Genomic DNA, 253,142 nt, shown 5'->3' on the forward strand with positions numbered 1-253,142 from the left:
TCGAGTATATGTGGATCATATTCGTATTGCGTTTGTTCTACTATATGAAATGTTGTTGAACAAAAATTTCTATCAAGCAGTCCACCGATATGATGTGGTCACCTCTGCAATATCGTTTTCAAGATCACTTTGTGCTTTCTGTGCGATCTCCGCGTTGTCGAGATCCGGATATGTATGACATGCGCTGAAATGATAGGAGATGATCAATGTTGCACATGGTCAATAATATCATTCAACTGTGACGTGACCTCAGATAGTGAAATACGCATGCGGTCCTTTCCATTAAACCGTCATCAAGAATTGTAAACATGTTAGCGAAATATTCAGATACGGGGCATTACCTTCGGTATGGGGAGTAATGGGATAATTAGATTTTTTAATAACACTTAACATTTTGGTTTTCATAACAGCCGTTAAAACATGAAGAAACAATTACCCGGTGAAGACGATTCCGCTTGAGTTCAGTTTCCCAGCAACAGCTGTAACAAAAACCTAAAAGAAATATGACTCATGAGATTGGAGACGCACAATCAAAAATGATTCCAAATCGTAATGGGCATCATTATCTTGCTGTAACTACTTTCATGGATCAAAACGAAATAGACTTATTCCTGCATGCCGTCAACATCTGACTGTACTACAAGCAAACGTATTTCTATCCCGTTCTCTAACCCCGTAAAGATCATAACAGTCGCTTGTCGAACGGAGACACAGGCCCCGCATGAAGGCGTCGAAACGCGGCATGGGTTTGGTACAGTAATGTATGTGAACTGGAATGAAAAGAATAATGAGAATTTGGGATAATTCTGGGATTAAGATGATCACTGACCCCATTTATTCAACCACTTAAGAGTAGGCCTGCTATACCTGATAGGCTGATACACACCCGGAGAGACAGACCTATCTGATGCATGCGCGACCCCAAATATATTCGGCTAGCAACTTGTAGAAAAGTCTCAAAGAGGAATTTGTACCCACATGCATGAAACAGTACGAATACATCATAAATCTATACACTCACCTATAAATATCATGATCAAAACCGCGAGCGCAAATAGCACTGTAGAAATGATGAAAACATAACTGATCGCTCTGTTAATTATGTTCATGTCGTGGGAAACGTCCAGAAATTTCTTAGGAAACCTTTCAAATGTCTCACGGATTTCGTCATTGATATCATTCTGGTTGGTCACCATCACGAGTACAATATCGTGAGCTGTATATCTATAGAATAATCAAGAATTAATGTATAAAAGGAACACAACTTAGTGTGGAATACACTCGAATCATATGCACTACAATCATTTGACAGTCCTGTCATGCATTGTTTTTGAGCTTAACAACAATCTCGTTATTCGAACCAAGCTACCTGCAAATTACTGCCAATACTGCTAGTGTACTTAATCACTTGGTCTCGGTGTAACATAACTTAGCGACTAACTGAAACGAGCCGCCAACTTCGGACTAGATTTGATCGATCCAGGCATGCAGCCTATTATATGACGCGCGAATACCTAAATACCAGGACGCAGTTTAATTTTGTCCTTGATGTTTTTGCGGCATATACACCAGCTCATGATATACATACACACGATCTGTACATCTACCTACATACGCATACCACGAGCGTATGATGTGCAATGTGCATATGCCGCCGGACAGGGAAGGTGCAGATATAGCCTTGCACTACCCGTCCATCATGCTATCCCAGCATGAGCGCCAAACGGGGAAGTCATTGATACCAGTGTTACTAATCAGGTCTTTGGTCTGACCCAGCTGGGGGTCGAACCCACGACCTAATACCGATCAAGAAGCCGGACGCATCACCATTACGCTATCTTGTCGGTTACGATACCAACGGTATCAATTTCATTGATTGGTTGAATAAGCATCATTCGCTGACTACCTACATGTAGCGTATTTCTCTCTTGATGTTGTGTGATTCCGAGTCAAGCTCACAGCAGAGAGTCACTAAATATTCACAAACAGAAAGCTGGATGATTCGTGCAAACTTTTGTAACAAAGCAATTAAAATTTTTGAGATAGTCAAGGTATATGCACGTTTAGTGTTTTTTTTTTATGTTGCCAGCGCCTTGCATATAGTGGCCCGCAGTTGAAAGCAATAAATTTCAACCAAAGATGTTCTAGTGACGTGAAAATTGTAATATATGAAGACGGTTCACAGTGCACAACTTACCAAGGTTCGTTTGAGAGAGAGAGTCTTTATTTTCATCGAACCAAAATACATAACAAACGGCAGTGATGGTGGTGCAGAAAATATGCGTGCACAGTATTCGGTATTAGATAGGAATGATCGATAAGACCGTGAAGGTCATCTAGTCTGATCACACCAGCATCAAACAGGTACACTTGACTCTGAACAGTCTGGCTGTAAAGAAATGTTTAGTTAAAGGAAAATAGAAAAAAAATTAAACAATGGTGGCAAATGATCAATGAAGCAATGTCTGGGCGAGGTAGGGCAACAGTGTTAGTGTAACGACAAGAGGTGATCAAGTAGGGCTTTTTTGAATCTATTATAAGGCAATTCACGGACATGTGGTGGTGGTTGTGAACGCGAACCTCTAAATTTCCGAGGTTCACACACAGAACGCGAACGTGAAACTCTCGTTCACGTCATCCCTACTACAGATTATCACGGCGTACTTTCGTTCCAGGTTTTCTTAAGACACTGATTATGCATATCGAATGAGGGCCCTAGAATCTACGCTAGTCGTCATGTACCAATGTACCATTGCGTTTGGTCAAAATAGGTTTAGAAGCATGCCAGTGAGTACAATTGTTGCAATGATGGAATAGGCACGACTTGTTCAAGCTTGTGTCATTTGTATAATTTTAGGGATGGTGTGAACCTCTGAAAGGTTCAGGTTCGTGTGAACGCGAACCTTTGTGAAAGGTTCTGTGCGAACGCGAACGTGAACCTCATGACGTCACATGACGTCATATTGCTAATTCCAACCCTGCATTTTAGTGAAATGATAGCCTATATTATTGTAAACGAAAGCCAGCGACGACTCGGCCCACATAATGCCACAATGCTGAAGTACATATTGACGTTTTAAGCATCGCCAAATGTATCAACTGGGGAAATCAAATGATTTAATACTCCCATAAAATCAATATCTTCCGTCGCTTCGCCAAAAATTTCGACGAGGACTTGCAAGGGAATTTAAGCTTATACGTCGTAACGGTCTAGGCCAGACCGGACAGTGTATTCGTAGTCTGAGTATTGCAACGTTTATATTGAGCAAAGTGTTAAATGGGTTTCCATACTTGCTACCGATATAATCGCATTAACAAGTTATACAGCAGTAGCCAACACCCCAATCGCACGGATTTGGTTTTTATGATACAATCAACATAAAATCAAGATTGGCTCCCTACGCCTGCTAGATATTTTACATAAAACAACGATATCAACTTCATTGATTAGTAGAGTAAGCATCATTCGCTGACTATACCTACAATCCTACATGTACTGTATTTCGCTATTGATGTTGTGTAACAATGCAAGTAAAACCTTTCGAGATTGTCAAGGTGCATGCTCGTTTAATGTTGACTTTTTATGCTGCCAGCGTCATGCATATATAGTGGCCCGTAGTTGAAATGCAATAATTTTCAACCAAAAATGTCATAATGAAGTGGAAATTATAATATATGAAAAAGGTTCACAGTGCAGAACCTACCAAGGTTCGTTTGTGAACGTGAACTCTGAATTTCTGAGGTTCACTCACAGAACGCGAACGTGAACCTCACGCTCATACCATCCCTAATAATTGGGCTACGAATATGTTCACTAGGGCTCTTCAAAAATGACTTTTTTTTCTCAAATTGTACTGGCTACTTGATAAAATTGTTAGGTTACCTAATTTAGGCCTACACACAAAATTTGGTTCAATTCCAGCCAGTAACCGCTTTGCTACAGGAGACGAAAGTTTCTATTTATTATATAAAAATAAATATTAAAATTTTTTAAACTTTTCTGTTCACCCCATGAAAGTGTTAGGCTGTCTATAGAAACTATGCTCACCTAATTTGGTTCAATTCCAACCAGTGGAAGCGGAATTATTGCCGTCGAAAAATTCAGATTTGAATAAAATAGTATTTACGGTGAGCACAACTATTATAAATAAACAAAGAATCGGTCACCGTAGATACTATTTTATTTAAATCCAAATTTTTCGACGGCAATAACTCCGCTTCCACTGGTTGGAATTGAACCAAATTTGGTGAGCATAGTTTCTATAGACAGCCTAACACTTTCATGGGGTGAACAGAAAAGTTTAAAAAATTTTATTATTTATTTTTATATAATAAATAGAAACTTTCGTCTCCTGTAGCAAAGCGGTTACTGGCTGGAATTGAACCAAATTTTGTGTGTAGGCCTAAATTAGGTAACCTAACAATTTTATCAAGTAGCAAGTACAATTTGAGAAAAAAAAGTCATTTTTGAAGAGCCCTAGTGAACATATTCGTAGCCCAATTATTAGGGATGGTGTGAGCGTGAGGTTCACGTTCGCGTTCTGTGAGTGAACCTCAGAAATTCAGAGTTCACGTTCACAAACGAACCTTGGTAGGTTCTGCACTGTGAACCTTTTTCATATATTATAATTTCCACTTCATTATAACATTTTTGGTTGAAAATTATTGCATTTCAACTACGGGCCACTATATATGCATGACGCTGAGTATTCTCGAAAGATTTAATTAACTTGAAAATTCTCTCTAGATAAGCTTGATTTTGGAATGCATACGTCTGCCCCTCAACAAAAAAGCATGCATAATTTATAGTAGGCATGCATTTAAAACAAATGGTTGTTTAAAACACATTGTTTAAAACTTGTTGTAAACAGTGTTTTAAACATAGGCTAAAAAAAACTAAATTGTGTTTTTTTAAGTTGTAAAATTATGCCATAATTGTGTAAATGCTTTCCACAATTACCACCCGATTTGACCGACGTACATCGATATGGGATGGTTGGAACCCCTCAAAATAGTCGGTTCAACAGTTATAGTACAGATATTTCATCAAATGAGCTATATTGACCCTATATTTTCAATTGTCAATGTCAATCCACATTAGGGACGTCAAGGATTGAAAAAAATAAAACACATGTTTGAAACAAGGGCATGTTGTAAACATGCTCGCTTTAAATTTATTTTTGTTTTAAATGCAAACCTAATTTATAGCAATAGGCATTTAGGTTCCAGTCAATACCGTGCCACGACACACCAAAAGACATATGCAATTTCGACCAACACGCGACTTCACGAAGTGTGCTACTAAAGAAAGACCTTGACCGAACCTTAGGGTATGTGTCCATTGTCAATAGCCGCGCTGGGTGGAAAGTTTTTCTTTCAGTCTGCTACGTTAGGGATACAACAATATCTTTTGATTATATAACATACCGGAAATCACGAATTAACAACATACACTAAAGTAATTATAACAAGATAACAGACGTTATAATTATGAATTACGTGCCCCCAGCTCTACAGGTAAATCTGACCATCGGGGCAGAGAGAGAGAGAGGAATAAAAATAAATAATAATGTAATGCGATTACCAATGTTATTGACGAAATTCAGTCTTCAACTTGAAATTATCACCCTATGGGGGCCAAAGACTAACGTTCGGACTGGGGGACGAATAGCTGTTTTGGTCCTGATTCTAGCTACAACCCACGCTAACATGATATATAAGCCCATGGCTATGGCGGCAGGTCCCAATGTTGAGTAAAGAATTATGAAATAACGATTAGCGCAATTTCAAGGAGAGTCATATGAGAATAAGATGAAGAGAACATAAAATTCTGCATTCAGCTACAGAAAATGTACTGCAAGCTGCCGCTACGTGAAACGGCAAAAACAGCTCGGTTGTGATATATATCAGCAACTGTTGATATTTATTGCTTCGTTGTGGAAACCGTAATGTTATATTTGACTAGTACAAAATTTCAAATCTGTCCGGTGTACGTACGTACTACATAGGCCTACTGCTCGCCAAGCACCAACGGTCAAACTGCGTTTGCATAACCAAACATCAATAACATCAATACACAAGATACTTGGTAGAGTGGTGATTAATTATCCTGCTCCTGGGTACTGACGTGTGGAACGGGTTGATAACCAGATATACAGCACGGCGGGTGTTCTTACAATCACACGAATGTACGTGACGTACATCGAATATCTATTTACTGTGGATACTTCTTACGCAATGACTAGCAAAGCTAATAGGCTACTTCTGACGTAATAATGAGCAATGGCATTTAAAAATCAGACGTTTGTGTTATCATGAACCTGGTAAATACATCTTCCTTGTTCAGTTGTTCACGAATGTTCAGTTTATGTCATAGTCCTTGTACAAATCAAAAGTAATCGTTCTTTCACAAAGAAATCGATTAGATATGGGAAGTAGTCGATTACGATTACGATTACATCGGAATTTTTTCGAATGTAATCGATTGCGATTACGATTACTTGAAAATGCTGTAATCGTCGTAATCGATTACGATTACTAATCGCGATTACCCCATGTCTGATTGTGACACGTCAAATGTCCCTGCAAAATTATAACGCGACAGCTTCTACGATAGGGTTGCCATACGTCCGGAATTTCCCGGACATGTCCGGAATTTCACTGGAAAAATTGCGTCCGGGAGGAAATTCTAAAAAATGCCTAAATGTCCGGAATTTTGAAGGCTTGAAGAAAGCTGAAAAGTTTTTCGTAAATCAACTTACACAATATTCTTTTCAAGCAGATTTATGCTATTAGAAATTTTTCTGCGCGGTGCGCGCGAGTTAATGCAACGCATCTTGATATGAGTATGGGAACCAGGCACCGCCCTCGCAAAAAATGCAATCAAACATAAATATAAATCACCATCATTTACTGAAATAAGTCTAATTGTAATCGCAATTATAAGCTCACGGCATATTCCTAGAGTTTGTTAAGGCCGATTGGATGCTTCAGTCACAGACAGTGGTTCCAAATCTTGGGGTCGGTACTCGGTTGCCTCCATCTGCGGATCGTGGAGATGTTGGACGTAATCAGCTTCCAAAATAGGAAGTGAGTAAGTTTGGGCAAGCTGATTTTATTTAGTAATCAGCTAATCAAGTTTTCGCTGGGCCACGGAACATTTCAAGTTGGAAATGAGGTCGCGACCATAAAAGGTTGGAAATCATCAGATATGCAACCTGCTGGTGAATTTTATAGTAGCCTAATATATGGAAGATTCAACATTATTGACAGAATTCATTCATAAAATTTAACAACCAGATGATATAGTATACGTGCCCAAGACGTTACATCGATTACCCAATGGTAGGCCCAAGATCGGTGCTTTTTTGGAGGGAGGAAGGGGGCTGGAAAAATGTTGTTTCGGACCTGGTTAAAGAACACAACTAGATAGCCGCACCGACCTAACAGTATAGCAGGGCTGTCAAACTCAATCCCGACTGGCCAGACACGGTCCGCCAGACGATTTCATCCGACCCGTGAGGAAATCCATTGCAGACCATTGCAAGTAGCAATCACAAGAGCTCACATTACATATGACATAATTCATGACCTATGTTTCACTCTATTCTTGTATACTGTCGATGGGCAATGCTTTGCTAGTGTGACGTCATATTGACCGACAATGTGTAATACCTCATTTGTAAATGCGCTAGTGGGCGCTATAGAGTGTCCGGAATTTGCTTCACAAAAATATGGTAACCCTATTCTACGATGTCCAGATGCATTTGTACTCTCTCTCGCGTGGTGCCTACAACTAAATATACATCAACTATGCCAAGTACAGCAACAATTTTATTCAAATATTTTTAATTGTGATTTTTTCCGAGCCAGGCGTGAATTCACAATAGTAAATCACATTTTCAAGATGCGTGTGGAGTGTTAGTCTGCAAGGTACCGTTAAATAAGGCCTACTCGGAAAGACATTGATTTCCCCTATTATTTGTGCTGCGGCCCGCGGCGCTATCAAAAAGTAGGAAATTGGCCCGCGAGCACATTTGAGTTTGAGACCTCTGGCCTAGGCCAAGGTGGGTGTCTGATTCCATCGACTACTCCAAGTCGCTTCGACAACTTCCTATCTTTTCATTGTATCGCATTTTTGAGGTGTATTGAACTGATAAAAATTGCTAATAAACCAACGATGATGATTTTGACATCCTGGCTACGCAACTGTTATTGATAATGACCTGACCGGTATCACAATACACACATTGATGGCACTCGATCGCGAAACAGAGAAAAGTGTTGTCGGACAGGAATGAGAAACTGAAATCGAGTATATGTGGATCATATTCGTATTGCGTTTGTTCTACTATATGAAATGTTGTTGAACAAAAATTTCTATCAAGCAGTCCACCGATATGATGTGGTCACCTCTGCAATATCGTTTTCAAGATCACTTTGTGCTTTCTGTGCGATCTCCGCGTTGTCGAGATCCGGATATGTATGACATGCGCTGAAATGATAGGAGATGATCAATGTTGCACATGGTCAATAATATCATTCAACTGTGACGTGACCTCAGATAGTGAAATACGCATGCGGTCCTTTCCATTAAACCGTCATCAAGAATTGTAAACATGTTAGCGAAATATTCAGATACGGGGCATTACCTTCGGTATGGGGAGTAATGGGATAATTAGATTTTTTAATAACACTTAACATTTTGGTTTTCATAACAGCCGTTAAAACATGAAGAAACAATTACCCGGTGAAGACGATTCCGCTTGAGTTCAGTTTCCCAGCAACAGCTGTAACAAAAACCTAAAAGAAATATGACTCATGAGATTGGAGACGCACAATCAAAAATGATTCCAAATCGTAATGGGCATCATTATCTTGCTGTAACTACTTTCATGGATCAAAACGAAATAGACTTATTCCTGCATGCCGTCAACATCTGACTGTACTACAAGCAAACGTATTTCTATCCCGTTCTCTAACCCCGTAAAGATCATAACAGTCGCTTGTCGAACGGAGACACAGGCCCCGCATGAAGGCGTCGAAACGCGGCATGGGTTTGGTACAGTAATGTATGTGAACTGGAATGAAAAGAATAATGAGAATTTGGGATAATTCTGGGATTAAGATGATCACTGACCCCATTTATTCAACCACTTAAGAGTAGGCCTGCTATACCTGATAGGCTGATACACACCCGGAGAGACAGACCTATCTGATGCATGCGCGACCCCAAATATATTCGGCTAGCAACTTGTAGAAAAGTCTCAAAGAGGAATTTGTACCCACATGCATGAAACAGTACGAATACATCATAAATCTATACACTCACCTATAAATATCATGATCAAAACCGCGAGCGCAAATAGCACTGTAGAAATGATGAAAACATAACTGATCGCTCTGTTAATTATGTTCATGTCGTGGGAAACGTCCAGAAATTTCTTAGGAAACCTTTCAAATGTCTCACGGATTTCGTCATTGATATCATTCTGGTTGGTCACCATCACGAGTACAATATCGTGAGCTGTATATCTATAGAATAATCAAGAATTAATGTATAAAAGGAACACAACTTAGTGTGGAATACACTCGAATCATATGCACTACAATCATTTGACAGTCCTGTCATGCATTGTTTTTGAGCTTAACAACAATCTCGTTATTCGAACCAAGCTACCTGCAAATTACTGCCAATACTGCTAGTGTACTTAATCACTTGGTCTCGGTGTAACATAACTTAGCGACTAACTGAAACGAGCCGCCAACTTCGGACTAGATTTGATCGATCCAGGCATGCAGCCTATTATATGACGCGCGAATACCTAAATACCAGCTCTCTGCGCTTGCTCGTTCGTTCGAGGAATAGGCTGCTTACTAATTCCAACATGATTTTTGAAACAGCAAACCTACATAGGCTCCTGGGTGGATAATCGTATAAGCAGTTGATTTGCTTGGTGCGGCTTGTCAATACTATACCCTTTTACCACTGATCGAACCATTATGTATGAACAATTGAACATCTGTCGTTTAAATTTCATGATAATTGACACGCCTTCAACAGGAAGACGATCTTGATAACCGCAAAGGCGGTACAGATAATACAATCCGTGCTATTTGGTATTATATCAATATATGATGGTCAGATCTGATGGAACGATGGGATACCCAATTACAGAAAACTTAGAAACTCTGTTTCAACTATGGTAGCAATCGACATAGTCGGTGACTCTATTGCTTCCATCCCCTCAAGAAAAACAATATACCACGCGGTACACACGACACAGTGCGATTTACTGAATACAGAAGGATGCTGAAACTCAGAGATACGGTCACTGTCATCTAGCATCAACCTGGGCTTAGTACCCGATGTAGAAGTGTTCCATCTTGATCTCTGCAGCTGTCATTCCTTGCCGTTAAATAGCACTGCATGTGGCGTGACGCTATTGTGGAAATGATTTTAAACTCACAAATTCTCATCCGTGCAGCCAATCCACGATGATGTACAGGTACACTGCTGTGTACTACTGTACTGTACACTGTACGGTGTAGTGCAGGGGTTGTCAACCTTCTTTTGGCCGTGGCCCATTGTCGAGTTTGAAAATATTCTGTGGCCCGCCTCTTATCATAGTCAAGTTCAATGTGTGGTAATCGCCGCCACCGATATGCCTATTTCTGTCAAATATGCTAGCTGTACAATATACAACATAGTTGCGCCTATCGAAGTTGCGACGTCAGAGCAATAAATCCAATGATGCAATCAAATCATGTTGCTCTAACATGTGGGACATTTTTAGACCGACTCAAAACATTATTGTGCTGCGCTAATCATCAATCGATTACGATTCATTGCGGTGGTGCCCTATACTTCCACATGAAATTGAATATAGATAATAAACCGGAATTGTGGCTATTTCTATGTTACAATAATACGACCTACTGAAGTACCATTAATCTACATCAAATGCACTTGAGTTCGAGTTTATTGCACAACCTTACAACGGCATATACGACGTATATGGCACTGCCAGAATACTTGGTTACGTCAGCATTAACTTCCACTTATTATATAATTGAAATCATTTTCGTTGCTGCTGGCCGTAGCTTGTCATGGCAGGGGCACAATAGCCGCCGTTCCCCCTCCCATTTGTGACTTGTACATTGTGACTCCATATGTGCCACTATACATCTCAACAGAGTCGGATGAAAGGCTTTGCATTCTCCATTCATGGTGAAAGCAGAAGCAATTAAAACGTGGTCTATCTCCGAACGAATTTGGTCAAAATCAGGATATGATTTGCGGTATCAAAGGCTAAGTTATTGAACAAGTGAGACGGCAGCTCACTCAAGTCAAGTTCCGATTCTTTTCCCCGTGTAGAGGGATCGTTGCGCCGTACAAACTAACTCTTTGCTGTCACCTACTGCGTTATAAATTATAAGATGACGGAGGAGCTTCTGAATACAGTCGCACACACACTAGTCACCCGCGCGTTGATTTCTCCAGATTCTATTCATTCCCACAGTCGGGATAAAGCAATTTCCGCTTATGCGTCATTGAAAAACTGCGAATACCTGCAATAAGACTCTTGCGCTTATAGTCGCATGCCCGCGTCCATTTCCGATGAAAACTGCGGTGGCGATCATCTCGCAGGGTCATGTTCTATCAATTTTATATGCAAGAGTCATTTCTAACTAACGGGGAAGGAAGCAGTGTGGGTGATATCGGTAGCGGTTAAGACCTCGGAATAGGAGTCATCAAACGACAGAGGACGTTGATGGTATTCGTGTAGTCGTGGTGCTAAGGTCAGTTGAACGCGCGGTGCAAGATTGCATGGCGGTTCTTGAATATGTCGTGAACTCGGGCCCAAATTTCTTAGAACGTTACGATTGTTCGTGTAATTCTCATTTTGTAGCTATAATGATTTCCTTGAAAGAGCTGTACTGTCGACGACAGCGCAAAAAAGAATACGACTGTAGGCCTACGACGAGAATGGTTGCATATTAGTAGGAATATTTCTTCAAAGACATTCTGGGGTTTCGTTGGCAGTGCAATGGCAATTCATTCGTTGCTTTCGTTGGACGTACCGTATCCATCATCAACGCTGTGTGCCATGAATCATCTAATGCCTGACGCGACATTACTCATCTCTTTGTGATAGCGTGCGCAGTCGACTGTTAGAAAATCAGTGAAAATTATATCCACTAAATTTACATGCCGGTCTATATGCTTCGACAAATCTAATATATAGTCGTCGTTCGTATATTTAACATTTTCCTGTGTCTGCATTGGCTCGTGAAACAGGAAATTCTCCATGCGCCTTACATAGCACTACCGAGTAAAACCGTTTCAACGAACAAATCGATGGGTTGGCGATATTGGAGCAAAAGCTTACACGATTGCTTTATCGCGTGGCACGGGATAGATTCGGGACAAATAAACACACAACAACTCGACATTAGTGTCGGATAATGGTTATTTCAACGTACATAATTTGCTATTGTTCGATATCGTTACATCTAATAATTTTCATAAGTGCACATGTTTTAACGAATAAGTAAGTATACTCAGCGCATTTTCCAGTGCTAAACAACATAATCAAACTGCAAGTAAAAATCAGGGAGTAATAATTTCAAAATTCTACTCAAATACTAGCATTCCTGCTTGTTACTTTAAGTCGAATTGATTCACCCAGGTATTGGGTAAAGGGTAGGCCTACTTTGTAAATTATAAAAGGACGTTTCCTCGTACTTCAATTTCTGATTTTTCTTGACCTTTAATATTCACGTTATGTAGGGGTATTCTGCAAGGAAAAACGAAGTGTTACTAGACGTAGAAATGGGATATTGCAAAAGCCACGCCAAAAGTGTGCAGTACTGTTAAAGAACTCCATGACAAGGGCTCATTGCAAGTAACACTAAAAGTGTTCAGTATACTGTAAAAGTGCTCCATGGCGTACTACTATAGGTATGGCAAATCTACAACGCAGACAGACAGACAGATATATCCATTCAAAAAAACTTGGCACTGATACTTGAAAGCACAACAATGTAATCTTTGTAATGGCACCTTGACCCCGAGTCTTTCGGATAATTTGCGATCTAATCCGTCGCCGATGCAAAAAGCTCAGCTGAGCGACGGTTTACATATAGGCCTACGGGTGCTGTTGCATTTTAGTCACACGTATGTTGACTGAAAGTCCTTCGAGAATGGCTATTCAGCATGCTACCACATCGAACTCGCATACCGCTGTATGGATGTAGGCCGTCATGACTCACACCAAGCTGAATAGTTGCGTAGGAGCATTGCGCTGGCTTCCGGCTCCTAAAAGAGCGTGCTGCCATATGAGATATTCCATCCTGTACTACACAAAGTATAAACTTCAGCTTGCTTATCACTGCTAATAGTAGGTTAAATGCATTACGTGACACCGAGATAGAAATAGAAATGTCGCCAATATTCCCAATGTGCAGGTAAAATTGAAGGCAGCTTGAGTTATTATGCACAAGACATGGCATTTATAAGCAATATTGAACTGGGCTTTGAGGACTGCCAGATAAATTAGTTTAGCAGCCGAGGATAGCATTTGCGAATTTGCTACATATATTTGGTATATCTTGAAAGTTATTAGACGGTAAGATGTCATGTAAGTTGAACTGTTAGCGCATATAGGCGTATATCATACATAGTAAATTGTAAACTTATTGCCAGATAAGCAATATGGGTTATATCGGGCATGAATACCTACCCAACAAGAGAAATGATGTTACGCTACTTCTACCGAATGCGGGAAAATTGATGATTCGGATTAGAATGGCAGGACACAGTTACGTCCACCAATTTGCTAAGTACAATAGATGTTCCTGCGGGTACACGAAGAGTAATAATTAGGCTAACTGCAACAATCTAGGCTAAATATGTTGTATTTCACAGTAAAACTGCTCTCGCTTGTTACGTCACCAGCTTTCCGCCGGATTGAAGATGGTTTCGTGCTGATCAATAAAGTTTAGCATCATATTCGAGTGGGCAGCATTTGTCGTTAAAATCAACGCGGAAGTTGCTGATAGCTTGGGCTCATACTGTATATATTATACAACTCAAGACAGTTCTTGAGGCTGCTGGGTTATGAATTGAATAGAAAACGATCAGTCAGTCGCCTGTAACAATCAGTGTATTTTTTAGCCTGCTATCTCGCCCTAACGCGTAGACTTAGATCGAAAGGATACGCAGCAAACAATTGCTGGGCAGTAAAATATCATCTAATCCGGCTGTTTTTTTTATTATTTCACATTGGAAATATTCTTTTAGGACTTGTGATTTGATGCTGAATATGGTGATCAATTAATCCTGTCTTTTATCAAAATAAGCAAGTTACAAATTCCATGCTTTCTTGCTACCGACCAGAAATCAATAGTCAAAGCCTAATAAATGTACTCTATTATTTCAATATTCAGTCGGAAAAATAGCAACCGATATTCGGCGATCGTGTATCCTACGCAGGAATGATAATAACAACATAGTTTTGGGCACATACAAATATTTTATGGATGTCCCACTGTAAAGTATGCTGAAGTTTTCCGATACTCCGAGTAAAAAGAAAAAAGATCGCCAAAATGAAGTGAGAATGAGGAATGATCGTCCGCGGAATCTAGATCAAAAGGAAAACAGACCCCACTCATTAATTCTTGACAGTTACGATCAAGGAGGTAGAAAGCAAAGACCGACAAGTTTTGCGGAGAAAAGCCCCACGAAAATCGAATTTCAGCGCGATAATGCGGGGCAAGCATTATCATCGTATTCTACTCGGCATGATGACGATGAATCGGTGCGATCCCGAGCGGTGACGGATGTTACAGCGTATCTTGGTGGTGCACTAAGAACAAATAAAGAGGAATCCAGGGAAATCGGAACCGTACGGCCGGGCTCGGGATATCATGTCAGCACATTGTCGGAAGAGTATTCAACAGCTTTCATACATGGGGGTAAGGAAGGACGTATGTAATAACGTCGATGACACTTTGTCATATGTTGGAATACTGACGGCTTATTGTGTTTTGTTAGTGTGGCCGAATTCGTGAGCACAATGACCATGAAGACTCCTCATAATCACATTCCATGTAGGTTAAGGTTACCATATTTTGGAATCGGGAAAGGAGGACACTTTCTCAAAATTTTCGAACTTAGAATACTAGAGGAAAATCTTGAAAAAAGTAAATTTTTTCCGCTTCGTGGTCGGTTGACTAAAGAAAAAAAAGGTCAACTTTCTCGCTCAGCTCCCAAAATACAGTTTTTCTTTCACATTATCAGTTCATAGCAATTTACTGCGTTTTACAGCAATTTACGCTGTAAATTGCTATGATCAGTTGGTTGACTAAAAAAAAGGTCTACTTTTCGGCTCAGCTTCCGAAATAGTTCAATTGTATAAATCACGGTCTATCGAATTATAGCTAACTAACCTACGGAGGTTGATTATCTATAATCTAATCTACACCATTTGATTATAAATGGTTCCGGGCTGTCGATGTTCAGGGTAGGTCAAAGGTTGTGTCTTCGCCCTGTTCTAGTTGAGTGACTCACTGATGACGCGAATTAGGCCAAGGAATGCCGGAAATTTTTGCAAATACTACAGCAGTCGTGCCGAAACCCATGCAATTAGAAATTGGCCAACTGTGGGTGAAGACAGGCCGGTGCTAGTTTACTAGGTCGATTCCTGCGAGTAATTTGTATCGCCGTAAGACTATGAGGGAGTGATCATGGATACTGCAGTCAGTGTTGAATCTGAAATCTGTAGGGTCAGATCATGTCAAGTGATCCAGAAAAATTTCAATTTATGCCCCCACCATCTCAGATTATCATGGAAATTGGTATGCTTAGAAAACTTTTCTTTCTGAATTCAGAAAAACAAATTTTATGAAAATCGGTCAAGTAATACTGAAGATGTGGCCGTTCAAAAATTGCTGTTTTTGTGATCGCTCAAGCGGAAAAAATGTCAGAAATTTACACATGTAATTGAAATCTGCTATATTTTGGTCAAATTAGGGTTGTTGAGAGTGACACTTTCACACTTGTTCATTTACATCCTACTTGATACTTTGCCCCCTTCTTTGACACCTGGGGTTGCATTGTCTGACCTTTAACCCCGCGAATCTGTTAATGTCTTCAAAAATCACTCATGTGTGACGCCATTTTTAATTGCAAATATCTTTTGGCTAAGACGTGGTGTCATCAAGTATAAGGTGTCATTGGAAAGCTCTTGGCAAGGACTTTCAAAATCAAAAATAACATTCCTCGCTAAAGAACCATTACACACCGTAAGAGTGCAATGAAACTAACCTGCAAATAGCATGTTTTAATGAAAAATTCTCACATTGCGTACTTATAGAACAAACCGATTTTCAAATATTGAAGGAATTTTTGCTGCACAGTTTGTGGTGAATACACAAAATACTTCATAAACATATAAGAATTCCAAATTAACACAATGATGAGATACAATATTTTTTGTGTCTACACAATAGATTTGAGTGACAATCAGCACTAAGCATGACAATAAACATCAATGTCCTGTGGGTTTTGTAGTTTTTATATTGTGCAGCGATGATTACTTTTCACACATCAGATACATTTATCTTTTATGATATTTTTCCCAACCTCGATCCACTTTCACTTTTGATTCTTTTGACAGTTCATACTGTCCCCGACTATTGACTAAAGAAGGAACGTCTACTGTGCACAAAATGTGCTGGAATGGTGTCCAACAACAGTCTTTATTTTGTGGCCAGTGAAAAAACAGAGATGGACCTTTACGGTGCATGAAGTTAACCAAAGCATCGTTGTTTAGCTTATCCAACTCTATGACCATGCCAATGTACCACTTTTTGTCATAAACCGCGCATACAAATTGGTTTTGAATAATTTCACTTTGAAGGATGTGTTCTTGGTTTTCAGAGTCTTCATTCAATTCAACTTCCAACGCATAGTGCTCATCTTGGCTGACACGTTTTGCTCCTAGCTTTGTTGATGACAATGGCCTAAAATGATGAAAGGCTCGAGTACCTTTGACTGTGGCTGCGAGCTGAAATCGAGTTTCCAGAAAATATTTTGTAGCATCCAATTCGTCTTTGAGCAAATTTATAAATTTTATTTTTTGAAGATTTGGCACGCAATAAGACATCATTCCTTCCACATTCAAAATCTGATCATTCAGTGGGCGTCTCAGACTTTCCATTGCTGTAGCTCTTTTGACAGTGCCACCAACTCCATCACATGGCGATTTACCATGGCTGGTGGCAAAAAAGGACCAAGCGGCGTCCACTTTAAAGTCATCATTGTGCTTGCACAAATTGTAAAAAGATTTTCTGTTTTTGTACTGCGCAGCACAACCATCGCTAAAATATTCAATATTGTCCAAATCGGGAATTGTTGCTTTGAGAACTTGAATTGTTTTACGCTGAATCAAATAAACCATGACTGCATCATGCAACAACTCTTCGGATAGAAAACAGAGACTAAAATGCAAAATTTCATTGCTTGCAGACTTGTAGTAGCAAACTACTGGGTGCACAGTGCAACTTCGGTGGGTCCAATGATACCCCTGAGCTTCATCCTGAATGTGGAAAGAGTAATTTTCTGCAAAATCCATTAATACAAGAGCTGTTTGATGATCCATATCTTGTTTACGATTTTTCAAATATAAAGACTGTGAATGCGAAATGTGATGATGTGGTGCTAAATTCGCAAGCCTTTTCAATAATAATTGAATAAACTCAGTTACTGATAAGGTTTGAGTTATAAGATCAGTTCGGTCAACTGACACCCACTGTTTGAAAGAAATTGGTTCATCCACATCTTCAAATTTTGAGTTGAGTAATTCCTGAACTGGTTCAAATCCGGGACAGTTCGAACAACGCTGCAGCATGCAGTCTCTGTTTTCAATATTGCAGACTGACAATTGAAGCAAATCTTTATAAGTTTCTTCAATGTGGGCAGCATGCAACATAAGAACAACGTTTTGATGTATGGTGCAGACACATACTGCATGTGTTCCAGATGATCCTGCACTAACACACCATTTTGGCCTCAATTCACAAAATTTAGTGAATCCAATCTTCACATGCGGGTTTTGCTGTTTAAACAAGGTATACAATTCTTTCAGAGTACACAAAAGTAGACGTTTTTGTTTATACACCTTCTTTTTAATGCTAACTCGGTCTTTCATCCCTGGCATCAACCTGCTGTGTTCGTTGTTTTCAAAAAACTTCACAACTGTTTCAATTGTTTCATCTGAAAGCATCTTCCCTTTTCGTGGTGGTGGTAAAGAAAAAACTCCATTTTCTTTTCGTTGCTCTTTCGCATGTCTCACTAACCTTTCACTTACTCCAAAAATTTCCGAGATTTTCTTTCTTGGCCAATTTTCTGGAGCCATTGTTAAGACTTGAATTTTTTGAGCTCTTGTTGAATTAGGGCTACTGATTTTTTCTTTCATTTCTGATATGATATTTTCAAAAGCAGCTTCATTTTCATATTCCTCTTTTCCCGTCTCTACTAATTCTTGAATCTCATCAACATGTAAAACCGTGGCAAGCTTTGTTCTAACATTGAGATTCAATTCTTCTAATTTTCTTTTGCCGTATCTGATTTTCCGATTACCAGAAAGAGCATGCAGCTTTAGTGGAGATTCACCAACAGCATGAAGACTCTTATTTAGAGATGATAGTGAGGAATCTGCTTCAAACTGTGATTGTATTTCTTCCAACTCACTTCCACTAGTACTCAATGATGTATCAGGATTGCCTTCAAGCTTTTTTTCCATTTTATATCTGCAATTGTTGCACAGTTTCCTGCCCGGAATTATATTCAAGCTACTGTCGTGGTGCTTAATTCGTTTAAACCAGTTCAAAGAAATGATGCCTAGTTGTTTTTTGATAGGTCTTGTGTGGCCTTCAAATACATCACAGCAGGATTTATATGATGCAGAATAAGTGTCAAGAAATTTATACTTGTGAAACGTGCAAATTGTACCAGTAGTCAGAAGATCAGCACCGGTACTAGTATTGATGTTGCATTCTGCTCCAACCCGGATTTTCAGAAGCTCTCGTTCTTCATCATTTAGATCATCCAGTGACACTAATTTTTGCTTTTGATATCGGTAGGCCTTTATGTGACAAACAGCTTCCAAAACAGAGCCTATACTACAAGTATCCATACTACAAACATAAGTCTTAATCCAATACCGTGCAGCCTGTAAAAGTAAAATTGTAATAACATTTCAAAATACAAATATTTTTTCAACACTTTTTTACAACAAATTTTTCTAATATAATGATTCTTTAGCGAGGAAAGTTATTGTTGATTTTGAAAGTCCTTGTCAAGAGCTTTCCAATGACAATTAACACTTGATGACATCACCTCTCAGCCAAAAGATATTTGCAATTAAATATGACGTCACACATGAGTGATTTTTGAAGACATTAACAGATTCACGGGGTTAAAGGTCAGACTATGCAACCCCAGGTGTCAAAGAAGGGGGCAAAGTATCAAGTAGGATGTAAATGACCAAGTGTGGAAGTTTCACCCTCAACAACCTCAATTTGACCAAAATATAGCAAATTTCAATTACATGTGTAAATTTCGGACATTTTTTCCGCTTGAGCGATCACAAAAACTGCAATTTTTGAATGGCCACATCTTCGGTTGTGCTCGACCGATTTTCACAAAATTTGTTTTTCTGAAATCAGAAAACAAAGCTCTGTAATCATGCCAATTTTCATGTCGGCTCGAGATGGTGGGGGATATGGCTTGGATCACTTGACATGATCTGACCCTGTATTGTTTATATTTTCAGAAGCTTATCGCATTCCATTGTTGGTACTTGAAAATTGGTTGTTATCCATTAAAGAAGATAGAGGTAAGCGAGCAAGCGCGAACAATGTTGATGGCGATATCGACTTCGCCAGTCAACACATGTCATTTGATATTCATTGTCTGTGTATTTTGTCTGCCTTCTCTTGTTCTTTTTCACTCTCGGTGTGCATTTTGCAAGCCTCATATTTAACATTTTCATCTTCATTATCATAAAAAGGTGGGTGTTTGATCGATTGACTCTTCCAAATACTTCTGTCTCCTATCTTTTCCCTGTATTCCAGTTTTATGTTGTTTTGAATTTACGATTATTATATCAAAATGTACTATTCTTAGGATTAAATCATTGAAAGAATACAATAATAAATTTATGTAGCATACTGAACCCTTGGAGAGAATGCCACTTCAGTTTCAGGGCATTAAAAAAACATCAGGTTGTAAAACTATATGATGCTGAAGCCGAAACTGTTAATATATATTTCTGAAATCCAGTGTCCTATCAACACGGAGTCGATTTAAAGTTGGTCAAACTGATTGGTTATTGAATGCTTTCCGTAGTGGTAAAGATTAAAGAAACTAACCTGTCTATATATATATATATATAAAAAAAACTTTTAGTTCTGCATAGGCCAGGGTTATAACCTGGATCACAATTTTGTTGTGACTCGACTTGACTCTTGAATATATGGATAATGACTTAAATGGATTCAAGTCGTACGTCGATAGTGATCTCTGTTGACTCATATATTTTCACATATTATCTCGCACTGATTTAGCTATGTGACAGTCCCTCATTGTTGCATGGATGGCACTTGAAAAGAGCTTCTACGGTACGGAGGCACTACATGACATCAGTCTAGTGCAAGTTTGTGCATTCATGGCCATTGTACACTGTGTATAACTCCCGCACAGTATGGCACACGTCTCAATTGAAATTGGTATCACTATAGTAACTACCATAATGTAGTTTGTTTAAATTCTTTAACTAATTTATAATGAACAATCAGCTTGTTTTCTAGGCCATTGCCCCATGGCCTTTTAGGTAGGCCATGATTCGCCGTAATCTGTAGTGGAGGGTGTTCAAATCCCCACTCTCAAATACTGAAGAGGAAGGTCGGAGCGTGTATATGACTGCCGTTCAGCCTTCGGCGTTACTGGTTCAAATGCTATTACGTTTTCATGTTGATAATTCGTTGACAACGCACAATCCATCGCATGAAATTGAATTGGATCGTAAATGAAATCTACGCCTTGCCAAGGGTCGATCTCAAGTACATCTGCACCATGTTGATAATCATTTTTATTCTTCGTAGGTAGCGGAAAGCGCGTAAAAGTTCTTCATCTTCCTTCACAAGACCTCCCCCCTGAACTTGACGAAGAGACTTACATTGAAAGCACCGAAGGTGAGCCATAGCATATTTTGCTGTAATTTTGATTTATCCCACACTGGACAATTGGTGCACACTTGATGTAATGCATTAGTTATCAGTTCGGGCAAGTTTTTGCGACTTTTGCAACTTTTTTTACAGCTTCCGACAGCTTCCTAGATACTCATAGTTTATGTACTATGATGTTTGAAGCTGTCTGGAGGGATTTTATAGTGCAACTTGTTGCAACTTTTCTCTATTTTTCATACCAATTTTTACTGTAACTTTTATCAAATATTGCGTCAAAATGTAACGAAGTTGATTAAAAACATGCTATAAACTATTTCTAGTATGGTTCTATTCTCTTTGATTTGTATAACAAAGAGCTATATGATGGGTTAGCTTCATGCCACTGTGTTATCCATGACACAATGGCTTGCAAGCAAGAAGTTCAACTACCCTTGCCAAGCACGAACGTGTCCAATTAATATGTAAATAGATCGCGTTTATAAATTCTGTCGTGTAAATTTGAGATGGTTTCCCATTTCACGAACGCCCTGGCGAGACCGCCGAAAATTACATTCTCACTGGGTCACCTTATATAGGCTTATAGATTTTGTTAAGGTAGCCAAGAGTGAGTTTTTCTGCAACGCCTTGGTTAAGTTTGCAGACCTAGAGGACTTGAGGTGTGTTATATGACTTGTTTTGGGTGGAGGGGGTTATCGCTATGCTGTTTCGCTTTTTTTGGGGAATTATTCCCACCCCAAGCAATGTTCTTGCTGTGTACCGGGAAACGCCAGAATGTCCGTGAAATAACAAAGTAACAAATTTGACAGCTCTGCAGGAACTAGGTTATATACAATGGAACCTTTTGAGTATCTCATACCCTACTAATTCAACAAAAATTATAAATGCAAATTTTTACTGCAACTTTTGTCAAAATTAAGTGCAACTTTCTTGTGATTTTAGTGCAACAAAAACTTGCCCTAGTTATCAGGCATGGTTTATTGGTATGTAAATTCTAGGAAATGTCTTCCTACAATCCCTGAATCACTTAAAATTCTGGTATTGATATTTTTTTACATACCCTACTTTTAAATATTGCCTTCTCAGGGCACATAGGCTGCGTACCATGATAAAATGATGACCAATTCAACTGTGTCCATTTAATACAATACTTCTGGTTGATGATACTGCTACTGGCGGATACTAACCCTCATGCAGGAGTTGTATTCTGTGTTGTGAAAGGCTTGAGATTCTGTCAATCTAACCGCTGGAACTGACAATGTTTATACCAGAAAAATCTTGCTGAGTGAAAAAGTTTCATCTTTTAAGATTTACTTCTCCATTCCAATTGTTCTGGTTCTAATTTGTTGCCTGCTGGAAGGAGTGTTTAATCTCCTTTTTGGCGTCATAGCAAATAGGCTAAGAAATTTTAAGCACACAAATATGAAAAAAATCAGCCTGTCAGTTATCGCTTTCTCAATTTTCGTGGTTGTGTCTGAGTGTTCGATGTTAGAAGTGAATTTCCACATTGCAATTGAAGTACGGTATTTGATTTGGGTTTATTGTTTTGGTTGCAGTGATCGGGGTGTACAGTTCCTATTATTCCAGTAGGCCCTTGACCAGGTTTCAACGGCTTGTCAGGGTTCAATATTTATCTAAATTCTCTACACAGTGATGGGCATAAAATGTGTGTAGCGTATAAATATTGTGTGTAATATATATTCTAGACCGACTACCATAAAAACTACACATTACAACCTACATACTGTTGCCTGCAAATTTACTAGACCTTTTGTTAGCTATTGCGTAGTAAGGCCCCGCCAGCATATTTGCTGTTATTAGTCGAGCTTGAATCCTGACATAACTTTCAGACTTGACCTTGTCTGTAAGTTGAAGTGACCTTCTTGGTTTAGAGCTGGATATTATTGTGTATGGACTAATTACATTGTGAGTCTGAGATTAGCCTTTAAGATGAATATGTAATTATGCATGCATGTAACCATGGAACTTCCGAAGCCATATGGTACATTGGAAAAATACATAGCCCTTGCATATGTCTTTTCCGGCCTATGTCAATAAGTAATAGTTAGCCAGTTGTGCTGTACACCGGAAAATACATAGCATGTAAATATGGCTTTTTCATGTCAATAGCTAACAGTTTGCCAGTTTCACTTTGCAAGAAAAAAAAACAAGGGGGATTTTGGAACTGAGAAATACAGCATAGTGTGACAATGTCAAGCACCGGTTAATATTCAGCACGTATCTGTTACCACGAACTTTACGTCGCTATCTGCAATACATCTGAACCTGCAGTAATAGTTGTTGAGCACCCTCATTGTTTTGGAAGTACTTAGCTGAAATTACAAGCCTCTTGATCCAGTAATTTTCGGTTGGAAGGGACCAGATTTTGGTACTCAAAGGGATTATAAGCTTGAAACTATTGTAAGTCGTGACTCATTTCAATGAATAGTCTTGACTATAGCTTTCCATTTCCATTACTGATAGGCCTACAGTATTTGCCAGAGCTGAGGCTTTCATATCTGTTTAACCGCCAATCTTTTGAAATTCTGAAGTAAGTTCTTGCCTTTACATATCTTCCCTCTTCTCATCTTTGGTTGCAGAATGACTGTTTACAATGCAGCAGCGAATTTGTAATCGAACGAAAACCTGCACATAGTAGTTATCAAGCTATGATAATTGTCCATTCATTTCAACCTTCTTAGAGTATACAACCCCACTTCTTTTTGCTATAACGAGTGTATTTCACGTTGAGATTTTGGCTCATGATCTGTATTTGCTTATGTAGATACAAATGCTGTAGTGAAGTTGAGATAATTTAGTGTGTTCTTGGTAAAGTCTGTGTATTTCTACTTGTAGCGTTAATGAATTTGTCCTGTCTGACAAAGTTTTAATATTTGAAATATATATACATGTGTCAAGTTTCATTAAGATGTACCAGCGGCAGGAAGCTATCCATTTTGTAATATTGCAATTGGTTAATAATCCTCATCCAGAACGCTCTGTAATGAATGCAATTTTAAGTTACGAGCCGACTCTGTGTTAGCTGACTACAGCATCATTGCAGTAGGCCTATTGAAATAAGTGGCGTTATCAAAATTGTTTCTTTGCCAACTGAAATGAAATGAGTAAATTGTGGCTCGATTTAACCATTCCTTTTGCTTAGGCTAATGCATAGGCCCATTGTGGTTTTAGTAGACTTCACCAATTACTGACAGATAAGCTGCACTTTTCTCATTTCATCTTCATTCATCTTCTTGTACCTTACAGGCTATGCATTTTCAGTTGAAGTAGGCCTATGTCTATAAAATGTAGCTTCATTCACGACAAACATGAAACTTTTTTAGTATTATTCCTCGAATTATGCTTGCATTATATTTATGAGAGAGAGATGATATTCTTTTTCGCCTGCACCATCGAGATGCTTTGACGACGGAGTTGCGATACGGCCGCATGAGGTCATCTAGTCTGCGCCCCCGTTTTTTTTTTCTCCTCCATGCTATCCGTGATTGCTGAGCGCCTAGCAGGATAGCTGCGGATACCAATTTTCGAGTCTTTGGTATGACCCGGCCGGGGATCGGACCCACGACCTACCGCTCGAGAAGCCGGACGCTTAACCATTACACTATCTCGCTCTGTGCATGTGAGATATGACTGACAAGTATTGCGTCTTGGCCCTCTTAATTTACAAATTTACAATTTACATAAGTTTGAACACACTGTCTGTTTACACTGTACTGTACAATGTTCAGTACACACAGGATTGAATAGAAATATACAGTGTGGATGCTATGGAATTTCATTGATTGGATAATGTTTCAGTACTCACCCAATGCAACTAGATACTTGTTTACAGTAGATTATTTTTATGGATTGAATGAGTCCTCTTGCTCATGCCAATTTTTAATGGTATGGTTTGCCAGGTACAGGTCATAAAGGTGAAAGGTCATAGATAAATGTAATCGTAATCGCTACTTGAAAGAGGAACATGTGACACATGGTTTCTCGCATCGTGTAAAAGCAATGTCTATTGTCTACGGGTTTGGTTTGGATACAGGATATATAAAAATTTGTTATTTCAGATGTAAGAAGACAAGCCCTAACCCCAAATTGCCAAAAACCTTACATCTGAAATTTCACAGGATTTTGACATAAGCATAAACTACTGCTTATGTTTGTAAATGGTAATTTCATGACATAGCCTAATGTCCATATCTTATTATTAGTGGACTGTGAGTGTATAATGCATTGTATATCTAAAGGTGGTAACGCGATGTAATTTGCATAGAGATCAAAAACGGCATACCCTGGAATTTTGTTTAAATGAATGTTTGTTCTACTATGTCATGACTAGTCTGAGAAATCGGAACTTATGATTGTATTTGTAAATGCCTTGAAATAGATATGATGCATCATGATATTGATTAATATTTTTGTGTGAATGGGAGTGCTCATCGCTTGATTCATGTCACATATTCGTAAGGATGGCTGGCTGTCTGCGTTGTCGTATATCTAGCCATTCATCAAGTACAATAAATGTATTCTTGCAAGGAATATTTTGATTAAAGCAATCACGTTTTTACCATGAGCCAGCTATATAGTAATGCCTATTGAAACGAGATCATTCAAATATTCAATGGTGCGCCTTATCCTGTTATGAGTATTCATTCTGAATCAATGTTGTGCATCTTTGTGAGTCAGTGAACTGCGTCAATATGCTTAGTTCATAATTTTATTCTTACTGCATGATTTATGGTGCTCTCATCCATCTGGCGATATTCTAATGAGATGCTATCACTATGAGTCAGCATATAAGTGAATTGCACTGTCACAAATGGTTGTATTTTGTACTGCACAGGACACTGGCTACAATGGGCCACTACCTACTCTGATTACAATTCCACAGTATTATTGCTATTAACTCGTTTATCGTGTATAGTTGACAGCTTTACACATATTCGGACTTAGCCACAAACAAGGTTCATGCTAAGGAAAATGAGGTTTTCAGCAATTGATACCCACGCTCGGCATTGTATGTTTACATATTGTGGCATCACCATTGCTGTGTTGTCAGAACTAGAAATGATTACTATCAGCATAAAGTTCTCAAAGTAAAACCAATAAACCATGCTATATGTTCTAGTATTTTTTGTATTTGCCGTTTTGAACCCGTAATTAGTAGCCTACCGTTTGGAACCATGTTTATACCGTCCTCTTGTCATGCATGCTTTCTTTTCAATCCATGACGGAATTTGAATGACTTGATTGCAACAGCATTACAGTTTTTGGTTCTCATATAGTATGCTGGTAAGAATACAGTACAGTACAATACAGTACAGAACTTCAATATATATACAATTGAATAGTATATTCATCTTGACATGAACCCGAACCTTTTCGGCTGACACTCGTTAACGGTAATCGTCAGCAACTAGTAGAGAATTCGAAAGTTATTTGTATATCATGAATCGTGTCACAAAATATGACAAAACATGATACAACTATGCTACACGCTATATGAATCCTAAAATTACCCATACATACTTGATACACTCAAGTGTTTCAATTATGATCAAGTAGAAAGTTTCAATTCAAGTTCGTGTCAAATGCCAGATAGACTACTATGGATTGATGGTCAGTATATCGACATTGTGAAAAAAATTCTGGAACTGCATGTCTTTATTGAAAAAGTCTGAATGAACTTATCCGCGTCGGCAAAGTGGAGAGGTATCTTGGAATTGGACTGCTGTCAGAAGTTTTTGGCTTGTGGATGCCTGGGACACATTGTCTCCAACAGTTTTCCATGCCACTTAGTATGTTGCGCTTTCAGTTTCCGTTTCGTTCGTGTCTTTGACAAGATAGCGTAATGGTGAAGCGTCCGGCTTCTTGATCGGTAGGTTGTGGGTTCGATCTCCGGCCGGGTCAGACCGAAAACCTGATTAGTAAGACTGGTATCCATGACTTCCCTGCCTGGCGCTCATGCATTACTGGGATAGCTTGGAGGGGTGATGCAAGACTTAAAAAGCCGGAAAAGGCTATATCTACACCTTCCTTGTCCAGCTGCAAATGCACATCATGAACTTATGGCATGCATATGCACAGATCGTGTGTGTGTATATGCCGCAAAAACATCAAGGACAAAAATAAGCAATGTCCTTTCTTCTTTCTGGTTCCCTGCACATTATATGTCCACTTGTCCATTGTCCAGCATAGGCATTCCTAGTGTGATGAACCGGTGTTGGAAGAAAATATATCGCCTTCCTTTTGTTTGTAGTAGCTAGACTGTAGTTGGAACACATTGCCTCCATACGTAGTGCTTACCCGAGTAAAATTTCCCAGCGTTCCATTAAATTGCACGCGTGCCCTATTGATGACTACCCCCTCGCGTTATATGCCAAAAATGTCCATACGCAATGAACGAACTGTTGTCAATTTTTAGATTTTCTTCACCCCGACACCAAGGTAGCAAGACGGAGAGAGTCTTCCCCTGCTTCGGCTCTCGTGTGAGTGTCTCGATGCGCGTTTTCAATCCTGTCGTCACATGTGACGCGACACTCGCGTCTGCATGCGCAGTTATGTGATTGCATGTCCACGATAGTCGATGATTAGATTTGCATGTTTGATTGAAATAATAACTGTGGTTTAATTGCCGTTTGAGTGGATCTTATTATTGATTGTTCCAATCAAGAGTGGTCCAGATTATTTATCATTAACGTAGCATCGTCGTAATCTTTAACGTTCTCGTGTAAGCCGGGCGAGTACCAACGAGTCGATGTCGAATTGAGTATTAATTATTCAAGTATCAGTCACCATGACGTAAGAATGTGGACGATGGGTAAAGTTCAAATAAGCACCACCTAACCACAAAGAAAGTACTGCTAGTTTCACATAATCAAGTATTTTTATTACCATACCGATCTGTTGCGCTTTGTGACAATGCTGTGGGTTGATTGGTTCACAGAAATGCACTGACTGAAGTTTCAAGACTTCCTCGTTGGGGAATGAAGCAATATAACTCTAGTTGATAAAGTATATGTTAGCGGAAAGGAGTGTATATTTTATTACTCGAAAAAATCTGCAGTACTTGATTCGGATTCGTGCGCTGGAATCATTGTGCCAAACACTACTTATGAGTAGTCGATACGCTTGCGTGCCATTTTACGATTGAATTTCTTTCACTAACCACTAACAGCGCCCGCGAAAAGTCTTCCGATCAAGCGGAGCAAACCGACAAGAAGAAAAAACATCTTCGCCCCCGGTCTCCGCGCAATAAAACCCACATCGGGATCAGTTACGACCCGCAAAACCCGTCGAGAACCGACAACGCCGCCGGTTCAGTCGACACAAAGCGGCTCCCGGCTCCGCAGGCCACCTCAAAAAAGGTCGGCGGCGGCAGTGGCTCCTCGTCCGGTACCCAGTCCATCTTCAGCTTTGTGAAGAAATTCTCGAAAAGCTCACACGCGGCGCCGCAGGCCGACGCGAAAACCGGCCCGTCTCTGGACGGCAGCTTGGGTCGGGGCGTGGTAGCGCAGAAGCGGAGGGAGTACGAGGACTCGTTGAAACGCGATCAGGTCAAGTCGGTCGTCGCGAACCCGACTTTGGCCGAGTTGGTGGAGAAGGAGGGTTCCGAGAAGGGAAACCGGAAACTGCAAGGCCTGGTGGACAGGTCCAAAACTATTTTCGAGAAAGGGTAAGATTGTAGGTTGACCACCCCTTCGCGCGGTTGATATTTCTGTAATCCCTTCTCCTGGGTCGCAGCGGTAATGGACTGTCGCATAGCTTTACCGTCACCTGGCATCTACACGAGTCAGAATTTTACCGATAACTTCATGCCTACACCTCGAAATCCAGATTGAAAACATTCATAATTCATGTCTGGCAAAAATCATTTAAAATCTAAATCCATGCTGGTGTCTGGTTGGTGTCTGGTCGGCTAGAAGTTGAGTACAAACCGCGAAGCTCGATTCAAGATCAAAGGTGGTCAGTCACAAAGTGTTTCTACTTTTTTGGAGTACTCAAGTAGGTTTTGCCGAGCGGTTGGGATTTTAGACTGCTTCTACTTCACTGCTTTCAGTTTTTCAGGCAAAACCAGGCCTAGAATATCTACTGTCCTACTCACTTTGTAATTGCTACTTGGGGTACAAATTTGCGATGTTACCTCTATTTCTGCTTGGACGATGTCTACTCTGACTACCTTTCGTTCTGGAAACCACTGGCTGCTGGACCACCTCTGTCCAAGATCCTATGCCAAAAGCATTTTGAGTAACGCCGAGCAGTTTATTACTTTGGCCTCGGTGGTGATGATTCGAACTTGCGTGCCGGCACGGTTGTGGTGCGTCACATAATGGGACTCTCGGGCGTTCGGTGGCGATTTCACGGGGTGCATGTTCGATTAACATTTGTGAGGATTCCTTCACGACGGATTGAGCGGTGACTTCAATTATCTGCATGCTCACACTGTTTATTAACCGTTCCAGTTGTGATTAACTGTAGTTATGGGTGATGGACTGTTTTTCGATTATTTGTTAATCTCTATCACATGATTTCTCAAATTATATAATTTCATATCTTGTTCGTCGCACTGGTAGGAAGTATGCCACAGTGGTTGATTTCAAGGACGTTAGTCGACATGCCTGAGCTCTATTAGTTAGTGATTATATACTCGATCTAAACAGCTATTTTGGAATGCCAAAGGATGAAATGTGTATTTACATGGTGTGGCTGTATTGCTTAGCAAATATAGTCTTGACGTGGGGGTGGCCACTGGTTGATGAGAAAATTCAAGGACATAGTGGATGTGTGTGAAACTAGCTATGAAAATAACTCTTAGCAGTGTACCATAGCAAAGTTAAAGTAATCACACAGATTATCCAAATAAATTACAATATATTACCATACTTCGGACTTATTCCATTTTATGGTACCCTCTGATATTCTACCTAGCACACTGGTTTCCATTTTGATTGCTCTACTAAATTCAACCAGCTTGTTAGTATTCGTTTTACTACTGGCATCAGTTATTAAGGTAAATATGTATTTTGGTGCATATCTAAAAGTGAAACTGATGAATGTTGCGGCAGATAAGTGCAGTAAATTATAACTGAGATAGGCTGCGGCATGCATACAACTACAATTGATCCAACTCTGACCCGCTGTGTGTTGAATATTTTAACGCCTCGTTCAAAGTGTCAAGTGATTTATGATAACTCCTTTGATTGAATAATGAGATGAGCGGTACAGTTTGGAGCACTCTTGGTAGACTGCAAATTCGATCTTATTTCTTTGAATCCCTTCTGTGCAAAGCAGCGTCGTTAAGCCTTTGTGAGTTTTGGAGTTGTGCCGGATGTATGACTTGATCTTGTCAACTCATTTCTTGCTTCTTTGTGGGCACAGACGACAAATCCAGCAAGTGCAAAGGTCGCCTGTGCCAGACAGAAAATCAGGCGAAAGCGGAATTAAAAGGTCCAAATCGGAGAAGCCCAAATATCAGAAACAAGGTAAGTGATGCGATGTCATGCCGCAAACGATTTATCGCTTTGTAACTTTTTTACGACCTCGCTCGAATTCCAACGCTCCTTTTTTATAACCAACTAACGGTTTTATAGATGCCCATGTTTAGTAGTGCATGGTAAATGCTGCTTGATATCCAAGAGGCTGTCTCTGAGTAAGTGAGCGTTGCTACTTGGGTAAAAGTAGGAGTGCTGTAAATTTGTGCTCAATTACAAACGGAAATAGAAATTTCAAATACGTCAAAACTACTTGAAGGAAAGGAACGGTCAGGAAAGCGGTTTAGTGGTAAAAGTACGGAAGTTTAGAAAAAGCAGGTTTGGTCGAGGTTTTTTTTCGCCAGTTTATCACTGTAGGCTACTCCTGAAATAGCAAGATGCATCTTTGACTATCGAAGCTGCAAATAGGTTCAATCTTTGAAATGGCAATTACATTGATGAATATTCCGCAAAGTTATTTTGACGATTTAACACACAAAAGTTCTCCCAAAACCGAATAGGAATAGGACGCTGGACAACGAAGGTGCAGAAATAGCCTTGTAAGGCTTTCTAAGTCTTGCACCACCCCTCTATGGTATCCCGGTAGTGCTGAGCGCCAAGTGGGGTAGTGATGCACACCACTGTACCAGTGGTAATAATCAGGTCTTTGGTCTGGCGTGGGATCGAACCCACAACCTACCGATTAAGAAGCCGGAAACTCTACAATTACGCTATCTATGTTTCAAAATCGAAAGTGTTTAAAGTCAGCAGCTTTGCTTAAAGACAGGAAGTAGTAAACACTCCAGTAACGCAAGTAGCCAGAATCTACTTGAGGTTGAAGTGTGTTGTTTCTGACTGCCTCCGTCGATTTTTGGATGACTGTTCCGTAAATGTTATCGTATCGTAGGAACGCTTGTTCTGCACTCCAGTATCTTGTAATACCGCTTTTCCCAGGCGATCGGACGCAACTGCGGATCCCTCCGAGCAAGTCGCAAAACTTCGAACCGGCGCCCGTAGACGAACGCGATCATCTTTATGCGAAAGTCAACAAGCGACGCACGTCTTCCGAACAATCGACCTCGCCCGGCCCATTTCAAGCTGCCTTCTCTCCGATATCAGACGTAAGATTTTTCGATTATGACGATCCCGAGTAACTGACTGATTGAATTCAATGTATTCGAGTGTTCGTAGTGTGCAGTAGTACTACTGTTCGTGACTTGCAGTGTTGTTTCATATCGCTGTTAGTGCTGGGTAAAATTGAGTGCATGAGTGATTAGAATCTGAATCGAATATCACTCATTATGACGTCATATGGGCTTGATGATTGGGTAATGGGTAATTGGGAATAATTTATGATCATGTGCAACTGGCGTTTACTTTGTTCTCGCCTAAAATGTACAATACACAAGTCTACAATGTTCCCGCCTTCGAGTCTGTCTTTGTCTGAAACAACGCAAGTAACTACCTCAAACCAACTGTCACCTCCTCACCCAGCAATGTTCAATTTTCCTATGTGGATTCAGCACTGTTATTTACACCCGTGGATGTAAGGCAGTGGACATGTAGTGTCATCGGTATCCTGGTTATTGACTGGTGCCGTCGCTTAACTATCATCGATTGATATCAGACTAAGATCGGGAATCAAGACAAGCTATTTCACAGCTTACTCTGTGACGTTACTTAGATTTTGAACACTTTTTTGTGATTGTGTTTCTACTTTTCTACGGGATACTTTTGCGTTCAGGAGGATGACCCTTACTCCTTGCCAGAGGATCATCGTATAAAAATTCGATCTGAAAGTTCTCCAGCTACAGTCAGCAACAGTCCAGGTGCAATGTTTAATGGATTCAAGCCATCAAACGACGCTAATTTTTTTGATTTTTTTTGTGACTCTTCTTCACTATCAGATGTCTTGATCAGTAGAATTTTATGCCGACAGAAGAGCCTACCTGAGTCGACAGCTTCAAATAGCTGTACCGATTTTGCAAATCAGTTCATATCAAATCAATCTTACCAATATGGTACCTTCCGAAGTTCAGGATCGCTGTGTAGATTCAAGCTGCTTCAGAATTGTCACTTAGCACGAAAGTTCTGTCGGCTTGTGTTTGCCACGCGATATTATTTATTCCATTCAATGAGGACCTGCATGATCAGCTATGATTGTTTTATCGCACAACGCATCAAACAATGAAGTGTTTTACTATTAATGTGTGCGCCCACTGTACAGTGCACACCCTTGTTATCACAATGTTGGCAAAGTCACGTTGAGAGACATCGCTTGATAGTTGTTACGCTTGATAGTATGAATTCAGACGATTTTGGAATCACCACCACTTACCGATGAACTATAGGACCCAAGCAGTCTGCTAGCCATGCATGCGATCTGCCCGGTAGCCTACTCGTTTTTCTTAGTGCTTAACATAAATGTGGATCCTAAAACGTCAACTAATCCCCTTTCGTTGCAGAGGTATTCAGTAACAGAGGTGCTAGCGCAGAAGAAGAATACGACCCGTATACTTACTACAAACCTGTTGATTCTGTTCCCGGAACGTAAGTCTTGCTGCAAGCTTCTGTACTATTATTGAAATAAAAACTTGTATTGCATGAAAACAACCTGAAGTCGGATTGCAAGTTGGTGGCATTCGAGTAATTGTTTGATTGGGGATTGGTCAAATCTCTGAAATAGGAATTTGGGGAGTTTTCAGTGACCTCAATTAATAGATGTTGACGTAAATGTCGTTACCTTCTTGAACACAATATTGGATTTGGACTCTGGCCTTTTATAGGACAAGGCTAAATCTGATGTTTAAATAATGTTTACATTTGCATTATGCTTGAAATGAAATAAATTTGGGGATTCAGGACTCTACCTATTTCTAGATATTGATACTGGTCAACATTTGTCATGTCTCTAGATCTTAGAGTTTTTCTTTTCCGCTCAGAGATATATTTGCCGTATCTAAAATACCACGTCAATAGTTGCAACGGTACTTTATTTGGTCCCAATCTTTAGATTCGTTTGCCCGATGCATCTGCGAACCTGAAAACATCTCGATATGCATTGTGTTGATGTTATGTCTATGACAGGGATAGGACTCTCGACGCTGTCGACAAATTCTTGTCTGGTCTGGAAGACGACGACAATCCAGAAAGCCAACAGAAGATAAATGACCTTCATGCACAGTTTATATCGAGTTACCACAACGTGAGATCATCGTTTTGCGTTCGCTTAAATTACTCGCTTTGCTTGTGTGGAAGGTGGCAGTTTGTGATGCGTGTACTGTGCAATTTAAGGCTCTGTAGTGTGCCGTGTGAAGATGTTTCAAATGCTGTGTCCGTAGCGGAGATGAGCATGGCTTTAGATTTGACTACACCTGATTTGGTGATTTTGACCGTCTTGGCGGTAATTATAGATTTGCAAAGGTATTCAAGCTGGGTTTGCATTCGGACATAGAATATTTATCTATTATTTTGGTGTGAACCGACTGAAGTTCTGGATATGAATTTCATTATGAATCTGTTTTCAATACATCACAACCGGTCCATGGCGCACTTTGTTTCTAAAAGTTTCAACCCTCATATTCTGGACTTGGCTGTGCCCCTGGCTGTACGTGAGTCGGATTTTGCGCATTTGCGGCCTTGGTGTGATCTGTAAAATTATGTATTGTGGTCAAGGTATGTGGCGCGATATACATGGATTATATATAGATAGGATGCAACCTGATGGTATTTAGCCACTGTACACAATTGGTCGCACAGTTGAGGCCTATTCTTTAGTTACGTTGAATGATCACGGATTCGTTACTGGCTGTTGTTTGTAGTTTATTCTTTCTCGTCTTTTAGACTTTGAAGGAATCCGAACAAGCACTCGAGAAAGCGCAAAGAAAGCCCCAAAGAACACAGTCTATTCTACAGAAAATAAAGGTATCTTTCACTGAAATTTTTCACAGGCTTTCAGCAGTTCCATCAAACAGCTTGCTGTAAGGAGACAACACAGCATGACTGCATTGTCATGTACACGACAGTGATTTGAGTCACTTCCTGTGTTCTCACGCTGAGGTCGCATAGACGTGTTGATTCTTTGAGCATCGTTTGCAGGCTCTCGGCCAGCTGACCGGCGATGCGCTAGGCTTGGTTGCACTGCAAATTTCCTGTCTTAGAGCTATTGTTAAACGAGTTCCAGTCATGGTAACCAGTGTGTCGATCGGTACTGTGCTGCGTGCAAACGTGCCATGAGTTTTTTCAGATAGTCATGCCCTGCGCGCCGGCGCACTGCACGCGGGCTGCTAAAAATTTCACTGGCATAAGGGGTTGCATGAAAAAAACTCGCACACCGGATTTGACCCAATTCCAACCAGTAGCAATAGCTGCGGTCGACCATTTGGCTAGAGAATTTTGTGTCAGGGAATTGAAATTCAATTGAAAATCAATGAAGATTTCCTGAGTGAAGCCCAAATAAAAATAACGACAAAGTTATGCCGAGTATGGACAAAATATGCACTCGCTTAAGAAATATGGAAAAATCTGAGAAATAACAACACCGTAGTTTTATCAGGCGTCATCACTCTTCGAATGAAGGACAATTCTGAGAAATAAGGAAATCACGGGAACCCTGCGAATAAAGTCATTAACACTGTAATGAAGTCATGATAGGTGGTACTCGGATACTCGACTCTGGTTGAAGCTCAATACGTGACTCGTAATCTGATTGCTAAGGCGATTTTTTTTACCTAAAATCAGAAAACTTTGACCTAAAAAATAAAAATTGTGACATTTTTTGATCTTCAAAAATTTAATTTTGTTAAAATTTTGCCCTTGTGCATGAAAATTAGGGTTTTTTTCACATAATGGTAGAATTGTACTAGTTATCTTCATTTTTGGTTGGAACAATGGAACTGTCTGTCCTTCAGAAGTAGTTTGGCATGGAAAAACCTTTTTGACTCAAAAACTGACAAATTTTTAACATTGAAAAATTTATTTTAACAAAATCTGGACCTACGAAGAATTCCAGTAGTTACATCACGCATTATTGTAGAAATAACTAAAATTTGTTGTGTAGTACAACGACAGATACTTTCCTCCATTCTTGGTAGAAAGTGTCTGTCCTTACTGAGTAGCTTGCCAAGATTGGAGAAAGAACGTTCAACAGCAGCAGTCGTTGTGCGTATACTGCTGGTGACACGCCATGTTGCTTCATTATGACAATGTCGTCTACAGTACACTTTTTCATCATGCGCTTTTTGATATAAGAACAAACGCCAACGCCGTCTTGCTTCAGTTAGGGTATTGCGGTACATTGAGCATAACACCATGTCAACCTAATTGTTTCAATTGACCGTTTATGATTCACAATGAGCAGACAATCGGCCGTCTGCAACGGTAGGCCAGTAAAGTAGGTTACAAACTGTAAAATGTCAAATGAAAAGCTCACTGACAGTGCAAACATCTACGATATGAACGAAATGCAGGTTGCTAAAAACTTTTGACTTTGTTAACAATTTTCACCATTACAATTTTGACAAAATTTAAACTTTTTTGGGCAAGTGTAAAATATCGCCCCACTGATCACCCAGATAACCCGAGTTTGTCCGACCCTAGTCGGGAGTACACTGTTGGCTGTCATATTAAACATATATAAATTAAGCTTCAGCCGTCTCTTCACGTCGGTTGTTCGAATTTTTATGCTGGTGACGTCATATTTGGTGATGATACTGTTGATATGCCAAGTTCTTCAGTTCACAATTGTCTACTAGTTGCTGACGATGACCTCAGGCTAGTGTGAACCGAAAATATTTTGGTTCATTTAAAAATGAATGGAATATTCAATTGTAATGTCATGTTCTGTACCTCCAAGAATCTCTTTATGCAAAGGCTGCGTCTTGCTCTACACCTCATTTGAATTTTGTGTTTTTCCTTTGACATAACGCCACTGTGTTCTACAGGATTCGACTTTGTCACATCTTCGACCCGACCCAGCTCCCATCCACCCGCCAAAGTCACCGCGCCGCCAGCAGCCAAATCGTTCGTCGCAGCCAACGGCGAGACACAGCGAATCGCCACAGACACGGCACGGTAACCTGTCCAGGAATCAAAGTACCAAGATCCACAGCAATCACACCAAGGTTTGTTTCGTCCCGGAATTGATGCGTATGTTTTTGCTCGCGTTGAAACAAAACGCATGTTTTTCCCCGGAAACTCGCTGTTTCGGCTTGTTTCAGAGGTGGGATATGAGATTCGATGATGGAATAGGTTAGGTCTCTCGAAAATTGATGAAAAATAGTGCTGTTCTTGCAAGGCAGTTGGTATTTATTTCAATGTTCCTTTCATGAATTATTGCGACGGTAATATTTCAAAGCTGCAAAATGTAACGTAGGACGGAGGTCACTTTTTCTGAGATTGGGCATTTTCAAATATGGTAACCCCTATAATTTTATGCATTTTCTAATTAGTACTAAAGTGATTTTGTTGTCTCGAGCAGTCCATTTTGAGCTAATTCAATGGCCTTTGAAGTAGCTTTTCCTTTTTTCAAATTTTATCCATCAGACCGCTCATAATCGGCATTGGCATTGGTGCTAATCAATTGGCATAACTTGGAACTCGCTACAAACTTGCGTTATTTCCTCCACTCAAGCAGCATCAATAATAATAATAATTTGTCCGGAATTTATATTCTCTAATAAGATTACTCTACACTTGCATAGACCACTGGCCCACTGTTAATCTTATGAAAAGCTTCTTGGAGGCACAGAACTTTGATATAATCTTGTCTCATATTTATTGCCACTGGATGGTGCTCTGACCATACCTTTACATGGCGTAATTCAGATGTGTGCTCCTGATCGAGTGCACATCAAAATATGATAACAGAATTGAACTGTGTCATGCTGGCGACCTTCTCGTTATTTGGCGTCAAACGCAGGTATGAATGGGCAACTGCTCAAGCATGTTGGAATACATGTGGAACTGATTAGAAATTTCGGAAAAATATTGAGCGGTAAATAAATTTGTCTGAAGCACGTCGATCAAGAACAATGTTCCATCCAAAATAAACCAATTGCTCGGTGATTAAACTAGTTGCGTGCCAACCGCTTGTTACCATGGGCCGCGAAAAAGGTCACACAGCAACCTGTTGGTAGCTCCAAAAGTTTTGGGAGCCATGGAAAAACTCACGACCGCGATCTCGTAAGTCGCCACGTTTGTTGGGATATTGGAGCATTTGGTTGTATTAAGGTAAGCATCGCCTTACTGGACGCTGGGCGGTGCGAAACCCTAGCGGTACAACCGATACTTCCAATCACTCTCACACCCAGGAAGAGTATGGCCTTTGGCCTTCATATTCCGACCCCGGGATCTGAGTCCGCTTGACGGGCCAGTATCCCAGGCACAAGTATGGTGGCGGCGGGACAAGCCTCCGCAGACGCCCCCAGCCAAAGCCTACTTGTGCCAGCCGTTTGCACCTAAAAGTGAAGAGAAACTTGAAGGTAAAAAGAAACGGAAGCAAACCCTGATGGGTGCTTTTGAGTCCTACGAATCTTAAGTGCCCTATTACGGGCGCTTGTGGCAATAGTGCCTTGGTGTAATGCCAAGTCGCTGTCACAAGCGTGACGGGGGGGGAGGTTTACTGCGGTTCCTCCCGGTTACCCCTAAAAAAAAAAAAAAGTTTAGTAATTAGGTATTAATATTCACACTCTACTGCGTCTCTACTCTACTACATCTTCAAAACGGAAGCCACTGAACCTGAACTGAAAGATGACACAAGGAAGCTAGCCTCTATCATATATATTCGACATTCGTGTATATTACAATAGCATTATATTATTCAATTATATATTGAAGTTCAGTACCTCCTCTGGAGTCTCTTCAAGTATTCTTATTGGTTGCTGTATGTGTATGTGTATGCTATTGATATATACAGGCGACTAGGCATAAGTCGCACACCTGATAACTTAAAAACTGCTTTATTTGACCAAAATGCTCGGAAACGAAGCAAAAGTTAAATTCGGACAATTCTTGTCTCAATTCGGACGCAGGCTCGCAATTCCTGTCGTTAGGTTATGGCACAATAGATAGTACTGGGTTCGTTTTAACAGAGGGCGAATGATTATAGTGAAACAGTGACGATAAGGAACTAATACAATGCCGTGCTGGCTTCATGGTCGCTATCAATTGGGCGCAATTGCCTGGATCTTGTAGAACAGAATGGTACAGAAAAGTTAAGCAGAAAGAATGAAATTGCACAATAAAGAAAAAGATGAAAAAGTGAAGACGATTCCTTGGTTGCTCGATGGTTTGTTGCGTCCGTAGAAGGGATAATAAAAAGTGCCATTTGAATCCTATTTGCGCGTGTAATACAGTATTTGTTGAATGGTTTGGTATCAAAAATACTGTAGCCTGCAATACCAGTAACCTGAAGGTATAACCATAGACCATAGTGTCCTATATGGTGTGGAAACAAGCAAATCTCACGGCTCAGTGAAATTGGTCTCCGTCACACTTTCCATTTGCCTAAAGGCGAGATCGAAATTTGATAAAACGGGTATCAATCGGAAGCTACCGCGGTACTGATTGCGAAAATGTAAATTTGATTCTGCTCGTGGTCCTGAAACCCCCCAAAATCAGCCTCGAATGTTGGGTTGTAATGGAGTTTGGTATTGTGACGCAACCATGCCGTCTGAGCAGCTCAGAAGCAAGTGCGCACGAGAGAGTGTGAATGCTCAATCGGTTGCGCAACAATGGTCAATACCCTTGCAGTTCCGCTCCTCACCTGCTCCCTAATTCGGTCGAAAGTGAGCGGAACCAAGATATACGAATTAAGCAGAGTGACCGTATGCAAGTCTTTTTGTTGTGTGACATGTCAAAAACCTCTCCTCTCCCATCAAGTGTTGTCACACGTCACAGCTCCGAATCCTTTTCGCAGGATTCGTTGAGAAGAATTCAGAGTGAGAAGTTATCGGCGGAACAAGCCCGTTTGGCTAGAAACGTCAGGACCACGTCGCACGAATCACCGTATGCCGTTATCAACAAGGGCATTGACCAGCACCCAGGAAGAAAAGGTAAGACTCGCGCGGCTGGAGTTTGAGAGAAAGCTTTGCGATGTGTTACGTGGCTTGGAACTGGCGTAGAGATACTAGCTCAGTTGTTGGTTAATTCAGTCGTTTCGATTGTGAACTCTTTGATAAACTTTGGTGAAACACACACCTACACTGGACTGGATCACAAATGAAGCCCATATCGAGCTGAATTGCCTGGCATCGCTCACTGATTAGCGCGGTTCACATATAATTGTATCGCAAATGATTATAACATGGTGTTCCAAGCAAGGCCTGTCACATTGAAGAAAAAGGCCCAAAGCGGTAAATTACAATATACTGTTAAGGACATGATTATTTGTCCGAATTGGACTGCTGTTTTTTTGCGTGTCTCACGTGCACCTTAATTATAAACAATTATCTCCACTCTATGTAGCATTTTCTGGCAGTGAAGGAAATGTATGAATTATAACATCAAAAAAGCAGTACATCTATCGTTTATTGCTGCTCATTTTTGGGACAATTCGTGGTTCAGTGGGCGGGCAGGCATCCCCGTAATTTCGAGATTCGGTTATATGTCCGACTATTCTGTCGCTTTAAATCTGAGAAATTGCATTCAAAACTAGATGTGTTGTGTACCCAACTTGGAGCACATTTTCAGCGTAACATCAATTAGACAGGGGAACTGCTCGATACTTAATAGCACCCAAAAGCATGGATGAGGGCCGGCAATCGGTATGCTCCGCTTATGCCTGCACATAACATATATATTATGGGTATGTCGTATTTTCGGGGCTTAAAAGGGTGGACGTACCAGTGAGGATGTGCCGTCGCCTTTTGCTGAGTACTAGAAAACATCTATTGTATGTGAATAGCGAATTGATGCTGTAAATATCGGGTTGAAGGCGAGGCATTCGGGTGCATTCGGTTCGGCGTTCTTCACTCCTTGATTACCAGTTGAATAATATGGAGACGAAGAATCGATTTTTTTGCTCGAATGTCCGTCGGGAATGGAACGCACCTCTCGGTTGGGTTGCGAATCATTAGGTTTACGATGGCATTGCAGAATATTTTGACTCGTAACTAGATATGAGACTGGAAAATAGAATTGGCTATCTCTCTTATCTACTTTGTGGCGGGTGTACAAAACACTCATATAACAGGTCTAGTTGGCCTACGAAATTCTGATGACTTACTATTTTAGCTGGTAGGTGTGGGGAATGGGCATTCGGCAAAGGCCGCACTAGTTTTCGGGGTCTTACGCGAAAGAGACGCTTCGTACTACGTGTCGGACTATTTTGATATCAACTCGAGATAGAGGCGGTCACTAACGAAGTCCTGATACTTTTCCACAGTAAACAAGTATATATATATATTGCTTGATTGCGAAACTCGGTTAAGCAGTTATGTTTTAAACTACTTCCACTTTAACAGTTCATAGTCATTTCAATTCGATTTATTATTAACAATTTCATTATTTTAATACACCGCAAGACTGCGACACAGTGAAAAGGTAGGAAGGTGTCGTAACGGCTTGCAGTAGTCTTCGGAATCGGACACCCACCAGGCCTAGGCGATGTAAAAAGGTGGCGTGCACAATGAATGAAAAGTAAATGATTATATAATAAAAGAATAGGCGACAAAACAGGTGGCGTGTGTCGGAAGGGGAGCGCGTTAGGTCAGGTCGTGGTCCTGTAAACTTGAGGACGGACTGGTATTGATTCGGTAGCATTTGTTATTATTTCAACAAAGCATTGTTTTCGCTTTGGATTCGGAAAAGTAGAGAGTAGTTTTGGGGACAAGTTTGCGTCGCCGTCATGAGTGATATTATCATAAAAATTGGGGGCAATTAGCACCAGTATTACGGCAAACTATATAGATAGTGTCATCCGTCATTTGTTTCGGTCGCTATGATGCGTCTTGCGATTTCGATAGCAGCCGCCTACGTTTGACTGTAAAAGTATGCAATGCCTCTTCCAAATCTACTGATTGAAGCTACTTATTTGAATACTTTTCACGCCTTGCATTATTGTCTATTTTCACGTGAAGTAGTATTAACATGTCTGGGAAGTCGATACTTCTATTTGTAGTTGAGTAGAAAGGCGTGGCGTTGGCGTTACTTCTACTGGAGTAGCATTGCTGACCAGTGACCATCTATGGATAATAATAATAATCGGTGATATGATCTTGTAATGCAGCGGGCTGCAGCTGCAATTTTCATATGTTCGATGTTCACTCGCGAGCCAGCGGTACTACAGGTATCCGCCACGCTACGCTGGGATATCAGTTTCATCATCAATTACGCTTCTTAGAATTAATAAGCCCGCGACACCCGATAGCCAGCCCGGTATGTAGACTTTAAGGACACGCCGGTATCGAATTTCTCGTCGATGGCCCGGGTGAGATGTTTGCTTTGGCTGGCTTGAAGCCGTTTTTGCGAGATACCTTTTGTCGCGTGCATTCCGCTGATTCCCCGTCATATGTTAGGTAACACTTTGGTGATACTTTCCGCGGACACTTGACGACTGTTGTGTGTCGAGTGGCGTATTGCCGCGGTCTTAGTAGTGAGGGTTTGTTAAACGGCACGCGCGTGGCGGTATTGTGAAACTTTTTTGGATTCTGCGCGCTTGCAGTCTTGCGGTGTCATTAAAAACAGATGCAATCGATTGTTTAATGGGGGTTTGTTGTGGATTTGAGATGTCGTCGGTTCGAGGGCGTGATGTACGAACGCTGTATCGCCGCGGAATGCGATTATCCGGCGTAATCCGCTTGCGTACGCGAGTGCTGTTGCGACTATTTGGATTTATTTGTCCGTGACTTGGCACGGGAAAGCGCCGTAAAGTTTGATAACTTTCGGGACTCGCGGAGATGGTTGAATCTGAATACGCAAATGGTGGGGATTGTCCGTTGCTGTTATTTCCAGTATTGAACATGGAGTGTTGGCTGTAGCTGAGGTGTGGCAGCGATTGACGGTTTTGCGTGTTGTGTCTTTTCGAGTGGGCGTAATTCTGTGCAGAAATTTCATTCGGAGATATCAACTATTGTGATGGTATCTGTGTACAATTTTCCTTTTCCTTATTGTGATGGCATCGGCGTCATTGACTCTTTGTGATGGCGGATACGGCTTGAATGCGTCCGTAAGCGCTCGTATCCTGCTACTCGATAATTGAATATCTAATCAATGTGCATTACAATTACAATCGATAATAATATTGAACTCCAAGTAGGAGGCATGCACAGTGCACACTGTATGAAAGAAGACAACATAAAAGTATAAGCAATGACAATGAAGTGTATTGTATCTGTAGGCGAAGTCGCAATGTCAGATCGTAGTCCGGTAATGTCTGGTGCTGATTTGATAATTTGGTGATACAGTTGCTGATATCCATTCTCTACCATTCGCTGTGGATTACCCACAGCGGGCAGCAGCCGAAAATTTTCGGGTTTATTTCAATATGAATGTATTGATCAATTGGCTAGTATTTGTAAACTACCTCGTGTGCATGCTCGCCCTTGGCATCTTGAATAAACGATAAGCATCGGAATTATTCGCTATTTCAACACGAAATATTATTAAAACCTCGCGACGCCCACATCTACGCCGGCAGTCGAGGCCGTAAAACTGTGTGTCTTGGCGTAATTTGTTTTGATTTCGCGAACAGCCCGGCATACGTCGGGAGATCTGAATAGATGGCTGCAATCGGACCCTTTTCGCACGTCCGAAAGCGCGCGGCTCTTTGAAACGCCGTCAAGCGAATTACAAGCATACCATTCAATTCGGCTTCTTGACATTTATGACGGCTGTCGATTTCGACTGGGGCCAGCCATTAAAGCGCAGAGTAGGCTCGCTTTTCAAGTCGCTTTTCCACGCAAGCCATGCGAATCCGAAGACAACAAGGCGTGACGCGAAAGTAGTGGCTTGTTCCAGCCTGGGCAATGCGATCACTGTGACTTAAGAATTTCACGCGTACACATTTTTAATTGATTCTGTACGTTGTCGGGATGGTGCTATTGTCAGGGCCCGTGATTGTGTACGCGCATAATATGCAAGCCTTACGTGTGCTAGGAATGTTGAATAATTGATTTGTTTTCGGGAATGTGTACACCGCGAAATGGTAACAGCAGGGAGTAAGCGCATTTCCCGAGGGAAAAATAGTCTGATGTAGATTCAAATAGAGACATTTGCCCTCTTGTTCGTAGAGTCGCGATGCATCGACCTGTGTGGTGTTGGTTCAGCGCGGGTCAAATGCGGGATTCGGATGCGGGCTGAGACTTGTGCGGGAATCACTAGCAGGCGTATCTGTGTTTCGTTACTATAATATCTGTATGCAGAGGATATATTCCAACGCGCTTGCGCGGAATGCGCTGCGTTGATAGGACTTCGATGTTTTCAATCGCGGTGGCTTCCCGCAGGATTTGAGCAGAGGTCGGGAAATAAGTCACCAGGTTTCGGCTGATGTGCCTAAATCCAGTCTTAGTGAAATTCGACTGTTTTCCGAGGCAGGATCGTGTCAGTTAGCTGTAGGCAGGACAGTGTGAGAGGTTCGTAAAGTAAGTACACGGGGAACGCCGGTACGGCTAAGTAGACATCCCAGGACCCAAAATCGTTCATGCCAAGGCCTCGTTTCAGTTTGGGTTTCGGGTCACTGAATGTGTATTTACGAGGAGTTTATCGCCGAAGGTGGTCAAAGTATCGAGTATCCATCGCAAGTTTGTACTTGCGTAGAAGTATAAGTGACTTCGCAACTTTTAAGTGGCGTAGTAAGCAGCACTAGCGATTTCCGAGTCAGTAAAAAGTATGTTTTCCTGGCCTAGTTTTGCCAAATTCATAGTTTATGTAGTGTTCGTGCCGTCATTTGAAAATGGCGACCCCTTATTCATTATCGCCCCCGGAAGAATATATGAAATAACGCCCTCTCCCCCCCCCCCGCGATGGCTGATTCACGGCCGTCGTATTTGATTATGTCCCCGGTAAACCCGCGTAAAATATCGGCGGTCGCGTTTGCCGTGCGGGGATTGCCGGACCGGGGAACTTGACACGGCCGTTTCCGGTCGTAAAGCCATCCGCGAGACGCTCGGATTGTTGTTTTGGTGTGAGTTAACGATGCGTATGTTCCGGCACGCGACACGCAAATTGCCCGTTCGCGAGGATATAGCTACTTCATTTGACTTGGTGACAATGGTGCGCGTAGATCACGAAATGTGATTTCCACGTACGTGGGTTTGGGTGCTGGTATACGACCGATGGAGGTTTCAAGGCTTCCGCCGCGTAGGAAAAAATATATCGAAACTAGAATTTCTCGTTATTTGTAACTCTTAGTGGACGTGGGCGTGTAATTTCAGTACCCAAAAATGTAGTATGAAATAGGACCTGGGCGGGAATGGAACTGGCAAATAAGGACTCGATCTGGATTCGAGTATAGGAGTCATTGATCCGGCTATTTGCGAGCCGGTCGAGATCAACGCGCGCGAGGCATATCTGCGCGACACGCTGTAATCTGCAGATGTTCGCAGACTTCGGATATCCGCAATCTTGGCGCTGTTTGTTGGTAAATAGCTTTAAGCGAATCGCCGATGTCGTTGGAGCGCTGGTAGGCAAATATGTACGCGTCCGGTATCGCTTGTAACTGCACGGCACTTACATGATGTAGTAGGCGATAATCGAGTGGTGCGATAAGACAGGGCGCTGTTACGTTGGGGAAATGTTTAGGTCCGCGTTAATCTCGGATTATCCACCGATGGTAGTTATGCGCGGGTCAGTGCCACCGTTTTGGTGAGATATGGCTCGTGAAATTTTGCAGGAGCTGGTCTAGGCCGTGGGATGCGGTATCCTGAATGTTATTGCTGATTTTGCTTATTTAGTGGCAATGTTATGGAAGGCGCATCGCGTATTTGTTCACCTCTGACTGCGCCGAGCTATATGCGGATATACTTGTGTAGAATTTGTTTCTTTCCGAAACTATAGCGTTTGAATCGTTTCAACGTGCTGTGCCTTGAAAATGAATCCTCGATGCTGTTTTCATTGCTCGCCTCTGTCTGTATTGGGGATCTGCCAAAGTTTCATGGGCTTCCTCCAAGTGGTATTCACGCATACCGTGGTACTTGACCGGATAAACATCTCAAAAACTGTGCTCGTTTCATCACCGTTCTCGTTACCCATAATTCTCCCCATGATGATGTCATCCGCATGCTTTTAACGCTGGCAATGTAAACCTGTCTGACGTTGACACGTTTTTATACACTTGCAGTTCTTGGCACGCTTCGCATGGAGTTGCCGAAGTTCGTTTTCGGACATTCATTCGTAACTGGCAACAGTCGCGCCAGAGCGCGTAAGCAGCGCATAGGTTACCACCTAGAAATCTGCTGTTAACAGCGGGATTAGCGGTTCGGAATCGTAAAGGAAGTATACCGGTAGTCCGGTGCTGTCGGAGCTAATCGTTTCGCGCTCAGCAGAATTATGTTTTGTGTGGAGCGACTCGTATGTCGTGGTAGCGTAGTTTCAACTGAAGTGGTTATAATAACTCGCAATTACGTCGGGCCGCTGTGGCTTTGATCGCCCCTACACAGGAATATAGGCGGTTCGCAAAACTGCTAAATTGTGATAATCTGTTGTTTACAAGGACTCGCCACCAATAGGACGTGGTGAATGTAAACTCCGAGAATAATCCCGTATCCAATTAATCTGGATTGGAAGGCTTACGGGCTTATGGCCATCTGTTGACTTGTTGGTCATTTCGTCCAACTGCTGCCTGCGGTTTCCGAGGAACAATAATTTTGATGTTTATTTATCATATAGTTTCGTAGTGATCGTATGCAAAGATGCTGCCAGTGTATTGACAGACATTCGTAGTTGACCTGCTGTCGACTCTTATTTTCACGAATTTTGAGTATCAAAGTAATATGCATTAAAACATCGCTGCACACGGCTTAAAACGTCTTTGATTACCTCGCGCTTCCGCTGTTCTGATGTCAAAAAGGCGTTGCATATTTGACTATGAGTTTGTTCTGAAGTCGGTTGTTTCTTAGGGTGTGCGTCCAGTTGTATTGCGATTGCGATTGGTTCGATTTAACGCGGGATTGCCTTCAACTGTAGGCGGCATTGCTTCCTGTGTTGCGTTTTCATTGGCGCGCGCCCCCGCATCGCAGCGCCTATTATGGATAAAATTATGAGTTAGGTTTGGAAATCTGCTGAGGAGATCTAGGGGAGACTTTCGGTGGCTCTGCTGCAATGGGAAGTTTTCAGTTAGCTGGAAGGGATGATGTAATGGCGTGAGCTTGGTCGTTGCAGAACGAATGTTATGTTTATCTGTAGCACGCTATGCCGAGGGCTTGTTTCCTCATTACACTGTCGGGACAATAGAACACTTGTAAGATGCATCCGACTTATGAATAGCAATAATCACGAGTTTAGCACAACCAGGACATGTCGTTTCTGTTTTTGGAGATCAAAATTGAGGAAAGATCATGGATGTCTTTGACTGGAAATGAATGGTGTGGTTGTGAGGAAATCGATCGAGTTTACATGGCATGGCGTCTTGGCAGCGTAAGCTGTAGTTCACAGACAGAGGTCATCATGGTTCAGTGGCATCAATGATCGGCATTCACAGTTAAGTTTTCAAACGCCGCATACGGCAAACGCAACGAAGGTATATTGGGGGACTGAGGCACTGTCATAACTGTATTTAAACCAGTGATTACGCGTGAATATATTGACGCTACGTGTCATGCAGTCGGACTAAATGATTACATTTCTAAACCGATGACCTTTATACAACGATGCAGACGATATGTTCGCTGAAAATGACATGACGTCCTGCATATCTGCATCTGGCGCTCTGTGTTGTGCGTGATTGGATAATGCCTGTTGTCACGTCTTCATTATGCATGAGCTTGAGCATTGAGCAATTATGTTTAAGCGTAGTATTGGAAGCGCCAAATATTCGAAGGTAATATAATCTTGTGGAAATAGGTCAGCGGTGCTGATGTCGCATGTCATTGCCCGTCTCTTGGCGACACCGCAAATCCCTTGTCAATTGTTGCATCACAGCCCTCGGACTACTTCTATGTATCTTTTTCGTCAAATAGAAGTAATTCCATTATCTCATGATATAGACCTGTTTTCGCTACCGCAAAAGTTCACATTCTCTCGGGAGTAAAATAACTTAGTTCTGTCGCATATCTGGGGTGATTCGTCGTCGTCAGCAGTACAGCGCGAACGCGTCGTGTTTAATCAATGTTTATCATCCGTAATTCGTGACGAATTTAACGATTCGTCTCGGTATGAACGGATCGTATAATTACACTTATTCGTGATTCACATGCAACCTCCTGAATGTCCACGTTTCCGGTGTTCTTGACCCTATGACCTTAAAGCAGCAGGGATGTGTATTATCGCGTAACAGCGTTGGTTTGCTGTGTTATGAGTGGAGTTATTCGCTTTAACGGATGTCCTATATCTTTGCAACTACTTGCAAGGTCATTAAGCGATGTCGCGGTATTTGTTTATAAGTTGTTTTGTTCTTGTTTCGGAATAACGCTAGGAGTGATGGAGGAAATGAGTCTTGCGCATAATAGTCTGACGTCACAATGCGATTTCGTTGGTCGTCTTTTGCAAGTCGCCAGCTTACCGTGACAGGCGAATTAATTATGTAGTATTCCATTGCCATCGGATTGCGTGCAGACGTGCGATAATTTTCGCGTTGTATGAGAAATTCGGTAATCCATGTCGCTATCCGTTTGTTGGCAGCTTTTCTAGTTATCGGTCGTTTTGATTATCTGGATATACTTACCGTGCTCGGCGGCGACAGTGATTTAGTCGAAGGTTTCGGTATATGGGAAGAGTTTTTCATTTGAAAGACGACCCATCTCGCTCTTGTCTGTGCAATTGGTGCCGAATGAGACCTATGCCTGGGTTGGAGCGGGTCGCTAGTTTGCGGGCGAACCCGGCTTCGGGCCTCAGGCGCTCGTGGAGTACGCGGAAAAGGAAGATACCGGTCAAAAATTCGAACCGATCAAGATGGGGCGGTGAGTGTCGGCAGTAGACTCTATCCGCTTATCAATTCTTATAATCAGTGAATTATTGTGATTATTCGGGATCTTTTTATACTTGGCCCGACTGTACTCCGATAGCACTCAATCTTCAAGCTTGGGACTAGTAGCTTCGTAGATTCTAGTTATCAGCGGGATACACCTTCCTTGATAAATTTTGTTGTGCCGCCAGGCAATTTTGTGGTGTTACGGTAGCAATGCTGACGCCGTGCAATTTTTGAATGGGACTTGTGTAATATCTTAGCGTTGGTGATGAGTGTGGAATCTGCACTGTGTATTTATATGGCACCGGGAGTCTATGCGTATTGTTGTATACAAATGTGAATATTGAATAGTATACTCGTATTGAAATAGACCCAATTATTGGATACACCTCGGCGATACCATTGTTGATTTACAATGATCTTTCCACTTCTATGCTAGTTGCTGCCGAGTGTCAGCCGAAATTACTCGGTATTCAATTGTTCCTTTAAGTTCTGTACCTCCAAGATTCTCTTCAGATGAGAGTATGTAATAATCGTCTCTCCTTATTCGTCTTGAATCATTATAATAAACGGTCGATTCGGATTCGGGTACTGAAATTATTTTTCTCGGCCCCTAGCTCCTGGCTGGATCATTGTGCTAAATGTTGTGTGCCGGGTTCCGTGACACGTGTGTGATCGCTACATTAACACACGGAATGCGGCGTACATGCACGCTTTTAGCAAGCATTCTTAGCACGTAACTACTACCTTGCCCGATTTTAAGTTTGATCTTGATACATCACCTCGTAGCTCGTACCTGCATATTTCGATAGGCACGAGAGTCGGTTCCGTTACTAGGTCGTGTTCGGAATTTAGCGCCGTCGTTGTAATGATGTTTTCGGTGATAACACGAGCGCGATACATTGTTTATGTTTTGCCGTGTGTCGCCGCGCTGCCATTAGCGAAACATTCTGCTTCGTTGCTGACCTCAGCCTCAGCTGATATCTTAAAGTATGCACATGTACATCATACAAATACCTATTGGTTGGTTCAAATTTGATTTCGATCCGAGGGATGGCTTGGCGTTATGCCGATGCTTGGAGCGAAGCCGACATGCGTAGTGGGAAAATGGAATTCTCAAGTGCACGGTAGCGACCGTACGCGCCGATCACCTAGTATTACCAGAGATGTGATGTTAAAGTTGAGCATAATCTTCGGATTATATAGGTCTGTCATCCGGTGATTGCAAATATCGTTTTATTTATATTATCGTCGTGATAAAATCATTTGTGGTGTCAGCCTCCTTCTGTCCATGAAATAGATATCGGTAGCTTTAGTAGTTTCCCCCAAAATGAACGGTGATAGAAACGTAGTTTGCTCTCTCTGCCGTTGTAGCACGTCCTCTCGCGCAAAGGACAGTGCGAGTGAAGAAATATCGGCATACAACGGTCGGAACTAATTTTCCGGATTTTCGGTCGCTTAATTGGATATAGCGCTTGGTTTCGCAACAATATCAGTGAGCACATGATTGTCCGATGTTCCATTTATTATTATCTCTCTGGTAATTTCTTACAAGTTACAACATATATTTATTACTAGCTTGTTGCCACAGGCCACAAGTATTGTTATTATATTTATTTGCTGCTTCTACTTCCCTTTATTATTTCGTAAGTTTTGCATACTATCCAATCTTACAATCTATACATTGTTACTCCACCACTATAGTGGTGACTGCTGACGAGTAACAAGACATTTACAGGCCATATCGGACAACCCTCAATTTGAATATTTCCGCCGATTGCGCATTGCGGTTTATCGCAAATTCAACCACATAATTATCGCCCTAATCGATTCGATGTCGTTTGCTATCTACTCTACAACTACCCCCCTGCATCGCATTTTCGACGTTTCGACTACAATCGCGGCTGCCCGTGTCGCGCAAACGAACCGATTGGCTGACGGTCGATTTAAAGAAACGCGCAGCAAAGGTCGTGTTCCGTCCGAGGGCGGGCTCACGTTTATTCATGGCGGGTATGTTTCCGCGCAGCTTAAGCAAGTGACTAAGACGCTGCCCGAGTCACACGCCAAGACGAACGCGCTTAATCGATACTGCACGGGTGACCTCACGAGTGGTATCAAAATAGGAACGTGGGATTGTTTCTGAATGATATTTATCGACAACTGTAATGCTGTACATGGATTATCGCCGGGCTTGGTCGAGGGTTCGACTATTGCTAATAAGCAGCATTGCGGTATACAGATATTGGCAGGCATTGATCACGTCGTTTCCGGTTGCGCGCAGAAGTCGTTTGGTTTTTGGCAATCGCGGCAATGCGCGATTGGTCGGCGTTGTCGGGAGAATTCCATCTTTCGTTTAAGAAAGTGTGTAGTAACGGAAAGTGCTGTGACTAAGTTTCCTGCGCGGCCAATTAAATCAGGAAGGCTGAGTTTCAATAATAAGCGAAGACGGACACAAAATTTCTAGGAACTAGTTCTCCGGGAACATAACTGTGAGCGCGTCATTTTGGATGACCGGAAAGGCATTATTCAGGCGGTCAAGGTTACAGCTTCTTGGGATGTCGAGAATTTGAGAATCTAAACTTCTATTTGCGGCCATTTTATGAGTGCTAGTTGTGATCCAATGGCTACCATGGGAGCATTTTTTGACAAGACTGAGCTTGAGGTTGTGAGCTTGGATGCTAACTAGACAGACACGGATTCGTCTCGGGATTAAGATTTGAACGTGGATTATAAGCGGAATCTTCAGATGTCGCGTTAATTTTGAATAAATTCAAGTCACTACTGCTCGTACTGGATTCCGCCGAAATCCACGCCAATACTCTAGTTTGAAAATATCAATTCCATGCGATTCCATGCGACTTCCTTGTAGCAATAAAAGTTGGTCGGTTCTTTTAATGCTGTGTATGGATTTTCTGTGGCTTTAAAGTTGTATTTTGAGTCATTGTTGATGAGATTCGCAAACTCCAGTTACAATACAAAAATAGTTGCTATGATTCAACTCCGCGTCTTAGTATCGGCTGGACCATATGCGCTATCGTGTATATACCTATCTGGAATACTGCAGCACTCCGTACCGATTTGAGTTTTTGTACACAGTTGCGCAGATTGCTAGCAATATTTAGTGGTAGGTTAACATGCAACAATTCTTTGCTAGGCAGGTCAAACGGTTGAGGTATGCTACCGTGATTTGCGGTGTTGATATGAGCATGATTCAAAGCGATAACTCGCATGTAAGGTGGATATCTAATGTGATTCAATTTTTGTTCGTTATTAATCACTCGCATGGTTCGAATAATGACCACCGTGGTTTCGTGTTGGATTCGATATACACACTCCGATACAGCTATATTCATATGCGTCGTGCATCTTGATTATGCAGTTTAGGTTTCATTATCATTGTCTGTATCCGTAGTCGGTTTCCGTACGAGATGCATCGAGATACCGTTCTTTAAATAGATTCGTCGTACGTCGATCGTAGCCCCAATTGTGAGCAGTTTTGATCCTGCTTAACCAATTTGATCTATGAGATATTGTAACTAGGCATAAACCCAACATTTTTCATGGGGCAGTGCGCGATAGAGCAAAATTGAGATGGTGAAAATGACACTTATCTTGATGATACCACAATGATCATGATAATTGCCAGTAACGTGAAGCATGGTCATTTGTGAAGTTAATCTGTAGTATGCCCTTAATGCTGAAAAGAATCGAGACCGGTGATAACTCGACTGTCGTGTAATGCAAAATAATCAAACCATGCTGCCGCCTTCAGTCCGGTTGTTTTGAAAGAAATTCGTTGATGTAAAAATATTTTAGTCAGCAAATAGTTCATTTTGGTAGCACCGTTGTGAAGCGTGGCGGAACTGCGCTCCGAATTTCCGCTTCTTCTGTTTGTTATGCCAAGCATTCGCTCGTGGCGAAGTATATAGTCGGGTGTTTCTGACATCAAAGTAAATCACGACACTGTGGCTGACGGTAAAGTGGCGCCTTTGTCTCGCCGTGGCCGTATAGTATATTTCCTAAGTATGTCGATATTCTTCGACAAAGACCAGCATTTAGTAGTTCTTATTGCGCCAGTTCCGAGCCTTTGTTACATGGTTAAAGTTCGAACACTGAACACTGAACAGCTTCCATGCAAGGACTCCCCTTCTTTTTTTTCTGCTGTTGCGTTTCGTGTTGTGGTTTTATTTTATCACGCTTTATGACATGATAGCGTGCGTTACGTGATTTCCAGCTGCGAATGCCAGTGACACTTTTCGTAACCCCATCTGTGTACTACGTAACGGCAGTGCTTTTCTCACGATTGACGTAATTTTTACGGAATTACATTCCTTTCCCGTGACCTTGATGAAAATTGAAACCGTCCTCGTAAACTGCTCGCTTTGTGGCGACTGGCTTGTTATTGATGTCACTGCGCGGACGTACGTAGCGTATCGTCTGATGCCTGAAAGGCACGTAACCGCCGGTCAAGCGTAGCCGACTTTGTTAACCTCAACGTGAAGCCGACTGCTCTCGCCTTAATTGTGTGCCTTGGAGGTGGTGTAAGCGCTGGGAAAAAATTATATATCGCCGATCATAGTCGCTGGTAACGCGATCACTTTGTATATACATCGGCTGAACTCGGTTGTCAGCAAATAACGGCGTTCGTTGCGTCATGAATAAGCGCGGCGTCGAAGGCCTGAGCGATGGGAAAGTTCGTCCGCGTATGCAACTATCTTGCTTTTGGAGTTGCGGCGGGTGCGATAAGTCGTACTTGGAATGGGAGTATAACATGGCGTTCGGTGAGATATTCATGCTTTTTTTGCTTGGCGCATATTTCGCGTGTTGAACGTGTCGCGTATCTCATCGATTAGCGCGTCTCGCAGATATCGGTTTGGCTTCTAAATGATGGTTTGTTTATTGTCGGGTGATGTCTATACGGCGGTGGTTGTTGTCTGTGTTTTTTTGCGACTACGTGGATATTGAATGTAATGCGAGCAAGTTAGATGGATGGAGATTTAGTGCGATTTAGTTGGTACATTTGCCGTGATTAGTTGGAGATGAGGTATGATTGGAATGATTAGCGTCGCGATATCCTGTTGAAATGAATTCTCTGCCTCAGAAAACTCTTATATAAGTGTATGCTGCGAAAGGTGAAATCGAAAAATATATACATAATGGAATACACCCAAATATTATCTGCTGACACGCATCAGGGGTGTGGGTCGGGAACAAGAGTCCGCCGAAAATGCCCTGGTTTATTTCACTGTGAATATATTATTCAGTTGTATATTAAAGTGCTGTATCTGGAAAGGTGAAATAGCTCTTGTAAACTAATAATTCATGGCAAAATTTGGTGGGATTTATTGTGCATGGGAATTGCGCATGGGTTGATGCTATTGTATGATTGGAATTGGGATTGGGCCATTCCTCGATTTTGTCTAATTTCTAGCTATTTGAATGTTGAGATTGGTCTGAGATGTTCAACAATCTGTTGCATTGAGACACTGGAGACAGGGTTACCTGATATGTTTGGTAGGATAATCACATTGAGGTGTTCGGTTTATCGTATATCACCTATTTCGTAAAGATTTAGGCTCTTTGCTGACCTGCACTGCTAAATACTGTGGAGTGTGGATGTAAAATTATGACGTCAGTGTAATTTGTTCATCATAGTTGGTATTAAGTTGATGGTTAAAAGTACTTTGTATCAATGAATGCCTCTGGCATTCTCTTTGACTATGATTGATTGATTAGCACAGCATGAAAGTAGCTTGATGTTGATAAGTTTATTGTTGGTTTAGGCATGCGGCATCCATAAAGGCAACAAGTTGAAGATCGATCATGAATTTGGCATGCAGTTCTTTAGGCTTTAGGGACTTGTAAATGGTTCATAGCATATAAGTAAACAATCTCCGCATGCATAATATTACTTATCCACGATCAGCTTGCTATATCTCATGAACAGAGAAGTATCCAGTAATCTTATACACTTCAAGCACATGGATTTTTTACCGTATAATTTTATAATTTTCATTACTACTAGAAGGTTGATACAATACTAATGAATACTCCGTGCTGCATATCTGACGCCATAATGGTTTTGAATTTAACCCAACACGGCCAACACACGTCGCACAATGTAGATGATGAGGACATAATGGTGAAAGGTATTATAGGCTTATTGAGATGATTTATTTTATCTGGAAATGTTACTACACCATAGGGTTCAAAGATGTAACTATTGTCCCCTGTAAATATCCTAGATGCGGTCTGTGAAATACGAGACGAATTTGACCTGTTGGTGATGTTCGCCAGACTTGGGTGTCGAGTGAATGAGTCCCATTGAAAGTGATGTTTGCTCAAGAATGGTTGACCTAAGGTACAACAATTCAATTCATCAAAGACTGAATAGATTTTTGTTAATTTGCGTGATCCGTGGTTGAAGCTATTTGGTTACAATTTGAGAAATGGGTGAAGACATCGTTAAATTTCAAGTCAACCAAGCTCATAGAGGGAATTACAGTTACTCATTCAAAAACACACCAATTTGGAAGTCCATCCATTTCAAAGTTATCATTGATGCTTTGTAGTTTAATGTTCGCTGTCAGTTGTAGCTGTTCAAATCAAATGATTTTATTATATTAACCGTGAAATTTTGTTGATTCTACCAACGAAATTCCTGGGTGATATTAGGCATGTCTGACATCCTGTAACGGTTACAGACGACATAAATAATGTAATGAAACATGATAGAATACCCTAGTATGGAAAATTGGAAAATACACCCCATAATTTTAGTGACTTTGGATTATGATGCTTGAATATATGAATTTTAGTTGAATTTTATAAGGTCACAGCTCGCAACAATTTTCAGCGTGTTATCGCCTAGTGTGCCAAAGATAGTTGGCATCGGAACTGAATTTTATTAGCCAACAGCACTCGTACCCTTGTTACAAACAAGGTGTGAAAATGTGAAAAATTTTGCAGGATTTGAGGAAGACACAGAAAATTGGATTCCAAGCAGAGAGACAGATCCAGAAAATATGAACCGCAATAAACAACCTTCACTGCCGCCAAGCAATCGTCATGAGTAAGTGGCTGTTTAGTGTTTACGTTGGATGTTATATTCTATGATGTCATAGACCACCAGCCTGCTCTAATAGCAGAGTCATATCCTCGAACTTGATGAGAACACATCTTTTTTAAGATGTCCTACTTAATTGGCTTCGATTTCGAATCAGGCCGAAATAATTTTAAGTTTCAACGTTTCTAGTATAAATTATTGTGACATCGATATCCTTTATATACTGAACGTGTGATTTTCTCTCGTTTCAGCAATACGCCGAATTTTAGTAATTTTGACAAAAGTCTCATCAAAATTCACCAAGCCAACGGATCATTGAGCACTGTCAAGTATGCCGAATCTATAAATATCAAGGTGAGCCGCAAATGTTTCACCAACGTTCCCCAAGGCTATCGGTGCTGTTCCAAGGATATGCGCCATGGGAAAATTGTATCCACAATCACAATCATGGCTCGATATGAATTTGTGTGATAATAATTTTTAGCTTGATATTTCTTGAGCCTGAGTGTGCCCAATGTAAGATAATAGTTTGTGCAAATTCAACATGCCCTGGTGACTACCATTGGAAATCCCGGAGAAACAATAAGCTATCTTGTTTGACTGTAACCTCAAATGACTATTGTTTACATATTTTCATTGATGTTGCAGTTCCTATTTTTAACAACCTTCCCCGCATAACGATTAATTTCATCAGACTATCTTCCATACAATGTTAAATCACCATTATCATTTCAAAAATCTGTGAGATTCGATATGGCTTTGTGTCGTATTCTGTGGTGCGCAATTGTGAATAAGCAAATACTTATCAATAGTGGGATACGCGTTGAATCGTTGAAGTAATGCATAGGTCATAGCCTATAGCGTCATGCTTTACAGTATAAAACATTACTTTCATGCAATTTTGGTTTGGTATTTCGTGTGACCTTCCTGTTATGATGTAATGAATAAAAATATAATGCATGTAATTAGTAGCGATTAAATGAGCAGTGATAGTGTTTGATTGTTAGACTCTTCGGTTAGATTTGTTTAAAGCTATGATGCCACAGAATTGGTTTACTGTATCTTTGTTTCAGAAAAGTTTACTGTTAAGTAGATTATTTCAAATAATTGCTGCTCCATCGAAAGGATTTTGCAAGTAGCAAATACCAGGATTTGAAAGTGTTTATATTTTGCAGGGCATCATTTTGGCTATCGCAAGCCGCATTCAGCCGAACGGCTTGGCGTTTTTAAACAGTTACGCGCTGCGACTTCTGCACGCGCCATCAGGACAGGTGCATTGGCTGCATCCGAATCTAACGATGCAGGAAGTGAAGGAAAGATTCGAAGTGATGTACGATCCCGATGAATGCAGGTGAGCTGCTTTGTGCCGATCCTGAAGGTAGTTGGGCGTGATAAAACACTTTCATCACAGATTATCTATGTTCATTGTTCATGTATGGCAGTAAAGTGACCCATTTTTTCACATGTAGTTGAGGACATAGGCGCTGAACTCAGGTATGCTAGGTATGGTGCGCTGCGCATACCTAGGAATTTTTTGGGGTATGCGGCATACCCAGAATTCGGTTTGGTCTGTTACTGACTGGGTGGTGAATTGATCGATTTAGAAATAAGCGTTTCGTAGTGCTGCTGAACACGTAAGTAAACCGACAGCAATACGTTCAGGCGCTTAACGAAACTCCGTCCTTCAGTTACAATTCAGTTGTACGTATTTCATCAGTGTTGCGCGGGGCCACGGCCAATTAGCCGGAAGCGCGTTTCCAATTTGCGAGAATCGTTTGTGCACAATGTAACGCAACGCGATCTCAACGCTGAGATGATTGCGAAATTAGGTCATTGATTACCGCGCGCAACCGTCGCAGGCCTGATTTATCCCGTCTCCGCCAGGTCTAGTTGCGCTGGCTTGATGAATCGCATCGGCAATAGGCTCGGTGCGCACTATACCATCACTGGCCTGCGCACGATAACATCGTTGGCCTACACAATTGCGTCGGCGTGATTCGAAATATATCATTGCCGGCCTAACTATCGCGTCTCCGGCCTAGCATGCTTTGGCTCCTATCTATCGGTTGTGATTAAAGATTGATATCACCAAACTTACTGACATCGAATGTCCGCAAAAATGTGTGACTTGTGCGTACATGCGTACTTGATTTCCGCTAATACTTGAACATAACCAATAACCATCAGAAGATGCGAGTCAAGGCTTGAGTTATAAAAGTTGAGAAAGGTTTGAACCACCTGAAATCGATGCGGATTCCATTATAGAACACACTCCATAACAGCTCGGCTATGCGCCTGAATATTTGATCAAACGCGAGTGGTCAGAAGACGCAACGCGAGGCTACAAGACCGAGAACTTCATACTAAAGATGTTAATTTCTATATGCGCGAAATGTTGCGATTGTCATCTCCTGCTGTGAAGGAACATGATATCTTATGCGCCGGCCGGAACTATCGCTTCTTCTGTGATTGTGATGTCAGACTGGCTCAGACATTGAACAATGAACATGGATGGAATTGATTGAAATACATACTGACCGTGAACAGACAGCGGCGTAATTGATTTTGACTAACGCTAATACTAAAACAGAACGATCAGAAAATGTCTTGCAGGCTCTTGATATTGAAACTTCTAACTCCTATGAAATCAAAGTCACTAATGAATAGAGTCCAGAACAGACTTTCTATTTGGGAAAATAATTCCTGCAACTTTATTAGTAGGGCTGGGCACAATGATTCGAGTACTCGAATCTGAATCGAGTATAAATTTTAATGATTCGAGTCGAGTAGTAAAAACGATTTTTTCGAGTACTGAAATTATACGCTCATCGCCATTGAAAGTTAATGTATCAACGAGAATTATAGTTTCGATACTAATTTTCACTGTTAAAGCCTTGAAACCTTGATTGGCCATATCGTAGCATACGAAATATATAGTACCAAGCTACGAACGTTACTCGAAATAGCACATTTCTGAAGTCATGATCATCCCACAACATTGTCACCAAGTGCAATGACATCGGTATGGTCGAAAAAATACCCAAGTATCTTTAATGTGATGGAGAACAGGCATTATATTCTTTGTGGTCGCATAAAATATACATATTTGAACTTTGATATATTACATTCTGTTATTACGTCATAATGAGTGATACTCGATTACTCGACTCGACTCGAAGCATTTTACGTGATTCAGAATCGAATCACTCGGGTACTCGATTTTGCCCAGCCCTACTTATTAGTAGGGCTGGGCAAAACCGAGTACCTGAGTGATTCGATTCTGAATCACGTAAAACGCTTCGAGTCGAGTCGAGTATTCGAGTATCACTCATTATGACGTCACAACAGAATATAATATGTCGAAGTTGAAAAATGTACCTTTTATCCCACCACAAATAATATAATGCCTGTTATCCGTCACATTAAAGATACTTTGGTATATTTTCGACCATACCGATTTCATTGCTCTTGTTGACATTATTGCGGGATGATGATGATTTTGAAAATGTGTTATTTACAGTGACGGTCGTAGCTTTGTACTATGTCTCGTAGGCTGCGATACGTCCAATCAAGGTTTCCAGGCTTCCTCAGTGGAAAATGGTATCAAAACTATAATTCTCGATAGTAAATTAACTTTTAGTTGTGAGGAGCGAATAATTTCAGTACTCGAAAAACTCATGTTTTACTACTCGACTCGAATCATTACAATTAATACTCGATTCAGATTCGAGTACTCGAATCATTGTGCCCAGCCCTACTTATTAGCCGTCGCCGAAGATGCGTATTTATTTGTTCTCGAGGCGGAGTGATTGAAATCTCCCGATTGTCGGCGCGTCTGTTGGCGAATATGTTGCGGAGATTGCGAGCTCGCTAATTGACTACACAGTCGCACGCGTTGGTAATCTTATGGTAGCGTGATGTGTCGAGTATATTACACAAGGATGCTGATCCGATCGATGTATTATCGGCATTGGTGCATGTTCTTAACCATAATAAACTGATGCCACCTTGGTAAATTTGAAATGGATTCAATCAATTCAGCAAGCGGCCGGCTGGCTAGGCGGCCTGCCTAATCATATCGTAATTTTGTCACCATATTCAAGTGCCAGGTGATATTGAACGCTTGCGAGTCGGCTAATTTGCCAATTCTGGCGCACTATGACGTCATCGCTTTGTGACGTCATCGATCTCGCATACCTAGGGAAAATCAGAGTTCAGCGCCTATGGTTGAGGAATATACACCTTCCTTTGAATATTAGAATTAAGCTTACACTATAGTTTCTTTACTTGGATAGCAGTTTTGGCACCTCATTGACAAGTCTAGCAATGTTGCTGTGAATGGACTGCAAAAAATATGCTGACTTCATCTCTTTGTAGCATGAATCCTCCTTCGCAAGGCCACAAGATTCCAATTTGAAGTAGTTGCAAACTTTTAGCTTGGATAATTCAGGGATTTGTGTAATCATGTTTGATTGTGACATCCACCCAAAGATATCAGTTCGCTTATCTGCGACGTTACATGCAATCTTTCCTTCTAGATACGAGCTACGAGTTCGTTATCTTCCAAAATCGCTGCAGGAACTGTATGATAAAGACCGCACCACCTTCTATTATTATTATAATCAGGTATGTATCGGAGATGTCTTGCGATCAATCTTTTCGCAATCTTTTGATGAGATAAATTGGCATTTTATGTGAAACCGAAGTGGAAGTGAAATTTCCTGCTAAATAAACGTTGTTGTTAGACATGATGATTGCCTTTTGGTGCCTTGCAGCTGTTTCTGCCATTTTCAATTACCTCACTGTTAATTAGCAATCCTGTGACACTACTGATTATAGGTTTCTCAAGTTGGTGATGCCATACCGTATTTGTCAGACAATTTTTGCAAGCTGTTGAATATTGGGTTTCGAAAATTCCCCTGATGTAGAGTGCACTGTCAGATATTGCCTTGCATGATCGTGCTACATCCTATCCATGCCTGGTGTTTGGAAAATAGGAATTCCCGGGCAAAATTTTAATATGTTACTGCTTTAATTGCGAATTATAATTATTTGCTTGTATTTAAAGTCTGTAATTATAATTATACCTTCACTTTGTTTCATTGCAAGCTCACTGGCCCAATAGAGTTTATTTTGATCATGCTTGGTCAATGGTCATTTAGTATATTTACATGTTACTTTGTGAAGGAAAACTTAAATCAAATCACCTGATGTATGATATGCAATGTGCGTCAGGATCGGAATAAATTTTTGTACACACTCAGTGCGGATGGTTTTGACGCAGATCATGTCGTGATGTCTTTCGATAGGTTCACACCGACTATCTCCATCAAGTGGCCGAACAAGTGGATCACAACATTGCGATACAACTCGGCTGTTTGGAAATTCGGAGATTCTTCAAGGACTTGCCGCAAACTGCATTTGAAAAGAAATCGAACTTTGAACTCCTGGAGTGAGTGCAAATTGTTTCTGTGTCAGCGAATTTGTTTGGAATGCGGTGCTACCTGTGCAAAGGAGGTTCAAATCTGCCTTTATGTTGGTTTGCATTATTTTTATCTGATGATGATAGTGTTTATGACCCTTGTCATTGTAGTTTTTGGCATCGAACTCCGAAAAGAGTGAAATTTTGAAATACAAGAGAAGATATTATACACCATATTATTCATTGATTTTCAATGAATGGCCTTACAAGTGCATAGTTGAAGAAGTATAGTAATTCCTCATAAAATATCAACATTGCATCGACTGCTTCGTATTTCGGTTGGGCTTAAGTGAAATGGATCGTTTATTATATAAAATTCTTGGCACCGCTTCCGCTGCGTTGGTGTACGTGAAATGGCGTGATTCAAAACTATTGCAGCCCTGATGTGATTTGTATAGGCAGCCGTTGCTTGTGCGTGCGCGTTAAGGATGTGTATTGTTTCGCCGTAATGACTTGGCTGGCATTGTGTATTGTGATGCAAGGAGTCGTGCGTCAATCAACGACGTGTTTTTAATCTGCTTGGAAAATGTCTTGCTTTGCATATGTTTTTGTTGTTGTTCCTCACCTCTACTCTGTAAACTGTTTTTCTGCTGCAGCATGGTGCTCTGTAGCTAGTTCTGATCTGAGTACTTGAGTAGGCTTGTCCTTCTTGCGTTACATACTTGAGTTTTTAGACTACGACCACTTCTAGACAGTTCTTCAGGCAAATCTACTCACTTTGTGTACTTAGAATTCTTGAAGGTAGTTTCGGGATTGATCTGGATTGCTTTTATGAGTGAAATTGTTGTGTCAACTGGCAAAATCGTAGCACCTGTATCACAGTAACTGAATATGTTTTTGGAAATTGCACCTGTTTGTGGTGTCGTTAATCGTTTTAGGTTGGTCTCAGAGACACAACTTACAATTATGGAATAAGCCACCAGTAATGTAACTGAGCACTAAAAGTTTGCATGCCCACAACAATTCTACCTTCTGAAACTAATAACTTGTATTATTTTTCATGCATCGATTATCTATTTCTTGTTGAAGTAGTTTTTGGCATGTCTTGGAAATGGCGAGTAGCTGACTACTTTGACCACCTCTTCCCAAAAGACTGTAACTGATTTCCTGCATCTATTCTTGAAGCATCCTGGCATAAAAATTCTGTGTTTTTTTTAGGAGGGAAGTAGGTCTGAGCAAATTTCTTCCAAAGACCGTTATCGACGCGATTCGCACAAAAGACCTCCGACGGCTCATCGCGAAAGAATTCAAATCGATCGCCGCGTTCTCCGAGGAGCATTGCGTCTTCAAATTCTTCGATATTCTTCGCGGCATCACGCAGTTCGATCACGAAATCTTCAAATGCGCACTTGGGGTGGGTGGTTGCTTGCTTCGCTTGCCTTGCCGAGACAACCTTGTCTGTACTGTGTCCTGCTGTGTCTGTATGGATAGCCTAATTTGGCGGCCTGTTCGCTGTCTTGCAGACTGAATGGTCGGTGTCGGTCGATATACTTATTGGACCAGAGAAGGGGATTAGCTACTGGACTTCGAAAGGAGCGACCCCAACGTTGCTAGCAGAATTTCATCAAGTATGTATTGAGGTTTTGGCAGTTGTTGAAATTTTTGGCTTATCCTTGTCTTGGTGTGTACGGGAGGTATGAACCACTGAATGAGTGCACTAAGGCTATTGGCGGGAAAATGTCACTAGGGCTGGGCCTAGGGCTGGGTGGAATGGAGTACCTGGATGATTCGATTCCGAGTAGATTTTTAAGCGTCAGGTCCCAGTATTGATGTGATAATGATGACTTGAAAAGTTGAAACAAGTCTCCATTGCGAAAGTAACGTGAAAATTGAAAGTATATTTTTCTTTGTTACAATATCACTAGTGCGCTACTGGACTCGAATCGTTAGGACTGATACTCAACTGAATAAACTCATATTAAGTACTGGAACACAGTGCCCGTCTTTACCGGAGTGTCTTAAAACTTTTTCGAGCCGCTGTTGTTTCACCCTGCTGCGAGTGGTTCCCTGATAGCTCCGATCCGCGGTAAATGCCGCCTCTTTTCAGGTGAAGGCCATTCAAACCTCCTCGTCCACCGATCCGACGAAAAAGGGAGCCCTTCAGCTTCGAATCGAGGGCACGAACGAGGTGAGTTGTGCGTGGAACTCGTCGTAGTCACCGTAAATCTTATATATCGTCAGGCGTATACTTGATAAAATTACGTAAGGCATGTCAGCGGAAAGGAGGATAAACAAATGCTTTTGGACCTGTGGGAGTGACGAAACAACCGCTTAATATCTGATCCGCTGAGAGTTGTTCCTCTTATTCATAAAATCTTGCTGGGAAAACTGCTGCCGTTTGTAAGCCAAGGCGGGGTTATATTTTGAGGTTGAAATGTCGGTAAACCAAACTGAACAGTTGAATACTAACGTTCTTGTCTGGATCAAGCACTGTGGTTGATGACAGGTTTCGGACGTGTGGCACAACTCGTATTTGACATATTTTGTCAGGCTCAACTTTCCTCGACCTTGATTTTATTTCTCTCTCCAGCCACTCACCATCACCACGTCTTCGCTGTTTGAGGCCGAAAACATCGCCGACCTCATCGACGGCTACTGCTGCATGGTGTTGAACCTGACCAAATCGCTCATCGTTCGAACTGTCATAGTGAGTATATTGGTTTTGTCCTAGAAATTCGGGCTGAGGGATTTGCTACCCAATTGTGAAGTAGCCAATATCCAATATGCAGTTCAGAGAATCTAACTTCTTTTTCTGATGTTGCTGTTATGTTTCTGATGTTGCTGTTATGTATTTTCCATACCGAACTTCGGCTGTGGACCCGTTCCCGCACTACCTTCTTACGAACCCAGCGTGCGAAGAGTGCTAATGTAAGAAACGGGTCGTCAACAGAATCGGCTAATATTATAGGTTTTTTGCATTCGCGAATCTGATTCTAGAAGAATAAACCTCACCGCGCGTTACCATCTTTAAAATATTAGTATAATCTGACATCGTGGATGCTTTGCTCTGTCATGCGACAAAACGTCGCAATTACTCCCGTTTTTGATCATTTCAACACAATGGTTTAATTGGGACAAGGGTAGCAAGCTGTACTGCAAATCACGGGCAAAGGTTGTGAACAAAACATGATACACACGAACAAAAAATTCTCAATCTTCATGAAACCACAAATAAAATGATGTCAGTTACACTACACTGAATATAATTTGATATTTTTGTAACCTTTTCTGAACTGCTCTCTCACTTGTCAAAGTAATACCACGCATCGAGTGAGCGAGTAATCGCCAGATACTTCTTTCAGAACAAACGGGAGTTGCCACCCCCTCCGATGGGAGGAGTGTCCCCCACGGTCGAAGCGAGCCCCGTACGGAGTTTATCGAGAAGGATAAACAAGAACTTGATGTCGTCCGGTAAGCCAATGTTTTATGTATCTCCGCTCAAAAGTTGCCTCCTTAAAAGATAACCCATTATATAGAACAGATAACCATACGTACGAACGGACGTTGGTCAAATAAAAATCTCGAATTCTGGCGCTCTCACGGCGGTATCTTTGTGCGCTCTCACGGCGGTATCTTTGTATGTTCCTCGGACTTTTCGTGACATGAGCTTCATTGGTCCGAAATGTTTCATTGCAGAGGTAGTCTTTGAAATACAGTGATGAAGATCGAATAAATGACACCAGAAAGTGCCTAGAGGCGGTATCGGATTGCAAGTCTCCTGTACGATCCCAGTTGAGATTGGCAGGGGTAATCCGTTTCTGTGTTCGGAAACCTCTCGTTGCATAGATGCTACGGCGTTACCAGAGACTACTTGTAGCTATATTCTTATGCCGCGGACTTCCGGCTCTTGCGTGTAGGGTTGCTGCAAGTCGTCGATGCCAGGGTATCGAAAGGTGTCGTTGCTGTACCCTTGGTCATCTTCTCTTACCTCGACCACTCTGGTGTCGAGCTGGTGGGTCAGCGTTTGGTTTCTAAGCCTATGTTTCCTCGCCACGTGGCAAGTGACCATCAACGCGGCGGCCACAACGACCGCCACCACGGCGCATCCGGTCGCGACCAGGATAAGCGTGAGGCTGCTGCCGTCCGCGACGTACGTCGCTTCGATGTAAGCCGCATCGAAACCTGGAAAAATATTTCGACATGAAGCCGGTGTGTGAATAAGGGGTTGGGTTGTGTTAGTAGGTTGGTTCTAAGCAGATTTCGGTTCCATTCTGATGACAACACGCCTTGTTGCGTCTTGTGGGACATTTACGAAGGAACTTGAGCACATTTACGAAGCAATCTCGGTTATGGAACTACTCTACTACATTCCTATTTTTCGATATTGTATATCAAGGATTCTCGATTCCTTCCTGCCTTACACAAACTGCAGAGGTGGTCAATTGGTCATCAACGAATTACTGCTACTTCTTCGTAGTACTCGAGTAACTTATGCCTGCTTCCGAACCTACTTAAGGGGTTATGATTTTAGACTAATTGTACTCAAGTTTTCATTCTTAGGCAAACTAGGCCTACGATACTTCCGATTCACTACTTCAACTTGACTACAAACTCTGACTACCGTGACCCCTCTGACCAAGCGAAGTTTGGCAATTGACCCTCTGTCGAAGTTTCTATGAAGCGCAAGCGTTTGAAGAAGACTCGCCTAAAGTGTTGTGCGCACGGCATCTCCACAGCCCCTTGTGTTCGTCTCCGAATGATTTGATGACAAGCTCCGCGCCGCGGTCTTTGATTTCGTAAACGCTCGGAATCGCCGTGAAGTTGATGGTTTGTAACGGCCGCATTGATTTCGGTGGGTACCATTCTATCGCCGGCCGTGGACTGCCTGTAGCTTCGCAACGTAACGTCAGCGCCGAGCCGCCGTAGGCCTGCGTATGACGTGACATGCTAGTTACCACTGGAGTTATTCATTAACAAGGTACTTCTTCTTTTTCGGAGCATTCAAGTAGGTTTCGCCACCGCAGGTGTTTGAATTAAGACCAATTTCACTTCTATTCAGACAGTGACACTAGGGCTGGAATACTTACTCGAAAATCGCTGCTTCTGCCTGTGCTTGTGTATAAATTTAAGACGTTACTTATACTTGAATACCCTTGAAGACTGTCTCCGCTTACCTCACATTTGTCCGGCCACATGATATGACAAAGTCTGTGTCGTAGGCCTATGCTTTTGGCTTGCGTCGCCTGCTCGTTACCTGTGTCTTATCCGACGAGTGCGTGATGCTGGGTTTCACGCCTTGAACCACCTCTAGTTTCAATGCGTCCGATCGTAAGTGCAGCGGCATATGAAGCTGCGGATGGCAGGCGTATTCGCCGCTGTCCGATTTTCGCAGCCCGTCGATACGTAGCGTGCCGTTTGCGTACGCCTGCAACGTTGGATTACGTAACGCGGGAACGGATCGCAAGAACTAGCACCTCTGGTACCTTCACGCGGCCTTTGCTGCGTGGGTAAACGTAGCCGACAGTTGGCGTCTTCCACACCAGTAAAGGAAGCGGGTTCCCGGACGCGTTGCAGTGCAGCAGCGCTGTGCCGCTTTGGACTGTTGACATGACGCTAGATGTCGGCGCCGTGTTGTCGGAAATGAACGAGACCTTTGCAAAGCACGCACCACGCACGTTGACACGGCGCATTTCACGCGTAACAAAGATTTCATACCGAGAGTATTTCCGGCTGCACGCAAGTTTCCGTTAGGTTTTGTGGTAGGCATCTGTTTAGCGAGCGGTCTGATGTAACCGACTTTCCCCGGGGTGACTGTGTCAACCATCTAGCAAATCGAGATAGGGTTATGTCACAGGCAACTTGCAGGTACATGACAGGCTGCGCGTTTGTGCGAGCGTGAATCATGACAGGCATTGTGAGTCAGATATGATTGTGCGTATTGTGTGGGTATGTGTAGTTGAGTTTAGCCAGGAACAAGCATACATTGTTTAACGTTAGATCCGCTCAACGCGCAGATATGATTGCAAGGATTTGGTGCTTCGCGGATCGCATGCGCGTCGCAAGCATCACGAGCTCAGTTTAGCGAAGACATAGTTATGATTACTACGTCATATGCAGACGGCAGTATTGTGTGGATATATGTAGTTGAGTTTCGCCTGGATCAAGCTTTTAATTAACGCTAGATCCGGTCAACGCTCCTTTATGATAGAAAGGATGTGAAGCTCGCGTATCGCATGCGCAACGCCAGCCTCACGCGTTACGTTTAGCGAAGATTCAGTTTTGATTGCTACGTCATCAGCAGACAGTACTAGCTATTAGCTGCCTAGTATTGATCGGGCTTGTTATTTTTAGGGAAAGTTTGACAGGTGCAGATGATGTGTTCGGCAGAGAAACGCACCGTTTCAGTTCCAGTGTGTCGCAGTCGCACGTCAGAGGATTCGACCGCAGATTGATCGATTCGAGTCGGCGTAGCGCGAAGAAACTGCTCCATTCTGCAGACCGTATCTCGTTGTCAGCCAGGTTCAGACGGGTCAGCGTCGTTAGGAAAGGGATATCGCCTGAAACGGTCGGACAGGAAAGGTTGAGTGGCCGTGAGAGGCCTTCTGTAGTGATGAGACTTTGCTGTGCTTTACTTTGCAATTTCCGCTTCCTAAATATGACAGCAGTATGTACGTTGTCTGGCTACGCTAAGAACGCAGCGAGGTCAAATCTCACGCCTAGTATATTCCGTGCCATGCGTACTGCCACATAACCGAAATACGCTTGTCACTTATTCCCGATATGTATGCTTTTTTGTCTTACTGGGAAGATAGTTCTGTATTCACAAGGGATTCTTTTTGGTACCGAAGGGATTGTGCACCTGTCGATGTGTCGTGTTGCAATAAATATATGGATATTTTATGTTGATTCATTTGTAGTGACAGAGTAGTTTGAAAGTTGTAGAATTATGGATTTCGAAGACCCCTACGCTACTATCGACGACACGATGATAAAAAAGTCCGCGAAGGACTTGCCCAGTTGGATGCCACCGCCTGTCGTTACCGTGGGCGAATATTGTGACAAGCATAAGCCGAGTGACTTGGACTCTTTGTACGCCAGAGTGTCATCAAGGACAAAGGGTTCCTCGCCGCATGCTCACGCCACCGGGAGTGTTATTGGGAGGGACGGAAAGGATGAAATCTCCGCAGGTTTTCTGCGCGGGGCGACTTCGACGGAGTGTATCGCCGACGTATACGCGGTCGTTAACAAAAAAGGTTTCGGCGCTAGGAGTCAGTCGGACAGCAATGTAATCGAGATAAACGGCGACGTGTACGCTGTGATCGCAAAGTCCAACAGTCCGAAACACAAGCGGCCGTACGCGTCCGCTCAGGACTTGCTGAGAGACGATGTTTTCGTCAACAACGAGTCGAACTCCTGCGATACACAGACGGAATACCCGGACGATATGAAATGCACGGGTTATCGCACCGAGTCTGAGAATAGCGATTCTTACGTGACCATGAAAGCACCTGATCACATACTTCGCGATAGGGTTTCCACGCACTCAAACACTTGTAATAACGCACACGCGAGCCGTGTTATAAACTCTTTGTCTCATTCGTACCCATTGTCTGGCGAGATATTAAAGGATATCGGCGGATTGGATGTCTCGCGAACTGGTGCGCGTAACAACTTCGATTCCAGTCGCAGGCGACACGGGGCTTTCGAATCGGAGCTACAAGCACCAGATTGGGAGTCTGTAAATGAACTGCAGGAGATGATATCATCATTGGATGATGTTACGAACGTAGTGCGTTGCCGCGATAACAAAGCGCTTTCCGTTGGCCGTGATCCAATCGAGGCCGTGTCCTCTCAAGAGAGTATTATGTCAGTTGGTGGTAACGGTCGTGGTGGGGAATTGGGATTCGGGAGGCCTAGAAGTCGACATCTTGTCAGCCCGCAGGAGAGCATGCTTAGGAAGGCGAGGCAGAAAGAGCCGTTACCTACCCCTCCCACGTCAAGCCCGACGCACGAAGGGGGGAGGAGAAACCGTAGGGGCAGCTCTGGGAGGAGAAAAAAGACTACGGTTAGGGAGTCTCTGCCCCCTCCACCCACGCCACCACCCCCGAATATATCCCCGCCTGTACGCCGAGCTCGGCCCGTGGATAACCGGCTCGTACCGGATTCGAATCGTACTCTGCGATCAGAAAAGCGCTACGTTTCCGAGTCACCTTCTTATGATAAATCAAGTACTATTGGATACGGCGTTGAAAGTACTAAATCGGATACCGCTGTAATAGCGCGAAGCAAAAGCATTCGTAACAGTAAGTAATTCGATTTGTTTGTCCCGCGCGTTTGTATATACCTGGTAGAGTTCTGAGTCTGTTGCTGTCTAGGTACAGTCCGGATAGCTTATCTAGCCTTGTAAATGTTTGTGGCGCGATCGTGGTAATCTTGTTGCCGGATAGATGCAAGCTAAAAATCGTGAAAGGGTAGTGGTTAGTAACACTTGTGTCTACCAGCTCCGCGCACCTTTCCAGTCGCTGTAGTCCTTTAAACGCGTCTACGTGTATCGCGACAATTAGGTTGTCGTGTAGGTCCAGCTCTGTCAGCCAATACGTGCTTTGAAAGTCGCCAGCACGCAGCGCGGTGATGTTATTTCTGGTAATTATCACGAATGATGTAACAGCTGCGCTCTCTCATTCCTATAAGACTGACAGTAAAACTCACCCGTACAACAGAAGTCTCGACATCATACGCGAAGGTAGAGCCCGTGGTACCTGCCCCAATCCCATTTTGTGGCACATGGTAGTGGAACCGCATAGTTTGCAAGGACACGCGCCTTCTGCGGCGATATATCCCGTCAAAGCGACAACAATCCACAGTAGCTGCATCGCTCAGGAGTATCAGATTTCATTCCAGTAGCCATGCGACATTGCTCAACCTTCCTACGCAGCTGTCATGTAACAAACAAGAGCTAAAACAAATCTGATTTTCACTGAAATTCTCTAGGTAATAGGTCTTGTCCGATGCGACTGGCCAAATGATATTGATTGCCCAATCGGCGTTGCCGTGTATCGTTTTGTGCAGAGTTACCCCGAGGGCATAAACTTGTGTTTGAACCTTTCTATACAGCTCTGATTATACCTGAACCGATGTTTGTGGTTGTTTAGTGTTTATCTTCTAATCGTATGGCTCCCGTGCACTTGAAGATCACTGTTTTCACACGCACATGACCGGCGATTCTAATCGTTAACGTGTGCGCCTTACCGAACCGCCAACTGTTACCCAGGATGTGTTGTTTCACAAAGTACAATCAAACCTTCACAATGTGCGCGCTACACAGCTCTTTCTTGCGGTATATGGTATTTCATGTCTTCTGGGCCCGCCGTGAACTACACGCTCGAAGCTGGAGATACGACAGTGTCTTGTCACGTGATTAGGTCATTACTCTTTCCTTTTCAATCGCGAAAGATTCCATTTCCGAGCATTCAATTTGTTTTCAATGCTACCACGATCCCACCATCGTTGGGAAAGCCGTTTTCTGCCCTTCGTGCCGACGGGTTTCAATCCTACCGCTCTCTGGCTTTAGCGTCGATATTGAGAAGGCCTGTAGCTGTCTTGTTTGCAGGTGGTTGTGTTATGTTGAGTTGATATCGGTGCGCATCTTCCTAGCGTCATACTGAGGGAATATTCAGGCTGGTGCATTTTTCGTAATCTACCGTACCATTTGGACATGTTTACGAAGCGACATTGCAAATCTTTGGACGAACTAGACGACCGAGATTTGCCTGACGACGTGCTATGCGATGACGACGACATTTTCGGAGAACCTGCGCGTACCGGAGAGAAGTACCCAGAGATTCCGAGACTGACAAGGCGCCGGCACGCCAGCTCCGTGGCGGAAGACCTATACGTCGATCTAGGCGCTGGCCCGATTGGTACCTTGCCTAGAAGGAAGTCTAGCGTGAAGCAGTTTTCTGTGTCTGCGATGTTAAGCAGGGCTTGGAGGTCAATGAACACTTTAGACAGGGACGATTCCGAAAATAATAGTTCGGCCCATAATGGCGCGGATGTGCCCATATTAGGCGGTTTGAGAAGGCGTAAAAGCAGGAAAGCCGATAAAGACGCGGGGAAAAACGGAGCGAAATACACGCCTGTTAAACGCAGGCCGATTCTATCGCCTGTCATGTCGACTCCTGTAATCGAGCATATCGCGCGCGCGCAGCCTCTGCTCGAACCCGAATCTCGGGAAGAGCAGGAGGAAGCCAGGGTGTCGGTTTCGGAAGACGCTTACACTTGCATGGACTTGAACTTTGAGGCTTTCTCGCGGTCGCGACAGCCCGTGCGAGCGGATGAATTCGTGTCGGCCAGGGTGCTTCCTTTGAAGAAGCGTAGCGGCGCTACCCCGCCTCCTTTGCCAGATCCTGCGCAGAAACCCAAGTATCTGCCTTTGAAAGATATGTCAGTTGCGAAGTCTAGGACATTGTCGAGAAGCAAGTCTCCTAGCTCCGCGTCTGCGTATCGCGGTATTCTGAAAAGCACGGATGGTGAGCTGGATCGCCCGCCGTCTATTTCCAGGAATGCATCAGCTGACAATATCTTACAGTCTGTCGCGTCCGATTCAGCCTTTTCCGACACTATTTCTTCCGATTTGAAAGCACAGCACTACGCTTCTGCGCGTACGTTAACTTACCGCGAATCCGCAGGCCAGGATAAAGTCCCGCGACCTCCGTTAAGCAACTCATCTTCCATCGAGGAAGACGTGTCGTATTTTTGCTGCTCGCCTACGCGTTCCGGGAGCAGACACGCAAAATCCAGCGCGTTAGATAGGAAATCTTCCACGCTACCGCACGAGCCTATTGTAATCTCCCAACCGGGCGCGGCTTCCAAATCTTCCAGGCTGAAAAAGAAACTGGGCGGTTACGCGTTCTGGAAACCGAAAGGCATGTCGTCCGGCGTTCAAACCGGTAGCAAACAGAGCGCTGCAGTCGACGAAAAAGACCAGCAGGTCTCGAAAAATCAACGGGAGAATGAGTATCAGACTTTAGGCCCCGGCGATAAACCTAAGAGCAGAAGCAAGAGTTTCGATTCGAAGAAAGGAAAAAAGATCGACTCTATTCTTGCCGATTCGGGCAGCACAGTTTCTCGCACGCTGTCCATCGCAGGCCGCGGGAAACCTGCGTCGCCCTTGCCGCCTATACCTGTAACACACGGCGGTAGATCCACAGGTCCTAGATCGCCAGCTTCTCCAACTGGCTCCGATTTTTTGACCAAATCTCCACCGCCCGTGCCTTCCGGATATCGTACGTTGCGTTCTCCGCCTCCTTTGCCTTCGCACGATCTTGGCAGCAGGTCAAATACAATGACAGTGGGTCCGAAGCCTGCGCGTTCTAGTTCGTTTACAGTGCAGCGCTCGCCTTTGCGTGTCGTGTCGGATAACGTACCGCGACCTAACGTAGAATCATGGTATCGTAAAAAGTGTGAGGATTTCGATTATGACATACCCAACAGCCTGCCCGCCAATAAATATAGACTGGTGCAGCAAGGCTTCAAACAAATCCTCGTGCCTCGGGTCGGTTTGGGCGACAATACGGCGATTTTAAGCCACGGCTCTACTGACTTGAGTCAGAAACCGCGTCCGTTCTTAGCGCGTAAATCTAAAAGCAAACTACTCAGTTCCGTCGATCCCGTCAGCCCCGGCGGTCGTAGCCAGCGATCTAGAAGCGGCGGCGAGACCGAGTTGCCCCGATTTGATTTCGATGCGCAAAGCCGATCGCTCGCGAGACACGACTCTAACCGAAGGCGTTCTTCTTTTCCCGCCACTATAGAAACGGACGACTATGCCGAGATCACGGAAGAGGACCTGTACAACATGCCGTCACGTGAGTGATTTTGTCTGCTATATTCGACTAGGCTGGAATTGATGAGACGAATGTGTTGTTGGGTTTCGTTAACTATAGTGGACAAATCGCGTTAATAGTCGTGATATTGTTCGAATATTGTGAAGAGCTTCTTGGAGGTACAGAACTTCACTATACAATTAAATAGTATATTCATATTTGAGATCTCATTTCATGCTGGTGGCGTCATATTTCATGATACGATTGTTGATAATACAATGTTCTTTCCAATTCTCTGCTAGTTGCTAACGATTACCCCTAACGAGTGTCAGCCGAAAATATTCGGGTTCATTTCAATATGAATATTTTACTCAAGAATATAGTAAATTGCAGATGTAGGCAAACTACGACCCGCGAGATTTTCATCGGTCCACAAAATCCTCAAGAAATGTTATGAAAATAATTGTAAATGCGTAACAAATGCAGTAGTAAATTACTGCAGTGACTTATTTTTAAACTTCCCGATTTCACTGTAGTGCGGCCCATGAATGGATTCAGATGTTGAATTCGACCCTCGAGCTACGTTTGTCACTCGTCAAAGTTTCCGTCTTCGTTAATATCTTGTTTGCGCGACTGGCGTCGGCTGCGTGTAAGCTCAGTTTTAGTTGGAATTGATTTCGTACGATGGTACTATTAATATGATCATTTCTAAAACGCTGTAGATTAGCAGGTATCTGCGAATTGAATTTTCGATTACGCGTAGCCCAAGAATTAACCCTATCCCGTACTAGGATATTATCCGACTTTTGTAAGCGAATTTGAGTCGTTTCCGTGTGTCGGCTTCGATTTTCAAGACAATGTTTCTTCCCTTTGCATAACTGTCACGGTAGGAATTTGCGTAACGCGATCATGGCGCCAACACGTTTTCAGCGGTTTCGCACGAACTCAAAATTTTTGTGCATTTGCCGTTTCGATGCTTGATCAATGGATCAGCTGTAAATTCACGATCGTCAGTCCATGTGCTCAACAGCACGGTTTTTATATCTCGCGTTGCGTTACGTCACCATGACGCCGCGTCGGTCCGGTTGCCGATCCCGTCTCTGACTCTTTGCCTTTCGCGCAGGTTACGACTACGAGATACCTCGCGATGAAATAACTGTCGTCACCACGATCGGCGAGGGTCAATTCGGCGACGTGCACAAAGGAATATACAAGTGATTATGCTTTTTGAATCCTGCTTACGTGTGTCCTACTTGTGTTTTTAACGAATGCAGTAGCTAGATGATTAGTGTGATGCAGCGCAGGAGATATGACTAACCCTATTGTGATGTTGTGTGCGTTTTCGGGATATGAGATTATGTCGTTTTTTGCAAACAAGTTGATCTCTCTAATACTTCATTCTGTCCGTAGACGAATGGGTTAAGTGTTAATATACTGCGTATTTTCGTGTTGAGAATTCCGATTGGCGGTCGTTCAGCACAGCAACGATAGTTGACCAGAGAAGACAGCCGAAAAATTCTGTTTAACTACTGAATAACTAGGAACCAACAAACAGATAGTTGGAACTAGGAAGTCTTCGTCGTTGGTGTGGTGATTCATATAGTCTTTTGTAAAATCAAGCCATCGTGCATTATGTAATCATTTGTTTTCTAATCATTAGTTTCCTCTGTTATCTAAAACGCTACTTCTACTGTTGCATTTGACGCCGAGATTTAAGTTAGTAAAAGACAACGAAAGAAGAGTATTCTGTTGACTGGTACGACAAGAAGTACCGTCGTATATTTCTTACTCATGAACAATTACATTAACGATTTCGAAATGAAACATAAATGTTCTAGGCCTAGTTTTGCCCAGAAACTGAAAACTATAGAAATAGAAATAGTTTGAAAACGCAAGCGCTTGAGTAAGTACTGCAAGTATATGAAAAATCCAAGGCGTAACTATTTCCAAGTAAGTATTCAGGCCTGATTTTTCCTAAAGTAATGAAAACTGTTGAGTCGTACCGGAAGCGGTCTGAAATCGTAACCATTCGAGTTTTGAGTACTCCAAAAAAGTAGACGTACTCCGTTATCGACCACTTCTGCTAACTGATAACTGCCTTGCCTGGCGGACGCGGGCTGCAGCCGATATAATCACACCTCGCTTTTACAGAGCTATCAACGAAGAAGTCGCCATCAAAACTTGCAAGCTGGACGGCGTCGGAGACGGCACTGGCGTGGCCGAACTTTTGTTAGAAGAAGCGCGTAAGTGTTTTAGCATCATTTACGGTAAGAAGTCGGGCTGGGCAAATTCGAATATCTGGATTCGATTACGAATCGAATATCACTCATTTTGATATGTGGTTTTCCGTTAGATTCCCGGTCTGTGGTTACTACCATCGTCATATTCGCTGGTAACGTGCTGGTTTGGATTTCTATACCGAACGTGGGCGCCTTCCCACCATTGTATTATAAGTCTCCACACTGAGACCTGAAGCTCTGGTGTAAAATATTTGCTTGTTTACAGACACGATGCGACAATTCGACCACAAACACATCGTGAAGCTAATCGGCGTTTGCACAGACCATCCCGTTTGGATCATTATGGAGTTCTGTAAATACGGCGAGGTAACTATCCCCTTTTGACCTGAGCTACGGCGGTGAGATTGGGATCTCCCGCGGATAGATTGTGAACAGCCGAACTCTGAATGGCTACTGCTTTTAAACTAGTTGTAGTTTGCTTATAGACAGTGCATTACAACACTTATGCCATTGTGAGGTCGAATGTATACCATGATCTCTACATAATGTCAGAAAGCGTTTTAAATGTATAAATCAGTTTAAATTTTAATGCTCTATTTCTCTAATTTACGAACAAGCCTTAAACCTCTTACGGTTTGCAATTAAGAATAAACTTGAAACATATTTGTCAGACTTGGGATTTAGATCCGTTGGGATAAAATACGAGTCTCTTATTCAGAGTAATCTATCCATGAATAGCGCGTCGTTTGTTGTGTCACTGACAACATTACTGTTTCAACGCACTATATTTATATTTCCGAATTAGGACTTTTCAGTCATTTTCTTGCATAGTCGCACAATACAATCAGCGATACAGGGCCTGCGAATTGTGATAACGAGAAAGCCGTCTTCAGTCTCGCATCCTTGACGTAAGATATTCACGACTTTAATCAGAAATTATCGTTCTTGATTTACAAACACTGTCGTGAGAATTCCTTTCGCATTTTCACCGAAACCCAATCTATTTCTGGAATCGGCTGACGTCACAGTAGTCTATTTTGTACCGTTGCGCGCGCACCCGGAGGTTTCTTATCAGCGATGGGCATCTGTTTGATTCTATGATTCGGTCGGATATCGAATTGTGATTATTTTGAATTCGGACATGGGCGTTTTTAATCCTCATGCGACCTGTCAGCACGAATTTCAGGCACTAGGATTACGACCTGGACTTTGACATGATACCAGCGGGATTATGGATGTGAACTTTGGCATCAAATATCTGATCATTTTCAATTGAAATGTAATTTGAAATATTTAACATGCCCGGTTTCAGATGCGATCGTATCTTCAAACCAACAAACACAACCTCGACCGGGTCATGCTCACACTGTTCACTTTCCAACTGAGCCAAGCTCTGAATTACTTGGAAAAGAAAAAGTTCGTCCACAGGTATTTACTACGCGTTAACCTGTCTCGGGTATGATTACGGCGCTAACGGCTTCGCGCGTGCTTTTCACAGGGACATCGCGGCGCGTAATATTTTAGTTTTCGATCCGAACTGCATCAAGCTGGGCGATTTCGGCCTGTCGCGCTACATCGAAGACCAGAACTATTACACGGGTACGCGTTTGGCCAGGTGCTGGCGCTGTCGAGTCTCGTATGATGACTGAAATTTTCCGTGTTGAATTTTAGCCTCGAAAGGAAAACTACCGATCAAGTGGATGGCTCCGGAATCGATTAATTTTCGGCGTTTCACGACCGCGACGGACGTGTGGATGTTCGGTACGTGTCTAGCGTGGATATAGATATGTTAATAAGAAAATTTCTGCTGCCGTTTTGATTTTGAACGCGTTATAAATGGTTTTGTCGAAGTTTCTGCAAGGCCAATTCCTGCGACTTTGCCGTTTGCTGGACATTTATTTAACTGCGAACCATCGATTCGACATTACGACACAATGCAGCAAAAATACTCAAATACTTGAAATCAAATTTAAGATTCGATGTTTCAACTCTCCTCTTAATGGACAAGTGTCCAGTAGGGTTGTTCAAAAAAAACTTTTTTTTCCAAATCGCACTCGCCTAGTGACTAAATCGTCAGGTTGTCCAAGAAAACGATGCACACCAAATTTAACTCAATTCCAACCAGTAACGGCCGTGCAATCTTGAATTCAAATTTTTAAATTATTATTAAAAATAAAAAAATAAAAATTCTCAAATTTTTCTGTCAACCCCATGAAATTGTTGAGCTGTCTTCAAAGACGATGCAAAACAAATTTGAGTCCATTCCGACTAGTAGAAGCGGAACTATTTGAGTTTTTCGTTGATAATCCCCGGATCAAGAATAATCTGAGAATTATCAACGAAAAACTCGATTAACTCCGCTTCTATAAGTCTGAATTGACTCAAATTTGTTTTGCATCGTCTTTGAAGACAGCTCAACAATTTCATGGGGTTGACAGAAAAATTTGAGAATTTTTATTTTTTTATTTTTAATTATAATTTAAAAATTTCAATTCAAGATTGCACGGCCGTTACTGGTTGGAATTGAGTCAAATTTGGTGTGCATCGTTTTCTTGGACAACCTGACGATTTAGTCACTAGGCGAGTGAGAATTGGAAAAAAAAGTTTTTTTTGAACAACCCTAGTGTCCAGCTTCGTACATTTTGCGATTTCGATATGAAATCAGCGTATGTTCGATATTTCAAATGCTGGCCACTAGACAGGCTTCTAATAAGAGTTACATCGGTTATCTAAATCGGCCCTGCGTTTTCAGCGGTGTGCTGCTGGGAAATCCTGATGATGGGCGTCAAGCCCTTCCAGGGGGTGAAGAACAATGACGTCATAGGCAAGATCGAGAGCGGGGAGCGGCTGGCGATGCCGTCGACGTGCCCCATCGAGATGTACGAGTTGATGCAAAGGTGGGTGGCTGACCTGTTCTGATCGCAGCTCGTGCTTTGCCTAGGCGTAGGCCTATTCTTTCTTTTCGCGCGCTTTTACAGAGCGTCGATGTAACGTATGGCGTCCCGTGGTGATTCGTACTGTGTCATCACTGGTCTAGTAAGCCAACTGTAAGCGCTGTAGTCTGGGAGTTGACTGCTAGAAAATTTTGAGTTTTTCCGAACTAGATTGGAATTAGAATTATAGCTAAACAGTCACATTTCGAATCAGATTAGGATTAGAATTATAGCTGCAGTTCTGAATTGCATTAGAATTGTTTGAATCAAGGTAATTCCGTATCGAATCAAAGTTCGTTATCAAAAGCAAGTGGATGAGAAATGTTGTCACGGCAACTTTGACTCATTTCGCACTGTACTTCCGAACTACGAAGGCTTGTCGCGAAAATTTTCAATTTATCGAGTATATTTTGTCACGACCCTCAAGTGTAAAGTCAGCATACGCATCTTTTTGTGATTTTAACGTTCTTTTAGCCTTCTTAAACACTTGAGGTCTCAACTCGAACGCGTCAGACGAAGTTAATTAGAACCCCATTTCGCGAGACTAACGAATTTGCTTTGCGGGCGATTAGAGACGCTGGTTGCGTGCCTCTGTAGTAAGCTATAGCGCACCGGTAATATTCTGATGCCGAATGAATAATCGTCGATGATTTGTCGCAGGTGCTGGTCTTACGACCCCGGACATCGGCCGTACTTCTCGGAGATCAAGCAAGATATCGGGTGAGCTTACGCGCTTTGGTTTTTGTGTCGTGAAGGTGATTTCCAGCGCGTACGTACGACGGGAAACGAGAAGCGGGGTGCTCGTGTTAGGCAGCGTTACGACTTTGCGTGGGAATCGGCATTATTTGTTTTATAGACACGCCCGGCTTGCGCCGATGAATAATATCGTATTTCTCAGTGTGACGCGTTTGTAACTCGTAAATAATGATGCTAATTACTTTATGTATTGTGACAAGGGAATCCAGATAGTTGACGGCTCTCTCTGTTGGTACTGTCGACTGTCGATAATAGATGAACATTCCTATAATTCGCGCAGCGTCAGATTGATAGTATCGTTGCGCGCTAGATCCGGTTAAAATCGGATACTCGGCAGATTACGATTCCTAACATACTGTCAAACCTCGAGCCGATCGTGCGATTAGCGTCCGCAGTGACGTCATACTTAAGACGGCTACACGCAATTCAATTTCACGCTTGTCGCGGCAAATGTGATGTACACTTTTATGCAGTCTGGTACAGTTTCGTGTTTTGACAGATATTCGGCCGCCTTGGGTGCATCTGTGCAAGATTAGGTATCCGATGCTCCACTGCAAGCACGTAGATGTTACTTGCAGGAGTACAAGACCGATTTCGGAAGTGATTTTAGTCGCAAACGCTAATTAGGTGTGTAGGCAGTCGGCAAAATCGAACGACTATAGAAGCAGCGATTTCCAAGTACGTGAATAGTAAGCAAACTGGGCCCGGTTTTGCTTCAAAAGCTGAAATGCGGAAGCAGTCTCAAAAGTTACTATTTTAAGCCCAGTTTTGGCTGACTAACTGAAAGCTATTTGCACAAGTAGCAGTAGCATGGAGCAGACGTGAACGACTATAAAATTTTCAGATTTTCCAAATTAGATTACAATTCGAATTATAGACGTACAATTTTTTTCCAAATGGCACTAGAATTAGCATTATTAGAACTATCGCTACCCAGGTTTTTCCAAATTTGATTAGAATTGGAATTATATATAGCTGTGCATTTTTTCCGAAATTAGATTAGAATTAGAACTATCGCTACAGAGGTGGTTACAAATTTGATTAGAATTAGAATTATAGCTATGCATTTCTTTCAAAATTAGACTAGGATTAGAATTAGAACTATCGCTACACATGTTTTTCCGAATTAGATTGGAATTGGAATTACTGAATTCGCGAAAACTTGGAAAGTGTACAAGTTCAGTTCATGTGAAATTAGAGTTCAGAGTCTTCAGCATGAGAATGGCAAATGTCTGTACAGCAATCTCGGCTCGTTGTGCACTATACTCTTCTCCTGTAGCATTTTCAGGAAAAGCACAAATTAGATTCGAATTAAAATTATAGCATAGAAATTAGAATTAGATTACCGACATATCGCTCTAATTAGTGTAATTATTCGCTAATTGCCCAAGTCTGGTCTAGAGTCATAACTATACTCAAGTAAATAGTGCAATTAGGTAATTAACCTATTTGAGTGCTCCGAAAAAGTGAAAATACTCCGTATGCTGACCACCTCGACTGGTTGTTTCATCTCTGCACTCGGCCCCGGTCTTTATCCCTTGAAATTCGCGAAATGTCGAGATGTCTTTTCGTGATTAAATTTTGTCGCGGAGACGCCCGTCTAGATCAATAACCGCTGCGCCGAAAACCGGTGGGAGACGGAGTCGCATTATTGCGACCTTCCGCGTCACAATGCCGTCACGCCGGACAATGGTATTTTGTTTGCCTCCGCATTTTTCGGATTAGGCTCGCTTACCGAGCGCACTTAACGGTAACATTAGCGCGGGGAATGCGTGCACCGTTTTGGCTGGGGCCTGGGCAAAGTGTAGTACCTATACCTAGCTAGGCGATTCCACTCCGAGCTGAGTATCATGCTTTTTGTCGAATCGATTACCCCTATTATGTCCAGAGGTGATCGGTAACGACGACACGGAGTAAGTGAGTAGATTTTCTTACTTACAGTATAAGTAATTATATCGTCAGACTGCAGTCTTCAGCCAAAGCACTTTTTACGCTTTGGATTTTGAAACTGAGTGACATTGTCATAAAAATCGGGGATTTAGCACCTGTGTTCCATTAACTAAATATGCGTTCGAAGATTTCACCCATTTTTGCAATCCTGTCATTGTGCATGACTCGAACCAAGTCATATGACTCGAGACTATAGGTCGGCCGAAACCGACTTCCATGAACGGTAAAGTCACCACGCTGTTGGTATTTTGTCTACTAGTCCTGATACTCGGAAAATATGGCCAGAAACTGTTAGGGCTGAGGAAAATTACGATATTATGAATGCGAGCCATTCTATATCACTCGAGTAGAGTTGAAAAAAGTAGGTTGAACGACTTGAACTCATAACTGAACAATGAACGCTATGACTCGGACTCGACCCTTTACTCACTGACTTGGACTCGCGCTTGACTCGGTGGTGAATTAAAAATTACCCGACTTGACTCGAGTCCAAACTAGAAAAGTAAGATTGACTTGTGACTCGGAACTTTGTGACTTGGTTACAACCCTGCAGTGGACTGCTTCTGCCTATTTTGTAGTATTATCAGTCATCGCTGCAACACTAGATCTAGAATACCAACTATTTACTTACTTGGAAAACGTTACTGCTACTTTTACTTGGTAAAAATTCTACTGGAGTACCAACGATCGCTGTTGTTAAGAAGCAGTGTATTTTTGCGAAACCGGAGATGCCTTCGTTATCATCTGATACGCAATGCATGATCTGCGGATGGGACGCGATCGAACACGCGATATGGCCGAACGTGTTCCGCGTTTCGATTGATAATGCGCCTGGTGACGTAGACGAGGAATTCGGGACGGTTTCGGACTGGCGCGAGAAATTGCGAGCTCGAAATTCAGTCCGCGTATGTCGAGACAGACTCCGGGCCCTTGAACACCGGTAAAGCCCATAAAATAGTACAAAATCATGCGAAAAGTCTTCCACTTTTGCCCAATGTATCACCGGATCTGGTCGTGTTTCGTGAGAAGACACACGTGGGGGTACAGAACTTCAGTATGCAATTGAATAATATTTTCATATTGAAATAAACCCGACTATTTTCGACTGGTACTCGTCAGCGTTCAATTGGTACGCTTATACAATGTTCTTTTCAAATCTCTCTTAGTTACTAACGATTACCCCTGACGAGTGTCTGTGTCAGCCGACAATATTCGGGATTATTTCGATATGAATATACTATTCGATCATTTCTTGAGTATTCTGGCGTTACCCTGCGTAAACCAGCAGTGTCGCGTCATTTCCTTCCTGGTTAAAAGGCGTTCCGGATTGTTGGCGGATTTGTTGCATGTCGGCATTTCGATAGACTCCCGCCCCATTGCTAAAAGTTGCATTGTTTGCGGTGGTGTCATAAAAGCATTTCCCGCGTTGTGCCGTTTTGACGGACTCCCTTAACGGGAGTAGAAGTGTATTTAGTTATAGATACATTCGCGTGCGCCTAATCTGTATATACTTCATCGCCTTACCTTTGAGACGGTCAGACTGCAAGCGTTGCGTAAAAGGGCGGACAGATCGATCAGATTTAGGCTCGATTCTAGAATGTTCAATGTTCACCGCTAGTCTTTTTTTCGGATTTCCTGACAGCTTTCGTATCTTATGGCATTTCCGGGCGCGTGTCTCGGGTTCTAATTGACGTATTATGTTTTTTAGCCTTCCGGTTTAGTAATTTAGTAATGCGGTGACTTTCACGTATTAATCGAAGGATTGATACTTGAGAAATCGCAAGATGCATCTCAGACTTGAACAATAACGCAAAACGACTAACGACATTGCAAAGAGGTGAAACTTTTAAAAAATACTTTCAGATACGGTGATACCGGCGGACATTTCGCCCGTTACAAACATCCCAAATCTATTTCATATTTTACAATATCCAAGTTTCATACTTTGCATAGTTCTAAGTATAAGGCTGTTAGATGGAACTAGAAGTATAGTACTAAAACGAAGCATATGACAACGTTCGCGTTTGTGCGATGAACTCGGGTCGAAAATTTCAAATTTTGCTCCCTTTTCGAAAGATCTGTCCATCAATCGTACAAATCTAGCGCCAATCTCAGCGCCACACGCGCACAAATCCAACTTTGTGTGCTAGCTAGGATACGTAATCTTCGAGATGGCGGGCTGTCATCGGTCGAAATCTCGACACCTTTCATCTGCGCGGATTTGTTTACGGCCTTGATCTGCTCAAGGTGCGAGATTCTGGGAAGTTTGTCTTGTGTGTGGTCCGTTTTCTACACGTGTAGATTATGTAACGCGACGCGCTTAACGGCCTCCTCCACTTGTTTGGTTCAATATCGGGCCGTTTCGATTTAATATGTCCCTGAGACAGCTTTTGGTGGATGCTAACAAGTTGTACTTTGATTAGGTTCCCCTGCGTGTATTTTCGAAATCTCAGGTATCAAGAGCCTCTAGTTTTATTTCATTTAAATTGTGTCTCCAATTTCAAATAACATCGCTTGGTTACAATATGAAAACGTACAATGACGTCATCACGTTTTATAATCCGACATTTATTATGGCGCAGAGCCGAACCAGGCACCCTCAATCGCGCTGGCTGAAATCCATTCCCGCTCCGCGGCCAAACTCTGCAATGTTGACGGAAGGCTCTTTTGTGTCGGGCGGGATTACGCGCGTAACCGTGTAGCACAAAAGCCAGTTACGCGGGCTTTAGCCGTCGGGATTAACCTGGCATTAGGAAGCCTTTGTCCGCAACACGCACTTGCCAGGAGTTGAATGCCCGGGCCGTATCTCAGCCATTTGGGAGCCCGCCTAATGAGTTTGCGTAGACCCGCGCGCATGCCTCGGAATTCGGGTGATGATTAGCGGCTTTTAAGAGGCGTTTTCGGTGATATCGTTAGTGTAAATAAGCAACGTGAATTTACGAGTTTTTCAGGCTTATGTCGTCTTTTCATCGGTGTTTAGGGAAGCTGCTGTGTAAGGTTTCGATTGTTGTAAGTTTATTTGTGTTTTGCGAATATGTGAATTTTACGTATCGCGTGCCTACTATTGCCCGGTATGAAAAGCTCTCTAAAACGAGCGCCGTTGTCCGCTGTTTGCGCTGGCTCTATGGCGGAATTACGTCATTGTTTATTTCGTATAGCCACTGGATCTTACCGATTGTCCCGTAATAGAAGAGTGATTCACGCGGTGTCCATTTCGCTCTAATTGTGGTAAAAATCACGTTCTTATTTCGGGGCGCGTGGTGGGTTGCTTTGAAACGGCTCCGTAATTGCGAATTGTTAACGTTGGCATCAAAACTGCTGGTTTTGAGTGTCAGGTCCGGGCTATTACTATCGGCAGTGAGAACACTTCACGTTTTAACGTACCTGGCGTTGGAGTTGTCTTGCACTGCGCTTAGAATATGAGGTCGAATCAGCAGTCTTGTTGCCGCTGTTTATCGGAGTATTTAAGTAAGTACATGGCTGCTTTTCTCGTTGATATCTGGCCGAATCACAATTCGCGGTTTTCATTCAATTGCGTTTTTCGTGTAATATGGCATTGGGAGTCGGAGGCGGCTCCCGCTGGTAATTGGCAGAGGCTTATACGACGGTTTCTTGCTAGTGTTTGTATCGATCGAATTGGCGTGCGTGTGTTTTATGTCGGGCTGGTGTTGCGTACCGTAACCGGGAAGCAGGTAGACTTTGTGCTCGTACTGAACTTGGCATATTACGATTCTGTCTTGAAATATAACCCCTGAATTCAGCGTGTGCCGCTCCCCCATCCTTGTCGTTTGGAGCAGTAGCATAACCAGGGCATATATAGTTGTGAGCCGAAGAAAATGCGCATGAATTCCAAGAAGTGGTGAGAGTGGTTATCGCTGGCTTTATTTCAATATGAATATATTATTTGATTGTATATTGAAGTTCGCTACCGCCAAGAATGTCTCCAATTAGAAGTAGAAGTAGCTTCGTAAAGGTACAAAGTAAAGTCGGCGATTCTCGGATAAAAAATAACCATTCCTTGGTTTTGCTTTAAAAATGAAAACTATTAAGTAGTTGTAGTATAGAATCAAAACCACTTGGGGAAACAGTGCGTGTCGGCAAAACCTACTTCAGCATTCCGAAAACTAGTAGTATTTCGTCACAGACCGGGTCTGGTCGATTTTCATTTTTGCTGTGTTGCGGGTGACTTCGATTTCCGACACTACAAGCATTCGTTGATAACTGCGTTCCGGATCAAAGACTATTTCTGATCTCTCGGAACAGGTGGCAAAACACTCGAAACACTGTCTGTCTTTTAAGCAAGCTACAGAGAGAACGCCACACGAATGACGGACGACACATCAAAGTCGGCCGTGAGATATTCTACTTTGTCGCGTAGTCGGTCCACTTCAAAGCTTTAGCGGGGAGAGAGCTTTAAATTCTTTCGAATTGATATATAATGGGTTCGCGTGTCGCTGTCGGCTGTTGCATTTACGCATAAAGCGACCGCCGTTTAATATACAGCGTTATGATGCGATAATTACCGCGGGTATGTCAGTAATGAACAGGTCTCCCGAAACGGTTTGCTTAGCGGTAAATCGCGGGCGCTTAGCGTGACTTGAGATTCTGGTTGCGTGCCGTCTTTGCTTTGTGCCGGGCATCTTGATCGGTATTATTATTTCGGCTCTCGTACTATTTGTACAAGCTTTGTCAGTGCCAGAGCGACGCGATTTCGGTGTTTGCTTTGCGAATTCTAGCGCGAGGCCGCGGTCCGTCGTTATGCGGGATTTGCGAGGCCCGGCGCAGACGTGGCGTTGGCTGTCGGTAGGTTTTAGGGATGCTGTACAAAGTTTACCTGTATATAGTGTGCAGGTAGTGGATGGGGCGTGGTTGTGTCTATAATTTTAAGACACCATCGGGACACATTACTAAATGCCATATTCGCGCAGAGATATTTTCAGCTCTAGGTGGTCAGTGGTTAGTAAAGAAATACTTTTACTTTTCGAAGCACTGAAGGAAGTCATGCGTAGCTGCAATGCTTCTCGAGTGGATCTTATGATTTTATGTTAGAAGAGCTTCTTGGAGGTGCAGAACTTCAATATACAATTCAATTCATTTGTATTGAAATGAACCCGAATATTTTCGGGGTAATCGTCAGCAACTAGTATAGAGAATTGGGAAGAACGTTGTATATCAACAATCACGTCACACATCGTCATATTTTGTGATACGATTGTTGATATACAATGTTCTTTCCAATTCTCTACTAGTTGCTGACGATTACCCCTATCGAGTGCCAGCCGAAAATATTCGGGTTCGTTTCAATACGAATATACTATTCGATTTAGATTACTTGAAGTTCACGGCTTTCAGTTTTTAGGCAGAACCAGGCGTAGAATAAATGCTGTTATATTTTCTTGGATATCGCTACATCTTCTTTTACTTGAGTAGCGACGAATACGAATTTGAAGGCATCTGGAAATTATCCGGTTCGTGATATTTAGTGAGTCGGATTCGACCGTGTTGTCGCGCGCGGGCGATAATAGAGGCTTTGTCGTGGTAAGTTAGCTTGGCGGAATATCTGTAGTGATAGCGGTTTATGCTCACGGCTCGTTAACGTAATGCGAGGTTGTGTTGAAGTTCAGGAGTACACTGTGGCGAGAAGTGGTGGACATTGACAACCATAAAATTTTCAGCGTTTCCGAACTAGATTCGAATCAGAATTACTGCATTCGAGAAAACTTCGAAATTTAATCAAGTTCCTGATTAGAAATAAAGAGTTACAACAAAATTCGAGCTCGGTTCATATCAATCCATAGTTCATTCTCGTATGCATGAGAGTGGCAAATATCTGTACAGTAGGGCTCTTCAAAAATGACTTTTTTTTTCTCAAATCGTACTGGCTACTTGATAAAATTGTTAAGTTACCTAATTTAAGCTTACACACAAAATTTGGTTCAATTCCAGCCAGTAACCGCTTTGCTACAGGAGAAGAAAGTTTCTATTTATCATATAAAAATAAATAATAAAAATTTTGAAAATTATCTGTTCACCCCATGAAAGTGTTAGGCTGTCTATAGAAACGATGCTGACCAAATTTGGTTCAATTCCAACCAGTGGAAGCGGAGTTATTGCCGTCGAAAAATGTGGATTTGAATCAAATAGTATTTACGGTGACCGATTCTTTGTTTATTTATTATAGTTCTGCTCACCGTAAATACTATTTTATTCAAATCCAAATTTTTCGACGGCAATAACTCCGCTTCCGCTGGTTGGAATTGAACCAAATTTTGTGTGCAGGCTTAAATTAGGTAACCTAACAATTTTATCAAGTAGCCAGTACGATTTGAGAGAAAAGTCATTTTTGAAGAGCCCTACTGCACAGAGTAGGCCTACGCCAATCTTGGAAATTCGATTAGAATTAAAAATTATGGCATAAAACATGTTGTATTAAAATTAGATTGCCGGCATTCTGCTGTAATTAGTATAATTATACACTGAATTATCTAGTTGTCAAAGCCTGCCGGTAGTTGACCGATTTTAGTGTGATCGCCGGAGATGACGCCGGCTTGCTTGATATTTGAAATCCGTGTCCGGAATTAACATTTAACGCGAGCCTTGGATTTGCTTTGATGATGTCCTGATTCTGTGGAAACTCGGACTTGTTTATACGCCGCACGGAAATTCTGTTTCATACCGAATTTCGCGTTCAATTCCCGAACCGAAATCCCGAGTTCGGTTGAGCTTGAGGTATATTCAATATTCATACTTGAATCCGTGCTTATAGCTCATATTCCACGGTCGCTACAGCATTCTATTGATGCTTCGCCTTCCGTTGTTTTTCTGTCGCGTGTGTTCATCCCATCGCCCGCAGCGGCGTAACCCACAGAATCAACATCCGCGCGTGACTTATCCTGTGTTTTGCCCGGGTCGCGAACGCCGCGCTACTTGTAACGGACTTCCGTTGTGTTCCGTGTCGGGCCGCCGATGAGAAAAGGCTTTTACCACGAAGCGGTGATTGATAAGCGCGTAATGCGTGCGAATAAACGCGATGCTACTTATGTTTGGGAATAGCTTCGAATATATATGGTCATTGGTCACAGGCACGATTTGGTAATCGTTTACACACAGAATCCAACATCCAATAAATTTGATTCCTTCACTTTTGGCAAGCGGATGGGATGGAGTGACTATAGAATGTGTATGTCGCCCTGGTTTAGAACATGTCTCTCTCACTTTAAAAGTTTAGGCGTGCATCATTCTTGCGTCCGCAAGGAAAATGTTGCCAGTTAAATCTCTTTCCAAAATAATTACCTATTTCTGGAACATGACTATTTCGTTTGCCTTTGTGATCATGGTGAGGCTCGATGGATACGTGATAGAAATGTCGTTCTATGATTATTCGCGGCCTTATGCGACCTTTTCATCGAAGTTGACATACGGTCAATGGTCATATGACGTTTGGAGACTAAAGCTGTGGGAATGAAGGATTAAAATTATATTTCTCGTTGATGACATATTCATTTTGAGTATTGATGTGACGGACGCGTCGGTGTATATTTTCGTTACTCGAAAACATTGACTCTGCTGCACTACATTGCTCGACAATATAATTGATACTCTAATCGCTGTGCCAAGCTCCGGTCTAGATATCTTGATTTGCTGATGCGCTGTGTTCCCCACAGTTGCTTGTAGCGACGCGGGTATTATAGCGGAAGTGCTAATTACCGCACCGAGGTCGTTGAATGCGTGGCTTAACAAAAGGCTATACGGTGTTTGCTCGAACTTAGCGGAAATCACCCGATAGGATTCGAAGGTTTACGGAACCTTCTCGTATTTAGCGTCTCATTTCAACGCGAGTCAACTTTATCGATTAGTTCGGCCAACATCAATCTTATAGTATCGAGAATGGATCTCGCGACCGCAAACGGACATGTGAAAAGAATCGCGACGATGTATACTTCCGCCCTGGAAACTAATTCGGGAAATAAAACCCATCCGATGAGTTGGTTTTATTGCGTTCGGGCGTGTTGAGAATTTTTTTTCACTCGCGATTGACCTTTACACTCGCTATTGGCCTCGTGAACCCCCGGTACTCGGGATCCAACTGGTACTGCTATTTTGGGTTGCGAAAGTGCTATTTTAAACGCATGATATTTCAATATCGGTCACTCCGACAAAGAGTCTGTGTGGTAGAGTTGTCATCCCGCGTGTTGTATAGATTACGATTTGAATGTTGCGGTGTTCAAAGTAATCAGCGTCGGTACACAAGTAGAAATAACAGCAGCGAGTTCCAGGTCATGTCAAAAGTACTTCAAGGGGGATTGGAAAGTGTATGTAGTGTCAGAAAGTAGATTTGGTCGCGGGGCCTCGGACTGTAGCAGTTGATTTGACTTGGATTCTTTCGAAATTGTAAGCTGCATCTTTGCAACTCGCTCGAAATAACTGAAAATACGCTGCGAGTAGGTGCAATTTTCGAAAATGTATACTGCTGCTTTGATACCGTGGCTATTTCGTCCGGTTGCTGTGACAGTTTCGCTCATGTAAGCGATGCATGCAAACATCCTATAGTACTGTCTGCTACTCCAAATCCAAAGTGTACAGAGTAGGTGTTTTTGCCTAAAACTGTCGAGTGGAAGTAGTCTGCAAGCAGGAAAAACTGACTGGAGTACCCCTGAAAAGTAGACGTACTCCCCTACCGACCACCTCGTGAATTTTAACGTGTTTGAATTCGTGGTTTTGTATGCATGGCTCTAATTTGAAAGCCTGAAATTGGCGGGCTCGCGTCGCAAAAACAAAGGGTCAAGAGGTCGTGTTGACGTGGTGCGGACCCTCCGTTTTTATCGCGGAATGCCACGCGCGATAACAACGCATGACATCTTGCGGCAGGGAAGACAAACAATTCCGCCGGACTGCGATAAGGCACGCGATGCGTTCAACATTAATACGTTAATAATTGAGCGGCGGTGTCGTTTCGTAAATAAGCCTCTGTTTGCGGCGCGTATACTCTGGCGGGTTATGCTGGTATGCCGGGTGGCGCTTGCGGTGTTGTTGTGTGGCGAATGAATGGGCGCTTTTTGCGGGCGCAGGCGTGAACCGGGATGGTCTTTGGTCTGGCGTCGGGATGAATTCGATAGTGTGCGATCGTGTCGGCGCGCCTGTTGTTGGTAAATAACTTGATTGTGAGACCTACAAGCTGACGCCTTGTAGGTTCTGAGATTTACGCTGCCGTTCAGTCGCAGCCTTGCGATTTTAATTTATTGAAAGGTGAAAGCAGCGCTGGGAATAACCGAGTGGGCCTGCCTGATTGATTCGGTGCCGAAGTATCTGCATCAAAGATGCGGATAGTTAAGTACCGTAATATAGATGCGACAACAAGTAATATAATTTGGTATTTGTTCGACAGTATTTTTGATCGCACTTTGTTGCAGCGCCAAGGGTCGATCAATACTTGAGAGATATGTCATTTCCACCGTGCGGAGCGTTGTTCTACGTGTTTCGTATGCTGGGATGCGACAAAACGAGATTTCTAGGCTTCCACAGTGGAAAAGAGTAACTATTATTACGGTCTCATTGATAAATATCCTCTTAGCGTAAGTCGACTCGAATCGAATCTCCGTGTCTCGAATCATTGTGCCCACCCCTAATCGTGACGTCCTGTCATTATTCACCACAATCCCTTTAATGGTCGCACTGGTTACGCTCATGGCGTGGCTCTGCTGAATGGGGATTAGGGCTCTTCAAAAATGACTTTTTTTCTCAAATCGTACTGGCTACTTGATAAAATTGTTAGGTTACCTAATTTAAGCCTACACACAAAATCTGGTTCAATTCCAGCCAGTAACCGCTTTGCTACAGGAGAAGAAAGTTTCTATTCATTATCTAAAATAAATAATAAAAAATTTGAAAATTTTTTGTTCATCCCATGAAAGTGTTAGGCTGTCTATAAAAACGACGCTCACCAAATTTGGTTCAATTCCAACCAGTGGAAGCGGAGTCATTGCCGTCGAAAAATTTTGATTTGAATAAAATAGTATTTATGGTGACCGATTCTTTGTTTGTTTATTATAGTTGTGCTCACCGTAAATACTATTTAATTCAAATCAAAATTTTTCGACGGCAATAACTCCGCTTCCACTGGTTGGAATTGAACCAAATTTGGTGAGGATCGTTTCTATAGACAGCCCAACACTATCATGGGGTGAACAGAAAATTTTCAAATTTTTCATTATTTATTTTTATATAATAAATAAAAACTTTCTTCTCCTGTAGCAAAGCGGTTACTGGCTGGAATTGAACCAAATTTTGTGTGTAGGCTTAAATTAGGTGACCCAACAATTTTATCAAGTAGCCAGTACGATTTGAGAAAAAAAGGTCATTTTTGAAGAGCCCTAATGGGGATGCGTCTCAACGGTGGATTTGTTGGATTTATTCTATACATACAATGGACCCGGCTCGCAAGTCTATGCACGGTGCGCGGCTGCACGCGTCTTGCATGCGCAAGTGATTGCGCCCGCTTATGATAAGTTGCTGCCCGTGCCTCAATTTCTATTCGTGACACGAAATGCGGTAAGCTCCTACTCTGGTAGCGCATCTGCCAGTCTATACAATGCATCTACGTTGTTCCGTACATGATATTTCGAAATCGTGCTGCATTCACTTCCCGCTCGGTAAAACAGGCCTCTCTGATTCTAGCATGGTATATGTCTGCTTCGAGCCACAGTTTCGTTGACCCGGGATATTGTCCGGTCGAGTGCCTGATTGCATTCAGTTGCCTATTTTAACGCGCCGCGCTCCGTGGGAAAAAGCGCGTATCAATGCCGCGGTTCCCGCGAAACTGGAATCAGCCCTTTCGATACCCACGCGCGAAGTGTATGTCAGTGTCAGGCGCACCCGTTTGAACCGCGCTAAGGCGAGAAGCCTAATAACGGCGTTCTATTAGTAACCCTCGGATAGGCATCGGTATCCTATCTGTGCTATTCTGGGCTCGGTAGGTATTTGGAACGCTGGTAAACGGGCCTACGATTGTATTTGTTGCGATCGCACAAAAGAACCTGCGAAAAAGGGGAAATCGAACGCTCGCCCTTGTCGAAGTCGGCCTGTTGTTTCGCGATACGGATACCCTGTTGGGTCAATATGCTCTGTGTATGGTGTGGAGTGTTTACGAATGGGATCTTACCAATGCCGTCGCGACATAGCTGACATCGGTATTGTGCGTGTCGATTTGGGGTTACGTTAGCGGTACGCTCAGTACAGGCTTTGAATTAGATCGCACAATCAGCGTGTGCCTGTAGTGATCTGCTGCGAGGCTGTTGTGAATTTAGCATTTTCGGTAGTGACCAGGGTTTTGTTGCAGAATTGAATTGTATTTGGCGTTTAGCGTTTTACGGTAGTTCTTAGGTTTTGTTGTAAAACTTAGTTGTACTCTAATTAAACCTGTTGTGAATTGAGCGTTTCACCATAGGACACTGTGGTTTCACGGTAGTGATTAAGTTTTGTAAAATGAAGCTCTATATGGCACCGAACTGTATTGTGAATTGAGCGTTTTACGGTGTAAGGTTTTGTTGTAAAATTGAGTTGTATTTAACATTGAACTGGTTTTGAAATGGGCGTTTTATGGTAGTGGTTAGGCATATTTGTAGTAATTAAGTTGTATTTGACATTGAACCGGTTGTGAATTGATCGTTTCACGGTAGCGATTAGGTTTTGCTGTAAAATCAAGTTGTGTTTGACATGGAACTGTGTTGCTACACGCAAGCTGGTTTGCGATGCGTGACTGCAGGTGCAGGTGCCCGAAATTAGTGTTTTGTCGGAATTTTTGCTGTCTGTATGCGAGCGTTATGTGTCACGTTGCGTGCCTAGTATAGCGTTAAAAAATGGAAATTGGAGTCTGATTTGTTGGTGCGGTATGCAGATTGTAAGCGCGTTGTTAATTAATCCTGTTTTTCTCCAATTAGTCGAAAGCTGTTTTTCTGTGACATGCTTGTTTCGAGAATGCGAGAATGTGCTGTAATGGCGGTGACGCGGATTGGATGTCGTTGTGGTTGCAGAGAAATAGCTCGCTCGTTCGAATAGTTTTGTTATTTCCGCGTACCGCCCAATACGCGCTGCCACTCACAGACACTCGTACGCTAGAAGTACTGTTGATGCTCTGCTCGGGTGCGATGATATTTGGAGTTTGTTGATTGCGGGCATTGTTGAATGTCTGATTTATTTTCGCGTGGTCAGAATAGTGGAATGTGGGTTTTAGTGGTTGATTTCTGCGATGAAAGAGTTGTAGAATGGCGGTGTCAAGTTTACAATCGGGACCCGTTGCCCGTCTGGATGCGTAACCCCAAGAATAACTGGGTTTGTGTTTAGATTACGTAAGTCCCAACTACAATAAGCTGTTTGTTATCGTCAATGCGGTGGGACTTGTCAAACTGACACTGTGACCTCGCGGGATTAAGAGGTTGCGCCAAAAACGCGATTCTCGGCGAGTATTTATCTTCTGCTGGGAATAGCGCGGCCGCGCGACGCTGTGAGCAATCGCGGAGATATGCCGACGGGATAGTTGTGTCGCGTTGTTTGGGATTAAGGTGTTCGAATGGAATAATTCGGTTTCAACTTTCGAGGTTAGGTTTATTTTTTTGGGCCGCAAAGCGCGACCGATTACAATCAAATCTTTGAGTCGTGCATAGTGATTCAGATGACCGTTGGTAGTATTCTATAGTAAAGATGTTTCGAACTTGAGTTTCGACACGAAATATCTGCATAAACTCGCATCATAGTTGAGAAATGTAGAATGCGACAATCTTCCTTGAATGTCACATACCAGTATACCCTTTAAACAAAAATCGTATGTTTCAATTATTTCCGCCATAGCGTAGGGTACGAATCACTTGCTTTCACCCCCATTGCAATGGGTTAAAGAGAGTCAAATACATATTTCGTTATGGCAATATTTCAAAGGGTTGGTGTGGGCGCTGTTTTCGTGTATCACCCCGAGAAGGCGCAAAAATTTGATGTCAAGAATAACCCAATACAATCTCTAAGGATATATCTCTGGGTTGGTGTGTTTTTAAGCTCGTTTTCGCACATTGAGATGGTTGTCGAGGCAAAATTCAGTATCAATGGCCCGAGCCTGATTTACACCTATTTCAACACGCTTACTGTGCGCGCATGTATGCGTTATGGTAGCTGGTCGCTTTGCTCTGACGGGCCAGAGTTTTGGACAACTGCTGTTATTCATTGTGTTCGGCACGGCCGTGTGATACATTCGTGAGCAATCAGTAGGATTCTAATCGGGATAAAATGCATACGTTTTCCGATCCGTGTTTTCGAAGGAGCGGTGCGAAACTGTAAATATTTTTTGCGTTTTTGCAGCGTGCGCGTCAAAGAAAGTTGGTTAATTTAATCGCTGGGAACTGTCACTTTAGTGCTGTTGTCTCGCTGGGTAGACGCGAGGACGCATCGAGCAACAGGGCATGGGCGCTTGGCGCAATCATTTGCAATTGCATACGTTTGGATGCGATGTCAACCGAAGTTTAGCGGAGATTGTAATGATCAGATAAGCGCGTCCGAACCGTCACCTGTCGTGATCTAGAAATTATCGCGCGCCAGATAAGATAACGATCTGGCAAGAATTTATCGCGTTTTTAATTACTCCCGACAGCGGGCCCGTTGTTGCGAACGGAACACCTGACGCTTTGAAGACTTTGGGTTGTGTTGATTTTTTTTTTGTTATCTGTAAAATCGTGGTAGGGTTGCGGGAAGGTTTTTAGCTGTGTGAAAGCGAAATTTGTGTGTTGACACATACACTGTTATACCGCGATGAGTAGTAACGCTTTGGTGTATGTTCCGTGTGTGATTCATTAAAGAGGTAACCGCTTAATCGACTGAAATTCAGTTTACCTTAATTCGGGCGGACCTGTGTTTTGTCTGTTCGGGATTTCGGCTGAAATCGGTTTTCGACCGAGGCGTCGTGTTTTAAAAGTGTTTGCACAGTGTAACCCGCGCGTTTCGGCGACGGTTAGATTAAGCGATTAATTCTGGCCGAGTTATCGCCGGTGTTATGACATCGGGTGCGTTCCTTCAAAGGTCGCGGCGCGAGATGGTTTCTGGCGGACGGCAGAAACGTGACACGCTACCGTCAAGATTGCGGGGCTTGATTGGCGGTCGGGTGGATAGCGTGCGATTGTTGCGTCTCCGGTGAAATGCAATTTCGTGCAGGGGCAGTTTCGTGCTTTTATATGCGGATAGGATTACGTGCAGGTTCCGTGTTGCGGTGCGTTTAAATTGATAACTGCGACCGTTGATTTTCGATTTTGGTTAAATAAGGCCGGATAAGTCATTGAATTCGAAAAATCGATATGTAGGAACTAAAATGCCGCGGCTATGCCGGATATAGGCGTTGATGTGTAGTTCTCAAATTGATTTGCAACTTTGGAACGTGTTTTTCTGCATCGTCATGGTCTTCTCTAGAATTGGCGTACGCTAATCGTTTAAACCAAACTGTTTAAAAATAGCTTACAACTCATTTTAAGACCAGTTATAACTGAAAGCTAAGAGGACCTTTAATATATATTTCGTTAAGTTTAAACATTCGGCAGAATGATAAGGTATAAACAGCAAAGTCGCAGTTCTCACAAAAGAAATCGAATAGTCGAGCTCACGTTATCGTTTTTTAGGATGGATTCTATCTGTAGAACCGCGTAGCGCTCGTAACATCGAAAAGGCGGCATTTAGTCGAATTTCCTGTATTTGCTTTTAGTTACAGTTGGCCATGTTTGTCATGATTACATTTTGGATCGGATTAAGCTAGAAAGGTTTAGAACAATACAAACTACTCTCATAGATGATAGCCTTGTTAACCTCTACCTCAGTAGACATATCGTCATTCATCGATTCGCGTATTTGTCTTGTGATACTTCCTAGTCTAAACCCGAATCCGGCAGGCATCCGGTTCTCCCGAGTACATCCCCGGATCATACATACTCTTTGTTTGGATAAGTTCCGTTCTACCGGCGACAGTTTCCCGGTCGTCCGTGTCCGATCCCCGGCTACGACGCTATCTCCAGCGCTGCCGCACATTCCCCGTTTTGCGATCGTTATCCGCGCCCCGCGCGATGACCCGTGCGCTTGAACTTCTCGGTTTTCGGGGGCGCGATAAAGAGTTATTTTCGCTCTTTCACGGAACGTTTGACGCCCACACTTTTTTTCGAAAGGTATCGCTTTTCGGCTTTAAATTTTCTGCGCGCGGTCTGCGATTTAGTCGGAAATTGATTTTCGGGACGGGTTAGCCGACGACAGATTTTCATCGGGCGAGAAGTTTTATTGCGCGCGTCACTGTCTTTCAACTGCCGTGCGTCGAGGTTTATTTGCTCTGTGTATTAACGAATTTACGAGCGTTCACGTTGTGTGACTCAACGCTTGGAGCAGGCGCTGCGGAATTTCATATAAAACGTTAAATGTTCTGCGCCAAAGATTCGGGTAGCCTGCTGAGCGTTACGTGAAGATTTATCGCGCGGTTACTGTCAGTAAGCCCGAATTCTGTGGACTTGATTTTTGCAAGAAACGCAAAAATCTCAGCTAGCCGCGTCGAAGCCCGGGGCAAACACGGCTTGCGAGTGACGTAATCGCTTTTGACTTATTTTAGAGTTTGCGCAGTTTTGTGTTGACGCATATTCTCTCGGAACGGGTCGGCAGTAGTTTGCTCACCCCGGTAGCTATTCATTCCGACGGCCGGCGTAGAATGAACATTGTCTCCGCGGCATTTTTGCGAGTGCGCACAGTGTTTTATAGCCTGGTTCGTATTCGAGCGAGATGTCGTATTGATAGTTGGGATGTATTATTTGACGAGGCTGTTGGAGGTGCAGAACTTCAATATACAGTTGAATAATGAATTCAAATTGAACTAGACCCTAATATTTTCGACTGGCATTCGCCAGGGGTAATCATCATCAACTAGTATTACCCGTGGCCCGTGGCGAATGTCAGCCGGAAATATGCTGGTTTATTTCAATAGGAATATTTGAATATATTGGTGAATTGCTGGAATGGGGTTGTAGTATTTAGTGCTGTATTTCTTTGCTATAATGCTGCGAATGTTGAGGAAGAAGCTTATTGTGTGAAACGGTGTAACGATTTTGGTGTTTTTGAACTGATGCTGTAGCACCACTCATTTTTCTTCATTTTAATGAAGACTTGATAGTCGTGTCAATATTTGTATGGTATCATCATAGCACCGACGCCTGTATGTCGATGCTATCGAGCTACAAGCGAGCGCAACCAGAATGGACTTGAGAGCGACGTAATTATGAATAAGCAAAGTAGTGACGGCTGCGCGAAACATACGTCTCACCTTATACGAGACTATCTTCAAATCGTGCGTCATGCAATTAATCCGCTTTGTAGGGTCGCGGCGCTTGTTAACTGGATCCTCCGATTAAATGCGCGCATTAGCCGAATGTTTTCGGTTATCAGTGTCCAGATAACGATCTGTTCTCGATAAACTTGTCTGTAGATCCTCGCCTCTATTCGGTAACGCGATATTCCTCGATGGGAGATTATGAAATAGGGGTTAAAGTGTTTTTAGCTACGCGGCACAGACGCGGCCTTGTAATTGATGGCGGCGAAAGGGCACCACGGTTTTTAGTTCTCGCATTGTTTCGTGGAAACTTAAGCATGACGTCATTGATAAAAGCGTTCCGTATGTTATTTGGGTTCTTTGGTTCCGAGCCGTTGATTTTATTAGTCATGTAACAATGCTCATTTTGGATGATGCTTTAAATTCGGGGCTATGACGTGACGTGTTGAATAATCTCGTAGCCCACGCTTTTGATGGTGACTTAAATTCACGAGCTGCGCTGATTTACGAGCGATTTTGCTTTCGGATTTTCTACTATGTATCATGTGAGTGGAATATTTCGTAGCGAAAACTGATTATTCACGATACAGTTTATTAATAATGTGCGCCAATCGGATTATGGTACGCAATAGGGATGTTCTCCCGTTTTAATAAGCCCAAGGCCGTAAACGTGCAATTACATGTTACTGCGCGCCTGTGTCCACCGGTAAGGTCGAAATTAGCTCGCGCTGGCAATTTAGGCTAGGTAACTACCGCGGCGCTGTTAAGAAACAGCGTTTCGTGGCTATTTTTGTCCAGTCGATGGTGGTATTTGATAAAGAATGTGGAGATGTTTGATAAATCAGTCCGGCGGCCTACGTAACAATACGTTCTCGTGGCTGTCGTCTGCCGCGCGTTCTAGAATTCTCGAGACTGCTTTGTGTCGCACTGCGATTGATTTGATTTGCGAAAATTTGCTTGCTCGCCTGCTGCCTGCGCAGGCGTGTAGGGTCGTGTCGAATTCATGCAAATCCATAAAATTTACGACCGCGCAGGTATTTATACGGCTCTCGTTTATGTGCGATAGGCTACGAGATACAAAACGGTTATTAGTATCGCAGCGCGGTGGAAATGATCCGATTCGTAGTTGAAGCGTGCAGTTAGTTCAACTCGTTCGACCCTTCCTTGGCGTTACGGAGATCAATGTTTGGTAGCGATGGCGCCTGGTCTTGCAGACATGCAAAAACTTGCGGTCAAAAAGTCAAGTCTTCCCTACCGGATTTCGCAGACTGCTGCCCGGAAAATCGTGAGCCGCTATTGCGCGTATCTAGCGATCGATTAACGTGTTTACGTCACGTTGACAGACCAATCCCAATAGATCCGCAAGCTCTCAGACTGATATTGTCAGTAGCAGGACAATGAAGGCTGTACTGCAGGGCTACAATGAACAATTTCATCAAAGATTCAGTTACAATAGTCTGAAATTTGCTCAGGTCCGTTTTAACTATCGTGAATTTATAGTCATACAAGTGTTATGGTGTATAACTTTATACAAAATTCTGTATTAGCAAAAGCGATAAGCGAAATGTATTTATTGTCCCGTTACTCCTCACAGGTAGTGGGAAAATTGGCAATTTATATTTTTTACTAGTTGGTGAGAGCGAGTAGAAGGCATTGGTCATACAGATCAGAATTTTATTCATTACAAAGTTCATGTTTGAAAACGCTGACACGTTGTTGCGAATCAACGATAATTAATCGATATGATTTTGTTAAAGGAAGTACTGAGACATAAGGTTCGCATTCAACACTCAATAGGTCCTCCAGTTGAGTTGCCCTGATATACGGTGTTCCGCGATATAGGCATAGTGTCCTCGTATGTTATGGCGTGGCAATTAGCTCTTTACATACAATAGAAAGGGAATGATGTGTGAGCTATCGTGTAAGAGTCGGTATTCGATGATATAAGCGTTCTTGAGTAGCTCGGAATGGACTGCGTTGAAACGTGAGAAGCTACTAAAAATCCTTGTCTTCTATCATATGTGCGTTTGCAACGCGATACCTTAATCCTATTCTGTTACTAGTTTACCTTTTACCCAATGATACCATCTTAAATGGGTGTGTTTAACCCTCGTCTCGAGTACCCTAATGTTTCATACTTCCGCGATGAAAGCTGGACGCGAGAGGGTTAATACTTTGAAACTGGTTGACTAGTGAAAATTATGACTATCATTACATACTTAGCTAATCTACTGAGTATTTGGCGAAGTTTTATTGCGCGTACGGGTCGGCCGTATCTGGAAACTTGTAATTGTAGAGCTCTCGTTTCGCTCAAATATTGACTCGCGCGGGTCTGCGCCGGGTTTCGGCAACGTTGAAGCATTATCGGCTTAGCGCGCCGCTCTATCTGTCATCGGCGCCTTTTTCGTTTGCCGGGAGAGCTTATTCGCGTGGATTCTTCGGATTTTTTCAGCGTCTTGCGCGAACAAATGCGACTGATTTAGCGCGAGCCCGACGTAATGACATTCAGCCGGTGCGCCGAAACATTGGCCGTTGTGTGTGGCCGGATGGCGCTTGTATGTACAAGGGCGGACGTAATCATTGCGTTTTGTGAAAACATTTCCAAACAAGATGTCCCGTGCGAGAATAGTAAGGGAATAATGCGCGATATCTTGCTGGTATCAGCGTAATGCGCGCCATTATGGCCGTATCAATCATCCGTTCCATTCATCGGTATGCGTTAGCGGGAGTTACGTTTTTAAACACCAGTCTGAAGCTCAATCACATTGACCTACTAAAGAAATGATTTTTAGCCACGTTGTTCAGTGTGTAGACAGAAAAATGGAACTTCGATATATAAAAAGGCTGCCTTCCGTTTGAAATGGGTATTTCGAATCGATGACATGTCGGACATGATACGCAACTCTCGTGATTCATCGGTACAAATAATCACCAGTACCCGGCTTGTACTTAATCTGTCAATGTTTGAGCAATGGTGTACGTCGACTATGTAAAGTTCTGTATTTGTCTTGATGGGTAGTCTTTATCTTTTATTTTCTGGGGAAAGTTTCAAAGTTGGTTACGCTGAAACGGTATTTTTATCATATTCCATAAATTAGGAACTGAAATAGACGTGACTTGAACTCGGATTGAAGTTGTTTTCCGAACGCCACCTGTATTTACTTGACTTTGTACGCTGTTTGCATTGCCCGGCCTAGATTGTAATTGATTGCGTCTCGAAAAAGATCACTGTTGCAGCATGATGCAAATGATGATGAATCGCGCGTTTCGGCGGCTTCAAGATTTTTCGCGAATGGCAATATCTGATATGTGCTGCTCGCGAGAGGCTTGCCGAGACCGATTTTACGAGGCTATTAGACATGATTTTTGCATTATCTGATTTCAAGGTGAATTTCCCGATGAGTGAGCGACGGATTGCCCGTTTTGATTTACTAATGCGGGCGCGGGCAGATAGATTCCCACAAAAGCGTTACCAGATTCGTTTTAAAACATGTCGGTGTACGATTACGGTCGGTTTACAAAATAAAATGCCGTGAGCGTGTGTCAAATCGGGTATCGTACAATGTGCGCTTTAAAAGGTTTTCGCGTAGCTTTTACGAACGCGCGCTATCAATCACACACGGCTTTGGGCGTTTATGCTTTTAAAAAGTTTACGCCGCCTGGACGCGATTAGAACGACAACCGCGCGATTGATTGACGACGTCGAGCGTTAGCGTGATTTGGTGTTAAAATTCTCCAAATGCCTTTGCCAGGAATTACTTTGACGCTTGATGTGCTGTGTAGTTTGCTTGGATCTGAATGATACCGCCCGGGCGTGGGCCGGGATATATTCTTGTTGAAATTATGGACGACGCCGGCTTTAACGAGGGAAAACACGGAGCAGGCAGCGCTGATTATATCGAATACAGTATCCCGCGCACCAGTAAAGTTGAGTACACCCCACCGTCGCCGACCACCAGCGGCTACAGCGAAAGCGGTAGCGAAATGGACAACCACGACAGCGGGCGGGCTAGCGAATTGGAAGGCAGCCCTAAAGTACACCCCAAAAGACCCGACAGAATCACTCTGGGGTTTGATTTGCTGGACCGTATCGACTTGTCTTCAGTGAACTCGAATCAGTCATCAGGTCTGGTGTCTATAGAAGCGTCCGCATTGCGGACTCTAGTGTCTTCGTTAAAAGACACAAAAACAAGGCTTGAACATATGGAGACAGGAATGGAGGTGCTTATTAAAGCTTTAGCTCTGCAGAATAAGGTTTCAAACGAAGCCGTTTTTAAGTTATCGCGGACTGTTATCGCGCTAGGCGCGGATTTTAAGAATTTTAAAGTCGCGCACGGTTTTGAGAAGGGTATCGGTGATCGGGATACGGTGATTCGTAGCGGGGATGTTGCAGCGTCGACGCAATCACCAGATCGCGAAACCGCGACTTTTCCGCGGTTCGCTACTGAATTTAAGAACCAGCACGTTTCGACGGCGATACCTTCAGAGGTCGATGTCGAATCGTACGACAACTTCCAAGACCGGGGGTCGAAGGTCGCGCCGGATTTGGACGCTGCCGGATACGACGTGCCTAGAGTTCATGTTTATGCGCGCGTGCGCAAGGAACGGTCCACGGACGATATGTTAAGCGGCCCGCCGACTTTGCCAGGGCGGCCGTCCGACTTTAAAGAGATTGCGGACGAGGAATCTCGCAATTTGGAAAAGCTAATGAGCGAACTAGAATTACCCGGAACTGGACTGTCTATGCGTAATCGAGATGATTTTTCTGGCGGTGACAGCTTGACGAGAATATCCCGATTTTCGGACGTTGAAAGCCTGATGTCAGCGTTCGATAACGAGAAGAGCATGTTTTCGGACGACGAATTCGACACCGGGAGCGAGTTCGATTGTGACGTCACAAGTCCGTCACATAGCGTGGACGCGCCTACCGCGCTGCGCAAAGACGCCGAGGTTTACACCTCCAGCGTGATAATTCCGTCGCGGTCCCAGACATCCATCGAAGGCTCGCAAAAAACTGCCGGTTCCGCGCCGGGCGCGAAAATATCTAGCGGGCTGCTCGCTAATTACAAGAAGCTGTTCAAACGGAAGAGTAAAAAGACGCGCGCCGAAAGCGGGACTTCGTTTACGTTCGTGACGTCACCGCTGTACGAGAAAGAACTGGAACGAAATCCACGGAGAGAGAACAAAAAACTGAAGAACGGACTCAGCGTAGAGAGCGTAATTTCCGGCAAGAAACTGAGCGCTTCCGGCGCGTCGGTTTTGTCTTCCAGCCGTGAAAATGTGGACTCCAGATCGCGCGTAAGCGCTGATTCCAGTAGAGGCTCTCCTCGCGCCCTGCGTGGCTACCGCTCGCCAGCGAACGCTCAGTTGCTGCGTTTGCAAAGCAGTGAGAGCGCGGGCGACACCAATCATACGCGCGACGCCCAGAACAATGCGGAAGCTTACGATAACTTTGCTAGTGGGCGAGCGGGAAATTTTCCAAACGGAAATACCGGGCACGACCGGTTCGCGTCTTCCGGGTTTTTGACCGGATTCGAGAACGCGTCCGGCAGCGGACTTGCCACTGCTGCCAGGCGCGAGGCGTTTGAGGATAGTAAACTCAGTCATTCCGGGTAAACATTAGCATTCTTTTTTCCGGGTAGAATTTTTATTCTTTTTTGCGTATAGAATATCTCGTGCGCGCTGGAAATCGCTTGCTTTACATTGTTTCGTTAGAACGCGGTTTTCGATTTGGTTGTAACTTCGTCCTTCGTGTTTTAGTGTCATCTTGGACAAGTTGGAGCGCGAGCAAGCGGACAGACTGCGATTTGAACAAGATGAACCCCCGCCTAAGGTAAGCACGTGTGCTGTATTTAAACGCAGTCGGCGTGTCAATTTTCTTAGGTTTTGTTGGCAAAGAATTCAGCTGTCAACGGTACTCCTCGGAAATTGAATACGCCTACGATGTCACAATATCTATAATTTCGCTGCACGCCCGTGCGACTGATCAGCGATTGGTTTTTCCGAGATAAGACAACTTACTGCACGTGCACACAAAGAGTTGGATAATCCTCGCTGTGTTGTATTATGCTCCCGTCGTAAATAGCGTCATCAATTAATTTCAATACGAACTAATTTCATGTTGCAACGTGAAATTAGCGCCGTTTACCGCATTTTTACACTCGGAGATGCGCGCGCCAGGCACTGTATTTTGCTGCCGGAAACTGTTGTCAATAAGTGGCAGCTGCCCTTTCACCAACAATAGCGGATTGCGGATTTTACACCTCTCCTTTAACGCGTATCTGACAATGTTTGTCCTGCTCGCGGAGTAGGAGTGCTCACTGCTCACACGTCTGACACTAGTGGGCTTATTCAAGACGAATTGCAGTGCGTGATTGACATCAGGTTACTTGTAGCTCAGGGCAGGCAACCTTTTCTTACCAACTAACCATACGTGATTACGCAGACTTTGAACAAAGCGTTTTGAGTCAGGCCGTGACCAGGTGTATGATTTTTCCGTTTATATTTTTTGGGCGATTTCGACATCTGTTACGTCAGCGGGAAAATTCGGTTGACGAATAGTAGATACGTTGAGCGTGATGCGTGCGTCAAGGTGAACGCTCCGCGTACAGGTTTTTATATCAGCGGCAGACAGCAATCATACAAGCGCTCACGTAACCGGTGCACTCTACGTCATCTCAGCAGACTGGCGCTTTAAAACTCTTTTCCGGCCATTAAATCATGTGCAGCGAATGAATAGCGATGCGATGTGGCTTTGAGGAGCATTCCCAATAGGAACTTGTTGACAGTATCGAGAATTCGCGCCGAGGCCCGTTTACGGCTTTGGTTGGGGTCGGCGTGCGTTTCCTGTGTGGCTTTCCTTCGCTGTGACGTGACAAGTGTTATTAACTGCGTTACAAGCGATTTGACGCTAGCGGTTGAGAATCGTTTTGGAGTTGTATGGGGTGTTGCAGTTGCAGTGAGCAGACCTTGCTGATTTTGCGGATGAGTTGAGATCGTGTGACAAACGTCTGGGTATAGGAAGGATAAAAGAATGATTCAGTCTATGACGAGACAGCTTACGACCTTGTTGGATTGCGATTCTTGTCCGAACAACGTAGATGGAAATTCAGTATTGCGAATGTCCTTCGATAAATGCCACGAATTTCCTTGGTTAAATACCACGATTTTCGTAAGCTTTACGGAGAAAAGACCACTGTTATTACGCTTGATATCAGTAACCTCACTGAGAGTATTCGCATTCTAATTCACTCGAATGGATTCTAGACTTCAATGGGCGGCCGTGAAATCTTGTTCAAAATCAGTGTTGGTGCGGACGCATCCGCTGATTCCATTTCTTACAATCCACTTTAGTCATGCCCAGCGCTTTGTTAGAAGCCAGGACCGCTTCAACCAGGCGCGATTTTGCAATAGTAAAGTACCGGCGCGTGACATTCGGTAGATCATCAACTTTCGGCACAAGTACGCTTACGCCGTGCATTCGATAGCTTTCGAGTAGGTTCGCGGTTAGCAATAATCGCATGAGATGTAGTATGATATTGTAGTTGTTTATACTTTGTATAGATATTTATCAAGGTAGTAAGAGCGCGCTGTGTTTACCCACCTGTTCCGACGAAATGTAGAGGACATCTTTCGAAAAGTTGTTGCAGGGCGCGCTTACACAGGGTTGGATTTAGAGTCCGTTTGTTATTAGATCAGTTCTTGTTAGCTACGATTTCACTTTGGTTTCTGTGTTGACAGTCGTATTCATAACATTACGGCGCAGTTTAGGTACAAATATGAGGATGTCGGTTGTGATGCCGAGTCAAAGCGGTACCGACAAGGCCGAGGTAGATATGGAAGAATTGGCGAAACTGGACGAAACCCTGCAGATGCTAGCGCAGGTGTCGCTGTCTCTGCGCACGGCGCGCCCTTCCTTGCGGCGAAAGCGTTCCAGCAGAAAAGCAAGCTTCAGAAATAAGGAGCAGTACGACACTCTGCCTAGCAAAATCACTCAGCACACCCCGGCACCGTTTAGCTACACGCACGGGCCCGTCGCGTTTCCCTGCGATATCGCGCAGTACGCCACCGTAGTCCGCGCGCCGCGCCGCAATAGCGCGGGTAAAATCACGAAACTAACCCGACACAGGCCGCACTTGAAGGGAAAGGTGAAAATTGAATACGCCCGCGGGTTTGAGGCTAAATTTGAGAGCGAAGTGTTATCGCGTATATTTCCTTATACAGCCCAGCAGGCCGGGATATCCGAAAGACAGTCCGCGCTCAAGCGTCAATCATCCCAACGGTGGCTATTCGCGAGGCACGCCAGCGGTGCCGCCGAAACAGAAAGTGTTCACTCCGGAGGTAAGTCGGACTAAAATTTTTCAGCTTCATCAAATTAGATTAGAATTATAGCTTGTTTTTTTTTCGACTTAGATTTGAATTACTTAATTTTGGAAAGCTTTTTCGAATTCCGAAATACAATAAAAATCGGATATCTAGTTTAAGATCTATCTAGTCAAAGATATCCCTGGTCGGTCGTTAGACGCTCGCGTTTTGCGCGGGTACGATCACGTGACTATGCGTTCAGGAACTGGCCAACCACGAAGCGCAGGAGAAGTTGCGGCAGAAGCAAATGGAGGAGGTGCTGCTCCAGCAGACGCTGACGCAACAGCAGCGCGAAGCGGCCGAAAACGAGAAATGGCTTCAGCAGGAGGAACGGAACTTGGTAAGCGCGCATGCTACGAAACGATATTCAACCGATCGCCGCCGCTTCTAATTGCTTTCAATCTGTTTAATTTGTCATGCGTAGCTGGCGTTTTAGGGTCTTTCTTGGCCTCCCGTCCCGCTGTTGTGGTTTGGTATGTGTCGCGCGTCCGTAACATCATAACACGCGAAATTCAAACATTTGGGCTTCCTAGCCTTGGTCGATTTTCACTTAACAAATAGCTAATTGTATGCTAGTCGGCAATGTTCAAGTTATGTTCTGAAACCCGCCAGTGTTCGCGGTCCCATTTCAGCCTTTTGCAGCAGGCTATTGCACAGACTTGGACTAATTTTATTCAGATTAGATGAGAATTAGAATTATAGCGATACCCTTTTTTACAAATTAGAATTGTAATTGCGCATTTTCCCGAATTTGATTAGAATTGGAATGGTAGCTATACTCCTGCACAGTTTTCCAAATTAGATCAAAATTTTAATTACTGAATTCGCAAAAACTAGGGCATTGAATGAAGTTCGGTTCATATCTAATGAGCGTTCGTTTGAGAATAGCAAATGTCTGTGCAGCAAGTTGTTGATTGTTATTATTGAATTGTCTAGTCGTCCATTTCTGCTATTGCGTAATTGCAACGAGGAAAACAAATTTTGCCACGTCGCCAAATTGCTGACCCGCTATTTCCTATTGAGTCACCACGTCCGTGGCGGCGTTATCAGAGAATCGTTTGATTGCCTCACGCACTGCCCGAATAAGGAAATATCGCAGTATCGCTCCATATCACTTGAGTAACGCAATCGGCGAGCGGCTGATGGTGATTGTCACGCGCGGGCTTGCGTTTGTGACGTAATAAAATAGAGATGTTTCGTCTTCCCCGAAGTGCTTGTGATAGTATGAGTTGCGATTTAGAAGACGCGTCTAAATTCGTTTCAAGTGGAACTACAAGATGAAGGTATACTCTGATATGTAGTTTTAAGAAGATTTTGGCGAGGGGTCGCATACTTTTGGCATGTACTAACGCAGAAGACTAACGTCACTACGAATAGGCGCAATTTTAGAACATAAATTCAGTTACTGTGGTAGAGGAGCTGTTTCGCTCAGTTGCTGTAACAATTTCACGCGTAAAGGTGTTGCGAACATACCCAAAACTACTTTCTACTTTGTAGAAAAAACATAGATGTTTGTGTATAACTAATGCCTCAATACAACCAAACTGATGCTTATGGTAGTTATGTAGTAAGTAAAGAGTATTTTTGCTTTAAAAAACTGGCGAGGAGATGCAGCTGTAGTTTAAAAAGGTGACCGCTCGAGTTTGTTGTCCAAGTAGACGAAACCTACTTGAGTTTTGTGAAAAATCACAAGTACTTAGTTACTGAGGGGCTTCGTGGTTGGGTAACGCGATATCAAGTTCTGTAGCGTTTAACTTGCTTGTTCATCTATATTATTTCTTCATGCTAATTTACGTTTGTTTTCTTTCTTTTTCTCCTTTTTGCTTTACTACCCCGTGCATGCGACCGCCGCCTCTCCGCCATCTGCATGAAAACGCGAATTAATCTACGACTACGCCACGGTATTTTCTCGATTCACGAAACTGACGGTATGGTCCCGGCCTCGTTGCTTTGCTGCGCACGCCGTGCCCCTAATTCTGCGCACGTTTTTGACGCGTCAGTTTACGTCTTTGCAGAACCCAGAAGCGCCCGGCGGAAGCAGGACGAGAGGCAGTTCCGGTTCGAACCCAGGTGAGATTCTCGGCCTCCGTTCGGTTAGTTTGAGACTTACGCGGTGCGCGGTTTCGTTGCAGATGTGCCCCCGCCTCCCAGTGTCGCCCCGTCGAAGCCACCGAGGAAGATGTCGAAACCCAAGGACGAGATACCTCACGGGCCGCCGCAAACGAAGGTTAGTACATTTTTGTGTTTGCTGTGCAGCAAAGTGTGTCCATTAGGGCTCTTCTAAAATGACTTTTTTTCTCAAATCGTACTGGCTACTTGATAAAATTGTTAGGTTACCTAATTTAAGCCTACACACAAAATTTGGTTCAATTCCAGCCAGTAACCGCTTTGCTACAGGAGAAGAAAGTTTCTATTTATTATATTAAATTAAATAATAAAAAATTTGAAAATTTTCTGTTCACCCCATGAAAGTGTAAGGCTGTCTATAGAAATGATGCTCACCAAATTTGGTTCAATTCCAACCAGTGGAAGCGGAGCTATTGCTGTCGAAAAATTTGGATTTTATTAAAATAGTATTTACGGTGAGCACAACTATAATAAAAAAACATAGAATCGGTCACCGTAAATACTATTTTATTCAAATCCAAATTTTTTCGATAGCAATAACTCCGCTTCCACTGGTTGGAATTGAACCAAATTTGGTGAGCATCGTTTCTATAGACAGCCTAACACTTTCATGGGGTGAACGGAAAATTTCCAAATTTTTTTATCATTTATTTTTATATAATAAATAGAAACTTTCTTCTCCTGTAGCAAAGCGGTTACTGGCTGGAATTGAACCAAATTTTATCATGTAGCCAGTACGATTTGAGAAAAAAAGTCATTTTTGAAGAGCCCTAGTGTCCATACTACTTCGATTAGAAATGAAAAGAGAAAGATCTGACAAATGCTCAAGTAGTGTCAATGCCGGTGCAAATAGGTAGAATCTTCCAATATGTAGCTTTAGTTACCGAGATACGGGTTTAGTACCTTCTACCTTTCAAAATACTGTAAATAAGTAATTGTGGCTGGAAAAAACCCTTGTATGCGTGAAAGTCTTATTAAAAACAAAGCCCATTGAGTAATTGGTGCAATCCTCAAAGATCTGCTACAAATGACACCGGGGTCATTCCGCGCGGTTTCTGTGACAGCCTCGCTCGTCAATGTGATGCAAACTTATGCTAAATCTACTTCGTACAATTCAAAAGAGGCGCCGATCTCTAATTTTTTTCGTTCTCCTGTCGCAGCTCGAAGAAGTGAAGACCGCGCCCACGATGCAGCTGAACCGCGACAACGACGAAGTCTACAAGAACACGATGGAGGTCGTGAAGGCCGTGCTCGGGATGAACAGCATCACCATGGACGCCAAGGCCGAAGACCTTTTCAACAGCGTCAAGGTAAGTGTGGAAAAGAAGTTCCTAATGTCGTTGAGCTTGTGGTTAAATGTTGGGTTTATTTTAAAACCGTGCCACGCGAAATTTGTCTCAATTTTGGCCGCTAGAAGCGAAGTTAATACGGTCTGACATTTTGTGTGACCTCAAATCGTGTTCCATGCATGTCTGAAAGGAGGATGGTGCATTTTTCGCGTATTTTCACCTTTAGAATCTCCAGCTATCTAGTTTGGGTAAAGATATTGCAAGTTATTAAAAATATTTCCTGGAAATTCGTCAAATGTCATTTCTCGCTGATCCATTTCCACACTAGAATGCCCAGTGTTTTATACCGCTCATAGTTCCGTTTCATTTTAGACCGTTGGCGGCGCGCTGAAGAAGCTTTGCGCGTGTCTGGACCAGGTGTTGCCCGAGCTGCCCGAAGACTTCCACCGTGAGATCGACATGGCCCAGCGCACGACCAACAAGGACCTCTCGCAGGTCATCAATCAGCTCAAGCTGGTGCAGAGGTTTTTCGCAACCACGCAGGTCGTCGAGTACAAGAAATGTGAGTACGCTGTTGGTGACCACTGATCAACGATCGCCAGGACTGCTTGACAAAATCTCAAATGTTGTTGTGGTTAGTTTGTCATGAAAACGGGATATAATATAGCCACTTGAGTATGTATTGTTGCAGTGGTATGCGAAATCACAGATAAGGGTAGTGCCGACCTCGTCTGGTTGTGATTGCATCATCCCCTTATGTAGTGCGAGTGTGCAAAAGGTACCCAGATACTCTGAAAAAGTAGCAGTGCTTCTTTACCAGCCTTGTCAGGTTCCGATTGTATTCGCTGATTAAGTGGTGCAAGCATATAAAATGTTCTTGAGTTTGGTTGTGATTATATTTGCAATTGGGAAAATTGTACATGTGCAATTGTGCATGTATGCAAAATGTACATGAGCACACGGAAAAGGTAGTACTTCGTTCCCAACCACGTCAGGTTGTGATTGAAATGCTCGCATGGGTATGAACTGCTATTTTATTCAAGACCGACTGAAGTAATCAGAAATAATAGCAGCGTGTGTCGTTTCAGGTTTAATGGCGGCCAACCAGGTGCTGGCCATCGACGCCAAGAACCTCCTGGACGTGGTGGACCGCGCTCGGATACGAAAGATCCAGACCGCCCAGGAGCTAGACAAGGCCCAGACGGAAGACATACGACACGGCCTCCGGGACACGCAAAGGGCCGCCGCGGCCCACGAGCCCGAGGACGTGTATCCGTCGGACGATTTCTTGTAGCCCCTGCGCAACGCACGATACTTCCGTCTTGGGCGGTCGGTGTATAGTAGATTCGCCCGTCGGTGGGCTGCGGCGCGGTGCGAGTGTTTTTCGCGCCGAATCTGCACGTCACGTGAATGAATTGTAGCTTTCAGTCGTGTGATTTGCCACACGGGCGCGGACTCGTAGCCCGCGAGACAATGCACAGTGCGCGCTCCTTCCTGTTCCGTAAAGGCTTTTGTTTGAGAACTAGTTTACTACCGTTTCTATACCCCAGATGCAAAAAATTCTGTACCTTCCTACGTAAGCCTTACACGGAATAGCGTCGCTACCTTTATTTTTTCGTTGCTCTTTCTCTCTTATTTTATTCTTTACGTTGTCAACCGGAGTTTTATTTATTCTTTGCTCTTTTTGGATATTTTAAGAAGACACTTTTCCATATTCTATATCGCTGCGCGCGACTCGACGTTGCGCGATCTCGCTTTTCACTGCTCTCCGGGAACGGTGTCGTTCGCGGATGTGTAGATGCAATGTCGTACGAAATAAAAGTCTTGTTAACATGCTGAGGGCTGTGTACGTGAGGCGGTGGTTTGGTTGCAGGCAGATTTATTAAAATATGATTTTTTAGCTACTCAAACTTGGATAAGAATTAAAACTATAGCTACACTGATTTTCCCAAATTGGATTGAAATTCGAATTAGTAAATTCGCGAGAACTTGGAGATTGGATTTAAATTTAATTCATATAGAATAAAATGCAGAAAATTATCACGAGTTCAGTCTCATAAGCGTGAAAATGACCAATGTTAAGCTTGGCTCGTTTCGCTCAATAATTTGTATCAAGGTGAAGATCTTAGGGATAGCAGGTCTAACGATGATGATGATGAATGAAGATTTTGTAATCGAAGATGATTCGGAACGTAGAATATGTAGTCCATCATCACGAGTTGGATGATCTTACACAGACTTCGGAACTTGGAATAGTAATATTCGGAATTTTTAGCATCCTTCCGAATGGAGAAAAGATTACTTGGCAAGAGAGAGAAGATTTCTCACTTTCGATCATGAGAAACGGCGTTTTAATCTTAGGGCTACTTTCGATAGCTTTGTGTATTGCCGTGATACTGCATGGCATTGGCATGATACTGTTACAATGGGTTGCTGGAGGAGTTAGAAATCCTGATATACAACTCAAGTGAATGGAAAATATCTATTGGTAGCTCAAAGGATCCTAAAGTGTGGCATTCTGCAAAATAGCAACGTTTTAGGTGCGGTAACAATTGCACACTCAGTTAGTCTTCGTGAATAATACAGAAACGTTAAATGGTTGCAATATCGCAAGCACGATTGGATCATATGTGTCAGCTTTGAAATATTTTGTCTCTTAGGGCCAGACAATAAGGATGCACATTGCACATGTAACCCTGATACACATGTGCCAATTTCACATATTTATGTCGGACAGAAGATAATGAAACAAGCTAAAATATCGAAATAATTTCCTGGAAAACCTTGGCATAGTCAGCGATGGGCAAGGAAGAAGTGTCCCACAATATCTGAAAATGTCTGAGGTAAGATATCTGAGTAGATTGGAGCTTATGTGTTAGTTGACTATTGCTCTAGTACAGTGGTTCTCTGCCTTTTTGTCTTCGCGAACCCCCTCAAAGATTTAGCTCATTTATCGTACAAACGTGATCTGCCTTTTGTAAATGATAATTATAACCTTAGTGATGAACAGCAACAAAATGACTATTCTTGAAAATAAGATCATACTATCCATGTAGGAATTGAGCTAACTTCTATTACTTCGAAGCGAAAAAAAATCCGCGCCTTCGATAGGATATTTAACGAGTGCCGAGAATCCATTTCCACAAATAGAGGCGTTGGCGAATGTAATAATAAAGCGTAACGCTTCCGACGACACATTTGGGTATGATCGCAACAAATATGGCGCCAAAATTGACATGAACATATAATCAACGGCGGGCAACATCCGGCCCGCGACGGGATTTTGGGTTGCAAGCAGACATTCTCCGATCTTCCATGATAATGTGACCCGCGGGTCTACATACATTTGCGAGCAAACATTTTTGACCATAAACATTTATAGTTTACCTGACGCTCACGTGCATTTTTTCCCAAAGGTTTCTAATTTTTTAAATGCAGCCAGAGTTCAAAGACCTTGTAGACAACTTTGATTGCCACAGATGTCTCATTGACTTCAACAGCTATTGAATTACATTACGAGTAAGCGAATAAATACTGTTTTTGGTCTCTACTTTAAACTTGAAGGTTACATTAGATATGATATATTCGTTGTATAGGTGAATAAATACGCGATTTATGTATCAATTCAGGAATCCGGCCTGCCAAGTACTTAATTTTCCATATCCGGCCCGCCGACTGGAGAGGTTGCCCGCCCCTTGATATATAACGTCAAGCCTGGTCATTTCTATCTAGCAGCTTATCTTGAAGTTATTATGAAAAAAGGTTATATATATCACAGGAGAAAATGGATTTTTGTAGACATTTCGAAGTCACTGTGCTTAACCTTACTCATCCAACTTTTTTTCCGCAATCCCCAATAAAGCATCTCCAAACAGGAAAATGTTTGTATCCGTAGGCTAATGGCTATTTAGCAGTTACAATGAGTCTGCACAGTAGGATATTTCATCTCTGATTGCCATTCTGTTGATGTGAGCTTTGGAGTTTTATACTATAGCAATGAAGCGCAACTGCCTCGTGATTTTCCAACTTTAAAATAATAGCTTTTCAACTTTTCGCGGTTGAGAACCGCTGCTCTAGTATCAAACGAGACAACCCACAGAATTATGAGTTAGTAGCGTAAATTTGGACCCTGAAACTCGCATTTTATTTGTCCTGCAGAAGCAATATCAGTTTAAATCAACCAAATAAAGCTGTGCAAATGTTTATTAGAAGTCTATCGTTTTAATTGTTTTATGTTCGACTGCTTATGGTTTTTGACACGTTTTATACAATAAACACAAAATATTAAAAGTAGTACTTTAATTTGGGTTATGAGTAAGGCTGGGCACAATGATTCGAGTATTCGAATCTGAATCGAGTAATTATTCTAATGATTCCAGTCGAGTAGCAAAAGTCGAATTTTTCCAGTACTGAAATCATGCGCTCCTCGCCACTCAAAGTTATTTCATCGACGAGAATTATGGTTTCGATGCTATTTCCCATTGCGGAGGCCTTGAAACCTTGATTGGCCGTATCGCAACATACGAAACATAGTACAAAGCTGGAAATTACACATTTCCGAAGTCATGATCCTCCCACAACGTTGTCACAAAGTGAAATGAATTCCGTAGGACTGATATAAGTAATGTGATGGCATCATATATATACTGTTATTACGTCATAGTGAGTGATACTCGAATATACTCGACTCGACGCATAATGATTCAGAATCGAATCACTCAGATACTCGATTTCGCCCAGCCATAGTTATGAGACAATGTGGTGGATGCCTATTTGCCCAACCTAAAAACTTGACGTGATTGAGAAAAACGGATGTCCTTTTTGAGTTCAGCGCCCAAAAGTTGGACATAACCAATAGGGTTGTTCAGAATTGACCGACTTTCAAAAAGTCTAGGTTTTCAGTCCGTTTCCCATGCCTTATACCTTAAAAACAAATTCTGGCTACTTTTTTTGTAATTCATCCCCTGCATCCGTGTGCATTTTGCCGTAATTCTTCGGAATTTGGGGATTCCCCCGTTGTGAGTTACTCGACAGCAATCGCATGTGTTCTCATTGACGTGAAGCGGATGTTCTAGCGTTGATGACGCGCTAGGCACGGCAGTGAAATGGGGATCATTGATTGCTCAGGTGTTTTGCTTCTTTGTTGTTGAAGAACCAGTGGTGCCACTCCTAGTGTTTTAACACTAGATCTAGTGTTTTTTCGGTCGTCCTAGTGTTCTAGTGTTTTTTTTCGCTAAATTTTGCTAATCTAGTGTTTTTCTGCAATTATGCGAATAATGAATATTCTAACGTTAGACGACTTAATTATACGCTAAATTTATTGCTAATGAGGCGATTTGGTGTCTCTGGCTGTGTTTGTTTTCAACAATTCTATGTGGTGGTGCAGTAACACGCAATTATTACGTAACAGGGTGCGCTGTGAATCCGTACCTATGAGCGAAAGTCTCTGAAAAAATGAGGAGCCATTTCGCTCTGATGCTCTGTCGCTTCTTGTTAAACTCGGGCAAGATTTTCATTTGCCGAGACAGACAGACAGACAGACAGTTTTATTGAACAAAATTGCAATAAAAATATAATTCATGCTGCAGCGACACGATCCTTCGGGATTCCTGCGGATCATCCCGCCAGCTTCATTGATGGAGTGCTAATCAAGCATTGTTCAATTCGAGTCTCGCGTCATCAATAAATATTGAAAAATGTAAGCAGGCCGAAGAATAGTAAGAAGAAGAATAGTAAAATCAATCATTCCTCTAGCTGTGCAATTTCCCTCTGTGCTATTATTTGATGAACTTGAACTTTGGCAAGATCGCAAAATGAGCTGCAGTTTATCAGTCAATGCCCTCCAACAGAATTTTTGTAAAAATTGAAATCTATGCACAATGGATTCGATGAATCAAAATTCCATTTACTGGGGAAGCTCATGACGAATCTCTTGGCATTGCCACATTCCACTGCATTCGTGGAATTGCAGTATGCTGCATATGGAAACCTTCCCATTGTTTGGTTGAAGATGTGCGGTAGTGAGCAAGATGCCCCACAAAAGATACTTATGTTTGATGGATGGTGTACAAATCGAAAGAAAATTTTTATGATGCCGCACAATTCGAAAGCGACAAATTTGATTTTTTTTGCGCTGTTGAATTCGTTTCATTAATTTTCATTGAATCATCATGCAGTATATCATGCATATGTATCGAATTCATGTGTGGAACACTTAGTATCTATGGATTTGTACCTTGGTCATCATGATTACCTGGCAAGGGCGCATTTTTCCGGCAATTTACTAATCTAGTGTTTTTTTCGCCAATCTAGTGTTTTTTCAGGACATAATCTTGTGTTTTTCCGGGAACCTAGAGTGGCAACACTGTGAAGAACTGTGTTTACGATTGAGGTGGAGGACTTGCCAGGTAGCTTTTTGGCTCATGCTGTTAGCGAGTCTAGCGCAGGATTAGTGATTATAGTATTGTAGCAGTATTGAATTATTCGATCTAATGGACCTGATACTCTTTCTTGTCTACTGGGATAGAAGGCAAAGCTTGTAAATGTCTTTTCCAGTGACTGTGGAAAACAGCCAGCGGTTGCTCTGAATTTTATGTTATTTCCTAAGATAGCAATATACTGGTCGGAGTATTTCCAATTTAGGAATCATTATCTTCCAGAATCAATAACTGGATCTAATCCGACTATTCTTGCTCAAGTTGTGCAGTATGTGTTTGACCTAAGAGAACTGAAATGTTTCCAACTATTCTTTGTTGCTTGACTGAGTTGATGTATATTTATTTTTCTAGGATTAGCTCTAGTGCGAAATGTCTAAAAAAAAGAAAATTGCCATCTAGTGATATAGTATCAAAGAAAACTAGAAGATCACGGTCGCAGACACAGCATTTCCTAGCTGGGCCATCTGAGGAAACATTACGAGATCGAAGCTGCTTACTCTTAGGAAAGTTATGCAGTATGTGTTACACCTAAGAGAGCATTCATATGCGAAAAATGAACCAGTAAAGTTACACATCCAGGACGTAGGAGATGAAGTACGGTAATAGGTTTTTGGTTCCTGGCTGCCACAAAGACCATCACACAAGTCAATGCCATTGAAGATTAGAGACAGTGTGAAAACAGAAACCAAATGGCTGTCACTAAAGGAAACTGCAGGCCAGCAATATGTATCAAGAAAACAAAGTGACTTTGAAGCCAAGTTGAGTAAGCTATGGGCATAGAGGAGCTCCTGACGCGATGACGACAATTGAAGCAAGTACACTTCTCTCCGGCGATAAGAAACATGAATACAAAACATTTTATCAGGATCAAAGGGGTCCGTGATTAGCAACGATTGGTGGCAAAGATACAGTGTTGAAAGTGAAAACCATGCAACAAAAGAGACGGACCATGAGTGCGAGAGAGTGCACCAGCTTCAAGTAGCGAAGGTGAATTTACAGAGAGCTCATCTATATCTTCGCAGGTAGCTGACACTTCCCACAGCAGTGATTTCAAAGTGGCGCAGTCGACATCGGGTCATTCCTTTGAATTTGTGACTCTAAAAGCGCCTGTAAACCTGTTCAACGACTAAGACATATGCCATGTTTCTGATCGCTTGAAAGTCAGCGATAATGCTGCCACCATGATAATTGCAGCACTGACACTGACTAAAGCTTGCGATGGTGACCCTAGTGACTTTCATCTTTCAAGATCTGGAACCTATCGACGACGCATTGCAAATCGTTTTAAAATTTCTGAGTCGATTGTTGAAAAAATAGCAAACGATCCACCAAAGCACATCTCATTGCACTGCAATGGAAAGCTCACTAGGAGTCGTTTAGGAGAGCAATTTGAGGCCTTGGCAACGCATTTGAGAAGGGCAAACTTCTTGGCATTCGAACTCTTGAGATTGCTACAGGAAATTACGGGCTGATCCGTCATTTGAACTGCTGGAACTTTATAATTTAACAAAAATGTCAGAGCTCTTGTGTTTGACACAACATCCTCAAACAATTGAAAAAATAAAGGTGCTGTTCTGTTACTTGAAGAATTGATAAACCGGAAAGTTTTCTACAGTGCTTGTCGCCATCATATTCATGAACTAGTCATCCGGGAGATCTGGAAGTGAAGTGTGTATTTGGATCGGTGACCACAGGCCCTGAAAACACAGATTTTAATACCTTCCAAGAAGTGGAAAGATATTGATCAATTAGGAAGCTCTAAAACACTTCAGTTTGATGAAGGCAGCGGGTTGGCGATGAAAGCTGATGAAGCAAAGCAAGAAATAATTCCACTGATTAAGCCATATATTGGAAAGCAGAAAGAATTCTTGAAAAGAGATTAATACAGACTGTGCAACAGGCGCCTTGGTGATTTTAGATGACCAATATGTTAGTAGCACCGTTTTCGCAAGCCTGGTGCTACTAATAGCACTGGATGGACGAGTCAAGTGCTGTATTGTCAAAAAATGTTCATGTGGAGTGAGCAAATGGGCTATTCTGAAGAGTTCATTAGAAAGTTGGTATGAATAAATATTGCCCAGTTTTATGTCTCAGCTTGAAAACTGGTATTGCATGTGACGCAAACTGGTATTGCATGTGACGCACAGAGTAATGATCTCAAATTCCTTCATGACATAACGGACTTTACATCATGCGATTTCGCAGTTGCTGATGTGGCATATAAAAAGATGTGAAAACATCATTGGCATCTCACCGAGGAAACGGTGGTATCTACAATGTTCTCGGCTAAACCAAAGATTCCTGACAAAGTGAAGGAAGCGATGGCTGCTAAATTGCTGCAAATGCCAATTCTTGAACAATTTCGCAGATGTGTACCTCTGAGTCTAATCTCTGACTCTGTCTCTGAGTCAATGAGTATGGTTGATTTAATTGGACCGGAATCGTGGTTTCTATTCGATGCTATACATACTGAACATGATTAGTTAGGTCTTCCAGTTTCGGAATGGCATACTGATCCGCATTTTGTGACTGCTTAAGAATTTGTGAGTACCGTAGTGTTGAAGTAGTTAAAGACGCAGCAGAGCGTTTGGTAAAATTGAATACTGACTTTGATGCTTTAAAAACAGATGACAGCGGGCGAGCCTCTTACAAGCCGTGGGAGATCACGGGAACAGATATGCCGATTTCTCTAAAGCAACCATTTCATCCACCTGATTTAAGTAGTATTTGCCAAGTTGATCTATTTCATTTCCTTATTGTTTCGTTTCCTGTGAACAATGTGATGTTTAAAATGTGGCTGTGAGTGAATGATACATTCACAGTTGTATTCTTGCACATGGTGATCCCGGAAATTGAAGGACAATCTCAGGTAGGGTTGAGGAGTGTAGGATATGTGATCCAACAAAATGACTATCAGTCTCAGGCAGTTTTGTGGAGTTCTAAGGGAATGTGGGACATGAAATGGTGTCCTGAACCGGCAATACTTTCTATAGTAAGGTTATGTAGCTCTCCAAACCGCAATAGCTGCATAAACCCAGCTTATATATGACGTTCACTAGCCTAGTCCGAATGGCGACACTCAAATTTTAGGGGAATCCCCTATTTTTAGCCGATATTCTTCCAGCTCAAAATGCACACGGATGCAAGGGATGAATTACGAAAAAAAGTAGCTAGAATATGTTTTTATGGTATAAGGCATGGGAATCGGACTGAAAACCACGACTTTTTGAAAGTCGATCAATTCTGAACAACCCTTATAACCAATTGTCTGATCAAAGTCAACGAAAATTGTGTTGACCAGTGTAATCTATCTTATTCGAGTGTCGTAATTAGATCTATATAGTTCTCGAGGCTGCAGCGCCAGATCGTTTGCAGAATGAGCGCTGAGCAGAAGGGCAGCAACTATTCCAGTGCTCGTATCTGAGTGGCGTATCAATTGTGATTCTGATCGAGCAAGAGCCTTCACACCAGTAGTAATAATTACACAACGGCAAACTTGGTGTTGCATATTTTTGTTGGTGTTGTTGTATTCATGGTACACCATGGCTCAAATTCCATATTTTTGATTCTGTATCTGCCGACTTGTAGCACGGCCCACTTCCACGCTTTTCGTAAGACACCGCTTGCGTAGATGAGATGGCAACGAGGAGCCGAGCTAAACCTCCATCAGGTAGGAATTCAGGAGTCGGACTCCACACACAACCCATTGGCCATTAGTGTTGCAGCTGCGGACTATACCACTACGCTGTCTCGCCACTTTTCAAATTTTTCTTTCAGCGTAACTGAGTGTTCTATAGAAATCGAACCAAGTTGAATACCATTACGAAGTAACCCACACCTTTATCTGTGTTTTGAACTATCTATAAACACAGCCTCCGATTTTGTCCTGCCCTTTGCTGCACGTGATTCTGCACCATGCAGTGGCGCGGGAAATACTGCGTTCGCCTACTTCATTGGCCCGGGTTAATACCAGCTGACAAGGAAGGTGTATATGTATAATTGTATGTATACTGATCATTGAACATTGCATAGCATATGACTCACGGTGGCACTTGCAGTACCTGGAATCGAATCTACAATATCGGTGGGTTTGACCCAGACCCAGCTCTTGTTGGCAAATTTTAGAATCATTCAACTTTTCGGACATTTTAGAATAAGGTCTTCAACTCCGAAGGCACGCGCATGATATGGGCACTTGGGCAGGGCCGTAACTGCCGCACCCCAACCCAATTGGGGCGGCGAACTCGAATGGGGAGTCAAACTATTATTTCACAAATCAACATAAATTAATCCGTGTAATTTAATATCTACTTCTCAATATCGGTACCCGCACTGCCCCAATACAAATTAAACATCGTTTATAAAAATAAATAGACATTACAGCGCCCATCATTACCTCTCCACAGCACACGAAGACTTCTGAAGTTTCAGCCGACTTACGACTTCGCCAAGTGTATTACCAAATAAAACCTTGGCCGAAAATTACACCGCATGATCGCCGAAACCGCCAATAGCCATATATAGCCCGGGGTCCGGAACCTTTTTCGTTCAAAGAGCCATATCGGCCCTATATTTCCCATTTTGACTCTCAAAGAGCCATACATGTCAGTGAACTTTTACGTCATGATTGAAAATTCGTGACGTCATGGTATATCACTAATTCGAACGGCCTACATGGGATTATCTGTGAAAACTCGTACTAATCATGCTGGTTGCGTTGAGCATGCAAAACTTAAGTTACATAAATTATTTGCAAGTTAGATCTTTTTAATTATAGCACAGTGAGATTGAGAACCATACGATATGTTCGAAACTTAAGACAATTAACACTTAGATTCCCAACAGATGTAATAGTATAAGTTTGAGACTTTCGTCTGTTATACGACATCGTAGGTTCGTAGATCTCTTTTTAAATGCGAGACCCATGATCACATGCATAGGTGGAGCCATGGTCATTGGTCACTACAGAAGTAGGGTAGAGTGGGGCAAAACGCCTATCCTAAGGGAGAAACGTCATAAAATCCTCCGTGCTATTCGAGTTGGTCTAAATTTCATAGTATCAACGCGAGATGTCGTACCTTATCCAATATGAATGTATGGAAAGCTTATGTATCGTTTATCAGCAGTAAAATCATGATTCATCCATGTTCGTCAAAATGCCGTTTTGCCCCATGGGTGGGGCAAAACGCACACGGAGGCGTTTTGCCCTACTACGTCTTACAATTTACCCACTGATACTCTGTTAAGGATTTCCCTTTTCATTCGTATACAATTATACATGCTTACTATAGCCCACTATAAATTGGATCCTGTACAAATGTTGCAACCCAAACATGTAATGAACAAAAAACAAGCTAATGAACGAAAATCTAAAATCAGACGTGCCAAGGCAAATATTGTGCTGAAGTCAGTCAGAAAGGTCGTCGTCCTCAGAATCACAATTTTGACAAATGAAATGGCGATCTCCAAGCGTACATTCTTGATGTGCCCATAAATGGCAAATGAGACACTGAATCCATTTTTCCCCGGGCCTACTATTACGGAACGGCTCAACGCAAATCAAGCAAGGCCATTCTTCGTCATCTCTTTTGTTTTTGGGTGGACATTTATCCTTAGGCACCTTCTCCTTTTTCGATCTCTTTGTAACCAGCTTCGGTGAATTAATTTTTTTTTGCAGAGCGTTTTTATAAGGTGATGACGTAAGCACTTCTGAGTTTTCTGCTTTCCTGGATCTTTTTCGTTTTGTGGCTGATTTAACCGGCGAACATAACTCGTCTATAGCTTCCCTTGCTTCTGAATGTTTTGAAGTTGAAGCCATGGAAGTTGATTTACCTACCTCACAATCCGTGTTATTGGTGGTTCCTCCCACTTCAACTATACTTGGGTCGGTAGTGGAGGAATTATCTTGGCAGTTGTCAGCATTTCCGGCATGTGGGTCTGGCTCATCGGTCATTTCGGAAGCGATGAAGTCTTCGTCCGAGAATATATCTTTATTGAATGGCCAAAGTCCACAGGCCCTGAAGCCATTGACGGATTTCTCCACCGTAGCACATCTGTTGTAAGCAACAGCAAAAATCTCGGCCATATCGAAAAATTGGACCCTCTTTCCTGGATTTGTTACCATCCAATTGTCCACCGATGAATTATAATTAGATTTTAAAGATTTAAAAAACGTTTTATCGAGTGGTTGCATTTTGTGGGTGCAGTGAGGTGGTAACGTCAAAAGTTCGATTCCGTTCGAACGGGCATAGTCGATTGCAGCAAGGGTTTTATGGCTATGGTGACCATCCAAGATGATTAAATGTTTTTCATCAATTGTGGGTTTTGCAATTGAAACGAAATGTTTTAGCCAAACTAAGAAACTTCCTTCATCGGTCCAGCCGTTTGTAGTGCAGTGGCCAATTGATCCAATGGGTGCAATTCTCATTAGCCCGTCCGCCATTCGTTTTCTTGGAAATATAATCATAGGTGGTATGTATGCTCCCGCCGCATTCGTTGCGCAAATTATCGTGACCGTTTTTCCTCTTTCCCCGCTCGTCATTTTCCCAACTTCCCGTGCACCTTTCGTCGCAATGATGTTGTCAGGCTTTTGGACATTGGTAATTCCAGTTTGGTCCATATTCCAAATACGAGTTGGCACGTAACAGTGTGAGTTTAAAACGCCCCGATAAGCCGTGTAAAACTTTTCCACTTGAGGCTTATTAAATCCTACTGCCCGTGCTATACTGGTAGCTTCCGGCTTTCGAATTGATAATTCTTGATGACGTGATAAGAAACCACGTAGCCAGTCTTTGCCAGCCATTTTTACGTCGTCATTGAACCGATGTTTCATTCCCATCTTTGTGGCAAAGTCATAAGCCAGACGGCGTACGTCCTTTGTAGTTAATCCAAATAAGGCCTTTTCCATGTCCTTAATCTTCGATACTATTTCAATTTCATATTGAAGATTTATGTCTGGTTTAAACCTCCCCAGTGAAATAGAACCCGGGTTGGATACTTCTTTATTCGTGTGTCGACGGAGCGTTCTAGGAGGTATCCCGTAATATATTGCCGTTGTCTTCAACGCCGCGCCGCCTTGCACGGCGTCCATAGCTTTGCGCAAGTTTTCTTCAGAGTATGACGCCCTGGATGTTTTCCTTTTATAAGTCCTCACCATGATTTTGTTCTGCAGGTAAATAATAATTGTAGGTTTTGATTAGACTGATCAGTGAACACATTTAGTTGATTCTTGATCAAACTCGTCAGAGTTCCTGTTTGAGATTTCACACTCATCACGCGTCTTTGCGTGCCATTTAAATAAAGAGTGATTCATTTACAGACCATAACCATTTAAAAAAACACCGTACCGGTACTGTATTGGATATTATTGGAAATTCCTTATCAAATAACATGATTTTGATCTCCTGGGTAATGATACGAATGCGAATCAATTCAAGGGGTAAAACGCCCACTAGCGGCGTTTTACCCCGCGTATATGGTGGGCGTTTTAGCCACGAGGCCACCATTACTTTCGAAACACTAACAAGGTGGTTATTTTGTGTATCTGACGATGAAATTACACTAAAATCACATCAAACATAGTAGGATCCTAAATAAAATAAGAAATATTCAATCGGCGACCTCAATAGTTACGTTTCATCCAGTTATATTACGGTTATTTTTGTAAGAAACAAGTCAAAAAGTAATATATCATCGTAAAACTCACCAAGTCCTCTTTCAACTTCAGAAATTAAGGTGACAGCTCCGTCTGACCATTAGGCATACTTTGAGCTATTGTGACTCATTCAACAATCACTTTGTTTGGTAATAGCGATGGTGGGCGTTTTACCTCACAGGGGCGTTTTACCCCACTCTACCCTACATGCCCAATGTAATGTGTGATACGTCAGTGATGTGGGGGTCAGGGGATCAAGTGAGGCAGTGCCTCACCTATCGTCTAGACGAGAAAGCGAAATTTGTGACACCTTATTCGTATTTTCTGTGGTGGTTGTTCATGAATGACTAGATTTTGAACAATTCTACTACCAAAACCACGCAATTTGCATATTTATTGTTCGAATATGTAGCCCCCAAGGAGAGGCAAGGCACAGGTGGGGCACCTGTGACAGAACAATCCATCTTAAATAGCTTGGAATTTATAATAAGTGATATTGATCGAGTATAATTTGTCGCACTGATTGCAAAAATCTAAATATTGATCGACTTCTTGATTCTACAAATACTCTTCGGTAACAGAACGTTGCGCTACACGCTTATATTTTAACAATTTTACCAATCAAGAACGTGGATACTGGGTGGCTATGAGCAATAGCCCTAGATCAGGAACACCAAGGGAATTTGAAAACTGCATTGACAGACAGGCGTCGCTAGGGCTGCATTTAAAACAAAAATAAATTTAAAACAAACATGTTTAAAACAAGGCGCTAATTTAAAACATGTTTTTTGTTGTTTTTATTTACACAATTATGGCATAATTATACAATTTGAAAAAACACAATTTTGTTATTTTTTAAAAGGCCTTTTTTTAAAACACTGTTTAAAACATGTTTTAATTAAAGTGTTTTAAAACACCGTTTGTTTTAAATGCAACCCTAGGCGTCGCCATGGCTGCTATTCTCTTTGGTCAATTAACGTATCGTGCAATCCAAGATTTCGAGGCGGGTATATCGAATTCGCAAGGGATAATGGTCGACGGTGCGAGAGCAACTATAATTTCAGGAATTTGAAAAGGGGTTTCAGCCCCTAACGCTGAATAGGGCCTGCACCATGTCTTGACCTATCAAAGACATGTTGCTGCCGCGAGAATAATTATTCTGGCCGTGATGAAAATCCACTGACAATTTGCTGGAATATTAATAGGAAAAAATAAAAATTTGGCAGAGAGCCGCATATCTTAGACCTAGAAGAGCCATATATGACTCGCGAGCCATAGGTTCGCAACCACTGCTTTAGCCAATTGTCCATATAAGCACGGAATATAGTCCTGCGCTTGGTGTCTGAAGTCACCACATCCCTGGGCTCTACCCGTAAATCTGATCACGTGGACTGGGGGACGATGAAAAATTATGAGCAATAGCCTATATGCAATTACCAATATTACAGAGAAAATTCAATCCTTAGTATGAAAGTGCTTCGCGCGGCTACGCACACACATATAGGCTACACACACATGTAGCCTACCAACAAGAAAAGTGCTTTCCTGCATTCGTGTATTTGTGTTTCGGTTCTGGGTGTAGGCTAAGTCCACAGGTAAGCGAATGGATCTTCCTCTCAGCTGTTGAACAGACCCAGCGTGAGCAGCACAGAATATAGCGATGGCAGTATGGCTAGCCAGTTTTGTACCGTGTTATACTCCAGCACCCGTGCATTATATCTTCTGGATTCTATCGAGGGTTGTTCCTGTTCGTGACTTCTTTCAACATTCGTTCGAACAGCGTCAGAAGTATCGAGCCCCGTCTTTCAGATGTTGAAGTGACTTCAAGGATTCGTAATCGCAGAAGCTCGTCGTAATAATGTTGCAACATGTCTTCATGCTCTCGCAATTCTTGTCTCAAAATATCGATCCTGTCGAGAATTCTGCTTTTGCGCTCATTAAACTCGTTGTATTCCATAATCGGTATTGCTTTCAATTCTGTTCGAAGCTATATAATGTGAACCGTTGTCTGAAATGCACGCGAGGCTATACTGTAAGCGACGATTTCACTATACTTTCAAGTCTTTGCTGTATTCAATTTCCATGAAAAGGAATTCGTGACTTAACGCTGCATGCTAAGCATATCGCACAGGGCTAGTGCTAACAAGAAAGATTGTGCACCGTCTGGTAATACTTCCGGTGTACTATCGGCATTCATTCACATTCGCTAAGTAGGCTACGTCATGTCACGTGCTGACTTTATCAATGTTCCCTCTAAGCTGCACGCGTGCGCGGCGGCGCACTGCTGACAAAGTCGCCGCGCGCGCAAAAAAAAGTCGAAGTCATTACCCTTTTTAGTCGTTACGCACTGTCGTCCAAGGAACCGCGCAGTCAGTTGGGGAGTGCGCGCAGGCTCGTGAAAAATTAGAGTAAACATTTTTCTTTACCATCACCGTTCTACAGATTTTTACAGTAAGAGAGTGGGGCAAACGCCCAGGCTAGGTAAGACGCCCACCATCAATATAACAGAACAAAGCGAGCGTTGAATGCGTCACAGTATCGCAAATGTCGTCTAATGGTCAGACGAAACTGTCACTTTGATGTCCACGCCGGAATGATTATTTGTAACGTTTTGTGAGAATTTATGACTTTCACTCATATTCTTACCAAAAAAGAGCCTTATGCAACGAAGTGAAATGCCATATTTAACGTATGCTATAGAGCAGACCTGTGGGTAAAGTGCGATCCGCGGGCCAAATGCGGCCCGCGAAGGTTGCTTGGAATTCAAAACATAAAATTTGCTTTATGAATGACTAAAACCACAGGCTGTAATCAAATGGACAGGAACTTCGCTTACTTTGAAGCCTGTTCATTAATATGCCACGATTACGCTGCCTAGTTACCTCGCATGCGCAATCCAGATTCAAAGTAAAAGCCAATGAAGCAAAGTAGTAGTATAGCAATTGAAGTTACATGAAATCGCTTTTTAGTTTAGTTCAAACGTTCTTTGTTGCCATTGTCTCCTTGCGCATTATACGGTATTGCGGACAGGCGATGTGTTTCAAATTGTTACGGGATACGTTTCCAAATCCGCATTTCCTGAAACAAGTCAATCAGTGCTCGCGATTACTATATGACTCATCAAGTCATCAGTCATCATATATATCACCCATAAAGAATTAAAGGGCATGCCAAAAAAAGAAAGCCGAAAACTGAAATTCAAAGATGGTTTAGGTTAAGACTTTAGAGCACTAAATATTTGTATACCGGAGTCAGGGGTAGACCCGTCATTTCAGTTTTTGCCGAGGGTGTCGCCGAAAGTAAGGGTTTTAATTAAAGTCGGTCTTATGACAAAAACTCGAAACACGCGGTCAATGGAGGGAAAAGTTCAGGAAAACTGCAAGTTTCGCTCAACATAAGACTATTTAAGCTGCACAGTGCACACTGCTAGGAAGCCATCGACCAAGAAAACAAACTTTGTACTATTGCATATACATTTCAGTGCAGTGATTCTCGAACTGGGCCGGGCGTGAAAGCATCAGAAGGGTGGCGCGAAGCCGAAGTTGATTGAAAAAAAATTCGCGTTACTGTCGATTTACTCACAGCATATCGTTTTTCCTCTGTGTATTCTCCGACTTTGATATTTCAGAATTCTCTCATCAACAGCCAGAACCGTCCATGCCATCACACTATCCGTTGGGATTGCTAGCATTCTGGTTGCACTTTTTAATATGTTGCAATATTATGATAAGGGAACGCCAAATTTTTCACTATCATAAAGGAGGCGTCCCTAAAAAAAGTTTGAGAACCACTGTTAGAGTCTTAATTTGATAATCCGAGGATTATCAACGAAAAACTACAATAACTCCGCTTCTACTGGTTGGAATTGAGTCAAATTTATTTTGCATCGTCTCTGAAGACAGCTCAACGATTTCATGGGGTTGACAGAAAAATTTGAATTTTTTTTTAATTTTTCTGTTTAAATTAAAAAATTTAATTGGATCTGCGGAGCCCTATACTTGTTAGAATTGAACCAAATTTAGTGTGCAGCGTTTTTTAGGGTAACCTGACAATTTAATCACTGAATGACAGGAATCCAGAAAAATAAGTTATTTTTGAACAGCGCCATTGTACAATGTACATGTACAAGTACACGATACCTTAACAACGACTCGATCGGCCATATAATGCCACAATGCTGAAATACATATTGACGTTTAAAACGTCGCCAAATGTATCATCTGGGGCAATCAAATGATATTATCATACCATGAAATCAATATCTTCCGTCGCTTTGCCGACAATTTCGACGAGGACATGCAAGTGACTATAAGCTTACGCCTTGACGGTCTACAGGTCAGACCGGACAATGTATTCGGCGTCTGCGTATTGCTGCGTTGATATTGAGTACAGTGTAAAACGAGTTTCTTTGCTACCGATATTACCTCATTAACAAGTTATACATAGCCAACACCCCAATCGCACGGATCTGGTTTTTATGATACAATGAACATAAGAAATCAAGATTGACCCGTACGCCTGCTATAGATGTTTTACATCAGACAACGATATCAATTTCATTGATTGGTTGAATAGGCATCATTCGCTGACTATATACCTGCATGTAGTGTATTTCGCTCTAAATGCTGTGTGATTGCTCGCTGCAGATAGTCACTAAATATTCACAAATGGAAAGCTGGATATTTCGACCAAACTTTTGTAACAAAGCAAGTAAAATTCAAGGTCAAGGTGCATGCTCGTTTAGTGTTGATTTTTTAAGCTGCCAGCACTATGCATAGAGTGGTCCGCAGTTGAAATTCAATAAATTTCAACCAAAGATGGTATAATGAAGTGAAAATTGTAATATATGAAAAAGGTTCACAGTGCAAAAACTACTAAGGTTCGTTTGTGAACGTGAACCTCTAAATTTCTAGGGTTCACACACTGAACGCGAACGTGAACCATCCCTACAAAATACTTTGGGGTTTTACTAGACTCGAACGCGTCCTGGAAGAGTCATATTCAGATGCAAAAAAAATATCATGGAACTGTGGTCTGTTCTACAGCCTTAGAGATTACATATGACATCATCTGTTGGGGGCTCCCAGTGTTAGCGCAATGAAGTCACTGCAAAAACTACAGCATCAGGTCATCCGTATCATATAGCCAGAATCCCGAAGGGACCAGGATGTGTGTCCCTGTCCAACAAATCGCTGCTCAAAAGATTCGGTATCCTAAACATAAAAGATATGCAGAAACTAGAAATTGCCAAGTTATGTATCAGCTCCACTGTGGCCACTGCCCCGATAACTTCAATCACTTCTTTGCCTCGGTACGAAAAGTGCATAAGTACGGCACACGCACATCCACGTCGTCCAACTACCATATGCTAGACCAAAAAGATCATCACTCTATCAAATATCCCCGACCTGATTTGTGGAACACTATCTCGCCGGCTACCCGACAGTCATCGAGCATGTCCAATGTCCATTTTCCAGTCCACATACAACTCGAAATACAAACAATTTCCACTGATTAAATACAAGTTAGCCCTCCAGTTTACCGGACCGCGACCTGACATATCGATCTCGCCTTCCTACACATGCCATCTTTTTTGTCAACTCTCCTTTTGTATTATCTGTTTTTACTTTTCATTCTGTGCGCTTGCCTCTTTTTTACATCGCCTATAGGCCAGGTGGATGTCTGATTTGATTTTGAAGACTATTCCAAGTCGTTTCGACACCTTCCCATATTTCATTGCATCGCAGTCTTGTGGTGTATTGAAATGATTAAATTTTTAGCAATAAATTGAATTGAATTAGTTCATTGAATTTTTCACTCACCAGATGTATGTCAGTATGTCTGGGCATATACTATAAAGACGCTGTGTAAGAACAGCGATGTAGGAGAGGAGGATCCCAGATATACCTACGACACTTGGACACTCCGCGACGCGCTACTTCTGAGAATCTCGTCGGGGACTCCATCATTGATCGCGGTAAATTTACCACTACGCCGTAAAAGGCAGGACCGACGCTAGACCCGAGATGACTTAATCGTATATGACATGATCGAAGGTAAGCATGGAATGGCAACTATCGATTTTTTGGCTTCGCTGGGACCGGAATCGGGATCGCCTCGCGGCAGCGAATATAGGTTTTCTGTCAATTTGATAGCTGGCGGTTTGATTGTAGATTACTAAACTACGGATGGATGGATATCGCATGGTTACGCTTGGTCAAGCAGTGTCTCTTATTACTAGGGCGATTTTTTTACCTAAAAAACGGAATATTTTGACATTTTTTACCTTAAAATACTTAATTTTGACCAAATTTTGAACATATGCAAATTAGGTGTTTCCCACATAATGTTAGAATTGTACTACTTATCTCCATTTCTGGTTGGTCTGTGCTACGAAGTAGTGTGGCCTGAACAAAACTTTTTTGACTCAGAAACTGACAAATTTTTACATGAAAAATATTTATTTTAACGAAATCTGACCCTATGAAGAATTCCTGTAGGTACAACACGTATTATGGTAGAAATAATTAAAATTTGTTGCAGTACAACGAATGTAACTTTCCTACATTCTCGGGTAGAAAGCGTCTGTCCTTACTAAGTAGCTTGCCAATAATGGAGATAGAACATTTAACAGCAGCAGTTGTTGGCTGACAACAGTGAAGTTGTGTCTACAGTACATTGCTGGTGACACACCGTGTTGCTTCATTCTGGCAATGGTGACCAGTGGCGTGCGGTCAAATGAGGCAAGTGAGGCAGTCCCTCACCTGTCGTCAGGATGAGTAAGAGAAAATTGTGAAAACCCTCGATGATTGTTGATATTTTCCATCATCGATGTTCATTAATAACTAAATTTGAACATTTTTTCGCCCAGCATCATCAATTTGCATAATTATTATTCAAAAAATACAGCGCGAAAGGTGAGGTGAGGCACGGGCGGGTCGGCCGACACGTAATGCGGAGCAAATACATTCCCTTACTGATATAGCTGATGTGTATTTTCCACCCATACCTATAACTTTAATTGTGGTATGTGATAGTTTTACTTACTCACATAGCCTGCTTTGTCGTTGTTTGTGGTCGGTATAGTGTGTTCAACTGCAATAGTCATTTACACCAGGTGGATATTCTATGTTATGATATTATATTTGTATTTGCCGACTTGTAGCACGTCCCACTTCTAGGCTTGTGTAAGACACCGCTTGGAACAGATGGCGACTAGTAGCCTTAGATAGCCTGCGTATGAAGATGGCTAATGTGATAATAAACAGATTGCCAACTTAATCAGCTAACCTCGCAGGTTTTATATATTTGCGAATCCTGATCCAAGGAAATCTGCATCCGCAACCAAAATCATCAATTTAACCCTTATTTTCCACAGTCTGAATGATGTCTTATAAATACGCATCGTAGATTGTATAATTGCAACGGCTAGCAGGGTGTAAAGAAACCGCTCTCGCCTACCCTTTTCTCTTGCTTATGTTGTCATTCACAATTTGTGTATATTTATTAGGTAATTTACGTGTGAGTGTGAGGGGAGTCAGTGCCTCACCAGCCATGAACCTCACCGCACGTCACTGCAATGGTGTCTACATCACAATTTTTCATCATGCGCTTCTTGATATAAGCGCTACGCAATGCCAAGCCCAGTCTTGCTTCAGTTAGGATATTGCGGTACGTTGATGTGGTGTATTACGTCAGTCCAATCACGTCGAATGATCATTTCTCATGTCTACTAATTGGTGCTTTTACGTTGCTTATAAGTGCTCGGAGTTGTCTGTTTGGTGGCTTATTTTTGTTTGTGAATAAAGACACAACATTGGCGACGAGGATGAACAACGAAACTCCTGCGGTCGGAAGCCGAGGATACGGGAAAGTGCCCGAGTTCAACTTGGGTGAAGACGGGTGGGACGAGTATGTCGAACGCTTGGAGCTCTACTTTGAAGCGAATGGTATTACCGACGAAGGAAAAATGAAAGCTGTCTTGCTAACAGTCTGTGGGTCGAAAGCATACAGCCTCGTTCGAAATCTCTCGACACCCGAAAAACCGAAAGATAAGAGTTACCGACAAATAGTTAAATTGCTCGGGGATCATCTTACGCCGAAGCCGTTGTTAGTGGGAGAGCGGTATAAATTTAATCTACGGGTCCAAGACGAGGGTGAACCTGTCAATGCCTTCGTCGCGGCACTGAAGAAATTGTCGGAACATTGCGAATTCGGGGCATTCTTAACCCAAGCAATTCGAGATCGGCTCATCTGCGGTCTGCGCTCGAGACCTATCCAAGAGCGCTTACTATTGGAGAATGATTTGAGCTTAGAAGACGCCGTTAAAAAAGCTGTCGCAATGGAAGCAGCGGGGAGACAACTTTTCGATACTGGTAGTTACAGCACCGCGATGGTACGAAGGGAACAGCGGGGGGCTCGAGAATACCAGGAATGCAAGCGCTGCGGGAAATCTAACCACGGAGAAGACCACTGTATCTTTCGCACAGCGCTGTGTCATGCGTGCAGACGGGTCGGACACATAAGGAAGATGTGCCCCGGAAAAGGTACAAGGCGAAAGAGTAAGACCGCATGCAAGATTAACTGTTTGAGCGGATCGACGGAAAAGCAATCAACTGATGATGCTGGTAACGGTGACGACTGCGGTTCCGAGTCCTCGGCAGACGACAGTGTGAGTATCTTGATGAATATCAATTTCGTAGAAGGGAAAGATGAGATTCGCGTAGATATTGGCATCAACGGTATTATCATTTCTATGATATTCGATACAGGTGCTGCAGTATCCGTAATTTCGAAGTATTTACTGTCGGAGAAATTTCCTCTTGCGACGCTGGAGCCATGCAACATTAAATTGAAGGCATACAAGGGCGAAGTTCTGCCGGTATTGGGTAAAACCGTGGTGATGGTGAGCTATCAGGGACATGATTGTAAATTGCCTTTGATTGTTTTGGATATGGAAGCTCCGCCGTTGTTCGGTAGGAACTGGATGCGTAAAATACAAATGAATTTGCCAAAATTAATCGGATTGGTCTCGGATAGCGGTCAGAGTGGGAATTCGAGAGATTGCCTAAGCAGGCTATTGAGGGATACCAGTATTTTTGAAACGCAACTAGGGAAAGTTGTCGGCATTAAAGCACGGCTCAACATGAAGCCCAACGCCGTTCCGAAATTTTACAAAGCGCGTAAGGTGCCATACGCTTTACTTGATAAAGTGGAAACAGAAATCCGTAGGTTAGTGGATACTGGAGTGTCGGAAAAGGTTGAGCACTCCGACTGGGCGAGTCCAATTGTGCCTGTTCTTAAGGCGTCAGGCGAAGTTCGTATTTGTGGCGACTTTAAAGTTACGATTAATCCGCAGTTGGATATACCGGAATATCCATTACCGACCCCCGACGACTTGCTGGCGCTTCTTAACGGAAGGAGAAGTTCGTATTTTAGCAAGATCGATTTATCACAAGCGTACACGCAAGTGGAGCTTGATGACGACTCGCGTAAGTACGTGGTGATTAACACCCATCTGGGATTGTTCAGATACACTCGACTTCCGTTTGGAGTGGCATCAGCGCCGGCGATTTTTCAGCAATTGATGGATCAGGTGCTACAAGGACTGAATGTACCGTGTTTGCTGGACGACATCTTAATCACCGGGTCTTCGGAGAAGGAAAATCTTGAGCTGCTATCGACAGTATGTAATCGTTTGGATAAATATGGTTTGAAAGCTAAAAAGTCCAAATGTTGTTTCCTGGAAGAGTCCCTGGAATATTTAGGCTATGTGATTGACAAGAATGGCATTCGACCGAGCAACTCAAATTTGCGATCAGTGACTTCTGCTTGCCGCCCAGACAACGTGAGTGTACTGCGGTCTTTTCTCGGGATGGTAAATGTCCATAGAAAATTTATACCGAACCTATCCAGTCTGTTGCAACCGTTAACGAACTTGCTAAGAAATGACGTGAAGTGGAAGTGGGATGATGCTTGTGAAAAGGCCTTCGGAGCTTTGAAAAATTGGCTTACCTCCGATTTGGTGTTGGCTCACTATGACCCTGATAAGCCGATTACCCTGTCAGTAGACGCGTCCCCTGATGGTTTAGGAGCAGTAATCATGCAACCCGATGGAGAGCGTGATCGCCCAATTGCGTACGCCTCTCGTACATTGTCACCGGCCGAGAAAAACTATTCTCACATCGAGAAAGAAGCTCTGGCCATAATATTCGGGTTACAGAGATTTCATCACTACTTGTTCGCGAGGAAGTTTACACTATTTACGGACCACAAACCGTTGACGATGATTCTAGGTCCAAAGACTGGTATACCCGTGCTAGCCGTATCCAGGTTGCAACGTTGGGCAATCAAACTCGCGTGTTATAATTACGAAATTCGTTACAAACCGGGTAAGCAGAATGTTACTGCAGATTGGCTTTCGAGAAGTCCCTCGATTGCATCAGCCGAGGTGGATCCATCAACGCAGGAAGCCAACGAGATAAATGCAATACAAGTAGACAATCTACCCATAACGGCGAAAAGGATTGGCCTTGCGACGCGCCGAGACCCGCTTTTATCTCGTGTACATTATTATGTGATTAACGGATGGCCCGCTGGCGCCTTATCTCCAGAATATCAACCGTTTTATTTGCGCAGGAACGAACTGACAGTCGAGCAGGACTGCTTACTCTGGGGTATCCGAGTAGTTATCCCGGCGCGATATCAACGGCAGATCCTTGATTTATTGCATGAACACCATCCTGGGATCGTAAGGATGAAGATAAAAGCCAGAATGCATGTGTGGTGGCCCAATCTCGACGGTAACATCGAACAGAAGGTTAGAGATTGTGCTACCTGCAGACAATGTGAAAGCAGAAGGCCGGAAGTTTTGAATCCTTGGGTCTGGCCAACTCGTGCATGGCAGCGAGTACACGTGGATTTTGCCGGACCTCGTATGGGGAAGTGCTTCCTGGTACTATAGTGGATGCTCGGACGAAATGGCCGGAAGTGCATCAGATGAGTTCAATTACTGCTGAAAATACGATATCCGTACTTGGTAAGATTTTCTCGACGCATGGCCTGCCGGATGAGCTAGTAAGTGATAACGGGCCACCTTTCACGTCTAAACAATTCGAAATGTTTTTGACTCGGAATGGTGTTAAGCACATTAGAACTGCCCCCTTCAGTCCCAAAACCAACGGTTCTGCGGAACGATTTGTTCGTGTTTTAAAGGAATTTTTAAAGAAGGAAGCGGACAGAGGAACGGATATCAAGAACAGACTACAGTCGATGTTGCTGCACTACCGAACGACTCCGCATTCAACAACAAAGATATCTCCTGCTAGAGCTATGTTCGGACGGGAGCTGCGGACACGATTGCATTTAGTGCACCCACAGTTGGAGTCCACGTTGCAGAAGGATCATCCAGCTTGCAAACCGACCGAACTTCTTAAGTCTCGTCAGCAGGAAGTGGGCGATCCGGTTATGGTCAAGGACTATCGACAGCGTCCCCCAGTCTGGGCAAGAGGAGTTATTATCGAAAAGCTGGGTCCTGCAACGTATCGCGTTCAAGTTGGTGACCTACTCTGGAAGCGACATATCGACCAAATCCGAGATCTGTCGGCGTCACGGTTTTGCGACCAGGAAGATGAAGAGATCGTCGATCCAGTCGTATTAACAAGCATGACACCAACACCAGATCGTCGTCTGACAAGTCCTTGTCTTCGTGTTCCATCCAGTCCAACACCAGTGGAAACAGAAGATATACCTACACCGGTAATCATTCCAAGCAATGATAATGTAGCGGACGTTGACAATTAACTTGAACTATTGGCACCTGAGCGCCAAAACACTGAACATACAGTGCCGCCTGTGCGCCAAAACACTGAAAATGCAGTGCCGCCTTTGCGTCCACCGTCACAAAGAATACGACGACGACCTAGACGTTTGATTGAGGAACTATAGTATTAGTTGGGGAGGAGATGTGGTGTATTACGTCAGTCCAATCACGTCGAATGATCATTTCTCATGTCTACTAATTGGTGCTTTTACGTTGCTTATAAGTGCTCGGAGTTGTCTGTTTGGTGGCTTATTTTTGTTTGTGAATAAAGACACAACAGTTGAGCATAACAATATGTCAACCTATTTGTTATCATTTGACTGTTTATGATTCACAATGAGCAGACAATGGGCTGTCTACAACGGTAAGCTTATAAAGAAGGCTACAAGCTGTAAAATGTCAAATGATAAGTTCACCGACAGTGCAAAATCTACGATACAAAATCTACGATACAAACGAAATGCAAGTTACAAAAAAGTTTTGACATTTTTTGACCTAACGCTACAATTTTAACAAATTTTGACTTTTTTTTGACATGTCAAAAAAAAATTGCCCTACTTATGACTGAGCATTGTGAGCAATCTAAACGGGGCATAATTGGTAGTGCTATAGCTGGCGACCCGGGCGATCAAAGTGAATAAATCTGGTCTAATCGAAAGCTAGAGTCTCACTGATTACAAAAATACAGGCTCAAATCTTGTCAGGGTAGTGGGACCACCTCAAAACAGCCCGCAAAGTCTTAAAATGCACATTGTTCCGAACACTCCCTTGACGAAATTGGGCATTGTGAGGCTCATCATGTTGCGGCGCTGCCATTCTTGGAACATAATGCAAATTTTCATCCTTTTGAGAGCTGTTTCGGCATGGTTCTGTTGGTCTGGCATGATTTTAATTTGTATTTTCGGAATCAGTGCGACACTAGCTCTCGATCAAGACCCGTTTCATTAAATTATTCACACCTGACGCCAGCTAAAGGCCTACGATTGCCAGAAACCTACATTCGCCAGCGCGACACGATCCTGAATACAGCCTCAGCAATGCGGAACGAAGCCTAATATCGGTCGTTGCCATTCCATGTTTATGTTTACAATCTATAATGACATGAAAGTCTGCCGTTTTGGTTATATCTGGGATATCTAAGTATATCCACAACGATATCGTCGCGGTGGATTCACAGTAGCTATTATTTTTTTAATTTTGAAATCTATTTTTGAACAGCTTCTCGGAGGTACCGAACTTCAATATACAATTCAATTGTAGATCTATTTTTCAAACTTTAGAAAATCAAGTTTTCGTAAAATTTGTTTTCTTCGGCCATATCTTGGCCATGTTTATGTTAATACATTGGTTCAAAGTTACAATATATATATCCTTTCAGTGACATCTAGATATCTCTGTATCCATTGCATCGCTTTGGCTATCCGACAATGTTTCGCACCTATTATCAACCAATTTGCGTTCCAGCTACCATATTAGCATAGTCGTTTACAGCTGTAAACGACTATGATATGATATGATATGATGTGCTGTAAACGACTATGATATTAGCGAGTGACTGATGACAGATATTACGATATTAAGTAAAAAATGAAGACATAAATAGGCGCTCCGTTCATTATAGGATAACAAAATGACCTAATCATTAATTCTTCGCGTGACGTGACAGTGTCAAACTGTTAATAGCGCCGAAAAGTACTGCCGCACTAACAAGTTCAGGGGTTCATGTTGCTTGCTTTTGGTCTTTTCGGACCAAAATGGTTGCCGCTGTGAAACGATGGTGTGACGAAACAATACCCCGCACTTCTTGTCCTCCATTCTTTGGCGGAGTTCATATTATACTGCTCTGCTGTGATCTTAGAAGTGAGTTTTGGAGGCTGGGTTCCGGTTCGATTTTAGTGGAAAGAGTAGGAAAAAACGAATTTTCGATATATATGCTATACATACTTGACATTTATAGCCGTCGGTAGTACAGGTTCGTGAACAGCAGAGGCGTACCGGTATACGGTACCGTACCTATGTATGTAGTTCATGCTCAAGCTAAAAGACTATGAAGAAAACTGCGAACAAGCGCTCAACTCATGCGTCATTGAGAAACAAACATGGTCATTCGCCGGCGATTCTGAGCACGAATGCGAAGATTTTAGTTATAAGCATATTGCTATGCGGCAGTGCTGCTGCGATCGCCATCTTTTCGACGTCCAACTCGGCAAGAACTGTAAGCATCGGTACAGATTCCAATTTTAGATGTGACATACCATCCCCCTCTGTGGAAGATATATATATGTGCGCTTTGTCTCGGTGTAGTTTTGATGTTACTCTCTGTTCGGAACAATGTCCATTTGGATTCGCCGCTGACGAAACTGGCTGTCCGGCTGAATGTGCTTGTGCCGAGGAGGGCATTTTCCAAGGCGACATTAAGTTTAAAGAGTTTCAAGTAACAAGCATGATGGAGGAGTATGGTTACATATCTCCAGATGAAGACTTTGCTACGTATGTAGGATCCGCTGTCCAGAAATACCGACTCCATGACCAACAAATCGTTGGAGGAAAATATGTTATTAAATATGATTTGTCAAGTACTCTGAAGTATGACCAGGAGGACATGATTTTGGAGGCAATAGCCTCTATTGAAGCTTTTAGTTGCATAAAATTCGAAAAGATCACGAGCGGACATGTCGGTATGCATTTGAAATTTGCATTTGGCTATTCGTGTGCAGCCGACGTAGGCCGAATACCGGACGAATACAAAAAGGCGGTTATCGATTTATATTACCTATGCCTTGTGGATAAGGTGAAGCACGAGATTATGCACGCACTTGGATTCTACCATGAACAATCGCGCCCAGACCGAGATGCGTACATAGAAATTGATTGGTCAAGGGTTAGAACGGGAGGGGAAAACAATTTGAGAAAGCAAATAAGGCGGGATGTCCAAGATCTCAACTCGAAGTATGATTACAGTTCCCGTATGCACTACTACGCGGCTGCTTTTTCAACAAACCCCAATTTAGATGTTATGAAGTCTTTCACTGGCGAAGTGTTAGGAGGGCGCGAATTTTCTGCTGAAGATAAATATGAATTGAACGCTTTATATAAGTGTTCTAAAGACACATCTGGTGTGGAATTACAATGGGCCGCGTGGTCGAGTTGGAGCAGATGTGATGAAACGTGCGGAGTAGGTAAGAAGACTCGACATCGATACTGCGTATCCCAAGAAAACAAATATTCACAATATTGCAAAGGAGACGCAATCGAAACATCGGAATGTGAAATAGCACGTTGCCCGGGAGGACGGTGGAGTCAGTGGGGTGCGCCTGGTCCTTGTCACGAGACATGTTCGAGCGATGGTCAAACTGAAAGAACCGAGCATAGATATTGTCTGGACGGCCGTGGAAGATGCCCCGGGTATCAAACAGGCAAGCTATCGACATGTTACATACCGATTTGCAAGAAGAACGGATTGTGGCATGACTGGAGCAACTGGTCTGCGTGTCGAGAGACTTGCGGGACCTCCGTGCAGTCTCGAGCGCGATTATGTAAAAATGACATCAATTTTGCAGTCGCTGCATGTGGCACGTCGTCGATGAAAGAAGTTGAAATGCGGAAATGCGATTTAGATACTTGTTTCGCTGACCAGGAAACGTTCGGGCCGTGGTCTCAATGTTCTGCTACTTGCGAGGGGTATAGAAAAAGAATGTGTACCGGGGGTAAATGTTCTTCGTCTGTCGAAACCGAACCTTGCGGCCCGAGAAAGTGCGACGAAGGCGCTATTTTCGCTACATCGAGAACGAGCTTAGCCATAGACGACGTATGTAACGCCGCTTTTACAACGGAAAATTGGGTTTTCGGAGACTTTAGTGGCGACGGCCGTCTGGACATTGTTTGCTTAAACGCGTACGGAGTGTACCAATTAGCGTATGGTAGCAATTCCGGGTTTAAAAAAGTATGGTCCGGATCTTTCGATCGTTGCGGCGGCGGTGCTTTACTCCAGGGAGATTTTAACTTTGACGGGAAGAGCGATCTGGTTTGTAAGTCCAAGAGGGAGCGTCAACTCATAGTCCGATACGCCGGTGACAAACGTTTTCACGAGCCGCTGGTCGAAGGGTGGGAGTTCTGCGCCAAATATTCTTCGCAGCTCACGACCGTGACGCGCAGCGGCAGAACCGCTCTTATGTGTTACGATAGCAAGCAGTCTGTGGAGTTATGTGTTTTGAAACGCTGACAGCACTTTCTATCGCTGTGACGGAGATTGAATGGATGCATATGCAGTGAGCACCGAGTAATAGTCTCGCTGTTGAGTCCAGTCACGAACCATGAAACTCCTTTTTTTTCGATATGGAGATGGTGACTAAACTCTTTTACATGTTAGTTGTTAGTATTGAAGTTGCTTGCCTAAATTAAAGGTTATGGATATAGATGTGCAGTGCATGACACGACCGCGTCTGTTTATTTGGCTGAAATTGTGTCGTTTATTCGTGTGGCCTGTAGCGAGACAGCGATATAAGTGGTACGTCAATGCACAGCTGCAACGCCAAGTGACTAGTTCGAGTCTGCTCTATGCGTTCTTCTAATACCAATCGAAGTTACAATATGACATCTTCTGCTGGGGATCTGCCAGCAAAAGTGCGCTCGAGGCACTGCAAAAACTACAACATCATGCACTCCAGATGGGGGCCACTAAGGGGCCTGGTTATCCGTCCTACAAGTCGTCCCTGATAAGATTCGGGGTCCTAAATATAAATGATTAGCGGAAACTATAAATTTACAGATTTATGTATCATTTCAATGATTTCTTTATCTCGGAATCAAAAGCGTATATATAAATGCAACACGCAAGTGTAGCAGTAGTCGGGAAACTTTTTGGTATATATAGAGTCATATTGGCCCTATAGTCAATTGTAATTCCCAAAGAGCCATACAACGGTGACAACTGCTACGTCCCAATTGACGTCATTATGGCATGAAACGTCGTGGCGGCTTCCCCCCCCCCCGGCTATGACAATCCTTCGGCCAACAGCAACGAAAATAATTTCGATTATGTAATGACTGGAAGTTAATACTGAAGTAACCAACTATTCCGGCAGGCTCATACGTCGTATGCCTTTGAAATGGGTGTGAATTAAACTCGGACTGAATTGAATTTGATGTATATTCTGTTCACGGTACTTCAGCGGGTCGTGTTATAGTAACATAATAATAGCCACCATTTGCAGTTTATTATCAATTTTAAACTTCCTGCCGAAGTATACGGCACCACCGCAACGAATCGCAATGGATTGAGGAGTTAGCGCAGCACATTAATCCTTGGACTCGGTCTAAAAATGTCCGGCCCTGAAATCATTGTACGTAATGTAAAAGTTACATGAATTAATTGTAGCATTGGACTTGATGTTCTGACATCGCAACATCAATATGTGCAAGACATACGATATGTACATATTCCACTTCTCTGTAGTATCCCATTCACCAATGAATTGTTTGAAGCGGGCCCAGAATGGTTATATTAATCCCCACCGTAGTGGAACTAAATCACCAATCACACAGTGGATGCGGGGATTGGATCATTGGGTTTCGCGACGTGAGTGGAACAATGACTGTTATAGGTAGGGTTGCATTTAAAACAAAAATCAATTCACATCAAACATGTTTAGAATAAGGCCCTAATTTAAAATATGTTTTTAAAAAGCTATGACGTCACGAATATTTAATTGTGACGTCATAGTGGATTGACATTCACAATTGAAAATATAGGGTAAATATAGCTTTTTTGACGAAATATCTGTACTATTAATATTGAACCGAATATTTTGAGGGTTCCAACCATCCCATATCGATATACGTCGGCTGTATCTGGTGGTAACTGTCCGTAGGCTCATAAAACATGCTTTTTGGAAAGTACCGTAATTTTCCATGTATAATGCGCAAAATTTTCCCGAATTTTTGTCCTAACGCATGCATGGGCATGGGCACAACAAGCCTTGAAAAAAACTCTCTCGAAATATAACTTGAAATCACACCTTTCTTCATATTTGTTTTAATTGTGCATCACATTCAGCCATCATGCCCCCTAATTCGTAATATCAGTGTTACGCGATGCCAACCAGCGAGAAGCGTGTTGCCAATTAGCGTCTGCGCTGCACAACAGCAAGCGATCTCCTGCTGAGTTGATTTGCCGTTTGTATGCGAGCGAAATTTTATCATTGATTGCTGCACGAGCGCTAGGCAATCCTCGCTAATTCATCGCGTCAACGACAGGCCTGGACAATCGCATATAAAACATGCCATGTGCGCAAGTTGTAATTGCTGACCTAAACAAACACTTCAGTCGCATCTGCAACAGGCATGGTGTGCACGACATAATCGTTGGCCTGAGCAATCGCATCTGTAATAGGCCTCGTGCGCAAGATGTCGCTGGCCTGAACTATCGCGTCGCGGGTCTCGCAGGCTTTGGCCGCTATCGCATATCGTTTTGAGACAATGCCGTTAAGTGTGTATTGATTAGCGATCGTTATGTCACGATTAGAGCCAGGCCGATATTGGATTTTGGGCCGATACCGATATCTAACACCTCCACCGATAACACCGATATATTCAGCCGATATTTAAATAAGGCAGAATCTACCTCAAAAGGCGCATTTTCAAAACTTCACAGCATTTATTTCAACAGCTTTACAGTCATTGTCATACTCAAACATCAAATAACTTGGAAAGGCTGCATCCGGACACCTTGAAAGCGTAAGCTATGTGAAAAACATCAATATTCCCAGTATAGCGGTTAAGGACTCAAGGAGTATAGTATTCTGACCTCCTACCACCATGTTGTGACGTCACGAAAATTGCCGATATTTTTTCACCTCCAATGGCCGATACCGATATTTCTTTTAAAGTGTGATATCGACTCGATATTATATCGGCGAACCGATAATAATCGGTCGGGCTCTAGTCATGATTGTTCTACAGTGGCATCGTAAAACAGAATGACATCGAATACTAAAACAACTATTCACGTGCGTACCATATACGGGTACAGGCTTTTTCCCAGAATTTATACGGTATTTTAGGGGTGCGTATTATACCTGGGCGTGTATTCGGAAAAATACGGTATTTACAAAATTATACATAATTATGGGATATGGGATTGTACAACTCAAAAAAACACATTTTTAAAGGCCTTTTTTAAAAACACTGTTTAAAACATGTTTTAAACAAAGTGTTTTAAAGCGCCATTTGTTTTAAATGCAACCCTAGTTGTAAGACCTACACAAAGAAATATAGGATCTTGCATTGTCGTGTTTGTTGCACCCCTGACCTCCATTTGGGGGGAGTTCAAAGTTGCCAATAATTATTTCGTCGATTGTTTTTGGAGATTTATTTAACTTGAAAATCTTCGTCACTCTCGCGATTTCATGTTCCAACAGGTCTAAATTTAAATATGAATAGTATGAGAAAAATGCGCATATTTTAGAGAAATAGCCATATCGGCGGCGGCGATTACCACACATTGAACAGGACGTTGACTCTAAGCTAAGAGGTTGGCCACAGAACATTTTCAAATCCCGGGTCACCTGCATGGATGGCTCCACCACTAAACTAGAGCGAAATGTCATCAAATTTTAATCTAATTTGTGAAATCTCTTTGTTCGAGGAATTTTGCAGCCAGTTAACAAGATCATACCTCTCGCGCAGGGAAATCCGGTGACAAGCCGCTATCGCCTTACTCATACCGTAGTCAGGGCCGTAACAGCACTTCGTCAGCCTCCCCCTCCCCAAAAAAAAAACGTTGGTCTTGGGCCCCCATAGGGTAATAAACCTAACTTATCGGGGCTTCGCCACCCAGACACCCCTCAGGTTATACGCAGTTTACCGATACTTGTCATCTACATTGGGTCTCCATTAAGGGAGTCAGCTTTTCTCGCGCAAACGCGCAAGGCGCGAGAAATTTCTATAATAATTCCTAACTGAATCGGTCAATATGATCGGGACTTGCATATATATTGCTATTAATTTTTACCCTCTCTCTGCTGACGTAATCTGATTTACCGGTAGAGCTGAGTGAGGTGAGTTCGAAAATTTAGGAACCCTCAATAATAATTAAACATCTCCGTGTGTATACCCATTGGCAGGAACGAAACAGCACTTCGTCAAGCCCCAAAAAAACTTGAGCCATGGGCTTCCATAAGGTGATAAACCGTCCCCCATCACGTTGTTCGCTTTTACCACGAAACTAGTGGTATACCGTTTCGTGAGCCAGCGCGATACGCGAAAATTTTCGATAATTCATGATAAATCGGTCAATAAGATCGGGAATTGCATATATATCGCTATGAATTTCTTGTCCTCTCTACTCATATTACCGGTATAGCTGAGTGAGGTGTCTTCGAAACTGTAGAGCCCGTAAATAATAATTAAACATATTCGGGCGGCCGGACCCGTTGGTATGACTTCGTTACATGAGGATATTTAGTGACCTCCTGTCTGCTATGTGGAAAATACAGAATTGCCTGAGCTAAAAGACGCACACGATTTCAAATTGGTATTTCTTCATTGGCATCAAATTTTGACCTGCGGGATGATATTTGTCTTGTGTGGTTCAGATTGCCAAGACAGGAACATTCGGCCAGTCATTCAGGCGCCTATGGGCAATTAAACCTATAGGTATTTTGCACAGGGCTTTGGAGCCGGAGCCCGGAGCCGGAGCCCCGGAGCCGTGCATTTTTACCGGAGCTGAAGCCGGAGCCGGAGCCCTATATAAAATTCAGCCAGAGCCGTAGCAGGAGCTGGAGCCGGTTATTTGAGGGGTAGCTCCGGCTCCGACGTATTTCATAAGATGGTATTATATATGCAACAACCATATCTGCTGAGTTCACCGAATTCAACAGCAGGCCTTCGCGAAATTAAGAATCTTTTCCTCTTTGGCGCTACATTTTCCGACTAACCATGTTCCTGGGGGTTTAACAGCAGAGCAGTCGTATGTTCAATGTTCAATTTTCATACATGAGTGCCGAACCTCGGTATGCGACATATGCCTATGAATATTGTGGGTATTCGGCATACCCGCAATTTCATCATCAGCACAACCTCATTGGCAAATTGTATACGGTTCGAAAATAACGATCACTATGCATTAAGCGAAATGGGAGAGATGATAAAAAGGTTATTTCGTTGCACATGCCGATATGACGAGCACGAGCCGAGAAATTCCGTCTCATCATTGCTATGAATCGGATAAGCAAATACTCGTTTTTTCGTGATAGTTCTTTAGCCGGGCCGCGAAAGCGGACAGTGTTATTGCGAGTATGCAATTATGCATGCTAATTGCAATTCATTACTGCGCATCAATGTCATCTCCAGTAAGGATTTTCGACTCAAAATAAGGGATGGCAGAAGAGTAGGCCAAAACCCCATAGTATTCTATGTTGGAGACAAACTACTGATTTGATACGCGATTTCCAATTTGTAATCATCTGTTTCGTAAACTTGTAAATGTGCAATGTGCATACAGCATAGTTTAATTCGTTATGGGCATGGCGTGATGGCGCACGGCACAGTGTTTATTTCGATTATTCGATTCATTTCAACGGGAAAATATTATTCCGATAAACTTGATCGACACCGGATGGACTGGTAACAAGTGCACCAATATCGAACGTCAAACCATTGGCCATTTGGTACAAATCGAATTTCTATTGATCACGTCGTTATATCCGCCCATTTTGCCCTTACTACAGTTACAGTTACATAGTGCCAGTGTTAAAACGCCTCATCAGAATATTATTGCTGTGGCACGGAGTAAAGTGCTTTTTTAGTTTATTGTAATGTACGACAATTTACTAAAATGTGGCTGGACCCTGGATCTGCCATTGCGTCGAAACTGATATTTAAGTCCAGTCATCAGCATCCAAAGTGCCGCGGCCAGACTAATGATATTTTTGGTTAGCCTAACGAGTTCACAATCTGGAGTTCACAATCTGAGCAATTCAATTTCGATAATATAACAGAATGTCGATAATATAATGTGAAATTAGCTCGCGGGCTACTCAAAGTCTTCCACATATGGCCCGCAGGCCGCGGGTTGCGCACCCCTGATATAGACAGACACCTTCGATATTTTTCAGAGCCGGAGCCGGAGCCGAAGCAGTGGTAATAATGCTGCTCCGGAGCTGGAGCCGGAGCTGATGTATGATAGAAGAAAGCTCCGGAGCCGGAGCTGGAGCAATGCAAATTTACGGCTGCTCCGAAGCCCTGATTTTGCATATATAACGAAGTTTTCGGTCAGCACAAGGGCAATACTTTTCGGCCAAGGTCGTTCTGCCGCTGCTGATCGTTCTGGCCCACTTTTCGGAGTCGCCTGTTACATGGCCAATAACTTCATATATGTCTTTGTTCGGTCGTGACGCAGTAATGGCCGACGCCGAAATGCCCATTTATATAAATCATGCGTATTTTTGTTGGGTAGAAGTAGAAGTAGTGAAGTAGAAGTAGAAGTAGTCTAAAATCGTAATAACTTGAAAAGTAGTGCGAGTAGGCAAAATCTACTTCAAGTACTTCAAAAAGTAGAAGTAGCCTACTTCGTTACTGACCAGGCGATTAAGTATCAATTTAATCGATTATGTATTCTTTTGGGGCGTCCTGAGAGTTTACGATTACAGCAAAATATATAGCTCAGTGGCAAAATCCCACAGCATAGTCAATTACATATATTCTGCTTTCCTGAAATTAGTCACATTCGAAACTGCAATTAAGCTCAACACATAGTCGAAGGCAAACCATCATAACGATTGAGATGAGGCTGCACAACCCACAACGACATATAGTACATACAGTACATTTTTAAAATGATAAGCTTGCATATCGTAGGGTTACCATATTTCAGAAACCCAAATTCCGGACACTCTTTAGCGCAAACTAGTGGATTTCAAAATGATTTATGACGTCACACCAGCAAAGCTTTGCTCAGAGACCAGAGGTGCTGTTCACGATTCGGTTCAGGAGTGTGTTGCTGTGTGTTGTGTAACCGGGACCGAAAGCACATGTTTACTGCCTCCTCCCACCCAAATATACAATGATTTTGAGCCCACACTATAGGGCAGGGGTTCTCAACCCGCGGCCCGCGGGCCACACGCGGCCCGCAGAGGTCCATTTTGCGGCCCGTGGCCTCTTTCATTACGGACGCAATTACTACTGGCCCAGTATTGTTGCCTATTAATTTAGCTACTTAGCTCTCTTATCGCACCGTCGCTGTTTCGTTTGAATACCAATTATAACACGTGCTCTGGTCTCTTGATATGTTCTCTAGTTTGAATTGTTATTGTTCTGAATCAGTATTGGTATGGACCTTTAATTTTTCACTAGTCTGCGCGCACTCACCAACTCTACCGCGCGCTCCCTTGGATAAAAGTGCGTAACAACTGAAAGAAAGGTCATCATTTCGGTTTTTCTCGGCACAGATTTTCTGTGCGTGGCGACTTTGTCAGCAGTGTGCGACTGTGCGGCCGCGCACGCGCGCAGCTTGAATTTGATGAATGTGCTTTCTCATATATAAATGTTAAACCTATATTTGTCATATTTGTCGAAGAACAGTTGTCGTAACGAAGCGTAGAAGCTTAAAACGATACCACTAAAGTTTATTCTAGGTTACATATCATCTGATCTTAGAAAAAAACGTTACTACCTATAGGCGTCAAGCCCAGTCATCCATAGTTTGAGGAATTATTAAAATTGCCGACGACGGTACAGACGCTTTGGAATATCGCTAAACCCACGAAATCTGCTACACTGTAAAAAATAAAAACCTCGATTTACCGCGAAATGTTTGGAAGCACGGTAGCCAGACATTTCGTGGTAATCTAACATTACCGTTAGTCAATGCAAATTCAACTTACACTCGTCCGGTGATCTCACTTTACACGCCAGACTGTAATGTTACAGTCCCCTCCGGGTATATCCAATCTACATGTTCTCCTGTACATTTGAGAGCGAGACCGCCTACCTACCTACCTACATGCTGTCCCTGCAAATCAGGATACATACCAGCTTGTAAATTAACGTACGTACATCCATACCTATCGCAAAGCAACCCGATGCTAAAATATCGCAAAATTTTCTTCACACTTCCAAAACGACAGTGGAACAAACTGTATATTCATTCATGATATCACGATGAAGGGGTAATCGATGGAAAAGTATTGCTGCTGGAGGTCTAATTCTTCTTCAGGAGACATGCAGTAACACGAGTGGTCGCAAGAAAAGATGAATTAATTCCACCACCGGCGAAACTTCCAATTATTTCTTTTTCTCGTCCTCATTCCTTCTGTGTAACTAGTATCTTGCAGTTCCACTAAAAAGAATTCATGAGTAAGTCGCTATATAAAGCAAAGTTCCTAACCTAGACATGACATTATAAAGACTACTAAGACAAATAGGCTAACAAAAATATAAGGTAAAATGTTTTGAAGTACCGGTACTGGTACATTGTGTGATGAAGGCTCCGCCTTGTACATGATATAGCAGAGATTCATGACTTAGTTTATATAATGTATTGAAGCAAAAGGTTCCTCACCAATTCCACTCTGGATATGAGGTGGCATGTGTGCCAAACAAATCCGGCAGTGGATGAAAACATCTCTATGCTATGGCCCGAAAATGACATAAACAAGCCAACAGTTTCAACTCCTCCGCGGCGGAGTATGTGGTGTCACAGGTCACTATATAAGTCGACTAGTATCCCAAAATAGAACAGAGAATGCGGAGAATGAAATCAAAGTGGTGTGCACATTGCACAGTCGCAGATATTCACGGTAACAAATACTATGTCGTACTGTACCTTTAACGATGCGTATCCCATTCAGCGTTCCTAGGAATCTTCCACGATCGTGTCCGCTTTCTTCAAGCACAACAAACTTCGCTCCACCCTTTGCTCAAATCTCAATAATGGCCAGATAACGATACGACACTCGAACGATTTCGAAATACGTCGTATTCATCCGCTGACATGCCACCAATAATATTTGCTGGCCACGTTATAATGTTTGACTTAGGTTATTTCTCTTTCATACAGAAACATTTATCATGACATATAGTTCCTTTCTTTTCCATCTAATTTCGTATAAATTGATATTTATCCCAAGTGTTGTTCACTACTTACTGTACTTACTAAACGAGACGCTCCTTGTGATGTCACAGTTGTGCGTTGGCTGTTTACTACGAATCTCAGAAAACCAGTAACGCGTAACGGTATCCTATTGTAACCTATTACAGGTCGCCTTGTCCGCCATTAGCAAATGGTCAACTGAGCCTGCGGTGCTGATATTTCTAGTTTCCCGAACAATATTATACATCCTAAACTGATTTTCTAACTTATCAGCCGTATCCGTAACAACAAACGTAACCAGCGAGAACGGCCGTATAGCCATATAGCCTTATAATATAATATAATGGCTATGGTGTAACTACATTAGCTACGATTGTCAGTTGTTTCTTGTACCCTACTATGTACTATACTAAAATTGGTACTAGGGCCAACAATTTCCGTACGACAGACCCCAGTTTCGCGAACGAGGTTGAATCAAGTCAAATCACCTCGAGAATGAAATATCAGTAACATTCATTTCCACGTATATATTGGCTGCAACGATTATGAAGCTAATCAATCTTCCCAATTGCCTGGTAAACTGCAGTTACGAGTAACTGTCAGTAATTTTGCGAAGAAATTCTGGTAACTTGACTTACAGCTAAACTAAGGTAATATTACATATCAAAATGTAAAATTACAAGCTACGCACAGTTATTGGCTGCGACCGGTAATTCGTTGTAAAATTGACAGAGATTTCCCAGTAAATTTACCAGATTTTTTACAGTGTAGAGATAGTGTGATTTCACTGATACTTTAACATACTGTGCGAATGTTCACTGTTTCCTGGACTTAGCAGCAATGTTTCCTACAAGCTGGGCACGTGCGCAAATGCGCAGTGCTGGCCGATCTGTGCGCACAACAAATCCGGAATGATGACCTTTTTCTACAGTCTTTACGCACGGTTGTCAAAGGGTCTGCGCAGTAATTTGGTGAGTGCGCGCAGACTCGTCAAAAATTAGAGGGAACACTGCTTAGGAGTATAAGGACAACATTACCCGAGAAATTTTGAAGCTAAAGTTGTCCGATTCAACCGCGACCAGAAGAGTAGCCAGTCGACATTTTATCGCTTGTTCTGAAACACGTTGCCGCGTATACTACTTTAGCCTAGCATTGAACGAATCCACCGACTTCACAGACATTGCATAGCTAATTTTCTTGGTGCATTTTATCAGAGTGGACAACTGGACATATTTGTAGAAGAAATGCTGGCATGGTAAACGTGGGGAGGTGACCAGCGAAAAACATCAACTTGACAAAGTTGACTTCTGTAACTATTGGTGGAGGGCTCCAGCTATGGAAGGAAAGGACATGGGTTAATTCGTTTGCTCTGAAATTACCCCGAAACGCCTGACTTCTCATTTCACTGAGAGCTCAAAGTGATAATTGCCTCTGCTGTAACAAAAAAGTACCTGTGTTGTGACGCACAAGGCCTAAACGGCGATAAGCGTTACAGTAATACCCTGTGTAATAATAATAATAATAATAAGGTACAGATACCGACTTGGAAATGAATGCAAGGCTCCATGAAGTGATTTACTTGCGACGCCGGAAGATAGCCTACATATTCTCACAAAAAACAGCGATTGAAAACTTTCGAACGCTGTCCATTAATGCTTTGAAATGCATAAAAATGGACTAGACGCCCGTATACGACTAATAAATAGGCTCCATGTAGCCTACATTTGATAGAAGCTCACAAATGCATGGTAATAATGTTTTGCAGCCCGCAGCGTCTTTTGCGGGTAAAATGTGGCCCGTACTACATGCGAAGTTGAGAACCCCTGCTATAGGGTAATCGATACAACTTCTGGGGGGAGGGGGGGGGTGCTTGCTCTGTGAATCTGATTTATACATGCATCTGGTCGTTAAATTATTTGAATGAATTCTGTCAATAATATTGGTCGTTCCATATATTACTATATAGCTACTGCTCTCCTAACCAGACGTGGGGTAATCGCGATTAGTAATCGTAATCGATTACGCCGATTACAGCATTTTCAAGTGATCGTAATCGCAATCGATTACATTAGAAAAAAATCCAAAGTAATCGTAATCGTAATCGACTACTTCACATATCTAATCGATTTCTTTGTGAAAGAACGATTACTTTTTATTTGTAGAATGAATTTGACATAACCGAACATTCGTCAACAAGGAAGAGATATTCTACCTCTACCAGGTTATTGATAGCGCAAACGGTTGATTATCAAACGCCACTGCTCATTATTATGTCAGAAGTATTATCTTTGCTCGCCCTTGCGTAAGACGTATCCACACGTAGTAAATATATATCCGATGTACATTGTTGTGTGGTTGTTAGAACAGCGTAAGCCATGACGTATGTCAGGTTATCAATACGCTCCAAACGCCACTACCTCGCAGCAAGATAATAATCATCATTCTGCCTAGTTTCTAATAGTAACTTATGTATTGATGTTTGGTTATGCTTAGTTGAACGCAGTTTGGCCGTTGCTGCTTGGCGAGCAGTAGGCCTAACTATGTAGTATACGTATGTATTGTACGTACACCCAGCACCGTAACTGCCGCACCCCAAACCCCCCAATTGGGGGGGGCCGAGCTCGAAGGGGGCCCAAAATTATTTCGTGAATTAGCATAAATTACGGAATATTTTTTGTAAATTTATGTAGCTTTTTCAAAAAAAATTTACGCTCCGCGCGATTTCAAGTTGCCAAATATCTTCATTATTGGGTACTTTTCACCCAAGAAAATACACGCAAGATTTATAGAAATAGGCATATCGGCGTTGGCCATTACCGCGCCACGACGCACGAAGATATAAAGTTGTAGGCCATGTAACATGCGACTCCAAGAGGTGTGCCAGAACGATCGGCAGCGAGAAAACCTTGGCCGAAAAGGACTGCGCTTATGCTGATACATATAGGTTTAATTGTCCATAGGCGCCTAAATGACTGGTGACGAATATTCATGTCTTGGCAATCTGAACCTCACAAGACAAATACCACCCCGCACGGAAAAATTATACGCCGGTGAAGAAATACCAATATGAAATCGTGTATGCGTCTTTTAGTTTAGTACGTTTATGCGATTCTATATTTTTTTGATATTGCTGAGGTCACGAAATAACATCATGTAACGAAGTCATACCAACGGGTCCGCCCGCCCGAAGATGTTTAATTATTATTTACGGGCCCTACAGTTCCCAAGACACCTCAGTCAGCTCTACCGGTTAATCTGATTACGCGAGCAGAGAGGACAAGAAATTGATAGCAATATAGGCTACATGCAATTCCCGATCTTATTGACCGATTCTATTATGAATCATCGAAAATTTTCGCGCTTGGCGCGTTCTCACTAAAGAGTGCAACTGATTTCGTGGTAAAAGCGAACAACGTGATGAGGGGGGAGTCGTTTTATCACCCTATGGGAGCCCACGAGCCAAGTACTTTTTTGGGGCCTGACGAAGTGCTGTTTCGTTCCTGCCGACATGTATACGCCCGAAGATGTTTAATTATTATTATTGAGTGGTCCTACCTTTTGAAACACACCTCACTCCGCTCTACCAGTAAATCTGATTACATGAGCAGAGAGAGGATACAAATTGATAGCAGTATATATGAAATTCTCGATCATACTGACCGATTCAATCGTGAATTATACAATTTTTTCGCGCTCCGCTTTCGACAAATCGTAGACACTAAACGGACACCCAATATAGATGGTTAATAGGGGTCATCTGCGTACAGCCTGAGGGGGGTCTGGGAGGCGAAGCCCCCCAGAAGTTGGGTTTATCACTCTATGGGGGGCCCAAGACCAACGTTTTGGGGGGGGGCTGACGAAGTGCTGTTACGGCCCTGCGTACACCGGACATAGATTTGAAATTTTGTACTCGTCAAATAAAACATTACAATGGTTATAATCAACAGCTGCTAATATATATCATAACCGAGCCGTTCTTTGCCGTTTCTCGTAACGGCAGCTTGTAATATCTGTATCAAGTGGAAGGTAGAATTTTAAGTTCACTTTATCTTATTCTCATATGACTCTACTTGAAACGGGCGCCCGTCGTGTCGCTATTTCACAATTCTTCACTCGACATTTATACCTGTCGCCATAGCCATCCGCTTATATACCATGTTAGCGTGGCCTGTAGGTACAATCAGGACCAAAACAGCAATTCGTCCCCCACTCCAAACGTTGGTATTGGCAAGGTTGTAACCAAGTCACAAGTCAATATCACTTTTATAGTTTTGACTCGAGTCAGTTCGAGTCATTTTCAATTCACCCCCGAGTCAAATCCTAGTCTAAGTCAGCTAGTGTACGGTCGAGTCCGAGTCATAGTGTTTGACTCGAGTACGAGTACGAGTCCAAGTCGTTATGTTCACAGATCAGTTTTCAGATCAATCCGGTTCAACCCAGTTTTTTCAACTCTGCTCGAGTGATATAGAATGGCGCGTATTCAAAATATAGTAATTTTCATCAGTTTTCACAGTTTACGGCCCGATTTCCATGTACCAGGACTGATAGACGAAATACAAATAATGTGGTAACTTTGCTATTCTTCGAAGTGACATGGAATGTCTGTCTTGGGCGTTCTAGTCTCAAGTCATATGACAAAATGACTCGAGTACAAGTCGAGTCCATACAAAAATTGATTCAAGTCGAGTCAAGTCTAGTCACCAAATAATCGCGACTCAAGTCATTAAAACCCTGGGTGTCGGGGCCCCATGGTGGTCAGTTTTCAAGTTGATGACTGAATTTTGTTATAATATCGGTAATTGCATTATATTGCTATTCATTCAGATTTACCGGTAGTGCTGGGGGCACGTAATTCATAATTATAGCATCTGGTATGTTGTCATAATTACTTTATTGTATGTTGTTAATTCGTGAAAAGATACCGTAGTCGCCCAAACGTAGCAGACTAAAGGAAAAACTTTTGTGAGACGCACACACAAATTGTCATGTCTTCATTCTTCTGTGAGTGCCCCGGCTAGCATTTGCATTGTTGGGGCTCAGATTGGAGGAACCGGACTATTCGTCACGCCCACAGAGCGCTGCTACTGACAATGTACACATACCCAAAGTTTTGACCAAGGTCATTCTTTGGTAGCACACTTTGTGGAGTTGCATGTTGGCCGAAATTGCATACGTCTTTTGGTGTGTCTTGGGGGGGTAATGACCGCCACCGAAATGCATATTCCTATAAATTATGCATGTTTTTTTTTTGAGGGGGAGAGGTATGCATTTCAAAATCAAGCTATTTAGAGACATTAAATCCCGAAGCTCGAAGAAAATTTTCAAGTAAATTAACTCTCTTGAAAATACTCTATAATAATTTATGTTGATTTACGAAATACTTTTGAGTCCCCTAAGAGCTCACTCCCGGTTCTATTTGGGAGTTTTGGGTGTGGCAGTTACGGACCTGGCAAGAATGCAAATCATTGGGTGCGACGAATAGCCCTGCATAGAGTTGGGCAATGGGTGCATTATGACACAACAAATGACGTCGTCGTCCAAATATCATATGATCGACCTAAAGATCATCGCTCTATAAAATACAGTAGGGGTCTCAGCTTTCCCGTGGCCACTTACTGGCCACAGATATTTTTGTGGCCGGCCACGAATATTTCGTGGCCGGCCATGAAAATGCGTTGTCTCGTGGCCGGCCACAGTGAATTTCATGGCCGGCCATAAGAATTCATCGTGGCCGGCCACGAGTTCATGGCCAGTTCGTGATTTTGTCACATCTAGTTGGATCAAAATCCGCCCTTTGCATCCAATTTGAGAATAGTCAAGTAGATCTTCTTCATTTGCAATACGAACTTGCTGGTGGCAAGGTTTGTATAGACGACTTCCACTATATTATCGCACGTACCTAAGTTAAATTACCACTTAATTGAGTAGTTTAGGGATGGGTTCAAAATTTGCACGGCTTTACACGTGTTACTTTCTCTGTTCGCTGTAAAAATGAATTTAATTCCCACTGACTATTGAAAAAGTACTCTGGGACGGTGCGTTGTAAACTAACACCGAAACATACGTTCCTTGAACGTTCTAGAATCTAGATAAATATTTGATAGAGTAATGTATGAGCGTACTGCGTAGCCTACATCTTATTGCTCGGTCAGACGAACGTCTTTTCATTAAAACTGGTGTTCACACAGATTTCATGCCAGGCGATCAACACAATGGGATTGCGTGGAAAGATAAAACCGTGGTGCAGACTCGATAGCCTCGCAGTTTCTTCGCATCTCCATCGCCCAAGCCCATTAGTGATGCAAACGTAGATAATCTGACTCCCTGCCCCTCTTTCGTTTTCTACATAAAGAAACCGTCATATTTTGCTACAAAAAGTTTGTTTATTCCGTTACCAATTTCACAAGATCTGAAGCAATTGAAGCTATGATTACAATCATTCACAATTCATATACAAGTAGTTGCGTGAATGCAATGTGTCCAGTACACGCTTTTCACAGAAAACACCCAGCAGGGGCACGAGAGATCTGATACACTTTACACGGCGATAAGTATTTGCACTGCATTCAAATGTCGAATTATAATGAACGATTGGGACTTGTCTGTGTCATCAAGATTGTTCGCTGAATTGCACATTGTTCCCTGCATCAACCACAAATATATCATGCCTATTGCTCAATTCGCAGGCTTGGCATGGGCATTTTTTCATAGATCGATGGCGCTGCATTTGATGTCGCATCGATCGATGATGCTTCTTTAGATGACGCAAAGTATCAGAAGTTATCTATTATTAAAACAGTAATTTAATTATATAGCAGGCACATTTACGTCTTATGCCCACCACATCGGTTAGCAGCTTGATCTAACAACGACATGTGATACAAAACGATCCTTGCACCCAAGTAATCAAGTATCTTCTGGCATACACGGCATCTTTAGTGACTGCGACATGCATCTCATTCGTACATTATTTGCTTCGACCTGGAAGAACGGCACCTAGTTGGATATACAATATACATTATACATACAAATTATATAGGATCGGGAACGTGACCAAAATCAAATTTCTGGGAACAAAGCCCCACATTTTACCAGTATGACCGGAAGGTTAGGCTACATCGTTGCCTTTATTCTACATCTACAGCACATCTGCAGTGTGTCAAGTTCATGTGCTGCTACAGCATAGACATATTCTTAGATTCATCGACAAAACTCTCATCGTGCAAATGAGTGCAAGCTCTATTGATGCTGAGGATCTCGAACGTCGTATGTATTGTAGAGCAGTACGATAATCAAATATGTATATAACCGTATATCGCGGACTCATCATAGACCTGATACAGAAAGGAAGGATTGTATCAGCCTAGCATTATCCAATTCACAGCTATTGAGCTCTACGAAAGATAACAAACTATGGAATTGTTTGCAACTAAGACATATCAGATCGGGGGAAGCACCGGCCACAGCGAGCTGCTCTGTGGCCGGCCACAGAATGTAATGTGGATTTCACAGCTTTTCTGGAGCTTGAAACAGATTTTCCACATATTCTTGGTTCTTTGATTCCGTAATTGTTTCGTTCGGGTACTTTCATTACGGTATTTAGTATTGAAAACAAGAAAACAGGTAAAATGACGGCATTTTGACCGATCCAGTATCTCGATGGAACAGATTATGCATTCAAGGAGGTATATAGTCGAGTCTACTTAAGCGTAAATCGAAAATCGGCAGTGAATTAAGACAAATTCCCAGTACGGTATTGTATTATTCATAAATTCATCAGGGCAATCCACGAAAGATTTTAAACTGCCCCTACAAACATCCTTAAACTGCATGATCAAATATATATGTATTACTTATTCGCACCGCAGACTCATCATAAACGATAAACATGGTTGAAAAATGAAGGGCCTTATCATCATCATATTGTTAATCGTAGGTTTGCATATTTACAAAATAAAACTAACTATACAATCGATTGCAATTGCAACTGCAGCGGCACAATGCACAATCCACATCTTACGGTTGAAAATCAATATCAGAACGGGGGAAGCACCGGCCACAGCGAGCTCTTATCTGTTCTGTGGCCGGCCAGAGAATGTCATGTGAATCTCACAGCTTTTGGGGAACTTATAGAGATTTTCTGACGGATATCTGGTATCCATTGTTTTTTCCAATTCTATGCAGTTGCATACGATTAGCTGTGACGAGTTTCAGCCGGATATTTAGTATATTTCTATAAAAAAAAAAAAGATACAAATTAACACTTACCATCAGTTACCAGTTTTGATAATGTCTTCATCGCCTCTATCTTTCTATACCATTATTTCCTGTTTCATTTAGCGGATATCCTCCTTTTTAATGCATTCTTTACCTAATTTTTTGTGTTTCTAATTGATATATAGAGACGATCTCAGATCGTTTGATCTTCTTCCCATCTTTTCATTGTATCGCTATTCTTCTGGTATTTCGGGTGAAAATGCATATAAACTGAGCTAAAATGTCGCTCTCACCTAGTTCTATTTACTGTACGCCCATAATAGAACATAATTGATCATGCATTCGACCACGATTGGGTCACATACAGTGATACTAACTTGATATATTGCAGCCGGCCATGAAATTTGGCTATGGCCGGCCATGAAATTTAGTCATGGCCGGCCATGAGAATGAGTTTGACATGGCCGGCCATGGAAATTTCATGGCCGGCCATACTGAAATTTCATGGCCGGCCATGAAAATCACCATGGCCGGCCACAGAATAGCACTTTTCATGGCCGGCCACGGAATATCTGTGGCCGGCCACGAAATTATCCGTGGCCAGTAAGTGGCCACGGGAATGCTGAAAGTCCGTCTCATAAAATATGCCGGACCTGATGTGTGGAACAGATTCCCGTCGGCCATCCGACAGTCGACGAGCATGTCCACATTCAAGTCGAAATACAAGCAATGACTATTAAATAAATTCAGTTCAACCTCAAGATTACCGGACCACGACTGACCTATTGATCTCGCTTCCCGTGACATGCCGCCCTATTCTATTTCTATACTGTCTTCTTTACTTTCATTCAATGTGCATGACTTCTCTTTACATAGCCTTGGCCAAGGTGGGTGTTTGATTCCATAGACTAATCCAAGTCGCTTCGACATCTTCCTCTCTATTCATTGTATCGCATTTTTTGTGGTGTATTGAACTGATAAAAATGCTAATAAAGCAATGATGATGGTGATGATGATGAAGTATGATTTATAAAGAAAGTTGTTATATCATTAGACCTTATTTTCATCGAAAACCTCATATTGTCTTCCAATATCTCTTCCAATATATTAGTTATAAGAAGCAAAACAAATGTAATCGTGAGTAATCGTGATTACTTTTGAAATGTAATCGTAATCGTAATCGACTACTTCCTGATTTTGCTGTAATCGTAATCGTAATCGCGGGATTCACAAGTAATCGTAATCGCAATCGATTACATTCGTGAAGTAATCACCCCATGTCTGCTCCTAACACATGATCGGAGTTAGCGTTAGAGCTGGTGAAGGATGATGAGTTCCAAAATACAGGGAGCGTAATTGCACATGGTTGAGTCATGTTCATGTCCTACCGATAGGATTGTTTATCAGCCTAATGCCGGTGCAACTTTATAAACACCCAACATCCAGTGGATTCAAACCTTTTATGGTCGCGACTCCATCTCCAATTTGAAAATGTCCCGTGGCCCAGATCAAAATTTGACGAGCTGATTACTAAAAGAAGTCAGCACCTTTGCCCAGACTTACTCACGGGCTATTTTGGAAGCTGCTTACATTCAACATATTCGCAAGCCCCAGAATAAAGGCAGACGACCCCCCCCCACCGTTTGGAACCGCTATCTTTGAATCAAGCATTTAAACGATTTAACGATCTCTAGGAATATACCGCTCTCCTATAATTGCGATTACAATTAGGCTTATTCCAGTAAATGAAGGTTGTTTTTATTTATATTTTATTCCATTTTTGCGAGGGTGGTAGTCTCCATATTAAAATCAATAAATGCGATAGCAACTCACGCGCAGCACGAAGAATAATATCATGCATTAGCATAAATTTTCCCAAAAAATATTGTTTTTATGCTGATTTACGAAAAAGTTATGAGCCTACGCCAAGTCTTCAAAATTCCGGACATTTGGCTTATTTTAGAAACTCCTCCCGGACGCTAGTTTGAACAGTGAAATTCCGGACATGTCCGGGAAAACCCGGACGTATGGAAACCCTACCATATCGGTCAATATATGGCCCCCTTTTTCAACTTCATGATAGAAAAGGGAGTCTACCCAAGCTTTAAAAAAAAGCCAGAGTAGTCCCTGTACACAAAGCTGGGGATAGAACTAATGTCACCAACTACCGTCCGATATCCGTTCTCCCATTCATCGGGGTTGTATTCGAAAAATTTCTCCTCTACCGCCTATCCTCATTCCTTGCAAAAATGCCTGTCATTTCCCCTCAACAATTTGGCTTCCGAAACAAACATCAAACCGCTCATGCCCCCCTAACAGCAGTGGCCGAACAGTATTATGATATCCCAGAGAAGCAAAATGTGGGATGTAGCATTTTTCTCGATCTAAAAAAAGCGTTTGACTGCGTGGATCATAAAATTCTCATTTCGAAATTGGCGCGTTACGGACTTCGGGGCCCACAACTTGAGCTCATGAAAAGTTGCCTCACTGGACCCCAACAAATGGTTGCGATTTCAAACACCTTGTCCTATCCTCACCTGGTGACCTGTGGTGTACCCCAAGGCTTAGTACTTGGACCTGTCCTCTTTACCTCATATGTCAACGACATTTTTGAAACCTCATTGAACACCACACTGTTCGCTGATGATACTCACCTCCTTTCTTCCGCATCTTCGACGGCAGAGCCGATGCCGTGACTAATGCTTTAAGTCCACGCGTGGACGGCCCAGAATAACCTTTGCGTAAACGATTCGAAATCCCAATTGCTGACAGTAAATTCATAAAATAACCCAACTGTTAACATCGCTGGTCAGCCCGTTTCCAACACAGATAATGGCAAATATCTCGGGGTTTTACTGGACTGGAACATGTCCTGGAAGAGTCATATTCAGTCCCTAGACACTAAATTATCACCGAAGTGCGGCCTGTTCTACAGCCTTGGCGCTTCATGCCAACAGGGGTTCTTCTGATACTCATTAAATCCTTGATCCAATCGAGGTTACATTATGGCATCCTCTGTTGGGGGCTGCCAGTAAAACTGCACTCAAGCCACGGCAAAAACTACAGCATAAAGTACTCCGAATCATAGCTAGGGCCCCAAAGGGGCCTGGCTGCCCATCCAACAAGTCGCTGCTGAAGAGATTCGGCGTCCTAAACATAGAAGATATGCGGAAACTAGAAATCGCTAAGTTTATGTATCAGTTCCACTGCGGTCGTTGCCCCGAATATTTCAATGACTTCTTTACCTCGGAATCAAAAGCGCACAAGTACAACACACGCGCGTCCACGTCGTCCAAATATCATATGATCGACCGGAAAGATCATCGATCTATAAAATATGCCGGACCTGATGTGTGGAACAGTATCCCGCCGGCCATCCGACAGTCGACGAACATGTCCACATTCAAGTCGAAATAGAAGCAATTACTACTAAATATATACAGTCCATCCTCAAGATTACCGGACCGCGACTGACCTATCGATCTCGCTTCCCATGACATGTCGCCCTATTCTTGTCGCTTTTTTTCTATACTGTCTTCTTTACTTTCATTCGGTGTGCAACTGTGCATGCCTCCTTTTTACTTCGCCTAAGCCAGTGGTTCTTAACCTTGCCTCCAGCTCCCCCCAAGGGGCGATTTGGATTTTGAAGGGGGCGGAAACGCTCAGGGGGCGATTAGGGGGCGCTGGGCTCAGGGGACGGTATGGGGGGGGCGCTGAAGCAAAATGGTTTCGCAGTAGGTCGTTTAGTATAGTAAAACATATCATTAACGAGTTTTCAGAGCAAATTAGGATTTGACAAAACATGTCAAATCTCTGAATTTTTCGACGATGTTTGCTACATATGTTCTCTACAAAATTTACTCATCAATTTTTGACGATCTATACAACTGTTTTACTTTTTTTCGCGCTGCGCGCGAATTACCGTTGCCTAATTTTAAATTATTAGGTTAACATCCACGACGAAAATATACGCATTATTTATCGAAAATATAAATAGGCATTTCGGCGTCGGCTCTTACCACGCCACAATGCACAAAGACACATGAAGTTTCGGCCAATATGGGACTCCGAGAGGTGTGCCAAAACATCGTCAGCGAAAAAACACTAAAAAGAATTGCCCTCATGTTCACCGTAAATTTAGATATAAATATGTTTAATTGTCCATAGGTGTATAAATGGCTCGTGCCGAATTATCATGTCGTGACAATCTGAACTGTAACAGAAGGCTCGTGGTGCCTGAAGCAATGCGTAGCTGATTGCGACTTGCTGTCCTGTCGTCTGAGTATTCTTAGCCGGGCAGATGCACTCGTTACAGATATATTTCGGAGAAGCGTACGTCGATGTTGCGTAGATGAATCTCAAGTCTCAAGGGGAGACATGAGAGAAAACGTGGGTTTCTATACCCATAAAATTCGTAACAATGCAAGGGATTGTAATGCTTTAGCCAATGAGAGCGGACTAATAAAGTTCTAGCACAGGAAAAAGGCAGCACTATAGCTAGGACTGTTTGGCGTAACAATGCCTACGGAGCTTCCGCAATCTAGAAGAGATAGTAGCGTTCTAATGGTCGTCATGATATAGTGAAATCCTAACAAGAGCACAGTATATTTCCTTCATAACAGATACCAGGCGAGGGACATGGAATTCAAAGGACCAGCGGTCTGCTACAGAACCCCACAGGACAAATAACATCCAGCAAATAAAAATTATTTGCCATAAGTAATATCAATTTCGAATCGTGTGCTTATTTTAGTTTAGTACGTTTATGCGATTTCAATATCTTTTGACTATATAGCCAGCGGATAGGAGGTCACAAAATAACAACATGCAACGAAGTAATTGTACCAACGGGCCGTCCGAATATGTTTAATTATTAATTACGTGCCTTACATTTTCCAAGACAACAGCTAATTCAACGCTACCGGTGAAGGATAAAAAATTATAGCGATATATATATATATGTAATTACGAATATTTTGACCGATTTATTCATCCATTATAAAAAAAAAAACTTTCTGGACGACCAGGCCACATAAAACTTCGCTCAACATCAAAATCACGCGACGCGGGGGTCTTGGGGGAAAGCCCCACATATGTTTGGTTTATCTATAGATAACTAACCTACGGAGGTTAGTTATCTATAGTTTATCGCTCTATTGCGGCCCGAGGCAGACGAAGTGCTGTTACGGCCCGTCCTCTTACCATAGCAATTTACAGCGTAGCTACGCTGTAAATTGCTATGCTCTTAGCCATTGTTTTTATTACAGTCTTTAAAATATGGGGTGGGAGGGGGCGCTAGAGCACGGAAAGTTTTGAAAGGGGGCGCTGGAGGAAAAAGGGTTAAGAACTACTGGCCTAGGTCAAGGTGGGTGTCTGATTCCATAGACAACTCCAAGTCGCTTCGACATCTTCCTGTCTTTTCGTTGTATAGCATTTTTGTGGTGTATTGAACTGATAAAATTGCTAATAAACCAATGATGATGATGAACTCGCTTCGCTACCTGCGATATCTGAGTATATCCACTGCAGCACAATTATATTGTTTTGACCATAGTGTCCTATATGGTGTCGACACAAGCAAATCGCACGGTTCAATGAAATTGTATCACGTCACAGTTTCCATTTGGCTACAGGCAATTTGACGGTGATTTTTGACCGACTTGCCGAGCATCAAATTTGATAAAACGGGTATCAATCGAAAGCTGCCGCCGTACTGATTACGAAAATATAAATTTTATTCCGCTCGCGGCCCTGGAACCCCCACAATCAGCCTCTAATTTTTCATTGTTATGGAGATTGGCATTGGGACGCAACAATGCTGTCTAGCGAAACGAGACAGGTGCTCGAGAAAAAGGGAGCCAGACAGTATTGTTGCGTCTGTCGTTTCGCCAGACAGCATTGTTGCGTCCCAATGCCAATCTCCATAACAATGAAAAATTAGAGGCTGATTGTGGGGGTTCCAGGGCCGCGAGCGGAATAAAATTTATATTTTCGTAATCAGTACGGCGGCAGCTTTCGATTGATACCCGTTTTATCAAATTTGATGCTCGGCAAGTCGGTCAAAAATCACCGTCAAATTGCCTGTAGCCAAATGGAAACTGTGACGTGATACAATTTCATTGAACCGTGCGATTTGCTTGTGTCGACACCATATAGGACACTATGTTTTGACTATAGTTTTGACTTGTGACTTTTGCGTGTTACCGATTAATTTCAGCGTGAAAATGAATTTTGCTCGGAACGGTTTTCACCGTCTTCGTGGGATTTCCGCACATGTGAACTCAGTTGCGCCGTTCGTTAGGATAGGGCGAATTGTGGAATTACTCCAGAATGACCAATCATACCCGTCTCGCAATTTTCAAACAAATTCTGTCGACATGAAATGGGAGGGAAAATATCGGAATTTCTATCACATGGACCAGCACTTTGCATGCGGCATGATGTTTGATGTGATAGCAAAACGGAAAAAGGCTTCAAAAATGGATAAAAGACCTCACATGAAAGGTGTAATATTGAGACTATTAATTCGTAAACCGAAGAAACCCAACAGTGCTAATAGAAAATGCTGCAAAGTTCGACTTAGCAATGGAAGAGAAGTGCTAGCGTACATCCCCGGCGAAGGTCATAATCTACAAGAACACAATGTAGTATTAATTGAGGGAAAAGGTCGCCAAGATCTACCTCAAGTCAATTACAAGGTCGTCAGAGGAGCATTGGACTGTGCGCACGTTGTAAAAAAACAAGTTTAGTTACATACCAATTACTTGGACAGCTTCTTGATGGTACAGAACTTCAATACATAATCGAACAGTATTTTCGTATTGAAATGAACCCTAATGTTTCGGCCAACCGGCGTCAGGGCTAATTGTCATTTTGTGTGCCTTGGAGTTGCCTTTCATCAAAATACACCAGCCAACAAAAAGAGTTCATGTATACCATCTAAAAATAGGACATAAAACGCTCTCGTAGTCGAAATTTCATGCTGTTGATGTCATATTTTGTGATACGATTTCTGATATACGATGTTCTTCTCCATTCTCTACTGGTTACTGACAATTACCCCTGACGCCCCTATGGAATTTTGGTTCATTTTATGAAATAAATCCTGCGTGATGAAAGCTTTTCTGCCTAGAATAATCATGTAATTAAACAGAAAGTTCTGCGTGACGTTGTCACCAATTCCACTCTAGCCCTGACGAGTGTCAGCTGAAAATATTTGGGTTCATTTCAATATGAATATACTGTTCAATACCAATTACTAAAATGATAGCGCACCTCGGGGTCTAACGCCAATGAAAGACATGCCTATGCCTTGAAAAAATGCAGCCCGTGTGGGTGCAATCGTCGATACATTTGCATATAGTTTGAAGTCGTGAGTCCCAACTTTCGTGATAGGATATATAAATCTCAAATTTGCAATATAGGACATAGTATGCTGGTATTGTTAGTAATATGAATATGCTTTTTGTTTGGTGCATTTTCAAATCCTTATTTTGACTCCACCGTGTAATGATTTTGTTGCTCTTGAAAAAATTTTAGTGTCTTGCCTGTATGCCTGAATTTTAAAATTCTTCGATACGTTTGACTGGATCTTGGCATACCTGTCCGCAGTCATCCAGAGAAGCAAAATTATGGAGTAACATAGAGAGATGTATTTGCTCTATCTACCTGTACTAATAAACTTATTTGTTTTCCAAACCCTGCATCACAAGTCTTTTCCGCTAACGTAATGTCTTTTTACTCTTTCTCGATGCGTTCAGCTACTGTATTGCTAGTAAATTTTATCGAGAGCGATGTACTTGCAATGTTGCAATCATACCCATGAACCGATTATGTTACTGGATGGGGTCGCTGTTACAATTGGTAGGTCAGCCGGGACTAAGATTTTGGATAAATTATGTTCAAGAACCCAGCTTCAAATTGTGGCTAATCACAGCAAAAAGTAGGTCAGTTGATTCTTGTGATGGTACATGCGATATTTTTGTCGTTAGATAGGCTAACAATAATAATGAATAGGTAACAATAAAAAAATTGGCCTTTTTCATTGTGTAGAATTAATACAAAATGATGTTGAGCATTTGTTATTAGTATCTGGGTGTGTTTAGGAATTGAAAAAGTAAGATATGTGCCTGGTAAAAAGGCTGCATGAACACACGTCGTCTTTTGAAGCTTGTTTTAAATGCAGCAATACTCACACCAGGTTGCTCCTTCCTCAGTACTAAGAACTACATGGAGGAAGACAGATCTGTTGCAGACTTAGTCCTGGTGAACAAAGAATGGAGAAATTTGGCTTGCCCTGGCTGACTTTACAGTGGTTTCAATCTGTTGAAATTTCATTAAGTGGTCGATATCAACTAATGGTGATCGACTGTTAATAACCTTTATGTCTGCACGCACTTCCTGTTTTCGAAAATAGAATCCACATCAAACTTGCTTAAATTCTAGCAAAACTTCTACTTTTGTTACTGGTATATGTTTTGTTCCAGATATGCAATGGTGAAGCAGCTTGGCGCCAACCCTTCACAGATTGACGGTATCAACATTGGGCAGGGTAAAACTGATAAGCTGTCCGTCGGTAAAATACTGCATGTAGTCGGTATGAAGTACCCTCACAAACTGTCCATATATTTGTCTCCTAAAGATGTTGATGGTAATTTTCACGATCTATGGCCATTTGTGGGCAAAAAATCACTACCAAGCTGTACTATGACACCTTTTTTTTTCTTTTTGAATAATTTCAGATCGAAAGTGCGACAAAAAAGGAACATCGTCTCTGAAATCGCGAGAAAATATGCACAACTCGCAAAAAAACAAAACTAGCGAAAATTTCGATAATGGCACTGCGGCAGATGTGGGACCTCCCCGGGCCACCGTAAGCAAGTCATCCCATTGGAGTCAAGGACTGAAGTCTTCAATGACAGATTCTAGCTTGCAAGTGTACAAGGATGATCGAGTCATTGTGATTAAAGATAAATACCCAAAGGTCGGTGTCAATAATCCCTTACATAGAACTAGAGCTCAACCGATGTCAGTATTTTGTGCCAATAACGACACTGCCAAAGTGACATTTTTGCCAATAAAGCCAATATAAAAATGTGATATATTTCGACTGAAAGTTGTAAGAAGTGGCAGTAAAGTGAAAAATATATCCCATATCAACTTCATTTATTTAAAACTCAAGCTGAGTAAGAAACTATAGTGCTTCTAATCCTACAGCCATAACGGTGCTTCAGGAAACACAACTTTTCTACTTTTTTCACCAAGAAGCGAACACGCAGGTCTTCACAAATCACACCAACACTACAGAGTACCCTTTCTCGTACAGGTGTCCAGAGTTGCCCGATACCTACATTACCATAGGGACAGATATAACTCTCGAAAAGTAGGGTGACACCCATTCTTTTCATAAAATCATCAAAAGCGTCAAATACTAATTATGTAGTACGGTACTGTAACGTTGGCAAATAAGCTGTACACAAGATATAGACTACATTTGCTAAGAGATAACATCCGCGTAAGACTTGTGCTTGGTATGTCAAACTTCAATATCCGCAGGCGGGTCGCCTGCTGAAACTGTTGAGCAAATGATGGTTATTGATTACGGACTCTATTTTGTGTATGATTTCAATTCGTATTACGCACCGTTCGGTGTTTCATCTTCATCCAACTCCGGACCGGAATTTGCAAAGCTATCATGATCATTATCCCAGGATTCCACGCCTTCCACTTCACCCAAATCATGCCAAGCGCCGTTTGCATTCTCAGTTCTTGCTCGATTCGGACCGCTGACCGCTTCAGATTTGAGCACAACGTCACTTTTTGGTTTTGAGCCACTTCTTTTTCTGCAAGTTATCAATTCAATATCACCTTTTCAATATACTGTCGCGCTAGTTTTCAAAGGCTCCTGCCTTTGCATCAGCTTACGGTTCAAATATTGCGATTTATGGAAATCGTCAATTTTTTCACTGGATTTTTGCGTAGCAATCTGATTCGTTGACAACAGGCTATTAACAATAGCCTTCTACCACTCGGGGGTCCATTTGCTAATTAAAAGCCTTTGATTCCATCGTTAAATAGTTTATCCTGGTATTTTTCGTGTGACAGTCGACACTGTAAGTTGGCTACATCTCCCAGTTACGTGAATTTAACAGTGACCAGAAAGTATGGAAAACTATTGAAGTAATAATGGAAGTGACGATGGTAAGCCTTACAAATAGATACCGGTAGAACTTATTCGAGTAGCCTACTCTAAAAGAGTATAATTATATACTGACCACCTCATTCTATATCGTTTTGAGATGTACTGATAGATTGGGTTTCACTCGAGATTGTCACTTCATTCTTAACGGGCTCAGGAAATTTTTAGATTGCAAGGCGTAGCATTGCCTACCTGTAAAGATGAAACACCACCAAAGCTAAAATCAGTAGGAGCAAAACGACTGGGACAGCAACGGCTGCAACAGGAAAGTTTCCTCCTTGCGCACGATTCATGTTCGTCAGTGTGCTTGCGGACGTAACGGCGCTTGTGACAGTTGTGACATTGCCGATGGTATCAGTGGACTGGATAACGGCACTTGTATCTGTAAAAGCAATTCCATTTGCTCCCGAGCAGGCAGTGTTTGGATATTTGGGAACAAGTCGCTGCCTTCGAGCCGCTAGTCATATCGAGTCATTGCACATTCGGACTAGAGTGAAGTCAAGTCACACTTTTTTGAAATGCGAGGTGAATCTTCTCGGCCAACATAAAAGAACCAATGAAAGCGCGGATAGATGCAATTTTTTAAGATGTGTTTGGTTACCACGATGAAGGGGCTCTTTCGCCCGGTTGTCATGACAATTTCATTCCTAAAATTGATGCAAACGCATCCCAAAACTATTGTCTAATGTAGAAATGGAAGAAGTCTATAAACAATACCACTTGAGTAAGTAGGCAAAACCTACTGGAGCACTCTTAAAAAGGAGAAATACTGTGCTACTGGCCACCTCTGTTTATTATTACAGTAGTCTAAATCTAATTTCTTTCGACTGTAACATAAATATCAGCATGCTGGGCGGCAAGCAAGCTCTGAAATAATTATGGTACATTACCGACTGGCTTCTGACATATTCGCCCACACGATTGTCCGCCGCTGTCACAGTACTCGTTGAACCACGTCTTTCTTATCTTGTATGTGCCAGCGATGTGCTTGTTGACGCATCGTTGGGTTTCAAGCAAATTCGGCTCTCCCGGCTCCCAATTGTCGTATTCCAATTTTTTGCCCGATGGCCACATCCATTCCCCAGTCGAGTTTTGCAGTCCGATCCACAAACAGTTCGTGTTTTGCGATATGTTGCGTGTGTCGATTACGGAATCTATGAATTCTTCCTGCTCCGTCGAAGTTATTTCCGCAAGATGTGAATTGTTTTGTTGGCACAGCTGTTCTGCTTGTCCATGGCCTCTCGATATTATTGTTGTGAATGAGAAAGTTTGTCCTTCAAAGGTGAGCCATTCTGTAATCGATCTCAATTCAGGTGTTGCCTAATACGGGTGAAGCTGGGGCCTAATCAAATGCCTCCTTGATTCAATTCTGAATTGAGTATGAAGCTTCAAGTCAGTATTTCAGTGCCGCCTATTATGATGTCACAGCAGTAATATTGACCTGCAAATTATCCTTTGTTGTGGACACAAGGAAACAATGCCAGTAACACGTCGTCGAAATCTTAGTGTTTCTTGACCATAATTATTTCATAGCGCTTTGTGACGGTGTTGTGTGTTGATCACCATCTCACAAAAATGACGGTCACAAACGACCGAGATTTCTAGGATCTCACGATGGAAGAAAGTTTCAAGACTATATTTTTCGTTGTTGAAATCACTCTCAGTGTGAAAACTTGTGTTTATGTTACTTGAAACATCTCACTACATTACAATTGATACATGATTTGGATTCTAGGACGCACTAGCACTTCTTGTGCCCAGCCCCACTCATATCACAACCCACAAGATATCCCATATCTGCTTATGCTTTGTGTTTTTGATCTAATTTACCAACCAGCACTACTAACAGTTTACCTACCATCAAACCTTAATTCACATGCACATTCTGAATCATCACTAACCTTCCATTTTTACGATGATATTTTTTGAGGTGAACCTGTATCCTGGCTAATTCATTAAGATATTCCAGTGCAGTACGCAGTGAAGGAACGATTTGGCTGTGTGCTCTGTTCACTGTACAAATCGCTATTATCTGCACTGCGAACAATTTACAAAGCAATAGTGACTAACGTATGATTTGTTGTATTAATCATGCGGTCTTCCGCGGCCATTTCCACTGAGGCAGGGAGGAAGATAGGCATTGATCGTGTTCTCACATTCAATTAATCATAAATGACCATCTGCCATTGAATGAATCGTATGTTTTTCTGAGAATTGCAATGAGATCAGTGTTTTTTAAACAGGGTGTTGCCTCTTGCCTTGTAAACCAAGAATACTTGTGAATAAGCAATGAATATAATGGTACTCGAGTACAGGAAAGCAAGGCAAGACCTCTTCCGCTATAGAGTAGACCTACTTTGCAAAGTACAGTAGTTCAGCAGCTTGAAAAATATCTTATAAATCCATTAAAGATGTAATATCATGATATAGCGGCTGTAGCACCTTGGTGCTGATGTGCATTCACTCTAAAAACAATTCATTTTCCAGCCAAATACTACTTTCGGCTTGTTAAAAATATTTATGCCAACTGAAATATGATGTCAGGAAATTAAGTGGAATTTGATGTGGCTGCGAAATCAATTGACCGTGCAGTCGAAAAATTGCTCAGAAAAATTTGGTTTTCTTCAACCCTGACAACCACTACTCCACAATGAAGACAAATTTACATCAAAACTTAAACAATCAACATTATGTAAATTTCTTGCCTGAAGCTTGTATTTTTCCTAGGCAAAATTCCATTTTCTGGTCATGCCAGTTGAAAATATTGTCTCCACTGTACATTTGAACTCTGCACACGCATCTCTTCTGGATCATATGTGGAAGGTTGGGAGAGACATTGCGAAAAGAAGTTGCGACGATGATACGAAAACGAGGTTCAGATACGGATATCATGCAGTTCCTAGCATGAGGTTTGTTCTGACTGACCTGGTCATCACTTTTTAAATAAATTCGCTTATCTTTGTAAGAATGATGGTATAATCACGTGTAGTCTGATAACCTGTCTTTTTCAGTCCTTTTCAAACTCTTTGGCTAGATTCTTGCCAGTCTACGTCAGAGGTGGTCACGAAGTACTTCTACATTTTGGAGTTTTTTGGTGTTCTTTTTCGACTACTTCCACTTCTACTTGAACCGTTTTTTTTGGTGAGAACCACTTGGTTTTTGCAATCTGTATTTTGAAAAGGGGAAAGTAGTTTGGGTTGTTTTGCATCACTTTCTTGAGTGGATTTGTAATAAGAACCGTGTGCAATATCCCCTGTATCATGGTGACTTGAGATATTTTCAAAAATTTTATCATTTTTCAAGTGTGGTAAGTCATTTTGAGCTTATCGCTAAGATAAAATCTTGCTGTTTAAAGTCTCCTCAGATCAACTTCTAAAAGTATGCGAAACTTCTACTTAGTGAACCTTCTTAGTTGATACTTGTCACACCCTTCATTTTAAACTCCTACTTACAATTGAGTAAAAAGATACAGCTGGCAGCTGGCTACTTTGACCACCTCTGGCATAGGCTTACTGGTTTTCCTGCCCAAGTGTTGAAGGTTTATCTAGGCTCCTCCTTGCCTCGTGATCCGTCTGAGCCAGAGGTTCTCAGCCTGCTTTTGGCCGTGGCCCCTGGCCCATTTCCGGGTTTGAAAATGTTCTGTGGTCCACCTCTTATCCCAGAGTCATAGTTCTGTACAATATGCGGTAATCGCAGCCGCCGATATGCCTATTTCTCTAAAATATGCACATTTTCTCGTGCTAACCATATTTAAATGAAGACCTGTAGGGACATCCCCCCTGACTGGGGGTTTGGGGTGCGGCAGTTACGGCCCTGGAAGATAGTGTAACTCTTGTGTACTTTCGCTGTTCCACTCACGTCGCCAAACCCAATGATCAAATCCCCGCATCCACTGTGTGATTTGGGTTTTGGTTCCACTATGGTGGGGAATAATATAACCAATCTGGGCCCGCTTCGAACCATTGAATTGGATACTACAGAGAAGGGGAGAAATAATTTTTTATTATGTTAGCTGTACAATGTACAGTACATAGTAGGCCATGTCTTGTACCTAAGTTGCGATGTCAGAACAATAAATCCAATAATACAATCAATTCTTGTTACTCTTACATTATGTAAAAAGACTTCAAGGCCGGACATTTTTAGACCTTCTAGATTCGTTGCCGTGGTTCCGTATACTTACAAAGGCTGTTGACAATTGATGATAAATTGCAATAGTAGATAATTTTATGTAACAATAATACAATCTGCCGAATTAGGCCATCATAAATCTACATCAGATGCACTTCAGTCCGAGTTTAATGCACACCCTTTTCCAAGGCGTACGACGTATGACACTGCCGGAATACTTGGTTACTTCAGCATTAACTTCCTCTGATATCGATCATCGAAATTATTTTCGTTGCTGTTGGCCGTAGGTTGTCTGAGTTAGGGGATAAAAGCTGCCGTTTCCCAGGGTTGTAATCAAGTCACAAGGTTTTGAATCACAAGTCAATCTCAGTTCTATAGTTTTGACTCGAGCCAAGTGGAGTCGTTTTCAATTCACCACCGAGTCAAGCCCGAGTCAGCTAGTAGAGGGAGGACGAGTGTTTCCACTCGAGTCCGTGTCCAAGTCATTATGTTCACTATTCAGTTTTCCATTCAATCCGGTTCACACCACTTTTTCAACTCTGCTCCAGTGATATAGAATGGCTCTCTTTCATAATATCGCAATTTTCCTCAGTTTTAACAGTTTCTGGCCATATGTTCAAGTGTCAGGAATGATAGATGAAATGCCAATAATGCAGTAACTTTACTATTCTTCGAAGTTACAATGAAATGTCTGTCTTGGCCGTCCTAGTATCGAGTCGTATGAGCTGGTTCAAGACATGCATAATGACTCGAGCACAAGTCGAGTCAATACAAAGATTGACTCGAGTCGAGTCATTCTACGCATTTGAAAAAAATGACTCGTGTCAAGTCGAGTCACTAAAAAATCGTGACTCAAGTCGTGAGTCGAGTCATTACAACCCTGCCGTTTTCCCTCCCATTTTCGAATTGTACATTGTGACTCCACACGTGCACTACATCTCGTCGGAGTCGGATGAAAAGCTTTATGTAGCCTAGGTATAATTCGATAATATGAATTTATTTTTGAATATATGAAGATAACAAATATAACTAAACTTTCACTAATTCTACAATTTTCCAATTTTCCATAGCCCTCACTTTGAGAATCCCAAGTCTGAACGGTGTCTAATAAAAAGCCTAGAAGTGGGCCGTGCTACAAGTCGGCAAATACGGAATAAAAATGAAGAGTATCGTCCTGGAGTAAAATGACAGACGTGTTGTGAATCGCTGTTTTTACTTTCAGCCATCTCCATATGCACGTCATCAGCCAAGACTTCGACTCGCCCTCGCTAAAAACGAAGAAACATTGGAATTCTTTCACCACTGAATACTTTGTGGATGCGGAAGGTTGGTCTTACATGGCATGTGAATGTAGGTTTACCTTACGTCCTCTTTTTTGAAGAAATGTCCTCACTTCGTCCAAACGTCCTCCTTTTTGACAAATTGTGCTCCTTTTTAGCTTAAAATGCCCCGAAAGACCACGGAAGACGTTGAATTTCGGCCTAAGAGTTGTATGACGGGTTATACGGGAGTCAAAACGGAAGAATGTCTTTTTTTTTAGTCAACACTGGTGTCAACACTGTGGTCACAGCCCTATAGGTCAAAAGTGGGTAATTCGGAAGTCGAGGCAGAGTGATGAACTTTTTTTTCGTCAACACAACAAGATTTCCAGTAAATATCTCAAAATCAGCTGTTTTCAATTTCGGTGAGCTAACTTTTATGGTTTGATAAAAGTGTCCTACGGTCCCGATTCCAAAATAGTGTAACCCTATGTGAATGTGATGATATCGAATTAGCTCAAGGGGTTGGCCGGTGGTAACACTAACACACGGTGTTCATATCTTGAGATGGGTGAACTGAACGGTCTTGTGTTTTATTTGTGTTTCAGACATAATACACGAGATCAAAACCGAAGGCAAAGTGAAGAACAGGCGGCACATGACTGAACTTTTAAAGAACGCTTTGCGGTAATATGGTTTGACTTCATCAATTCATGTTGCCACTGCGAATCACATTTGGGAGAGGTAGTCAGTTTGTTTTGCTTTTCCGGTAGAGGTCATATCGTAAATTCTTACGCAATTACAAATAGCGATTTCCAAGTTATGCCATAGCTATTTGAAGTAGAAAAGAAAAGGTCTGAAACATACTCATTTCTAGGTGAGTAACTGAGTATATTAGTCGAGGTGTTGCATACTTTTAGTATAGTAAATCGACAATCGTAAGTCGGCTACTTTTGATATCGCAAGATAAATTGTTGCAACGCAAAACAAGTCAATGACACGTCCAATTATCGTATGATCGGCATAAAAGGTGATCGCTCTATCAAATATGCCTGACCTCTGACGTGTGGAACAGTATGCCGCCGGCTATCCGGTGTCCACGTTCAAGTCGGAATACAAGCAATTTCTACTAAATGAATACTAGTCCGTCCTCAAGATTACCGGTCCACGACCTGACCTGTCGATCTGGCCTACCGTGACATGCCACCTCGTTTTTGTCGCTTGCTTTTTTATACTACCTTCTGTTACTTTTCATTCAGTGTTCATAAGGGGTATTCAAAAATGACTTTTTCTCTCAAATTGTACTTGTTAAAATTGTTAGGTTACCAAATTTAAGCCTACGCACCAAATTTGGTTCAATTCCAACGTGTAGCCGCTATGCTACAGGAAAAGAAAGTTTCTATTTATTATATAAAAATAAATGAATTAAAAATGTCAAAATTTTCTGTTCACCTCATGAATGTGTTAGGTTGTCTATAAAAACGATGTTCACCAAATTTGGCTCAATTCCAACCAGTGGAAGCGGAGTTATTGCCGTTGAAAAATTTGGATCTGAATAAAATAGTATTTACGGTGGGCACACGAACACCTATAATAAATAATTAAAAAGTTGGCCACCGTAAATACTATTTTATTGATCATCCAAATTTTTCGACGGCAATAACTCCGCTTCCACTGGTTTGGAATTGAACCAAAGTTGAGAAAAAAAGTCATTTTTGAACACACCTAGTGTTCATGCCTCCTCTTTGAATCGCCTAGGCCAAGGTGGGTGTTTGATTTCAAAGACCACTCCAAGTCGTTTCGACACCTTGCTATCTTTTCATTGTATCGCCATTTTGTGGTGTATTGAACTGATAAAAATTCCTAATAAAACCGACCCGTATGACAATACAAATACGGCAATTTTACAAAATATATACTGTTACTGCACCGAATTTCATGTTCGCTTGCTCTTCAAGGTGTCACATTTGCCATACGGAGTTGAAGAACATGCCGCAACTCAAGAAGCACATCAAAGACTGCCGTTGACGCCAACTGCAATGATGTTACCCCTACTGGCGTTCACACTGTTCTGTTCACCGACGTGTAGTACCCGGCCAGAACCTCGCCAGTTGGCGTGTTTCGCCAAAATTATGTTCGTCATGGTCCGAATGGCACGTCTCAAAACGATGGAAATGCATGCTTATTTGTTTATGATGATGAATTTGTGATCTACTGCTTGCAATTCGCTGTTACATTTTCCGCGGTGTTTTACTACATTAGTGCAGCGGATGGAATAAAACGTTAATGATGAATTCGAAATGAGTATCGAGTAATCTTATAATCGCGAATTCAATTAATACTGTCCCCCTCGACTGTGAACAACTGAACATTTCATCGCTAGTTGTGATCATATGCTGCGGGCAGATTACTATTTCGCCAAAATGCCGTCTACATGAATATTCGCAGGCCTGTGCAGCATGTTTTCGTCGACCGATCGAGGTTTAGAGGCTGTCGCGCTGAGAAATTAAGATGGCGTAGGATTGCGGTACAGGAAAATAACTAGGCGACGCTACAACTGGAATCGTGATGCCCACCGATAGTTAAAACTAAGCGCCGCGATTTCGTTAACGCTGAACGAACTTCAGAGACGTGTTACCAGGTATTTCGATACAAGTGCAGTAATTATGGAGATTGGAGATGGACTGCAAGTATGCACGAGGCAAGTTCTGAAGCCAGTGTTACTGTGTGGCGCCAAGTCGAAATCAGCATTCCGGCGCGTGAAAGTTTTGATGAATCACCGATTCTGCACCTGCAGATTGATCACTCGGTTCTATTCTAGTCTTCGTAACGAAAACAACATGTTTTACTCTTCTATATTCAGTTATCCACGTTCTTGCCTAATAGTCGTATTGGAAGCGTAAGCCTATTGCAGATAGCCGACATAATTTACTTCGAGAAACGGCGTTGATTTCAGGAAGTTGCTCTGTATGCCATGCCATTTCGACACTTAGTTTTGTTTACGAAGCGAGATGGTGATCGATTTGTCTGGTAAGGTTTGTTTGGTGACTGGTGCCTCGCGGGGATTAGGTAAAGGTATTGCGGTGCAGCTAGCTGTTCATGGAGCGCAATGCTACGTAACCGGGAGAAATGGAGATTTGATGCAAGAGCTTAACAAAGAGGTAATACGTGCTGATATTGAGCGATATTTCGATGACGTATTGAAGATGCGAATATATATCGTAATATACGCGCGGCCTTGTTTATAGTGCTGTGAACTCAAGGTTGAAACCGGCTAGCTCGCGTATCGTTATGTTTTGCGTCGGTGTATAGGGAAGTCTCGTCCATTATTTATGCAAGAAGCCGTAACAATACGTGCTTGTTGCCTTTTTTATCAAGTATTTTTAGGCGAACAGAGTGAGTGCATTTTTCTACAGTTCTGACTGAGGGTCGGTTGCATAGATCGCTATCAAAAATAATCCGCAGATAGCCATGATCGCCGATATTCGGATCCGCGATCGACACTGTCGCGTAATCGCCTCTCAGCTCAGTGATGCGGATCGATCGGCGAGTCGAATGATCCTCGATCGTTGGCGCGAACTGATGCAAATGACGTCAGTTAATCCGTCAAAGCATCTTCTGATGGCGGGAACGGGGAGGTTCTGGACTTCTGGAAGTGTGTTGCTGCTCGGACACCATGTCTCGAGTATGTTCGGAGTGTGCTGACACTCGGACATCATGTTTGGGGTATGTTCGGACTGTGTTGACACCCGGACAACATGTCTGGGGTGTGTTCGGACTGTGTTGACACTTGGACATCATGTCTGGGGTATGCTCGGACCGTGTTGACACTCGGACCTCACGTCTGGGGTATGTCTGGGAAATGTTCGGACTGTGTGAAGGGGTCGTTCGCCCCCTGACTACGCTTTTAGCTGTTAGTCCTACGTTAGCTAATGCAAGTCCGGATTTCGGGTAAATTAGTGCCGGTAACTCAAAAAATACAAGTGTTGAATATATGCGTTGTGCGTTATTGAAAACATGCTAGGCTGCCGCTTGTTCTTTTTGTGTTAACTTCCATTGGCCTACTCTTTATTCATATAGGTGCCTCTTCTTTATATCGTCTACCCAGGTGGGTGTCTGATTACTCCAAGTCGCTTCGACACATTCCTATCTCTTCATTGTATCTTGTGGTGTTTTAATCTGGTGAAATTATTTAATTAACTGATACTAGTAGCCTACTGGAGAGCAAATTCATAGTTAACGTTGTCGTAGCCTACTGATCAAATGCATGTATTATTTTCGATTATTTTATACGGCTGTATAAGTTCATTTTCACATTTTTTATGATATTAACCTGTGGCCCCTACGCCCGTAACCACCCACACACCCTGACTCATTCTAATTTCTCACAGGTAGAAAACAGTGGTGGCAGTGGAACATGTATCCCTCTGCAATGCAATCACGAAAACGATGAGCAAGTGGAAAATGTTTTTCGTCAAATTCGCGAACAAAATAATGGACAGTTAGATCTACTCGTGAACAACGTATACTCTGCAGTCAATGTATGAAAAATCATTGTTGATTCCCTCACAATCACCATTGATTCCCTGTTCATATTGTCATCGCATTCCAGCATATATTAAGCAACATTAACTGCAAGTTTTGGGAACAATCCAATGATACTTGGGATATCGTCAATAACGTCGGACTGAGGTAGCTTAATTCTTTTCGACGAGTAAGATAGCGAAGTATACTTGCATAATGCATTTTATGCAGAAACCACTACCTGTGCTCCACATATGCAGCAAGAATGATGGTAAAAAATAAAACAGGTGTAATCATCAATATATCTTCGATTGGCGGAATCCGATATTTATTCTCGGCCGCTTACGGAATAGGAAAGGCCGCGGTAAGCGAAATATTGCTGTGACACCTAACACAGTATAGTGTACTACCCTGACTCGTACCATATTTTGTAGAATGAGCGAATGGCCCGTGACTGTTCCCTGGAATTAAGGAGTCATGGTATCGCTTTTGTGTCTCTTATGCCAGGTCTCGTGAGGACGGAACTCATGAGAAAGGGAATTCAAGACGGCATTTGGACGAAGGTAATGTAGTATAAGGAGTGAAGCAACATCTCTGAATAGTCGATACATTGTTATCACTAATCATATTCATATGCCTATATTCAGTTGGGGCCGTATGCGCAAAAAGCGGAAACGCCTACATATGTAGGCAGAACAGTAGCAGCATTGATGTCAGGTCTGCAAAAAACTTCTGAGACTGCTCTTGAATGTTGTCATCTAATACTCACATGGGTTGTGTCGTAACAGAATCAAAAGTTGAACTTATGTCGAAGACCGGGAAGACTTTGCTTACAACCGACATTGGAAGACGCTACTGTATTACGGATGAGACCGGTATGCAAAAATGTTGAAATCATTTGGTTAGCCTGGTCATGGTCATTCTATAATCCTCAAAATATATCAGGTGCTATTCCTCCCAGCATGTTTCAACTAAACTATGTGCTCTACTCTTGCGGATATCGTACGCTGTCGAAGTTCATCCCCGATTGCTTGCGGATACCGATGTTCCTGGTGAAAGTTATTGAAGTTCTGAAGACGTCGTGAATGAATTATAATGAAGGCGTAAGACGGCAACCCGCCAAGTATTTTTCGAAAGATTGTTTGCTTTAAAGGAGATGGGCGCGGAGTGACAGACATTGATCGCCTGAGTTTAAAACACTTGACCAAATTCATTGAAAAAATTTAATTTTCATGCATGTATTTACGACTATCGCAGGCAATAAACATCGTCGACCACACGCGTTTTATTACACATTATACATCCGTATAGTCATAATTATAGCCAAAATGTATTAGTTTCATTCCTTCGAGATACCTATTATACTATGCGATACAGAAGACGCGATGTAACATGGACATGATGAATTCATATTTTAAGGGATCCGAAGTCGTAACGACCACGTTCGTTCTGTCACTAGGCCTATAACACAGTGGTTCTTAACCCCCGCAATCGACCCATTCAAGTAGATTAAATGTAGATCAATTATCGCGCAACCCTCATCTGTCTTGTGTAAATATATTAACTGTAGGGCCTGTACCTGTATGCTATACTGCAAAATGCAATTATTACCATAGTGCTATGTGGAATCACGCTGGAAATTTAGAGGCTTACTCGGAACCCTCTTGCCTCGCCGACCCCGGTGGAGAATCCCCGTTCTATCATCTACGTAGTTAAATTCAATTCATAATCCGGTTTCACCAAGAGCCACTGTAGCCTATATTATACAGTAATAGTTTATGGTAAGATGAGTAGTAAGATAAATATGGAATATCTTGAGTTATTCAGGTTACCTATATGTACCTATCCTATATCGAATTTACGGTGATGGAATAGGCAAATTATTATTCATTAATTTATAGTTATCAGGATATATAGGCTAGAATTGTTCTCAACCTTTTTGCAGGGTTGTAACCAAGTCACAATTCAGGCTCCGAGTCACAAGTCAACTTCAATTTATTGTTTTTCAATTCACCACCGAGTCGAGTCATCGAGCAGAGGGTCAAGTCCGAGTCATGGTATTAAGACTCGACTCCGAGTCCAAGTCATTATGTTGACTGCTCAGTTTCCAGTTAAAGTCTTGTTAAACTCACTTTACTTAACTATGTTTGTTTGGTCATATCGAATGTTTCGCATTTATAATATGCAAATTTTCCTCACTTTTAGCAGTTTCTGGTCGAATGTTCAAGTACCAGTACCGATCAGACGCAATTTCAGAAGGGTGGTGGTTAGGATAATTCACAATTCTTCGAAATTATAAAATGAAATGTTGGTCTTGACCATCAGAGTCTCGAGTCAATGACTTGGTTCGAGTCACGCGCAATGACTCGAGTCCAAGTCGAGTCGATACACGCAGATTGACTCGAGTCGAGTCATTTCCGTAGTTTGACAAAATGACTCGAGTTAAGTCGAGTTATCAGAAAATAGTGAATCGAGTCGGACTCAAGTCGAGTCATTACATCACTGCCTTTTGACCTCGCGGACCAGCAAAACTTCCAAATAAGTACTGCGGATCGGTAAGCCTCCAATAACAATCAAAATTCACCCAAATTGCCAGTACGACAATGCAACTAAAGGGAAATGCAAATTTGCTGTTTTGTAGCCTCTATTCTGTTGCTAATTGTCGCTATATCGTACTGTCAAAACTTGACCAAATTAGTTTAATAGTATGCTTACGAGTTGCGGGCAACTTTTAAATGGATTTTTACAACACTTGCAGCATTCTGACGCGCGCAGAGTCCGAAGCAGAGCACGAACTTTATATTACGACGCGCAGAGTCCAAACAAGAGCACGAACTCTATATTACGATACCGTACTGAAAAATGCGTTCCAAATTATAAACCCATTTAAAATTAGATGTTTCATTTCTCTATGGAAAAGCATCCAACTTCTTGCATTTTGGAATCGAGATATAGAAGTCTGATATAGCCTATATTTGGAGGACCACCAGGAAAGTTGCCACGGACCGGCGGTTGAGAACCACTGCGGTAGATTATTATATAAGTTGTCCTATTCAATATGACAGGATAAATTAATATATAGGCCTACGTTGAATGAACAATTTAACAATAAGATATCATATTGACTGATCTGTTAGGTAATAATAACTAATATATTACTGATCCGAATACATGATAGATAGTATATGTGACAGCATTTTGATTTGATTTCCTATGACAATCCATCGGTGAACAGCAGGGTTGTAATGACTCGAGTCAGACTCGAGTCACGATTTTTTTGTGACTCGACTTGACTCGAGTCATTTTCTTGAAATGGGAAAATGACTCGACTCGAGTCAATATTTGGATTGACTCGACTCGTACTCGAGTCATTACGCATGACTCGACCCAAGTCATTGACTTGGCTCATTTTATATGACTTGAAGACGAAGAAATATGCGAATGGCAATGGCTAGATCAACGCATCTGACGAATTCTGCCGACATCGCTATTTGTCACCACTGCTTTCGTTGCACTCGTCTGATATCAGATATGCCGCCGTAAAAAACTACAGACAAGGTACTTAGTAGCAATGCATTGTACAAAATCATCCCTTGATGAAGAGGCAATAAATCCTCCGCAATCAAAGTACTCAAGACTTTCCAATTGTACGTACAAGCAACAATCGAAGCACATATCAATTGAGCCAATGCAATGACTCAGATGGTCAAGTACTTGGAGGAAACTGATAAGCTCATGTGTAGATTTGAAGGCGACGATCCTTTGCATTTTTGGGAGACTAGAAAGAATGGGAATCCAATGCTCTTCAGTAAGGTTCTGAAATGCTTGTCAATTCCTGCATCTAGTGCACCAGTGGAACGTGTATTCAGTAGATGTGGATATATTCTAAGGTCATGCCGCTTTAGTATATCTGAGGATCACTTTGGTATTTTTGAAGTGTAACTCATCATTGATTTGATCTACCGTCTGTGAAAACACACAATACCCTCCGTCCATTTGACATTTTGTTAGGTATGTGCATTGTGCACGTGAGTAATAATGAATGGCTAATGTTGCGAGATGTTTGTACAATAGGGCTGTTCAAAAATAATTTCTTTTTTATTTTACGGGGTGGCTATACTTGATAAAATTGTTATGTTGCATTAAAAGAACACTGAATCTGGCTAAATTTTAAAAAGTAGAATCAATGATATCAAAGGAGATAATTTGGATTTGAAAATTAATGGAGCATTTTTAGTGAGAAATTCTTTCATATAATATAATTACATACTAGTAGTAAGCCGACTATTTTTTCATATCAAAAATATCCTACTCTAATAACTTCGCTTCTTCTAGTTGGATTTGAGCCAAATTTGCTATGAATCATATTTTCACACAATCTAACAATATCATGAGGTAGTCGGTAAAATTCGAAAATCTCTATTCGTAATTAATCCAAAATTTTCTCTCATAGCATTGCTTTCTACCGGTTGGAATTGAGACAAATTTGTTCTTTTTAGGCAATCTAACAATTTTAAGAAGTAGCCGGAAAATTTGAAAAAATGTTTTTTAGCAGCCCCATTGTTCAATTATTTCTCCAATGCTGTAACTGCGATGTAGTCCGTAATGCAATTGGGAAAACCTTTAGTAATATCAAAAGGTATCTGTTCTTTCGTCACTGCACATATAGCTGCATGCACGCTTTTACAGCATGCTGGCCTGGCAAAAATACATCTACTACATGCATCTCTTGATTCTCTATCACCTGATAATGTAGACGTGAATTATTCGTAGGTTGTCTATCAGATAGTATGTAGACTTGAATTCGTTGGTTCTCAATCACCTATTTGTGAGCTGTCGTCGATGTGCTCGTAATAAAAACCGAATGCTTAGTGATGTATCAGACTGACAAAACAGATATTTTACTTTAAGTTCTAAGATTTGTAAATTATCATATTGGCGGCCTGTCTCGTCTATCTGGTAAATGAGGCCAGGAACTATCCGCAATCTGCCTAAATAAACATGTGCCAAGACTCTGATAGGGACGAAATAAGCATGTTTGGCAAGCAAGGAATTCGATATCACCCAAGCAGGATTGAAAATATGGGTTGAACATGACTTTAATACTGTGACTTGAACTCGGACTCGAATCATAACATTATGATTCGGACTTTTGACGCTTTAAACGGTGACTTGGACTCGGACTCGACTCGGTGATGAATTGAAAATGACTCGACTTGACTCGAGTCAAAACCACAAAAGTAAGATTGACTCGTGACTCGGAACCATGTGACTTGGTTACAACCCCGGTGAACAGTACCGAGATTTTTCTTCGCCGATGCATTGTCTCGGCTAACTTTTAATAATGATGGAGTGTTACAACATTTCCAGGTAGCGAATTCCTGATAATTCGCTTGGCAAATAAGCGATTTAAATTATTTCAATGCCTTTCTCCTGGTTTTCCTATACTATGCTGTATTGGACGGTTCACCAACTGGACATAGGTAGTCCAAGTTTTTACTTATACGTGCAGATGATGTCAACTCTCAGTCTTCTGTAGGTAGTTATCATCAGACATTCATCACACGTTCTACATCTGAAAAAACATCACAGGAGGCATAACAGAAAAACAGGAAACAAAATGACGTTGATCGTAAATCCAAATTGTCCTTCAAACAACTAAATTATAGCAATAGAAAACAGAATTGTTAGATCAGAAAATAATATAATTAATACATAAATAAGGAAATACAAGAGGCATAGGCGGGGTTATAAACAGTAAATTGAGTTCAGTAGAGCCTGAGATCAGGTGATATTAATGCAGGTGTTTTGAACTAATTGGCGGTGGCGAGATCGCCTATTGCGGGTACGAGTCCGACGAAGGTCGACCCCAGAATCCCTTTCCGGGCATTCGACGTTTATCCTCCTCGGAATGTGATCCGCCTAACCGGTGTCTAGAAGAAGCCTAGAAGTGGACCGTGCTAAAATTCGGCAGCTATGGGATCAGAATAAAGAACATCGGGCTGGTGTACATGACCATTGCAGTCGCATAACACCAAGCATACCTCAAACAAACCGATTCACAGATAAAATATTGCGTGGTAAACTACTCAGTCAATGGGTTAACTTAGGCTTACCATACGTCCTCTTTTAAGAGGATTTGTCCTCTTTTTTGAAAGTGTCCTCGGAGGACGCCCTTTTGTCCTCTTTTTTGAGATTTTGTCCTCTTTTTTGAAATTTTAGGTCAGATTTAGAGCAAATTGCGAGTGATATGCCGCAAATTAGCACAGAAGTGAAGCTCCGGCGGGTATTTCGGAGTGAAAAAGGGTGATTTTAGCTCTGAGCGAAAAGATGACCTTTTTTTTAGTCATCCACCTGGCACTGTGGAGGGAAAAACGGTATTTTGAGCGAAAAGATGACCTTTTTTTTTTTTTAGTCAACCGATCACAAAGTGGGAAAAATTCACCGGTTTTCGCAAGTTGCAAATTTCTGAAAAAGTGTCCTCTTTTTAGATTTCCAAAATATGGTAAGCCTAGTTCACTACAACTCGAAGATCCGTATAGGTCCGTATTTTAAAGTAGTTTGCCTCTTCCACCAACAGCTTTCCACGGCCCAGCGAGGATGGTGTAATTACATACCCATAATGCAATTTCCCGCCGCCATATTCCAGAAAAAGCGTGGCGAGGTGACTTTTGTCGCGAAGCGTGCGAGATGCGCCGTGCCGGGTTGGCGACCAGCTTTCGGCACGGGATTGCAGATGTAAAATCGGAAGCTGTAGATTATTTCAACGCCAGCAAAAGTAATGAGATATCATTTATCACGTGGACATCGCACGTTAACCTCAACCGTCTCCATGCGGCACGAGACTTCTAGGATGTTCAGGAGTCCAGCTATAATCGTTGAATTTGTCGAGCGTAGGATGCGACTTTCACACTCTGCGTTGCCTCTATTCGCTTCAGCTGTCACTATCAGAATTACTTTTTTCAAGCTATTCTTAAATATTTATTGTCATACTCTGTACCTCCAAAATGCAAAATCCAATGTCGTCTGTTGCTCCAACTGGATTGGGACTGAACCAAGCTATGCAAGGTGGACAGGACCAGAATATGATGAATCAATCGATGCAGGCATCCATGCAGAATATGCTTATAAGTAATCAACAAAGTGGGATTAGTCCGTTCGGACAAATGGCGCAGATGCAAGGGAACATGAATGGAAATTCTCAGAATGATGATGAGGCGTATCCTCGTACATTGTAAGTACGCACACAGTATGTTGTATATTATATGATCAATTGACTATAGTGGCATTTGAATGTGATAATACATATATTTAAAATAATTGTGCATCGGTGAGATTTTATATCCTATTTTACGTTGATTATGAATACAGTTAACTCGGAATTATGTCATCTCTCGTAAATTGTTTCGAATCATGTTGAATCTCTCTTTCCAACTTCTAAAAATAGTAAAATGCGTCTTCCAAATTTGTTGTATTCCAAACCTCTAAATACGTTAACAAATTGCCAAAGTAACCAAATACCGAGTTCATCGGTATACCTTAAATTAAATGTTTGTTCAGTATATCCACTCACCAGATTTGACTGTGTTGTATGCTAGTAATGATTATGAGTTCGACTTCAACCCTTCAACGCTGCTGTTGGCCACAGTGGTATGGAACAAGGCCTTTGTGCCTTTTTAGAAATCCATTGCCTAGATCAGTAGGGGCCAACCTTTTTTGGCCAAAGGGCCACATGAGATTTACTTATCGCTGCGCGGGCCACTTCAATGATGATGATCTTTTTTTAGTCATTCTATAGGAGCAAACCGAATTAGGTGCCAGTAAAGTTCAAAACGATACTTATTATTACGCATTAAAATTGATATCAATTATGTCATGAAAACTCCTGTGTGCATTCATGTGTCATGTTATTTCTTTTCAAAGTTAAAAATGAATAAATTCGATCAATGATAATGTCACTTGCATATATTGCGGGTCGCCTCTGTATACCACTGGGCTCACTTGGAAAGGGCAAGATTATTCGGCGCTTAGACATATCAATATTTAAGATTTTGGCGAACATGCGTCTATAGATATCCAGACTGGAATAAGTGGTTGTTTTCGGCAATAAGTTGCGCGTGACAGAAAGGTTTCTTTCATAAAATAATTAAGGAATTAAATGGAAAGTTGCGCGTGACGTTTGCCACCAATTCCACTCTAGATAGATATCATATATATGTATCATTTTTTGCAAAGGTATCATCGCCGACGATCTTGCTGCGAGCGCACACGCGAAGTCGCATGTTGGACGACGTGTTCTCTCCTAATTGCGAATCTAGTTAGACTTAATTCTGTAAATTACGTGTACTTACCAATTTTCAGGAAGGGGCTCCAATACTAGAAGCAAGAAATTGAGTGACAATAAATCGTGCGAAGTGCTAAGAAAAATTTCCAAGTCGAATAAATCTGCTACGAAATGTTCTACTTCATGGTCATATACGAAGATTTACGAAATATGTGGCTGGCCCCATCTGGCTATGTTTAGTCACTCGTCAACTTCCCAAATTCCATGGTCAGGCTGATCAAGTTTTGATTGGCCTTGCAATTTTACCTCATGTTACTTGATTTTTTTTTATATTATAACTAATTTCTGGAATTACCTCGCTGGCCACACAAAACGTAGCGAATCACATTTCACCCGCAGGCCACGGGGCGGCCGGCCCTGGCCTAGATAATGTCCGGCAATTTTATCCAATTTAAACGGTGACTTTTGCAGACATCCGTGTTTGTTCCCAATACCTGTCATTGCTTCCATTATCGCTTGATTTCGTGTATTAACTAATTGAAGGCATTATCAATATTTGCTTTTGATTCTTTGACAGATACGTTGGCAACCTTGACCCCCAAGTCAATGAAAGTCTCATTATGGAGCTTTTCAGTGTGATTGGACCTTGCACAAAATGCAACATGATCAGAGATGTGAGTATCTTGTCAGGTTTCAACATTCACTCCCAATATTAAATGATTCTTTTCCTTTCTGTAGCAAACTGGTATGAATGATATGTATTGCTTTATCGAATTCGCCAACCATGCTGCCGCCGCAGCTGCTATCCCGGCCATGAATGGACGAAAGATCCTCGGAAAAGTAGGTGCTTTGTTCTTATGCGGTGATTGATTGCAGATACGATGGTGGAGTTGGAGACTCAATTATATAGGCATTTATGCTGTTCTTAGTTACTCTCTGTCTGTTACCGCCTCTTAATGTTGTATGTACAGGGGTTTGCGCTCCTTGTCTGGGCTGTTATCAGCGGAAGTCTTGGAATTAGTATTTCAATAACTCTTTTTCAACCTCATTTACTTTGTAATTTTCGAAGGCAAATTTTGGGAAGTCGACATGATTATTGTTTTCCAACTACCAAATACTTTTGTGCCGAATATGCACCGACTATGGAAAGCCACAATTAAGCCATGGTTCCTACCGTTTTCAATATTTAAGACGATTAGTGAGAATTCAATCGCAGAAGAATATTATTGCTTGTTGTACTTTCTGAGATGAACCGTTTTTTGTGCTGTTAGGAGGTCAAAGTCAACTGGGCTACAAGACCAGCCAACAAGAAGGATACCAGCAGTAAGTGTGCATTATCTCTTGGTGCGAGTTTGTGGAAGACTTCTAGGGATCTACTAATGCTGTTCACGTTGCAGGCCATTTCCACATTTTCGTCGGGGATTTGTCGCCGGAAATCACTTCCGAAGACCTTCGTCGTGCTTTCTCGCACTGCGGCCCTATTTCGTGAGTATTTGTTAACGCTATTTTATATCATTAGAGACATGTCATCGGGAACATTACTGATATGATTTGCTTTGTCTCAATTGCGAAATTTGTCGATTGTCAATTGCCGAGTCAGTTGCCGTTGTTTGCTTTTTTCGCGGCCGCTGATGAAAGATATATATGTATATTGCTTTTGGTCACAGTGACGCCAAGGTGGTCCGCGACATGCACACCAACGCATCGAAAGGCTACGGATTTGTGTCTTTCCTGAAGCAAGTGGTGAGTTCTGCTGTGAACCGGGGATTTTTTTAATGATTTTCATGATTTTGCGATGCTTTCTTAGGACGCGCAAAACGCCATCGAGACTATGAGAGGGCAGATATTGGGCTGTCGTCATATCAGGACTAACTGGGCCACTAGGAAGCCGGGATCGTCAAAATACGGTACATTTAGCGGGAGCGTTATTGGTCTTGTAGATAACAACTGTGGAGGAGAGTGGAAGTTGTTTAGACTAAGAAATATACCATACCATTAGTCTTTAATATATCATCAAAGTGGCTTATGTCCATTGTACACATTTTGAAAGATTTACCTTTGCTTGAAGTTTTCAATTTCTTTCCGCCATGTATTGGCCATGGTTTACTTGAAACAATGTGACCAACATGAACAATGAACAGGGCCAAAATATGGCCAAAAATTTTACAAAAACTTGATTTTCTATCAATTTGAAAAAATGGACGTAAGCTACTTTGATACCATCGTGGTTATATGTAGTGGCTGGAACGGTTTAGCCAGATCTGTTTTGATGTCTGGAGATTAAAGTGTAGGTGTATATTTGCTGTAAGTGATTCGATTCCAAATCGAAATGATTATTTGTGTTGCGTTTTTGTAATGTGCGCCTTTTGTACCACCAGGAATAAGATAACCACAGTTACTCATTGTCAATTGATTATTATTCATCAGGTAATCCCGTATCTTTTCCTCAGACCAAAAGCTGGACTACAACACCGTGCTGAGCCAGTCGAGCCAGACCAATTGCACCGTCTACGTGGGCGGCATGCAGACCGGCCTCACCGACATGGCGATGCGCAGCTCCTTCCAGAACTACGGCAACATCCAGGAGGTCCGCGTCTTCCCGGACAAGGGCTACGCCTTTGTCAGGCTGTCGAGCCACGAGGTGGCGGCGCGCGCCATCGTGGACTTGCACGGGTCCACGATCGAGGGGAACACGGTGAAGTGCTCTTGGGGCAAGGAGGGCGCCGGGTCGGGCGGGGGATATGGCGGCGTGAGTAGATTGTCGCGGTTTCTTTTCATTGAGCTTGTCTGGTGGGATAACTCGGCCAGTGTGTGAGGATTATGGGCGGAGGCGGTCCAGTAGCGATGCACTTGCGCTTTTTCGAGGGCTCGCGTAGATTTTGCCTGTTTGTGCTGCTTGCTCGAGTTATGTTTTAGACTACTTTCACTCTGCTGGACAGTTTTGTATGTAAAACTACTTACTTTTTGAACCTAGAATTTTGTGCTCTTCGAAGTTGTAGTTTGGAAACGTGCACCCTTGTAAGTGAAGCTTCATAAACTGCATTTGTCGACTAACAAAAAAAAAAGGTCATATCAAATTGTAAGATATCGGTGTCATACTGCTTGATATATGTGCAGTTGTGCACTGACTAAAAAAAGGTCGTCACTTTCATCTGGCCGCCTAATGTCGGTCCATTAAAGTAGGCTTACCATACGTCCTCTTTTAAGAGGATTTGTCCTCTTTTTTGACTTTTTTGAAAGTGTCCTCGGAGGACGCCCTTTTGTCCTCTTTTTTGAAAATTTAGGTCAGATTTAGAGGAAATTGCGAGTGATATGCCACAAATTAGCGCAGAAGTGAAGCTCCGGCGGGTATTTCGGAGGGAAAAGTGGTGATTTCAGCTCTAAGCGAAAAGAAGACTTTTTTTTTTTTTTTTAGTCATCCACCTAGCAATGTGGAGTGAAAAACGTGATTTTGAGCTCTGAGCGGAAGTGATGACCTTTTTTTTTTTTTTTTAGTCAACCGATCATGAAGCGGGTGAAATTTACCTGTTTTTGAGAATTCTTCTCCAGTTTTGCTTGTCTGAAATTTCTGAAAAAGTGTCCTCTTTTTTCATTTCCGAAATATGGTAAGCCTAATTAAAGAGGCTGATTACTGAAATTGGTCGACAAAATCCCGATTTGAACCCGCAGGATATAAATCGCTGATTTAAGTGCAATATTTCTCATTCTGCCCTCTGCTTCCTGGGGTGCAAACTGTGAACTGGATTGTAGTTTTGCGTAAATATTCTTACCTCTCTTAGTGACTCTACTTACACGACTACTTTTGTGGCCTTTTTCATTTTCCACCTTTACTTCAAGTCGTTTTGTTGTTTCGGAAATTGCTTCCTTTAATTGTGATTGAGTAAAAAGTTACGGATTCTACTTGAGTAGCAATGCTGACTACTTTGGATACTGAGTTGTGATTTGGTCGGCGGAACTTAGCTGAACCAGGCCTGATTGTGGGATCAAATTTTAGCAGCGCTCCACTCAACAGGGTGGTAACAACGCTTGGACCTCTGGCGACAACATGTGGAACTCGCCCCAGGCGCAGCAGCAGCAACAACAGCAGCAGCAGCAGACGTTCGGACAGTGGAACGGGGCCCAGTGGGGGTGAGCGCCGCCAAGGGGGTGATGGAAGAAATGTGCTTTTTTCTAAGTCGCCGCCATCGTTTTTCAGAAGCGGCTACGGTCAGGGCGCCCAGCAGAACACGTGGCCCTCGTGGGAGAACCAGGGCGGCGGCATGAACCAGTGGCCCGCCCAGTGGGGCAACATGCAGCAGCAGAATCCGCAGCAGAGCGGCGACGGCTGGGGCAACATGCCGCAGGCCAACAATGCCATGTGGGGATCGTGGTGAGTATTACTTATTGACTCCTTCCTCTTCTGTTCAGCGTTATTTAGGCAAAGCTGCTAGCTTTATACAATTTGGATTTTCAACAGTAGAGAGTAGCCTTGGGATTGGTTTTCGTCGCGTTTGCTAGTGGTATTGTCATAATGACTGGGCGAAATAGCCTCTGTGTCGCGGTGAATGATTTTGTTTTTGAAAATTGTACCAATTTTGTCTTTTTCCGTTGCTGCTAAAATATATCTTGCGATTTCGAGAGTATCCGACTGTTATGGGCTACTAAAATTGCACGTCACTCTTCCCAAATTGACGTACAAAGCTACTACTTGAGTACGTTTAGAATCTTCATTTGCTTCTCCCGCTTGAAGTAGCGAAGAATCTGACTTACAAGTAATCGTAAACGCATTTGATCTTGAATCCGGCCAAAATATCGAAGTCCGATTTGATTATAGATAACTAACCTACGGATAGATACGCAACACCCGTCGTCACGCTTGCTTGCCCAGAGGAAATTACTGCTCAGCAATCTGAACGCAACATAATTGCTAATCCCATAGGTGACGACCCGAATAGGTGACGACGAGAGCGCTCAAATTAAATAAAGTTGGTCTTCTTTGAAAGCTACTGTCACATTGATTTCGAAAATATACAATAAAATCTGTTCACTGCATCGGAACATTCGAAATACACCTCGAAGTCTGAAAATCAACATTGTTCTGAACAATCACAACCGCGCAAGGGCCATTGTTATGTTCATTGTGGTTTGTCGCTGCGATTGTTAGAACAATGTCGATTTTCAGACTTTGAAGGATATTTCGGCGTGGTTCCATTGCCTTGATGAAATTTTAATGTATATTTTCAGAATCAGCGCGGCAGTAGCTTTCAAATAAAAACGACTTTACTTAATTTAAGCGCTCGGGTCGTCAACTGTGGGATTAGCAATTAAGTTGCGTTCAGATTGCTGAGCAGTAATTTCCTCTATGCAAGCAAGGGTGACGACGGGTGTTGCGTATCTATCCGTAACTTAGTTTTCTATAATTTGACACACATATGAATCCGATATGTTTGGAGAGTTTCGGGCTTGCAATTTGCGATCTCAACTTGTTTCCGTTCAGGAATCAGCAACAGCAGCAGCAGCAACAGCAGCCCCAGATGATGTCTAGCGGGTGGGGCGCCGGGGACAGTCAGCCGCAGTCGCAGGATTCCGGAAACTTCCAACTCCAGCAGTAGCGTGAACTCGAGTGTGTTATTATAAGATCGACGTTGCGTATCTTACCCGCTTGTAATCTAGCTGTACATAACCGACCTAGCCGATTTTTGTCTTGCGTAACCCGGATTTGCGATATCATTTATAAGCTACTTGTGTACGTTTTTTCGCTTAATCTCGTCACCGATATGAATTTCGACGCTGTCTAGTTTATCCGCTATAATTGTGGAGTTCTCTGTGTGTTTGTGTGTGTGTGAATGTCTGTCTGTTCGTCCCCATTTGTGTTGCGCATTCCGCGGATAATTATCGCCGTCGTACGATCCAGTAGATTGTAGCTGTTACGATCGGCCGTGGTGTGGGATATCCAAAGGTGTGCGAAATATGTGCGCCTACGTTTTGGCTGGGTAGTGATGGTAAAATGCGTCTGGTGTCTCCGAAAATGAAATGAATTAAACAGAATCGGCCCCTCGAACGGATTGACGACGGACCTTGACCCGGCCGGGTAGGTAATATTCCGGGTGTGTTTTTCATTCAGCTTGTCTGTTTTCTAGCGTCTAGGTTTCTCGATAGGTGTCCTTGTAATCCTTCTGATTTCTGCAGCTTTTTTTGTCCATGTCCAAAGTCGTTATGCACATACGCTTTTCTCTTGAATACTAGATTTGGCACATTTTCCTCTATTGAGATACCGACTTGTTGCGATTTCCTTTTTGTGCTTTGATGATCTTTTATTGAGCGATAAAATCCTGTTTGCGGGCAGGCGCGACGCGTCGCCGTTTTTGACAAGCCGTAATCGGCGATCGAGCGTAACAATCATTTCTGCCGTTTCGGAAAGTTGTATTTCCGAGCACTAGCGAGTTTTCTTGTCTTTTCATGGGTCCGGGGATGTCCACGCCGATTCCGTAGTACTTTGAATTAATATCTTTACTGTTGGTTCTTCTTCATTTTGTCGTGGCTTTGATTTTATAGGCTGAAAAGTAATATTATTCCTACTCTACTACGTCGCGAGCGCACATGTTTTTATTCCCATACTGACACTTGAAATTCTCTCTCTAATTGATTGATTACTTGCGTTTTCATATTTGAGGCTGGGCTCTTTTGATATACCCGTAGCTTGTCTCTTAACCCTATTCCATTTCCTATTGAATTTCAATAAAACCGTACACTGTAGGCCGCGGCTCCTTTTCCATTGCTTACAATCGATACTTGTGTCTCTAGCGAGATCTTTCGAATTTCTTGTGTATTCTCTCTCATTTGATATTTAAGAACGTTTGACAAAAATTTTTGCCCTTGGCGACTGTCTTTACTGCTACTACTACTACTTGGTTTCGTTTTGATTTTACGATTGCGAGCTCTGTGAATACTCGGCGGGGCGGGCGAAACGGGGGTGCGATTATGATTTATTTCGTCCCGAGCGTGCCTAACTCCTTTTTCTGATTCCTACTAATAATGAAACATAATATTTTCTTCCTGGAATTTTGTTGGTTTGCTTTTTGCTTTTCTAAATTTGGTTGATATTTCATTGATGATAATTTTACTTCTACTGCCATTCTAGGATGGCGAGTCTGCGATGCAAGATTTTTCTTCGAATACTGGTTTTTTGCCATTTTTGGGTTCTTTACACACGATTTCTCATTTTCCTGTTTCCGCCAAATTTACCAAAATTTCAAGACTTTCTTTATCTTAGTATTTATGGTTTTTACGATTTTTGACTTGTACGTGAGATGTTTGGTTATCCGTTCTGACCTCATTTTTGTGATCTACTCCCCTCCTTGGCTGTAGGGATCTCTGATGAGAACGTGGTTGGGATGACATGTCCTATAAGCAAAGTAGTTCTGAGTAGCTTGCCATGACCGTTACGTTGAAAAGTGCTCCCGATTCGGTATTTGGAATGATGTTGATTGCGGTTTTAGCATGTGTTGTCAATTGCTTAGGGTTCAATCGATAGTGGATGATTTATTTGTAATTAGCAGTTGTGTGTAAGATATCTTTGTGTGTCAGTCTGCGTATTTGTGTTCTGTCTGTTGCGCCATGTTAGGGACTTGCTGGCCGTGAATGTTTGATAAAAATGAATGAGTGCTGTCGGATGTATTTGGCCGTGTCTTTGTGTCCTGGGTTGTGTGTGTTTTTTTCGGTCGCTGCTTGCATTTTCGGCGTCTTGTAAACCGTAGTAGATCATACTGTCTTATTCATATTGTTGACCTGTGCACGTGCCTTATTGGTTGTAGTCGGGACGCCCCTGTCGGGCGTATACTGTTTTCGGCCGTGTCACGACAATTGGTGGTAGTTGCCCGTTTTTCCTTTCCTCTCTTTATCGGATTCGTTAATTTCGTTGTTGTTACTCTGTGAGACCGGATTTGAATTACGTATCAGAATCAATAAAAGTTGCTCATAGCTGTGTAGCGTTACTGATGGGGAGAGGGAGGTCGACGATAGTTGGTTGTCGGTGCTATTTACGGAGGCGAACGTGCGTGTGATACAGTGGTTCACACCGTGTAGGTGTGCGATTTTACGGCTTGCGAGATCCGAGAGCATCTCTGGTTTTTACAGTTGGTTCATCGGTTACACATGCCTGACGACAGGGGCATCGAGGGGAAGGTTGCCACGCTTCTGATATACCAGAAAGTGTGTATTGTGGGTTCGTAAGTTAACCACGCTACGTCATCACGGCCCTTCTGTGATTACTAGCAAGCAGGGTTGGTTTCAGTGGATGCTGGTTCAGAGTTGCGCGGTGTCATTTCATAGAGGACGGAGACCATCACCCCCCCCTCCCGGCTGCCGAGAGGTATTACGAACTGTGTTGTGATCATCATATACTTTAACAGGCAATATAAGTCAGTACGCGTTGCACCAGCAAAGCCGTGTCTCTGCCACGTCCACAACGCTAGCACTCTAGCTACACGATTGTTGCGGATTGAATGCTAGATTCCTTAGAGCAGTGGTTCCCAGCCTGTGGTACGCGAGTAGATTATGTTCCTTTTTGAACCGAGGGGAGTTATTAGTAGGGCTGGGCACAATGATTCGAGTACTCGAATCTGAATCGAGTAATTATTTTAATGATTCGCACATTGATTGTTACTGTCTGCAAATATGTGTTTCATATATTCTTTGTTATTGCTGCCATTGCTATTTGTAAGATACATTCCGTATTAGCTTACCCTGGTTCGTTATTACGTTATGAGGTTAGCTCATTTAAATAACCATTTACCCTGGTTCCGTCTGACACGAAGATCGTCATGATCATATCGCCGGTAGCCTACCTGTCAATACCGATAAACCACTGTTTGTGTTTGTTGAATATTGCATATTTATATGAGTTCTATTTATTTTGGCGTCATCGGTTGACGAAATAAATCTCTCTTTCGAGTCGAGTAGCGAAAGACGATTTTTTCGAGTACTTAAATTATACACTCCTCGTTACTAAAAGTTATTTTATCAACGGTAATTATTGTTTCGATACTATTTTCCACTGTGAAAGTATAGAACAGGGGTTCTCAACTTCCCATGTATATAACGGGCCGCATTTTACCTGCAAAAGACGCTGCGGGCCGCAAAACATTATTATCGTGCATTTGTGGGCTTCTATCAAATTTTGGCTACTGGAGCCCATTTATTAGTCGTATCCGGGCGTCTAGTACATTTTCATGCATTCTAAAGCATTAATGGACAGCGTAGCATACGTAAGTTTGCAATCGCTGTATTTTGTGAGAACATGTTTCTTCCGGCGTCGCAAGTAAATTATTTTAAGGAGCGTAGCCTACATTGCATTCATTGCCAAGTCGGTATATATGCACCCTGAAACCCTTCCACTGGAGAACGGAACGCTCTGTTTCAATGCATGAGCGAGCAAGTATAAAATCACGGTCACTTTTTCGTTACAACGGAGGCCATTATCACTTTGAGCTCTCAGTGACATGAGAAGAAGTCTGGCGTTTCGGGGTCATTTCTAAGCAAACCCATTAACCCATGTCCTTTCCGTCCATGGCAGGAGTCCTCCACCAATAGTACCAGAAGTCAACTTTGTGAAGTTGATGATTTTCGCTGGCCACCTCCCCACGTTTGCCTTGCCAGCTTTTCTTCAGCAAACATATCCACTCTGATAAAATGCACCAAGAAAATTAGCTATCCAATGTCTGCGAAGTCGATGGATTTATCCATTGCTAGGCTATGGTCATGGTTGAATTGGACGACTTTAGCTTCGAAATTTGTCACGTGATGTTGTCCTTGCTGCTAAGTCCCGGAAACATCGAATATTCGCACATCATGGTAAAGTATTCGTGAAATCACACCTGCTCTAGCAGATTTACTGGGTTTAGCGATATTCCAATGCGTCTGTAACGTCGTCGGCAATTTTAATTTCTCGAACTTATGGATTGCTGGGCTTGACACCTAGGTAGCAACGTTTTTTTTTCTAAGATCAGGTGATATGTAGCCGAGCAGAAACTTTCGTGGTATCGTTTTAAGCTTCTACGCTTCATTACGACAACTGTTATTCGACAATTATGACAAATATAGATTTTCCATTTATATATGAGAAAGCAAATTCATTGTCCCACGCAGAGTTGCAAACCCAGTTTTCGCCGTTCCTTGATCTTGTTTCTATTCAATCCATTCGCGGTGAGTAAAGCACTCTTTTAAAGTGTACTATGGAGCGGTATTATCCAGTCCAGACCGATGTTCCCACTATGCTGCGAACGTGCGCGGTCGCACACTACTGACAAGTCGCCACTCACAGAAAATCCGTGCCACGCACAAAAAAGCCGAAGTGATGACCTTTCTCTCAGTTGCTACGCACTGTTGTCCAAGGGTCAGCGCAGTAAGTAGGTGACTGCGCGCAAACTCGTGAAAAATTAAAGGGAACATATAGGTCCATACCAATACTGATTCAGAACAATAAAAATCCAAACTCGAGAACATATCAAGAGACCAGTACACGTCAAAGAATGGGTATTCAAACGAAACAGCGACGGTGCGATAAGAGAGCTCAGTGGTCAGTAGCTAAATTAATATGCAACAATGATGTGCCAGTAGTAATTGCGTTCATACTGAAAGAGGCCGCGGGCTGCAAAATGGACCTCTGCGGGCCGCGGGTTGAGAACCCCTGGTATAGAATGTTAACATGGAATGGCAACGACCGATTTTGCAGCTTCTTTCCGCTTCGCTGAGGCTGGAGTGGAGAATTGTTTTGCGTAAGCGACTGTAGGATTTCTGGTAACCCAAAAGTTATCTTCCCCGAGCGCAGAATTTACTGAATCTGGTCTTGATCGAAAGCTACTGTCGCACTGCCTTGAAAAATTGATTGGCCGTAACGCGGCATACGAAACATAGTACAAAGCTACGACCTACGACCGTTACTGTAAAAACATTTCTGAATCACAGCATTCTCACAACGTGTTATGAAATCGGTAGGGTCGAAGAAATACCAATGTCTCTTTAATGTGATGGATAACAGGCATTCTATTTTTGTAGTGGCACAAAAGGTACATATTTGAACTTTCACATATTAGCCTACATTCTGTTGTGACGTCATAATGTGAGATGCTCGGATATTCGACTCGACTCGAAGCAAAATACGTGAATCAGATTCGAATCACTCTCAGGTACTCGATTTTGCCCAGCCCTAGTTATTAGTACAGGTGGGGTTGATTTTGAGTTTTTTTTGAAACCGTCGTGGGTATGGGCAATCCCAACGGTGACGGCCTAAGGGGAAGAGATCTAGTCGTATAGCATTGGGATTCTTACCTTACCAAATTCCGTTTTAATTCATTTGACGACAAGAATTCTAAATGTATCCACTACAGAAATCATATACTGCGCCTTAAAATGGGCATTGAGCAGTTTATTTTCTGTTTCGCTGCCTTCGGCAGCTCAACACCGTGGAAACATTTTTGACCGCCTTCGGCGCGCGTAACTTATGAAGGTGGTAAGCGAGCATTGAATCAAACCTCGAAATGGTACGTGGGCGGAAGAGGTTGGGAACCACTGCGCTAGAGGGTTCGAATCCAAAGACCTGGCGGCTATACCATCTCTCGCCTCCCCCTACAGTAGTGCGTTAAGGAATTAGAAATCATATGACTTTATCAAGCAGTTGGCCTCAGAAAAGGTCACAGTCATAAGAGAGGGATTTAGGGGGTTAGTTTGGCGCTTCAGGTCACGATAAAAAAATTTACTATTGGTAACGAGTAGGCTACATGTAAAAACGAAGGGTTCCACCGTTTCGGACACTTGGCAATGTTCGCATAGGTCACTATCATGCTGACCAATTCGATGCAGGTTCACATTTAGTCTACAGTGCCCTGTCTGAAGACGAATCAGGATTAAGTTTTCACGCTGCCTCAGTTCTTGGAGGTAGGAGGTAGTGCCAACCAAATTTACGAGACGCACAATCGCACATATCTGGAAGACCAATAGGCCTACTGATCTCGTCTCTCGTAAATCCACTGTGTTCGACAAAAATCCGATATTCGATAATCGATTTGCATTCACTAAGCGCCAGCGTAATCTCTTCCATATCATCGTTGGCAATGTTTGCTACAGCCTTTACAAGCCTATCCGCTACTTCGTGGTGTAGCCTACGCGCTACGTTGACTGCATTTTAGGGCAAAAAGGTGGCCCGATCAAATCTCGAAAGACCGCAACACTCGTAAAATTTGGATATATCCAGCATACTCGCCGGAAGGTCGAATCTAGGCCGACCGAGAGGCTGTTGCATGCTCCATCACTACATTATCTCGCCCCCAGTAAGAGTTTGGAGTAGTGCGTTAATGAATTCAATGAAAATTGTCACTTTACCAGACATTACAACGCACTCAGAGTTGGATCAATTGTAATTTGTAATATAATTGTAATTGTAATTTGATTAATTTTTTGCCTAATTACAATTTCAATGACAGAAAATTGTTATTGACACCCGACAAGCACAACATAAAATAATAAAGCCTATTTACATAGGTGTGCTATGCGTGCCTCAATTAGATAATTCAGCCATGCTAAACTGCAGGGTTGTAATGACTCGAGTCCGAGTCGAGTCACGATTTTCTGATGACTCGACTTGATTAGAGTCATTTTCTCAAAATACGGATATGACTCGACTTGACTCGACTCGAGTCAATCTGTGTATTGACTCGACTTGGACTCGAGTCATTGCGCATGACTCGGACCAAGTCATACGACTCCAGTCTCAGACGGCCAAGACTGACATTTCATTGCAATTTCGAAGAATAATAAAATAATCACACTGTTGGTATTTCACCTATTGGCACTGGTACTTGAAAATTCGACCAGAAACTGGTAAAAGTGAGAAAAATTAGTTTATTTTAATTCGAACCATTCGATATCACCAGGCAGAGTTACGAAAAGTTGTTTCACCAAGACTTTAATTCGAAACTGAACACTTGAACAGTCAACGCAATCATACCATGACTCGGACTCGACTTGACTCGAGTCAAATCTATAAAAGTGAGGTTGACTTGGGACTTGGTTACAACCCTGCTAAACTGTTTCCCATACTTCAGTAGAAACAGAAAACTTAGTAAATTACAATATAGTCTGAATCTCAATATTTCAGAAAAGGATGAACAGCAAATAAACTCTTCCGAAACCTGTGCAGAACCATCTCCAACACCACGGTCAGAGTTTTTTTTTAAATCTTTGACCAGTACTGAGGCTTGCTGCAACAATTTCAAAATCATCAAATGCAATCCAACTGTGTTTGAGCAAGTGAAAATGTAAATGCGAACCAAAATTTGCTAATTTGTAGTTATCAGAAGCTTCTATCAGGAGCATTTATTTTAATTTTACACATTTTATCGGTATCATCCTTATGGCTGACGCCTTACCAATTACATTTCATGTGCCTTACTCAGCTCTGTGTATTCGTTTGATTGCATTTTATCGCCTGTCTTGTAGCCTATTCGTTGTCAGTCGTTGCCAGTCGCTCAAACTTTAGGTTGTTAATAGTCGCTTAAATTTTTTTTCTGTGTTTGTATTTTTCAGTAGGCCTAACCATGATTAGGAATAGTTCGAAAACGTTCGAGATTTTGTTTCAATCAAAGGGTATTCTACTTATCACGAATGAAAGATGAATAGCTTGTGATTGTTGCTAATTAAGTCGCTACGGTTGTCAAAGAGCACCTCTCTGCCGAATCAATTACATGTTTAACAGTAATTGTAATTGTGATATTTTTATCATGTAATAATTGTAATGTAATTGAAATATGCAATGAAGTAATTGTAATTGAACTGAATTAATGTAATCGATCCAACTCTGCAACACAGTATACGCCCCCGGTTGCTATCTTGGATGGAGGTCATAGATACCAAAAAAGAACGACGCGGGCTGATTTCGAAGTCATGGATGACCTGCGATATGGTTACCATCCATGTTCGCTATCCCGCCAACTCCGTTGTAACAGCGCGACGATTAGGACCATGACATTTACCGACAAAATGGGACCCAATCAGTAACAGTTTATTAATATTTTGATTAGTTCGAAACACCCCGAAAACTGCGATTTAATGAAAAGATAGGAAGGTGCGGTGCCGAGATGACTATATCTAAACTAGAAAGATCGCAACTTTTGGCGAAAGTTCAATCGTAAGAATGCAGCGCGGAGGCCAGGATTTCTACATTTTCTCAACAGTCGAGGGCCGCAATTTCCCAGAATAGTGAATCGAGCAGCCACTCAGTTACTGAGAAAACCTAGTAACAGGCTACGCAGTCTTCCAGTGTGGTAGTGCATAGCATTCGTCGCAAGAGTAAACTCTTTTCCATCCAGATGCTCAAAGGTATTCACGTCTTCAGGTATATTTGCTCATGCTGTGGTACAGGGGGCTGGCTAACCTGCCGGAGCGGAAGACTTGAATTTTTACATTCATCTGGGCACACAAAAATCAGATCCAAGAATCCAGATATATTGAAAATATCACAGTCGATGTAGCCACAACGCAAACTTGAAAGGTAGATATTTGGGTTGTGTGGGATGGTTGGTTGATGGTAGGGCAAAAATTTATCCTGACGATATCAAGAATCCATTATCGCGTAATCAACATAGGTCACATTAATATGACCAAGCCTATATACGGGGGCGGACGACATGAGCTTGACATTCTGTTAAAACCTTCTATGTTCATCTTCATATATTAGCCTGGCTGTAGATTTTCAGACCTATGTTGATTGCTGGTATGACATCAGTGTCTAAATATGGTTCCATTGTTAGCAGTGTGGCGATTATCGTAATCAGGGTTAGCACAAGGGTCGCATTAAAAACAGAGGTGTCTTAAAACACTTTGTTTAAAATCTATTTTAAACAATGTTTTATACAAATGCCATTGCAACAAAAAATGTTGTTTTTTTGTCAAAAATTGTCTAATTATGTGATAATTATGTAAATACTTTCGAAACAACATGTCTATAGTACGACTTCGAACGACTTACACTATAGAATTAGTCTCCTCATATCATATGGAATAACTGAAACCATCGGCATCGTCGTCGGTTCAGCAGATGTAACACGCAGAATATGTTCTGATGATGCTAATTGCATGCCGTAAAATTGTTGCATAATGATGTCGTCGTGGTCGAAGATATTGTCTGGCTCGTGACAGTGACCGAAAACCTTTTTCGTGAAAGAAGTCACATTCAGGGCCGTAACAGCACTTCGTCAGGCCCCCCCAAAACTTTGGTCTTGGGCCCCCCATAGGGTTATAGGCCGAACTTCTGGGGGGCTTCGCCCCCCAGACCCCCCTCCGGCGATACACTGTTGACCGCTATTTATCATGTTCATTGGGAGTTTGTTGGGTGAAACAGCTTTTGACGCCGAAGCGCGCGAAGCGCGGAAAATTTATAGAATTCATGATTGAATCGGTCAGTATGAACGGGAATTGCATATATATTGTTATCAATTTTTATCTTCTCTCTGCTCACGTAATCAGATTGGCCGGTAGCGCTGAGTGAGGTGTGTTTGAAAAGGTAGACCACTCAATAATAATTAAACATCTTTGGGCGTATACCCGTTGGCAGGAACGAAACAGTACCTCGTCAGGCCCCCAAAACGTGGGTCTTGGGCTCCCATAGGGTGTAAAACGACCCCCCATCACGTTGTTCGCGTTCGTCACGAAATCATCTGTACTGTATTGTGAGGCAGCGCGAAGCGCGAAAATTTTCGATAATTTATGATAAAATCGGTCAATCAGATCGGCGATTGCATATATATTATGCTATCAATTTATTGTCCTCTCTACTCACGTAATTAGATTCACCGGTGGAGCTGAGTGAAGTGTCTTGAAAACGGGAGGGCCCGTAAATAATAACTAAACATCTTCGGGCGGGCGGACCCGTTGATATGACTTCGTTACATGATGTTATTTCGTGACTTCCAGTCTGCTATATCAAAAAATATAGAATCGTAGGCTTCTAAACTAAGAGACGCACACGATTTCAAATTGGTATTTCTTCACTGGCATGAAATTTTTCCCAGCGGGATGGTATTTGTCTTGTGAGGTTCAGATTGCATAGACAGGAACATTCGGCGCCAGTCATTCAGGCGCCTATGGACCATTAAACCTATATGTATTTTGTATACATAACGAAGTCTTCGGTCAGCATACGGGCATAGACCTTTTCGGCCAAGGTTTTCGCGCTGCCGATCGTTCTGGCACACTTCTTGGAGTCGCATGTTATATGGCCTAAAACTTGATTGTATGTCTTGGTGGGTCGTGGCGCGGTAATGGCCCAATACTCAATAATAAAGATAAATGGCTACTGGAATTCGGGCGCAGCGCGAAAAAATTTTTAAAAAATTGCATAAATTTTCAAAAAATGCTCTATGATTTATGCTAATTCACGAAATAATTTTGGGCCCCCTTCGAGCTCGGCCCCCCCAATTGTGGGGTTTGGGGTGCGGCAGTTACGGTGCTGGTCACATTGAATTGTATTTCCCAAGGAGCCATACAACAATGTCAATCCCCAACAAGTAACTATAGCTATACCTCCGCGGCTCGTTTCCACGCCACTCACGGCAACATAGCTAAAACTACAGCGGTGCAACTAACTTTTCAAAGAGGATCTTTCACGAGTATCACCAATAGTGAAATGGAAAGGAATGTAATTTCATAATGTAGGTATAGAGTCGTTTCCTACACAAAACTAGCTTCTTCACTCATACCTGAATTTGTTTGAATAGTGTCGGTAGAATTGACATAAATACTTGTATTCGATAGTTGCAAGTGCTGAAACGATTCTTCAATTTGAGTCTAGTCTAGCTCATCGACATTATACGGAGTCAAACGGGACGGTATTCGGAGATGGTTTGTACTGTATGCACGGAACAGCAACACAGTATAAAACGAATGATATTCCACAGTGTCCATGCGATATGTACGTATGTAGCCTAGTGATTAAAGGTAGCAAATAAGCACATGCTTAGCCTTCCTAAAATAGCTGAACCGGTTACGCCAGTTATCTTCAATTTCTCTTATAATTGTTTACACTAATTGTTCGCAAGTTTCGCAAAGGCAGACTTCACTGGAGTTCGGGCCGGTTTACCGGCGATTCACTGATTCACGAAATGCTCAAATCGCAGCAGGGGCCTACGAAATAATTTCTTTCATGTCGGTAACGTGACTCACACACTACCCAGGAACATAAAATGCAATAAAAAAAAACTTTTCGATTGGGATAAGTGCTGAGTGAGAACTCGAGAGTAGACACTCCCAATCCTGTTAGTTACGGTCGTAACCAGAAAAGGGCGAAGTATTGAAAGGCTTACGACATCGTTACAATTATGAATTGATGAAATTACATCGAAAACATACATACTATGAATGGCTGTGAGTACAGCCTGCTGCACGATATGACAACATCTATTAATATAGATCAGGGGTCGGGAACCTTTTTCGTCCAAAGAGCCATATTGCCCTATATTTTCAATTGTAATTCTGAAAGCGCCATACAACGATTCCAATTCACTGTTACGTCACAATTGAAAATCCATGACGCCATGGCGACACGAAATCGAAGTTCACTACATGTGATTCGTCGTGAGCTGTGCACTATATTTCTGTGTATACGCGGCTGTGATGCTCTAACGTTCGTACTAATCAACCGACGTTTGACCGAGCAACATAATGAATAACAGCAGTTGAGCATTGGACAATTTGGCTTAGCTATAGTCACACAGGCGTCGCCATGTCTGCTTTTCTTTCTAATTAATCAACACATTGTACAATCCAAGATTCCAAGGCGCGTAATTGCTGATACAGGGAATTATGATATTGGCAAGTATATTGACAAGTTTGTTTTCGCCGCTGTGCTTATACCTTATTCGTATTGAACTTGGCGGATTTGATTTGTCTGATGTATTCCACTTCCGCTATTATCGGAAGCTCTATTATATTGGACTGATAATAATCAGCAATTATCAGCAGTCAATATTTGCCATAAAATTTCAAGTATTTGAGTTTGTGAGCTTCTACCCCCCCCCCCCACCCCCCATCCCCCAGGATACGCCACTGTTTTGAGCTCATAAGATGCATGGGACCAATGTGCCAAATTAGCAATTTATCAAAAAACCATATATGGCTCGCGAGCCATAGATTCCCAATCCCTGATATAGATTATACCTATAGTTATTTTTTTTAACCTTTTTCTTCTACGGTCCCGGGCCTCGTGGAGTCTATTCGGGGTTATTGGTTCACAAAATCGGATGCAATTAGAAGATCCATCACTGAAAAATCTTGCCCTTAATTTATTTACGGTTAGGAGGAACCGATGGAGTAGCCTACACGTGCTGTGTCAAGTGTCGCATGCGAAAATTGGGTGTTAATTCCCGGCTTCAAGTGCGTCTTTCGATAAATACTCTTCAACGCTTCTTTTGTAGCGCAAACTACAGATTTTGAAGTTCAGCACTCTGATCAGCGCCGAGAGTTGATCACGATTTTTGACGCAGGCCTACAATCCACCTCTGGCAAGATTCCCCGCTCCTCTTCCACCGGTGACTGTATCGCGGTTTACGCAGTTAATGAGGTGTATTTGTTCCAAAACCACTCATCAGGACTTGGAAAAAAGTGTATGAAGAACGCCGGTGCGGATTACGCAATGTAACTGCGAGACTTTGTAAGTGAAAGGAGAAAGCAACAAGACAATTGAAGTTGAAGGATTTTAATCTCGAGTCGTGTTGATGCAAACTAAAAATCATCCGGTAAAAAACAGACTTCGGGGATTCAACAGCAAATCGATTGAACTAATAAACGACCATTCGAACAGCAAGAGGGGCGAAGTCACCTCTAAGTACAAGTACAAGTACAATGGCAGTTAAAAAGGATTGGGAAAAATTATCTTTGGATCATTTGATACTGACTAACAATTATTATATTTGTGCAATAAGCACAAATCAATACTGGACACCAGACGCCATTTTGCCATTGGGCGGCGAAACATAAGGATCAACCGTACTATCTTAAGTTAAGACGCACTTCATAATACTACAGCTCGATTAGTAGCAACGCCATTCGTAAATTATCATCGTGATGTTGCCTACATTGATAGCTATCAAGTATTATCAACTCAATCGCATTGCGCCGTAAATTAATATATACGTGACGTTATTATGTAAATAGTACCGTATTTGTGAAATCCTTCGTCGACAATGCCTACGTTAATACGTCTACTATAACATTAATCGATTCAAAAGTCAAAACACCACAAGATCGCGCGGTACCACAAAAAGATAGGTAGGAGTCGAAACGACGAAGTCAATCAATCCCACTTTGGTCTGTATATAACTATACATGGTAAAAATGTAAGAAAGTTTTTAATGATACACTGTCATGTCCATTACACATTCATACCACACACTTAACACTTTAGCTGCCAAGGCCTATTATGGAAATTGCCAGTAAACGCCAGCGAACAATGAATTTTCGACTAGTTGGATATTTGGCTGGAATCGGGCGTGCTGATAAGTGCAAACCTTGCGCAACTAATGAAAAAAAAAAATTTTTTTTAGCATCAAGGAATTATAAAAATAATTCAATTTTTTTGCTGCTCATTTTATGAAAAGCCACCTAGTGGTCAAACCAAAAAAAGGTTGACCTATTGTATGCAAATGTGATTTTAAAAAAATACTTCCGGCAACGAAAATGGGGGTTTATGACAACAAGCCTATTTAGTAGCCTCGGATACAGCCGTAATCCGGGGATAAAACCAATTCCGGACTTTACTGTACTTATTTAAAAAATATCCTAAATATAGGATCGCTGGCAGTTTATGGGATTGGGTAAAATCCTATATTTAGGATTGTTGGCAGTCAAAGTGTTAATGAGAAATAACTAGTGATTATGGGAATGGGAACGTTCTCGCTGCGTTCCTCATCGCTTGGCGACCCTCCATATTTTAGAGATTCGTGTTCGCAAATCAACCCTGGGCGATTCTCGGCCTACTCTACGAGCATTTTATTGTAGATAAGTTTGCAATAAACTTCTGTTTAAGACCTTTGTTCAAATTGTCACGAATTGCACCTTCCTATCACTCCCCGTATCACGATGACATCAAGAAAGGAAATCAAAGATAAACCTCGAACATCGACGTTAATGATACAGATTCGTGAGAATTTTGCTGAAATACCCTGTAGCACTGTCGGCTTACTCGCTTCAGTCACCGCTAGGGGCTGCGCCCGCGAACGACCAAGAGTGTGATCAGATCATGAGTATACCCGTGGAATGACAGAGTTAGCCATTGCTGATTAAGCCGCAAATAATATTCGAGTCCCGCACAACAACATTTTTCCTTGTCTAAGAAGTGTAGCACAACAATACTGGGTGATAACATGGGGTCTTTGTGGGCCAAATACAAACAGCAGATTTACTAGAATCTACGGATAAGACGTTCAAAGATAACGATGGGATATTTTGCTCATATCGTCACAGCGGCATGCGTGACGTATTTGCAATGATACCATCAAGCGTGCTCTGATGAACTACTACACCGGCAATATCTTATAAGTATGAAGATAAAAAGTGATTTGTGTTTGAATTCGCGATATATTCGGGTTCACACGAACCGCACCTAGAAGCAGCCGAACCCATAGAATTATCAAATAGAGGGTAGGCGATGTAGAGGCAGCACTAGCTGCAGTCTAAATCTTTATGTCAATATCGATCCCGTAATCTCAATACTCATGCTAGTATTTAAAGTAGAAACTGCATGAAGGACGCTCTAACATCCGCTGTAACACGGTTCCAAATATAAATTTGTAAATTTGTAATTTCATTTTTCAAATAGAATATTGCAATCATGTTGTCCATCCTAATAACACTCGAGTATCTTATTCAAACTGCACGAAATTTCTTATTAGCTGGACGTCAGTCAAAATGCCGCCCCGGTTTATATCTTTAGTTGTATTATTAAACAAAATGAAACTTTCTACGGCAATCGCGATCCACGCGTTCGGCGTATGTCCTGTCTAGACGCAAGTCTTGTTTTAAAACCGCCATTCATCGATTCCACTAAGTTGCGATTTAGTTTAATAGCGTCTCAAGTTGCTCGATTAGCATTCATAAATATGCTATTCCTAAGATGATGCAAACACGTTCCTAGTAAATGAATATTTACATATTTTCCGGATGCAGCGCCTTCGCCGAAATAAAATGAACGTGTGCGCAGTCTGCGCACTCCATATTCTCCGTGCTGTGATTTGTTTTTTTCCTTATATTCCACGATTCCACGATGAGGTTACAATAAAGACATACGCAACCATATGCACGCCTCCTCTTTACATCGCCTAGGGTGTCTGATTCCAATGACTACTCCATGTCGTCTCGACACCTTCCTATCTTTTCATTGTATCGCAATTTTGTGATGTATTGAACTGATAAAATTTGCTAATAAATCGAACCGATAATACTGGCATCTTTCTGTTGTAGCCTTCGTACAGCCTTGGTGAGAGCGGTCACCGTCCTGTACATCATTGCACTCTCTTACAGCAGGCAATGGTAATTATGGGATTGCAAAAAAGGAATAATCGATAATCGAGTAAGTTAAGCTGGGAATCGAGCCTTTAATTTTTACCTGCATAATATGTAATTTGTTGGCGAGGTCACGTCGTGTGCCAAAAGCCGGGAAATTACCGCTACTCAGCCCCACGAAGATGACAAGAGACTAAATCACCATCGATTCCCATAGGATTCCTGAGACAGCACTGACTACACAGTACGCATGAGGCGTATATGTATGTGATAGTTTTATCCAATTTGTTGTGATTACCAGGGCCCGATTCGATTCCGACTAAAGTATTATGGGCTGCGAGTCCAGTCGAGTATATTAGAGTATCATTCGTTATGACTTCAGAGTTCAAACATGTAACCTTTACGCGACCACAAAGAAGACAATACCAGTTCTACAACACGCAAAGATAATTTATAGTATTTATATGATTTTCAAGCATATACCCATTTCATTTAAATTTTTCACTATGCTGTAGGTCAGCGGTACTCAACCGAATGTCCGCAACGCATTTTCAGGGGGTCCGCGAAACCTCCAAATTTGCAAAATGGTTGATAATTTAATTCTTATTTTTTCAAATTAGAGAAATAACGAGACAGTTTCGCTTCATAACTGCTAAAACTTCATAACTCACAAAAACAGAATGGCCGTCTCATTCTAATTTCCAAATTGCTAATACCCTACTGATACAAACATATTACTGTTCGGGTTTTGGAACATTCTATTTGGAAAATTCATTTTCTCCTGTGATGTGCATAACCGCTAATCCAGAATAACTTCAAGATAAGCTGCTAGATAGAAATGACTATACTGAACTCTATATGTTCACAATAAATCTGTTTCTCAATTTTGATATCATATACGTTGGGATCATATACCCAAAGGGTCTTCGAAAGCGTTGCGCGTTAATATTACATTCGCCATCATCTATTTTTGTGGAAATGGATTTTCGGCACTAGTTCATATCAAATAAAGACGGCACGAATTTTGAAGACACGGCCGCGTATTTCAAGAAATTTAACTACAGAATTCGCTTTGAAATACTAAAAGTCTCCCCAATTTTTATACATAAATAGTAGAATATGATGTTCTTTTCAAAAATGGTCATTTTGTTTCTGTTTATCAGTAGCACACAGTTTACATTTGCACTGGACATCATGTGACGAAGTCATACCAATGGGTCGGCCCGCCCGAAGATGTTTAATTATTGTTTACGGGCCCTACAGTTTCCAAGACACCTCACTCAGCTCTGCTGGTAAATCTGATTACGTAAGCAGAGAGGACAAGAAATTGATAGCAATATATATGCAATTCCCGATCTTGTCCGATTTTATCATGAATTATCGAAAATATTCGCGCTTCGCGCTTGCTCACTATATTAGACAGATTATTTCGTGGCAAAAGCGAACAACGTGATGGGGGTTGGTTCATCTCCCTACGGGGGCCCAAGACCTAAGTTTCTTTTGGGGCCTGACGAAGTGCTGTTTTGTCCCAGCTAACGGGTGTACGCCCGAATATGTTTAAGTATTATTGAGTGGTCCTACTTTTTCCAACACAACTCCCCCAGCTCTACCGGAAAATCTGATTATGCGAGTAGAGAGAGGATAAAAATTGATAGCAATATATATATGCAATTCTCGATCAAATCGACCAATTCAATCCTGAATTATAGAAATTTTTCGCGCTTGGCGCGTATAGATGAGAAAAGCTTACCCATAAAGCGGCCCGCCAATGGAGATTTCAAGTATAGCGGTAAACAGCGTATAACCTGGGTGGGTCTCGGGTGCTTCGCCCCCCAGAAGTCCGGTTTATCACCCTATGGGGGGCCCAGGACCAAAGTTTTTTTGGGGGGCCTGACGAAGTGCTGTTACGGCCCTGACCACAATAGAGCTAAACTTGAACTAAAAATTTCGGGGTCCCCGGAGTCCCTGACGGTTCAAAAGGGGCCCACGAAGACTAAAAGGTTGAAACCCGCTGCTGTTGGTTGATCACCACTTCACGGATATTTCATTCCCACTTACGAGCGTAGCTTTGCAATCACATTTTTCGGATGGTGTGATAAGACCAATCGAGGTTTCAGAAAAGACGCATCGAAACTATAAATCTTGTCGGCAATATACCTATTAGTAGAAAATGGCGCATAATTTCAGCACTCGAAAAATTGTTTGTCAACACTCGACTCAAATTTGTGTCCAACCCGAGTCGTGACTTGAGCTGTCAATATTGTTCCGAATATAAAGCGGATTGTGATGTCAGCATACAAATTATGGGCCCGAGATTGTTGATGATCAATACCGTCGGGCACCAATGAATAAAACAATTTACATGCCAGTTACCAGTACTATGCACTTGTTACATACCACCGCAAATTATAGCCTCATCCTGAACATACCACAGGATATTAGTGTGGTTTTGATCAGTTGATGTTCATGCACCCACACGACAGTGACAAAATAATGACTATCGTCGAACAATTGCTTAAGACGACTTTGTTCTTCGTCAACAACGTGCGGTCGTTGGAATTTTGAGACTGTAACTCTTTTTGGTGGCACGCCGCGATTCATTCTCATGAACGATTAGATGAGGTCAATAACGAGAATACATTCACCGTACCCGCAGACGGTGCGATTCCGCGTAGCATCGAGGGACGAGATGAGAGGCGATGACATGTCAAAACAAGTGTTGGCGCCAGGCAACGAAAGTGCGACCGTATATTGTATAGTGCATGAAAAGAGGTGATTAGCTCGGAGTCTTATCGCAGATGCGAGGGAATTCTTCCAGCACTTCAACACAATTTAAATGGTTCGATGAGCACCAAAATATCGACTGTACGAATAATCGGAAGTAAACATACATTATACAGCCGTTATTTGCGGGTGTCTACGAGTGTGATGTCTGAAAACATACTTGAGGCGGCTAAACAAATTAATAAAACACCCGCGTGGACGTAACAGACGATACAGACGACAGCAATTGCAACATTGGGCAGTTGAAAACATGGTTAATACAAGGATAATATTATTTTATGATTGACAAACGATCATCTAAACCCCCAAAACAATCGTTACAGTTATACACCTCAGTGCGGTGGTAACGTCCAGCATTACTCCTGGGAAGCTGATAACTAGAAAAAAGTCAACTCACTAGTTTCACCCAGTCATAATGTCGCCCTCATTGTCACCGTGAGGACTACAAAATAAGAGAAAAGGTCATCGCCACATTAATCGTACACGACCCACGGGCGGGCTACATACGACCCGTGGGCCGGATCCGGCACGCGACGAGATTTTGAGCGCCCCACAGAGAGTTTCTACCCTGAAATAGAAATTCTAATCCGAAAGTATATATTGACAAATTTTATGCGTCACAGAATAAATGCTAGTTTGCCAACCTGAGAAAGATGGTCATGAGACTACTGCGAGCAAACATTTTCGACCATGAACATTAACAAGACAAGGCTGCGTTCCAATATTATTGATGTTCACATGCATGTGCTGTGCAGTGCACATGCAACTATAACGGTTTCTACATTCGACATGCAGCCAGAGTTCAAAGAATTTGTTGACAACTTTGATCGACCACAGATGTCTGATTGACTTCAACAGCTATAGAAATACATCAGGTTAATATACTGATTCATTAAATACTGTCTTTGGTCTCTATGCTATAAACTTAATGTTTACTTGAATACGATATATTCCTTGTAGGTGGATGAATAATTAATTATAATGGGTCGATAATGTTATCTGGTCTCCCAATACTTCATTTATCCATATCAGGCCGGAGAAGTTGCCCGTCGACTAAATTGGGCGCAAATCGTCCGTATATGCTCATTGCTCATACTAAATGCTTTTCGAAAGTATTTAAACAATTATGGCATAATTATTAAAAAAATGTTTTAAAATGGCATTGTGTTTAAAATGCTGTTTAAAATATGTTTTAAACAAAGTATTTTAAAACACCGTTTGTTTTAAATGCAACTCTAGGTACACCATGTACACTGTACGTACACTGTACACTGTGTACAGGACATCTAGACTGTCCCTTGACGAATTCTGGTACACCGTATTACTATATACACTATACACTTGGTGGAATAGAAATAATCCATAACGTGATCATGAGCTGGGAAAGTGCGACCTATTATCGCGCGCTGTCACTGCGGAGTATATATACTCAAATTGCCAACACTTTCTATCGCGCATGGTATCTCGGAGATGAAATCTCGCGACGAGTGAAATCATGAATCGTATTGGAAAAGTCTATGAGATGATTTATTAATTCAAAGTATAAAATAGTTTGCTTAATCACGCTAATACAGCTAAGGTATATACGGCGATGTCTACACTGATTTAGAAAACCGATTACGCATTGTTTTAGGAGAAAGCTGCATTCTAACGAAAGTAAACAAACGTGACGAGACCCACTTTCGTAGTGACGAGATAAGTCACGCGAATCTGAATGTTCTATCTATCCCGCATCGTTTCCAGCGCTTATCTTGTAACGAAAATCAGATTGCCCTGTAATTATTTCTGGCCTGTGCATATTTGATATACGGCCCCGATAAAGGCAGGCCTGCATCTACTGATGTGTAGAATTGGACAAACAGATAATTCTAATTGAAATCAAATTTTAATTCGATTTTCTGGTTTTCGTGAAATGTTACGGGAGAACTGTATAGCGCGAAACGAGCCAAGCTTGGTGTACAGAGATTTTCCCTTCCCATATACGCTTATGAAAGAATAAACCTGATTTTTGTTGTATTTATTTTACGAAATCAGTATTTCGAATTCCCATCTCATCTGGAAAATACTGTGTAACTATAATTATAATTCAAATATAATTAGGAAAATACTGCGTAGCTATAATTCTAATTCTAGTATAATTTGTAAAATCTGAAACATCCTGATAGGGATCCAAGTCTGCTAATGTAACATGTAAAAAGGGAAAGCTTCATTGAAACGAGTCGAGGTCGCAAGTGTGAAGCGACGATGTGAATTGAAAACGCACGTAGAGATTTCAGAGCATGAATATCTCTTGTCTTATAGTTGTAAAATCAGAAATCGCACGATCTTTGGGATTTTGACAATATTTCACGTGTCCCAATTAGGGTTACATTTAAAACAAAAATCAATCTCAAACATGGCGCCCTTGTTTAAAACATGTTTTTTTAAAAATTATCGCATTATTTAATCATGGCACCGCGAATATTGAATTGTGACGTCACCTCGGATCGACATTGACGATTGAAAATATAGCGTAAATATGACTCCTTTGACGAAGAACGCTTCCGACCCCTGTCATAAACTGACCAGTGATGGTCTGTGTGGTATATAACTGCTGAACCGACGACGATAATTCGCGGGCTCAACCATTCCGTATCGCATACGGGGACTACATATACTGCAAATCGTCCGTATAGGCTCAACTACAGATTTTTTTCGAAAGTATTCAAACTATTATGGTAGAATTATACGTTTGAAAAAAACACAATTTTTTAAAGGTATTTTTTAAAACACTGTTTAAAACATGTTTCAAAATACCATTTGTTTATAATGCAACGCTAGTCCTAATACTGCAACAAGGCAAATTGGCAACTACCTACTCATTCGGATGAGAGCATTTTCAGACGATTTCTGACTGAATCCTAGCATCGGATTGCCAAAGCCCCTAATCATGGAATTGGGCGCCTTTCGCTTTTCTATACGTGGTGATCTCAAGACCAGTTTATCCGTGACAAATATACAGAGATAGCATATAATGGTATAATCCACAGCTACAACACCAATGGGTCGTGGGTTCGAGTCCAACCGAAGTCGTCTCCATAATTTCTATTTAAGTGTTGGAAAAGCGGTGTCTTAAAAAAAACTAGAAGTGGACCGTGGTCACCGTGCTACAAGTCGGCAGCTACGGAATAAATGTCGGCCTGGTGTAAATGACCATTGTATAGTTGATAAACTCCATGAATACTACAAACAAGCACGAATCAATCATAATAACAACCCGTGCGTGGTCGTTGATGTGTGATGTGGATCCCATGTCTGAATGAATACTCATGGTTTGTGTGATGAAGATTTAATGAGAAAAACCGATGAGGTTTTACATGAAGCTCACTCCATGATACGTGGTATATATCCACATAATGGGACGGAGTTTAATATATAGATCCTGTACTAACATGCACCTATAAACATCCATGCTACTGATTTAAACGACGGACGAAAGCGGGCGGACAAATTTTCTTTTAAGATCACCGTTTCCGGGACAAGAGCATTCAAGATTACTATCCAGATATTTGAAGAAATCTATGGTAATCGACGATTGTGCGTTCAATGCGCATGTGTTAGTTAAACGAGAGTTGCGATCCATTACAAAGAAAGGAAATTTTGTCTTTCTCAAATACAGGCAAGCGATGCGCGGTCCGCAATTCATGTGGCCTACGGCGAGCGCGTAGGGTATATTATACGCATGTACCGTATAGGTAAACAGATATCGAGAAATTAGCTTTGTCGGTAAATGCAGGGAAGGCCACCATTTTTAATATCCGCCAGTACCTGCGTTGAGCACGGCGTTGCAGACAGATAAGTGTATCACGATGCGTTACGGGGAGATGTTAAATCTTAGTAGGCTAATATCGAGAGAAGCAATATGTAATTTAATGGTGCGACACGTAGATAAATATGCATCGTTAAGGGGGTATCAGGTATTATTAGCTGTAGTACAGAAGCCACGGCACCCATAATACTTCACGTAGATAAATAGCAGTTCGCGATCGGTTATGTATTTGTTTATACGCGGATTTCGAGCCGCGTTCTTCCGTAATGGTCCACCAATACGCTAACGAAAGACTGTATTTTTCAGTTAATGCTTTTCAATATTTCGCTACAAAAACTTTTCCCCAACTCTGACCTTCTTGGGAGCTATTTCCGAAGTCCAGAAAATTTCCGAAAACTCACGTCAAACTCAGTCGTTACTTAGACAAGATAATATATACCTTCGCGTCTACGGCGCCGAAATCCTTGTCAAAGTTGCGGTAATGTTGTGTTCAGTGTGTGTTCGGAGTATATACTTGGCTTCACGCGCGGGAACTTATTCGTGTCGATGTGAAATTATTCACTAATGATCGGGCATTATATTTTTTCGGAACAGAAAGATCAATAGGGTGGAGTAGGGACGTGGAAGTCTTTGTGTCGTAGATTCAAACGTACATAGGAGTAGCGGTAACAGAAACAGTATACCGTAGAGGCAGGTGGATAACAGTGATAATTTCAATGATTCATATTCATAGACTGTTTGCTCACGAGAAATCCTCTAGAATTAGTCATTGTACTGGGGCTTTTGTACCGATTGATTTAAGAACGTTGTGACATGCTGGTGTACCGCTCGTGGTATGTAGGATTTGATCTAATCGGATACAAACATCAGTGACATTCCGTAAAGTTTTGACCGACGATAATATATAGGAACTCAGGCAGTCATCTACTCCATGATATCATCTAGCAGAGCAGCAAAGCGTACACTCAGGCAGAATATACACTGATGGTATGCACTTACTGGTCTTTAAATTAGCCCAGATAGATAGTTAATGAAGAATGCTCAAACCTTTCTTCACAATTGAGGCAGGTGTTCGAATCAGAAGTGATGTACCTCGCTAGTTACTATTCACTAACGGTTTCGAAACTCTAGATGCGAATTCGAGTCATGGCACTAATACACTTCTCTCATTTTCGTCCAGATCCTGTTGTTGAGATTACCAGAAACGGACTATATATAATTGGTTAATTGCTATGAAAAACGAGGATTAACTCAGAAGAGTGAACTTGAAGACTTCGTAGACAAGTCCTGAAAAGCGACCATCGATATGCAATTTACTTACGCCAGCAATCCCAGCATGCATCTTTTCATTGTATTCGCGCTTTCTGCATTCTCGGTCTCAGCCGAATCACGTGACACCGAAAACGAAAGACTTTCGGACGGAAATCACAATGCGTACGTAACAAAACGCAGTACGACGTGAGTATAAGTCACGCAAGTTACGAAAGTGTGTTTGCCGCTTAGTATATAGTCGAGATGCTGGGGTGTTTTGGGTGTGGAAGTCCCCATAGAACTAGGGAGAACTGGTGTCAAATTTCCGGTGAGATGCTTCATACTAATCACCGACCTTGATTATATATTTACCTTAGTATTAAAATAATGACATCTGAATAATCTAAGCAATGACTACAGTACAAACCGAACTTTTCCATCGGATTTAATCGTCTCAAGAAGAACGTTTCCAAAAATATATTTGGCAATGTTTAAACTAATCATTACTCAGCATAACTTAATTTTTATCGCGAACATTTTCTCAAGAACTGTTATGAACCATCGGTGGTATTTGGATCGCGCGTTCGTTAACGCACTTGCAGATCATTAACATCTTCCGGTTCGTGCTTGTCTCGACTAAGCCTTTGTCGTTTTGGCGAGTCCAATTCTATTGTGACTTATCTTTATTGGCATCGATCATCAGGAAATTTGTATAATTGCAGTAATGCGCAGATGTCAATTCTCGTTGTTATCTGCGTAGGGCCATTTGGCACCATGAAAAGTTAGCGTGCGCATTGCATTGCTAATTCTTCACCTTGGCAAATGATTCATAACACAGAGGGCTAAGCCACAATTGTCGATATGTGCTATAATATACGTCTGATTGGCTGAGCACCAGAAAGAAGATATAACTCGCTTGATACCCGAACAAAATTTCTCAATTTCTATTACCAATGCTTAGTGTAACATGAAACATTAGTTGCACAAGTGCAGGTGGAAATAACATGACATAGCCAAGATGATTTATCGTTTAAACCGTATATCTTATCCTTCACAGCTCACCATGTAGGTGGTCGCAACAAAAATTAGACTGCAAATTGATGGACATATCTTCTCTTGGAGGACTGATGGTGGTTTCTCAGCGACGTGCCGTGGAGCTCGATCTTACATTATGCAAGATCACTAATGCCAAGACGTTGAAGACGGTATGAACATCTCGCTATATATGCTATACAAATACATGTTGAACCGTGAACCGTTGGATTGTCATACCCAAGCACCAAACTTTTCAAATGTCATTCATCAAGTGCCGTAATAGCCAGTGCCCAATTTTAGTAATGATGCAATGCAAAATAAATCGGTAAATTGCATGATAAGAATATATTTTGATGGTGATTAACATAATCTACTTTCCAGCACACGCGGATAAGTTACTTTGAAGTATAGATCAGTGTGTTTGCTGTGCTTTCAAGGAAATGATCTAACAAATAGTCCGGTTATTTCTCAATAAGGCTTTTGTAGCAATCGTTTAACTGCGATGTATCTGACGTATTAATTGGCGATAAGCGTACATCGGTATATGTGCGGGATATCTTGCACGATGGTGTTTTACGCAATGACGAAACATGTATGACTTTTCATCCAGGGCCTGGCGAGAATGCCATATCTACGGATAATGCGCCTCGCGCACAATCGAATTACATCTGTACCTAAAGAATTGTTCTACGGAAGTAGACTATTGCACACCATCAGTCTACGAGGCAATCGCATTACAAGACTGCCAGAAGAGATATTTTGGGTTCGTATTACTGATTCCTCTTCATTTATTCACTCAAAACAATCAATATTTTCAGCCGATTAGTACTGTTTTCCAGGGAACCTGTGTACAAAATAGATTTTGAGACGCGTATACAGTAAATTCGGTAAATATTTTCACGTCTTTGTCTGATGTATATATACTGTCAGCAGTGGCTACAAATGATACTATTTTTCGAGAGGGGAGTGCATGCAGTGCACATATCCGTTCTGGTGCTAAAACAGGGCGAGCCACAAAAACCGCAAAGTAAAATCGACACCACTTGTTATCGAATGTTGATAGGTGATAACATATAATCCCGTAGTACCGGTTTCGTATTGAAAGCGGATGCCATTACTATAGCCAATTAATATCGCAATTTTATGAGGATATTAGTTATTACGTAAATGAATTTATTCATACTTTAGAGAAATCTACAGTTAAAGGTGCTGGACCTGTCGCAAAACCGAATTAACGCCCTGCCGGCGAGGCTGCTAGTCAAGAACAAAAAGTTGAAGAGTCTCAGCCTGTGGGGGAACAACATCAAAAAAATTCCAGCTTCATTTTTCTCGTAAGTATCGACAGCCGAAATGAATTAATCCATGTCGGATTCGCTGAAGTCTTACGTTTACTCTACAATATTTCAGACACATCAATCTAATAGGAATTTGTAACGATATCAGAAACCAGAATTCGTCATGCAATTGTTCAATTCTGCCGTATATTTACGTGCGAAAATGAGTCGATGTTAAAAGGATTTCTGTATAATTGTAGAGTGCGCGGTAATTTTCAATTTTCGCTTGAAAAAATTTATATATACAGCCGAGTGTTATTAAATCTATCTCTCAGCATAAATCTGTCTTTCACGAATACTCAAAGCGTGCGCAAACATTTTATCGTATTGTGACCAGAAAAAAAAACAATTGATTGCTAGTTTTAGCGTTAGCACGTCGATATGAGAATTTTCGTTTTAGATCAGCCCACTTTCACGCAAAATAGTAGACACGATTACGAGTAATTTTGACAGTCACTTTTATCATAAATTATAACTTGGTTTCTTTTAATTGCATCACTTTTGACCCGATGAAACTTCGGCCCGTTTAAAATACCACCGGAACATAGGAGCTACATTTGAGGGACACAATGATTATTTATCTAATAAAATACATTTCGGCGAAAGCGAGCCACAAGATCTAGTTCCGTGCGGCGCGGATGTAAAGGTGCGTTTAACAAGACTTTGTAGCAAATTAGTGATACAAAATTATTCGTAGCGGGACACGACTAATTCAACAGTCATTAATTACGGTTTTGCATACATCCTGCGTGTACTCACTCAGTTAGCATTGTATCATCGAATCATTATAATAATAATTAGCGTTGGCTTTCCTTTATCTGAAATTGAAGCAGCTGTTCTCTGTAGGTCATTTGAATACATAACGGCCAATACAGTTGTATGCTCTTCTACATCAGCCTCACAATCGTACAATTTCGTAACATTAAATTCTGATATCACGCTAACAGGTATACGATCTGCATAATGTACAACTACAACGATACATTACCCTGAAGATTAAAGGTACTCCTTCGTACAAATGCACAAGATATACTCGAATATAGCTCAAACGCGCTATCTGCGATACGCTAAAGCGGTCGTGTTTTGTGGTCTCTTAACTTTGAATTACCGCGTTTACGCGGTTAAGCAGAGTTCAGTAGCAACATTCGGTAATACCACGTTTAAAATCGGTAATTTACTGTTTACCTAAACGCAGATAAAAACCACCATTGTCGTGTTGTCTGCCACTCTTACTGCAGAGAAAAAATCACCACTGTTTCTTCATTCACGAGTTTCGAACTTCAACCTGAATAATCACACGTTCTAGAATGTGTGGTTCAGTCGATTGCTGGTGCGTGAACTTTGTGAATTTTTATGAGCATATATTTTCGCAGCGAGGCGATTCTGAGGATGGTCTTACTTATAGATTGCGGATTGTCAAATCTGATTACGATATCCAACGCGAAACCTCATGCATATTGTTACGTCGCGGGGTAAATATCGCGTGTACAACAGAATGACGTGTTGTGTCGAAACATGAAACTGTGTTGCTGTAAGTTGATCGACCCGCCGAGTGAGGTTTTCACCATATCCAACATCAACTCTACATCAGGGCACATATGTAACGCTAGCGGCTGGAAATACATGCTGGGCGATAGGATAGCTGTCCTGTGAATTCCGAAACTTGGCTGATTCGCGAAAAGTATAATCCGATAGATCACAACAGTTTCCGAAGCGTACTTTCCACATATACGATACGCGTAAGTCGCACGTACACCGCTGACACAGACAAGCCATTCACAAGTCGCCAATGAAGCTGAGAATTTATGACGGAACTGTCACAGCGCGAGTAATAGATGGCGTCATTTGCATCGTATCCTGATAAATCCGTAGAAGACGATTTCAAATCAATAGTCGACTCTCAAGCGTGCCTTGATTCCAATAAAACGTCGTGTGGTTAGATTGATCACCGAGATGAGCCCATTAACAACGTCTCGGAAGGACAAGAACATCGCGCCTGTATCGAAATTGCTAATTATATACCATTCGTTCACTATATGTGAGGCAGCCTTGCCAATACGGATGCCAATGCAAATTTATTCCGTATACGAAACACATGTTCCATATTTCGCACACAAGTTAAGTGATAAGTTCATGTGCTGCACCATGGCACCATGACCATGGTCTTTAGTAGGCCATGGCTGCACAGTGCACACTGCACACATCTATGTTATTTGCAGCAATATGCAATACTGATCACATACGTTGGTTGCGACTAGTAGGCTACCCAAAATTCAAAATAGAAGTATTTTTTTTAGCGCAATACAACGTAACCATTTTCATATTCTACATATCCACAAGCACTAAGAGCGCGCTAAACGCTTTTAGATTCAAAACCCTCTCTACGAACCGAACAGACATTATACACGGAGGAAAGCATGGGTTTGGAAGGGGCGATATTTTTTGGCGATACAGCAATAGAAAGGGTGGCTCCAGGCCTGTGTAATATCTAGTACATGTAGAAATTATCATGTGAAATATATGCCGCGCATTCGGAAGGTATACAGATACCGGGTGCCAAGAACTAGAAATATCGTCTCGTTCAGTTTTCTATGATATGCATAATGAAAGAAAGGTCATATCAATCAGTCGAAACCCTATACACCTGATGAACGTCACAGGCTTACTCACAATTGACTCCCACATTGATTGTGAGATTTATCTGGAAAGTAACAATGAGTTTTTTTACAAAAGATGAAATCTTGATATCTTGTAATCTGGAATAAAAGGAATGAACGTGTAAACACCCAAAACCTTCGGAGTTTCGCAAATAGTCCTGTTGTTTTGAGTCACTCATCAAACTCACGAATGGCATCAATCGGTATTAGGAAAATACTTTTGGCGATATCGATAGGGCGATTAACCGTGTAAATTGCAAGTTTCTGCCCGAATTACGACAGTTTCCGTCAAGAATTGTGTAGTTTTGCGCGTGAAATAACGCATTTAATGCACTTTCCGGTGAGTAGAACAACGAAATTTGTGCCAAAAGGTGTGATTATTGCGAGCCGACCGAGAGGCATCGAATGTTAGCCGAATTTTCCACTTGAGAAGTCATAATTGGCGCGTCATAAACTACGCGTCGCAAACAAATAAACATGGCCACGGTGGACGTTGAAATGGAACCGCATTTCGATAGGAAAGGTCGATTGTGGCGAATTTTGACATCCCGGAAGAGTGTCACGGTCGATGCGGCGAACTTACAGTCATACACTTACGGCCGAATGTCAAATCTGCATCGTCATCACTTAATATATACAGTACATTATAAAAACTTGCGAGAAAACTGTAAATCGGAGGCGCTTCCGAGTTATTCCAGGATTCCAACAGGGCTTGTGAATATCATACGGATTAGCACGTCGAATTCAACAGTTACGTTTTAGTTGCCTTACCCGACCTCCAAGGTATATAGATGAGCAAATATAATACTAACAAATACAAATTCTTAACTCCTTTCATATACGGTACATAAATCCAAGTGCCGACTCACGCCAGCTCACTTCAAATGTCACGCACAAATTCGAAGCTATTTATAATTCGACGCCCTATTCTAAACTGCATTCTGTTGTCACAGAATTGCAAAATCTAATTCCGCTGTAAATCCGTCAAAATGTGTTGAATCTGATTTTCGGTCCAGTTCAAATCCATTTCGTCTTATTCCCGTTGAAAAAATACGATTGCGTGAATAGTGCCGATCGTGGCCAACCAACCCAGTTGTTGGCAATGTGCTGATTAGCCGGTAATAGCCGCAACAGCCCGCTTTCCTCAATAATTATAGGTATAATGTACTGCTGTATTGCACCGTGCACAAACTGCACAAGTGCACATGCATAAATTCCAAAATATATGTGTTTTCGACACCCTATTATGAAAACGCGTTAATTATGCAAAAATGTCCACGGCGATTGAACTTCAGTTTGAGTAAACTAGCTATATATTACTGCTCTAATATATAAATGAAATGGTTCTTTGAATACGAACAGTATCTCATACATATGCTAATTATATAGTGTTTAGACTGCGCAGCGGTTATATAACAATAAGGTTCGATATCTGATCAGAATTTGAAATAGACTTCGGGATTTATGTTTTTATATGCGAAAGCTCTACGTTTATTTTCATTCCGGTCTTAAGCCGCAATTAGACGATCAAAAATCTCATCCGCATTCACAAATCAGTAATATCCGAAGAAGGCCACGACACTATGTAGTACAGGACACGTATAAAGTGTACGTTACAGAGAATACTGCCTGCAGTTCAAAATATCACACCAACCGATAAATTCAAGACAGTAATAAAACGATTAAAAAGAAACACGACCCGCCCCATGCTTTCTTAGAAAGATCGCTTGTCTAAAGTACACAGATTCGCTCGTCTTGGACCGCTTCCATCCGTAACCCGTGAGCCACATTGGTCGCGAAATCGGTCAAGTCGTGCGTTGGATGCATCACGACAATTTTTATCGTAGAGCAATATCCGTTGAAAGCCTCGCTGTTGTTTTGCCGTGTGCTGCCACTCGTTCGTCATGGCCCTTATCAAGATTCGATTACATCGACGTAACCGATATTTTTCACGCGACTAGAACTTTCCCGCTATGTAGGTTACAGATATTTTTTCACTTACTCTGAAAAACAGTTATGCATATCTAACCACCAATGTTAACCTGCCGCAGGTACCGTAATATTCCCGGTCGGCATTGTAGTTCACCTGCAAACAATGGTACCGGTAAAATAGTTACAGATATCAATTGAAATCGACTAGTGACCATTAGCATCATTCGCGTTATGTAGTGGTTTGTGACAAGTTCTGTCATAATTTAAGCATAAAATTCATTACCTAGTCGTAACATATATTACCGGAAATCGCAAAAGGACATTGGTATCAAAGGACACATGTTTAGTGTCAAAAATACGTTGCGTGTATTAAGTTGTAGGTTTCCCTTTCATCAACCGTGTTCCATTCAAAAGTAAAGATGTCAGTCTCGTCTCAATTGCCATAGGCCATCTTCCCACCGTGTGGGCATCCTTTAGCGTCCGATTAATAGTACTTCGACTTCGACAGTTTCCGGCGAAATAGATGCGGAACAGTGAAATATTTAATCACGGTATTAGTATTACTGGCATTAGTAGAGGTCACCCAACACCACCGACGTGGAAAAGGCGCGTGAGTCGAACTTGCTTATGAATGACATTGTGACGTCATTACGCTCGTTGATCCGCATTAAATTCATCCCCTGGCGAAAGTTTAGCGTTATATCACAACCACGGTCACGCGGTATATGAACAAACAGATTTCGGAGTAAAGAAAATTCTCAACATATCGCAACGCCTGAATTCAGAATCCCATGTTTACGGAAAGTTCTATACTGTTGAAAAATAACTCGGTGTGCTGTCCCGGCAACATTACCTTTATAAAACTTACGCCGACGACGTCTAATAACAGTAATTCGTCACTGTAATCTTTGGTGACTTCCGTGGGGAAAGGGAATAATAATCGCAGGGTCACTGATATTGAGTGACTAACGCACAGGAACGACGTGACATCCGTATGACCGACGCCAAAATGTCTCCAAGGTCAATGCTGATCAGACTCAATCAAAATCCATCACGCACAGTACATCCTCCACATAATCACACACACCCATTTTTTTCTCAGGAGCAATACGGCATTACAAAGCGTGAATTTGAGCTGGAATCGAATCAAGAATATTCCTCCGTACCTCTTCAGACGAAACCGTCTCTTGCAGAGCGTCAAGATGAACAGTAACAGACTGTGGTAATGTATTGTAGCTATTTTTGCAACATCTCACGTTTGTCATGATCGAAAGCTGTACGTTGAGGCCGCGTCTTTCCAAGATGAATGCGATTTAACAATTGGTAATGATTCGTATTAGGCTACAGACATGGAAAATGGTCTTGGTTGAAAGATTCCATTAGTTGTAGATAATATCTAGTTTCTACGCGAAAGTGGGCTCTACAAAAGTAAACTAACACAACTGGCAACCGCTACAGGTTCAATCATAGAAAACACAAACACCGTTCGTGGTATCGTTTTAGGCTACATAAGATATCAGTATTGAAATATGTTTGAAATGTGTAATTTTTTAAATAAACGCTATTATACAAATGCGGCTCGAAAAATGAATACAACCGCAAAATTCCTTCACGGCCCACCTCCCCAAATTACTGAAATTATTGCGGATAATACGCCTCGGGGTAAAAGCTTATCACGCTCACGGTATTGAATTATACTAAATTTTCAGGTCCGTCTTCAAGCGAGTGTTTATAAATTTATTGGATATTTCAAAACCGCTTCCTCGTCAGATGAAGATACTTATGCGTCACAGACGGGATGATTCGAAATATATAAATTATGACTTCATATTTTATAGTTATGAGACCGCCGAAGGAAAACCTCAACACCATAACAAAAACGAATCCTATCTTTTACAAACCTAAACATACATGACCTTTCTCATTGTTCAAAATCGTAGAGCGTAATTACATATTTATTTAATGTATGCACACGCTTATCCTTTACAATTTGGACATGAATTGTAGGCGGTATCGTGACTTTCGATTTTGCTAGCATTGAACCAAGTTGATACATATCTTGTAGCTTACTACATAAATTGTAACATACGAAATTGCAATGAAAATTGAAAGTTATTTTATTGTTAGAGGCTCCCGTGTTAAATCATGTGGACCGGACCAAATATGTTAATTGCCAATAAAATTTAGGAACCGGATGCATTGATTGAATCAGCCCATGGTTTGCTAGCAGATTTTTGTGTTGTGGTATAGCTTCCGGAGGCTATCACACTTATCAAAATTACACTTACGTCGTGCCGACAAAATGTGATGAAAGTTATCGGCAATATGCATCACGCTGTATGTATCGATGTTGACACTTACTCTATATAATGGAGGATCCTTTTTCGGTTGTACGTGGATCGGGATATCTTCCACGTTGACTCACTGCACTGGCATTAATCGAGCGGAGATCGTAATGATCTAATTCTAATCTAATCAAGTGTTGCAACGAATTTATTTCGCCCAAAACAATTAATGCCAAATCTCACTTTCGATGTTTACCGGGCCTACCTCGTGTGCATTTAATCCAGTGGCTTTTAACAGTCGATTCTCTCGTTCAGGTGTGTCTCATCGCATCAGTTCGAGTACAACCGTCAACTGCGAGAAGTGAACCTAGCGCACAATAACCTGAACTCACTGCCATCGGCGCTGTTCAAGGCCAATTTGAGATTGTCAGAACTCAGCATCTGGTCGAATGACATACAATGCTTACCGTCGGCACTGCTGGAACGTAACAAGAGGTATAATGCGATTTAGGGAACGCCAATGTGTATAAGATTTAGAAATTGTTTATCAAACAATCGCACGCGTGGTATACATCCAGAAGGCACATATTTTAAAAGGTTATTCCCGTATCGTTCGTTGGTAAAACAAATACCTACTTCCTGTGACAACGACGAATTTCATCTTTCTTTGCATCTTTTTGGTTTGGTAAATGTGACGTTACGAAGACGCCGCAAACAGGCGCTGTAAGCCAGAGATGTATCATGCTAATGGCATAACATCGAACTTCGGAGCAAGAGTAAGGAAACGGCTATCTATACAACTCACCTGACCTTGTTAAGATTAATCAGCTTGAGAATTTCCAGTGGGAACTTATGATCTAACAAACCTTGACAAAATATAGACACGAAAAAGTAAGCTTCGTAAACACTCAACGAGAAATAGCGTCGAAATCAATGCACACTGCACACTGCACAGTCGTAAACAGTTGTAATTCGTCTCTAAATTGATAGAAATTGTTTTCACGTTCTTGCGCACGGACGTTGCTACGCAGTACGCAGTTTGTAGCGTGGAGTCCGAATGTACCTTGGCATACTCACATAAAGTTCTGTCATCCTATTGATATCTACCCAACGCTGTCCTCTTGCCTGCTGGTCATGACTTATGATGTATTTAATATCTGCAGATTGAAGTTCGTCAACGCACTTGGTCAAATGGTGTCGGGTGACGACGAGAAGAGGCGATTCACAAAGGCGCACAAAGGTAAGCGAGATATTATGAGATATTGGTAGCACTATATTATTAATCGCATGGCGAGATATTCGATATTCTGGTGAATATATCCAGCCACCCTAACACACGAATTTCTATGTCCGTTGGCTTTTGGTTGTGATACCGATCGGGTTCGTTCCGCCTTTTAGAGGATGCCGTAAGATGGTCTTGGTCACGTGGTCAAACGAACAAATTTCTTCTGCGGATCACCGGTCGAAACCCACTGCAGCAGATAACGCTGTAGCAGTGTGGTTTGACTCCAATCGATGTAGAATCTGATTGGATATATAGTAAATTACCAATGATTACGGTACCATTCGGATTAAAAGCCAGAAGTGTCATTCGAACCAGTTTCACCACTCCGAACATGATTAGCTTCCATGCCCGACCGAATTTATGATCCAAAGATAGTTGGTCGAGTTTTCATACAAATCAAATTCGTCATTCTGGAAAGTAAATACCTATTTGACCGCCCTGTCCACCCACACTGTGTTGCAAAGTTATCGCATATCCATTATCCATGTTTCGCTGTTTTACTTCTTCGCATTTAAATAACGACTGTGCACACTGCACAGGTGGTCGACCTGCAGTGAAGTTTAGCATGGTACCTACCGTTTTCTTATTTATACCACGTGGTAATAACGATTCACAGTATTTTCAGGTAAGGAAGTCGGAAATTTCAAGAAGATTCTACAAGAGGACGGGCACGAATGGTGCGAAGACAAGCGACAGCATGCAAAGTGCGAGTGGGATTTTGATCGAAGGTGAGCAACTGAGCATAATGCTACCTCCGCACTCTCGATAACCAAAAGTGTATTGCATATATCAGATAACGAATTCTACGACAGCGCATTGCTTCGAGTTGGTCTGTTGAATATTTTCTTTTATGCAGGTCATTCTCTTGCTTCGACGTTTCCATGGCAGCCATCATCAACGGCCCGTTGGCTTGCGATGTGTTACACTTGTATCTCTCCAATGCAAATATGAAGAATTATCAGGTGTTGAGGCAACTATTCCATTCAACTCCCGATCTTCTATCACTTACCGTGACGGACACCAATCTACAAGAATACCCCGCTGATTTGTTCTATCTACTCAGTCGCTTGGAAAGAATTGAACTAAGCGGAAATGGATTAGAGTGAGTTGATATATCCCGACATATAGGCTGTATCATAATAGCACTGTCCACCATACTCTGACTTGTGCTTTGTTATAGATACACTTATAGAGTGAAGCAAGGGTCGACTTATCAAAACTATCAACTCTTATTCCAGATTCATTCAACCCAACTCTTTCCGCAATTCACCTAATCTGAAAGAAATCGACTTGAGTAGGAATGGGTTGACAGAGATGAGCGAGAAGACGTTTTCCTTCGCCAAAGACCTGCTCGAACTGAACCTGGGACACAACAAATTTCAAGAACTAGCGAGCGTGTATTTCTCGGAAAACCAGAAGCTACAAAAACTGTTGCTTGACCACAACAAAATTATGGAATTGTCAGACAATCTTTTCGAGGCAAACACGGAGTTAACAATAATCGACGCCAGCTTTAATGAAATCGCATACATAGCATGTAAGTCACCCGAATGGCGGGGCGTGTATCCACAATCCACATCTATCATAAGCTCTGTATATTGTTTTCAGCGGGTACATTTACCACGACCACGCGACTGCAGGAAATTAATCTAAGCGAGAATAATCTTGCGGAGTTGGAAGAAAATATTTTCAGCAAATTAATGTATCTACACACGGTGGATCTGAGCAACAATAAAATTGAAATCCTCCCAGAGAGAATTTTCCAAGAAAATGAGAACCTACGAAAGGTAATTATGAGTTCGAAGCCAGTTCGAAAAAGTAATGGACTTCCGTTCGTAGTTATCAATTATGATGATGAAAATAACATGCTCGTGTCATGCCATTTATCTTTGAGCCAATGAGCTAGCATTATCTTTTCTTCTTCAGGTATATCTAAACGGTAATCAGATTACTGGGCTACACTCGAAAACGTTCAGCAGTAACCCGGCGTTGATGGTCTTATCTCTGGACCAAAATCTCTTGTCGGAACTGCCTGACGACATATTCTTTAGGAACCGTAAGCTGGAAGCACTTGGACTTCAGAACAATTGCATATCATATTTATCTGAGGTGGGTGCGGTATAGCTATGGACATACGAGAAAGCGTACTATTGTAATGTTTTATATACAATGTTGTAACCTTTTCTTATTTGATTCAAAATCTTCCTCGTCCATTTAGTACTACGTCGTTCCAAATATGAGTAACTCTGGTCTAATAATGGATGTAGATAATGACTCACAATTATTCGACGAATATTTCAGAATATTTTCAAATACAACGTCAACTTGAGAGAAGTAAGCTTGCAAGGAAACCCAACCATGCCTCCGGATATCAGGAGGGTGTTCGAAGGAAAGCAAGACGTCCTCGCTCTCCTAAAAAGACTTCGGGACTTGAATTCGGCATCTGGGGAAGGGTTCGAATCTGTGGAAGAAGAGGGATATACCCGAGAGGATCCGCTCAACAAGGAAGAAGAATTTGAGTACGAAGGAGAATATTATTACAGCAGGGAGGATGACCATCAATATTACGTTTATTATGAGGGGGAAAGCGGAATGAGAGACACCCCTGCCAGCAACACACCATATGTCGAAGAGAATCTCCCAAATCCCACAAGCACAGAATCAGATCCTGTTATTCGGCGTTCAAAGCGTAACGTTGACGGGTCGGCTGTTAAACGGAGTATTACGAGACAGGACGTCCAGAGATTTCAAGAGATTGCAGACCAGGAAGAGGATCTGGAGGCCGTATGCATGAAAATATGGAAACGGAAAGGAATAATATGATGGAGAACACTAGCGATTGTGTAATACGATACCGGATAAAAGAGAAGGATGTCGAGAAGGTAACGGCGAAATCGGGAGCAAAATCACGCCGGGTGGAACGCAGGATGCCGTTGATTGATGGCAGTAGACCTCAAATGGTATGAGACCATCCGTCGGAAAACCAACGAACAGCCAACAAAAGATCCAATGCCATCCTCTGAAGGAGACGGACATTACACAATAACACAATACAACCAACATACAGTTGTTGGACTTACAGAGCAAATGTTACAAAGAGCACATCAGTTCTGTATGGGTTCTTTGATCGCGCGCGTCACTTATCGTATTCGGCGGTGTGTGTCTTTATTTAACAAAGTGTCCTCAGTCGACGCGAACTATTTTTATATGGTCGACCAACAAAAATTTATCCTATAGACACACTATCGATAAGTGCAATATCATTTCTTCAATACATTCTTTCCTTCAGTCTGTGCTATAGGATTAATTTATAAATCGTGTATCTATTACCTAATAAACACTATTATTGTGAACGTATGTATGGAACGAGCGAGTCAAGAATCGACACAGACCACATTCAAATAGTTTGCAAAAAATGTTTCTTATCATTTGGAGGCAGAGCCACGCATGAAAAATCGGACCGACAGGTAGCATATACGCGCTCCACCTACAAGCCATCGCTTGTTAATGCAATACGTTCTCAACGACAACTGACCAGGGTAATACCAATAAATAAATGGTATATGAAGGCTTTGTTTCTCAAGTGAAAAGTAGACGCATCTGTAGAGATATATATCCACATTCCACAGCAATACGTCCACAAAAAGACTTAACTGTTATTATTCACCGTTGCAGCTGTCCACCAGCTCTCAAAGCTATTACACTCAAACAAACTTGAAGAAAGATTTTTATAAACTTGAATTTATTTCAAAAGAAGGTATCAAGTACTGCAGTACATACAATCGCCGCTATTTCATCCAGGGCATCCTCAACTTACACTCCTCCCCCTGCAGATAGAGGAATTCCTCCATATATTCCGAAGGCCGACCCACATCCACAGTGATATTTGTGTAGAGTGAATTTTTTTCGTAAGAGATGACTTGATATCTGCAAGGGTATGATTGAGCGTGTCTCAAAACGCATATTAAGAAATGTGAACAATGAACCGATTTGTAACAGTAATAGTATATCATTTTAATAGCACGAAGATTGATGTGATCTTGACCTCAACCTGCCAATTGGATTGCTAACATAGTGCTAGATCAGTGGTTCCCAACGTGGGCGATATCGCCCCCAGTGGTTGATTTTGAGAAACAAGGGGCGGAAATACCAAACGCTGCGATTGGGGGGTGAAAATGTTAGAACGTCCAGTGAGATATATTTAATTAACATGCCCAAAAATTGCACGTGAAAACGGCTTACTCTGCATATTACGCGAAAGTTGACTAAGAAAGGTCAACCCAACGAAAAGTAGCCGCTGAAATGACCTTTTTTAAAGCCAATTCACACCAGCGATCAGAGTTTGGTAAATAAAAAGTTAAATTATATGTCGTCGTTTTTGGATCCGGAAATATCGGGGGTGAAAATTTGGGTCGAGCTTGATAAGGGTGCGATGAGTCGAAAAAGATTGGGAACTGCTAGATCATCTCATCGATGGTATTTCTTCACACTGGCTTATCAACTTGCATAAGGTATGCGCAAACGCATAATTCCACTCTGATCAACGACTAAATTTACCGCAGGGTATTGTATCCTTCCTTTTCCATGCGATACGCGGCAAACCTCAGTAGAGAGTGGCGGGCCGTGTTCCGAGCATTTTCGCTCTCGTGGCTATGCGGTATCATTCGGAATGAGCACTTCTCACCGTGCGGATTTTCTGCGGCATACCCTGCACGTATGTATATGCATATCAACGAAATATGTACCTTGCGCACGAGCAGAGCCGTAACTGCCGCACCCCAAACCCCCCAGGGGGGCCCGAGCTCAAACGGGGGGGCCCAAAATTATTTCGTGAATTAGCATAAATTATAGAGGATTTTTTGAAAATTTGTTCAACTCTTTAAAAAAATTTTCGCGCTCTGCGCGATTTCAAGCAGCCAAATATTTTCATTATTAGGCACTCTTCCCCCACGCAACATTTGGAGAAATGGGCATATCGGCGTTGGCCATTACCGCGCCATGACGCACCAAGACATATAAAGTTTTAGGCCATGTAATATGGGACTCCAAGAAGTGTGCCAGAACGATCGGCAGGGACTACCCTTATACTGGCCGAAAACTTCGTTATATATACAAAATACATATAGGTTTAATTGTCCGTAGGTGCCTAAAAGACTGGCGCCGAATGTTCCTGACTTGGCAATCCGAACCTTACAAGACAAATGCCATCCTGCAGGGAAAAATTATATGGCAGTGCAAAAATACCAATTTGTAATCGTGTGAACTTTTAGTGTAGTATGTTTGGGCGATTCTATATTTTTTGATTTAACAGACAGGAGGTCACCAAATAACATCATGTAACGAAGTCATACCAACGGGTTCGCCCGCCCGAACATGTTGAATTATTATTTACGGGCTCTAAAGTTTCGAAGACACCTCACTCAGCTATATTGGTAAATATGAGTAGAGAGGACAAGAAATTCATAGCAATATATATGCAATTCCCGATCTTATTGACCGATTTATCATGAATTATCGAAAATTTTCGCGCCTCGCGCTGGCTCGCTAGGCGGTGCCGCTATAATTTCGTGGCCAAAACGAATAACGTGGTGGGGGACGGTTTATCACCGTTTTTTTTAGGGGGGGGCTGACGAAGTGCTGTTTCGTTCCTGCCAACGGGTATACACCCGGAGATGTTTAATTATTATTGAGGGTTGCTAGTTGCTACCTTTTCAAAGAAACCTCACTCAGCTCTACCGGTAAATCAGATTACGTGAGCAGAGAGAGAGTAAAAATTAACAGCAATATATATGCAATTCCCGATCATATTGACCGATTCAGTAACGATTTATAGAAATTCCTCGCGTATCGCGCGTTTAGGCGAGAAAAGTTGACTCATAAAATGGAAACCCAATTCATAGACAAGTAGTGGTAAACAGCGTACGCCTGAGGGGGGTCTGGTGGGCGAAGCCCCCCAGAAGTTAGGTTTATCACCTTATGGGGGGCCCGATACCAGCGTTTTGGGGGGGGGCTGACGAAGTGCTGTTCCGGCCCTTCGCACGAGTTGCAACAACCTCTTTGACACATTGGTCATATGATATGGTACACTCCCACATGCCTATCGTTGTTGAACAGTGCGGGCTACTCTCTTATGAACCCTTTCTTAGACTTAATCATACCAGTGTGGTCGTATAGCCCATACCTATAGTATAACCCGGCAGTATATTTCCCATTCTTCGACGATCTAACGCAGAGCGACGTTTTGTACATTCACACTCGATATCGCTACAAGAACTTGACTATATACCGACAAAGACCTGACTCTCGCCCAAAACAGGCCAGATAATCGGATAAAATAAGGTTTTCACTATAAGTGCATTTTGAAGTTTCCCATTTTGGGTAGGCTACCACATGGTGATTGAAACACGACAAAACATAAAATACAGTTATTCCGCTGCAAGAACAATATTGTTCTTGTTCACCTTGTCGGGCTGAGGGTGCGCGGTTGTAACCCAAGCAATGTTAATTTTCCATATCGACATGAAATGAAATAATAAAACTCTTGTGATATGTGCGAGAACCGTACAGTAGTACATTTGATGATCTTACACAAAAAATAGAGATGGGGGTATGTATCTACATTAGCTCACCCTTTTTCACCAGTCTGGTGTAAAAATCATCGTCCTCTCCTCCCCAGCCCCAGTAAAGATTCGAAAATCCGTTCGTTCTATGAAACTGCTCCGCGGTTACCATCGAAACACCGCCGAAGTTTTCGACAACAGGAGGGCCGTCGAAGTACTGATTCAGCTTCTCGATGATTGTCTGTCGACCTGAGCAGGTTCCTTTGCTTAGTTTAAATACTTGCCGGGAGTAAAGAGGAATGAATTTGGTATAGCTGGAGCAATGACGTGCGGTCAGGTTCATGGCTGGTGAGGCTACAAGTAGGCAGATATGGAATGATAATGTATAGGATATATCGGCCTGGTGTAAATGACCATTGCAGTCGATAAACATCATAAATGCCACAAACGACAACAACGCTGGCTATGTAAGTAGCTATTCATATACCAAATTTTAAGGTATTTATGGATGGAAAATACATAACAGTTAGGCTACATCACTTAGGAATGTATTTGCTCCGCATTACGTGCTGGCCGCCGCAATTCCACCATTCATGCAACATCGAAATCACGTTTCACTGTGCCGCGATTGTGCGATTGTTAGCAAATGGTGAGTGGGCCTGGGCATATTCGTTTGAGCCTCACCAGGCTACTGCATCTCTGAGCTGTCATTGTACGTAAAAAGTCGAATTGCACATTACTTGGCGATTTTGAGGGGATCCAGTGTTCTGATATTGTTAATATTAGGATTTTCGGAATCAGTGCGACAATAGCATTTGATTGATACCAGTTATTATGAATTCTGAGCTGATTACGAGGAATTGCATTGTCGCAGGTGAGGGACGACCCGCCCGTGCCGCACCTGTGCCTGAACTCTCCTTTCGCGCTGTATTATGGAACAATAAATAAGAAAATCGATGATGTCGGATGAAAAAATGTTCAAATTCCGTTATTCATAAACATCGACGGTAAATATCAATAATAATCATCGAATGTGTCACAAGTTTCCTATGCTCATCGTGGCGACAGGCGAGGCACTGCCTCACTTGCCTCCCCTGACCGCACGTCACCGAGTTGGAGGTATTAGTGGGTTTAATACCTTTCTTTCTTGTCGCCTTAGTAGGTGGATACTCAAAATTCAAACGTAGCTTCCATTCAACAAGCTGGCAGATCGAGGTAGAAGACAGTGTTGGGATGACTCGAGTCACATTTTTCGCATGACTTGACTTGACTCGAGTCACTTCGCTAAAATGACTTGACTTGACTCGGCGTATCAGAAATGTGGATTGACTCGTGACTCGGAGCAAAATTCACGAGTCAATTTCAAGTCATCAAGTAATCGATGTCGATAGAAATCACTGTATCTTGCATATGTTCGGATTGTTCGCGAAACGCTGGTGTCACCCGTGAGAGCGACCAATCATATAATGATCATGTGTTTCACTGAACCTCGATTGTTCTCTCACAAATAAATTGACCGCAAACGTAGTGATCGAAGCTTACAGCTTACGTTGTCGTAACTCTAGTAGTAAGGTATAGCGAAATGTTTATTTCTGTTCTTTGTTCTTACCTTAACCAAACCTAATGTTTTTTTGAAATTGAATTCGAATATAGTTTATATAATTCTGAAGCTCTACCATTGGCGCAGGCTCGAATTCTATCATATCTTTTTGTAAATGGGTAATGTATTGCAACTTATCAATTTGTTTCTCTATTCTCTATTTTGGCTGGTAACTATAAACTGAGGCTATGCAATTACGCAGTTCAACAGTTCTACGTATATGTGAGCGATGCAGCGCCTTCTTGCGTTTATATTTAACTCTATATTCGTTCATCGGTTCGGAATCAATGACCAGTTGACCACTCAATCTGTAGTTCAGACAGCTGGCAAATTGCAATGACGTAATCATGTCTCATACTGCGAAAAGCCAACTTGATTTGAAATGTGACTTGACTCGTGACCAATGTTCCCTCTAAGCTGCGCACGTGCGCAAATGCGCAGTGCTGAAACGGTCTCTGCGCAAAGAAAATCTAGGCTGCGCACAAAAAATCCGAAGTGATGACTTTTTTTTAATCGTTGCGCACTCTTGTCCAAGGCCCCGCGCAGGCGCTCAGACTCGAGAAAAATGAGAGGGAACATTGTCAGGGGTAAATAGTGCTATCGCTGAAGTCTGAAACCGAGGTAGGCCTACAAGTGGGGCCCGAAAAGGCAAATATTGCGCTCCGCGAAGCAATGAGAATTTGCAATCGTGTGAGACTCACGAAAGAGATTTCTCTTTTACTATGGTATCGTACGCGTGAGCGATACTGATATCATATCAATAGCGCAATCCTTTGTGGGAATGGCGAAATAACATGGTTTAACAAAGTTATAAATAACAATGGGCTAGCTCGAAGTTAACTGCGATAAACTAACGAATAGTCTTCTCCGCGTGGCATGAATAATGTGTAAGATTTACTGTACAATTACATGCCGCGAATTTTCGAAGTCATCACTTCCATCAGGCGAATCTGATCACGTATGGTGATATTGGATAATATGCAGAATATGCAAGATTGTAAGTACAAGCACCAATATTGTTGAAAAATCCATCCCTTTGCAAACGTTGATCGGGAAATGCAGGAACTATAGCAACTGCAGCAACTGTAGGGCGTTGCATTAGATCAGCTTCTCAGCAGCACAAATTTGTGATTTTATTCGATTCGTTTGAACGGGTATCTTCTGTCGATAAGGTCATACGCTGATCTTGTTCTTGCTTCAATCAGACTTGAATATTCGTATCATTGTATCTGACTGTATGTCTTGATAGTAATGAGTGCATTGCCGGTATTAAGACGTCACATCAGTGTTTTAACGCGATAGGCCTACATCGATCGCATGTATTGATTTCAAGTGCGTTCTCGTGCGTGTATGTCTGTCCTCTAGTAATCCATAGTATGTCACCATATCGTCGCAGTGGAATCAAAGTGACTTATGTGCAGATTTCAATGTCTTTTGACATAGCAGATAGGAGGTAACGAAATAGCATGGTGTAAGGAAGTCATTATACCAACGGGTACGCCCGAATATGTTTAATTATCTTTAGGGGTCCTACCTTTTCCAACACATCTCACTCGATCAGCTTTACCTGTAAATGTGATTACGTGAGCAGAGACAGGATTAAAATTGATAGCAATATATGCAATTCCCGATGATATTGACCGATTTTATCATGAATTATAGAAAATTTTCGCGCTTCGCGCGTTTAGTCGGAACGCCCACTAAACGAAGACCAGACATAGATGATTAGTAGCGGTGAAAAGCGTGTAGCCTGAAGGGGGTCTGGGGGCGAAGTCCCCCAGAAGTTCGGTTTATCACCCTATGGGGGGCTGGTTGCGCACTGTTGTCCAAGGGCCTGCGCAGTGAGTTGGCGTATTTGCGCAGACTCGTGAAAAATTAGAGGGAACATTGCTCGTGACTTGACTTGACTTGACTCGACTTGACTCGAGTCACTTCCAAAAATCGAGTGACTTGACTTGACTCGAGTCACCTTTGAAAATAGATTGACTTGACTTGACTCGAGTCAAAATGTGCAAGGACTCGAAATGACTCGTGACTCGAAGGTAGTGACTTGATCCCGACACTGGTAGAAGATCGATATTAGTGTTGTTGTTTGTAGAATTACTGGTTTTGTCGACTGCGATGGTCAATGGTCATATGCACTAGACCGGGATACTTTATTTTGATCCGTATCTGCCTGATGGTAGCACGGCCTAATTCTGGGCCTTTTAAGACAACGCTTACGGCGATCAGATGGCGAGGATGAGCCTAGATAAGCCCCAACACTTGGCAAGAGATTCCGGAGTCGACCTCAGTCGAACTCGAACCCGTAGCGTTGCTGCTGTGGATGATACCACTACGTTATATCACTATAGTTTAGTAAAGATCAGCCATTACCTCGATATTCCTGGCAGTGAAGTCGATAAGAAAGAGGTTCATACGAGAACTTATCCAGATACATAGAAATGTGTCTTGGATTCAGGTCATAGCATTGGTATAAACATCGATCGTCTTCCAACAACAGATCGACGTCATGGAACACGTAACAATCGTACGTCCCGTCTGCGAAAATAATATGAATCGATCTGAAGCTGAACACTGAGCAATTAACTTGTAATCGCATATTCCGTTGCTACGGACCAAAGCGAGTCACAACTGCAAGAGTAATTTTAGCAAAATGTGTCGCGTGGAGCGAGCCAATGTTCGCAAAATTGACGCTATAGGGTATTCTATTCAATGCAGCGACTACTTCACCTCGGAATCAAAAGCGTACAACTACAACACACGTGCGTCCTCGAAGAACAAATACCATATAATCGGGACTGAATACAACAAAACGCATCGCTCTATCAAATATGCCGTGATAATGATGATGAACTTCAGGGGGCTTACTATATGCATCTGGTTCCTATATTCCTCTGGTCGTTAAATTTTGAGAATGAAATATCTCAATAATATTGGTTTTTCCATATATTACTATAAAATTTTGATCCTCTCTCCGCCCCGTAATCAAAGTTAGCGGTAGAGCTGGTGGAGATGATGGCAGCGTAATTGTGCATCGTAAAGTTCCTGTCACACATGCTCATGTCATACGGATAAGACTATTTATGAGCCTAAATGCCAGTCCGCACCAGCAGGTCCGGTGGTTTTCAACCCTCTGTGGTCGCGAATCCATTTCCAATTTGAAAATGTTTCATGGCCCAGAACCTTTGCCCAGACTTACTAACGGCCTATTTTGGAAGCCGATTACGTTCAACACCTTCGCGAACCACAGAATAAAGGCAAGCGACCCCCAGGTTTAGAACCACTATCTTTGACTAAAGCATCTAAATCGCCTTATCTGACTCCGTGAATATACCGATCTCCTATAATTGCGATTAGAATTAGACTTATTTCAGTATAAATTATGGTTATTTTTATTTATTTTTTTTTGAATTTTTAGCGAGGTTGGTGGTCCCCATATTAAAATCAATGAATGCGGCACTAAATCGCGCGCAGCGCGAAGAAAAATTTCAAGTGCAAGAAATCTGCCCGAAATATTATCTTTTATGTTGATTTACGAAATTATTTATTCCTATTGCTAGCCTTCAAAATTTTAGCATACTTTAGAATTTCCTTCCGGACGCAGTTTCAACGGTGAAATTCCGGACATGTCCGGGAAATTCCGGACGAATGGCCACCCTATAATAGAAGCGATTCGGCACAAAAATCGATGTTGTACGTGTTACAATTGCACATAATTCTGTTAAACAAAATATTCGACTGGAAATTTGTTCGTGCTCTGCGCGATTTACCTTCAACTCATAATTAATGATCATGTATTGTCTGAATTCCATATTTGAGAAGCGTCTCTACAGCCATAACACTTTCCAAGCTACCAAACAATGCGTTAGGATTGCAAACATTCCGTTTTTTCTTTAGTTTTTGATATGACGATAAGGGGCGCGAACATTTTCATCATCCCAGGGGGGTTTGCGTGTCGAAAAAAGTTTGATGATCCCTGGTCTAATCAGTTAAACATTTCATACCATTACCAGTGGAAGCTTTTCCCAATCCGGATGTAAATTCAGGATTATTTTAGAATTGTTATTTTTAAATGTATATTAAGCGTAAACAGAACCGATTATCCAGCATCTTACTGGAAACTACATGGTCGAACATTTGAAAATGGTGAACATCCCACCTTGTACCGCTTCTGACACTCCGATATTCAGTAGTTTCGCTCTGTTGAATAAAGCCCCTTCTATTTGAGTGATGACGAAAACTTTGTACTCGATACCCTGTCGTTGCCATACTGGATGCATGTGGGCCAACAATAAGCTCAGTTGGAAGTCTCTATTGCGCAAGGGGATAATGATAGCCACTTTGTGAAGAGGTACGCAGTCACTCGGGATAAAATGTCCACCTGGAGATATGTCAGGATTTCGCTGCTCTATTTCGAACCAAGAGCTGTTTTCGAATAGCAGCAGTTCATCAACATCCAAGTAGCCGACTAGGTTATGGGGATGTACCGGGCAGATCGTCGATGCACCTTGCTCAGAAAGCAATTCAGAACTCGTTCGCTGATGTTCGACTAGACCTTGCGTTATAACCACGGAACCTTGAAAATACTCCAACTCCGTAAAGTGAATCTCTTTATCGTCACTGGGTAAAGGGCTTGATGACCCCCATTCATAGATGACGATATAAAGTGTCATGACGCAGAGAAAATATCTCGTTCTGTATGCCCAGTTAATCATCTCTTTTACGCTGCCCGTTCGTGGAAGAGCAAAGCGCAAGCTTCTGCGTTGTATTCGAAAAGATAACAGTTTTCGCATCTTGTTGATGAGGCATCACGACGGACTCAGCATTGTGAGTACTCCAATTCGAAGGTTATACGACGACAGCAAGCCTGTATTACATATGTTCAGGAAAATGATTACATTTTGGAGCTGCATGGAATCTGACAGAGACAAACCAACCTTCGCTGAAGGCTAAACAACCTGTCTAATCTTCGGATCGTGCTGCTGAAGATTGAACTCTCGGATCGTGGCTGAAACCAGATAATATAATCCCACACATCTACCATTAAGTATATTAGTCCTGCTGCGAAAGTCGAGATTTCGTCGTTCAGCATACCTGCAGTAATCAGTTAGCGTCTTTAGTGTAACGCCGCGTGAACTGCCTGAGGCTTCGCTTGATGAAATGAAGCCTGAGGGTCGGACTTGCGCAGACATATAGAAATGAAATTTACGCGACATGCCATGTAAAGTAAGAGACAGCAAACCCTCAAGTTTACCCGAACATGACCTGACCTATCGATCTCGCCTTCAGTGACATGCCAGCGCCCAGCACCCCATTTTTGTCGCTTGCTTTTCTGTACTATCTTCTTACCATTTTCATTCAGTGTGCAGTGTGCAATGTGCACTGCATGCATCCTCGTTACATCGCCTAGGCCAGGTGGGTGTCTGATTCCAAAGACTACTCCAAGTCGTTTCGACACCTTCCTATCTTTTCATTGTATCACAATTTTTATGGTGTATTAAACTGATAAAAATTGCTAATAAACCGAACTGAACTGACACACTCAATCGCACCAATTATTCGAATTGCAAGTAGGCTGTGGTTGGTACGTACTTCGAATTACAACCGGTTATAAATCCGGCAAGATATTTGAAAATAGGGTTTTAATCGGTGGCGCTACGAGCGTGCGGATGGTGAGAATGCTTAATTGCTCAAGCCCAATCGGCGGGGCAACAATAGGCACTTGTAGTTTGCTCCGCTCAGCTGCAGTATCGTTATTCCTGACCTGACGGTATTATTGCGTCTCAATGCCAAACTCCGTCACAATGTACAATTCGAGGCTTATTTTAGGGGGTTCCAGGCTATGAGCGGAATAAATATTATATTTTCGTAATTAGTACTGCGGCAGTTTTTTATTGATACCCTTCTTATAAAGTTTCACGCTCGGCAAGCCTGTCTAAATATTGCCCCTAATTGCCTTTGGTCAAATGGAGATAATCACGTAAACCAAACGCAGTGAACCGTTAGATTTGGTTGTTTCCACAACATTATAGGACACTGTGGTTACAACAGGATACGATCCAGGTATGATGTTCAACTCATATCTGGATCACTCACTCCCGACCCTGCAGATCACTCGCTCTTGAAAATACATATGGACTTTGTCCTTATTCTCACCACTCACCGCTTCGTAAAGTCAGTTTCTGTAACATGCGGGACGATTTCGGGAACTTCGAGTAAATCAAGAGAGACTATGAATAGACCAGCATTCCCTCAAATCGGAGACAAATACTAGTAGGCTTACCATACGTCCTCTTTTAAGAGGATTTGTCCTCTTTTTTGACTTTTTTGAAAGTGTCCTCGGAGGACGCCCTTTTGTCCTCTTTTTTGAGATTTTGTCCGCTTTTTTGAAAATTTAGGTCAGATTTAGTGGAAATCGCGAGTGATAGGCCGTAAATTAGCGAAGAAGTGAAGCTCCGGCGGGTATTTCGGAGGGAAAAGTGGTGATTTAAGCCCTGAGCGAAAAGAAGACCTTTTTTTTTTTTTTTTAGTCAACCGATCACAAAGTGGGAAAAATTCACCGGTTTTTGAGAATTCTACTACGGTTTTGCATCTTGCAAATTTCTGAAAAAGTGTCCTCTTTTTACATTTTCAAAATATGGTAAGCCTAAATACTAGTAAAGTTGCATTCATATCTCCTGTGCATAGGAATCGTTCGCACAATATCAAAACATATTTCTGCATCTACAACTACGCGAGAGCAAGGACAAATACGCAATGAAAGCAGCATACTGCAACTTTCTGTTTAACATTTATTATCACAAAAGTTCTGACATGTAGCATTCGACATATATGTGCATATCTGAAACGAGAAATTTGGTTGCTCATGACGTTATATCGTATAATAAATGTCTGATATCAATACTGTTGCCTCCATGCATTACCATCAATACATCACAGTGATTTTTAGCGAATAGTCGTGCGATTACCAACAATATACTCGTGGCTCCCAAACGTCGTACCAATTGCGATATATTAATATATGGTTAGACAAGAAAAAATATAGAATGTGTTCACCGTCGGTGACATTCGTAAATTACAAGTGCGTTCTCAATGGAGAGTTTTCCTGCGAAATAAAATATATTAGAGGGCATAATCACGAGACTCTATAACGGCTATAAAAAGCTGAAGTCGGGTTGAACAAAGCACTATCCGAGAAACTGACAACTTTCATATTCACGCTGCTTGTTTAGGGTGGGAAAATTAATAGTTATTGCGTTATGATTTTTCTGCAAATAATTTTGCAATAAGGATAGATAGAGGACACATATTGGGCTACTAATTAGAGCAATAGCGGAGGGTCCCAATACGCAAGGCACCAATTCACAGCTAAAAAGTGCCCGAGGAATATCATAACCGTGACGGTGCTGACATCTTCTCAAGTAGTCTGGCATTTCATCATAAAGCAAAATACAAAGGGGTTACCGCCAAGTCGCTAGCGGTATCTCACGATAAAACGTTCTTTGGCGAATCACGTCGCGGAATCTGTACAAGTGCTGTATCAGCATGTTTCGAAGTCTAGGAGGGATTCTTCCCCCATTCGTGACTATTCTGACCCAGAGCAATGCCCGATGAAGGACAAACAGAAGGCATAGAATAGAATGGAAAGCGTAAGGAAAGCGTCAAAAGAAAGACAGCCAGAAGATTGAGAACAAATATTGTTACATTTGACGTAAATACAAGGAAATGAAACTTGGATTGATATAGCGCATACTTGGTCATTTCGACACCGTCTTATCGTTTACTTGGTGCGTCATTTGAAATCGTGATACCAACTGCGTGGCTAACTATATCTCATGCAAGACCGTATTTGATATATTTTCGAAAATTGTAACTATCTGTGGTGTATTCTGTCATTTTGGTTTAGATGCACCACGCAATTTCGAAAGTATAGTCACCTTCGGTTGACTGCTAAAAGTAAGCGAACTCTCGACCGAATTTGCCCTTTCAAACTATTTGAGTATTTTTAAAACCCTCATTCTCAACTTCCACTTGACTTACCTTAGGAATGACTATAGTTCTACTTGTAATTAAGTAGAGATGTATGGCGTCATTTGCGTACCAACACTGACCACATCGACCACATCTGCAATCGGTATATTGCAACGCATTGTGTCTTGCATCGTACGTTGTCTTAAGCGGATGAAAATAATAGAGCCGCTTATTATGATTATGAATTGCATATCCGAAAAGGTTTTCCCGGTGATCTCGAACGCTAGTCCTTCGGCGGGGATTTTCGCATTTTTTCCTGTTTCATCCAAGGCATTTTCCAGGTGCAAAGAGTTTTTTTGTCTAAACTTTGCGATATGAAGTCAACCATCTCTCGAGACGGACGCCCGACGTCGACCGTGATATTTGTGTAAAGGTGATGCTCTTCGTATGACACATACCGGAATCTGTCACAGGTATAAGGTACATTATCTTTAATTGCGATGAATGCTTATGCTTAGGTTTGGAAGACACTTCAATAACGGGATTGGCGGACTAGCGATGCCTGTGGCGATAAGGTTGCAAGAACTAGGAGCCAAAATACCTATTTGCATATGGGCGCAAAATTTGAAAAAAAAATAATCGACACACATAGCACTGTGACCCAAATATGCCCTGACAAAAATGAGAACTTTTAGGGCTACTTCGCGTTGCGTTTAAATTAAAAATGCGTTCGAAGTACAGATGTTAAAATAGGGGCTCTTTTTTATTGTTGCTTTTCTTATTCTTGCCCTAAATACGAGAGGTACCAACTCAAATTACAATTATTTTTGTTCAATTATGCATATACAATGCGTAATTGCGCATAGACACAGTTTGCTGGAAAGTTATACTATATGTTTGTATGTATGCTATAAATATTCTCACTGGAATACTGAGCTCCATCAAGCAGCAGTGTTAGGATAAAGTCTATACACCTTCGAATCGCAAGTTACCTTGAGTCACTGAAATTTTTTACTCTAGTCAAGTCAAGTCATTTGTGATATTACAATTACGCATGTTTCGATGATAGTGTAATACCAGTCAAGAGCATTGAGACTGCAGTTCAGGCCCTGTCAGCGCGGTTTCGTGTATGTGATGTCGTTGCGAACATTTGTCTCTGGGTCACGGGGGGTTTCCATAGATCGTATGGCCTACCTTGTATTGAAATATCCGTCGTTCGCCATTCTTGCTGACGCGTAACTTAGCAAAGCGTGCCGGGCGACGTTTTTCGCGTTTCCTTTCTCGTGCTTATGAGGGATCATACGGAACGAGCACCTCTCTCCGTACGGATTCTCTATTGCGTACCCTAAACAAGTTCATTGAATCAGCATCGACTTTATACATTTTAGGCATAAATGAAAAAAGTTAGATATATGTAATTTGTCAATTCAGCCTAACCATCAGGATGGGAACCAGTCAGGGAGGTAAGATGACAATTACTCTGCAAAACTATATTTGCATAAAAATGGATCATAGGTATAGCCAGAGATGGTCAGTGCCGAAATAATTTTACCTTTTCGGAGTATTCGGGTGTACGATTTACCGGCCTGCACTGCACAATATTGTGTTTTTAGACTTCTTTCGCTTCTATAGACGTGTACTTAATAGTTTTTAGCCAAAACTACATTAATCGTACAATCGCATAACGTAGTTTTCAAATAGGTTTGCATCCCATTTATGGGTGAAATTGTCAAATGAACCGCATGAAGTGTAGCCAATATCACGGTAACTGAATATATATTTTCGAAGATTCTTCCTATTTGTATAGTATCATTAATCATTTTGCATTGGTCGCGAAGATGCACATCTTGCAATTTCGAAAGTATAGCCAGTAGTCACCTACCTTTTCTGCTAAAACTATGTGACCCCTCGACATAATCTACTTTGGAAGCTACTATACCTGCTTTATAACTGTTCGGAACATTAATTTCCTTCCTTCACTTGAAGTAGTATTGACATGTTTTAGAAATCGCCAGGACATTCACGGGGTTATTTCTACACATGTCCGAGTAGCAACGCCGACTACTTTAGCCACGATTTATCCTCGTAACGAGAGGGCAATTGCCACGGAAGAGAATACCCTTATATACTTCCGAATTTGCAAGCGTAAGCGAGAGTTATCAATAAAATAAGCCCCGACACAGGATTGCTAAATACATTTTGTCTCTTTACCATTGGAAACAGTTTCAGTCATCCCATAAGAAATTCAAGTCTATCGGACCCACCTACAAACTGATTTTCATCGTGATGCCACACTGCTTGAGTATATATGCTCTTCTCTAGACTACGAACCCAGCCCTAGGAATATCTGTTTACAAAGAGACCATACACTGCTTGTTACAGCCGGCTGCGCAACCACGTGCTGCGTGCACTTGCACAATCCGCAAGTTAGTTATCTATAATGCTATTTGCTTGCCGTGAACCCATTTTAAATTCTTGCCAATCACCAATACCTGCTACGGGGATAATTCGTGTGTGTTATCAGAGTCATTGACTCTAGTGCATACGTAGTCAGTGGAGAGTAGGGCTATACTTATAAGTAGGGCGATTTTTTTTGGCATGTCAAAATAAGTCAAAATTTCGTGAAAACTGTAGCGTTACGTCAAAAATTGTCAAAATTGTTTACAAAGTCAACATTTTTTCGACTCCTGCATTTCGAATGTATCGTAGATTTTGCACTGTCGTCGGTGAACTTATCATTTGATATTTTGCAGCTTGTAGCCTACTTTATAGGCCTGCCGTAGTCGACCCCATTGTCTGCTCATTATGAATCATAAACGGTCAAATGAAACAAATACGTTGACATGGTGTTATGGTCAATGTACCGCAATATCCAAACTCAGTGGTTCCCAACCTTTTTCGACTCATCGCCCCCTTTTCAAGCTCCACACCGATCATCGCCCCCCGAATATTGGGAACCGAAAAATGGGCATACAAACTGTAATCACCGACGAGTTGACTAAAAAAAAAGGTCAATTTTCGGCTCGACCTTGAAATTACACTTTTACAGCTAAATTTTCGTGAGTTTACTAAAAAAAGGTCATTTCTCCACCGACTTGACTCCAATATAGCCGTTTTAACGCGCCATCGCCCCCCTATCGCCCCCTTCGTTATTTTGGCCCCCTAGACCACCAAATCACCCCCAGAAGGGGGGGCAGATGGCCCCCGCTGGGAACCACTGTCCTAACTGAAGCAAGACTGCTTGGGCATTGCGTGCTTCTTATATCAAGAAGCGCATGATGAAAAATTGTGACGTGTAGACGACAAAGTCCAAATGAAGCTAAACGGTGTGTCACCAGCAGTGTACGCACAACTTCTGCTGTTGAACGTTCTTTCCAAATTCTTGGCAAGCTACTTCTTTCCAAGCGAGAATGTAAGAAAGTATCTTTCGTTGTACTACAACAAATTTTATTATTTCTACCATAATACGTGATGTATACTGGAATTTATCATAGGGCCAGATTTCGTGAACTAACGTTTTTCCATGTAAAAATTTGTCAGTTTTTAAGTAAAAAACGTTTTTTTCAGGCCAAATTACTTCGTAAGGACAGACAGTTCCAACCACAAATGAAGATAAGTAGTAAAATTTGAACGTTATGTGCGAAAACACCTAATTTGCATATGTAAGGTCGAAATTTGGTCAAAATTAAGATTTTTGGGTCAAAAAATGTCAAAGTTTTGAATTTTTAGGTCGAAATCTTCCATTTTTAGGTAAAAAAAATCGCCCTACTTATAAGGACTGAAGGAGATGGTGAATGATAAATGAACATCCACCACCGGTAGGTCGATTTCACGTCTCGTCGTAAAGTATAGGCCTGGTCAAGAAGATCGCGTATACGATTACATACCTTTACTTTTCACTCGTACAGATAGGTCATCATCTTCACCGCCCCAGCCCCAATAGATGTTCGACAGTCCGTTCACGTTATCAAATTGCGCGGAGTTCATCATCACGACGCCGCCGAAGGTTTGTACTTTATGACGTTTAGGTTTGTGGAAATACGAATTAATATATCGCCGTAAATTTTCAGATGATGTGCGTTCTGAAAACGTGAATTAAGGTGACGCTTACGCAATGGGACGTAATTAATATAAGCAACCATTGAATCTAACCATAGGGGTTACTAATTTGTCAGGTATTATTTTGTTCCCCGAGGCAGGTTTGAGATGTCGGAAAAACACGTAATAACCTGATGAACTATATTGGTTTCCGAAAAATTGCATTGCTTGTCAGCATCATGCGAGAAAAATTGCAAAATATAATCAGGAACAAAATGCCAACCGATATTTCGCCACAGCAAATGTTCGACTCGACAAAGCAACTCTTTAAAGAATCTCCACGAACTCAGAAAATAAATATAAATAAATCTGCCTAAAACGCTTGTCACTGGCATGCGAACATTTAAAAACGATCTTTGAACTTCGGCCTCATATGGACTCCATAATCGCTGGTAAGCATTGTCAAACACAGGATGTTACATAATCCATAATCCAAAGTAAAAAATTGAGTGCTAATCATGATATCTGATATTTTATATTTTTATTGACGTTTCTTCAACATAGTAAGTAATTTTTTGTTCTGTAGCTGTAGTTTAAGCTGGAGAGAAAAACGGTGTATTGAGCGACGCAGTGTCGTAAATAGGGTTGCATTTAAAACAAAAATCGATTTAAAACGAACACGGCCCTTGTTAGAAACATGTTTTTACGTGTTAATTTTTTGTTCGAGCTAAGAAATGCCAGAATAGCCGTGAAATCTTATTCTAACCGATTAAATGTGGGGACGGCTCTAGCGGGACTCGAGTCTGAAAAGTGAACATTGTTTTTTTAGTCAACCCATCAATATCAGCAGTAAAATTTCCAAATCTCCCGTATCATTGAATGCTGCTCCATCTTTTGTGACTTATAAAAAGTGTTCCTTCGTCGGATCTCAGCATGGTTGTAACAATTCGAGTCGGACTGGGACTCGAGTCGCAATTTTTCGTCGACTCGACTCAACACGAGTCAATTTGTATATTGACTCGACTTGTACTCGGGTCATTACGCATGACTCGGACCAATTCATGTGACTCAACAAATTCTATAAATCTTATTCAAGTCTTATATATCGTAAACCATTATTGTAAAATAGGCCCAGAAACTGTCTTTTATCTGTTTGAATAAACATGTCTAGAATGAGAAAAATATGTATACAGAAATATCGATACAAATTCAACATTTTTAGTTACAATTACATTACAATCTGTATGTGAAATCATTAAACAGCTTTCAGATTCGTTGTGCACAATGAAAGCAATGAATCAGACAAATTTTCTTGAAGAAGAACAAGTAATTGATTTACGAAACGTCTTCTTCCCAATCATACCCCATAAACTATATTGTCATTTGCATCTTCATGGCTATATGTGAATATTTCTGTTCTTACGGCGACAAAGAAGCCCAGAAAATGACCCGACGAAGGCACTCACAAGGGATGGAAAGAACTAGAAAGGGTCGTGGCTTCAAAAAGAGGTGGATGTCAGTCCAAAAGATTGCAGCTGCGCATCGTTCGGCATCCTCCTATCTGCTCATCAGAGTTGGATCAATTACAATAATTCAGTTCAATTACAATTACAATTACAATTACTTCCTTGCATGTTTCAATTACATTACAATTACAATTACTCAATGCTAAAATATCAAATTACAATTATAATTACTGTTAAACATGTAATTGATTCGGTAGAGAGGTGTTCTTTGATAACCGTAGCGACGTAATTAGCAACAATCTCAAGCTATTCAAGTTTCATTCCTGATACGTAGAATACCCTTTAATTAAAAAAAAACTCGAACGTATTCGAACTATTCCTAATCATGAGGACTGAACACTACAAACACAGAAAAAAATGTTTAAAGCGACTGATGATAACCAAGAAAAGTTTGAGCGACTAACAGCGAATAGGCTACAGGACAGTCAATGAAATGTAATCAAACGAGTAGGCTACTCAGAGCTGAGTGAGGATAATGAAATGTAATTGGTAAGGCGTCAGCGATAAGAACGATACCGATAAGATGTGTCAAATTAAAATAAATGCAAAAGGAAATCACCTCCTGATAACTACGAATTACAACATTTTGATTCGCATTTACATTTTCACTTGCTCGGCAACTGTTAGATTGCATTTAATTAACATTAGGGTGCGAGAATTTCTGGCCCCAGTAAATTTGGCCAAGATTAGAGGTAAGATTGGGATAACATCACAACAAATACGTGATCAAGTTTGATGAAGCCTTGGGAGGAAACTTGAATTTCTCTGTGCAATTGTTGCAGCAAGCCTCGGTACTGGTCAGAGATTTAAAAATAAAACTATGACGGTGGTGTAGGAAATGGTTCAGCACAGGTTTCAGAAGAGTTTATTTGTTGTTCATTCATTTTTGAAATATCAAGATTTAGTTTAGTCCACTGATTCTCATAATTTTTTTAGACATGCCCCCCTTTATGACAGTTAAATATTTCGTGCCCCCCTTATCGTCGTATCTCACAAAATTATTCACAGGGTAGAGTCTATTAACGAGGTGAGGTAGGACTACCTATGCGAACGTGATCTACAAATTATCATAGTTCCAACCGGGGCCTACGATACGATATAAGTATCGTAGACCCCGTTCCAACACTAATCAAATGTGAGTCGAAAGTTTGCACCATCCCTGACTGTTGCTTGTGAACGCCAAGTACGAAATTGAAGCATAAAGGATCGGATATTACGCCTCAATAGCCTCAACCCGAACTGTTCTCGCGTGTCCCGATGTAAAGGATTAAGAATGTATATAGTTGTTATGATTTTACTTTTTAATTATCCTTACATACTTACCTACTAAAGAACGGGGCGGACAGACTTCATCGTAAACGAGTGGTTTGTAGCGGAACTTATCCAGATGCATGGCGAGATGCCTCGGGTTAGCATGGTGACACCAGTACAGGCATCGGTCGTCTTCCAGTAAAATATCGACGTCTTGGAACACATAACAGTCGTAATGCCCGTCTGCAACAGATAGATAAACAAATGATCTTTTAAGGTCATCGGAAAGTACTAGAACTCCAGTACGGACCAGGATACAGCAAAATACACCATGTTCCACGGTTATTGAATTCCCTTTTAAATGCACCTATTTTTGTGTCATTAGTCATTTGCTTGTTGCTAAGATGTAGCCTACTTTGTTTTACAGTTTTTACAGTTTCGGATGTAGCAAACTCCCATTAACTACTTAAAGCATACAACTCCATACACAAAAACTACTTTTCACACCCTTTTCTGCATCCAGTTGAAGTAGTTTTGACGTACTTGAGTATAAAATTACTTCCATTTCTACTTGATTATCAACGCTGACTACGTTGAGCACTTAACTCTGTTACACGTGACAGCCCCAGTGTTTTGTCTACGAACAGAAGAGAAAAGAATGTAGCAGCATCCAGAGCAGACAACCACCCATCCACTGAAGCGATATATCGATGACATACCGACGTGTAAGTACGGGTGATCCCAAAGATTGGTGGAGACAACTATATATAGCTTGGTGGTCACGACTAGGAAAACACCTTGGACATCATGTTAAAAACTATAGGCACCACCCGCAGGGCCGAAACAGTATACTTCGTCAAACCCCAAAATGGTCTTTGGCCCGCCATAAAATCATAAACCGAACATTCCCCAGATCCCCATCTTCACAGCAGGTCTTTTTACCACTAACAGAGTAGCACGTTTTGCTGCTATAGGGAATATGCACATGCATATGTTTGTGCGTAGGAACGCGTAGCGCGAAAGAATTTCATACCATGGCTTGAATGAGGTCTATGATATTGGCTATTGCATATATTGCTAATAATTTTTCATCGTCTACCAGTCCACGCGATCAGATATACTGGTAGAGCTGAAGGATGTGGTGACTTCAGATAGCAAGCGCAGGACTATTCCGCGCCTATAGACAGTAAGTATATCTAATTATACATTGATAGTTTCGGCAAAAATGCGGATGTAATTATCGGCCGAGGTTCTATTTGGTAACACACATCGCTCTTTTCCTCTTCCTATAGAGCAGGGGTGGGCAGACCTGCATTATGCGCGAGCCGCATATCAAAAACCGTAGCTTTAAAAGAGCCACAAGATTAAAACTCAAAAATACGGTGCGTCGCCAACTGGGCTGCAAGGTGTTTGAAATTAGGCCGACATGACATCTAAGCAGTGCGGAGAAGTTTCTTCAAGTGCGGATAAGAATTTCAGGAAGATTTCAGCACGGTAATCTCGACAACATTTTCTTGGTCAAACTCTGAAGTTATTGCTAGCCTTTATAATACACGCGGAAGAGCCTTATTCACATTGCTAGCCCGGAAATGATGGTGACCTGCGCTGGCGTAATTAAGTATCAAGTTCATTGTCGAACACAATGATTTAACATTGATTGATGACCCTGACCAGGCATCCATTGTTGCGGGTAAAACGTATATGTGAACTCGATTCGAGAGTTTAATTGCAAATTTTCAACCTTCTAATGACACATTCACCTATATCAGGGGTCACCAACCTTTTTGCAACCAAGAGCTATACTTCTTGGGCACTGATTGCAGCGACGGGCTACCATTTACACCCGCCGTTTACCCGTGCTATCGAAGAAGCGCCGATATTCATAGCACTGGGCAGGAATCACGATGCGGTATAACTTCTTGGAGAGTCTTAAATCAAAACATCTCATTTCAAGTTTTCAACTAGCTAGTCACGAAGAGTTTTTAAGAAATCATGAATTACCTCTCCCCATGTTAGGTGTTTCTATACTCTACTACTTTGACATTGTCCTGGACGTCGAGCTACCGTAACGGAACCCCCCGCCATTTCAAGAAAACCGTGGATGGCATTCCGTCATGTCGCCTGTATAGGCAGTGCGCCATATCCCTCGTCTTCGATATCTTGTGATCATGTTGGTATATTACTAATTGTGATTGAGGATATAGTATATCATCGTTTTAAGTGTTCATTTGTTAATTACGTGTTAGTGCGATTTAAACAAGAATAGCTAAATCAAACTATCTATATATTTAAAAGCTCACTGGTAATTATCCGACGAATATTGGTAAATACTGCTATTCGATCTATTTTTAGAACAGGCTTGCGGCCTGCTCATCTGTTCCTCGCGGGCTACATGGGCCCCGTGGGCACCGCGTTAGTGACCCATGCCCCAAATTGTTCTGTACAATGTAAAAGTCTTTCGTAAACCATAAGAAAAGAAACAACACGAAAACAATAAGCTTATTGATAATACGTGATAAAATCCATCAGTTTATAGTCAGGCTAAACCTCTCTAGCAAAATGGCGAAAGGCATGTGCAATGTGCATTGTGCAATCATTAAAGAGCCACAATCAAACGCCGAAAGAGCCGCAGTCCGCCCACACATGCTATATAGAGAATACACTGGTCAAGTGGTCACTGATCAGACAGAAAACTATACCTGTATTGGATCTACATCTATATATTATTTCTAAAAGTACCGGATCAGGAGAGAAAGTAATGAACATGACAGTTCGTTACAACCTCATATTTGAACCTCATCATTTACCCGAAATTCATCACACCGTCACAGATGATATAACTGCAAATTTATACGAATTACCGGTGTGTTAATCTCGGAACGGAACAGCTCTAATGTATATCCCTCATCTCGTAGGTGTGGACATTGTTATAAGCGACATAGTGGGGAACTGATAAAAAATGGTGTCTATACGCCGAAAGCACTCCAGCCTGGAAAATTTTGTATTGATGACGTATTAGAAATTTCTCAACTCACCTTTGCGGACAGCGGAAACACCCGCATTCAACACCTTTGCCTTGTTATACAGCGTAGCGTCCTCGATTTGCGATATCACAAATACCTTGTACTCAAAATTTTGCCTTTTCCATATCGGATGCATGTGCGCCAGCAAAGTGCGCAGTTGCGAGTCCCGGCCTCGTAGAGGAATAATGATCGCAACTTTATAACGAGGCGCGCAGTGCTGCGGAGCATATCTCCCGCCGTGCGAGATGTCTCGATTTTCGGACCGTATCTCAGCCCACGAAAGATCTCGGAAAATATCATCAGTGTCCAGTATACCCTGTAGACCTCGCGGATATGTCGGACAGCTTGGAAGGCTTTGCCGATGGACAAGCGAGCTGAAGTTACGCTGCACGCTCACGGAAGCGCGAAAAGTACCAGGATGCTCATCAAAATATTCCAATTCTCGAAAATCGATGTCGGTGTCGTCGATTACGTATTGTTCGTACGTGTCGATACGCGTTATTCCGTCTAGCGTCAATAGACATAGCAACGCCAAAAACAGGCACACTCTGGCCCTATATAACGCAAACCTTGTCAACCGCAGCAGTACAATTACACGTGCAGCCATCAGCGGTAACAATCCACGACGCAGCAGTCCAATTATACGCGCAGCGATCGGAGGCGGTAATCCACGAACGCACCGAACGCTCAAACAATCGCCGTGTCACAGTGATACAGCGACATACCCTTATTGTGCGCAGTAACATTATCAACAACGCGAAATTGATTTGAAAATAAAATCTCAACGGTATTCATGCTGTGCTCCCCAGCCTTATTATTAGCACCATTGATAGGTGTCTCAGAGCCTTGTCAACAGGCTCTTTATGAACGACAATAGTGGTTTATTTATCAAAGGAGCAGACCGGTATTGGGTTTGTGGTTTATTTGGGAGAAAGCATCATGTAAGCATAGTATCTGCCGGTACGAATGTGGCGTTACCGAACGATCGTCTTTTTTGAAATGAGCTTTTGTCCATGTGAAAATGAATGTGAGAGAAACGTATCAGTAACAGTGACAATTGTTATGGCACGGAGGAACGATAGTGAGTTCTATGAGTAGGGTTGCATTTAAAACAAATGATGGGTTTTAAACAAAGGCCTTTAAAAAAATTGTTTGTTTTTTTTAAGTTGTAAAATTATGCCACAATTGTGTAAATACTTTCCAAAAGATATGTTGTATGAGTCTACTTACAATTACCACCCGCTATAGTCGACGTATATCGATATGGGGTGGCTGGAACCGTCAAAATAGTGGGTTCAACAGCAAAAGTACGAATATTTCGTCAAAGGAGCTATGTTCATCCTATATTTTCTATTGTCAATATCAATCCACTGCGACGTCACAACTGAATACTCGTGAAGTCATGGCTTAAAAAACACAATAAAAGACATGTTCTAAACAATGGCTTTGTTTTACACATGTTTGTCCTAAATCAGCGGTTCTCAACCTTTTTTGACACGCGCCCCCCTTGGCGATGATCAAAAAAAATCGCGCCCCCCTGACCCCCCTTCTTACATTTATCGTCATGTCAAAAAGAGCACATCATCTAATACAGAGGTGGGCAACCTTCCTGCTAATCATGGCCGTATTTCGATTACTTATTTTCCAGAGCCGCGAATGAATTGTTATTTCTTGAGAATTCCCATTCCTGCTCCAATTAAGAAGGGCGCTACTGCATTAAAATCGGAAAATGAATTCTAGTTGAATTGCGCGGAGCGCGAAGAAAATTTCAAGATTAAATAAAATCTCTCGAAAATTCGGGAGTGAATTCGTAATTGCAATTTGCGTGTCTACGGCTGCCAACACATACTAATTGAACTAGGCGTCGACGGCCGCATGGGGCCGTACGGGCTGCCCACCCCTGATATAATAGTATACATAAGGTATATCTTACGCCGATTTGGAATCCGCATTGCAGTTGTTAAGTCTTTTACATTGCTGACAAACTTCCCCAAACTTGTTTGAAAATAACAAAAAAACATTGAAAAGGACATTAATTAATTTCAAGGTAGGTTGCACTGAGACTAATCCTGATGCTGGTAGTGACTACACAGAGCACGGTGTCTTTCTGTCCTGCCATGCTGCATTTGATCAGTTTTGGAAATGAATTAAATTGTGATTATTTATAGCCAAATTGAGGGCGCAACTGGTCAACCTATATTGCATCAAAGTCTGTCTTAGGCAGTTCAGTTCGCCAGCTATCAACAACCGATACCTAGCGCACAGAGATTTAGGCTATACTGCCAAAGCTATAAAGTAATGAATGACTTGCACGCAGGAATTTCTCTAAATCTTCAAAGAATATGAAAAATTTGCTCAAATAAAGTTGAAGTCAGCCTATACTCCGTGTTGAGCGCGACTGCTGGAGTTTGAGTTTGGCAAACTTTCTAGAATACGAATTAAGTTTAATCTTCAATAATCGTATCTTCAGAATGGTTGTGAAAAACATGTTTATTCACAATTTATACAGACATTGACAAAATTGACAAAAATTTCCCGCGCCCCCCAAAGGGGGTGCGCCCCCCA

The 253,142-nt window shown here is 42.0% G+C and overlaps 11 protein-coding genes and 3 long non-coding RNA genes across 30 annotated transcripts; 8 read left to right on the forward strand and 6 right to left on the reverse strand.

Annotated features, from left to right (window-relative positions):
• Window positions 1-8,263: 8,263 nt before the first annotated feature.
• On the reverse strand, window positions 8,264-10,282 carry LOC145447852 (uncharacterized). Its single transcript, XR_013917732.1, has 3 exons — window positions 9,332-10,282; window positions 8,747-8,802; window positions 8,264-8,494 (listed from the first exon to the last, which is right to left on the reverse strand). It is a non-coding gene; the product is annotated as an uncharacterized LOC145447852 (long non-coding RNA).
• Window positions 10,283-14,428: 4,146 nt separating this feature from the next.
• On the forward strand, window positions 14,429-110,930 carry LOC145448184 (focal adhesion kinase 1-like). Of its 5 annotated transcripts, XM_080326525.1 has the most exons (41): window positions 14,465-14,615; window positions 14,690-14,979; window positions 19,842-19,904; window positions 21,172-21,261; window positions 27,689-27,752; window positions 28,442-28,939; window positions 30,643-30,746; window positions 31,689-31,855; window positions 32,479-32,563; window positions 33,200-33,284; window positions 33,822-33,939; window positions 34,578-34,658; window positions 36,677-36,856; window positions 39,652-39,787; window positions 55,765-55,867; window positions 56,113-56,215; window positions 57,037-57,212; window positions 60,400-60,487; window positions 61,171-61,313; window positions 62,502-62,697; window positions 62,807-62,911; window positions 63,391-63,471; window positions 63,874-63,990; window positions 64,646-64,754; window positions 73,094-73,147; window positions 74,229-74,319; window positions 75,257-75,348; window positions 75,611-75,711; window positions 76,658-76,773; window positions 76,844-76,944; window positions 77,017-77,106; window positions 78,098-78,242; window positions 78,939-78,998; window positions 103,072-103,144; window positions 105,535-105,651; window positions 105,878-106,015; window positions 107,676-107,745; window positions 107,808-107,902; window positions 108,963-109,112; window positions 109,464-109,653; window positions 110,180-110,930. In XM_080326525.1, exons 1-41 carry the CDS (start codon window positions 14,611-14,613, stop codon window positions 110,383-110,385), a joined length of 5,076 nt encoding a protein of 1,691 aa, XP_080182651.1. In that variant the 5' UTR covers window positions 14,465-14,610; the 3' UTR covers window positions 110,386-110,930. The 5 variants fall into 5 exon arrangements, with proteins under 5 accessions (XP_080182652.1, XP_080182649.1, XP_080182650.1 ...); XM_080326523.1 differs by having other exon boundaries at window positions 14,432-14,979; XM_080326524.1 differs by having other exon boundaries at window positions 14,433-14,979; window positions 107,691-107,745.
• Window positions 36,863-174,199, forward strand: LOC145448185 (aprataxin-like). Of its 8 annotated transcripts, none has more exons than XM_080326529.1 (8): window positions 36,863-37,964; window positions 164,071-164,256; window positions 164,797-164,960; window positions 165,052-165,293; window positions 169,236-169,417; window positions 171,862-171,965; window positions 172,507-172,585; window positions 173,857-174,199. In XM_080326529.1, exons 2-8 carry the CDS (start codon window positions 164,132-164,134, stop codon window positions 173,924-173,926), a joined length of 966 nt encoding a protein of 321 aa, XP_080182655.1. In that variant the 5' UTR covers window positions 36,863-37,964; window positions 164,071-164,131; the 3' UTR covers window positions 173,927-174,199. The 8 variants fall into 8 exon arrangements, 6 of the variants coding, with proteins under 6 accessions (XP_080182655.1, XP_080182658.1, XP_080182659.1 ...); XM_080326532.1 differs by having other exon boundaries at window positions 164,797-164,885; XM_080326533.1 differs by having other exon boundaries at window positions 164,797-164,861.
• On the reverse strand, window positions 64,959-70,156 carry LOC145448748 (uncharacterized). Its single transcript, XM_080327208.1, has 8 exons — window positions 69,993-70,156; window positions 69,628-69,923; window positions 67,681-67,840; window positions 66,999-67,107; window positions 66,767-66,934; window positions 66,538-66,708; window positions 65,960-66,211; window positions 64,959-65,532 (listed from the first exon to the last, which is right to left on the reverse strand). Exons 1-8 carry the CDS (start codon window positions 70,154-70,156, stop codon window positions 65,161-65,163), a joined length of 1,692 nt encoding a protein of 563 aa, XP_080183334.1. The 3' UTR covers window positions 64,959-65,160.
• On the forward strand, window positions 129,198-132,081 carry LOC145448188 (uncharacterized). The gene is made up of 2 exons (XM_080326537.1): window positions 129,198-131,853; window positions 131,954-132,081. Exons 1-2 carry the CDS (start codon window positions 131,011-131,013, stop codon window positions 131,969-131,971), a joined length of 861 nt encoding a protein of 286 aa, XP_080182663.1. The 5' UTR covers window positions 129,198-131,010; the 3' UTR covers window positions 131,972-132,081.
• LOC145448634 (uncharacterized) lies at window positions 136,831-139,463 on the forward strand. The gene has a single exon (XM_080327084.1). It carries the CDS (start codon window positions 137,051-137,053, stop codon window positions 139,223-139,225), a length of 2,175 nt encoding a protein of 724 aa, XP_080183210.1. The 5' UTR covers window positions 136,831-137,050; the 3' UTR covers window positions 139,226-139,463.
• LOC145448887 (uncharacterized) lies at window positions 146,762-148,857 on the reverse strand. 2 transcript variants are annotated; one of them, XR_013918061.1, is made up of 3 exons: window positions 147,827-148,837; window positions 147,066-147,340; window positions 146,762-147,013 (listed from the first exon to the last, which is right to left on the reverse strand). It is a non-coding gene; the product is annotated as an uncharacterized LOC145448887 (long non-coding RNA). The 2 variants fall into 2 exon arrangements; XR_013918060.1 differs by lacking the exon at window positions 146,762-147,013 and having other exon boundaries at window positions 147,124-147,340; window positions 147,827-148,857.
• On the reverse strand, window positions 165,289-168,985 carry LOC145448189 (uncharacterized). The gene is made up of 5 exons (XM_080326538.1): window positions 168,410-168,985; window positions 167,399-167,800; window positions 166,701-166,890; window positions 165,953-166,152; window positions 165,289-165,883 (listed from the first exon to the last, which is right to left on the reverse strand). The coding sequence occupies exons 1-5, from the start codon at window positions 168,414-168,416 to the stop codon at window positions 165,846-165,848; spliced, it is 837 nt and encodes a 278-aa protein (XP_080182664.1). The 5' UTR covers window positions 168,417-168,985; the 3' UTR covers window positions 165,289-165,845.
• Window positions 174,200-174,378: 179 nt separating the features above from the next.
• LOC145448187 (dehydrogenase/reductase SDR family member 1-like) lies at window positions 174,379-177,701 on the forward strand. Of its 2 annotated transcripts, none has more exons than XM_080326536.1 (8): window positions 174,379-175,059; window positions 176,290-176,439; window positions 176,511-176,590; window positions 176,654-176,786; window positions 176,857-176,985; window positions 177,070-177,139; window positions 177,211-177,297; window positions 177,384-177,701. In XM_080326536.1, exons 1-8 carry the CDS (start codon window positions 174,910-174,912, stop codon window positions 177,395-177,397), a joined length of 813 nt encoding a protein of 270 aa, XP_080182662.1. In that variant the 5' UTR covers window positions 174,379-174,909; the 3' UTR covers window positions 177,398-177,701. The 2 variants fall into 2 exon arrangements, with proteins under 2 accessions (XP_080182662.1, XP_080182661.1); XM_080326535.1 differs by having other exon boundaries at window positions 174,401-175,059; window positions 177,368-177,701.
• Window positions 177,702-183,389: 5,688 nt separating this feature from the next.
• Window positions 183,390-192,665, forward strand: LOC145447747 (nucleolysin TIAR-like). Of its 3 annotated transcripts, none has more exons than XM_080326005.1 (11): window positions 183,390-183,656; window positions 185,284-185,380; window positions 185,445-185,546; window positions 185,978-186,029; window positions 186,104-186,191; window positions 186,374-186,449; window positions 186,514-186,613; window positions 187,157-187,455; window positions 188,701-188,834; window positions 188,902-189,075; window positions 190,183-192,665. In XM_080326005.1, exons 1-11 carry the CDS (start codon window positions 183,430-183,432, stop codon window positions 190,295-190,297), a joined length of 1,464 nt encoding a protein of 487 aa, XP_080182131.1. In that variant the 5' UTR covers window positions 183,390-183,429; the 3' UTR covers window positions 190,298-192,665. The 3 variants fall into 3 exon arrangements, with proteins under 3 accessions (XP_080182131.1, XP_080182132.1, XP_080182133.1); XM_080326006.1 differs by having other exon boundaries at window positions 188,704-188,834; XM_080326007.1 differs by having other exon boundaries at window positions 188,719-188,834.
• LOC145447748 (uncharacterized) lies at window positions 187,463-188,527 on the forward strand. Its single transcript, XR_013917697.1, has 2 exons — window positions 187,463-187,875; window positions 188,317-188,527. It is a non-coding gene; the product is annotated as an uncharacterized LOC145447748 (long non-coding RNA).
• A 21,342-nt stretch (window positions 192,666-214,007) lies between the features above and the next one.
• On the forward strand, window positions 214,008-227,962 carry LOC145448919 (uncharacterized). 2 transcript variants are annotated; one of them, XM_080327374.1, is made up of 13 exons: window positions 214,008-214,284; window positions 215,135-215,282; window positions 215,723-215,875; window positions 216,301-216,443; window positions 222,138-222,257; window positions 223,636-223,815; window positions 224,484-224,560; window positions 225,222-225,333; window positions 225,462-225,707; window positions 225,844-226,142; window positions 226,214-226,392; window positions 226,532-226,714; window positions 226,907-227,962. In XM_080327374.1, the coding sequence occupies exons 1-13, from the start codon at window positions 214,133-214,135 to the stop codon at window positions 227,426-227,428; spliced, it is 2,514 nt and encodes an 837-aa protein (XP_080183500.1). In that variant the 5' UTR covers window positions 214,008-214,132; the 3' UTR covers window positions 227,429-227,962. The 2 variants fall into 2 exon arrangements, with proteins under 2 accessions (XP_080183500.1, XP_080183501.1); XM_080327375.1 differs by having other exon boundaries at window positions 225,231-225,333.
• Window positions 227,963-228,330: 368 nt separating this feature from the next.
• Window positions 228,331-237,929, reverse strand: LOC145448921 (beta-1,4-galactosyltransferase 1-like). Its single transcript, XM_080327377.1, has 6 exons — window positions 237,706-237,929; window positions 236,928-237,635; window positions 235,142-235,306; window positions 231,235-231,414; window positions 229,163-229,313; window positions 228,331-228,532 (listed from the first exon to the last, which is right to left on the reverse strand). Exons 2-6 carry the CDS (start codon window positions 237,559-237,561, stop codon window positions 228,394-228,396), a joined length of 1,269 nt encoding a protein of 422 aa, XP_080183503.1. The 5' UTR covers window positions 237,562-237,635; window positions 237,706-237,929; the 3' UTR covers window positions 228,331-228,393.
• Window positions 237,930-239,525: 1,596 nt separating this feature from the next.
• On the reverse strand, window positions 239,526-251,351 carry LOC145448920 (beta-1,4-galactosyltransferase 4-like). Its single transcript, XM_080327376.1, has 5 exons — window positions 250,590-251,351; window positions 247,627-247,797; window positions 244,627-244,821; window positions 241,934-242,084; window positions 239,526-241,203 (listed from the first exon to the last, which is right to left on the reverse strand). The coding sequence occupies exons 1-5, from the start codon at window positions 251,182-251,184 to the stop codon at window positions 241,023-241,025; spliced, it is 1,293 nt and encodes a 430-aa protein (XP_080183502.1). The 5' UTR covers window positions 251,185-251,351; the 3' UTR covers window positions 239,526-241,022.
• Window positions 251,352-253,142: the final 1,791 nt, after the last annotated feature.

The sequence above is a fragment of the Botryllus schlosseri genome, chromosome 10 (genome assembly GCF_051294905.1).
Source record: "Botryllus schlosseri isolate E-star chromosome 10, Bs_hap1, whole genome shotgun sequence".
Taxonomy (NCBI): domain Eukaryota; kingdom Metazoa; phylum Chordata; class Ascidiacea; order Stolidobranchia; family Styelidae; genus Botryllus; species Botryllus schlosseri.

Bases quoted from the DNA above. Each gene is read 5' to 3' on its own strand.
- LOC145448184 (XM_080326523.1), top strand. From the start codon at position 14,562: ATGCTGAAGTTTTCCGATACTCCGAGTAAAAAGAAAAAAGATCGCCAA. The intron at 62,698-62,806 runs GTGGGTGGTTGC...GCTGTCTTGCAG, and splicing joins TCTTCAAATGCGCACTTGGG to ACTGAATGGTCGGTGTCGGT. The intron at 109,113-109,463 runs GTAAGTGTGGAA...GTTTCATTTTAG, and splicing joins ACCTTTTCAACAGCGTCAAG to ACCGTTGGCGGCGCGCTGAA.
- LOC145448748 (XM_080327208.1), bottom strand. From the start codon at position 70,156: ATGCAGCTACTGTGGATTGTTGTCGCTTTGACGGGATATATCGCCGCA. The intron at 69,924-69,992 runs GTGAGTTTTACT...GATAATTACCAG, and splicing joins TCGAGACTTCTGTTGTACGG to AAATAACATCACCGCGCTGC. The intron at 67,108-67,680 runs GTGCGTTTCTCT...TCGATTTGCTAG, and splicing joins GACACACTGGAACTGAAACG to ATGGTTGACACAGTCACCCC.
- LOC145448188 (XM_080326537.1), top strand. From the start codon at position 131,011: ATGAACAACGAAACTCCTGCGGTCGGAAGCCGAGGATACGGGAAAGTG.
- LOC145448634 (XM_080327084.1), top strand. From the start codon at position 137,051: ATGAAGAAAACTGCGAACAAGCGCTCAACTCATGCGTCATTGAGAAAC.
- LOC145448185 (XM_080326528.1), top strand. From the start codon at position 164,104: ATGTACTTGCAATGTTGCAATCATACCCATGAACCGATTATGTTACTG. The intron at 164,961-165,051 runs GTAATTTTCACG...GAATAATTTCAG, and splicing joins GTCTCCTAAAGATGTTGATG to ATCGAAAGTGCGACAAAAAA. The intron at 169,418-171,861 runs GTTTGTTCTGAC...TTTTACTTTCAG, and splicing joins CATGCAGTTCCTAGCATGAG to CCATCTCCATATGCACGTCA.
- LOC145448189 (XM_080326538.1), bottom strand. The intron at 166,891-167,398 runs GTAATGTACCAT...TTGCTTTTACAG, and splicing joins AATATGTCAGAAGCCAGTCG to ATACAAGTGCCGTTATCCAG. The intron at 166,153-166,700 runs GTAGGCAATGCT...GATAACTTGCAG, and splicing joins GTGGTGTTTCATCTTTACAG to AAAAAGAAGTGGCTCAAAAC.
- LOC145448187 (XM_080326535.1), top strand. From the start codon at position 174,910: ATGGTGATCGATTTGTCTGGTAAGGTTTGTTTGGTGACTGGTGCCTCG. The intron at 176,787-176,856 runs GTAAGCGAAATA...CATATTTTGTAG, and splicing joins ACGGAATAGGAAAGGCCGCG to AATGAGCGAATGGCCCGTGA. The intron at 177,140-177,210 runs GTCTGCAAAAAA...GTGTCGTAACAG, and splicing joins AGTAGCAGCATTGATGTCAG to AATCAAAAGTTGAACTTATG.
- LOC145447747 (XM_080326005.1), top strand. From the start codon at position 183,430: ATGCAAAATCCAATGTCGTCTGTTGCTCCAACTGGATTGGGACTGAAC. The intron at 187,456-188,700 runs GTGAGTAGATTG...ATCAAATTTTAG, and splicing joins CGGGCGGGGGATATGGCGGC to CAGCGCTCCACTCAACAGGG. The intron at 188,835-188,901 runs GTGAGCGCCGCC...ATCGTTTTTCAG, and splicing joins TGGAACGGGGCCCAGTGGGG to AAGCGGCTACGGTCAGGGCG.
- LOC145448919 (XM_080327374.1), top strand. From the start codon at position 214,133: ATGCAATTTACTTACGCCAGCAATCCCAGCATGCATCTTTTCATTGTA. The intron at 225,334-225,461 runs GTGAGCAACTGA...TCTTTTATGCAG, and splicing joins GAGTGGGATTTTGATCGAAG to GTCATTCTCTTGCTTCGACG. The intron at 226,715-226,906 runs GTGGGTGCGGTA...CGAATATTTCAG, and splicing joins GCATATCATATTTATCTGAG to AATATTTTCAAATACAACGT.
- LOC145448921 (XM_080327377.1), bottom strand. From the start codon at position 237,561: ATGCGAAAACTGTTATCTTTTCGAATACAACGCAGAAGCTTGCGCTTT. The intron at 231,415-235,141 runs GTAATGGCTGAT...GAACCTGCTCAG, and splicing joins TCACTGCCAGGAATATCGAG to GTCGACAGACAATCATCGAG. The intron at 229,314-231,234 runs GTGAGCTAATGT...ACATACGTGCAG, and splicing joins CACCAGACTGGTGAAAAAGG to GGTATGCCGCAGAAAATCCG.
- LOC145448920 (XM_080327376.1), bottom strand. From the start codon at position 251,184: ATGGCTGCACGTGTAATTGTACTGCTGCGGTTGACAAGGTTTGCGTTA. The intron at 242,085-244,626 runs GTATGTAATCGT...GAACTTGTTTAG, and splicing joins TGTACGAGTGAAAAGTAAAG to GGTACGCAATAGAGAATCCG. The intron at 241,204-241,933 runs GTAGGCCATACG...TACCTGTGACAG, and splicing joins GACGGATATTTCAATACAAG to ATTCCGGTATGTGTCATACG.